Consider the following 279,367-nt stretch of genomic DNA (forward strand, 5'->3'; position numbering starts at 1 on the left):
TGCATCATAACCAATCAGGATTTATCTTAGATTTTAAAATGATTTGACATTAGAAATAATTAGTTAATAGGGAAAACTATTGTTAAAATGCATTATCTTAACAGACTAAAGAAGAAAAGCCATATGATCATTTTGGCTCAAGAGATGCCAAGAATGTGACTAACTTTAAGATCCATTCACAATTTTTTTTAAAGTACAAGGAAACTTTCTTAAGCTGATTTTAAACAATGTCTACCAGAACATATAGCAATTATCATACTTAATATGAAACATTTGAAACATCCCATTAAGATCAGGAATATGATATGAATGTCCATTGTCATTGTCACTGACATCATTGGTTACAATCTGATAATTGTAACCAATGCAATAAAACAAGAGAAATGAATTTCTACTACGAATATTAAAAGAGGCAAAAGTATCTCTAGGTTCAGAAAACATAATTGAAAAACTAATAGAACTAAGAAAAAAAATTAACAAAGGAAGCAAACTGAAGGCTAAAGAGTTAAATAAATTGCCAAGATCACACGATTAGCAAGTAGCAGAGCTGTGACTGTAACTTGCATCCACCTGCCACCGAAGTCCAGGCTCTGAACCGTTACCTGCAGTGCTTTCCTCACCATAAATGTTAGCTCTAACCAAGGAGAACACAGATCTCACGTCTTGGCAGGTCTATCTTTCAAATTACATATAACCCTTTTAGAAAATACAAAACAGTGAATCAGAGCCTAACTTCTAGCTGCAAACGCAGTTAACCAGTATTTGAGGTCTTAGAAATGACAAGTTCTTCCTGCTACACTTTCTGATAAATCACCACCCAATCTTCCAATTCAACAACACAGGGGTAAGTAAATCATTGGCAGATTGAGACTAAACACAAAAAGTTCCCAGGAAGCTCCTCCCTTTACTAAGTTCTCCCAAACACAGACACTTGGGAACAAGAGGGGTTTACCAGATTTTTAAGGTGACCCACACACTAATCCTGCCTGTTTGTGGATCTATTATGGGGGTTATAAAGGGATTATTTCACCTGGAGAAAACTGTATCCTGGCATAACCTTGGAGCCAACATATCCTGCACTTTATCAGTTTAGCTTGAATCAAAATTATGGACAGAGACCCTGTAAGGTGGTACAAACTCCCCTTTGCAAGCACAAAGTTTGATTAAAAGGAAAGAAAGCCCATCACCACAAATAAGCAATGAACAAAGCCCTGCAGTCCAAAGGCCCAGTGACCTAGAATGAGAAGTGATTCCCCAGTTCAGTCACAGTGGCTGCAGGAAGGCTCCTTTTTCCCCAAGGTCCCCCTTATGGGGTATAAGCCTCGTCCCAGTCTCAGGAAGCCAGCTTTGTTGTCCTCCACTGATGTGGCAGTCCCCACATTTCCCAAGGTGTTAGCACTCACCTGTGGCCTATTCTCCACTGCCCCTGAAATGAGCTCTTAGCAATCTTCTTTGGAGCCATCCTCTGCTGAGAGTCACCTGTCTTGGCCATGAGCAGGTATCCACAGTTCCCCCTGGATGCTCTAGTGTGAGCAGATAGGCCTGCTCCTGAGCAGACTTTGGATTCTAACATAGCAGGTCCTACATGAAGGGAGTTAAAGCTGCCCCACTCATTGATGGCTTCTGGTTTTCTAAGTGTCCAAGGACCCCAGAAACAGCTTGTAGGTCTCCACAAACCTCTTCCTTTTGGAGCTGAATTTCTTCTCTGGACCTCATTAATTCTGGGCTCAGAGTGCCTTGGCATCTTTCCAAAGTTCTCTGTAATTGGACAGATTGGTTGTTCTTTCCTATGAAGGGGAGTGGAGATTAGTGCTCCTGCTCCTTGCCCAGGGGTAACTAGAGGACCCCATCTGTGGGAGTGATAACACATTCCTGGGCCTCAGGTGGGTCACATATCTTAGTGTCTCCCAACTGCTAGCCCAGTGGCTAAAACTATTGAACAAGTGGTCAAGGCAGAGATCAGTGATGTAGTTAATGGCCTTTGTCAGGTGAGGATGAATGTGAGCATCAGCAATGCAGTGAAATCCCAAGCACAAAAGTAGGACCTATCTGACCAAGAACCAAGTAGAAAGTATGATGGAAGTAGCACTGAGCTTGGAGTTATGCCTCCAGCCACCACAGGCTGAGGGCACTAGACAAGCCCCTAAACTGCCTAGAGCCTCAACTCCCTTGAAAAGTGCAGAAAATGACCGACCTCAGGCTCACTGTGAGAATGAAAGTTCTCTTTAAACCAAAGAAGTTATTGTCACTTTCTACCAAGGAAAATAGAAGAGAAAAATAGAATTATATCAATATGGATGGTATTTGTACTCCCTGATAACAAACATTAAGTTGTTTTGTTTTGTTCAGATGAGTGAAATCTATTCCCTATTCTAACCTTGTTTTTTTTTTTTTTTTTTGAGACAGAGTCTCCCTCTGTTGCGCAGGCTGGAGTGCTGTGGTGTGATCTTGGCTCACTGCAACCTCTGCCTCCCTGGTTCAAGTGATTCTCCTTCCTTGGCCTCCCAAGTAGCTGGGACTACAGGCATGTGCCACCATTCCTGGATAATCTTTGTATTTTTAGTAGAGACAGGGTTTCACCATATTGGCCAGGCTGGTCTCGAACTCCTGACCTCAAGTGATCCGCCCACTTTGGCCTCCCAAAGTGCTGGGATTACAGGCATGAGCCACAGCGCCTGGTCCCCAGTGAACTTTTAAGAGGGAAATCTTCAACCCTGTATAAGAGTTGATGAGATGTGTTCAGAAGCCGGGTCACTGGTACTTGGAGCCTCTGTAGGTTCATAGCCCAAAGTCCTTCCTGTGTCTTTCTGAGAAGGCCTCCTGTCATCTAAGCCACTCTACCTGGAACTTCTCAGGGCCCCCCACATCCATCCTTCAGCATTCCCTTTGGTTTGAGAAACAGAACTACTTTCCCTTCCTTCTGTACCCCTTTCTGCCTTTCCTGGCCTATACCACACTAACTTCTGTCTGTTCAGGCAGGTGTCACAGCAGCAGCTCTTAACCTGGACTTTACAGATCCCTAGAAGCTCCAAAGATGGGCTTCAGGAGACCCTGAACCCTGGCACCATATTTTACTTCAGTACCTTAACCCAGGATGTCACTTGTCCATACCTTTTCCTACATATCACCTTCCCTAAGAAATGTCCCTGCTCCCTGACCCTCCTTGACACTAACTCTGCTCAAAATTCTTCTGGATTTCTTCACTACACAATCTCAGGCCTTCTCCAACTAGCCAAGCAACCCCTAGGAATCCCAATGTAGATATCTGAGTAGAGATGTACAAAGAACTACTTGTCTTTGAGCAATGGATGTGTCTGAATACACCGATGGCAGTCACATATGCATTCAGGTGTTGTCTACTTTCCTAGGAATTTCTGAGTCGTGTGAAGAGTTCTTGCTTCCTCCATTATAATGTAAGCCAGACTTGGTCAATCCAACAGACTATGGAGCCTGGGCAATTGTTGCTGACTGATGAGAACTTAGGAAATGTGAATTGATGTGGCCCCAAATAAATTAACAGGATAAGACAAAACCTCTGAATTCAGCGTTTTTCTATTATACTTGGATGTTTGGAACTAGTGTTAAAAAAAAAAAAAAAAGGGGGCAGACCAGGGAGAAAAACCATAGAACTGGAGGAGAAGAGGAGACATTTCCCCAACTCTTCAGCCCTATGGATGACCTCTGATAACCTCAATTGAAAATAGTTCAGTGTTTGGCACTAAACTTCCTCCTTCTACAGGACCCACTGTATTAAGAAAGGGAAGTTAAAATAATTTTTTTAACAATAAATGTTTGTCGAATTGAATTTCACATGAAAAGCACAATGCTTAATTCTATAGCTTCTTTGAACTCAGATTTATTGCAAGAAGGAAATTTTCAACCCAGCAATATTTGTCCTCTTTACTTTGGAGCCTTTCGAACCACAGTTCCGGTTTTAACATATTTGTTAAGCAAGCGGGGCTGATAAACTTGTTAAAGCATTCAGTTATTAACAGGGAAAAACCAATACACAAAGTGATATCTTATCAACAATGCCAATTCCCTTCACCACTGTTCTGAAGTTGGAACAAAGACTGGAATGCTGGGTTTATATGAATGGAGAGGAGATGGCTGGACAGAGGCATTTCACTGCAGACTAAGAACAATCCATAGCATAACACTAGGAAACCCATAGAGGAATAATAAAATAATTGACATGCATTAAGGACTGACATTATCAACATTAAATCCTGAAAAAAGTAATTGTTAAAAAGTATTTTTCACTAAAAATCAATGAGTTAGCACCGGAGTAAAATCTCTTTGTCCCTTAGCAATATTTTAAACTGTTCTGCATTTCCAAGGAAATGAATCTAGCCTTGTGTATCTGGTGATAATGCTCTTTGTTCTCCACTCAGCCACAGCAGTCAAACATGCCCCTGTTTGCAACACTTTACATAGCTATCAATAATTGATTTCCGGGTTTGTTCTGGAAATTATTGTGTTCACACATGTAGTTTCCCCTCTTTGTTAAATTTACTTGCAGATAAAAGAGTAGGTGGGGGATAAGGTCAGGGAGATAAGGGGAAAAAAGTTAATAAATGTTCCCTATAAACCAGTTGTGCCCCAGACACCACTTTCAAAGACTGAAGAACAGGGTCTGCAAGAAGCCTATAGAAAAGAGTGGCACCTTTCTGAGAGCGAGGGGCTATTTGAAGAGACCTTGCTAAGTTCTGTAAGCCGGAGTTTAGTTCCTTTTTCCTGTAAGGAACAGAAATCAGCTTAGGGTCATCTATGCTAAGTGTCCACATGGCACAGGACTTTATAAAGCCTGAGTGTCTGAGAATGAGCACTTTCCAATATGGCTGAAAGAAACTGTTATGGATTGAATGTTTGTGCCCCTCTATATGTTGAAGCCCTAACCCACAATGTGATGGTGTTTGGAGGCAGGGCCTTTGGAGGTAAGTAGGTTTAGAATAGGTCCCTGAGAAGAAGGGGAAGATAGATCTCTCTCTCTCTCTCTCTCTCTCTCTTCATATACACCATGGAAAGGCTACGTGAGCAACATAGAGAGAAGGTGGCTACAATAAATGTCTGTTGTTTAAGCCACCCAAACTGTGGTATTTTGTTATAGCAGCCCATGCTAAGACAGAAACCCCAGGGTAGGTTTCTTCTGTCCAATCCCCTTACACATGTTTTTATGAGAATCTGTTTTTGAGCCATGAGTGAAATTAGAGCTGCTCTTAAGATATACAGATCTGGGACCAGGCTTCAGTGGGGAAGGAGTAACTTCATCTGCAACAGAAACCTGTAGCAAGTGGAACTGTCCTCCTAACCTGAGGCCTCTCTGCCTTTCCTTCCTTTTGTCCTTCCACACACCCCTACTCTGTCCTCTTGCTATGTCTTTTCTCTTTAAATGGAGATTCCCTGGTCTTCCTTATCTCAGTGACTGACAATCACCATGCACTCAGTTGCCCAAGCCAGGAACCAGAGGCTAATTCTTAACTCTTCTTTCTTCTTACCCCTCACATCTAAGCTATAAAGTTCAGGTCCTCTGAGAAGCAGACACTATGATGAAATTAACTGTGCAAGGTTTTATTGGGGAAATGCATATTTCAGAAAAAGAGGAAGAAAGCCTTGTATGGCTGGGACAGTTGTGAAGCCACAATGAAGATCGGAGAAAAGTTGAGGGAAGCATTCTAGGCTGGCTTGTCTAAGGCTGTCCTTGTCTAAAGAAGGTTCAGCATAATCACTGGGGAGTTCTCAAGCCAAAGTCAGTCATATAGGCTGGGCGCGGTGGCTCACACCTGTAATCCCAGCGCTTTGGGAGGCCGAGACAGGTGGATCACCTGAGATCAGAAGTTCAAGACCAGCCTCGCTAACGTGGTGAAACCCTGTCCCTACTAAAAATACAAAAATTAGCCAGGAGTGGTGGTGGGCACTTGTAATCCCAGCTACTCGGGAGGCTGAGGCAGGAGAATGGCTTGAACCCAGGAGGTGGAGGTTGCAGTGGGCCGAGACCACGCCATTGCACTCCAGCCTGGGAGGCAGAGTGAGACTTCGTCTAAAAAAAAAAAAAAAACAGTCAGTCATAGAGTAGTTCTGCGTCACCCAAAAGTGGGTCTACCTTAATACTCTTGCCACATCCAGTCACTGGATGCCTGTGGAAGGAGTGGCCTCAGCATAAAATCAGTGATGTATTTTATAGTGCAGCAGCAGCAGCTAGGACCCCTGGTCTGTTGTGCTCTTTCTTTTTTTTTTTTTTTTTTTTGAGACGGAGTCTCGCTCTGTCGCCCAGGCTGGAGTGCAGTGGCGCGATCTCGGCTCACTGCAAGCTCCGCCTCCCGGGTTCACGCCATTCTCCTGCCTCAGCCTCCCGAGTAGCTGGGACTACAGGCGCCCGCTACCACGCCCGGCTAATTTTTTGTATTTTTAGTAGAGACGGGGTTTCACCGTATTAGCCAGGATGGTCTCGATCTCCTGACCTCGTGATCCTCCCGCCTCGGCCTCCCAAAGTGCTGGGATTACAGGCGTGAGCCACCGCGCCCGGCCTGTTGTGCTCTTTCTGGCTGGAGGTCTGTGAGGCACATTCTCACAACTGCCACAGTGCACCCCTTGAGCTTCACAGATTTACTTCTGCACATAGGTTCCAGAAGCCTTTCTTCCTGGGAGGAACTAACAAGAAGGAGGTTACTGATGTGAACTACAGCCCCTGTCACTCTAGCTGATCTCGAGCAGCAACTCATCTTGTCCCTTCTCAATATTCATTCTAAATTCCCTTCATCCTCAGAAGGTTCCTCATCAGAGGTTGGTGGCTCAGCTGGTTGTGCAACTCACCTCCCTGAGGTGCTAAATGCTTGATTGTCATAACTTTCTCAGTTCAGGGTTGCTGCACATGTCTGTTCACAGTTACAGTGGGGCAAGGGAGTACCAGGAGGCCCAAAGTGGATCTCATAGGTACCATATCTATTCCTCCCTGCTGCTATTGTGTGAGAGCAGCCTTACCTCCTCTTGCCAATCAGGGTTAATTACTTCTACCAGTGTAACTATTTTTTACTTGCTGGTGCCAAAGCACAAGGAGTCCAAGATGCCCTGCAGTAGTTTGTAATACAGGGGGACCCTTGCAGTATCACCTGGCAAGAATCTTCTCTATTTGGGACAAGAACCTCCAACACTGAAGAGCTCAGAGTTTCAGGAACAAAAAACACAAAATCTCCTAGTAGATCATTAGGAGTGAGGATTAGTGGGGCCACTCCTATTTATACCTCCTTAATGGCTGTATCCTTCCTACTGGGAACAAAGCACCCAATACACATCTCTGGATAGACATAAATATGTTGTGTCCTGAAGGATGGCACCCCACTCTTTCAGAGTGTTTCCTCCAAGCAAGCACTTTAGTTGCACTTTTAGAAGGCCATTCCAGAAAGTTGCCTCTGGGTGGTGTGATATGTGATACAACCAGTGGATCCCCTGGTCATGGGCCCACTCCTCACTGTAAAATGGTGGTCAAATTCTATGTTATATGAGATTCCATGCCTGTGTACCAGGCATTTCATAACCCTCAGATAGTGCTGTAGCTGAGGTGTTACAGGAAGGAAAGGAAAATTCATATCAGGAATTTTCATTCCTGTGGGGATGAACCATTGGCTCTTTCAAGGTGTGATGGTTAATTTTATGTGCCAACTTGACTAGGCTAAAGGATGCCCACATAGCTGGTAAAACATTATTTCCAGGTGTGTCTGTGAGGGTGATTCCAGAAGAAATTAGCATTTGAATCAGTAGACTGAGTAAAGAAGATCCACCCTCACCAATGTGGGTGGGCATCATCCAATCTGTTAAGAGCCTAAACAGAACAAAAAGGCTAAGGAAGGGTGACTTCCCTTTCTCTCTCTCTCTTTCTCTCTCTGTTTGTGAACTGGGACATCCATCTTCTCCTGCTCTCAGACATTGGAGCTCCTGGTTTTGGGCCTTCAGACTCTAGGACTTACTCCAGGCTCTCCCCTAACCATTCCCCAATGCTGCCCCAACAGCCCCATAAACACACAGTTCTCAGGCCTTCAGACTTGGACTGAATTACACCACAAGCTTTCCTGGTCTTCAGCATACAGATGGCAGATCATGGCACTTTTTGGTCTCCATAACTGGGTAAGCCAATTCCCATAATAAACCTCCTCTTATATATCTACATATATCCCATTGGTTCTGTTTCTCTGGAGAATCTTGATTAATACACAATAGAAGGGGTGTGATGTGGTCAACCAATCTTGCACCAAGTAGCCACTTGGTCCCTTCAGTAAATAATGCCATATCAGAGACTTAGTGTTGATCTCTGTTGCTGACAAGTTGGGCATTCAGAGACAGCAGTAGTTAGTTTGGTCCTGGTAAGTGGGAGTCTGTGCTGTTAGGCCAATACATGGCCTCTGTCTTTGCCATGATAGCCCTTCCATTTATGTTCCCATCATGCAAATTTTGGGGTGGTGACCAGTTGCTAGATTGTCAGCAGTACCCCAGTGTTCCTGTGAGACATCTCACTGTTGTTCTATTGGCATTTCTCTGATAATTCATGAGTTGAAGTATCACTTCACAAAAAGTTAGCTTTTTGGTTTCCTCTTGTGTAAATTGCCTTTTCATGTAATTTGCTCATCTTTCTGTTGGATTCTCTTCCTTTTTATTGTAAATCTACAACTTCCTTATAAAATATAGATATTAGTCTAGTGTTGGTTTTAAATATTGCAACTATTTTCTCCCAACATGTCGCCTGGTTTGTCTTTCTATTTAACAGATATTCTTATTTTGATGTAATAAATACAGGAGTTATTTTGTTGAATAACTTGTGTCTTGGAGATCTTTTTGAAAAAGACCTTCCTCACTCCTAAATTACAAAAATATTCTCCTACATTTTTTCTTTTTCCTGTATAATTTTTTTTTTAAACGGAGTCTTACTCCGTCACCAAGGCTGGAGTGCAGTGGCACAATCTCAGCTCACTGCAATGTCTACCTCCTGGGTTCAAGCAATTCTCCTGCCTCAGCCTCCCAAGTAGCTGGGATTACAGGCACACATCACCATACCCAGCTAATTTTTGTTTTATTAATAGAGACAGGGTTTCACTATGTTGGCCAAGCTGGTCTCAAACTCCTGATTTCAAGTGATCTTCCTGGCTCAGCCTCCCAAAGTGCTGGAATTACAGGCATGAGCCACTGCGCCCGGCCATTCTGTATAATTCTATAGATTAAATTAAGTTTATTCATTCATCTGGAGTCCACGTTTGTACATGATAAGATACGGAGATTGGCTTTTCCTTTTCTCCCTATAGAGAAACTGTTTCCACAACATTGTCTACAAAACATTTCATGTTTTCTCTGTTGGGTTGTGATGCCAGTGCTATCACACAGCAAGTCTCCATATGCATGTCATATATATGTACGTATTTGAATCTGTCTCTGAGTTTTTTCTTCTGTTCCACTGGTCTAATTGTTCTGTACCTGTACTTCTTTGCCTGTACTTTTAAAATTCCACTGGCTTTGTCTGGTAGTCTTAATCCATGGTAGGTATTGAAGGACTGCATCCTTTTCTGATTTCCCCACATGTCCTTGGAGCAGCTGCCTCAGCATAACAAAATGGCTGCAAAAGGCAGAAGCAATAGTGAGACGCTTGTCCTTAGAATAAATTGATAGAAATGAATGAAGATTAAGGAACAGGTTAAAAAAAAAACTGTGACTGGATAGAACATTTTCTTGGAAGAAATGAAGAAAAAAGAAGTAGGAGAGGAAGAGGAGAAGGACTAAAAGAAAAAGAAACAGGTATCAGCAACAACAGCTTTTGAGAGGAAAGGATTTGAAGAATTTGAAACTGTTTAGAAGCAAAAAAACCACAAACTATTAGTGAAAATGATAGCCCAAAATAAGTGCAGGATGTGGTACAAACATAAATTTTATCTCAAGAGATCTCAGCAGAGTTTTAGGAAAATAATAACAGCAGCCGTATAATTTTTTAATCTCTCCAAATCCCCATATAAAAATGAGTAGAGCAACTATATTTTAAAACCAGAATACCACAGGCAAAATTTACTACAAAACTAGGTGACAAGGTATCCCCATAAATCCCAAAATATATGTGGATGAGGACAGACCACCAATAGCCCCAAGAATTGCAGGGTATCAGCTCTGTGCTGAAAAAAGCAGAGAGAGATGATCAGACCTGAAAGCAGAAGAAACTCAAAGCATCCAAAAGATACTCACCAGAAAGCATGGCAAGGCAATGTGGGAACAGCACCGAAACTGGGGGAGGTTTTGTCCAGTATAATAGTGCATGAAGGCAAGGAGGCCAAAGAAAATATGAAGGGGCTAGAATAGCCTGGACCTCTGTGAACTTGGAAAATTGAGCAACCAGGCCTCCTCTCCAATACGGAGCCCCACACTGAAGAGAAACTGATAGGAATAGAATGAAAATTGTAAAAGACAGGGAATTTCACTTCCAAAAAGATGAAACAAAGGGACCAGGTTGACCCTGTCACGTGAAACAAACAAAAAATAGACAACATATACAAAATAATGGTTTTTAAGACCCTGAACATCAGGCAATGGACAGTAATACCTGAAAGATGGGAAACAAAGGTGAGCCCTGTGATTGTCCTAGCTTACTGCCTCAGGACAATTTCTAGGCCACAGTACGGGGAGGGGAAACCCAGGCAGAGCTCATAGACTCTGCATTGAAAAGACAAAGCTATCCTCATCTCTCACCTTATACAAAAACCAACTCAAGGTAGAAGACTTAAATCTAAAACCTGAAGCCATAAAAATTCTTTGCCCAAGCCAATGTCTAGAAGAGTTTTTCTGAAGATAACGTCAGAAAAACTCCTCTAGACCTTCTAGACATGGGCTTAGGCAAAGAATTCATGACTAAGACCCCAAAAGCAAATGCAACAAAAACAGAAATAAATAAATGGGACCTAATTAAACTAAAAAGCTTCTGCAGAGCAAAAGAAATAAATCAGCAGAGTAAACAGACAACCCACAGAGTGGGAGAAAAAAATTGCAAACTATGTATCCAATAAAGGAGTAGTATACAGAATCTACAAGGAATGCAAACAAATCAACAAGAAAAAAATAATCCCATCAAAAAGTGGGCAAAGAACATAAATACACATTTCGCAAAAGAAGATATACAAACAGCCAAGAAACATATGAAGAAATGCTTGGCCAGGCGCGGTGGCTCATTCCTGTAATCCCAGCTCTTTGGGAGGCTGGGGCAGGTGGATCACTTGAGGCCAGGAGTTCGAGACAAGCCTGGCCAACATGGTGAAACTCTATCTCTACTAAAAATACAAAAATTAGCCGGGGGTGGTGGTGCATGCCTGTACTCCCAGCTACTCGGGACGTTGAGGCAGGAGAATCACTTGAATCCAGCAGGCGGAGGTTGCAGTGAGCCAAGATCATGCCACTGCACTCCAGCCTGGGCTACAGAGTGAGACTCTGTCTCAAAAAAAAAAAAGAAAACAAAAGAAAAAAGAAATGTTCAACATCACTAATCATCAGAAAAATGCAAATTAAAACCACAATGAAATACCACCTTACTCCTGCAAGAATGGCCATAATTAAAAAGTAAAAAAACAATAGATGGATGGCCAGGCGCAGTGGTTTATGCCTGTAATCCCAGCACTTTGGGAGGCCGAGGCAGGTAGATCACCTGAGGTCAGGAGTTTGACACCAGCCTGGCCAACATGATGAAACCCCATCTCTACTAAAAATACAAAAAATTAGCTGGGTATGGTGGTGGGTGCCTGTAATCCCAGCTACTCGGGAGACTGAGACAGGAGAATCGCTTGCACCCAGGAGGCGGAGGTTGCAGTAAGCCAAGATCGTGCCATTACATTCCAGCCTGGGCAACAAAGCAAGACCCTGTCTCAAAAAAAAAAAAAAAAAAAAAAACACCAGTTACACCAGTTAGGATTAAAGACAGATTTGACATTGCAGAAGAAAATAGTGGTGAACTGGAAGGTACGACAATAGAAACTATCCACAGTGAAACACAGAGAGAAAAAAAAGAATTTCAAAAATGAACAAAAGATCACTGTGCTATGAGACTTCAAGTCACCTAGTATATGTGTAACTGATATCCCCAAAGAAGAGGAAAGAGAGTGAAGACAGAAAAAATAACTTCTAAAAATAATACCCAGCTGGGCACAGTGGCTGCTGCCTGTAATCCCAGCACTTTGGGAGGCTGAGCTGGACAGACCACCTGAGGTCGGGAGATCGAAACCAGCCTGACCAACATGGAGAAACCCCGTCTCTACTAAAAAATCCAAAATTAGCTGGGCGTGGTGGCGCATGCCTGTAATCCCAGCTACTCAGGAGGCTGAGGCAGGAGAATTGGTTGAACCTGGGAGGCGGAGGTTGCAATGAGCTGAGATTACGCCATTGCACTCTAGCCTGGGCAACAAGAGCGAAATTCCATCTCAAAAAATAAATAAATAAATAAATAAAATAATACCCAAAATGTTTTCAAATTTGATGGAAATTATAAAAGCACAGACCCAAGAAGCTCAACTAACCCAAGTGTAAGAAATATGAATTAAACTATATCGACACATCATAATCAACTTGCTCAAACCCAGAGTAGAGAGAAGATATTAAAAGCAGTCAAAGATAGCAGCAATTAACAAGTAGAATTTGAATTAAAAATACAATGCCATTTACATTAGCAACCCCCAAAAATTAAATACTTAGGTGTAAATCTAACAATTATGTATAAGATCTATGTAAGGAAAACTACAAATCTCTGATGAAAAAAATAAAATAACTAAATAATTGGAAAGATATTCCATGTTCATGGATAGGAAGACTCAACATTGTCAAGATGTCAGTTTTTCCCAATTTGGTCTATAGATTCAATGCAATACCAATCAAAATCCCAGTAAGTTGTTTTCTAAATATTGTTTAAATGATTTCAGAGTTTACATAGAGAGGCAAAAGGCCCACAATAGCCAACATAATATTGAAGGGGAAAAACAGTTAAAAGACTAACACCACCTGACTTCAAGACTTATTATAAAGCTAAAATAATCAAGACAGTGTGTTATTGGCAACATAATAGACAAATATATTAATGAAACAGAATAGACAGCCCAGAAATAGATCCTTATAAATACTGTCAACTGATCTTTGACAAAGAAGCAAAGGCAATACAATGGAGAAAAGATAGTTTTTCAACAAATGGTGCTGAAACAACTGAACATCCACATGCAAAAAAAAAGAATCTAGACACAGACCTTACAACCTTCATAAAAATTAACCTAAAATGGATCACAGACCTAAATGTAAAACGCAAAACTATAAAACTCCTAAAAGATAGCACAAAAGAAAATCTAGATGACCTTGGGTTTGGCAATGACTTTTTAGATACAACACTAAAGGCATGATCTACAAAAAAAAAGAATTGATAAGTTTGACTTCATTAAAATTATTATTTCTCCTTCATGAAAGACACTGTCAAGAATTTTTTAAAGCAACAAACTTATAGAAAATATTTGTAAAAGACATATCTGATAAATGACCGTTATCCAAAATATACAAAAACTCTTAAAACTCAACAATAAGAACATAAATAATCTGATTTAAAAATGGACCAGGCCAGGCATGGTGGCTCATGCCTGTAATCCCAGCACTTTGGGAAGCCGAGGCGGGTGGATCATTTGAGGTCAGGAGCTTGAGACCAGCCTGGCCAACATAGCGAAACTCTGTCCCTGCTAAAAATACAAAAATTAGCCAGGCATGGTGGCACGTGCCTGTAATCCCAGCTATTAGGCGGGCTGAGGCAGGAGGATCACTTGAACCTGGGAGGCGGAGGTTGCAGTGAGCCGAGATCGTGCCACTGCACTCCAGCCTGGGCAACAGAGCAAGACTCCATCTCAAAAAATAAATAAATAAAATAAAATAAATAAATAAAAATAAAAATGGACCAAAGCCCTTAATAGATACCTCACCAAAGAAAATATGCAGATAGTGAATAAGCATATGAAAAGATGCTCCACATCATATGTAATTAGGGAATTGCAAATTAAAACTGTAGTGAGATCTACTACACACCAATTAGAATGACTAAAATCCAAAACACTGACAACAAATGTTTAGCAAGGATGTGGGGCAACGAGAACTATTATTCCTTGCTATGGGAATGCAGAATGATGTAGCCACTTTGGAAGACAGTTTGGTAGTTTCTTACAAAACTAAACATACTCTTAACATGCGATTCAGCAGTCACAGTCCTGCGTATTTACCCAAGGGTGCTAAAAGCTTGTGTCCACACAAAAACCTGCACATGGATATTTATAGCAGTTTTATTCACAACTGCCAAAACTTGAAAGCGACCAAATGTCCTTCAGGAGGTGAATGGATAAACTGTGGTACTTCCAAGCAATGAAATATTGTTCAATGCTAAAAATAAATGAGTTATCAAGCCATGCAAAGACATGTAGACACAAATGCATATTGCAAAGTAAAATGGCTGGTCTGAAAATGCTACATGCTTTATGTTTCCAACTATATGACATTTTGGAAAATGCAAAACTATGGAGCTAGTAAAAAGATCAGTGGCTACCAGGGTTACAAGGAAGAAGAGATGAATAGACAGGGCATACAGGATTTTTAGGGCAATGAAACTACTCTGTATGATACCATAATGGTGGGTACATGTCACTATACATTTATCCAAACCCCTGGAATATACAACACCAAGACTGAACCCCAGTGTAAACTAGGGACTTTGAGTGATAATGATGTAGCAATGTAGGTTTGTCAGTCATAACAAATGTACTACTCTGGTGGAGGATGTTGATAATAGGAAAGATTGTGCATGCGTGAAGGTAGGAGGTATATGGGAAATCTCTATACCTTCATTTTAATTTTGTTGTAAATCTAAAACTGCTCTAAAAATACTGTCTTTTTTAAAAAGCAGTTAGAGGTGGAGAAATGCATGTTACATACAAGGAGCAAAGACATGGATGACAGCAGATTTCCTATCAGAAACTATACAAAAAAGAAGGCAGTGAGGCAACATTTGAAAGTGAAAAACAACAAGAAGAACTATCAACATAGAATTCTACCCCCTGTGAAAATATCTTTCAAGCCGGGCACAGTGGCTCACGCCTGTAATCCCAACACTTTGGGAGGCCGAGGCGGGCAGATCAAGAGGTCAGGAGACGGAGACCATCCTGGCTAACATGGTGAAACACTGTCTCTACTGAAAATACAAAAAATTAGCCGGGCATGGTGGTGGGCGCCTGTAGTCCCAGCTACTCGGGAGGCTGAGGCAGGAGAATGGTGTGAACCTGGGAGGCGGAGCTTGCAGTGAGCCAAGATCGAGCCACTGCACTCCAGCCTGGGCAACAGAGCCAGACTCCATCTCAAAAAAAAAAAAAAGAAAATATCTTTCAAATTTGAAGGCAAAATAAAGACTTCTTTAAGTTATACAAAGGGTGAAAGAACTTATCACAAATAGATTTGCAGTACAAGAAATATTAAAATAAGTCCTTCAGGCAGTAGAAAAATTATATGAGGAAATATGGATTTACACAAGGGAATGAAGAACACCAGAAATGAGTATACATGAGTAAATATGCAAAGGTTTAAAAATAACTTTAAAATTTTTCAAATATAAGTCATTGTTTAAATAAAAATCAAAACAATGTAGTGTGGAGGTTATAACACACATAAAAGTAAAATATATGACTAAATAGCATAAACGCTGTGAGGGAAGCAATGGTAGTATGTGATTATAAGGTCCTTACACTATATGCAAAGTAGGATATCACTTGAAGGCAAAAAGTCATAACTTAAAGATATGTATTATAACACTAAAGTATCCACCAAAATGACACAACTGAGCTTATATCTAATAAGACAACAAAGGAGGTAAAAATTGAATCATAAAAATAGCAAATTATTCTACAAGAAGTCAGAAAAGGAAGAAATGGGGAACAAAAAACTGATGAGAAAAATAGAAAAAAGAAAGCAATATCAGTGACTTAAAATTGACCATATCAACAAGCAAAAACCAAAATGGGGAGAAAATGGAGAGCAGATAGGCAAAACAAACAAACAGACAAAAAAAAAAAAAAAACCACACCCCCCCAAAAAAACAAAAAAGCTCTCAGTAATTGTATTATCCTGAGACTTTTGTGTGAATAATGTAGTCAAAACAAATGAGTGATTATAGAGTACTCTAATTCTATCATAACCTAGCTCCTTGAAAATCAGGATTTCCAATGTGGTGGATAGAAATATATCCAATATAGAAAAGGTTAAGCAAAACACCCTATAGTCCAGAATTTGAATTATAAGTATCAGTATGAACTTGGGATATTTTGCCGTGTGTGTGTGTGTGTGTGTGTGTGTGTGTGTGTGTGTACATTTCCTAGCTATCATTGAAGACCATTGTAAACAATGGTCAATACAGTAGCAATTAGCCATCCTTTAACCCAAACAGATTGTGGTTTTGAAATATGCCTAAGAAAAATTAAGGCTTTTAGGGCAGGGTGCAGTGGCTCACACCTGTAATCCCAGCACTTTGGGAGACCGAGGCGGGCAGATCACGATGTCAGGAGACCGAGACCATCCTGGCTAACACGGTGAAACCCCTTCACTACTGAAAATACAAAAAATTAGCCGGGCGTGGTGGTGGCGCCTGTAGTCCCAGCTGCTGGGGAGGCTGAGGCAGGAGACTGGCGTGAACCCAGGAGGCAGAGCTTGCAGTGAGCCGAGTTCGCGCCACTGCACTCCAGCCTGGGCGACAGAGTGAGACTCGTCTCAAAAAAAAAAGAAAGAAAGAAAGAAAAAAGAAAAATTAAGGCTTTGAGAGGGAAATACTTCATTCAAGGCCTGAGGCAGGAAAAGTACATGTTTAATCTAGAATATATTTTCACACCAGATAGCAAGAAAGCTACTAGGGTCATGTCAAATGATTCAGGAACCAACTTGAGGAGGCTTCTACTGAACAAAAACAGGATACTTTTAGCTTTATAAGGCATAATCATTGCAATTGATCAAAACTCTTCAAATATATTTAAAATCCTAGACTCATGATATTTTTTAAAAACCCAATTGACCAGTTTTGGATCATAATAGATACCCAAATCACTATCTTGAAAATTGGTAAGAGAGAGAACCAAAGATTCATTTTATATTTTCTATATAAAATTGTACTTGTGGTTACTGACAGTAAAAACAGTAGTTATAAAAATATTTCAACTTATAGATGTATGTAAAAGCATTCCAACTAATACATGGCAAATAAATTATTGAGTTAGAATATTACAATTTTGCAACTCCCCGTAAATTAATGGATCTAGGCATTGGGCATCAACAGCTGCTAATATCAAAAAACGAGTGAAAACCAGGCATTATTTGCCTCCTGATGAATGAATACAGCACCACCTATGGACTTTTCAAAGGGATTATACCTAAATCCAATAAAGCCTCTGGCTCCAGCTGCCAATTTGCGGTAATACAGCCAATAAAGAAATGTGTTAAACTGTATCAAGAGCAAAATCCAGACTGTGAGAAACCACACATCAGAAGTTCCGATGTCTTAATCTGAAAAAATTGTAAAGCAAACAAAGAATGGAGGGGATTCCTGAAGATTAAAAGATACTTCAAGGCTGGGCGCAGTGGCTCATGCCTATAATACCAGCACTTTGGGAGGCCGAGGTAGGCAGATCACTTGAGATCAAGAGTTCAAGATCAGCATGGCCAACATGGTGAAACCCCATTTCTACTAAAAATACAAAAAATTAGCCAATTGTAGTGGTGTATGCCTGTAGTATCAGCTATTCAAGAAGCTGAGGCAGGAGAATCCAGGAGGCAGAGGTTGCAGCTAGCGAAGATCGTGCCACTGCACTCCAGCCTAGGCCACAGAGTGAAACTCCATCTCAAAAAAAAAAAAAAAAAATGCTTTAAAGACATAGCAATTTTTGAATATACAGTACTAAACTGCAGTGATTAGGATTGTACATGGATGGAAAACTGAAGAAACACAAAGAAGTGATTACTGTAGAAGACAGGATAATGGATAATGAAGGAAGGGAGGGAGTTGAGATCAGAATGGGGCATATGGAGGGTCTTCTGAGATGATTGGCAAAGTTCTAGCCACCCAGGTAACCTGGGTGGTAATTACAGGAGTATTCACCTTATAATAATTCAATAGGCCATATACTTGTGTTGTAGAATCTGAGTCTGTGTTTTATTATATTTTATTATTTTATTATATAAAAAGGCCTGCCAGGCATGATGGCTCACATCTGTAATCCCAACACTTTGGGAGGCCAAGGCAGGTGGATCACTTGAGGTCAGGAGTTCAAAACCAGCCTGGCCAACATGGTGAAACCCTATCCCTACTAAAAATACAAAAATTAGCCGGGCACAGTGGCACATGCCTGTAATCCCAGCTACTTGGGAGTCTGAGGCAGGAGAACTGCTTGAACCCGGGAGGCGGAGGTTGCAGTGAGCTGAGATCGTGCCACTGCACTACAGCCTGGGCGACAGAGCCAGACTCCATCTCAAAAAAGAAAGAAAAAAGGCCTAATGATTACAGAATCTTTAAGGGTAAGTCAGAGACAATGAGAAGCAAAGTTATAAATTCCCTATTATATAGAAACTTCTACAAATCAATAAGAAATTAAGATTTAATTCAATAAAAAAACAGGTAAAAATTGGCCAGGTACAGTGGTTCACACCTGTAATCCCAGCACTTTGGAAGGTTGAGGAGGGAGGATCCCTTGAGTCCAGGAATTTGAGACCAGCATGGGTTACATATCGAGATTCCATCTCTACAAAAATTTTTTAAAAATTAGCCAGGTGTGGTGGTGTGCACATGTAGTCTCAGCTACTTGGGAGGCCGAAGCAGGAGCATCACTTGAGCCCAGGAGTTCAAGCCTGCAGTGATTTATGATGACACCACTGTACTCCAGCAGTCTAGGTGGCAAAGCGAGAGACCCCATCTCTAAAAAGAAAAAAAAATTATGACTAGGCAGTTAACAGTAAAAGATAAGCAAAGGCTTATAAAATTTAATAATATAAGGTGTTGGGGAAGATGTGGAGAAACATACATTCCTGGAGGCGTAAATCTGTATCAACTTCTGTAGAGGGGAGTTGAGCTATACATATCAAAATTATAAACCAACATATCCTTTTTTTTTTTTTTTTTGAGACAGGATCTCACTCTGTCACTCAGGCTAGAGTGCAGTGGCATGATCTCAGCTCACTGCAACCTCCACCTCCTGAATTCAAGTAATTCTCGTGCCTCAGCCTCCCCAGTAGCTGGGATTACAAGTGCACGCCACCACGCCCAGCTAATTTTTGTACTTTTAATAGAGATGGGGTTTTGCCATGTCGGCCATGCTGGTCTTGAACTCCTGGGCTCAAGTTATCTGCCCATCTCACCCTCCCAAAGTACTAGGATTACAGGTGTAAGCCAGGCCTGACTAGCAATTCCATTACTAGGAATTTATCCTAGAGATCCAGTTACACATGGGTAAAATGACATACATATTCATTTTCATTGTTTTTATTATCAAAGGGTTAGAAACAACCTAATGTATATCAGTAGAAACTGGTTTAATAAGATACATTTATATAATGCACCCATAAAAAAACAAAAAAGACTTGTGTATGGACATGGAATCATCTCCAAGATATATTGATTGTTAAAGTGGAAAAAAGTAAAGTAACAAATAGAATATAGATTGCCACCATATTCCTCAAAAGAGAGGAGAAAAAGATAAATTCAACTTATAATGTTGATTGACTCTAGAGAGAGGAACTGGGTGACTGGAAGACAGAGATAAAACGGGTATGTTTTATTGTGTGAATATATGAGTAATTCAAAAAAAGAAAATTTAAAGAAAACCAAATGAGTATCCCAACAATGATGAACACAAGCTTATGATGAGAGTTCATAATTTTGATACAGGTATTACTGAAAAATTCAGGAAATCACCAGCAGTTTCCCACTTTGGACTCAGTAAGTCAGTAGGTGGAGAAGCTCAAAATGGACAAAGAAAAGCAACTGAAGGGCTGGGCGTGGTGGCTTAGGTCTGTAATCCCAGCACTTTGGGAGGCTGAAGTGGACGGATCTCGAGGTCAGGAGCTCCAGACCAGCCTGGCCAACATGGTGAAACTCCATCCCTACTAAAAACACAAAAATTAGCTCAGCTTGGTGGTGGGCACCTGTAATCTCCAGAGGCTGAGACAGGAGAATCATTTGAACCCAGAAGGCTGAGGTTGCCATGAGCCAAGATTGTGCCACTGCACTTCAGCCTGGGCAACCGAGCAAGGCTCTGTCTGGAAAAAAAAGAAAAGAAAAGCAACTGAAATGCTTTGGAATCCTTTGATAATCTCACCTAGCCTTCCTTCTCCACATTTTATTTGTTAATAATAAATATAGTGGTCATATCAACATTTCACAGCGTTCTTTCTTGTATCAGTACTTTTATATACTTGATGTTGAGGCCGGGTGTGGTGGCTCATGCCTGTAATCCCAGCACTTTGGGAGGCCAAGGCGGGCAGATCACGAGGTCAGGAGTTTGAGACCTGCCTGGCCAACATGGTGAAACCCCTGTCTCTACTAAAAATACAAAAATTAGCTGGGCATGATGGTGGGTGCCTGTAATCCCGGCTACTTGGAAGGCTGAGGCAGGAGAATCGTGAACCCCAGAGGCGGAGGTTGCAGTGAGCTGAGATCGCACCATTGCACTCCAGCCTGGGCGACAGGGCGAGACTCCGTCTCAAGAGAAAAAAAAAAAGAATTGATGTTGAATGTCCTATGTAATTTCACTTCTATAATTCATGTTAAAATTTTACTTTTCCAATTTGTTAAATTACCAGAATGGCATCAACACTTTCAGGTGGTTTGGGATCACTGGCAGTTGTTAATTGACAACTTTATAATGTTATTCTATCACATCCAGAACCATGGACAATTTCTTCCTTTATTTAAATATTAATGTATTATTTTTAATATAACTTAAAATTTTTCTTTATTGATGTCTACTCATTTTTTGAACCATTAATTTCCAGAAATGTTATCATATTTGTTCTTGCTATTTCATTTGCTATCATTTTTTCTTACTGGTTATTGCTGATGTAGAAAAATGCTACAGTTTTTTTTTTTTTTCTTTTTTTTTGAGACAGAGTCTTGCTCTGTTGCCAGGCTAGAGTGCTGTGGCGCGATCTCGGCTCACTGCAACCTCCGCCTCCCAGCCAACGCTTATATTTCTTATTTTCTTTTATTATTTTATACTTTTGACCAAGACCTCCAATAAGAATATTAAACAATACCTGTAAACCAAATGTCCACCTATATTCCTCTCATTTGTCACACTACTATAATTAGAATTTCACTATTATTGGTGTGATTATTTTATTAACATTAATTTATCTCATTGTACTATAAGCTCCATGAAGGCAGGAGTTATACCTGGTTTTTCTCATCCATTATGTCCCTGGTATAGTGCCTGAGACCTATTTATCTCAGTAAATGTTTCTCGAATGAATAAATGAGTGGTCTAGGGTGATAATGAAAAATTGAAGAAAATAACAGGTGAAGGCCTTCTATTTCTTCCCTTGCACTTTCCCCCCACTCCAATACAAGCTCATTAACACTCAGAAGTATATGTATAAGTCAGGACATTTTGGTTGCAAACACCAAAACTTACTGACTAAATTAAACAACTGGGAAATTTACTGGAAGGAGGTAAGGGAATAGGGGATTGGTAATTAGAAGATGAAAGGAAGGCTGGAAAACTAGGCTAAGAAAAGAGAAATTCTGAGAATGTAGAATAGATAGTAGAAATTACTCAATAGTTTTGTCAAGCTACTGCCACTGGAACTAATGAGCACCAACAATTTTCATCTCTTTATCTCTCTGATCGAGATTTGTATTCCAAGGAAGGAGCATCCAACTGGTACAACTTGAATCATGTGACTTCCCATGAACGGTCAAGAGCTGGACACCAGTGCAGTAAAGGTGACTCTCAAAAAAATAAGATGTGGTACTAGTACCAGAAAGAGGAATGCAGGCCAAAAATAAATGACTTCCACAACTTCTGCCACTTTAAAGTTTCACCTGAGATATTACCAATTCCAATACTTGGATAAACTAGAAACTAAAAAAAAAAAAAAAAAAAGAGTTGGGGAGGGATAAGAGGATAAAGGGGTTCAGAACGAAAGCAAGACATCTCTGAGTATACCTTTCCATATAGTTTTGACTTTTGAAACATGCAAATGCTTTAAAATTCAAAATTAAAAGAAAAAAGGCAGAATAAGAAGGTGAACTTTCTTAGGCAGAAAATATATTGTATTAGTCAATTTTCACACTGCTATAAAGAATACCCGAGACCGGGTAATTTATGTAGGAAAGAGTTTTAATTGACTCACAGTTCCCCAAGACTGGGGAGGCCTCAGGAAACTTACAATCATGGCAGAAGGAGAAGCAGGCACATCTTACATGGTGGCAGGCGAGAGAGAGAGAGAGAGAGAGAGGGAAAGAAAGAGAAGGAGGAACTGTCAAACACTTATAAAAACATCAGATCTCGTGAGAACTCACTATCACAAGAACAGCTTGGGGGAAACCATCCCCATGATTCAATCACCTCCCACCAGGTCCCTCCCTCTATGCGTGGGGATTATGGGGATTACAATTTAAGATGAGATTTGGGTAGGGATGCAGAGCCAAACCATATTATATATACTGTTCTGCATCTGGCTTTTTTCACTTATAACCTAGAACTTACTCCATAACAGTTTATGAGAGTCTCTCACATTCTTCTTTCTTTAAGTGTACAATTCAATATTTTCTTTTTTTTTTTTTTTTTGAGATGGAGTCTTGCTCTGTCACCGGGCTGGAGTGCGGTGGCTTGATCTCGGCTCACTGCAACCTCCACCTCCTGGGTTCAAGCAATTCTTCTGCTTCAGCCTCCTGAGTAGCTGGGACTACAGGCACGTGCCACCACACCCAGTTAATTTTTGTATTTTTTTTTTTTTGAGTAGAGATGGGGTTTCACCATGTTGGCCGGGATGGTCTCAATCTCTTGACCTAGTGATCCGCCCACCTCGGCCTCCCAAAGTGCTGGGGTAACAGGTGTGAGCCACCGTGCCTGGCCACAATTCAATGTTTTCAATATTTTCAGAGTTGTGTAACCATCACCATAATCTAATTTGAGATCATATTCATCACCCCAAAAAGAAACCCTGTATTGATTAGCAGTTATTCCTCATTATCTCCTACTCCCTTCCTTCAGCCTTAGGCAACCAATAATCTACTTTCTGTCTCTAATTTGAACATTTCATATAAATGGAGTCTTACATGTGGATTTTTGTGTCTGGCTTTTTTCACTTAGCATAGTGTTTTCAAGGTTCATCCACATAGCATGTATCAGTACTTCATTCCTTTTTACTGCTGTGTAATATTTCATTGTATAGATATACCACATTTTATCCAATCATTGGTTGATAGACATTTGGGTTATTTCTACTTTTTGGCTAACATGAATAATGCAGCTATAAATATTCATGTATAAAATTTCATGTTCCACATTCTTCTTTTTTTTTAAGGCTTCATCTTACTCCTTTGGGTGTTTGTTCAACTAGTCCTCTCCTGGTGAACTTTTAGGTTATTTCCAATCTTATGCTACTACAAATAATGCTATGATGAATAACCTTGTGCTTATGCTTTTTTTAATTTGGGGACATATATCATTAGGTCATATTCCTAGAACTGGGATTACTGGGTCTATATAGTTTATATTTTGGGAAGATAAGCACTTTGTTGGTGATGAGTTGCAAGTATGTATCACCAGTTTGTCATTTACCTTTTAACTTTGTTTATGGTATGTTTTCTTTGCCATGCAAAAGTTATCTATTTTTATATATAGTCAAAATGTATTAGTCTTTTCCTGTGTTTGCATTTTAAGATACAGTTACAAAGGCTTTCCTCCGTTCCATGTTATAAGGAAATTTACCTGTGTTTTCATCTGGTATTATAGGATTTCATTTTTCACATGTAAATCTCTGATCTTTTTGGAGTTTATTATGGTATATAAAGTATAAACCCAAGTTTCTTTCCAAATAAATATCCATATATCCAACTCTATTTATTAAAAACATCATCTTAGCAGGTGCAGTGGCTCATGCCTGTAATCCCAGTACTTTGGGAGGCCAAGATGGGAGGATTGCTTGAGGCCAGGAATCAAGATCAATGTGGGCAACATAACGAAACCCACCTCTACAGAAAAAGTTTTAAAAATTAGACAAGAGTGGTGGTACATGCCTGTAGTCTTAGCTACTCAGGAGGCTGAGGTGGGAGGACTGCTTGAGCTTAGGGATTTGAGGCTGCAGTGAACTATGATCACCTGCACTCCTGGGTAACAGAGCAATATCCTGTCTCTGAAAAAACAAACAAAAACATTCTTTTTCCTCAGTAATTTGAGATGCCACTTAATACTAAAACTTTATATATGTTTGGGCCTATTTCCAGTCTTTCTGGTCCATTGATCTGTCCAATGCACCAATACTACACAGTACTACATTGTTTTAATTACACAGGTTTTTTTTTTCTTTAGTCAGTTTTGCTCTGTCGCCCAGGCTGGAGTTCAGTAGTGTGATCTCAGCTTACTGCAACCTCCACCTCCTGGGCTCAAGCGATCCTGCCACCTCAGCCTCCCAAGTAGCTGGGACTACAGGTGTGCGCCACCACACGCTAATTTTTGTATTTTTTGTAGAGATGGGGTTTTGCCATATTGGCCATGCTGGTCTCGAACTCCTGGCCTCAAGTGATCCTCCCACTTCAGCCTCCCAAACTGCTGGGATTACAGGCGTGAGTCACTGCACCCGGCCCATACAGGTTTTATAGTATGTTTTAATATATAATATGCCCAGTATCCCTCCATTGCCCTTTTTTGGAAATTTTCCTGTCCTTATTTCTCCAAGTAAACTTTAAAATCAACTTGTCTAGCTTTAGAAAAACAAACAAAACAAAAAAAACTACTGGTATCATGACTAGGATCATTTTAAATTTGTATAACTTGAGAAGAATTGATATGTTTAAAATTGTCTATCTATCCAAGAATAAGAGATATTTTACCATAAAGTCTACTTTTGTATTTTTCAGGTATATTTTATGGTTTTCCTCATTATATGTTTTGCCTACTTCTTAAGTATTCTTGTTGGTGTTATGTCACTGGTAATTGTGTGTAAACTGATTTCTATGTTAATTTTATCTTATCATTTTACTGAGGTATAGGATTGTTTGAATTACTTTTAATTGCAATTTTTTTTTTTTTTTTTTTTTTTTTTTGAGACAGAGTCTTGCTCTGTCGCCCAGGCTGGAGTGCAGTGGCGCAATCTCGGCTCAAAGCAACCTCTGCCTCCTGGGTTCACACCATTCTCCTTCGTCAGCCTCCCAAGTAGCTGGGATTACAGGCACCGCCCCACCACACCCAGCTAATTTATTGTATTTTTAGTAGAGACGGGGTTTCACCATGTTAGCCAGGATGGTCTCCATCTCATGACCTCGTGATCCGCTCACCTCGGCCTCGCAAAGTGCTGGGATTACAGGCGTGAGCCACCATGCCTGGCCTAATTGTAATTTTCTTGTTTTCCACTTAAACTATGAGATCACCTGTATATGGATGCCTCTTCTTTTGCAATTCTGATTCCCCTCATTGTGTTCTTTTTTGTGATTGTTTTCTTTCCAATACAATGTTAAAATGTAATGGAGGTAGTGGGTATCCTGTTTTGTTCCTTTGCTTTGATGGGAATACTTAGTGCTTTCCCATTAAGTAAGATGCTACTTATTTTTTTTACAAAATCAGAAATGGGTGTTGAATTTCGTCAAAGACCTTTTCATCATCCATGATGATAATCATGATGTTTGGCCTTAGGTATATTAATGCGTGGATTATATAAACAGACTTCCTAATATTGAACCATCTTTTTTTATCAGTCATGCCATATCATTTTAAAGTGTGCTATAGGTTGCTAATATTTTATTTAGGATTTTTGCATCAATATTTATATGTGAGATTTACAGGGTTTTTTGTGTAATTTTTTTCAGATTTAGACTTCAATGTGATACTTTCATAAAAAGAAACTGTAAATTTTATTTAATTTTATATATTTTAAAACAATTTATCTAACATTATAAATTATCTGGCCTTCTTTTTTTTTTTTTTTTTTGAGACGGAGTTTTGCTCTTGTTGCCCAGGCTGGAGTGCAATGGCATGATCTCAGCTCGCCACAAGCTCCGTCTCCCAGGTTCAAGCGATTCTCCTGCCTCAGCCTCCCGAGTAGCTGGAATTATAGGCATGTGCCACCATGCCTGGCTAATACTGTATTTTTAGTAGAGATGGGGGTTTCTCCACGTTGGTCAGGCTGGTCTCGAACTCCTGGCCTCAGGTGATACACCCACCTCGGGTGTTGGGGTTACAGGCGTGAGCCACCGCGCCCGGCCAGAAATTATCTGGGCTTTGGGTAGTTTCCTCCTGAAACCATCTGGGTCAGGAGGTTCTTTAGTATGGCAATCTTTCTTGCTTTTCTTTTTTTTTCTTTCTTTCTTTCTCTTTCTTTCTTTCTTTCTTTCTTCTTTCTTTCTTTCTTTCCTTTCTTTCTCTCTCTCTCCCTCCCCTCCCCTCCCTTCCCTTCCTTTCCTTCTTCTTTCCTTTTCCTTCCTTCCTTCTTTTCTTTCTTTTTCTTTTCTTCCTTCCTTCCTTTCTATATTTGTGCCCTCTCTCTCTTTCTTTTCTTTTCTTTCTTTTTCTTTCTTTCTTCCTTTCTATATCTGTGCTTTATTTCTTGATTAGGTAAGCTAGAGGATTATCTAGGTTTTTTTGAGAAACACCATTTATTAACTCTAATGTTTGTTTCTGCTTTTTTCTTTAATAAAAATTTCTGGGAAAAAAACAATAAATGGCAGAATTTTTACAATTCAATTAAATCAGCAATCGGGGGCAATTCATAGCTTTTTCTTTCTTTCTTTTGAGACAGTCTCACTCTGTCACCCAGGCTGAGTGCAGTTGCATGATCACAGCTCCCTACAGCCTCAACCTCCTAGTCTCAAGCAATCCTCCCTTCTCAGCTGCTCAAGTATCTGGGACCACAGGCCTGTGAAACCACACCCAGCTAATTTTTTTTATTAATTTGTAGAGACGAGGTCTCACTTCAGACCAGGCTGGTCTCAAACTCCTGAGTTCAAGCAATCTTCTTGTCTCAGCCTCTCAAAGTGTTGGGATTACAGGCATGAGCCATTGTGCCTGGTCATAGCTTTAAATACTTTATGTAAATAATGAGAATAAAAATAAGTGGGCCGGGTTGGGCGTGGTGGCTCAGGCCTGTAATCCCAGCACTTTGAGAGGCCAAAGCGGATGGATCGTTTGAAGTCGGGAGTTTTGAGACCAGCCTGGCCAACATGATGAAACCCTATTTCTACTAAAAATTCAAAAATTAGCTGGACGTGGTGGTGGACACCTGTAGTTCCAGCTATTCAGGAGGCTGAGGCAGGAGAATCGCTTGAAGCCAGGGGGCAGAGGTTGCAGTGAACTGAGATCACACCACTGCACTCCAGCCTGAGGGACAGAGCGAGACTCTGTCTCAAAAATAAATAAGGGCCGGGCGCAGTGGCTCATGCCTGTAATCCCAGCACATTGGAAGGCCGAGGCAGGCGGATCACGAGGTCAGGAGATCGAGACCATCCTGGCTAACACGGTGAAACCCCGTCTCTACTAAAAATACAAAAAAATTAGCCGGGCATGGTGGTGGGTGCCTGTAGTTCCAGCTACTCGGGAGGCTGAGGCAGGAGAATGGCGTGAACCCGGGAGGCGGAGCTTGCAGTGAGCCGAGATCGCGCCACTGCACTCCAGCCTGGGCAACAGAGCGAAACTCCATCTCAAAAAAGATGAAAATAAATAAAATAAATAAATAAATAAAGCAAGCCGGGACCGTGGCTCACGCTTGTAATCCCAGCACTTTGAGAGGCCGAGGTGGAGGGATCACGAGGTCAAGAGATTGAGACCATGCTGGCCAACATAGTGAAACCCTGTCTCTACTAAAAATACACAAATTAGCCGGGGGTGGTGGCATGGGCCTGTAGTCCCAGCTACTTGGGAGGCTGAGGCAGGAGAATCGCTTGAACTCAGGAGGTGGAGGTTGCAGTGAGCCAAGATCATGCCACTGCACTCCAGCCTGAGTGACAGAATGAGACTGTCTCAAATAAATAAATTAATTAAATTAAATAAGTGGGCCAGGCGAGGTGGTTTATGGCTGTGGTCCCAGCACTTTGGGAGGCCAAGGCAGGTGGATCACCTGAAGCCAGGAGTTCGAGACCAGCCTGGCCAACATGGCAAAACCCTATTTCAACTAAAAATACAAAAAATTAGGCCAGGTGTGGTGGCTCAAGCCTTTAATCCCAGCACTTTGGGAGGCCGAGGTGGGTGGATCACCTCAGGTCAGGAGTTCGAGACCAGCCTGAGCAACATGGAGAAACCACATCTCTACTAAAAATACAAAAAATTAGCCAGACTTGGTGGCACATGCCTGTAATCCCACCTACTTGGGAGGCTAAGGCAGGAGAATTGCTTGAACCCAGGAGGCAGAAGTTGTGGTGAGCTGAGATGATGCCATTGCACTCCAGCCTGGGCAACAAGAGCAAAACTCTGCCTGAAAAAAAAAAAAAAATTAGCTGGACATGGTGGCAGGCGCCTGTAGTCCCAGCTACTTGGGAGGCTGAGGCATGAGATTCACCTTGAAACACCAGAATTGCCTTGAACCTGGGAGGTGGAGGTTGCAGTAATGAGCCAAGATTGTGCCACTGCACTCCCACCTGGGTGACAGAGTGAGACTTTGTCTCAAAAAAAATAAAATAAAATAAAATAAAATGAGTGAATTATTCAACTCAAAAAAGAAAGTAAACCAAAAAATGGAAGGAAATAAAAATAAAATCCCCCAAATCCTAGACCTTTATGAAGTCAAATGTTGACAAGGTAGAAGCCAAGTGCTACATTATTATTCTCCTAGATTAACTCCTGGATTCAGACTGCCATGGGATAATGAGATCCTGGAACAATCTTGGATTCCACGACTTCTGATATGAAGTACGGAGTGACAATCTCTTCAGGTGGCCCAGGTATTTTAACCAGAGATAGCACAGAGGTGTAGTTTTTCTATATGGATCTTCAAAAATACTTTAATTTAGCAATCCATCACGCAGCATGAGGGGCAGTTATTTGTGCAGCTTGATCCTTGCTAGTAATTAAAACTATGGGGTGAACTATGCCAAAAATGACCTACATAGTTACTATAGTTACATGAAAATTAAAGCTAAAGTTAAAACACAATATGCTGGCCGGGCACAGTGGCTCACGCCTGTAATCCCAGCACTTTGGGAGGCCGAGGCGGGCAGATCACGAGGTCAGGAGATAGAGACTATCCTGGCTAACACGGTGAAACCCCGTCTCTACTAAACAAAATACAATTAGCCAGGCATGGTTGCGGGAGCCTGTAGTCCCAGCTACTCAGGAGGCTGAGGCAGGAGAATGGCGTGAACCCAGGAGGCGGAGCTTGTAGTGAGCCGATATCTCCCCACTGCACTCCTGAACGACAGAGTGAGATTGCATCTCAAAAAACAAAACAAAACAAAACAAAAAAACCTCAATATGCAAAAGTCAGCAGGGTTATACTAATGTCAGCAAATTAAGATTGTACGTTTACCAATGTTTAGTATTCAAAGTAGTTTATTTCCTGAAATCTTATATACCATCTTCAATTTCAATTTTTATTTGACAGATATTAAAAGCTGATCAGGAAAAATATTTATAATAAATGAAAAGAAAGCATATATCATAATATATACAATGCTTGATTTTATAAAACAAAATATAATATAGCCATATTGTATACATCAAAATGTTTACAGTGATAACAAGTCCTTGGAGGCAAAAATCCTTGTCTTACTCATCTTTATGGTCCCATATTATAGCAGAGTGCTTGGCACAAAGTAGACGTTAAGTAAGTGTTTATTGTAAAAATGGAAGTGAATAATGTATGTCTTCAAAAAAAAAAGATACCCAGTAAGGTAAATATATGAAACTTTAATATGTTTGCATCTGAAACATACAAAAGCTTAAAGATAAAGTCAATATCTAACTAAAATTCTCTAATGTATCTTCATTGTTATAAAGTTAAGTCTTTAGTCAAAAATTCAGCTCTAAAAATACAGTCTCAAAAAATCACATATCTACATATAATACTAAGACAAGTAAATTGTCGGCCAGGCACAGTGGCTCACGCCTGTAATCCCAGCACTTTAGAAGGCCAAGACAGGTGGATCGCCTGAGGTCAGGAGTTCGAGACCAGCCTGGCCAACATGGTGAAACCCTGTCATTACTAAAAATGCAAAAATTAGCCGGGTGTGGTGGCGGGCACCTGTAGTCCCACCTACTTGGGAGGCTGAGGCAGGAGAATTGCTTGAACCTGGGAGGCAGAGGTTGCAGTGAGCCGAGATCACGCCATTGCACTCCAGTCTAGGTGACAAGAGTGAAACTCCATCTCAAAAAAACAAAACAAACACAAAAACAAAACAAGTAAATCATCTTAAGCTGCATCATCATCATCATCATCCACTGCAGCGTAAATGGCTTGATTCCTCCTCTTAATTTTCTTTCTTTGTTCAGGTTCATGTTCATCACTCAGCCTCTTCAACGGCACCTTGGTTAAGTCCTCTCCATTCCCTGACTCCACAGTCCCACCAGGTTTCCCCTCTCTATCAATTGTGGAATCCACTGTATCATCAGAAGATACAATCATAGAGCCTGGCAAGATCCTGACATCAGAGAAACTTGCAGAAAACTCAGAAGCTTGATCAGAAGGTTCTACCGATGGTGTATTCATGCCACTATGTGCACTTACAATACTATCTTCATCTTCTTCTTCTTCATCTAACATTATTTCATCTGGATTAATAGAAGACAGAGCAGATGTGTCTGTATTATATTCACTCCGGTCTTCTCCAGAGTCATTACTCTCCACATCATCCTGTTCTTCATATTCACCACACACATGATGTTCTTCCTTGGAGTTCTGAAGCCTAACATTGATGTCTATGATGCCAAGTTGGGCACAAAATTCAGTAGTCTGAGGATTGATCCTATGAATCAGCTGCATTTGTGTCTGTGGCTTGCTAGGATCATAACAAGCAGCTGTTACACTAAAGTTACATGGAACCTTGAGATCATGATTCAATTTTTCCAATACTTCTTTCATACCTTCTTCTGTTGCACTATAATCCCACCTATAAAAGTACAAAACAATAGCTTTTTACATTTTATCAGCTCTAAACAATAAATGATGAAATCTAATTACAGACTTCAGGTGCAAGGATAAAAAATAAGCCATCTATCAAAATTCCATTTTTAAAGTTAGAGTTAATTTAGCAAAGGACCATTTAGAAATAAAAATAATTCTTAGAAAAAGCCATCTTTAACTCATACTCCAAAACAATTTTAATGTGTGGACTATATGTTCACCATATTATGGTTTTATGTACACTTATTCACTTATAAATTTATTTGAGGTAATGCTCAACAGTCCATTTTCCTGTCTCTTTTAGATGGAAAACCTGCAAACTTTGAATTGTTCTGACACTCATTCAACAATAATTCCCTTGATTAAAAACAAAGGTGGAGGCCAGATACAGCAGCTCACGCCTGTAATCCCAGAACTTTGGGAGGCCGAGGGAGGTGGACAGCTTGAGCTCAGGAGTTCAAGACCAACCTAGGCAACATGGGAAAGCCCCATCTCTACCAAAAATACCAAAAAATTAGCTGGGCATGGTGGTGCATGCCTGTGGTCCCAGCTACTCTGGGGGCAGAGGTGGGAGGATCCCTTTAGCCCAGGAGGCAGAGGATGCAGTGAGCCAAGATCCAAGATCACACCACTGCAGTCCAGTTTGGATAACAGAGCTAGACCCCGTTTCAAAACAAAACAAAACAAAGCTGGGAGATATAAAAATTATGCATGCAATGGAAAAAGCAGGTCCTAAATAAAGTCTGACTTACCTTGCATGCAGGCCATTATTTTCTGGCATATTCCACAGGCGCCCAGTCACATTAATAAGATCATCCGTAGCCCTGAGAATAGTGAGCCATTCAATATCATATTCCAAGTAATCAGGAGCACTGGGGTCATGTTCTATCTCTAATATCTACAGGATGAAATCAATGTTAAGAAATACATATATATTTTTAACAGTCTAATCACTTTAATATAATTTAATAAAATAAAAAGGAATTTAAATTTAATTTCAATTATTTAATTTTAAATCAATCCATTTAATTTTAAATTAATAAGTAAGATACCCCCAAAGAATTCTCAGAATACATAAATTACAAACAGAACAAAAAAATTCCGAAAGGAAAATTATATTTTTTTAAGTCTCTGGAAGAGTACAACTATATTATAAAGCCACTTCACTCTTCTTACCTGAAGAAAATCTCTATGTGGTAAGCATTTGTCCAAGGCTAAAAATTTGGTTGCTCTGGCTGTCTGTCCTTTATCCTTTGCCTGGACAATATGAATCATGATTTAAGAAAGAATGTTAAAACAACCACAGGTAATTCTTCATACATGGAATAGGATGAAAATAATCTTTATCACACATACCCCTAAGTTGTGTGTCAAAGGAATGACTGTTACTTTTCCAAAATTAAGTTAATTCTATACCCACTTGTGCGATGAAAGAGAAGGCATTTAACTTCTCAGAGCTTCAATTTCCATACAAAATTCAAGGCAAAAACTAATGATGATGATGATGTTAACTCAAAGCATTGAACACACATAAATCAAAGCATATAACCCAAGGATTAAAGATAAACAAAAGAGCTTAAAAGTAAACTGGCAGAACTAAAACTACAATTTTTAGAAGAACCCACAGGAGAAAATCTTTGTAACTCTGGGTTAGGCAAAGATTTCTTAGCTACAACACCAAAAATAGATGTGATATATCCATAGAATGAACTATTACTCAGCAGTAAAAAGGAATGCAATATTTATACATGCTACAACATGAGTGAATCTCAAAATCAAGCAAATGAAAGAAATCAGTTGCCAAAGACTATATATTTTACGATTCCATTTAAATGAATGTTCAGGAAAGGCAAATCTATAGAAACACAAAGCAAGTTAGTGCTCCCCTGGGGCTGAGGGCAGGAACAAGGATTGCCTTCAAGCAGGTACAAAGGATCTTTGGGGGTGATGGACAAGTTCTAAAACTAGATGATGTGATATTAGCACAACTCTGGAAATTTACTAAAAATCACTGAATTGTTCACTTAAAATGTGGTTTTTTTCTTTTCTTTTCTTTGTTTTGAGACAGAGTCTTACTCTGTCGTCCAGGTTGGAGTGCAGTGGCACGATCTTGACTCACTGCAACCTCTGCCTCCCGGGCTCAAGTGATTCTCTTGTCTCAGCCTCCCGATTAGCTGGGATTACAAGCATGTGCTAACATGCCCAGCTAATTTTTGTATTTTTAGTAGAGATGGAGTTTCGCCATGTTGGCCAGACTGGCCTCGAACTCCTGGCCTCAAGTGATCCACCCGCCTTGGCCTCCCAAAGTGCTGGGATTACAGGCATGAGCCACCACACCAAAACATATTAATTTTATGGTATGTAAATTATACTCCAATAAAGGTTTTTTTTTTTCAAAAGTGAATTGACAGAAAGAAACGTGGAGAGAATCACAAACATGTAGGTCATTTTGGAAAAGGTTAAAAAACCTTTCCCCAGCATCTCTAGTTAAAACCTGAACTCCAGAGCATGGCCTCTAAAAGGCAGTTGTGATCTTGTTCCAGCTTCATCATGGAGGAAAAAACACAAGGAAGCAAACTATGGTATCTCCTGCTGAGGACCAAGCATCAGTTCAGTTCTGGTGAGGTACAAGCTGAGTATGCCTTATCTAAAATGCTTGGGACCAGAAGTGTTTTAAATTTCAGATTTTTTCAGATTTTGGAATATTTACAGAATACATACTGGTTTAATATCCTTAATCCAAAAATCTGAAAATTGTGTGTCATGTCAAAAATTTCAGATTCTAGAGCATTTCAGATTTCAGATTAGAGATGCTCAATCTGTATTAAGAAAAATGGAAGGCATGGCCAGGCGCGGTGGCTCATGCCTGTAATCCCAGCACTTTGGGAGGCCGAGACGGGTGGATCACGAGATCAGGAGATCGAGACCATCCTGGCTAACATAGTGAAACCCCGTCTCTACTAAAAATAGAAAAAAATAGCCAGGCGTGGTGGCGGGCGCCTGTAGTCCCAGCTACTCTGGACACTGAGGCAGGAGAATGGTGTGAACCCGGAAGGTGGAGCTTGCAGTGAGTGGAGATCGCGCCACTGCACTCCAGCCTGGGCAACAGAGCAAGACTCTGTCTCAAAAAAAAAAGAAAAATGGAAGGCATGGAGATTATAGGCAGATATTGGCAGCAAAGAAGTCCAAGGAAAAGTGATCTCTGGTGTTGGTAAAGGGGATAAAATAGAAAGTGGCAGTCAGAGGAAGTTGAGGAGCCAATTACAAAGAGGTCAAACATATTATTAATGCAGAGATACAATGAAAAGAGTAACCTCTCCTTCTCCCAGTGAAACTGGGAAGTGAGAAGAATAAATCCACAACAGAAAGGGCCTATAGGTATATTTTCAGACAAAACCTTCCAAACCGTGTTTGAGGAACATTTTTAAAGTATACCTCTAACACAGAAGTGTTTGGTTAAGTAAGTTTGGGAAGCATCACATTCTACTCTTGAGAAAGGCAATGCCCATTAGTGCAATAAAGACTCTCAGAAATTCTCTACATGTCTCCAAGAAGAAATCTGTAACTCTGTTAACCCAGCATTTTCTAAACAGTTTTCCTATGGACTACTTTATGGGAAAGTCAGAGTTCAGCCAGAATCAGAGGTGAAAGGAAGAAATGCATACTTCCATAGAAGTTTCATTATAAGTATATATTTATTTTCTACCTTCCATCAAGTACATCATCCATGCAGTTAAGCAAAGAAAACTGGGGGTCATCCTGGACTTCTTTCTTCCCCCAGTCACCAAATCGCAATGATTCTCCTTCTAAAATCTCTCTAGAATCTGCTTCATTCTCTGTATTCTCTCTTTGCCTTAGGTTAAAACCTTTTCTTTTGCTTAAATAGCCTGCTCTGCCTCCCATTTTACTTTACTCCAATCCATACACAACAATGCTGTCAAACTAATCGTTCTGAAATGAAAATCTGATTTCATCACTCCCCAAATTTCCCCATCATCTTTGGTTAAAATCATAACTCCAGAGCATGGCCCCTAGAAGGCAGTTATGATCTTGTTCCAGCTTCATCAGTCCCTACGCCTTAGTCCCACAGGAACTACCTACAAGTCCCCAAACACCCCACGCTCTCAGACCTCGAGCCTCTGCACATGCCAGTCCCTCTAAATAAAATACCCTTACAGTGTGTTTCTTCCTGGCACTTCAAGACTCAGTTCAGCTATCACCTTTTGAAAACCTTCTCTATCTTCATCTCCCGTGTTCCCATCCCACCACAGTCTGGCTTAGGTGCTCCCACTGCCTACGTTTTCTCTCAAACTTATTACACTGTTTTGTAATTGCTTGTCTTTCCCAGAATCATATATTGAGCTACTCACAAGAGGTAAGTTATCTTTTACTTCTTTCTCTAACTTTACAACTGTGTCTGGTCCATAGATGTTCAATAGTGTGTGTTAAATGAAAGAATAAACATTTTGTTTTCTACCTGATGCTGCATCAAGGCGGCAAACTTCACGTGAAGGTGGGCAGAAAACCAGTAAGTAGGTTTGAGATGCTCTAAAAGCTCTGAGGCAGCTGGACTTCCTAATGTGTTATTTTCCACTTCTTGTCGGAAAAAAGATTTAGTCTTAAGAAGTTGCTTCTTATTTCCATAATGATATATACTTCTTGGCCAATCATGAGACAAGAATATATCTATAGGCTGCTTCAGCTTTCAAAAGAGAAAAAGAGAAAGAAAGAAAACTCTTAAAACAGATTAACCAAAACAATCCCCTCCCTTCTCTCTACCACCATACAACCATTCACCCACTGAGATCTCTAGAATTCTGTATAATTCATTCTAAGGACACTTTAAGAGAGTGATAAAAATACTAGGCAACTCATTCATCTAGGCAAAGAGAAGCTGCATTTTCTCTGCTCATAAATCATTCTTATTTTCAGTGGGAAGGCAAGGCAATGGAGACAGACTCTGATTAGACTGCCAGTCATCTAAGATCTTTAGCACTTAGCTTCTAAAATACATGATAACCATAGTTCTTTTCCTCTTTGGTAAAGAAATTATTATTTTGGGCCTGGCGCGGTGGCTCACGCCTATAATCCCAGCACTTTGGGAGGCTGAGGCAGGTGGATCACCTGAGGTCAGGAGTTCGAAACGAGCCTGACCAACATGGTGAAACCCCATCTCTACTAAAAATACAAAAATTTAGCTGGACGTCATGGCATCTGTCTGTAATCCCAGCTACTAGGGAGACTGAGGCAGGAGAATCGCTTGAACCCAGGAGATGGAGGTTGCAATAAGCCAAGATCATGCAATTGCACTCCAGCCTGGGCCACAAGAGTGAAACTCCATCTCAAAAAGAAAAAAAAGAAAAAAGAAATTACTGTTTTGAAGATTCAGAGACACTAGATTTCATGAGACCTCTAACATGACTGATTCAGTAAACCCAAAGATTTACCAGGAAAAAAAAAATTCTAATAGGCTCACATAGTATACACTAAAAAACTGTGTTTACTACATAAATTAGTATTTCATTAAACAACTTAAGGAAACAAAATATACTCCAGACTTTACTTATCCCCAGAACCTTCAAGTAATCTGAAACGAATACTCGAAAAATGAAATTAAAACAACTTAAATACCAGCTGGGCGCAGTGGCTCACACCTGTAATCCCAGCACTTTAGGAGGCCGAGGTGGGTGGATCGCCTGAAGGTCAGGAGTTCGAGACCAGCCTGGCCAACATGGTGAAACCCCACCTTTATTTAAAATACAAAAAATTAGCCGGGCGTGGTGGTGGGCGCCTGTAATCCCAGCTACTCAGGAGGCTGAGGCAGGAGAATCGCTTGAACCCAGGAGGCGGAGGTTGCAGTGAGCCAAGATCGCACTGTTGCACTCCAGCTTGGGCAACAGGAGTGAAACTTTGTCTCAAAAAAAAAAAAAAAAAACTTAAATAACTGCTCAAGACAATACAAAATATTAGATATTAGATAGATATGACTAACCACTGAATAACTGGTATGGCCAACAGATGCAACAAAAATTCAAACTAGGGTAATGACTCTAAACTAGAGAAGTCATGGCTGGCTGGGCATGGTGGCTCATGCCTGTAATCCCAGCACTTTCGGAGGCCAAGGAGGAAGGATCGCTTGAGTTCAAGAGTTTGAGACCAGCCTGGGCAACATGGCGAAACTCTGTCTCTAAAAAATATGAAAAAAATTAGCTGGGCGAGGTGATGCATGCCTATAGTCCAAGCTACTCGGGAGGCTGAAGTGGGAGGATCACCCAAGCCTGGCAGATTGAGGCTGCAGTGAGCCAAGCCATGATCATACTACTGCACTCCAGCCTGGGTGACAGAGTGAGACCTTGTCTCAAAAAAAAAAAGAAGAAAACTCATGGTTGGGAAATGGCATCTAAGTTGGGTCTTAAAGGACTGGTAGGATTTAGATAGGTGAAAGAGAAAATCTATTTAAGGGAACTGTATGCACAGGGCATAAAAGAAACACTTGCAAGCATTGTTAGACTCCTGCAGAGGCTCTAGAGACAGTGTGATGGGCATGAGTGCAGTCAGGCAGGCTCTACCACTAAACTTTGGGAAGTCCTGGGCAGGTTACTTACCTGTCTGAGCCTTGGCTTCTCATCCTTAAAGGGATGAAGTTAAGAGTTACATCTATTTCATAGGGTTTGAGTGGAGATTATATGAAATACCAAGTGTGAAGTCTGTTTAGCCCAGTGTCAGCCATGTAATGGGTTCTCAAACAACCTAGTTTCACCTACTCTGCAATTAAGCAGTGTTTCCATACCACCTTCACAATTTTCCCATTTCCTCTATCATCTTTACTATTACTTATTTTCTATTTAATACCATTACTTAATTACTATTACATAAAATAAAATGTTTATTTCAATATTTTCTTTAAAATATCACTTTAATATCTTATTTTAAATATCACTTTAATAGGTATTCTTTAGCCTTAACCTAAGTAATATTTGAAATCATGAATTAAATCTTTCATTCTTACTAAAATAAACTCGTAATTATTGAAGTAAAAAAAATTTTGCCAGGCACGGTGGCTCACACCTATAATCCCAGCACTTTGGGAGGCCAAGGCAGGCGGATCACCTGAGGTCAGGAATTTGAGACCAGCCTGGCAAACATGGTGAAACCCCATCCCTACTACAAACACAAAAAATTAGGCAGGTGTGGTGATGGGCGCCCATAGTTCCAGCTACTCAGAAGGTTGAGGCACAAGACTTGCTTGAACCCAGGAGGCGGAGGTTGCAGTGAGCCGAGATCGCGCCACTGCACTTCAGCCTGGGTGACATAGTGAGACTCTGTCTCAAAAAAAGAAAAAAAAATGTTCATCTGTGAACCTCCTAAAAACTCAAGATCCACATTTTAAAAATACAGAATTGCTCTTCTTGAAAGTAGTATACCAATATGACCAAAATACATTTTGGCACAGAATTACTTTAAAATTTTTTCAAGTCTGCTGTAATGCGCTTTTTACGTACCTGTTTTAATTTATAGACTTCAATATTTCTCACATGATATATACTCCTGATTGTAGATGAATTATAAGGGGGGCACTCAAAATGACCTTAGATTGAAGAAGAAAAATAAGCTATATTTAATGTCCTTAAATACTGCAAATACAAAGACATATACACAGGTCTCCAAAATATCATGTACACCTTCAATATATACGATTTTAAAAAGTTATCTAGGGAAATTTTTTAAAAAGATGGTGGACTGCAGTCTCCTTCCTGTGCAGGCTCAACTAAGGGTGTATCTGCTTTCTAAGGTCCCACACATGGTTGCCGGCACACTTCAGTTACTTTCTAACTGTTGACTAGAGACTAGTTCCTTATGCTCCCAATATTAATAAAATAACAAATTATTGTTGTTTTAAGCCGAAAAAGAAATATGTGTATTATATGCATAAATGATATCCCTGAGATAAAATAGAAAAACCTGATAAACAGCTTCCCAAGAGTGGTTCCAATTTGTACCCACACCTGCCACAGAGAAGACAGCCTATTTTGTACCTCCATTCCAACAGTTTAGAATAAGAAAGAGCCAAGTGGCAGGGAACAGACTTGTAACAGTTATATTCAGGATGTAAGTTTTAGCTGTCAACGTAATTCATGAAATTTGTGAAATCGATGTGAATCCAAGCTATTCCTTTAACTTTGAAATCAAAGTGTAATTCATTCAGACACAATGAAATTAATATGCAGTTGTGATATACTTATATAATGGAATACTATTCACAAATGAACAGATTAGATTACATGTATCAACACAGACTTCAAAACATGTTAAACAAAGAAGCAAGTTTGAGAAAGATACAAGCAATACGATACATTTATATGAAGCTTAAAACAAGTACATTGTTTAAAGTTCTTACATATGTGGTAATGATGTAAAATAATCAAGTAAATTATAATCACCAAATTCAACACAGTGACTGCCTGGCAAAGAGAGGGAGGGAAGAAAAGAAGGGAACGGGATTGAGGACAGATAAACAATGAACTTTAATTATATCTATACTGTTTTATTTCTTAAAAATAAAAATAAAAAATTGCAAAATACAGGCCGGGGGTGGTAGCTTACGCCTGTAATCCCAGCACTTTGGGAGGCAGAGGTGGGTGGGATCACTTGAGGTCAGGTATTCGAGACTAGCCTGACCAACATGGTGAAACCCCGTCTCTACTAAAAATACAAAAAAATTAGCCGGGCGTGGTGGCGGGCGCCTGTAATCCCAGCTACTCAGGAGGCTGAGGCAGGAGAATGGCTTGAACCTGAGAGGTGGAGGTTGTAGTGAGCCGAGATCGCACCACTGCACTCCATCATGGACACCAAGAACGAAACTCTGTCTCAAAAAAAAAAAAAAAAAAAAAAAAGCAAAATACTAAGACTTGATAAAACTATATCGAGGATACAAAGATATATGAAAGAGTCAAAGTACATATCATGCTTAACTTACTCTGGGGCATGCAAGTTCTAAAGTTTAAAAATAATTCTCAAAACAATACCTTTTCGATAGTCATGAGATTTAAAGATACCAGAGATTCCACCGATCCTTACACCTCGGTATTTTACCACACCAGCCAAACCTAAACAATACAGTTAAATAAAATTACTGTAGGCAAAAGGAATCTCTACACTGACTGAATAAACCATTCCATTTAGATGGAATTCCACACAGTTCTAAAATTATTTGAAAATTAAGCACCATGATGAGGTTATGCTTTTTACATAATAATATGCCAACGGTGTATTAGGGATATATTATAACAGTATATAAAGGCAAGGTCTGGAATTAGATGAGCCAAAACACTAAGTAGATTCTGGAAGGGACAAATGAGATAGGGTGCTGAAAGTGAAACAGACATAATTTGGTACCTAACTGAATACACGGGTGAGGTAGTGGGAGGTGGAAAATGTCCTATGATGGATTTACATGTATAAACCTGAAAATCAACAGGTATAAGGTATAAAGAACCTACAGCTTCTAGTTTCATTTCTGATTGATCATCTTCTGACAATTTCACTTTTTCACAATATTGTAATATAGGATGAATACATCAAAAGATGATCAGTAAGTAGCAAAGTAGGGAAACTAAATTTCTGAAATATGATCTCATCATTGGTAAAATTTATAAACTGTTCTAGAAAGAATATACATTTAAATAAAGGGATGAAGCTGGGTGCGGTGGCTCATCCCTGTAATCCCACCACTTTGGAGGCCCAGGTGGGCGGATCACTTTGAGCTCATGAGTTCGAGACCAGCCTGGACAACATGGCCAAACTCAGTCTCCACAAAAAAATACAAAAAAACAAAAAAATTAGCCAGGCGTGGTGGTACACGCTTGCAGTCACAGCTACTTGGGAGGCTGTGGTGGGAGGATGGCTTGAGCCTGGAAGGCGAAGGTTGCAATGAGCTGAGATCAGGCCACTGCACTCCAGCCTGGGCAACAGAACCAGACCTTGTCTCGAAAAATAAAGGGATGAAAAGGCTATATAGTTTATAGGGGCTAATATTGAGACAATCTAATCAAGTCTGAAAATCTAAAAGCAGATTATAGGAAATGCAAAGGATAAAAGGAATCCAATCAGCTAAATCCTGAATGCAGGAAATGCTGCAAGACAAACTTCCTGTTTTCTTCAGCAAGTAAATGGCATGAAAAAGCGAGACAGGGAGACTATTATAGTCTAATAGACTTCAGAGTCATGACAACCAAATGAAATGGGCTGGCCTTGTCTGGGTCCTATTTAAACCAATTGTAAAGCAGACATCTTTACGTTAAGCAGGGAAATCTGACCACGAACATGGCAATAGATAATGATTACTTCAGTTAAGTATAATAACAGTACTGTAGTAGTATTTTTAAAGATCCTTATCACTTAAAAACATGTACTGAAATATGTATAAGTGAAATAATCTAACGCTTGGACTTGCTTTAAATACTCTAGTCATCTCTTCCCACAAAAAAAAAAAAAAAAAAAAATCCAGGAGATTGCAATATAATAGTCGTTGAAGCTGGTTAACAGGTACTGAGATTCATCATACTATTCTCTACTTTTGTGTATGCATAAGAATTTCTATTAATAAAAGTTTAAGGTCTTTTTTTAATTCAATAAAAATTGTAAGAAAAAATGAAGAGACTACAAATAGTGTGTGAGGTCTTTGCAATGATATTAGCTAGTGCTTAAAACACTAGATGAAGGGCATATTTTCATGATCAACCATTTAATAATTAACTATCTTAATTAAATTTTCACGATTAAGTATTTAAATTAATGACATTCTCCAAACACCATACATGTCAAGACACAGTCCAACTAACGCAAATCCTGATAAGCTCTTCCATCCCAGGAAAAAAAATTATCCACAAACACAATCACATACCTAAATAATAAATGTTTGGTGCCACCCAGCCACCATAGGGTAACTCTTGCAAATGATTTGAGGCTTCATGGTTTCCCCCAATGAACAGTGTGAGAACTGGGGCCTTTTTCTCTCCAGAGTAATACCTAGAACATAAGAGCAAAGTCAGTTACCACAATTAGGCATAGCAGAAAAGCAAATGAGTTCCAAAAAAAAAAAAGAAACTGAGTTCATCATAAAAAGTTAAAAAGCTCTTTCAAAAGGAATTGCCTGGGGCTGGACGCGGTGGCTCCCTCCTGTAATCCCAGCACTTTGGATGGCCGACACAGGCGGATCCCCTGAGGTCAGGAGTTCGAGACCAACCTGGCCAATGTGGTGAAACCCCGTCTCTACTAAAAATGCAAAAATTAGCTGGGTGTAATCCCAGCTACTCGGGAGGCTGAGGTGGGAGAATCGCTTGAACCCAGGAGACGGAGGTTGCAGTGGGTCAATATCGCGGTACTGCATTCCAGCCTGGGCAACAAAGCGAAACTCTGTCTCAAGAAAAAAAAAAAAAAAAAAGGAATTGCCCAGTATCCATCCTTGCCCTTAGGAATGAAGAGCTTCCACCTTGAGCCTCAAGTCAGTGCCCGTTCAATTAAGTCAAGAACTGTTTCGAGTTCATTGCCATAACCTCATCTTCTAGAACCACAACAAGCACATAGCAGGCGCCCAGTAAAAACTTCAGGATCATTGAATGAACTAATTCCAGAGTCCTATCAAGTACAAGGTAGCTATCTAAACCTGTCAGCTTCTTCCTCCAGGTTATCCCCTCCCAGGCTTCGATACCCTGTGAAATGGATAAGATGTGTATGGAAAGAAGCAAAGTGACATTTCCTAAGCACCTAATGAGATAGGGTGCTAGTGAAACTGACATAATTTGGTACCTAACTGAATACAGTACCTAACTGAATACATTTCCCGCCTCCCACTACCTCACCCCTGTATTCAGTTAGGCACCAATTAGAGACACAGAGCGAACAAAGACAGGATCTAAGGGAAACAGGCAGCCAGTGGCAGAGGGAACCCAGTCCCACCCCCCCACCGCCAAGTCCGGGCCCGGCCGCGTCCTCACCTGTAGAAGGTTTGCATGTGACGATACTTGGGCGGCACGGCCATGCAGCGTAGATCCGCCTCGTTGCGCACCGCCTGGAAGTCGCCGCAGCACAGCAAGAGGTCGACAGGCCCCGGGCCGCGCCGCTCTGCCAGCGCCAGCGTCTCATAGATCTTATCCAGCTCGCCGTGGCAGCAGCCAGCCACAGCCACCCGCATTCTGCCGGCCTGAGGAGGTAAGATGAGCGCTGCCTGCAACGCCCTACACCACAGCCAGCCCAGGACCGACTGATCGCTCAGCTCCCGCCAACTTTAATAAGTAGAGCCACCGCCTGGGTGTAGACGCCTGCAAAATAATTCACTTCCGGTTTCCAGATCTCGCGAGAGAGGGACCGGGAAGGTCAAACCTAATTCTGGGATCCCAGGGAACTTATTTTCTTTTTTTCCTTTTTTCTTTTTTTTAATTATTGTTTTATGCAGTCAATATCTTTTTGTATATACATCCACAAATGTACTCTTTCCATCCTTACTCTTTTCTTCCTGGATTTCCATTTTTCTCTTTGGAATCATTTTTCTTCTGTCTGAAGAGCTCAGTTTAAGTTTTCCTGTTTGTTTACTGTAGGCCGACGACAGATTAATTTTTTTCTAGATATTTGTTTGTTTAAAAATTTCTTTCCACTCTGGGGAAAATGGTGAAACCCTGTCTCTACTAAAAATACAAAAATTAGCTGGGCGCAGTAGCGCACGTCTGTAATCACAGCTACTTCAGAGGCTGAGGCAGGAGAATCCCTCAAACCCAGGAGACGGAGGTTGCAGTGACCTGAGATCGCGCCCCTGCACTCCAGCTTGGGCGACAGAGCGAGACTCCGTCTGAAAAAAAAAAAAAAAAAAAAAAAAGAGAGAGACAAAAGAGAAAGAGAGAGAGAAGAAAAGAAAAGAAGCCAGTGTGCTGGCTCACACCTGTAATCCCAGCACTTTGGGAGGCTGAGGCGGGCGGATCACGAGGTCAGGAGTTTGAGACCAGCATGGCCAACATGGTGAAACCCTGTCTCTACTAAAGATACAAAAAATTAGCTGGGCGTGGTGGTGCACACCTGTAATCCCAGCTACTTAGGAGGCTGGGGCAGGAGAATCGCTTGAACCCAGGAGGCAGAGGTTGCAGTGATCTGAGATCGTGCCATTGCACTCCAGCCTGGGTGACAGGGTGAGACTCCGTCTAAAAAAAAAAAAAGAAAAACAAAGAAAGAGATGTCTTTGTTTCACCTTAATTCATAAAGGGTGTGTTTACTGAGTACTGAATACCAGTTAAGCAGTGTGTGTGTGTTTTGTTTTTTTTTTTTTTTTACAAAGCATTTCAAAAATAGCATTCTATTATCTTCTGGCTTGCATTATCTTCTACTGAGAAGTCACCTATAAACTTAAGGTTTTTTTTCATTGAAAGTAATGTGGGTTTTTTGTTTGTTTGTTTGTTTTTTGTTTTTTTGAGACAGTCTCTCACTCTGTTGCCCAGGCTGGAGGCGGTGGCACGATCTCGGCTCACTGAAACCTCCGCCTCCCCAGTTCAAGCGATTCTCCTGCCTCAGCCTCCCAAGTAGCTGGGATTACAGGTGCACACCACCATGCCCAGCTAATTTTTTGCATTTTTAGTAGAGACAGGGTTTCACCATGATGGCCAAGCTGGTTTCGAACTCCTGACCTCAAGTGATCCGCCCACCTCGGCTTCCCGAAGTGCTAGGATTACAGGCGTTAGCCACCGCGCCCAGCCAGTAATGTGTCTTTTTCTTTGCTATTTACTGTTTTCTCTTTCTCTACTTTCTCTCCCTACTCCTTAAAGCTATTTTAATAAAATATATCTAAGTGGTTTTTTTTTTTTGAACCTTACTCATTTATGCTTTCTGAATCTATAGCTTGGTATCTTTTTTCAGTTTTGGAAAATTCTTGGTCAGTATCTACTTAAATGTTGCTTTTTTTTCTGTCTTTTCCTACTCCTTTGGAATTTTTCCATGGTATTTTACCTATCTTTTATTTCTATTCCATAGTTCTCATTTTTATCAGTGTTTTATTTTGGATAGTTTCTAATAACCTCTCTTCTAGTTTACTAATCCTACTTTGTTCTATGTCCAATGTACAAACTCATTTATTAATGTTTTAACATTATAGTCCTTTTCAATTTTAGGATTTATATTGGATTCTTTTCCAGTGAAGCCAATAGTTTAAAGAGATTCTTTATCTTTTAATTTATTTCCTTCATCTTTTCCTCTCTTTCTCTCATATATTAATCATTGTTATTTTAGGTTGCCTGTCTTCTAAGCCCAATATCTTACTTATCTGCAGAGCTGATTCTATTGTCTGTTTCTGTTTCATTGGATTCTTAGTTTAAAAATCTCGTTTTTTGGCCGCGGTGACTCCCACCTGTTGTCCCAGCACTTTGGGAGGCCAAGGTGGATGGATCTCTTGAAGCCAGGAGTTCGAGAGCAGCCTGGCCAACATGGTGAAACCCTGTCTCTACTAAAAATAAAGAACTTAGCTGGGCGTGGTGGCGCATACCTGTAATCCCAGCTACTTGGGAGGCTGAGGCGGGAGAATCGTTTGAACTCGGGAGGCGGAGGTTGCAGTGAGCCGAGATTGCGCCGCTGCACTCCAGCCTGGGCTACAGAGTGAGACCCTGTCTCAAAAAGAATAAATAAATAAATAAATAAATATCTCGTTTGTGTGTGTGTGTGTATATATATATATATATATTCCAGGATACATGTGCAGGTTATGCAGATTTGTTACACAGGTAAACGTGTGCCATGATGATTTACTGCGCCTATCAACCTATCACCTAGGTATTAAACCCAGCATACATTAGCTATTTTTCCTGATGCTCTCCGTACCTTGCAGATCACTTGAGGCCAGGAGTTCGAGACCAGCCTGGCCAACATGTATCTCTCCAAAAATACAAAAATTAGCAGGGCGTTGTGGCACATGCCTGTGGTACCAGCTACTGGGGAGGCTGAGGCAGGAGAATTGCTTGAACCTGGAAGACAGAGGCTGCAGTGAGCGGAGATTGCACCACTGCACTCCAGCCTGGGGGACAGAGCAAGAACCTGTCTCAAAAAAAAAAAAAAAAAAGAGAAGAAAAGAGGATTCTTGGGCTTGGTCTGTCTTCACCTATCTTTACAGGTCCTTGATTCCTAGCAGTCTCACAGATGATAAAATTCAAAATTAGGATAGTAAATAGAATCCCCAATAGTAGGAATTTAGTTTGATAAAATTAAACTAAGATAAACGAGCAAGCAGGCGCAAATGGCGAATTCCTTAGGACGAACTTCTCAAGGCAAAGACAATTGCCTGAAAGTGAATTAGAATTTAAAAAATTTTTAACACCCCAAAATAATTATTTTTAAATAAAACTTTAAAACCCACCGAGGATTTAAAAACTATCTCCCTCCGCCGGGTGCGGTGGCTCACACCTGTAATCCCAGCCCTTTGGGAGGCCAAAGTGGGCGGATCATGAGGTCAGGAGTTTGAGACCAGCCTGGCCAATAGGGTGAAACCCCGTCTCTACTAAAAATACAAAAATTAGCCGGGCGTGGTGGCACACGCCTACTACTACTACTCCTCCCAGCTATTGGGGAGGCTGAGGCAGGAGAATTGCTTGAACCCAGGAGGGAGAGGTTGCAGTGAGCCGAGATCACGCCACTGCACTCCAGCCTGGGAAAGACAGAGCGAGACTCCGTCTCAAAACAAACAAACAAAAACAAAACAAAACAAACAAACAAACAAAGACCTCCCTCTAAGAGTTTCTAAAATTATCAGTTTTTTTTTTTCTTTAAGTGGCCAAGGACTTTTTATTTTCCTGACAAATAGTTTTCCTAACTAGAATGCAAGCTAAATGAAAGTAGGTGAATATTTCTAAAACTTTCAGAAAGGAAGATGACCAAACTGGTAAATAAAGAATGAGTGGGCTAGGCGGAGTGGCTCACACCTGTAAGCTCAGCACTTTGGGAGGCCGAGGCAGGCGGATCACTTGAGGTCAGGAGTTCCAGACCAGCCTGGCCAACATGGTGAAACCCTGTCTCTACTAAAAGTACAAAAAATTAGCTGCGCGTGGTGGTGAGTGCCTGTAATCCCAGCTACTCGGGAGGCTGAGGCAGAAGAATCGCTTGAACTTGGGAGGCAGAGGTTGCAGACACTATACTCCAGCCTGGGCAACAGAGCTAGACTCTGTCTCAAAAAAAAAAAAAAGAAAGAAAGAAAAAGTGACCAAGACAAAAACAAGCAAAGAAAACACCTCTGGAAAACTTAATCAAGAAAAGATAATCTAATCAAGGTAGTACACAGAACAATAAATCCATCTCTTCCTATTTAAAAAAACTAATTAAAATGAATATTGTAGGAAAAACCACCGAAATTAATTAAAAATGAAGCAGTACATGTAAACAGAACAATGATAATAGGAGACACTGTAAAGATTATCAAAGATACGAAGGCATTGTGTCCAGAGTGATGTTGGAGCAATTTATTTCAAATTTATAAGGAAGATATAATTTTCATGATATTTAAATTGATCAGGAAGGTAGAAAAATATGGAAATCTAATATTTCTGATTAGTTTTAAATATTTTATTTTCCTTCTGTATAGATTTTGTTGAAATATAATAGAAAAATGGGTGCTTTTTACATTGTTAAATTTAACTTTTACATTTTATTTTTAATCTATGGGAATTGTTTTCCTCTAGATCTTTTTTCTCCATGTAAAAAATTTTAATTAAGGTATAGCTTACTTAAAGTAACATAAATAACATTTTAAGTGCACAGTGTGATGATGCACATATGACAACCACCCATATCAAGATATAAAATATTTCCAGGCCAGCCATGGTGGCTCATGCCTATAAACTCAGCATTTTAGGAGGCCAAGGCAGGAGAATTGCTTGAGGCCAGGAGTTTGAGAACACCCTGGCAACATAATGAGAACCCTTTACAAAAAAATTAAAAAGAAAACATTAGCTAGGTGTGATGGTGGGTGCCTGTGTCCCTAGCTATTCAGGAGGCTGAGGTAGGAGAATCACTTGAGCTGGGGAGGTCAAGACTGCAGTGAGCCATGATCATGCCACTGCACTCCAACCTGGGTGACAGAACGAGACCCTGTCTTAAAAAAAAAAAAAAAAAAAAAAGATTTACCAGAAAAAAAAAACATTATTAGGGCAATTGACAAAATCTGAATAAGATCTGCAAATTAGATAGAAGGATATTAGCATTAATTTCCCAATTTTGATCATTTCACTGGTGTTATATAAGGGAATTCCTTGTTTTCAGGAAACACACACTGAAATATTTAGGTGTAAATGGACATCATTTCTGAAACTTATTCTCAAATTACATATATATATATATAAGTAAAGATATATATATATATCTTTACTTCTCTGCTCATACCTGTATTGCAGGGGCTAGAAGCTAAGGAACCACATTTTTTGGATTCCCTTGCCACCTTAGTTCTGGATTAGGTTTTACAAGTGGGAGGCACTTGTGTGAGATTAGGAGGTAGAGGAAAGGTAAAAGCTGTTTCTTTTCTGTCTCTGGCAACTGTGGTAGCAGCAGACAAGCCTGACCTTCTCAGTGGCAGCCAGCAACCTAAGCTCCTTCAGTGGTGATGAACGTTCTGCAGCTCCTGATCTCAAGTAAAATAAACCCTGCCTGTTTGCAACTTTAGGTCTTCCAATAACTTGTCATCTTTTTGTTTGAAAAACTTAGAAGGGATTCTGTTTTCCTGTATGTTATGCCAGTCAAGATGTTATTCATGTAAAAGGCAGCAAGCAGATGTTTTTGACCACTGAAAAGAACTCCAGGGAGACAACACTCATGGACCCTTCCTAAAAAAATAGACTATAATGAAATCCAGCCAAATAAGAGGTGAATAAAAATAAGAATTCAGGAAGGAAGAATTGTGTTTAAAAGATGGATGATTAAAAATGGAGCAGTGTAAAGGGACAGGAAATGTTGCAGAGTAGTTAATACAAGGTAGTTCAGGAAGGCCTTGCTGTTAGGGTGACATATTGAGCAGAAACCTTCATGAAATAAGGGAGTGCACTATGGTGTATTTGGGCAATGGGTTTTCAAATTCGCTTATAAGTAAAGTGTTAACAGACATCAGGAAAAACATTCATCATTGCTATCCATATCTTATAATTGAACTAAGTGATTATGGCACCTATTACCACCTGATGGCAGCACGCTACAAGAAAGCTGAGAGACAGAGACCTATGCCTGATGCAGTAAAACTGTAGTCAGTAATTGTACAGAAAAGCAAACATCACAGACAGATAAAAGAGTCCTGTGGTGTCTCTAATCTCTGAACTTATCAGAAATTTTGTAGACTTTCTGATTTTAGCAGGAAAAAAACAAGGAATATCTCCTGTGTATAGGTTTTATGGCTTCCAAATTATGTTCCTGTATTGTTAAGTGGTAAAAAGATCAGATCTATTTTGTGTAATTTGTTATTATTGCTTCCCCATTTGAAATGCATCTGCCTAATGTGGTCACCCTTGCTTGAGAGACGTAGGGGAGCCTTTCTATTACCTGGGCAATCCAGAAGGTCATATAACCATCAAAGATGGGCTGATAGTATATATAGTGTTTCTTCTTCACCTATAAATAATTGGGGCTCTTGTCCTAATATGATTTTGGACAATCTGCCAGTGTTTCCACATCTATATCCAGGGAAGTAGTATCTTAATTGTTCGATTAGACAAATGTTCACGGATGAGCCAGGATCTGTGTGGAATAGCATACAGGGCTTTGCCTGCTTCATTCCTATTTACACTTCAGGTCAGAGCTTGGGTGCCAGCTCTACCATAAGGCCCTCCTATGATCTCAGTTCTGGTGAGGTTTCTCTCCTATGTACTCCCTTGGACCCACACCCTCTCACTTACCACCCTACAGTGTAATGACTTGTTCCCTTGACTCTCTACTTCTTGCCTGAAAGCTCTGTGAAAACAGGGAATATATCCGTCTTGTTCATAATTGTATTCCACTCCTAGGCATTGTGCCTGGCACATAGTAGGTACCTAGTATATCTCTATCTATCTATCTATCTATCTATCTATCTATCTATCTATTTATCTATCTATGTTTTGTCAAATGAATAAATTTCCAGGATCCTTAGCTAAGTTCTCTTTTGTGAAATTCTTTTCATTATTAAAATAAATTAAAAGAGTTTCTTTTTCATTATTAAAGAAAAACAGTTGCTCAATCCACAGTGACTCAATTTTTTACACTTACATTTTTCATTGTGTATTTCCTAAAAACAAGGGCATTCTCTCCATGACAGCAGTACAATTATCAAAATCAATACATTAGCAATGATACCTTATCTACAGACTTTATTCAAATTTTTCCAATTTTCCCATTGATGTCCTTTATAGCAAAAGAAAAAAAAGTTTTCCCTTGTCTGAGATCCAATTACAGATCACAGGTTGCATTTAGTTGTCATATCATTTTGGTGTCCTTTAATCTGAAACAATTCCTCAGTTTTTCTTTCATGATATTTTTGAAGGGTATAAGTATGTTATTTTGTAGAATATTTCTTACTAGGGTTTATCTGATGTTTCCTCATGATTATATTCATGTAGTTTTGGCAAGAATACCACAGAAGTAATTTTGTGTTCTTCTCAGCACATGATATCATGGTGTTTATTGCATTACTGGTGATACTAATTACAATGACTTAAATAAAATGTTACCTACCATTAGTAGGTATCTAATGGCAGGTACTCTACTATCCTTAGTATCTTGTAGAGTGATACTTTAAGACTGTGTAAATATCCTGTTTCTCTTAATATTTTCACCACTTAGTTGTGGCATCCATTGATGATTCTTGCTTGAAACAATTATAACTCACACAGTTGTCAAGTGTTGATTTTCTTTTCTTTTCTTTTCTTTTCTTTTTTTTTTTTGAGAGAGAGTCTTGCTCTGTCACCCAGGCTGAAGTGCAATGGCACGATCTCAGCTCACTGCAAACTCTGCCTCCTGGGTTCAAGTGATTCTGGTGCCTCAGCCCCCACATAGCTGGGATTACAGCCGTGCGCCACCATGCCCAGCTAATTTTTGTATTTTTAGTAGAGGCAGGTTTTTGCCATGTTGACCAGGCTGGTCTCGAACTCCTGGTCTCAAGTGCACCCGCCTTGGTCTCCCAAAGTGCTGAGATTACAGGTGTGAGCTACTGCACCCAGCCTGATTTTCTAATTCTATCATTTCTTCTACATTTGTAAGTTGGAATTCTACCGTAGCAGTAATTCAATTTTTAAATAAGTATTTTCTTTTTTACTGTGGTTTCTAATTTTAAAACTTTGTAAACATCTCACTACTTCTATTTTAGCCATACACATATTTCTTTTATTTTCTTTTTAGTTTTTATTCTGAGACATGGTTTCACTCTGTCACCCAGGCTGGAGTGCAGTGCCACCATTTCAGCTCACTGCAACCCCTGCCTTCTGGGCTCAAGCCATCCTGTCACCTTGGCCTCCCAAGCAGCTGGTACCACAAGCTCAAGGCACCATGCCTGGCTAATTCTTGCTTTGGTTTTTTTTTGGTAGCAATGGGATTTTGCCATGTTGCCCAGGCTGGTCTTGAACTCCTGAGCTCAGCTCAAGTCAGCCCATCTCCGCCTCCCAAAGTGCTGGGACTACAGACATGAGCCACTGCGCCTGGCCAGGCATATACATTTCACACCCTCTGTGGACCTGATGAATTATTGATGCATTATTTCCCACCGCAAAAGCCCTTGTGGACTTTCCTTTATAGGTTGGTTGCTTAGATGAACATTCGGTAGTCTCATCTGGGAAAGTCCTATTAAGTCCCAGAGGACTGTAGGAGCTCTGGAAAGAACTTTGGAACCAGAGAAACCTGTACCAAAATTGATTCAGCCTCTTACTCCCCAAGCAACCTTAAGCAAATTATTGAACCTCTCACAGTCTCACTGTTGTTTTTTGTTTTTTGTTTGAGACAGTGTCTTGCTCTGTCACCCAGGCTGGAGTGCAGTGGTGCGATCTCAGCTCACTGCAACTTCCACTCCCAGGTTCAAGCAGTTCTCCTGTTTCAGCCTCCCGAGTAGCTGGGATTGCAGGCAGGTGCCACCACGTCTAGTTAATTTTTCTATTTTTAGTATCGACGGGGTTTCACCATATTGGTCAGGCTTGTCTCAAATGCCTGACCTCAGGTAATCCACCCACCTCGGCCTCCCAAAGTGCTGGGATTACAGGCGTGAGCCACTGCGCCCAGCCTCACAGTCTCACTTTTATTCCTGTCTGCTGAGGGAAAGAACCATGTCTTTGTTCCACTTCAAAACTCTAGTTCAGTGCATTCACAAGAAAACCTGTAGTTAGTGTCTGTTGAACTGCATTGTATCTCCTCTATACTGTTGTCAGTCCATTTTCTTTTTTATTTAAAGTATTTCATCTGTTTTCCTTTTTTTTTTTTTTTTTTTTGAGACCGAGTTTCGCTCTTGTTGCCCAGGCTGGAGTGCAATGGCGTGATCTTGGCTCACCACAACCTCTGCCTCCCGGGTTCAGGCGATTCTCCTGCCTCAGCCTCCCGAGTAGCTGGGATTACAGGCATCTGCCACCATGCCCAGCTAATTTTTTTGTATTTTTAGTAGAGACGGGGTTTCTCCATGTTGGTCAGGCTGGTCTTGAACTCCCGGCCTCAGGTGATCCACCCGCCTCGGCCTCCCAAAGAGCTGGGATTACAGGTGTGAGCCACCGTGCCCGGCCCGTTTTCAAGTCTTTTTAAAGATTCTTCTAAATTTCTTTTGGGACCATTCAGGTTTTGGATTATACCTATCTCCCTACACTTTAAATTTTCCTATTTTTGTATAGATACATTTCTCTCTGGCTTTGTTTCTCATCTTAGGCAATTCCACAACGATATTTATAAAGATTTTTCAGATTTTTTTCTGGCTACTTCTTGTTTTGCATTTCATTTTTTTTTCTTCATTAAACTCACACTTTGTTGTCTTTTTTTTTTTTTCTTTTCAGAAATTAATACTGCTCTAAGAGCCATGGAATGACAGGGAGAAGTTTCATTTCTGTTTGCAGAGTAGTCAGCATGGATATTTTCCTCTCCTCACCACAGTGCCAAATTTAACTGTTTTTGTTTTTTTCTGCAACCTCCACTTCCCGGGTTCAAGCAATTCTCCTGTCTCAGCCTCCCGAGTAGCTGGAACTACAAGTGCATGCCACTATGCAAGGCTAATTTTTGTATTTTTAGTAGAGATGGGGTTTCACCATATTGGGCAGGCTGGTCTTGAACTCCTGACCTCAGGTGATCCATCAGCCTCAGCCTCCCAAAGTGTTGTGATTACAGGTGTGAGTCATCACGTCCACCCTTAACTGTTTTGTTATCGTCACATGCAGGCTGAATCAAAAATTCCTTTTATCTTCCAATTTCTATTCATTACTTAAGAGTGTACCTAAAGTTATTTATCAGCAAAATTTGAACTGGGAGCAAGATTCCTGATCTCCAAGCTTAGGAGTTGGCTATTCAATGCTTTCTTCCTGTAAAATGTCTATGTCAGCCTTCTGGATATAAAACAGGAAAGCCTGGGTAACAGACATAGGTGTAAGATGTCTTGAGTCACATTTCTAGCTCCTCCCCGCTCGGATTTCAGCCACAGCAGCAGTGACAGTTCTGTGCAAGCTCAGATTTATGCTGCCTATATCCCACCCTAAGATGAAACCTGCAGACTCTGCTTTTTTGTATCAGGTTAAAGAAGCCCGTTCTGTTCTGGGCACAAATATAATCCAGGAGGGCAGGGAGTTAATAGCCCTAGGGAAATCCTCAACCAATACATATGGTATTGGTGGATGAATGCTGTAGCTTCAAGATGGACAATCCAGAGAGGTATTCTGTATGTTTTTCAGAGGTGATTGAGGAATAAACAGTGGCATCAATAATGGACAATTATCTTGAATATTTATTTTCTTTTTTCACTCTCCCTGACCTATCAATTTTGTTCCCTGAAAGCACTTACTAAATAAACAACATGCACCCAAATCTTCGTCCCAGGCTCAAACTAAGCCAAAAATTCGTTCAACAAACATTTACTAAGTGACTGTGCTAGGCACTGAGATAGACAACCTAGAAGATAAAACTCCCAGTGCCTGTCTTGAAGTGTATAGTGAGACAAACACGGAAACAATTAACAACAACAAAACCACCCTACAATTAAAGTGAAGTATGAAGGCATGGGGGAAAGGGTATCTAACCCATGCCTGGGGGAGACGATTCCTGGAGGATGTATTGCTTGAGCTAATGGATGGAGTGTGGATCAAATACAGTTATAATGACTCTATATACTATGTATTAGGGTTATGTTCTGCCCCATTGCAGTATGCAGTACATGATGTGATTTTAGGTGGTCCATGGATGGACATTTAAACTTTTTGTAGTTAATGTGTACTAGAATAAAAACAAGGAGCACAACAAACTTGATTTCACAGAGTATTATGGTTTAGGATAAAGCCAAAAATTTTTAATGAGTTGAAATTGGCTTTAAATAAAAATATTGAATGAATAATAATACCTAGGTGCAGATTGGCAAAGATTGTGTAGGTGGTGTACAGATTACCCAAGTTTCAGAAATAGTATTATAGCAGAAGGACTACCTAAAATAAAATTCCTGCCTTCCAGGAATTCAACAGTTTGTTAAGGAACACAGACCCATAAGCAGGGGTGGTAAATGCTACACTAAATTTGGAAACCAAGTACAGGAGGAAGACAGGAAAACAGTGAGGAGCAGAGTGCGGGAGAGGCTACCAGCTACAAGACCAGTTGGAAGGCTATTGCTGTAGTCCAGGGGAGAGGTTACAAGAGCCTGAATTAGGGTGTGGCTATAGAAATGGAAGGAATACAAGTAATGTTAACAGGCCAATTGCAACCATACTGTGAAAACCTTACTGGTTGCAAGCAGTACGAAGGTGAAACTTATCCAACCAAGTCAAGGGCAGTGTTGCACACACACACACACACACACAAAGTAGTAGGACAGCTGAATTAATCAAGTATAATTGAAAGCATACTTTTATTTAGCTTCGGTTATCAGAGTGTTTTAGTGCGAAATATTTAGATATTTGCCCCCATTTTCCCCACTTAACTCAGAAGCTGGAGAAATGTTAACACATATTGTATAACGCTTTCTATGTTCTAGGTTTTTTCTGAGAGCTTCACGTTTGTTGACTCCTCTATCCTCATTAACCTTTATTTTACAGATGAGGGAAACTCAAACAGAAGGTTAGATAACTTGCCCAGGGTAAAGCAGCTGATAAGTCAAGTAGCTAGGAAGAAACCCAAGCATTCTGGCTATTCTTAACACTACACCAGAATAAACGGGGCCGGCACACAACGCTAAGGCAAGTCACATATCTGTATCGGATCGTGAAACAATCACTCTTAGGGTTGGCAAAGGTTCTGGGATCGCAATTTCCCCACCTATAAAATGGAGATAACGACGCCGGGAGTTTGGTGCAGAGAGAGAGAATGAATATGAAAGTGAACTTCAAACTATGTATGTGGCTCCACGTACTACTTTTTCCAAATGTGAATACTGGAATCCATAAACTGCAATTAATCAGTCCGTAAAGCTCGTAGCGTCAGGGCGAGACTCCGCCTCTGGGGCCCCGCCCACCGCGAGCGGCAGGTGGGGCCGGCAGATCTTCTTTGCGCATGCGGATACCGCTGCCCGCTTCCACCTCTAACCCAGGCTCAGAGTAGCTGCTGTTTCTGAGAGAACGATTCGTAGGACAGCCCCTGACGCCATTCCCTTTTGCCCTTCTTTCTGCGGGCCTTTCCGGTACTTGAGCGGTGTCCAGAGCGTGGCCAGTTCTCGTCTATCTGGCTGCCTTTAGGGAGCGGTGCCTAGCGTTGGCCAATAGTTGGCTGTCGAAAGTGCCGGCCCCCGCGCCGGCGCCTGCAGCAGCCGGGTGGGAAGGCTCAAGATGGCGTGCCTGTTGGAGACCCCAATCCGCATGAGCGTCCTTTCGGTGAGTGACCCGCCGCGGCCGCCCGCCCGCCCTCCAGGAAGCGCTATCCCGGTCTCCACCATTCCCCCAAGCGTGGTGTGCCTCCTGGGCACCACCCCCTGGGGTGGACCCCGGCTCAGTCTCGGGCCAGGGAGTGAGCGAGGGTGGACAGGCGGGATAGACGGGCAGAGGGGACCCCGGCCGAGCCAAAGACGTTTCCAACTCCGGGAGCTCCCGCCGGTGCGGGTTCCCAGGATGGCGTCTGGCAGGCGGGGTGGCTGGGCTGACAGACAACTGGCTGGGTGGCGCGGCTTGGACTTTGCCAAGCGTTTCACTGAGCCTTCCTTTTAGCGATGCCGCTTCCCGGGGGCCGAACGCTCTGCCTTGTGAAGCGCCGGGCTTGCAGCCGGCCTGAGAACGAGCGCCCACTCAGCTCTCCCGGGCTTTGGCAAGAAGAGGTGCAGGCTCCTTGGCCCCCATTTCCTCAGAGCTGCCAGGCCAAGTCTGTGCGGCTTCTATCGCGTCCCAGCACCTGGGCACCGGCTGAAGCTGTTTGCTTTTTGGCAATGGTGATTCGTATCAGCTGCAACTCTTCCTAGTGTGTGTGGTTATTTAAGCCCCTTTCCTCCGCTCTGCTCAGAGGTCGCGGCTCTGAGTCAGAGGAACTCTATGTTCCCTGTGCCTGGTATTCCGTTTTTCTTTAAGGGGAGTCAAACATTGAAGGGGGGAAAAGGGGGTGAGATTTATTTCCCCATTGTTGAAAGAAGGGAACGTATTGACATGCCAGGAAGTAAAACCTGTTGTTTTTTTTTTTAAAAAAGTTTTTTTAAAGAAAAAGACGACTTTCACCTTTCACTATGTTGCTCTTGAACCAGGACCAGGAATGAAAGTTACTGGGAGATAACTTCGAAGGATTTTGCAACAAATTCGAGCTGTCCGACTCTGAGAATGGTCAGTTTACCCATGGTTCATTTGCTATTGTTGGAAACAAGCAGGCAAATACTGATTGACCATCTTTTAGACTTGTGGAAGCCAGTCTGATATTGAGAGGGTAGTTGGATTATAAATGACTTGTCGGGTTCCTAGAGTCTTGTAACTACAACCGGTTTCTTTTCTCTTCTCTGACTTGTCCCACAAACAAACTCACCTATCTGAAAGCACCTAGGACATTTGCTTATGATTCAGGGTTAGAGCAGTGTGGCAGACCTCAACCTTGAAAAGGCTTAAGTTGTCAATACAATAATAATTTTGTGAGGCTGTCAACAGATTTTTCCCCTGATCCATTTTAGCAGTCATTTTTTCTTATTTTTAAACTGCAACTAAGGAAATACTGTTTACCTAAGTATTAGATCAGATTAGCCTGTTACTCCATCACTGACTGTAATACCCAGGAATATTCTGTGGGAGTGCAGGCCAATGACTTTTACCTCATTATGTTAAAAAAAAATAGTATGTGTCTTGGCTGTTCTCAGTTCTCCTTTAATTAATCATTTAGATTTCATTTATCCTTCAGTTCACCTGAAGCTTACTTTTTGGATGTTGTCAACTTGTATAATGCATATGATTGAAAGTTTTCATTTGTTTCACTTCCTTGGTAAATAATATTTTCTGCTTATTTTATTCAAAAACTTCTTGAAGAGTATTTTCTATTAATACTTCTATTTAGGATTTGCCTTTAGCCCTAGTCTCATTAGGGGCTTTTTTTTTTCTTTAATTAAAAAAAAAGGATTTCCGTAGTCCCAAAGTCTGGTCTATCAGATCTTCACTCCTAGAGCCTTGGGAAGTAGGAGCTTTTGGATAAATGATTTAAAATGTTTCAATTCACTGATTTTACTAATTTAAAGTGAAACCTGTACCTTTCAAAGTACTACCCAGAGCACCATGTTTTGAAATGCAAACTAGAACAGGAAACATTCATCAGAAATTATCTTGAATGGTTGATTCCTTTAATAAGCTACAATGTACCAGTTACGTACAAGCTCTGTATTGTATACGTTAGAGAATGCAAGGATGAGATCAGAAATGCGTTTCAGGAGCTCATAGTCTGGGTGACGCTATAATTTGATAAACATAATTTCAGCAAGGAGGCATTCAAGTTGTTTTAAAGGATTTCCATTTGAGTCTCTTTATACCTTCTCCTTGGGAGATCTCATTGATTTTCCTGTAACCTTAACTGATCAGTTCACACATCTGCATTGCCAACCTTGACTTTCTTCTACATCTAGTCTTATATCTTAAATTGTGTGGATGACACCCATCGCTTCCGATAAAGCACATTCCTTCTCCTAAGGGGAATTAGTTATGAGTTCCCAATTTCTGTTAATGGTGTTATCTTTCACTGATAAGTCACCGTTAAACCTCCTGAATAATCTCTGATTCTTCCTCCTTTCATCCCCCTGTATCTACCAGTTGTTAAGCTCTGTTGCTTCTTTATTCTTAGTGTTTCTCATATCTTTCTCTTCCCATGACCACCCTCATTCAGGACTTTGTTGTTTTGTGCCTGCACTACCACAGCGTCCTTTTAATTATTTTTACTGTCTTTAATGTCTTACACTCTCAGTGCAAGTCCATGTCTACTTAAATTTTCCTAAAGAACTCTTCGTACAGCCGCTCCTCGGTTTCTTTTCTTGATTGAATTTGTTTTGCCCAAAGGCCCAAGTTTATATTCAGCTTCAGAGTTGAGATTCTTTATTTTCTTATCTTTTTTTTTTTTTTTTTTTGAGATGGAGTTTTGCTCTTGTTGCCCAGACTGGAGTGCAGTGGCGCAATCTCGGCTCACTGCAACCACCGCCTCCGGGGTTCAAGCGATTCTCCTGCCTGAGTCTCCTGAGTAGCTGGGATTACAGGCATCCGCCACCATGCCTGGCTAATTTTTTTGTATTTTTAGTAGAGACGGAGTCTCACCATGTTGGCCAGGCTGGTCTCAAACTCCTGACCTCAACTGATCCACCCACCTTGGCCTCCCAAAGTGCTGGGATTACAGGTGTGAGCCACTGCACCCGGCCGAGATTCTTTATCTTCTACATGAACCTGCTATCCTGTATAAACCGGCTTTCTCAGGTTAGAGTGATACAGAATTCTTCCAAACTCCAGTAAATCTTATTCTTCTTACTCATTTGTACATATGAATTTTAGCTTTGTATATATATATTCTGTACATCTACTTTGAGCTTCTGCCATTTGCTAGGCAAGCATGGTGTTGAGTTTGGGAATACAGCCGTAAGCTACACAGACCTCTGTCCTTTTGGAAATGTTAGCCTAGTGGGAAAAATAGATATCAAATAATCACACAGTTTGTGAATGGTGATTAGTATTATGAATGAAGTATATAGGGTGCTGTTCAAAACATGTCATAGAGGAAACTGATCTAATATGGAGGGCAATAGGAAGAACTAGGGAAGGTTTCCCTGAAGAAGTGATGCTGAGCTGAAAGTTCAAGGATAAGTAAGAACTAACTAGAAAAAGTGACAGAAGAAGAGCATACAAGGCAAAGGGAACTGCTTTTGCAGAGGTCTTTAATAATACTCTATCTTGTCGTATTAGAGAGTAGATTAATTCAGAAGTAACACTTTGTCTTGCAAATCCTAGGTACTCAGTAAATGTTTGATTGAACTATCTATTTTGGAGGGTTGGACAAACTCTCCAGCCCTCTTTCTAGACTGCACTATGACCACCCCATCCCTCTTTGGTTTGCATTTAACATTACAACATCACCCTTTTCAACAAATTCATAAATTTCTGCAATGTTTTCTATACTTTTGAATTATGTTGATTGCATTTTAAAAAACATTTATTTTGAAATAATTATAGATTCACAGGAAGTTGCAAAGATAGTACAGACAGGTCCCTGTGTACACTTCACCCAGTTTCCCTCATAGGTTACATCTTATATAGTTACATTACAGTATCAAAACAAGGAAATTGATCTTGGTATAAGTATGTATCTGTTTCTGTATCATTTTATCACATGTGTATTTGTGTTACCATTACCACCACTGTCAAGATACAGAACTATTCCGTCACCACAAAGATCTCCCTCATATTCCCTGTTTATAGTCCCACCTACCCAGCCTCTCCCCGCAACAGGTATCCCTAACCCCTGGCAACCACTAATCTGTTCTCCATCTCTATAATGTTGTCATTTTCTATAATGTCATATGAATGGAATCATACAGTATGTGACTTTTTAAGGTTGTTTTTTGTCACTCAGCATAATGCTTTTGAGATCTATCCATATTGTTGCATGTAGCAGTAGTTCCTTTTTATTGTTAAGTAGTATTTCATGGTGTGGATGTACCGCAGCTCGTTTACCATATACCTGTTGGGCGTTTTGGTTGCTTCTAGTTTTTGGCTATTATAACGTAGTATGAACAATCATGTACAGGTTTGTAAGAACATAACTTTTCATATCTCTGAGCTAAATGCCCAGGAGTGCAATTGCAGGATCAGATGGTAAATGCATGTTTAATTTTAAAATAAACTGACAAACTTTTCCAGAGTGGCTGTACTATTTTACATTTCTACCAGTAATATATGAGACATTGTTTCTCTGTATCCTCACTGCCATTTGATACTGTTATTTTTTTATTTTAGCTGTTTTAGTAGATGTGTAGTAATATCTCATCATGGTCTTAATTTGCATTTCCCTAATGATTAATAATGTTGAGAATATTTTTATTATTTATTTATCTTCTTTTTTTTTTTTTTTTTTTTGAGACGGAGTCTCCCCCTGTTGCCCAGGCAGGAGTGCAGTGGTGTGATCTCAGCTCACTGCAAGCTCCGCCTCCCGGGTTCACACCATTCTCCTGCCTCAGCTTCCTCAGTAGCTGGGACTACAGGCGCCCGCCACCACACCTGGCTAATTTTTTGTATTTTTAGTAGAGACGGAGTTTCACTGTGTTAGCCAGGATAGTCTCAATCTCCTGACCTCATGATTCACCCGTCTCGGCCTCCCAGAGTGCTGGGATTACAGGCTTATTTATCCTTTTGAGACAGTCTTGCACTGTCACCTAGGCTGGAGTGCTATGGCGTGATCTCAGTTCACTGCAACCTCTGTCTCCTGGGCTCAAGCAATCCTTCTGCCTCAGCCTTCCAAGTAGCTGGGACTACAGGTGTGTGCCACCATGCCTGGCCATGTAGACGGGGTTTCACCATGTTTCTCAGGCTGGTCTCAAACTCCTAAGTGTAAGCCATACTCCCACCTCAGCCTTTCAAAGTGTTGGGATTACAGGTGTGAGCCACTGCACCTGGCCTGAAAATCTTTGCTTATTTGCCATCCATGTTTTCTCTTTGGTGAAATATTTCTTCATGTCCTTTTGCCCACTTTCTAATTGGAGTGTTTGCTTCTTTACTGTGGTGTTTTAAAAGCTCTTTATAGGTTTTATTTTTATTTTATTTTATTTTTGAGATGTGTTTCGCTCTTGTTGGCAAGGCTGGAGTGCAATGGCCTGGTCTCAACTTACTGCAGCCTCTGCCTCCCAGGTTCAAGTGATTCTCCTGTCTCAGCCTCCCAGGTAGCTGGGATTACAGATGCCCACCACCATGCCTGGCTAATTTTTGTATTTTTAGTAGAGATGGGGTTTCACCATGTTAGTCAGACTGGTCTCAAACTCCTGACCTCAGGCAGTCTGCCCATCTTGGCCTCCCAAAGTGCTGGGATTACAGGTGTGAGCCACCGCGCTGGCTTATCTTATTTTTTGAGAGAGTTTTGCTCTGTCATCCGGGCTGGAGTGCAGTGGTGTGATCTCAGCTCACTGCAACCTCTGCCTCCCAGGCTCAAGAGATTCTCGGGCCTCTGCCTCCCAAGTAGCTCAGATTACAGGTGTGTGCCACCGCGCCCAGTTAATTTTTTGTGTGTATTTTTAGTAAAGATGGGGTTTCGCCATGTTGGCCAGGCTGGTCTCAATCTCCTGGCCTCAGGTGATCTGCCCACCTTGGCCTCCCAAAGTGTTGAGATTATAGGTGTGAGCCACCGTGCCCAGCCAAAAGCTCTTTATATGTTTTAAATCTGAACCCTTTGTAAGATAGGTATTTGCAAATATTTTCTCCTAATCTGTAACTTGCCTTTTCATCCTCTTAACCACAATTTAAGATGAACCTTGATCTCATACCTTATACAAAAAGTAACTCAAAATGGATCATAGATTTTATCATAAAATAAAACTTTTAGAATAAAACAGGAGAAAATCTGCAGAACCTTAGGTTTGGTGAAGAACTTTTAGACATAACACCAAATGCATTACTTATTAAAAAATTTATAAATTGGACTTTACCAAAATGAAAACTTATGCTCTGTGAAAGACCCTGTTAAAAGGATAGTTGCATTTAATTTTGGTCACTTTGTAATGGTAGAGAGGTAAGGTAACAAATTGTCTTTGAATCACTTTGTAGGCTATTATAAACAGCTGGGCACTTGTTGATTTTTAATTGTCTTCTTTACAGTCCTTTCCCAGTGCCATTATGTCTTTTTTTTTTTTTTTTTTTTTGAGACGGAGTCTCGCTCTGTCTCCCAGGCTGGAGTGCAGTGGCGCGACCTCAGCTCACTGCAACCTCTGCCTCCTGGGTTCATGCCATTCTCCTGCCTCAGTCTCCTGAGTAGCTGGGACTACAGGCACCCACTGCCACGCCCGGCTAATTTTTTGTATTTTTTAGTAGAGACAGGGTTTCACCGTGTTAGCCAGTATGGTCTCGATCTCCTGACCTCGTGATCCGCCCGCCGCGGCCTCCCAAAATGCTGGGATTACAGGCGTAAGCCACTGCGCCCAGCTTTTTTTTTTTTTTTTTTTTTGAGACGGAGTCTCTGTCGCCCAGGCTGGAGTGCAGTGGCGCGATCTCGGGTCACTGCAACCTCTGCCTCCCAGGTTCACGCCATTCTCCTGCCTCAGCCTCCTGAGTAGCTGGGACTACAGGCACCTGCCACCACACCCAGCTAATTTTTTTGTATTTTTAGTAGAGAAGGGGTTTCACTGTGTTAACCAGGATGGTCTCGGTCTCCTGACCTCGTGATCTGCCCACCTTGGCCTCCCAAAGTGCTGGGATTACAGGCGTGAGCCACCATGCCCAGCCACCATTATTTTTTTTTTTTTGAAAAGTAGCTGTTAGAACTGTATAGGGTATTCCAAATCTGGATATTCCTTCATTTTGTTCTGTTCTCTACAGTTATAAGCATATTGTTGGCCTTGCCTATAGCTACTTAATGATTTATTCTCTTACATCCATAACTGGCAATAATTAGGAAAAAAAATTGCTGTGAAGTTGAACCCACTATCCTGTAAACATAAATTTGGCCTCCCTAGATTTTTAGTAATAAATGCAAAATAAAATCTGTACAGCACATTTTAAAGTTTGCCATTAGTTTACAAAGCACTAATAAGTACAGGGTATGTCAGTAGGTGGTCCTAAAATAAATTCATCAGTAAATCGCCAGGTGCAGTGGCTCACACCTGTAATCCCAGCATTTTGGGAGGCTTGGGCAGGTGGATCACCTGAGATCAGGAGTTCGAGATCAGCCTGACCAACATGGTGAAACCCCGTCTCTACTAAAAAATACAAAAAAATTAGCCAGGCATGGTTGCAGGCACCTGTAATCCAGCTACTGGGGAGGCTGAGGCAGGATAATCACTTGAAACCAACTGGGAGGTGGAGGTTGCAGTGAGTCAAGATTGTGCCATTGCACTCCAGTCTGGGTGACAAGAGTGAAACTATCTCAAAAAAATAAAAATAAATTCATCAATGAATCAATGTGAACTTTCTAATCTTTAATGGCAGTGTGTGAAAAATGAGAGGTGCTCATTGTATGTTTCTGGACATCTTGCTGTGTATTTAAGGAAAGACTAAGATAGTGCATGTTCAGGAAGTCTTTTAAACTCTGCAAAGAATCAGAAACACATTTATGTAGGGTCTTCAGATTTTACTTTTGAGACCTAGCCTTCTTATCACCTCCTATTTTCGCTAAATTTTAAAATACTGTCAGCAGACAGGAATGTCAGTGATTCTGACTTGTATGTTTTTCAATTCTGATTTGGCATTTGTTTTTGCAGTACCATCTGTCCTGTTGGCTTCTGGGTAAAGAGACGGTATTACATGAAAAAAAACAAAGCTCCTATTATCCTCTAGAAATTGGAGAGCAGCTGCCTTCACTGAACAGTAGTGCTATGATCCCTGGGACTGTTGAGATAGAAATTAAAGGTATTCCAAATAAGAGCAGTTTTACAGAAATAGCCCCCTGCCCCACCACTTGTCATTTTGTTGAAAAAAAAAAAAAAACTGTTTTGACCGCATTCCCTAATTTCAGAGGAATGAAGAGTTACATTTTCTAGCATATTCATAATGTAGGTATTAGAGGAAGGAGGAATGATGAAACAGTGTAAGGCTTTATATTAAAAATAAAAAGTTGTGGTCCAATGGGGAGTTTTCAACCTATAAGATCTATTAATATTGGGAGGTCTTTACCACCTGGAAAGTAATTATTGAACACATGCTTCTTTTGCCTTAGGGGTGTTTTTAAGAATTTCTTAGGCTTTCAGAAAGCTAATGGTGATTGATGGGATAAGGGAGACTAAGGAAAAGGAAAGAGTCATGATGATCATTATGATAAAGCATGATTCACAGGATTTATGCCTTTTTGGCCAGGTGGTATCATCTTCTGAGATGGTGAGAATTAGGAGAGGAATATGTTAGGGGAGTAAGTAGGAAAATGAGTTTCATTTTGGACATGCCAAATTTGTAGTCAGTTGGAAAAAAAGGTTGAGTGCCTAAATCTGGGGTAATGATCATTATTTTGGCATCATCAGTGTATTGATCTCTGGTTCTTAGCTGTTTAAGGATGAGAATCTCAATACCTGCTTTCCCAGGAGAACATGCATATGCCTAAATAGTTGCATAATTTCTAGAGATTGCTGGATTCCCTGAAACCCAGAAGTCACTCCAGAATTAACTTCTTCACTTGTCCCAGTGTGAGTCAAGAAAATGTAGCAAAAGCCAGGCACGGTGATTCACGCCTGTAATCCCAGCACTTTGGGAGACTGAGGCAGGTGGATCATCTGAGGTCAGGAGTCCGAGACCAGCCTAACATGGTGAAACCCCATTTCTACTAAAAATAAAAAAAAAATTAGCCAGGTGTGGTGGCACACACCTGTAATCCCAGCTACTTGGGAGGCTGAGGTAGGAGAATTGCTTGAACCCGGGAGGCAGAGGTTGCAGTGAGCTGAGATCGCACCCTTGCACTCCAGCTTGGGCAACAAGAGTGAAACTCCGTCTCAAAAAAAAATTTTTTTTTAAGTCATTTAAAATCATTTTGGAATGGTAAAGATTGTAGCAATAAGGTATTAAAACTCATGTGAGCTATTATGTGTGGGAATTGTTTCTGAAGAGCTACAATTTTTTACCCAGAGTATGCCAGTAATCTCCTAGAAGGTGTACTTTGTCCACAGAAAGGGCATTGTGTAGCAGGCCTGGGATGCAAAGCTAGGTTATCTGGAGATCCAAACAAACTACAAAGTAAGGTGATTGTGGGTCTGGACACAGGCAAAGTGGAATAGACAGATTCGAAGTGGCCTGCGATATTGCCGTGATTGTCACAGGCCACAATGTGGGTGACAGGTCAGGTCTGACAGATCTTGAGTGGTACTGTAATAGGAAAGTGAATGCACCAGCTGCTGCAAATGATGGGCTGAGTCTGAGGCAAGCACCATGGATAGCTCCAAGGCAGGGCTATTACTGCCTGTAAGAATCTGAAGCAAATAAAGCCCTTTTTTATCAAGAAGGCGCCTGGCCTGTCTGAACAATACTACTTCGAAGGTGTGCCATGAAAGATGGTACCCAGGATCTCTAAGTAATTACATGACAGCAATTTTGAATAATAATTTCAACTATTCTTATGGGCCAGGACAACACCTCACCCATATCTGAATAGCCTCACTTTGTTATGTGAGGATTGAGAAGTCGGCATTTAAATACATCCTAGTGGACTTCTTGGGTCATCTTATCACCTTGGGAGGCATATAAATGAACCTCAACCAATCCAGAGGATATCTCAGTCTTTGTGAAACTCCTGATCATTTTTGTAACTTTGCATGTGCTTTCCAGAGATAGTTCTTGCTCCCTTGGACTTTCAGATTATGCTGTCTCACACAGTGGGTTCTTACCTCATTTGCTCTATCCAGAGGTATCTTTTATTGACCCTCCGTTTAAGCATTCTCATCTATAGTGAAGAGTAAATGAATTGAATTTAATAGTGAGAAGAAACCTTACAGATCTTCTAGAGCCAGATAGCTCTTTATGATTTATACCATATTTTAAAAGGGAAAACATCATAATACTTGATTAGAAGCATGAATGCTAAATTACTTTCAGTCTTGTGACCACCAAGCATTTTATGGCAATATTTAATAGTTTACAAGGGCAATAAGAATGCATTATCACATTAAAAACTCACTACAGAGCCAGATGTGGTGCCGTACACCTGTAGTCCCAGCTCCTCAGGAGGCTGAGGCTGGTGGATCACTTGAGTCTGTGAGTTTGAGATTTGAGACCAGCCTACACAGCATAGCAAAACCCTGTCTCTTGGGGGCAAAAGCCAAACAAACAAACAAAAAACTCCAGAAAAAGTAAAGGCTGCTCTTCATATCCCTTTTAATCTAACTGTGCCCTGGCTTTTCTTTTATGAAAAAAGAAACTCCCTCTTTGTTCGAGTATAAAATCATGGAATCTTTTCTTGGAAGAAACCTGCAGATAATCTTTAGTTCATTCTTGTCATTTTTTATTGAGGAAAACTGAAAACCGGAGAGGCTGGCTTGCCCACTGTAATATAAAGTATCAGAGTCAGATCTCCAGACTCCCACTTTTTAAAAACAAAATTGTGTGTATAGCCTTATATTGTATATTCTTTTTTATTATTATTATTTTTTGAGACAGATTCTCTTGTCACCCAGGCTAGAGTGCAGTGGCACCATCTCGGCTCACTGCAAACTCCGCCTCCCGGGTTCAAGTGATTCTCCTGCCTCAGCTTCCTAAGTAGCTGGGACTACAGGTGCGTGCCACCACACCCAGCTAATTTTTTGTATTTTTAGTAGAGCCGAGGTTTCACTGTGTTAGACAGGATGGTCTGTATCTCCTGACCTTGTGATTCCCCTGCTTCGGCCTCCCAAAGTGCTGGGATTACAGGCATGAGCCACTGCGCCCGGCCATATAGCCTTATGTTTTAGAGTTTTTTTTTCAAATTTGATAAGCACTGATTAATTTACTATTTATTTTTAATAACACGTGAAGTCTGGTTTTTGGTCTTTACTGAGAAGTCAGGCTTACCTCTTATGCTATGCAAGTATATTAAATTTAAAAATTATATATTTTAGTGTTTTTATGATTGTGTTTGTGAAATTAAAGTAGATTCCATTCTAGGAATCTCAGTTGCCATAGTATGTTACATTCTACACTGTTGAGGCCCAGATGCATTGTGAAGTAACATTTTAGAAACTTTCCGAAGTTACTAGAGGCTACAGAAGTAGAGAGCTTTGATTAATCTTGGGAGGGAGGATGCAGTGAAACTTGACCTACCAAAAAGTGAATAAGGATAAAATTGGTTGCAAAAATAGTACACAAGGGGTATAAAAGGAATAGAATGTTTTAAATCTCATCAAGTCCTAACGGGGCTAGAAGTTTACCAGAATACAAAGAGCAAAACAAAATAAAACCAAAAAAGCCTACATCAAAATCTTGGGTTTTGGATAGTATTTGGGAATTTTGTTCTAATTTTTTTCTCCTTTTGGAGAAAATTGGAATGTAGGAATTTTGGAATACCTAAGAAGGACATGATAGCTGTCTCCAAGTAAAAGGTCTGTCTTTGTGGATAGTGTTATCCTTTTTTGTTCCAAGTAGAGGCAGATTTTTTTCCCTCAAAATTAGGAAAGAATTGCCTAACAATTAGTTTTGTCTAATAGTGAAATTAACTCTGGCAGTGAAATAGTACACATCACCAGAACTCTTCAGGCAGCAGTTAGGCAGTTGTATTTAATATTGTTTGTCTTTCATGATTTCATGAGAACACAACCAGAACGAAGGGGAAGACGTGATTTGAAATTAAAGCACAATTTAGTAAAATGCTGCTTTTAAAGTATTGGTGTCTGATATTCTGTATTGTGGTAGTCCTAATCTCTCTAGGGACAAGTACAAATACATTGTCACTGGGCTTTAAAATGAATAATTGAGAATTTGTGATTGATCTGAGCAGTGTACTTGTTTGGCATTTTAGTAAATTGTCACAGTGACAAAAGGAAGTATTTTTTGAACTGAGGGTTTTGGAGGTATCAGAAAATCAAATTTTGGTTTCACATTGTTTTAGGGATAGAAAGAGGTTCTGGGGCTCCCAGTTGACCGGAAGGTTGAGTTGTTTCAGTTTGTGGTTTCCCAACCCTATCAGACTCACACACTCTGCTTATAATAGATATTTTGTGGCACTTTTTTGGCTATCTTGAAGTGGCATTCATAGATAAGTTAACTGTCCTCACATGTAACTTTTAAAAAGTTGATATAATGCCCCAGCTGTAATAAAGGAGAAAGACATGAAGCTAATTTATAACATCATTTAAACCTGTAAATACTCAGGTCCTGCTATACCAGAAGTAATTAAGTAATGGTATATTTGTAAATATACATAGTTTTGTTGTGAATGTGACAGTTACACTGCAGACTGATATATGTTGTAATGTTTACTTAAATACAATAAATGATATTTTTATGTGACTTTCTGAAATGAATGACTTTTGGTAAAGTTCCTACCAGGACAAAATACCACCTTTTCTTTATTCACATGAGTTACATTCTTGGAAAGTCGATTGTACATTAAAATGGTACAAAACATATTTTGTGTTTCTATGTAAAATGGAATTATACTCTAGGTTTTTTGCCTACATGACTGGAGAGTGGAAAGTTGGGGGGATGTGTGCCTATTATCCCAGGACATCTAGCATCTTTAGTCCTTGCCCACTAGATATCAGTATCATTTGCTGTCATTGTGACAGCCAAAATCATGTTTCAGACTTACAAAATGGATCCTGATTAGAATTGCTGAGAGCATGGGGCTTTCTGAGTGATGTGTGTGTCTTAGCATACACCCTTCCCTTTTCTCACCTCCACTTCCATCTCCCCTCCAGTGTGTGACAGTGTATAGTATAAGCACTTGGAAACAAAATGTGCTATTAAACATTTTTTCCATGCTGGGTCTAGCCCTTAATATATGATATCACTTATTTATTATGTTTATTGCTTTTTCTCTTTCTCCCGTTGTTGAAATGTACACCCTTCAGTGGGCTTTTTTTTTTTTTTTTTTTTTTGAGATGGAGTCTCCCTCTGTTACCCAGGCTGAAGTGCAGTGGCGTGATCTTGGCTCATTGTAGCCTCTGCTTCCTGGGTTCAAACGATTCTCCTGCCTCAGCTTCCCCAGTAGCTGGGATTATAGGTGCATGCCACCATGCCCGACTAATTTTGTATTTTTAGTAGAGACTGGGTTTCACCGTCTTGGCCAGGCTGGTCTTGAACTCCTGACCTCAGGTGATCCACCCACCTTGGCCTCCCAAAGTGCTGGGATTACAGGCGTGAGCCATGCCTGGCCTTTTTTTTTTTTTTTTTAATGTTAGTTGCCTAGAATAGTGTCTGCATAGCTGTTTAAATATTTCTTGACCAACTCAGTTAAAAAATACACTTCAGCATTGTTTTGTGTTCTCAACTGTATACTATATCATCGTAATACTAAATTACATTTTCTTTCTCAAACACCTTTTTGCTTTAGAGCTCTTGCATATGTTGTGCTCTCTACCTAGAGTCCTTGTCTTCTCCCCCTCCCTTTTTTTTTTTTTTTTTTTCCTGAGACAGAGTCTTGCTCTGTCTCCAGGCTGGAGTGCAGTGGTGCACTCTTGGCTCACAGCAACCTCCACCTCCCGGGTTCAAGCGATTCTCCTGCCTCAGCCGCCCAAGTAGGTAGCATTACAGGCACACGCCACCACACCCGGCTAATTTTTGTATTTTAGTACAGACGGTGTTTCGCCACGTTGGTCAGGTTGGTCTTGAACTCCTGACCTCACTCTCTGCCCGCCTCGGTCTCCCAAAGTGCTGGGATTACAGGCGTGAGCCACTGCGCCCGACCTTACCCTTCCCTTTTTCACCTGGCAGATTAATATTAATCTTTCAGATTACTCATCCTTACTTCTCAGAGATTATTTTCCATCTTGTCCCTAACTTCAATGATATCTTCAATTTTCTTTTTACGTTGTGTTCATTTTTATGATTACACTAAATCACTTTAATATGGTTACACTTGTAACTTGCTTGTTTACATGGTGTTTCCTTTATGTGCTATGAAACCCTGAGGGTAAGGAACTCTGTTTACATCCAGAACCTGGCATAATTCCTGGTAAATTAATGATACAATTTGAATTTCATTTAAAATTGAATTTTTGTAGAGTTCAAACTTCCTATTTTTGTGTTTGTTTCTTTAATCTCTCCCCAAACCAGGATTTTCTCTCACAATGCTGAATTATGAACAGTTTTATCTTGAAGTTCCTACTAGTTTGTGGACTAATTGACATGTTAAATTTTGATTAGCAACCACTGGTTTAAACATTCATTTCGTCTGGGGTCAGAATACCTCATTGGGAATTGTAATGCTATTTTAATTTCTAAAGAGCAAATGAATTAAATGAATAAGTAGATATGAAAATGAACTAGAACATACTAAACAAGTATATTTGGTTTTTGCTGAGTATTTAGCTTAGTTTGAGAGTAAGCTGCTATTAGTTGAGGATGGGTATTTTTGAATAATTTAGCTTTAACCATGAATGTGAATAACTGAAGACTATTAGTACCCTTGTCAAAGCAAATTACCCTCTTTGCACAGAAATAGAATTACTCTGAAAGTCGGTATTTCGGGATACTTTTACAGTTTACAAGGGATTTTCTGTGTAATTTGAGGCACAGTCTGAGACATGTGATAACATCACCATTTTATAATTGAAGAAACGGTCTCAAATTTTAGCTTTTTCCAAAGTTGCATAGCTAGTAAGTGGTAAAACTAAAATTCATACCTAAGTCTTCAAATGCCAAATTATTTGTTCTTTCTGCTACATGATATCTGAGTATGTTAGAAATAAAGAACACTATATTTTGATAAAATATACACAGAGCAAGACTTTATTGAAATAAGTTTGGTATTTTCCTATTAGCCTTCAAATTTTTATTCTTCATTGTCTAATAAACTAATGGTTTTACCCTAAAACTTGAGTTGAACACTTATTTTTCCCATTTTTTGAGTTAAATCCTATTCATGACAAGCCTGGGGTTTAAACCCTACCTGAATAAATTTTTTTCAAAAGGCAATGGTTTAAATTCACCATAGTCATGGGTAGTTTATTCAATCAGAGGGACAATCAGAGCCTGTTCTAGTTTGCCTTTTTAGGACATCTCACTAGTTTCCTGAGCTATCGGTAAGTTTTTCTGCTTTTCTTTTGCACTATTAAAGACAAACAAAAGGTGGGATTGATTACTCAGCTTAATTTGTCTCCAACAATCTTATTTTATGCATATTATTCTGTGACAGTTATTAATGATGCCCTCTTTCACTCTTAAAATTATCCTGATTTGGATGATAAATTCAAAGGCCTATAAGTTACCTATTGCTGTGTAACAAATTGCCCCAAAACTTAGCTGCTTAAATCATTTATTATCTCAGTTTCTGTAGGTTAGTAATACAAATGTGGCCTAGTCGGTGCCTCTGGCCCAAGATCTCTTATGTGGTTGCAGTCAGGGTGTCAGCAGGAGTCACAGTGTCATCTGAAGGCTCAGTTCAGGGAGAATTCAGTTCTAAACTCACTCATGTGGTTGTTGGCCGGTTTTAGTTCCATGCCATGTGGGCCTCTCCACGGGGCAGCTCCACAGCCTGACAACTAGTTTCTGTTAGAGAAAAAGGGAGGGGGCCGGGAGAACTTGGAAGTTTCTGAAATGGCATCTTATTACCTCTGCTGCGTTCCATTTGCTAGAACCTACTTACTTGATCCAGTCCTCACTCAAGGCGAGGGATTGCACGAGGGCGTGAATATCAGGAGGTGGGGATCATTGGGGCCTACCACAGATAGTCACCTTAATAAAAGGAAAACTGCTTCCACATAATACTTTTCCACAATGGAATACAACTCATTACCTGTTGCTGTTTTTGTTTTCCTGAATAAATTTACTTCAAACTTCTCCCCAGCTCTCTTATTCATGGCTGCTTCTGTGCATTTAATTGTAGCTGGAGAAAAACAGCCATGCTGATGGGTTTCCTGTCAAATTTATAATCACAAGCCTCAGTAAGCCCCTTATTGCTCTCTGGCAGTCCTGGTACATTTTCCTGGCCCATTCAGTGTCTTATTCCTTCTCCTCTTTCTTCAAACCACTCACATTTCTTCCTCTATTTTTACTTTCCAAAAATAGAAGTAATCTGAAGAGAACTTTCACAAGCTCTCGCCACCATATCCACCCAGGCTGGAGTGCAGTGGCTTGGATCTTGTGGAGTGATCTTGGCTCATTGCAACCTCCGCCTCTGTGGATCAAGCGATTCTTGTGTCTCAGCCTCCTGAATAGCTGGGATTACAGTCACCCGCCACTACACCTGGCTATAATTCTCTCTTGTTATTGTACTTACACGTGCTCTACTTGACTAGTAAATCCCATTCTCCCTCAGTTATTCATGAACATTGTTACAGTTCTCCCCCTTCTCATGCAGCATCAAATTGTCTTCTCTATTAAAACATTTCCATCAATGAATAAGCATGCTCCAATTTATTCTGTCTTAAAAAATAGACTCTCTCCTGAGTCTACTTCTCCCTCTAGCTACTATATTTCTTTACTCCCCTTTACAGTGAAAAGCCTTCTTTCAAGGTTCTTCTTCTTCTGGTTCTTCTTTTCCCATTCTCTCTTAAACTGTCTCCAAGCAGGCTTTGGCCCCACTGTACTGCTGTTGTCAAGATCAGTGAACACCTCCATGTTCCTAAATCCAAAGGTTAGATCTTAATTATCATCTTAGCTACACATCACTAGGATTTGACATAGTCGATTAGTCCCCTTTTGAAATAGCCCCTTGATTTGACATCCTGGATTTCTTCACTCTACACTGGCTGCTTGTTTGACTACTCCAGAGCAGAGTCTTCCGGTCTTGCGGTATCCAGGATCACTCCCTTAGTTAATTAATTTCATTATATGCCGACAACATCTGATTTACACGTCTAGCCCACAACTTTTTCCTAAACTCTAGGCTTACATATCCACTGCCAACTTGACATCCTCACTTGGATGTCTAATATGATTCTCAATCCTAACATGTCCACAACTGAACTTTTGATCTTCCCAGTCAAATTCAGACCTCCTACAGTCTTCCTCATCTCATTAACTAGCAACTCAGTCTCTTTTCTTTTCTTTTTTTTTTTTTTTGAGGTGAAGTCTCACTCTGTCACCCAGGCTGGAGTGCAGTGACGTGATCTTAGCCCACTGCAACCTCCACCTCCCTGGTTCAAGTGATTCTCCTGCCTCAGCCTTCCGAGTAGCCAGGACTAAAGGCGCGCGCCACCATGCCCAGCTAGAGACAGGGTTTCACCATCTTGGCCAGGCTGGTCTCGATCTCCTGACCTCGTGATCTGCCCGCCTCAGCCTCCTAAAGTGCTGGGATTACAGGCGTGAGCCACCACGCCTGGCGGCAATTCAGTCTTTTAATGTGCTCAGGGAAGTAAGTGTTACCCTTGCCTCCTTTCTTCTCTCACACCCTACATCGAGTCTAATGGCTTATCCATTTTATAACTTCAGCACTTACCTGGAATCTGAATACATCTTCCACAGTGTTTGGTCTAGTCCATGCTACCATCATCTATGAAATAATAGCATTTCTGGTGATGGAAATAACCTCCTTCCTAGTCTCCCTACTTTTGTCTTGTATCCCTTCCCTTTCTCCACACGTGTCTGTTCCTAAATTGCAACCAGAGTGATGCTTTAAAAACATAAGTCAGGGCCAGGCATTGTGGCTCACGCCTGTAATCCCAGCACTCTGGGAGGCTGAGGTGGGAGGATCGCTTGAGGTCAGGAATTTGATATCAGCCTGGGCAACGAGGTTGAGACCTTGTCTCTACTAAAAATAAACAAAACATAAGATAAGTACACACATAAGTCAGATCATGTGTCTATTTCCCTAAACCCTCTAATGGCTTCCCAACTTGGACCATAAAAATAAAAATCCTAACAATGACCAACAAAGTTCTATACCAGTGCTATCCAATGGAAAAAGGCAAGCCACATACGTGATTTAAAATTTTCTAGCAGCCATGCTGTCTAAAGTAAAAAGGAAACAAGTGAAGTTGATTTTAATGTTATTTAAACAAGTAAAGCAAAATATTATTTCAATATATCTGTGTAATAAGTTATTACTGAAATTTGTTGCAAAAATAGCAAGTCTTCAGTATCTGATGTATAGTTTATACAATTTGGATGCTAAATTTTTATTGGAAATACTTGATTCATATTTAGGTGTCATAAAGTTTATAGTTGAAAATGTAAACTCATATACCCAAGTAGTTCCAAATCATTCTTAAAAGTTTTAAAATAACTGAATCCAGTATTGGTTTTTTAATTTTAATTAAAGTTTAAAATATAAACAAAATTCACTTCCTAGCCACATTTCAAATTTCAATTGCCATATGAGGCTAGAGGCTGGCTTACTGGACAGTGCAGCTCTTTACCATCTGGCGCCTGTTCTCTGCCTCATCTCCTGCTGCTTTCTCCTTTGCTCATTCTGCTCCAGCTATAATGGCCTCCTATTCTTTGATTATGGCAGATACTTCTCATTTTAGGGCGTTTGAATTTGCTGCTCTTTTTGCCTAAAAAAAGCTCTACCCCTAGATAGGTGCACAATCTGCTCCTTCACCTTCTTCAGGACTTCGCTCAAATGTCACCTTTTTAGACGTTCTTTCTCTTATCAACCCATTTAATATCTGTACAAATTGCCTTCTCTCCCTACCTCTTATATTTCTAGGCTGCCTTCTGCCTTCTGAAAGAAGAGAGAAGAGGACTGGGAGGGGAGAGGTGACCTGATCTACAAGGAGCAGTGAAATATCAGAATTGTCCTATACAGATAAACGAATACATTAGACAAAAGCGTAGAGTAAGATAAGGTTGAATAAGTGATCATACCCCTTCAGCTTGCTTGCTGTCTGAGCAACTTATATGATTATTTTTGCGTATACATAACAATTTCAGATACTAAGCTTCTTAAATGCAAGGCTCTGCCTTAATGTCCTCTTATACCTTCTTTGGCATCTAGCATGTAACTTTGACCAAAAGGCAGTGTGAAATCTCCAATTGTGGGCCACCTATTGGTTAGCCTTTTGTGTTTTACATCCTGCGGTGCCTCTCTATCTTCTGTTCTTTTCAGTGCCAGCAACTAGTATACTTGCTGATTGTTTACTTGTATTGGCTTTGCATGCCCTGTGGCAATGATTGTGACATTGATTCTTTCTTTCCTTGTCCATCCTGGTACACTCTTACTCATTTTCCAAAGCCAATTCCTGAAAGAAGCCTTCCCTGATTCCCCTGGTTTACAAATGTCCTCCTCAGTGCCGCCTTTATGTTGTGTATACTATAATTCTTATATTCTAATAGGGAAATAATCATGTAAACATAGTAACAAGAGAATATGAATTCTTGAGAACAGGGACTGTGCCTTGCTTATCTTCTTTATTAAAGATAAATTTATTTTTAATGCTTTCCTCAGTGCATGTTATATTGAATGAACCAGGCACAGAGCAGCAAAAGAATTGCTATTAATGGGGGAAACTTATGTTAAGATACACATCATTGAGAGGTAAGAGATGTGGAGCTATAGACAGTAAAGGTAGAACAGTAACATCAAAATCAATCTCTGGATAGGAGGGTCTGAGGTACTTAGAACTTACTATGTCAGAAAACCAGGAAAACATGTACTCAAATGGAGTGGCAAAACTTACCTGTTTGTATTATAGTAGTGCTTTCTTTCAGTTCTTCTGTAGCTTTTGGTTGTCATATATTGTTTCTTGATATGTTCGTACAGTTATTTGTGTCCTAACTGTACATTTGAAGATACGACAAATGGGTAAAGATCATGAGAAGCCCCATTTGTAAACCGAGGGATTGAGCAGATTATTGTTGAGAGTCCTTCTAACTCTGTGATTCTGTTATTTTGAGGAAAACATCTGTTAGCAGGTGCTTTAATGGTACCCTGGTGGGCACAAGAATTTTCACCACTTTTGCCTCTTTGTTTCCACTGTTTGTTCTTTAAAAATGAAGTACATGCTAAAAGCAAGCATTTGAGCTGGATGTAGTGGCACATACCTGTAGTCAAGTTACTTGGGAGGCTGAGATGAGAGTATTCCTTGAGCCCAGGAGTTTGAGATCGGCCTGGGCAAGACGGCATCTCTGTTTTTTTTTTTGGTTTTTTTGTTTTTTTAAAGCAGGTATTTGAGTTGCCTTTGAGGATATTTTGGTAGCAAATTCAGAATATGAAAATATGTGTTGACTGGGCACAGTGGCTCATGCCTGTAATCCCAGAACTTTGGGAGGCCAAGGCGGGCAGATCACGAGGTCAGGGGTTCGAGACCAGCCTGGCCAACATGGTGAAACCCCATCTCTACTAAAAATACAAAAATTCGCCAGGTGTGGTGGTGCGCGCCTGTAATCCCAGCTACTCAGGAGGCTGAGGCAGAAGAATTGCTTGAACCCGAGAGGCGGAGGTTGCAAGTGAGCCAAGATCATGCTGCTGAACTCTAGCCTGGGCAACAGAGCGAGACTTCGTCTCAGGGGAGAGGGGGAAGAAAATATATGTTGACTTAGTTAACTATATTATCAGAAAACTAGAGTTTGTGTAGTTCTCCAGAGTTATTTTTGGTGGCTCAAAAGTTTTAAGCTGGCACCGTGTCTTGGTAATTAACTTTTACTGATTTGGAGTTCTGAGTAAATTGGAAAAGTTATTTCTTCCTCCCTATAAGAACTTATTGCTAACGGCGGGGGAGTATATAAAGATATTTCAGCAGGCATCAGAAAAAACAAGCAGGGGACAAAACTTTTTCTCTGGTTCTTAAATATGGATTCTTTGTTTTAAATAATATGAAGCATCGAAAATTAAATATTAAAAAAGAGTTACCCTCCAAAATAAGTATTACAAGAAATAACACAATAGAAAAACTTCACAATACAAATGAAAAGGAGGTAAGTGTCTTCCCTTTGTACTCTTTCTAATTCTACCCACCCGTATCCAGTTCAGTTGAGACAGCTTGGGTGGCCTACAGATCACTCTAATTCTTAATTGTTTTCCTTCACAGAAAGTGTGACAACTCCTTTATTTATTTTTACTTCTGCCTCCAGCAGTGAAGCTTCTCTACATTAGTCTAAGGATTTCCTCTTGTACCTAGACTACCCCTTACAGACTATTTCATGGAGTCCTCACTCTTCCTTGGCTGAGAGCCAGATTTTGTCCTTTCGTGTATACTAATTTACAGAAGTAATATTCCTATCTATTAATTATACGTACATGACACCCAGCAGTTAGTGAAGAAACTTAGCTTGCTGCTAAGTGTATATGCTAACATATTTGCCTAGGTCTTCTGTTGGCAAAACTTCTAGGGCTCGCCACAAAGGTCCCACTGTCTAGCTATGTGTTTAGTGAGAACTAGGAGTCTTCTTTCTTTTCTGTCTTACTGTTTATCTTTGTCATGAGCTTTTTTTCAGACTAATGTAATAAAGTATTTACAAAAATATACTTAATATCTTCCTGATGATTCTTCTGAATGAACAAAGTTATGTGCTTTGTAATTACGTTGATTTTCCAAACTCTCCTGCTAGTTTTAAGACATAGTAAAATGTATACCATGGACATTCTTACTTTTGAAATTGGGCATTCTTAGAAGAAAAATATTGATCTTTGACATCTTGAACTGAACACTACAGTTTCCCATTATTTTGATACCTGAGAGAGAAAAGTCACCTGCTTAAGTATCCCATATCATGAGGAGGCAAAACTAAGTATTTCATATAAATTTTAATGCATCTACCTTAAGTTAAATTATCTAGTCACTTGATATTGTGGGTGATGCTGTGAATTTGTGATTTGCATGGCTTCAGATGTCATAATTTTTCCCCCCACTTTCTAGGAAGTAACAGCTAGCAGTCGCCACTATGTTGACAGGCTATTTGACCCTGATCCCCAGAAAGTTCTACAAGGTGTCATGTAAGTAGTATGTATTTAAGAGTCTATCAAAAAGTTGTTTGTTTTCATGTTTTAATCTGCCACATATTTTAATTTTGAAAATACAGGGTTATACCTTTTTCCTTTCATTTGGCTTCTTTCTAGAAAGACTGCTTGACATTCATGATGTTTAATATTTTACCATAAAGAATTGTCTTTTGAATAGTTGTTAACTGACATGGTTAGCTTCATTTTTTGTAGAATACTTGTTTTACATTAAAAAAATGTTTTCTTTGGAGAATGCTTTTGCTTCTTTAATATCCACAAAAGCAGGAGAATAAGATTGATGGTCTTTCATAATTGGAACGCAGTGAAAGAATAGACCAGTAGGGTTTTTTGTTTTGCTTTGTTTTGTTTTTGGTTAACTCATTAACTGTCACCAAGATTGAGTCTCCTGTTGATGTTTTAAATTTCGAATTTAGAAAGCTGTCAGAAAATTTAAACTCTTAATAACCATAATGCCTTTTTTTCTCCAAAATTTCATGTTTAATGAGAGGAAACATTTTTAAGCAACATACCAGAGGTAATTATGCTCTTAAAAAATTAAGAGAAGCAAGTAGGATAAGATTTCAGATTTATTCCCTTTCCTTTGAGTTTCAGATTATCATACTCAGCGCATTAGTTCTAAGGAGGAAGGTCTAGACTAAGGCTCATCATGGAGTTGGGAAATGTGAAGGATCCACAGGCCTGAACTGTGTCTATGGGAAGAAAGACACAAAAAAGGGTCAAGATACATTTGGGTAATGATGAGGGTGCCCATGAGGGAGGCCTCTTTCTTTTTCTCTAATCCCATAAGCATTGTCAGCCAAATAGTACTTTAACTTGTGCTTAGCCATGGCAAGGCTGGGATGCTTTGTTTATACAAGTTTCTTCAGACTGCAGTTCTTAAAGCCTCTCTCCCCAAAGGCATTGTAGGCTTTGGAGTTGTGAATTTATAAAGGGAGGTAAAATAAAAGTGCTGTAAAACTGCTTGGCTATTCAAATTGAGCTGGAAGGGAAGGTGGGAAGCTGGTTAGGATCCACCGAGATACTTGACGCTTACTTTCACGGCTTCTCAGTTTACAAAAAACGGTGGTATTTCTGGTGTTCTCATTATGTTAACTTTGCCTTTGTTACCTTAAGTAGGAGACTTTATAATTATTTAATCACTCCTTTTTAGACTAGTTGAATTATTACCAGGAAAAATGGTTTATTAAATCCATCTATTAAATAAATCAGTTTGGGTTGTACCTACACACACAAGTTCGTCAAGGGGGCAGGTTTTACTTAACACTCTTCCTTAGACAGATACTCTCCACATATAACCAGATAGCTCCGTATATAGATAATTCTAAATATTACTTAAAATTACTTAATAAATGGTTGAGAATGTTAGACTTATTAAGTGTTCAATAAATGGTATTAAAAGATGATATCACTGCTACTATGTTTGGGAGAAAGCTGTTTAGTAATCAAGAATTCTGTGTGATAGACTTGCAGAGTTCTATCTGATATGAGTAGCTGATTCAAATGTTGTCACTTTGAGAAATTTTTTACTTACCAAAGAACACTAGTTTCTCAAAAATTGATAAAATACCAAATGATAAAAGTGGGAAAGATAGAATTATGACAAAGCAGCTAAAATGTAGTTTGATAGCCTTAGTGTCTTTTGAAAAACTACCAGTTTGAGACCTAATTAGCTGTCAGCTAGACATAAAGAAATGTTTGTGTGAAGGAATGGTAGAGTAGAAAGAGCATGGGCTTTGGAGTTGGACCATAGTGGGTTGAATTCCTAATTCTGACATTTTCTGTTATGGTCCCTTTCTAGTGGTGTGCTTGGACAAGTTTTGTAATTTCATTGAGCCTCAATTTCATCATCTGTAAAGATAACACTGCCTATATTGCCAGGTTGATGTGAGAATTAAATCAGAATTATAAAATTCAATGTCTGATACGTTGTGGATCAATTGGCACTTAAGTGGTTAGTTGTTATTAGCCCCAATTTAAAACAACTTAAAAAAAAAGATAATTCTCCTCAAAGAAGAGAAAGGGGGAAAAAAACAGAGGAGACAGTTCAAACTAAAGTAGAAGAGAGAGAGGGACTAAAATTCCTAACTCAGACAAGAGAATGTGAGTGATAACATTCTAGTAAACGTGATTCTTAAAACACTAAAATCTGTTTATAGTTTAAAGGGGACAGATCACCCAACATTTTTTTTTCTTTATCTCAGAGTAGTACTGATCTTATGGAGATAGTGTAGTGTGATTTGATAAAGCTTCCTTTTCTCCAGATAGAAATATTTATTCTTTCTGACTTCTTTCTTAAACTTTGTTACTGTCTGAAAATTAATTGTACATGGTCAAGAGAATGAAAAGTGGATTACTTTCAACATTATCTGTCTTTAAGTAATCTTTTTTTTTTTTTTTTTTTTTTTTTGAGACGGAGTTTCACTCTTTTTGCCCAGGCTGCAGTGCAATGGCGCGATCTCTGCTCACCGCAACCTCCACCTCCCGGGTTCAAGTAATTCTCCTGCCTCAGCCTCCTGAGTAGCAGGGATTACAGGCACCCACCACCATGCTCGGCTAATTTTGTATTTTTAGTAGAGACGAGGTTTCTCCATGTTGGTCAGGCTGGTCTTGAACTCCCGACCTCAGGTGATCCACCTCTCGGCCTCCCAAAGTGCTGGGATTACAGGCATGAGCCACCGCGCCTGGCCTAAGTAATCTTGTTTAATACAATATGTATAGAAAAAGGGAATGAAAATGGTATTTAGGAAAAGAGAGTTGACCAGTTTTTTGATTTTTATACACCTCACAGTCATCATTAAGTCACCATTAAGGCATCATTAAGAGACCATTACTAGACCAAAATAGGTAGGTAGAAAGATGGCCACAGAGTATAAACAACCAAAGGTAGCCTATTAATTTTAGGGAAGGAAAAGGTAGAGGCCGAAATAGCATTAAATCCAAAATATTTAATTGAAAGGACATAAAATAATTGACAAAAATTGTAGCTTTGACTACAAGCCAACCAGAGTTTTATCATTTTTCTGGCTCTTTCAAGTTTGATTTTTCTCAATAAATGTTGTGAACATATACGAGGCATGGTGGAAGGCACGTGTAGTTAACAGTTGCTTGGGAGGCTGAGGCAGGAAGATGGCTGGAGCCTAGGAGTTCAAATCCTGCCTGGGCAACACAGTGAGACTCTATCTTGAAGACAAATAAGATTGTGAACATGTGTAACATACTAGCAGGAAAAGCAAAATCAAATTAAAGATGAATAATGATTCTTCATCATAGTCTACAACTAATCTACTAGCTGAGTTAGAGCTATAGATCTACCCATAAATATGGGGAACTTTGTAGATAGCTTACATCACAGTGAACCATTTTACCTAGTCAGTGAGTATGCCTTGTTGAAAGATAACATTAAGCATCAGAACTGCTTAATTTTCAATTGTTGAAGAATGCAGAGTTATCTAGAGCTAAATTTGTTAGTAGCACAATAGTTAGCATAAACTTGAATGGTCCTGTTGTGTAAAAGGTTTGAATACAAAATCAGGTCGTTTTCTCTAAAAGAGCAAAATTTCATGTGCATAACTGAATAGATGATCATTAAGTAGGGAGTAAGATACGAGCCGAAAGAAGAGGGAAGTCACTGTGTAGGTCATAAAGCGTAGCCTTCGCAACTACAACAGAAGTAGGTATGTCAGTTAAACTACCCTGCATTGCAAATTCTGAGCTTCCTGTAATATGGAGATCTGCATGTGACTTAAAACATTGCAGGACCTTTTTTGGTGAAGTTATTTTAGTATTGGTTCAACCAAGTTAAATCTCATACTTGAAGAAGAAGAAGAACTCTTCATATGATTTTGTAAATCATGAGTGAAAGCTACTTAAACACTGTTTTGTTTTGTTTTCTTAACATAACAAAATTAGAGCACTTGATCTGGTTTTCATGTTAGTGAATTTCAATGAAAAGATTAACAGAGGCCAGGCATGGTGACTCATGCCTGTAATCCCAGTACTGTGGAGAGACCAAGGTGGGCGGATCCCTTGAACCCAGGAGTTCCAGCTTGGACAACATGGTGAAACCCATCTCTACAAAAATAAAAATTAGCCAGGCATGGTGGTACGTGCCTGTAGTCCCCACTACTTGGGAGGCTGAGGTAGAAGGATCCCTTGAGCCCAGGAGGTGGAGGTTGCAGTGAGCCGAGATTATGCCACTGCACTCCAGCCTGCGTCACAGAGTTGTTTTTGTTTTGTTTTGTTTAAAAAAAAAAAAGGTTAGCAGATATCCCTACATGGCCCTTTGTTGATATTGCTATGTTGAAAAGCAAAAGATGATATAAGCCAACGTAGCTAGCTTTGTAGTTTCAGAGTTTAATAGAATTAGAAAGCTTGACTAGACCTCTGGTGAATTCAGTCAGACACTTGTGGATGCTGCAGAATCATGTGATTTTTTTTTCCCCCCACCAAGAATCCACTTCTAAAGTGTCTTCTGAAGCATTTTAATGTACTGATGATATGAGTTTATTTTGGTAATGGTTAATTCTCTTAGCTCCAGGAAATTTTGTATCTCTGGTTTCAGTAGAATGTAGACAGGTTCCATTTTCTTGCATGAGCTAAAGATAAAGAGTTCCCATAAAATGAAGCCTTTGGGTTTTGAGAACTTTTAAGTTAAAGGGTTAAGTTTTAGAATAATTGAAAATAAGTATTCCAAAAAAATCATTTAAAAAATTTCTTCTCCTAATACATTTAATCAGTTTTTTTGTTTTGTTTCGAGATGGAGTCTCGCTCTGTCACCCAGGCTGGAGTGCAGCAGCGTGATCTCAACTCACTGCAACCTCTGCTTCCTGGGTTCAAGCAATTCTGCCTCAGCTTCCTGAGTAGCTGGGATTATAGGTGCCTGCCACCATGCACAGCTAATTTTTGTATTTTTAGTAGAGACAGGGATTTGCCCTGTTAGCCAGGCTGGGCTGTTCTCGAACTCCTGACCTCAAGTGATCCTCCCACCTTGGCCTGTCAAAGTGTTGGGATTACTGTGCCCCGTCTTAATCGGTTATTTTTGAGGGTTATGGGTAAACATACACAAAGGTGACCTTAATACCAAATGTGATAGAGTGATCTGCATCTTACTTATTTAAAACTATATATTCTGAGAGAATTTGGTCAGAGAATTCAATAGGCAGGATTATCCAGGAATGATTAAATCAAATTGACATGGTCTTTACTTGCAGACAGATAAGCTGTTTGTATACATATGTCTATGTGATACTAACTTTGAACATCAAGACTATATATTTGCGTGCATATGTGTATATATCTTTTCTTTTCTTTTTTTCTTTTTTTCTTTTTTTTTGAGGTGGAGTCTCACTCTGTTGCCCAGGCTGGAGTGCAATGGCGTGGTCTGGGCTCACTGCAACCTCTGCCTCCCGGGTTCAAGTGATTCTCCTGCCTCAGCCTCCCAAGTAGCTGGGACTACAGGCACAAGCCACCATGCCCGGCTAATTTTTTGTGTTTTTAGTAGAGACGGGGTTTCACCGTGTTAACCAGGATGGTCTCGATCTCCTGATCTCGTGATCCACCTGCCTCGGCCTCCCAAAGTGCTGGGATTACAAGCATGAGCCACCGTGTCCGGCATAATTATCTTTTCAAATGTATAAAGCGCTTAACTGCATGCTGCCATATTGTTCCATACTGTTCTAACACATTTTTTATGTTCCTTGGAATGATTAAATATATTTAAAGTGTTAATATCTACCAAAATATTTTGGTAGATTTTACTCTTCATTTTTAGAGAATGTAAGGTGATTTGTAATCATACATTGATAAAACAGAGTTAAATACATTAAATATCCTAATTTCGGAGCCAGTATTTAATTTTCAAAATTATGTATTCACTTGTCATTAAGGAACCATAAAATGCTATGGAAAGAAAATTAAATATTTACAGTAAACTTTTCATGGTTTATTTATTTATTTATTTATTTAATTTATTTATTGTATTTTTTGAGACAGAGTCTTGCTCTGTCATCCAGGCTGGAGTGCAGTGATGCAATCTCGGCTCACTGCAACCTCCGCCTCCCAGGTTCAAGCAATTCTCCTGCCTCAGCCTCCCGAGTAGCTGGGATTACAGCTACTGTAATTACAGCTACTGCATGCCACCATGCCCAGCTAATTTTTTTTTTTTTTTTTTTTTTAAGTAGAGATGGGGTTTCATTATGTTGGCCAGGCTGGTCTTGAACTCCTGACCTTGTGATCCGCCCGCCTCGGACTTCCAAAGTGCTGCTTTTCATGGTTTTATACAAATCAGAACTGTATCTGAAACTACATATATTCCAAAAATCTACATCACAGAGTAATTTGTTTATAAGAATGAACTAAATTAAAGTCAATTCTGTTTTTTCAGTTTATACATGTAGTTGATATTCAGTAAATGCCCAAGTTGATTTGAGCTGAATTTTGCTGTAAGTTTTCCAACTGCCTCTTGAATCAAAGCCTTATGTTAAAAATAACTTTAGTTTGAATAATAGATCATCATTAGCTAATTCTTAAAATTGGCAATTCAATGACAGTGGAATTCATTGTCATATAACTTTAGTTGGAATATGAATATACCTCATTCCTTAACCATGCATGATAACAGAAAGGTTATCATACTTGGATGTCTGGATATTACATTCTCCAAAAAATGATAATTACAATTACAGGGACAGAGCATTGTGTATGTTTGTGATTCTCACAGTCCAAATAATGTAAGTTGTTTACCATGTTGCCCTTATTCTAGTTACCCACAGATATGTGTTTTTTTCTTATTTTACAAATGAATGTTTTATAAACAGTGAGTTTTCATAAGTAGATCAAACTTTATACTCAGATTGTAGTTTTCAGTATCCAATGTAGTTTTTGGCTACTTCATACTAATTAGACCAGAAATACATATAGAGTATTCCAAATATGAAGCAGAAAAGAGCTGCTTCAGGTACGTGAAATACTGGTTCAAAATAAATAGATATATAGTCATGCTCTACGCAATGATGTTTCAGTTAAAGACAGTTAAAGTCAGTGACCCTGTAAGAATATAATACTGTATATTTGTATTTAAATATGTTTAGCTACACATTACCTACCATTGTGTTACAGTTGCCTACATTATTCAGTACAGTAACATGCTGTACATGTTTGCAGCCTACAAGCAATAAACTATACCATATAGTCTAAGTGTGTAGTAGGCTATACCATCTAGTTGGTGTAAGTACACTCTATGATGTTCACACAAGGACAAAGTTGCCTAATGATGCATTTCTCAGAACATATCCCCGTCGTCAAATAATGTGTCCTCGTCGTTAAGCGAAGCATGACTGTAATTAATTTTTTAGCTTGGGTCTCCAGTCTTCAATACTTCTAAAGATAATTTTGTTTTTAGGTGATATTAGGCTTTCAGTTAAAATGTATGCTATTTTTGACCATTTAGAAATAAATATATTCATACTTGATTGACTGAAATGGTTTCTCCAGCAGGTCTAGATCCTTTTTTTTTTTCTTTTTCTGTTATTTTAATAGCAACATATAGTGCTTTTTCTCTTGGTTTTCATCACGCTTATAATGCTCTAATTTAGACATATGCTGTGGTAGGCACTGTACATTTTAATATTCAAGCCCTTTTTCTCTGCCACACTAAAAATCTCTTTCAGAGCAAAGAAAGTAAAGTAGAAAGTTTAACCTCCGTGTAAATGTGGGAGCTTATCAAGTCCATTTATTAGCATGCAAATTTAAGATTCTAGCCAGATTTTGGCTGAAAATCTTTCTCAACAAATGCATGTTTGTAACATCTTAATATTGACTTCTTTTCTCCCACTCCCCAAAAGTGGGATGTCCCCAAGGCTTACTTATTCTTATCTCACCTCAAAGATAATTCAGTGTGTACAAAGTCAAAAATCAATCCTTGTCTTCTCTCTAAGCTTTCTGTTGTTTCCTGCACCCATGTGCCCAGACATGAAGTAGTCACTCAACATGTCACATATCACATTTTTGTACCTATTAAATCATCTTGTTAACTGCTTCCTCAAAATGACCTTTGTATTAATGATTCCTTTGGCTGCTCCACTAATCAGTTTTGTATAACCAGATACCTAGATGGATTGATTAATTCCTTCAACAAATATTTATTGAGTGCCTGCCTAGTACCAAGCATTGTGCTAGTATGGGGGTATATAAGGGTGAATAATGTAGTCAGTGCTCTGGAGGGTCCAAAAGTCTAATGAAATAGTCAAATAACTAAAGAGACCATCCATGATAGTTTACCTAATGAATGCTATGTTAAAGATAAGCATAGGGGTCTGGAGATTACAAGGGGGGCATCAGCCGCTTAGTTGTCCCTCTTAACTAATATTATAAGCATTCCATTTCACATTCAGCTTATTTTACTTAGTCACTGCTTCCTTCATGCCCCTTCTGTGATCAAAAATATGATTGCTCCTTAATCCATCTCCCTTTAGTTTGTCTCATCTCCCTATCACTTTTCTAACTTTATGTTCCATGCCACCCTAAAGCGAACTTGTTTTTCAGTTCAGGCTCCTTGTATTGCCCCAGAAACATGCCATTTTCATTTCCAGTATGGTCTTGTATGAACGATTTCTCCTTTTGTCCTCCCATCTGCTTATCCAAGTCCTGACTATTGTCTAAGGTTTATCTTAGTTCTTAACCATTGCCTCAAAACCTTTTAAGCTTATTGAGCATCTACTTTTCTTTACCTTATAAACATTCAGTTTTTAATTTAGTACTGACTTACATTGATAGTGTTATTTTTGCCACTCCACGGATATTGTGAACTCCTCAGACCAGGCATCCCATTGTGTGATACTTTCGTATACTTCATAGAGGCTAGCACAATGCTGAGCTCAAAAACTAGTTGTTGAATTTCAGTAAAAGTAAGTAGAGCATTTTTCCCAACATTAAAAGTTAGTGGGCATGAGATGACATTCTTTTGGTCTACTGGGAAAAGGGTATCTGACTAAAAGTTAGAAACACTTTTATTTTGCATAAAAATGTAACATTAAAACACAGAAGGAAAAAGAAAATGAATTTACTGAATTCATTTGTCTTTTCCATTGGTTCGTTGTCAATGTCTGATGTCCTGGCCATAATGGAAAAAACAGTTGGCATAAAAGACATGGGTTGAGACTGGCTCTGTCATTTAATATTGGGTTCTGAAAAAAGCCCAATCCTGAGTTGTAGCTTTCTCTCTGTAAAATGGAGTTAATATTACTCTAGATTATGATGAAGATGAAATTAAGTAGTGGATATGGAATGCTTTGTAAATTTGAAAGTAATGTAGAAATCTTGGATAGTGTTGTTGTGTTCCCATCTTGGATGATAGCTGTGAGTTTGCATTTTACAAATATAATGGATATCTAGAATCACTATAAATAATGATCTACTGACAGTAACTGCTTTGATATTTCCAGGTCAGATTGGCTTTCTTGCCTCTCCAGAGGAGATAGACTTTTACTGTAACAAAGTGATGACCTGGGGGTTTCAGGGCATGCTTCCTGGAGGAAGTGACATTCAGACCTGAAGGTTGAGTAAAGCTAGTCAGGGGAAAGTATGAGGGAGGGGATAAGGAGATGACGGAGAAAGAATAACTACACTCTGGGAACTGAAAGAAGCTTCATCTAGATGGCTGAATGTTGTCATCTGAAATTGATTGCTTAATCCTGTTAATCCTTTTGATTTTAATTCTTCATGGAAGTGATCTATTAACATTCCTTTATAGCAACAATTGAATAGAATTTATTAACATCTTTTTTTCCTTATCTAGCACAGGTATATTTACTTACTAAAGCCAGAACGAGAATCTTTTTCTTTAGACATTGTTCCATTGTATTGTGTTCTCTTTAGTTGGTATTTCCTCTGTTGCCATCAGTTACCTCCTTCATGTCCTTTTTGTAAACTATTAAGAGAATTAGAAAATTGGTGTTGGACAGGTTTTTGTTTGCTCTTGTCTGTAGAAACATGGCATGGTTTGAGATGTTTGGAATGGGTTCATTTGGTAATGTTAGGGACCACTCATTTCTGCTTAAGAAGAATGGAGAGGAAAAACTGGGGAAATATTAGGGTTGGGAGTTCTGGAATAGAAAGCATTCAGAATGGCATTTAGCCTTCACAGACTCTAAGTAGGTAGGGGCTGGATAAATGAATGTACTACATTAGTATAGGCAGAACTCATTAAGAGAAAGGAAGACAATGAAAGTGAACAACAAGCTGGTAGGTTAAGGTCCATATGCTGATGATTAGGAACTAAAGCCTCTAAAAACAGGCATCCATGAGGATGCGGGAGCTTAGAAATCTCTTACTAACTTTAACTTTGCTAATTGATCCTTTGATATCATATAGTTTTATATTCATGTATCAGAACTTGCTAACAACCTCAGTAAACTTCATTCAGTTCAGTCCCATAAACAACAACAAAAAAATTGCTACTTATTTCTTGTAAACCATATAGAAGATCTGAGGGATACTTTACAGAGGGATAGGTCAGGCCTGGAAAAAAAGCCCTACCCTCAGGCACTGAGCTAATGGAAGAAAGACCAGGCATTCTCAGTATTTGGCTTGACTTGTAAAAATGCCATTCAGAAACTTGTAGGGAAAATCTGCTTTTAGCACATCACTAGTTGTTGCAGTATTTTTCTGCAATAATCAAAAAAGGCAATTGAAGACAAGGGTTAATCGTTACCAGGTTCTTTAATGCCAGTAAATATGATTGGTGTTAGAAATGTATGCTGACTATAACATTTATTTGTTGATTTTTTTTTTCTTTTTTTTTTTTTTTTTTTTTGAGATGGAGTCTCGTTCTGTCGCCCTGACTGGGGTGCAGTGGCGCGATCTCTGCTCACTGCAACCTCCACCTCCCCAGCTGAAGTGATCCTCCTACCTTAGCCCCCCAGGTAGCTGGGACCACAAGTGTGTGCCACCACACCTGGCTAATTTTTGTATTATTTGTAGAGATGGAGTTTCGCCATGTTGTTCAGTCTGATCTTGAACTCCTGAGTTCAAGCAATCTGCCTGCCTAGGCCTCCCAAAGAGCTGGGATTACAGGTGTGAGTCACCACGCCCGGCCGGGGAAGTATTTTTTAAACATTTTATTAGTAGTACTGGGTTTATTTTGAGCTATTTATTTTTTCTCTACATTTCCTTTTGAACCAACCACAAATTTGTGAGCCAAGTGATCAGTGGTAGAGGTTCTCTTATTGTGGAATAGAGTTTTGCTCCTGGTGAAGTATAGAGCTCTGTATAGCTAAAATAAAAAATACTGTGAATATCTGAGAAATGTAAAAGATTCCTTGTTATTTTTTAAATCTCCTTAAGAGATAACTGGCTGCTTAAACAAAAATAGTAACAATGTATTATGTTGTTTCTAAGCAATTTAAAAATATTGTATAACAGCAGCCCAAAAAATGAATGGGAAAATGGAAATACATATGCAAGGCTCCTAAAATACATGTGCAATGGGCTAATATCACTTGAAGACTGACTGTGATAAATTAAAAGATGCATTGGAAAATAACAAAGGAGTACAGTTAGTAAGACAGTAAAGCAGATAAAATGGAATTATAAGAAATAATATATAAAGAAGTAAAAAAAAAGTGAACAAAGTGTGATCATTGAAACAAGGAGTTAATGTTCTGTGGGCTGTTTTTTTTGTTGTTGTTGTTGTTTGTTTAACTCACTCCCTACTCCTAGAGCTGAGCGTGAGGGTGGCCTGTATTCCTTTGTATCCAAAGGATTGGTAGGTACCCTTTCTAGAAGAACTCAATTCTGTACTGGAAGTCTTTCGCCAGTACTCAGGATATCTCTCACTTTCTACAATACTTGCCCGTTTTACAGCCCCCACGTTCACTCTGCACCTATCTCTATCCCTTCATTAGTACTTTAGGTGAAAAAAGGTTAGTGCTTTTACTTTGTCAAATCTAAGATATTGCATAATGAAGTAGAATGATCTTTGATTTTTCTTCAGTGCTGTCTCAACATACTTTATTTTTTCTTCCCCTTAATTCAGAGACATGAAAAATGCTGTAATTGGAAACAACAAGCAGAAAGCCAATCTCATTGTTTTAGGAGCTGTTCCAAGGTATGTTTGCTGTCTCACCCCTTTCTTGCCATTCATACTAGTTTCTAATGTATTTCTTACTCTCAATTATAGAACCCATTTTTTCCTGTATTGTCTATCTAATTCTTAAAATAAATCCTATTTTTAAAAATAAGTGTAAGTATTTAAACCATCTTTAAGGAAAAAAATTATAAAGTAACAGAGAATGTAGTAAGAAGTGAATGTGTTAATACATTTTGGAAATTCAGGAAGACCTTTGACCTGATGACAAAAGGGTTCGTAAGGTACATAAGCAATGTACAACAGCCTGATACTTTCTTCTCCATTTCCTTAGAGCCTTGGCAGTTTTTTGTGTGAGTGGGTAATTTATTAGGAGCCTTAAGACCTTTTTGAATTTAAAGGAAAAAAACCCTGCTTGATTTTTAATCCAGTCATTTTTTAACTTCTGATTTTTACAATTTGCTGTTTTTTAAGTTAACGTAAGAAGTTTAGGAAGTTTAATTTCTTCTTTTGATGACCTAATAAGCTTCCTTTAGGCAGGCAATGACAGTTATATAACTTCCTCTTTACTTTTGCTCCTCAGAGCTAAGTTTTCTGTGCAATTGCTGTTAGCTTTTCATTCAGAATTATTTATTATTTTGTTTTTTTTCTCCTTATTTTCTGGTTTTGATACAGAATTAATGGTTTAAGTGTTTTAACTCACCAACCTCAAACATATACTTTAGTAACTATAAAGCTGTCAGCAGCCTTTCTTAGGGGATTTATGTTTGGTATATATAAATAGTGCTTTATGGAGCATGAGGGTCCTGTCTTAGAACATAAGGTAGATGGTTATAAGTGGAGGAAGGTTAGGGTTTGGGGAGTATTTGTTTGGCAAGCTGGGCTGGAGTGGAAATGAGAGGATCTCTTCCTTTTCCAAATGAGAGAGCTGGAGAAAGAAGAAACTACCTTTGCTTGAGGAGCGGCACAAGGGCTTTGAATATTCCCTATAGGCTCGATATCTACAAACTGCACCACTGCTCTGGATTCAGAGCAGTAGCATTTCTAGTTTGAGTTTAAGATCTGGCAGCACATGGCATTTGAGAGTCTTCATATTTTGGAGACCCAGCAGGAAGTGGTAGATGACATGGACTCTGATGATGCTGTTTCTACAGAGACCATCTGTGGACAACTTTCAGATTTACACTTTTTATAAACTCTGAGAATACGATAGTTCTTTTTTTCAAAACCTCTTCTAGATTTTTTTTCCAGATGTTTCTTTAATTAGCAGATGAGATAAACAAATGACCATTGGATTCATATAAACTCAACCAACCATATTTTTAGTATGTGGACTGCACAGCCTTTTTTGGTCACATTGAGTCTTGTTTAAATTTTTTAGTCTCTTCGTTTATTAAGTTCCTTCTTTTTAGATTGTTGTACTTGCTTCAGCAAGAAACCTCAAGCACAGAGCTGAAAACTGAATGTGCAGTGGTGTTGGGAAGTCTTGCTATGGGTACTGAAAACAATGTCAAGTCTCTACTGGACTGCCATATTATCCCTGCCTTATTGCAAGGTATGTAGGGAAGCCATTTTTGCTCAAGTAAGGTTAAGAATCAGTTTGCAGTGCTTTAAATACTGGTTGAAAGGATTAGTCCTAAATCTCATTTCTGTTAATAGGACTACTGTCCCCAGACCTGAAGTTTATTGAAGCTTGCCTCCGATGCCTGCGTACCATCTTCACCAGTCCTGTCACTCCAGAGGAGCTACTGTATACAGTGAGTTTTAGATGTATTTGAGACATTAGTTACATTTCACTAACAGCCTACTCCTAATTTGCTTAGCATCTTCAGACTCATCATAACTGTGTTATGTAAAAAAGTCTCAGTTGGTCATGGTGGCTCACACCAGTAATCCCAGTGCTTTTGGAGGCTGAGGTGGGAGGATTGCTTGAGGCCAGGAGTTCAAGATCAACCAGAGTGACATAACAAGACTCCATCTCTTTTTTTTTTTTTTGATTTAGAGTCTTGCTCTGTCAGCCAGGCTAGAGTGCAGTGGCGCGATCTCGGCTCACTGCAACCTTCACCCCGCCAGGTTTAAGCATTTCTCTGCCTCAGCCTCTGGAGTAGCTTGGATTACAGGCACGTGCCACCACACCTGGCTAATTTTTTGTATTTTTAGGAGAGACGGGGTTTCACCATCTTGGCCAGGCTGGTCTTGAACTCCTGACCTTGTGATCCACCCGCCTTGGCCTCCCAAAGTGCTGGGATTACAGGTGTGAGCCACTGCGCCCAACAACAAGACTCCATCTCTACAAGAAAAAAATAAAAATAAATTAGCCTGGTGCAATGGCGCATGCCTATAGTCCTAGCTAATGAGACTGCAGTGGAAGGATTGCTTGAGCCTAGGAGTTTGAGGTTATAGTAAGCTATGATGGTGCCCCTGCACCTCAGCCTAGGTGACAGAATGAGATCCTCTCACTAAAAATAAAAAATGATAAAAGTCTCCGCTGGGTACAGTGGCTCACGCCTGTAATCCTAGCAGTTTGGGAGTTCAAGGTGGATATATCACCTGAGGCCAGGAGTTCGAGACCAGCCTGGCCAACATGATGAAACTCCCATTTCTATTAAAACTACAGAAATTAACCGGGCACGGTGGCACATACCTGCAACACCAGCTACTCGGGAGGCTGAGCCATGAAAATCACTTGAACCCAGGAGGAGATGTTGCAGTGATCTGAGATCACACCACCCTACTCCAGCCTGCGCGACAGGGCAGACTGTCTGCTTTTAGAGACTGTCTCTAAATAAGTACATAAATAAAGTCTCAAAAAGTATTTGAGTTCTTGCTTATTTCCAAATATCAGATGCTCTCAGCTTTGTAAGAAAGTGAAAGATAGTCTCAGACTTTGAGGAATTTACAATCTATTTTTAAAAAGACCCATTTTTATCTCTCTATATGTAGAACTTAAGTTTATTTTACGCTAGATGAATGATAGGGAGTTCAGCTGACTTTCGGTTGAAATCCAGCAGAGTAGGCTTTGCAGAGAAGCTAGAATTTAATCTGGGTTTTGAATAATGGATAAGACTTAGAGAAGTGGAGAGGAAGGCATGAGGCACCGTGCTCAGCCCAAATTCATTTCTTCTGGCTTTTTTTTTTTTTTTTTTTGGAGACGGTGTCTCTCTCACCCAGGCTGGAGTGCAGTGGAGGAATCTCGGCCCTGCAACCTCCGCCTCCTGAGTTCAAGCAATTCTCCTGCCTCAGCCTCCCGAGCTACTCAGCTGGGCCTACAGGCATGTGCCACCACGCCCAGCTGATTTTTGTGGTTTTAGTAGAGATGGGGTTTCACCATGTTGGCCAGGATGGTCTGGATCTCTTGACCTCATAATCTGCCCGCCTCGGCCTCCCAAAGTGCTGGGATTACAGGCGTGTGAGCCACTGCGCCCGGCCTCTTCTAGCTATTTTTCAATATACGATAGATTATTGTAAATTACAGTCACTTTACATGGGGCTTTCTTACTGACAATTAGGCCAATATTTTTAAACACTCTTATTCACAGTTCACAGCAAGAAGCATATTTTCCATTGCCTCGCTATACATGTCAGTTTGTGTATGTGTGTGTATATATGTGTATGTATGTATGTGTATGTGAAAGAATCCTGAGACAAGTTTCATGACATTGTTCCACAGATGTAATGCCCTCTGATTTCTATGCTATCATTTTTCATTCTTTAAAAAAATGGTGGTTGTGATTATCTGAGCTAACACAACGAATCATATTGTCAAATTGTACACACAGGAGTCAGAGATCTTATCCAGAATCAGGCTTTATAAATATTTCAAGACTATAAGTAATCAAGAGGAATAGGCAAAGCAAGCATGGAGAGGAGACATGTCACATGGCTCCCTAGTCTGTCCTTTCTGCATCAGACACATACTCCTCTGGCACTTAATGATACATAAGGTGGTCAGTAGGTGAGATGTATGGGTCACCTCACACAGTAGGGAGCACCTAAATTATGAAACATTTTATTTTCTTTTATTTATTTTTAAGATGGAGTCTTGCTCTGTTGCCCAGCCTGGAGTGCAGTGGCTTGATCTCGACTCACTGCAACCTCCACCTCCCAGGTTTAAGCAATTCTCCTGCCTTAGCCTCCCAAGTAGCTGGGATTACAGGTGTGCACCACCATGACCGGCTAATTTTTTTTGTATTTTTAGTAGAGACGAGGTTTCACCATATTGGCCAGGCTGGTCTCGAACTCCTGACCTCGTGATCCGCCCGCCTCGGCCTCCCAAAGTGTTGGGATTACAGGCGTGAGCCACTGCGCCCAGCCTAACATCTTTATTTTATACCTCATGGTTTTATGTGACATTCTTCAGGGAGTCATGCCTCATAAATCTATAGAGTGTTTACTGTAGTCGTTCTCAGACTTGAAGTTGCACTAGAATTACGTGGAGGGCTTGTTAAACAGGGTTTGCTAGACCCCACCTCCAGTTTATGATCCAGTGAGTCTTGGGTTTTGCATTTCTAACAAATTTGCAAGTAACTCAGATGCTGCTGGTCTCAAAGTACTTTCTTTGAGAACTGCTGGTTTACTATAAACATCCTGCTCAAAGGATCCCATAGAGGGCTTAGTTAATATCAGTTTATTTTCCTGTAGTTCATATTGTAATGTTTGCAAAGAGAGTAAGCCAGTCACCTGTCTTTTTTACCCTGCAAGTTTCTCACCTACCCTCAATCCCATAATAAGGGGAGAAGTTGATCCTGGCCAACTATTTAAACTCCTTCCACCTTACTCTCTAAACTGACTGATGACCTACTAATGGATCCTGGTGCACCATTTGGAAAATTCTGATCTATGCCAGCTGTTTTTACATGAGAAAATTGAGACCCCTGGAGGTTAAATTTAGAGTATCTAAATTATGAAAGATTTCAATTTTGTGCCTCAGCTATTTTATGCCTCCGATATTTTATGTCTCAGAGACAGTGGAGAATTTGTGAAGAGTTGAATTGGGGAAGAACTAGTACAGTGTTTCAGTGTAATTAACTGACTTCCATGAGTTGGAGTGTGTAGAGGCCAGCTGTTTAAAAAGCTGTTTGAGCAACTCAGGCAGTAGAATAGAGATGGGGTAGGTAGTCCAGTAAAAAGACAGCAGGATTTCTAGTTTGAAATCGTGTTTATCACATGGGTGATTTTGGGCAAATTTCATATTTAATAATTGTTATTTGCCTTAATCATCTGTAATCTGCAGATGTATAGACACAATTGACAGAAAGGTGCAGATGGGAAGAAATGGGATGGGGGCTGTTGTAACTGAGGGAAAGTGAGGAATGTGAGAACATTAGAGAAAAGGAAGGAGGTGGAAATAGCTTTAGGAGCCCAATAGAGGCTTTTTAATCTACCTATTTGCCTTTTCTATCTTAGCTGCTACCTGCTTCACTATCCTTTGCCAGTGAAACCCCATTTCCCCTTCCCCCACTTGACATTTTCCTTTTCTTTCTGTACACTTAGTATCTGACTTTCTTTGAAGTTTTCTAAGTTTTCCATTTTGTTTTTAAACTACTTGTGTAAACACAAAGGGTTATACTAACAAACAGGGGGAAGAGATTCTACTTGTAGGGAATCAGCAGCCTTCTGTTTTCCTACTTGGCTTTTACATATCTTGGGCATTCTTTTTTTTCCCAAGGAAAATCCCAAATCTTATTCCTCCCAACAAGGGTGTTCTTTTAAGTTTTTTCTTTGTCCTCTGTTGTCTCTGGTGAGGATCCTCAAAGTATGGTCTGTGGACCAGTGGCATCAGCCTCATTTGGAAGCTGACCCAGGATCCTACCCCAAACCTACAGTATCAGAGTCTGTACATTAAGTACATCTCCTGGGAATTTGCATGCACATTCCTTCTTGAGAAGCATAGCTTTTGTGATGTCATTGACTGGGAAGCTTGAGCTAAGTCTCCTTTTTTATCTGTGGTTCCAGCCAAATACCTTTCAACTTTTAAACTCCTTCTGCTTTCTTTTGTTGTTTGTTTTTGTTTTTGTTTTTTGAGACAGAGTCTTGCTCTTGTCTGTCATCCAGGCTGGAGTGCAGTGGCGTAATCTCACTGCAACCTCCGCCTCTCCGATTCAAGTGGTTTTTGTGTCTCAGCCTCCCAAGTAGCTGGGATTACAGGCATGCGCCATGATGGCTGGCTAATTTTTGTATTTTTAGTAGAGACGGGGTTTCACCATGTTGGCCAGGCTGGTCCCAAACTCCTTACCTCAGGAGATCTGCCCGCCTTGGCCTCCCAAAGTGCTGGGATTACAGGCATGAGCCACCGCTCCTGGCCTGCATTCTAAATAAAAGGAAATTCTTGGAGAGACTTGCAGCAGAGTGGGTTGATTATTTTCTCTTTTTCTGTGCTATTACATAGGTTGTTAAGTGTCAGCAATAGGCAGAGAGTGGGCTGTACCTGAGAAGCTGCCAGTCATATAAATTGTCTCGTCTTGTACAGATTGAAAATAGCTAACTACAGTCTTTATGAGAGATTGTTAGTATTTACTGGTGCTTAACATCTCGGAGATCAAAATTTTCAAATTTTATTTTTATACAATAATTCTTCCTTATAAACTATTTACTAGTGCATAACATACTAGTTACCTCACATTTTGGTTTCAGAACTGATTTCTGTCACTTCGTATTGAAATGATTTTATCATGAGGATGTAGGCAATTTTTGAGAGAGTTATTGAGAATTTCCTGTTCTCATATTTTGCTACCAGGGATGAGTATTGAAGCCTCTTTCTTTGTCATTGGCCTAGACAGTTTTCATGGCCTCGTTGCTTTTGTTTTGCACTGTGCCTTAAGGAGACTTGATTGACTGTCATTAAGATAAGAGATTTGACTACCTTCTTGTGGAAATATTTTATATTTTATCAAATGTACTCATGGTGCCTGAGTTTCTTGTTGCTGTGTTCTCCTTCCCTAGGATGCCACAGTGATACCACACCTCATGGCACTGCTTAGCAGGTCCCGCTATACCCAGGAGTACATCTGTCAGATCTTCTCACACTGCTGTAAAGTAAGAACCAGAATAAATGTTATCTATAATGTAAAATCTTATTATGCCTTTAAGAGATGTACCTTCTTTGTGTACCCTCCCAGAGGTAATCATACATATATAAGTAGATCTGTGTGTGTGCATATATATATGTATATATAAAATATATATATATATTTAAAACACAAATGACAGCATACCATACATACTATTCTGCACCTTAACATTTTTCACTTGACATATCTCTAAGGCTATTCCATATCAGTACATAAGGACCTCTCCCTCATTCTTTTTTTTTTTTTTTTTTTTTAACAGTGCATAGTATTTTAGTGTATAGATTTATTTATCCAGTCCTCTATTGTGGAGCATTTAGTTTGTTTCCAGTCTGATGCTATTACAAAACAGTGCTGCAAAAAATACCTTGTATATGAGGCATTTTATAAGAAATAAAATTTTGGGGTCAAAGAATATATGTATTTGTAATTTTACCACATTTTTAAATAAAGATTATACCACTTTATACTACCAGCAATGTGTGATCATGACTGTTTCCCCTCACCCTTGTTCCCTATTACTGGAAACTGGTTTAAGTGATCTCATATAAGGAGAAAGGAGAGAGATTCTTCTCATTGTTGAGTAAAGTTTCTCTTTCTTTTCTATGAAGTGCCATTTAGTTTGCTTTGTAGATTATATGTTGAATGTATCATTTTTGATAACCATGGGTGATTACTTGAGATCTTTCTTAATTTCTACACATTTTCTAACTTCTAACCAAATAATTATCTTCTGATGATATTGTATCATTTATAATACATCCTATCATTTATAATACAAGTCGCAAGTAAGGAGCTTTGGGAACTATAGGAAAGAAGGGATAAGAGAACACCTGGAAGACACAGGTCTCTGCTGTTTTAGAACAGCCTTCCAAATAAATGAAACCTAAATCACCCAGTTTTAGGAAGAGTTTCTACATTGTAATTTAGACATCTAAACCCCCTTCCAAACAAACCCTAGCTGATTATCACAATCTATTCAGTACTATTTAAGATTTTTGTGAAAAAGTTTTGAAGTTTCTCTTCTTGGATTACGTTGACAAAGTGTGGGCCAACTCATAGGAGCAGAGATATCAAACAATGCCTTATAATCTTTTGAGGTGGGGAAAGAAAGGCTTTAAGACAATGACAGTTTTGTTGCAACTCACTTGCTTAAAATGAGCTCAATCCATCAAGGGCTAGAATTTTCCAACAACAAAATGATGTCTTATAGCCAGCCTGGCAAGTTGAGGAAGATGCTCCAGAACTGTATGCCTCATTAAAAATTTTTCAGGGGCTGGGTGCAGTGGCTCACACCTGTAATCTCAGCACTTTGAGAGGCCGAGGCAGGTGGTTCTCTTGAGCCCAGGAGTTTGAGACCAGTCTGGGCAACATGGCGAAACCCCATCTCTACAAAAAATACAAAAGAATTAGCCAGGCATGGTGGCGTGTGCCTGTAGTCCCAGCTACCCCAGAGACTGAGGTGGGAAGATCGATTGAGCACAGGTGGTTGAGGCTGCAGTGAACCAGTCATTGCACCACTGTACTTTAGCCTGAGTCACAGAACGAGACCCTGTCTCAAAAAAAATAAATAAAATTCTATTACTGAGTGTTCAACAGAGCACAGCGTCTACTAGTCATAAGCACAGTAATCCCAAAAGGCTACTGAAAATTGGACCTGGAGGAATAACTACATGTTAAATTATTTTAAGCTATGAGAAGTTTGGATAATTCCATTCCTGAAGTTACCTAAATAGCTTTCAGGATTACTCATCAGAAACTCTTCAACATAGGGATTGCTCATCTGAAACTTCTCAATGCTGTTTTAGCTGAAATTATAGAGTACCATTAAATCACTATTTTTTTGCTGGAGAGAAACTTAAACTGAGGATAATAATTTAACAGCCAGCCTCATACCACTGACAGAATGGAAGATGTTATCAGAGAAAGTCACCTTTACTCACCTTTTAATTGGATAAGTTAGCATTTGCCACTATAATTAAATAACCACATTTAAATATTCTGAGACATAGCTAGGCTTCAAGAAACAGTATAGCATTTATAAATCCAGTGACGTTAGTAAAAGCCTAAAATACAATATTAACAACTTTACCCATATACTGACAACATGTATCTTTGAGAACAACTGATCCAATGGTCCATGTATTGTCATTAAATATAAAACCCTTTTATTTTCATGTTGTTCTTTTTTTGCATATAAGTAAAAAATAAGATTTATAATAGAATTTTAAGACTCGTAGGGACTCACATTAAGCTAAGATTAAATGACAAAACTTAAAATTACTAATTTGCTTTGACTGGTATCAATATTAAATAAATTTACATACTTTGGGGGAGGGAAAAAGGGAGAGCTCACTAAAGCATTTGTGTTGCAATATAATCATAATTATATTTTTGAAATTTTCTGATTTATTGAGCAGAAAACACTCACTAGAAATAGTATTTGTTGAAATTCTAACTTCTAAACTGTTGCTATTTCTTAAGTATTTACTCAGATTTCTGAGCCTATTTTTTGGAGTTTAAGACCATGAGAGCTAGGCCAGGTGTGGTGGCTCATGCCCATAATCTCAGCACTTTGGGAGGCTGAGAGGATCCCTTGAGCGAGAGGATCCCAAGCGAGAGGATCCCTTGAGCTCAGAAGTTCAAGACCAGCCTGGGCAACGTAATGAGACCCCCATCTCTGGGGAAAAAAAAAAAAAAAAAGACCATGAGGACTTAGGTGCTTCCCACCCAGTGGATGCTGCCTCACTAACCACCAGGTTCCTGCAGGTTGATTTGGAGAAAGCTGAATGAGAGACCGATAAGTCTCAAATGACAGATCCTCCTCACTAGTTGGTTCAGCCACTAATTCTTTCCTTGCAATTGCTTTTTTTTTTTTTTTTTTTGAGATGGAGTCTCACTCTGTCTTCCAGGCTAGAGTGTAGTGGTGCAATCTCGGCTCCCTGCAACCTCCATCTCCTGGGTCCAAACGATTCTCCTGCCACAGCCTCCCGAGTAGCTGGGATTACAGGTGTGCACCACAATACCTGGCTAATTTTCATATTTTTTTTTAAGTAGAGATGGGGTTTCACCATGTTGGCCAGGCTGGTCTCGAACTCCTGACCTCAAGCCATCTGCCTGCCCCGGCTTCCCAAAGTGTTGGGATTACAGACATGAGCCACTGCATCTAGCCCCTTACAACTGCTTTTACACAATTTTGTGTACAACCTCAGAGAGGAGGAAGAACTTCTTTTGTAACAAGTATTTGCTGCCATCTTTGAGGCAAAGAATTTGACGGAAAAAAGTAAGGTATCTTGTCAGCACCAGGGAACAATTATATATAGAGAGAATTGCAGTGTGCTTGATCTTTTCCCCATCTATTGTAAATATAACTTAGAAAGGATATGCCATAAATTATTCAGATCTTAGAAAAAAAATTACAAGCACATGGGTGTACGCTGAAATGATGTTAGTAAAAGATGGAAAACAATCTAAGTGTCTAACTATAGGGTACTAGTTAAAGTTTAGAACATTCATATAATAGAGTAAGGCCAACAGATAAATGAGAAAACTCTTTTTGTGCTGATATGGATGATCTCTGAGATAAATTGTAAAGGAAGAAAAGGTTTAGAGCAGTGTATATAGTATTCTACCATTTGTATTAAAATGGGGGAAGAATATATTTACGTATCTGCTGTATAAAATGTCTTGAAACATATAATCTATTAGGTCACCTTAAGGCAGGAGAACAGATTGGCTGCAGATAGAGGTGGAAAAACAATGAGGTGCAAGAGGCTGAGGCAGCACCCTACCTACTTCGCTTTTGCTAAGCTCTGCCAGTGTCTAAACTGCGTTGTCAAAATTGATAAGGAACTTAAAAAGCCTTAGTGTGATGACATAAGCTGAGGCTAATTGTGGCTTATCTTCATGATTTAGTAACTAGGTAAGAAAAAAGGGTCGAATCCTTACGAGACCCCTGTTTTCTTTGGCTCCCCTCCTTCAGTCTTCACCACTGTGTTTATAAGCCAAGGACTCCTTTGTTTCAAATGAGACAAATGCATGTGAAGTGTTTAGAGCAGTGCCTGGCACTGGTATCCAGTATCCAGTAAGTAGTACCTATACTTATAACTGCAGATGATGCATGGATGAGGTGGGAGGAAAGGGAGCACACTTAAAACCAATGCCCTGAGAATGTCAGTATTTTCAGTTATGACAAAAACAGGTTTGCACCATTCTGGATGGATATGTAACAATATATCACACCATTTTACTCTGGGAATTTATCCTCATAACCTCAGGATCTGTACTGAGATGCAGCTTCAAATAATGTTCAACAAAACACTGCTTATAGCAGTAAAACATTAGAAACTACCTAAAATATACAATGGGGGTTTGTATGAGCAAACTATGGAATATTGTATTGTGATTAAAAATAAGAAACTCAAAGTTAGAAAATGTATGGAAAAAGAGAGAAATTGCTGAGTTTTTTACAGATTCTTTTAATAATACATAAAATATTTGGGGATTGTTACCTGTAAAGTAGAATATGATGGTCGTGCTATTCAGAAGTACGAATGCTAATTTCCCCACTTCAAATGATGGGTGTTTTGGCTCAAGAAAGAACGAGCATCTTCACGACAGTTGTTACTTGCTTAAATAATGGGTTGGAGAAATTGGTTTGAGAGCACTTGCTGGACCAATAACTGGTTTCTTTTGGTGAGCCCAGACCGATAGCCAACCTTTGTGATATTTTTCTCTTCTGAGTGATGATAAGCGTGAAATATCATCCCTGTGTTGGCTTTAGCTGATTTTTCATTAATTGATTGGATAAGGTTGGACATAAAATGAATGAATAAGAATTATGGCAAATTTGAAGCTTTGCATTAATTTTAGTTGCTGTCACTTTGAAGCTGTTTAGTACATTGATTAGTAGAAAACAGAATTGATGGGAAAAAACCTTCATTTTCCTATCTCTTTACCTTCCTACTCTTTTAAGAACCAATACTTTTTTGTTTTTGTTTTTGTTTTTGTTTTTGAGACGGAGTCTCGCTCTGTTGCCCAGGCTACAGTGCAGTGGTACGATCTTGGCTCACTGCAGCCTCCGCCTCCGCCTCCCAGGTTCAAGCAATTCTCCTGCCTCAGCCTCCGGAGTAGCTGGGGCTACAGGCATGCGCCACCAAACCTAGCTAATTTTTGTATTTTTAGTAGAGACGGGATTTCACCATGTTGACCAGGATGGTCTTGATCTCCCAACCTCCTGATTCACCCCCGGCAGCCTCCCAGAGTGCTGGGATTACAGGTGTGAGCCACTGCACCTGGCTGAACCAATACTTTTAAAAAGAAAAATGAGATAGAAATATGGAAACCAAAACACGTTGTTGTTCATTTCCCAGTTATGGAGTGTTGTGTTTCCCACTATAGCATTATTCAGACCTCCCCGATGTGTTAAGGTAGGTTAGTTTGTGGTCCAGTTCCTTTTACAATTCATTTTTAGAGTTCCCCTGATGAGCTCATCAGTTCTAAGTTGTAACAATGACTCTGCCACTGTTTCCTGTGGGCATAGGGCAATAATGTGCACATGAAATGCAGAATTCATCGTGGCTCTATTGCTGTGGTGGCATTCTATTTAATAATTGCAGAGGACTTGGGCGTTCTATTTAATAATTGCAGAGGACTTGTGCCAACATAGCTTCTGGGCCCACTTCTATATTTCTAGGAGGTAAAGAGGCAGCATTTCTAGAACTGGAATGAGTTAAGATATGGTAGCCCTTTGCAGGACTAAACACAGCGTTTGTGCTGCTTTTTGAGGTTTGAGTTTATTTAAGCAAAGAGTAACAGGATTCTATACTGTAGTGAATGTGGTTTTCTACATTTAAGTAAATGTGGTTTTATTGGAATGAGTCATTACTCTTCTAAATATATTGTTGTATTCTCTTTTCTTACAGGGGCCAGATCATCAAACAATTTTATTTAACCACGGTGCAGTTCAGAATATTGCTCACCTACTAACCTCACTGTCCTACAAAGTAAGATGTTAAAAATTGTGGCCAGATTTGTATACCTTGTTTGTGATTTCTAGAAACAGACCCACATATTTTTATTGTTTCTTTGATAATTGTGATCAAAAGTAGTATTTTATCAGTAAAATGTTATAGGGCATCATTTTAGCTATAGAATGCTCTTTAAAAAAAAAAAAAAGCTGCCCTTGCATCTCTTTTTTAGGATACAGTTGTACCATGAGTTCTTATTGATTTGCACCCATTAAATTTAAAATCTTTTTTGGATAGCTACGAGTGCCATGATGCCTTGAAGTATAGAAGCAGTGGCTTTCTATATCAAGAAGGAACTGAATTTCATATTTGAGACCTTTATTTAACCACAGTGTCTCAGACTTAGCATATTCCTGCATATACATCAGCATTTAAAATGTGTTATGTTTTGTATTTTTAGTTAAAAAGTAAAGAGTTTCCAGACTTAACTAATTACGTTTTCTTTTATATATGAAAGCAAGCAGTGTCATATTACCAGGTGTTGAGTTAAAACCTTGGCCATTCATTGTTGTCCATCTACAAGTTGTAGCAAATATTGGCATGTAGTCTTTAATTGTGTAACATTAGAGTTGGGTATTGCAGGAGTTACTTGCAGAACAGGGAAGCAGTCATTTTTGTTTTCTGTCCTCTTGCAGTGACTCCATTCTGTCCTTTTAGTCTCTTTTTTTTTTTTTTGAGACAGAGTCTCGCTCTGTTGCCCAGTCTGGAGTGCGGTTGCACGATCTTGGCCCACTGCAAGCTCTGCCTCCCATGTTCACGCCATTCTCGTGCCTCAGCCTCCCGAGTAGCTGGGACTACAGGCACCTGCCACCACCCCTGGCTGATTTTTTCTATATTTTAGTAGAGACAGGGTTTCACCATGTTAGCCAGGATGGTCTCAATCTCCTGACCTTGTGATCCGCCTGCCTTGGCCTCCCAAAGTGCTGGGATTACAGGCGTGAGCCACCGTGTCTGGCCTGTCCTTTTAGTCTTTAAATTTATTTCAGGTAGGGCCTACTAATGTGTATGTTTTCCCTACCTCAGCTATCTAGTTTAGTCTTGGTAAAGAGCTCATAAGGATAGGAATGGAGAGTGGAACTAACTTCAAACTAGCCAGAGGCAGGGGAAATAAATATATACTGAAAGGTACCTCCTCTTTCCTGTGCCATGCAAAGGCTAAACCAGTCAGCACTTGCACATCAAGAAACAGTTGTTTGGGTGGCTGTTTATTGTTCCTTTACTTTATCTCCTCTAGCTTCATTAATTCCCCCAGCTCTTCCTCCATTTCTTCTATCTTTTCTGCACTAGACTTCCTTATTTACTATAATGATTTGAAAAACCTACAGGTTGTGGAAAGGGGACTAGTCTGGTAACATTACTCTTCTGCCAGGGTTTGCTGTATTACCAAAGTGCCATTAATGTATTCTAGGTTCCTCCTGTGGGCACATGCTAGTGCTGCAGAGCATTGCCCAAGTGAGGGGCAGGGCTTCTTCATACCCCAGCTACCTATCCTGTGAGTGCTTGTCAACCTCAGGTTCCACATTAAAACATCATGTGTAGACTCAGACTTAGAAGTGAGGATTAGATTGGATTAGAATGGAAAGAATTGAAAAAAAAAACAGATCTCTTAGGAGCTTCTGGAAATTGTAAAGCATATTATATATGGTTAAGAGATTGGGCCCTTGGTATTATCCCAAACCAGTAACCTAGTTTTGAGGAATAGTAGCACAATTCATGGGTGTTTTAAAAGTTAGTGCTTCTTAAATTTTATTGTAACATTGTTTCCTCTCCTTCTGTTCCCTGTCTCCAATCCATACATAAAAGTATTCTATTTTTTTTTATTCGCTTTGAAAGCCGCTTGGTAATTAATTGTTACTAAGTTCTCTTTGTCTTACCAACTGTATTTTGTATAGTGTTCTTTTAACTTTGATTAGGGATTTATCTAGTTAAATTTAAATTGCTACTTCCTCATTTTTTTTCTATTCAAAATTAGTTCTAACTTTTATAGTTAATTTTAACTTACTGTACTCTTCAGCTGTACAGGTGTTATTGTTATTTCTTTGAGGCCTGTTAGTATTTTAAGCAGATTTACATAATTTTTTAGAAGAGTTTAGATTCTGAGACATTAAAATTTGCATTTGCAAAATTAAAATAAATACATTTTTTGTTTGTTCATTTATTTTTACAGGTTCGAATGCAAGCACTGAAATGTTTCTCAGTTTTAGCTTTTGAAAACCCCCAGGTATCGATGACCCTGGTAAATGGTAGGCTGGAGCTTTCAGTGGCACCTACATGATTTAATTGATGAACTTTTTAGATTTAAAGAATTTCCTTAATCATTGTTGTTTGTTTTATTTCTAGTTTTGGTTGATGGAGAATTGTTACCACAGATTTTTGTGAAGATGTTACAGAGGGATAAGCCTATTGAGATGCAGCTCACATCAGCAAAATGGTAAAAGTCAGGACAATGTGGGAAGAAAGACAGTGCTTTATCAATATCTTAGAGTATTTTTGGACAACCAAATTTGCTTGCTTCCAATCCCCATTTTATTTTGAGACTTTGAAATTTGAAAGTCAGGAGTCCATCCCACATTTTCTTAAATGGATGTGAGTTTTTTATACTCAGCTTATTACTAGTAATATGCAGAACAGGAACTCTCGTATAACATCTGAGACTGTCTTCAGAAAATTACTTTATTACATCCTCAAACTACTGTCCTTCTACTTCAGTTGAAATAATACTGAATTAGATTAGATTTAACCAACATATACTATGCTAAGTATTAGCCAGGGAAATACAAAGATATAGAAATATGGAATGAGAATTAGTTGAAGTTGATAACCAAGGGATGATTTCAGAGAACGTGGCTTCCTCATCTTTTAAGGAAAAAAAAAAAACACAAAATCTTCAAAAGTTGTGATGGTTTAGAAGATGTTTATGCAAAGGTTTTTTTTTTTTTTTTTGAGACGGAGTCTCACTCTGTCACCCAGGCTGGAGTGCAGTGGCACTATCTCGGCTCACTGCAACCTCCGCCTCCCAGGTTCAAGCAATTCTCCTGCCTCAGCCTCCTGAGTAACTGGCATTACAGGCACATGCCACCATGCCTGGCTAATTTTTGTATTTTTAGTAGAGACGGGTTTCACCATGTTGGTCAGGCTGGTCTCAAACTCCTGACCTCGTGATCCACCTGCCTTGGCCTCCCAAAGTGCTGGGATTACAGGCATGAGCTACTGCGCCCAGCTGCAGAGTTTTTATTAGCACAATTTCTGGCTCATGTAAGCATTCAGTGCATGTTCTGTAATTATCAATACATGAATGGGTGTGTTGAGCGCTTGTGTAGGGTTCTGTGCTAAGTTTAATCTTAGTATTTAAGCTGTGGTTCTAACATTTTGGTGAGAATTTGGCATTTTCAATGAATTACTCATGTATCGTGAATTGTTTGGTTTTTGTTTGTTTGTATTATTTTTTGCTTTTTGTCTTTAAAACTGAGCATTTGCCTCTGTCAGTAAGGTAATGTTCTCAAGTAAATGGTTTCAGAAAAACAATATGGTAACAAGCCTCAAGATAATAACAACTACAAATATTTCAGCCGTCTACAATATAAGTAAAATGATTTTACCTATTTGTTTATAACTTTCGGTAGAAGCCAACATGAGATGTTTTAATTTTTTTCCCCCATCTTGCTAAAGGAATGTAATCAAAAAGGAAATTCATTAATTTAAATTTCTGAAGCGCTTAATGTTCAGCCACCTGCCTGGGGAATAAAAATTAATTATATTCTTATTCAAAGGCAGCTTATAATTGTTTTTCAGTAGAACCAAATTATTGACTCGTTCCCAAAGCCCCTGCTGTTAACCTCTGAATAGTTCATTTCTGATGGACAGCTGTGTTACAAGTTAAATGCCTCTTCTGTGATACTTCTACTGCATTTGGAGTTAGAATATTCCAACTTCATTTAAACTGAGATAATGTGTTCATCTTATGTTTCATTTTGAACATTTTCCCCTTTTTATTATGGAAAATTCTGAAGTATAAAGAATACAACATGTGCCCAGCACCTAGCCTCAAAATGTGTCCATCATTAGGTTATTTATTTTTAAAACTATTTGGTAGGTTTTTGTTTCGTTTTGTTTTTTTAAATATCTGGCTTGCCATCTGTATTTGTCAGTTAGTTTTCTTTGACTGTTAAATTGACTGAACCTCCGAAAAGCGAATTGTCAAAATCTTCACTCTCAAGATAAGTGATATTATTTGGTTTTCGATTTTTTAATAAAATCTTAAAGGCAAATAATTTTTCATTTAAAGCTTTAAACTCCAAGCAAAAACTTATTTTCTGCTGTCTTATTCCAGTTTAACTTACATGTGTAGAGCTGGAGCAATTCGGACAGATGATAACTGTATTGTATTAAAGGTAAGCTAATTAATTATCTTTAAAATGTGAAAATTATCCAGTTATGTGTTAAATATCAGTATTGATATTCATATTTCATTTTACACATTTATCATTATGATATATGTGCATGGCATAGAATAATATTGAAAGACCATGCTTTCTTTTCAGTGGATGTCATATAGTTTTTAAAAATTGATTTTAGATGTGTTTCGAAAGTCAACGTGAAATAATTATTTCATTGTCCCAGCCTTTCATTTTATGGTAATTAGGAGGATGTGGAAATTGTAAAAGTGTACAATTCAGGTGAAATAGAAAATATATTTCGTTCTTGATTGTCATTAAATTTGTATTACAGTTTTAGAGGCAGACGATTTGCCACTTTTGCAGAAAAAGACTTTATATCATTCTCATAGCTGATAATCAAAAGGCATAATGAAAGAGAATAAGTAGATAACACATGAAAACAAGCATTGTCATTGTGATATGTCATATACAACTTGAATTTAGAAAAACCTGGAGAAAAGACCAACCCTAAAAGTCCTAAAACCTGGATTCTGGTTTTAGCACTCCCACCTCTGACTGTACATCCTTTATTCTTTTGATGCCTCGGACTCCAGATTATGAAAATTGCAGCAATAATTCCTGCTCATCTATGCACAGGGTTATTGTGAGGATAACAATATATTAAATACATTAAAATGTCTTATTAGCTATAAAAAATTAAGTATAAGTAAATTGATGATGTGTCATTTTATAAATATGAGATCTCACATTATCATTGTTCAAAAGGTGATCCCAAGGATAAAAGAGCACAGAGAAGACTAATATTTGCTTTAGTCTTTGGGGAAGAGAATTAATTTAATGAGATCTGAACACTCCCTAAGTAAACAACTCTTCATAGAGTGCCACGGACTTCCATAGCATTTATCTTGATTTATTTACTTCTCTAACCTTCCTCTTTTTCTGCATTGGTAAAATGTTAGTAGTATATTCTTCACGTAGTAGTCATGAGCATTAGATTAAATAATTCATGAATTTATGGTATCAATAAATATTAGTAACTAGTAATGTTAGGGAAAAAAGAATAGGGCCTTCCCCTTGGAAACCTAGGGTTGAATTGTAAAGCTTCTACTAGCCTAATAGGAAATTAGTAGTGAACGATGAAGTGCTAAGCTCTGTGGTAAAAGATATAATAGGAACTTATTATATATAAAAGAGCAAAGCACAGTTGCCTGCAGTATTTGAGGAAAACTTTCTATAATGATAACATTTCAATTTATACTTCCACATTGTCCTTTCAAGTGGATCCGTCAGGCTTAGAAATAGTAAATGTCGTTCGAGACCAGCCTGGCCAACCTGGTGAATCCCCATCTCTACTAAAAATAAAAAATTAGCCAGGAGTGGTGGTGGGCGCCTGTAATTCCAGCTGCTCAGAAGGCTGAGGCAGGACAATTGCTTGAATCCAGGAGGCAGAGGTTGCAGTGAGCCGAGATCGTGCCATTGCACTCCAGCCTGGGCGACAGAGCAAGACTCCGTCTCAAAAAAAAAAAGAAAAAGAAATAGTAAATGTCTGTAATATTTTTATTGAGAACCTAATGTAGATAAGTTACCAAACCATTGCCAAGATTTTTGAGGGACCTCAGAAGTAAAATTGAACTCATGGATACCACTGCTAATTCCAGCAAGTTACTGGGAAAACCTAGCAACTGTGATACATTTCAGTTGCATTATAGTAGAACTGGTGGAATCTGAGTAATGGTAAGATCACTGCAGTTTTAAAGCTGTATTTTGTTTTGGCAACTGTAGGTATGACTCCCCAAACCAAAAAATAAACGATATTACTCACTAAGGAAGAGATAGCATACTTTTCCTAAGGCAAAATCATTCCTGATTAAACTGCTGGGTCTTTTTTAGGTAAATAAATAGATAGATGGGGCAGAACCATCAGACATGATTTGTTAGGGATTCTTAAATGTCTTTTACAAAGTTGTACAATAAAACTTGTCTTATCGGTCCCAAAAGCCTAATTAGAATTTGTATTAATATACTTTGATGTACGAATAGAGTTTAGTGTGCCAGTACAAATTATTAATGTGTACTGAATTTTGCTTGTTTTTGCATTTAAAAAAAATCTTTTATTCTGTGGAAGTCAGTAAAGGAAATATTTGATCATAAACATTACTCCTGATAAAAGCTATTGAGTTGATTCAGTCACTATATGCTTAAGCTTTTACCTTTACCAAAAAGCAAATAATTAATCTCACTACCTTTCAGACATTACCTTGTTTGGTTCGAATGTGCAGTAAGGAGAGATTACTAGAGGAGAGAGTTGAAGGAGCTGAGACACTTGCCTATCTGATTGAACCAGATGTTGAGCTACAGAGAATCGCTAGCATAACTGATCACCTCATTGCCATGCTTGCTGATTATTTCAAGTATCCCAGCTCAGTGAGTGCCATCACTGATATTAAAAGGGTATGTTATTTTCCTTTTTTAGCAGCTCAAGGGAGATTTTTCTAAAGTTTTTCTTATTGTTTACAGTTTTGAACCAATTGATAACTACAGCTTAAAGCCCTTTTAAATAAAGGATCTTTTATCTTTGGTAACATAGATAATATTGCTTTGTGAATTTTTGAATCCAAGTTGTTTAATGTTTATTGTCAGAAAGTTTTTACTGAGCAGATAAGCAATAAAGAAAATTGCATCCTAACTCCCCAACTAAACCTCAAAAGTAGTGGATTCTCCAAGCTGGGTATTGATATAACTGTGTAATCTTATTCTTGGTCATGGAATCCTCCCTGTTGTTACATTCTCATTCTTTAGGTCAGGAGTAATCTTTTTGTTCCAGGAGACTAAGTTGTCCCATGTTACTTTCCACCACAGTCTATTTTGTTACCTTTCCCTATTTTCTCTTTTTTCCAGTTTCATACTGTGCTTTGGGCCTGCTAGTGACAGCTAAAGCATCATTTAATCTTGAATTTGGGACCAAAAAGGCCAAATTGTGCTTTTTCTGAAAACCTAAGTTCCTTAGAATAGATCGGTATTTATTTTGACTTGTTGCATCTCAGCCTGTTTGCCCTATCCATTTCTTTAAGCATAGGAGATGAACATTCTGTAAGAGAAAGTTTGTTCAAGGAGGTCATGGTAGAGAGAACATTGCCTCTTAATTAGTAGCCAGTACTGTTTCATGAATATAACTGTATTTTTCGTGCCAGTGGTTCCAATGGTAACTATTCTTCTTTTGACCTCTCCCTCATGCTTTTGAGTTTCAAAAAACCTCATTTGGTAGGCAGTTGTTCATTTGGCATTTAACTTTGAAAGTAAAGCAAACTATTAAGGGTATATCTTTACTCTGTCTTAAGAAGGGCCTAAAATAACCTTCACTGGTATTTGTATTAGTAATGTACTCTACTCTCTGGGTATTAAACTTATGTGTCTGCTCTTCTTTCAGTAGTGGTGTTTTTCCAGTAGAAGTGATGGGTTGCATACATTTAACCAGTTGCCTTGTCTGTTTTCCTTCCGGTCATTTTTTCACACTGACAATGTATCTTACCAATACAAAGATACATGAGCAACCCTTAGCTACTGCCTCATGAACGCCCTGAGTTGACCACCCCAGGAAGGCAAATAAAATGTTTTGATGGCCATGAGAGTAAGGAAACAATTTTAAGAACATGTAGCCTATGCATATGCAAATCATTTAACTAGTACGTAGATTATCTCTTCTGTTAGTTTTTCCATTTCATTTCCATCAGAGTAAAACTGTAACAACAATAATCCTTAAAAATGACATCCTAATACCAAACTTGAGTAATAGTTTGTTTTGTCATCTTTATTTTTGATGATGGATTATCCAAAGGTTTCTGACCCGAAAAGTATAGACACTAGACCCGTAAAGAGAAATCTTCACATGTTAATAAATTTGTGATTTTCATGATATGTTAGTTCAAGTCAGTATTATATCTTAATTTATGACTAGAATGTAGTTAAGACTTTAAGAGTAGATACTTTTAGAACTTATCAAAGTGAGTATTCTGTATTGGGAAGTTCTTCCTATAATCCATCAGTGTCTGCTTTGAACAGAAGTTTTGGAACTATTAAGAATTGCCTTCAGAGCCACCCCAAATTATATATATATGTAAAATATATATATTGTCTTTTGCTTTCTGTGGAATTTTTTGTTACCTACGTTATATTACCCAACTGAATTTCTCCATCTTCACACACAGTCAGTGACAACTAAAAGTCTCATCATTGATCAAGCTATACCACTGTCAGTGTTTTCTAGCTAATAATACCAGTTAGCTCTTTAGGAAGTTTCAAAAGAGGGTCTCAGAATGTTATGAACAACACCTACATCATTGGATGAGTGAACCTTTCCAAAGTAACTTCTTTGGGAAAAGTGGTATTCATTTGGATGATTACATTAAGGCTTTTAGGTACGAGGTTATTTATATTATTGGTAGACTTTGTATAGTTACTTGGTCATAGTCATTGAAAGTATCCTGAAAATATGCTTCTGTTTTATTTTTACAGTAGTTTGGTGATCAAGTTTATAGAAGAGTTGATAATTAGTTATGCATGTTTAAAGATACCATTAATTGCTTCATGCTGATAATTTTGATAATGTTCTTGAAAAAACCCATACCCAACATAAATCTCAGATAACTGTAATAGATAATAATGGTTACCATAGTATACGGTTTGTTAAGCATTTTCACAATGGGTTCTCTGTTTCTAAAAGCTTTTTATTTTATTTATTTATTTATTTTTGAGATGTAGTCTCGCTCTGTTGCCCAGGCTAGAGTGCAGTGGCGCGATCTCGGCTCACTACAACCTCTGCCTCCTGGGTTCACACCATTCTCCCGCCTCAGCCTCCTAAGTAGCTGGGACTACAGGCGCCTGCCACCACGCCCAGCTCATTTTTTTGTATTTTTAGTAGAGACAGGGTTTTATCGTGTTAGCCAGGATGGTCTAGATCTCCTGACCTCGTGATCCATCCACCTCGGCCTCCCAAAGTGCTGGGATTACAGGCGTGAGCCACCGCGCCCGGCCTCTAAAAGCTTTTTAAATGCCAAAATTAGGCCAGCACTACTCTTAATGTTTCAGAAAATTAAGGGAACCCTCCTAAAGACATTGTTGCAATTTCATTCAGGTTATCAGCTGTAGTCTGGGGCTAGAGAAGTCCAGGTGTGCCTTCTTTTGAAGGAGAACATTTCAAAGAGCTGCTGCAAGCAAGCATTAGTGCCAGTAAAGCTACCATTTAGGAACACTGAATTTTTTGGAGTCAGAGATTCACAATGGTTTTTCATATATCAGTGTCAAATGTAGTGTTCACTTTTAAATGGAAGCATATTGTGTGCATTTTAGGTCACATTGATACGAACACTGCAAAGTCTCAGTGCTATGTGAACAGAATCCAAAAATAACTGGGAAATGTAGTTAATGACTGGGAAATTCACTAAAATCTAAAAGTTGTTAACTTTTTTTTCCTTCAACTCAGTTAATGTTATCGAAAGTTGAATTTATGGACTGAGTTGGAACATATCCTTTTTTTCCCCATAGCTTGATCATGATTTAAAACATGCTCACGAACTCCGCCAGGCTGCATTCAAGCTCTATGCCTCTCTTGGAGCAAATGATGAAGACATCCGGAAGAAGGTGAGTCTGGGAGAGGGGCGTCCCCCAGTCCTGACAGCCAGCAGGCAGGGAGTGACGTCAACCTGAAAGTCGTGGTGAAGAGCACTAACAGTGACTGTTTGAATATAATAAAGCAGAGTGACTAAAGGCATAATTGAAGAATGAATGGGACCCGGATTTGGGGGGTTGTTTGTTTGTTTTTAGAACATAGAGTGGCATGGCCGTGCTGGAATGACAAATAACTGGCGTGCTTTTTTTTTGTGTCATTAATATGAATTATTATGTTGCACATTTTTGCATGTGTTCTGATAAAAATCAATTCTAGCACTGTGAAGCTTCAGACACCTTGAAAGTCCTAACATTAGAATTGTAAATGTTATTTATGGAAATACCTTCCAATGCTATTGAGAAATTCAAATCTCTATTGTATATTGTTCTTTGATATGTGGCTTAGTTTTATGTTTTGATTTTTTTGCTACTGTGCAAGTTTAATGTGAATAAAATCTTTGTGGAATGATGATTTTATGTTTAGTGAGTGGTCATCTGAATTTTCCAGCTCCCCAGAAAATGTATGCACTGGTATAGCACCTTATGTTACTAAAGCCTAGTCTAACACTGAACTCATGTTCTTGATGAGAATACTTCTAGATGAGGAGTATAGTGGTAAGTAAGCTCTGACTTGGCTCCTTCCACAAACCAAAAAGCTGGAACTTACCACTCAAAAACATGTATAATAAATTCTACACAAGGCTTTCAAGACCATCAGAGAGCAAAACCACATGTTCTGTCTTGAGGAGCCATAGCAGAAAGAGCAAATTAGTCATTATTTACTGAACATGATGATTTACTAAATCTCTCCATCTGCATTAGTATTTTAAGGAGCACTGTGAGAGAAATCACAAAGTATTAGAGTTTACCATGATTCAGAGAAGTTCTTCAGGCCTGTAGAAAGAGGAGTATGGAACAACCTTACATTTGTTGAAATAACTTGAAAAGGAACCATTTCTTGAAGAAACTGAAGTAATAGCAATAAGATTCGATGTGTGAGTAGCTTTGATTTAAAATCAATGCAAAAAGCACAACTAATAAATTGAATGTTTCCATGTACCTCACTTTATTTCAGTTAACAAGATATTTTGACTTGAAGTGTTTTTAGTGTATCCCTATGAAAATCATTTTTGGTACATCTAAGTTTTCATTTATAAACTGTTATTTCAAAGCAAACATACTAGTGATATATATATGATTTATGGATGTTGACGCCAATGTTCAGTTTGGGTACGTTGGTGTATTGCAAGGGGAGAGGCTTTTATAACAATAGATTTGAACATTTTTTTAAAATTGGACTGTATAACTTAAATACACAATTATTTGGTTTGGGATGGTTATTAGGGCCCATTAGAAACAGGAGAAGTATTTTACCCATTCTTAAAGCTCTAAAAAACCATCTCATGGACTGAAAGGTAGATAGACAGATGGACCACAATGGGAAATAGGATGTCCATTTGTACTTCTTTGTACTTTTTTGTTAATAAACTATTGTTTTGGAATTAATGGCTTAATTTGTGATATCATGTTCTAGAAATACCTGCAACATGACAGTCTAATCAGTAGTCTATTAAAACTTGTATTCATAATGTGTATAATTTCCTGGTAAGGCTAACTCCTGATCGTTTCTGTAGAAAGATGACAAATAAAGAAAAACTTATAATTATTAATTATAGTTTTTTGTGTGGTAAAGCGAAGATACTGTGATATTATGTAATGGGGCTTATATAGCATTTTAAGGAAGATATTTAATTTCTGGGAAATTGAGTGTTTGAATAATTTACAGTTCATAGTAACTACTAAAGAGATAAATTGTAAAATGGAAACTATAAAGTAATTTTGTGATAAAATCTACTTGAAGACTGGCCATAGGCGTGGAAAAATTTTATTTTCAGTGTATAAAAAATGATAAATAGTAGCACTTTTCTTTTGAGTGCATTTCTTTTCCTTTTTTGTTGTTGAAATAATTATTTGGGTAGATTTTTATTTACTTTCTCCATGAAATATTTATTTCTTGTTTACACTTATGTCTTATGAACTTGACTGTATTTTTTGTGTAGATCCTTAAAGTACAATGTTTATTGTTTGATTTTTTAAAAATGCAATGTTTATGCTTGCCAAGATGGAATTTCAGTTAACTGAGTCAATAAGTAGAGAAACTGAGTTAATGAGTGGAGAGTCTCTGAAAGAAATTTAAAGGACTGTAGATCTACTTCCCCCAATCCCTACTTCTCCCCCTCAAAAACCAACAAAAAGTTTGTTTGTTTCAGGAGAAAAACATGAAATGTTCAGTTGGTCTGCCATTTAAATTAAAAATGGGAACATAATTCAATACATTCAGTAAATAATATGTATTCTAGTGCCCTATTATGGCCAGTTAAGGAAAGGAGGCAGAATGAAGAAGAGAAAATAAGAGCAAAGTAGAGACAATGAGAGGTATACACAGTAGTAAAGGAGAAGGACGCTGGCCTCTCTTCATATAATTGTGTCTCTTTTACTGCTTCTAAAGACTTCTAAAGGTCTGCTGTGTTTTCATTTCTTGATACCTTCTCTTTGGGCCAGAGAATATTAAGCTGAAGATGGAATGTGACCTGTAGATCAGAGATTTACCACCCCTGCTTTGAAGCAGTGTTGGTGTATTCCCACTAAAATAAACCAACTGTATAACATTCCCTGGAACTTAATAAGCACTCAATAAATATTTGTTGAATAAATATAGAAATCAAAATGCAGAAATCGTACACAGAGTGACTTTTTCTTTAATTTGTTTGGACCTTTATCCTGCATGGAGCAAAATTGGTATTCTAATTCCGAGTGTTGCATCCTTTATTACTCTATGGCATACTTGAAAATTTCTTAATTTATTGTGGTGTCCTGTCAGCTAGAGTGAAGGAGGATGGTGCTGGTGGAAAGAGTTGTGCAGGTGAGAGTGAAAAATACTACCATTGACTGTGACATGAAGAGGGAGAAGAAGCCCCAGAAAAGATGGAGGATCACTGAGCCTGGCAACAGTTGTGGCCTGGCCGTGTTAAACTTAGAAGAATTCAAGTTACCTGTAATAATTGATCCTGACTCTGAATGGATTTTGGTTAGAGAGAGTAAGAGCATAGGCAGGAATTGAGAGCTCAGTGGAAGAAGGGTCCAGAACACATTAGCAGTAACTGCAATGACAGCAATGCTAAGTAAAAATTAGCTCTCATCTCTGCCAAAAGGAAAATCTAGTTTCTAATGATAGCCTTTACCATATATTAATGCTGATTAGGAAGCAGAAGTCCAGTTAATGGGATATTAAAAATGGAAGAAGTTAAGATACGAAGCAAAATAGATCAACAAACTGTTTCAAGTACTGGCATCCCCAGTCAGTGGTTAAGTCACAAGAGGCAGCAGTGGCAAACAATCCTGTAATTTTGAGATAGATTCTTCTATGACAAATAATTGCTGTTATGAAGACCATCACTTGATTAGGACCTGTCGATCACCAGTTAAGTTGGAAGTTGAAAAAGGATTATCTCTCTCTTACTCTTCAAGTAACTAGTAGAACTTGTTAGAAATATTAGTGAAAATTAAGGGAAATTAGAAGTAAAGTGTAAATTAAAATTCAAGGAAATTGGTATACTAACCAGGATGTTGGTTTTATTTTTGATAAAAGTAAACACACTGCAAATGTTAAGTACGTATTGTAACCTTCATTCCCCTGGGGCACCTGACTAATGGAGCCTTGGGGAAGGTTTTCTGCTTAAATTTGAATACGTATATTTTAGCTGGAGATTTCTTTCGAGGAACTAGAATGTAAGCTCCATGAGGGCAGGGATTTATTTGTGTTTTGTTCATTAATGTATTCCCAGCATCTACAACACTGTCTGTGCATAGTTGACACTTAATAAATAATTGATGAATGAATGAATGAAAAAAATGAACACACAGACAAATGGATGAATGAGCAATATTGCATCATTAAGCACCCATTATCTTATATGCTCTTGTCTGCATTAGGAACTTTCCTAACCTCACTAGCAATTCTGTCTGTGTGTAAAGACAGGAAATTTGAAATGGAGAAAATATACCTCTGGTCATATAGTCAGGGGTTTCACTGTTATACTTAGCATAGAGAAAAATGCAGGAAATTCCCATTTTTTCAAGAGGCAGGCAATCCTGAGGGCTTGTCTTCTGCTTGCTTGGCTATAGATCAAAGAAAACATGTTTTATGGTATTGTACTTGCTTCATTTCAAAATAATTTTGACCATTATTTCTTAATTAGAAAATATAGAGTTTTTATCTTTCTAGATGTATGATTTTTTTAAAGTTTGTATCATTCACACGTGTGAATCTGGACCAGGTTTTCTAAGGATAAAAGTATGATTTGGTTTATAGAAATTAACCTTTCAGGAATCAACCTATTTGCAAGGTTATATATACTGATATAAAGTATTTTTCCAATTAGTGTCTGATTTTAAGATCAGTTACTCAATTCTGCATAGACTGATTGAACTATCTGCATTGTATAACATTGCCCACTGGGTAGAGGGAAGGAGAGGCAGGGAGGGGAGATAAAGATCAACAAGGCATAGCCTTAAACCTCAGCATTTATAATAAAACCTCAGTAAGTCAGAGAAAAGTAAGGAATGACCAGTAAGAATTTGCTGAGGTCTCAGAGAAGTATTTAGAACCCATTAAAATGGACACGTTTATCCATGGAGCTATCCTTGAGTCAATTTGGAATTTAACAGCTTAATTTTTGGTTACTTTAAATACTTTCTAAATGCTTTTCATTTTACATTTTCAAGAATTGAAAACATGAACTCTTAAGTTTTTGTTCCTTGAAGGAAAAAAAGTTGTCCAATCACAGTGGCTTTATATGACATGTGAAGAAAGCCAAGAGTGAGATTAAAAAAAAATTGTTTTTGAGAAGTGTAGGCAGAAGAAAAAAGGAAAGCAAAGAACAAGAATTTGTCTTCTATCCTCTTTTTCCTAGCAAAGGAAGTTACAACTGCAGATCATTGTAAATACGTGATATAATGTACTTAAAATGTTTAGCACAGTGTCTGCCACATAATAGGTGCTCAATAAATGGAAGCATTTATTAGAATATCTAAGTAATTCATTGGGAGATTAAAAAAATATATTTTCAAGTATATTAAAAGAAAAGATGACCAACATTGAAGGTGTAAATAAGAGGTTTGCAATGAAGAAAGTGATTTTATGCTGTAAGTTTCTAAAACTTTATTCCAGTAAAAAGAAGTTATGTTTTAGAAACATAGGCTCTTTCTGTAGAGTATTTCTTGGTAACAAACTGTCTTGTTTATAATTTTATTCTAAAATTTAAAATACTAATTTTTAAAACTATTGTCATAGCATGCCCTCCAAAGTGTATTAATAATTGGTTAGAATCTTAGATAATAGATGTCTTAAGAAAAGTAAGGAGGCCAAAATCTACCTAACTTTGATCACCTAATTGTTACTGCTTATGGTTGTCATGGATGTCATTTCTTCAGAGTCATCATTCATACAAAACCATATCCCAAAAATGTATGTTCACATTTTGAACCAATGTAATTTTTTCTGTATTTTCAATGCTGTAAGATTTTAAAGCATATTTGTAAATTTAGGTCAATCTTTCTTAATATCTTTCTGCTGTCTCTAAAGATGGCTGGCTGGGCATGGTGGCTCACGCCTGTAATTCTAGCACTTTGGGAGGCTTAGGTGGGAGGATTGCTTTAGCTCAGGAGTTCGATACCAGCTTGGGGCAACATAGCGAAACTCTGTCTCTACAAAAAAAAATACAAAAATTATCCAGGCCCGGTGGCATGCACCTGTGGTCCCAGCTATTTGGGAGGCTGAGGTGGGAGTTTCACTTGAGCCCAGAAGGTCGAGGCTGCAGTGAGCCGTGATCACACTGTCACACCACTGTACTACTGCACTACAGCCTAGGTGACAGAGTGAAACCCTGTCTCAAAAAAAAAAAAAAGATTGCTGAGCATGCATTCACTTTGAACATTTTTATTTATTACTAGTTGATCTTCTGGGTAACAGTATAAATGTACCGTGAATTTATATTGTTAAATATTTTGCAAAGTTTAATGATTCTAAATGGGCATTTAAAGGGCACAGCATCAAAATTTTGTATTTTTGTCTACCGTGAAATCAGGCAGATGCAAGGGATTATTTCTAAGCCTTAGCCTGCATATTGAAACAAACACCTTGTACATTTTGAAGGTTTTCCATGGTACCACAGAAGTAGCACCCTTCAGGACTTGGCTCTGCTACTGAATAGCAACAAATTCATTCGGATTTCATAATTCCTTGCCTCAAACTGTGGTTAAGTTGTTAGTTACCTTCTTAAAGCAAATCCACCAAAGAATTTTATGTGAACCTTGCAACATTCATTCACAATGGTAAGTATTTTTAAAGAAATAACCATGACAGGACCAGGTTTTGCCACTTGCCCACAGTATTGAGACCTTTGGCCTTCAACATACTGAAAGAAGCAAACCTGGGAGTGATAATGCTGTATATGTAATAGAGGTATTTATAAAATAATGAATTTTTATTTCATAGTTTCATTAAATGGAGATATAAAATTGAGTATTATACTATTTGTGGTATGTCCCTTGCTTAAGCCATTGAAAGTGTGATGGACAAGTTGGTTTATTGTTTATTATCTAGTTAAAAGACAGAGGTTATATACACCAAGAAATGGGCTAAAATATCTTTATTAGATCTGTAAATCTAAATGTTGTGACTTAGTTGGATTTTCAAGAACATTCTTTCTGGAAATGAATGAAATGTTTGGAATAATTAAATATGTATGGAATAGTAGAACTTGAAAAGATTAGGATTGTGATAAGAATCAGGGATTGTTGCTATGCTCTTTCCTATGAATAAAGTGCTAGCATAGGGGTTGGTAAACTACAACCTGTGGGTACTGTTACCTACATTACAATTTTGTAGCTTGCAAGATAAAATTATTTTTGCATTTTTTGATGGTTGGGGGAATTAAAAGAAGAATATTTTCTGACATATGAAAAGGAAATTAAATTCAGGTTTATGTCCGTAAAGTTATATTGCCGTACAACCTTGTTGGTTTATGTGTTGACTTTTGACTGTTTTGCACTACCAAGGCAAGTTGAGTAGTTGTGACAGAATTGTATGTCCCACAAAGTCTAAAATATTTACTGCTTGGCCCTTACAGAAAAAGTTTGCCCACGCTGTGCTAATACTGCATAGCTAACTATAAACCCCCCCCCCCTTTTTTTTTTTTTTGAGACGGGATCTCGCACTGTCGCCCAGGCTGGAGTGCTGTGGCACGATCTCGGCTCACTGCAGCGTCCGTCTCCTGGGTTCAAGCGATTCTCCTGCCTCAGCCTCCCAAGTAGCTGAGATTACAGGCACCCGCCACCACGCCCGGCTAATTTTTTGTATTTTTAGTAGAGACGGGGTTTTCACTATGTTAGCCAGGATGGTCTCGAACTCCTGACCTCGTGATCCACCCGCCTCGGCCTTCCAAAGTGCTGGGATTACAGGCATGAACCACCCCCCTCCACTCGCCCGGCCTAAATAGAAACTCTCATAAACCAGTTTAGCGAAATACCAAACTTCGCATATGCCCGTGTGTACTGGCATATAGAAAGAAGCAGGGCCCTGACCAGAAGAGGGAGAAGCCAGTTGTCTGACTTTCTGAAGAAAGGCATTATCAATTGTTGACAGTAGACATTGTCACTGGATACTTTCCTACATACTGATTCCCTTGTTTGAATGATTTTGGCATGTGACAGACCCTAGAAAAATTAGATTAAAACTATGGCTTTGGGTTATGATTGGAAATCTTACTGGGTTCTGTGTATTGGTTAGCAAGGTTGTCTGAATAAGATTTTTCACTATGCTTGAGAGAAAAAAAATCTAGTTCACTTATTAAGCAAATATCTATTAAGCCTTTGCTAAATATAAAGTGTTAGGTGGTATGGGGCAAGCAGAAATCATATAACTCAGATACTTAAGTCAACAGAATCTGTTTGGGAAACCATATACAACAGAAATATAACTACTACCATTTGTTGAGCACTCACTGTGTGCTGGACCCTGTGCTAAGCATTAGCACATTCTCTCCCTTAATCGTCATACCACCCTATGAGATAGTTTTTGCAGATCAGGAAATCAGCAATTTGACCAAGGCCCCCCAGCTAGTAAGTAGTAGAGTCTCTGTCTTATCCCAGTCTCTCTGACTCCAAAGCCTATGTTTTTAACTATTACATCACTTTATACATGCTAAGTTAAATACCATTATAGATCCAAATTATGGCATAGAATGGCAAGAAATTTTACTGAAGAGTATACGATTAGCCTAAAAAAATACTACAAACTGAGAGAACTTGGTATATAGCTTAATAGTTTGTCCTAGCTGTTTACAAAGCATTAGATTCAGAAAACGCCATTTCTCTCACATAGCTTTTGGTACTAAGTGGGTAATGAGATGCTTTAATCCATCTGTACACTCATCATGTAACATTGATGTATGCTCAGAATGAAGCAGAAGACTGGCATGTACTTTGTGAATGCTTACAGTTTAATGTAGTTAGGGAGATGAGACACTAAATTGCTATGTAGTAATTCCAGAGCCTCATGTGTATAAAAAGTCTGTCCACACTGAAAGCCATTTTTGCCCTGAACAGTGTACCCAGATATGATTAAGATATGACTGTAATTGAAATAACCTATTATGAATGAGTCTGGAAAAGTCCCTCTCTTATAAAGAAGTTTATTTGGAAGATTTCTTACCTTCTAAAATACTAAAATCATTTCTTCAGAAGTTTTGACCCATAGAACATGAGGGACCTCCATATCTGTGTTCCTTCTGCATTAATTTTAAATGTTTTTCTGAGGACACTGTCTAAATATGATTTTGTTTTATTCTAGAGAGGAAGTATCCAGATTATGTATCAAGGTGCTATTTTAGCATTTTATTCTGTAGACAGCTTCTTTATGGGAATAGAATTAAACTTCAGACAACATTTTGAAATCCTTGAATCTGTTAATAGGTTACTTCTTTGTCAGTGGTTGTCACTGGAATGTAAGCTATGTAAAAGCAGTACCCGGCATATTGTAGGTGTTATACTTTATCTATTGAGTAATTTTTATATGTCTGGACCTGAAAATTTAGCCAGCTAACCTGTGGGTTAATAAAAACTGTGAGGGTGCATGCCTGTGTATATAGAGGATAGGGGCTGAACAGGCATTGTGTTGCGCAATTCCTGGGCACCGAATCGTTCATGTGCCCAGGATGGCAAACAGGAGGAGACAGATGGAAGTCTCAGTTATTTGCATCATAATTTATAATGGTTTTATTTATGTGTTAAAAGAGTGTAATTCAGTGGCTGTTAAGGCTGTATTCTGCCATTAAGCTAATGATTAAACTTTATGAAATTGAACTCATAGAGAAATATTTTTTGATAGAAGTATTGATCTGTTTTTCTGCAGTATAAGTATTTCTGATGCAATATGTTTATACCTTTGGTTTTGGGGAAAGGAAAAGTCGACTCAAGAGAAAACTCCCACTTTTCCACAAAATGTAGAGAAGTTTAGAACTTTCTTCTAATGTTTCTTCTGAACATTGAACATAAACGACTTTCCCAGCTAGTAAGAAAATAAAAAGATGTAAATGACCTCAGGTATAAATGACAAAATATCATGAGGCTTAAAAGCAAAAATGAAATGTAGAAACTTAAGAATGGGCCCACAATATGTACCCCTCTTCTTTATCTTCTACACCTAAAGTGAAGTGATACAGCTCCAGCTCCCAGGCAGGCAGGCAGACCTACAGGAGAGGCTAGATGCTGATTTAATTCAGTACCTTCAAGAGAAAGGATCAAAAAGAGGCCCTACAGACCATCTCTTAGATGGTGGGTTTTTTAGGTCTCCAGCTGAGAGAAGATAGACTGTTTGCTCCCACCCCATGCCTCCCAAACATTGTTCTGTTTTGTTTTTTGTTTGTTTGTTTTTTTTTTGAGATGGAGTCTCGCTCTGTTGCCCAGGCTGGAGTGCAGTGGCGTGATCTCGGCTCACTGCAAGCTCCACCTCCCGGGCTCAGGCCATTCTCCTGCCTCAGCCTCCCAAGTAGCTGGGACTACAGGCGCCTGCAACCACACCCGGCTAATTTTTTGTATTTTTAGTAGAGACAGGTTTTCACTGTGTTAGCCAGGACAGTCTCGATCTCCTGACCTTGTGATCCGCCCGCCTTGGCCTCCCAAAGTGCTGGGATTACAGGCCTGAGCCACCGCGCAGGGCCAACATTTTTCTGTTGACTCGAGATCATGGAGTTAGAAGAATTTGGTATGAATGTGGGAGTGGATAGCAATGAAAGAGTGAGAGGAGGGAAGAAATACTTTGTCAAGTGTTTACTGAGACCCCAGAATATAATATATTCATCAGTGATCTGTTCTAAGAGAAGCTGAACAGCTTTTTCTCATTTAGAAAAAAACAAAGGCTGGGAGCGGTGACTCACACCTATAATCCCAGCACTTTGGGAGGAGGCCGAGGTGAATAGATCCCTTGAGGTCAGGAGCTCAAGACCAGCGTGGCCAACGTGGTGAAACCCCATATCTACTAAAAATACAAAAATCAGCTGAGCGTGGTGGTATGCACCTATAATCTCAGTTACTCAGGAGGCTGAGGTGGGAGAATCGCTCGAACCCGGGAGGCGGAGGTTGCAGTGAGCCTAGATTTCGCCTGGGCGACAGAGTGAGACTCCATCTCAAAAAAAAAAAAAAAAAAAAAGAAGAAAGAAACAAAACAAAACTGCCTTTTACTTTAAAATTCTTTGCTAGAGGAAAATGTCCAAACATCTTACATTGGAGCAGTGGCACAGGTATTACATAACAGGGTATGGATGGGAAACCCTACAGTTTTTATTTGCAACAGATGAATGGAACTTGTGGCTAAGGACAGTAGAATGTTAGTTCCATTTGGTTACTATCTGCTAAAGCTAGATTCTCATTCTAAAATGGAGGTCAGATGAGTTGAAATGTCAGTGGAACTCTGTGGTTTCTTCCTGGTTTTTCTTGGCTTATCTTTTCACTGGCTGGCATCCTCTCTGAGCTTTGCCATTTGTACCCCCAACCAAAGCTGAATCATTGATTTGTCATTTTCTCTCTGGGAGGTCCTATAAAGTATATCTTTTTTCCTTCTTCTTTTTTTTTTTTTTTTTTTTTTGAGACGGAGTCTCGCTCTTTTCGCCCAGGCCGGAGTGCAGTGGTGCTATCTCGGCTCACTGCAAGCTCCGCCTCCTGGGTTCACGCCATTCTCCCGCCTCAGCCTCCCGAGTAGCTGAGACTATAGGCGCCCGCCACAGCGCCTGGCTCATTTTTTGTATTGTTAGTAGAGACGGGGTTTCACCGTGTTAGCCAGGATGTTCTCGATCTCCCGACCTCATGATCTGCCCGCCTCGGCCTCCCAAAGTGCTGGGATTACAGGCGTGAGCCACCGCGCCTGGCCTTTTTTTCCTTCTTGTTCAGTTTATTAATGATGCCCCTTCTTGCCAAGTATAGTATACTAATCTTTATTGGCCCAAGATATCAATATATAGTCTGTGGTTTCTACAGCAATGATAATTTTATATAGTTCTTGTCCTCTTTCCCTGTTTTCGAAGTCAGATCTCAATTTAGTTAAGGCTAAGTGAAAAATCTCATCCTTAAAACATAGTGAATAGAAAGGACCTCATACTGGAAGTAAGAAAACCTGGGAAATGGGGAAGGGTGCTCTGGCTGCTCTGCTGCAGTTTGCCTGAAGAACCTGGACCAGTGACTTAATCTTTCTGAACTTCAGAGACCTCAGATAAGACTATTTCTAAGACCTCTTCAGATATTAACATTATTCAGCCTAAAAATGAACAGGCACAAATGTGTTTAGTTCTCTCAGAGAGTTAAGTCCACTGCATTAAGAGAATGCAGTAAGAGAATTGGTTTTCCAGTTGAACTGATTTAGGAGCAAGCACTGCAACTGCCCTTACTTGATTCGTGGAATACCATGTACTGTTGGAGATTTTGGATTTGGGTTTTTTGGTCTTTGGTTTGTTTTTGTTTTGCTTTACTTTGTTTTAATAAAGGAGAAATGGTATGAGGATATACTCAGGAATAATACACATTAGGTGCTCAAGCATTTCCATGATGTATATGGCATCATGTCTTTAAGTATCCTGTGGTCGTCTTATAAAATCACATGGTCACTTCCTAAAGCCTAGTGAAAGATTGGTTTTCCATTTGGGGCAATGGATCTCTCCCCTGACTCTTGCTGGTTCTACCCAGTCTATCCAGATAAGCTGGTTGTATATGCCTATTTCATTCTAGTATCTGCCTTCTTACCTCATGGCCCTTCTCTTTCCTCCCTAGTCTCTATCCCATTTCCAAAACTAGTGTCTTGATGGCGCTGACATGAGATCTTGGGTTTATAGTGCTCATTTCCTAAAAAAAAAAAAAAAATTTAAGTGAGGAACTCTAGACCTTAAATAAATGGTCCTGCTAGGAAAGACTCAAGTGCGTGTCCTGGGACTTGTGTTTATTGACACTTATGAGACTAAATTGCCATCCACACCCAGCAGGTCCAGTCTCTGTTATACATCCTTTTTCCTTGCCAGACCTACTCTCTCTCCCTGACCTCCTTGTGCTGCACCCTGCTTGGCTGCTTAATCCCTCCTGCTTTAACTAGAGTCTGGATTTGATACCTTATCCACTTAGATCTTAAATGACTGCGGCTTGTGATTTTCAGAGTTTAATTCCAGGTCCTTATTCTTTCTGGCCAGTTCTGTCTTGTTACTCATAATCCATTAAAACTTTCTCTGGAAACTTTCACAAAAGCCTATTTGGAATTAAATTGTATTTGCCTGGCTATTATGCACATTCACATAAGTGATTGATGTTAAGAGAGAGCCCACTTTGCCACCCACTGCCTTGACACCCCCTCAACCCACCCACTTTGAATTGTCTGAGAAGTTTGCTGACACCACTGAGAATCTACCTGGTTTCAGTTTCCACATATTTTGGTTGACCTGGTTTCAGCACAGTTGAAGCTAAAGTCCAAGCTAAAGTTTTTCTAGTGTCAAGAATGTTTCATCCCGAATAAAGCTGGAAGAATAGTTTGTCTTGTTTTTTCAAAGACCATATCTCTGACTCTTAGTTCTTCATGTGCTCAGAGGAAAAGATGGCTTATGTCCTGGCCACAACTAAATTTTGGATCTACTAAAGCTCATGGAGGGCTGGGAAGTTCCCTTGTAGCCAAAGGCCCATTTTCAAGTTGTTGGAGTTCCTGTGTATACCATAAACCACCACCTTAGTATTATCTGGATTCTGCATTTTCCCCATGATCCTCTGGACTGAGTGCCCCTCTTTCCCACTGGTCATAAAAGTCTTGTTCTGATTACAGGGGGCTCAGATCCTGTTCTAATAGATCCTTATCCACTCCTGCAAGAGCAGCAATGCAAGAGACAGTTTCGCAAAAGCATGTCATAAAAGCTAAAGACACCAGCAGGGAGGTACACAATACCTGGTCCATTGACCTAAAGCGGTCAGTTGAGGATGCAACATTTTTTGTGTTACTTAATTCTGTAGTTTACAGCCCAGGCCCCTAGAAAAGCCTAGGAAGAAAGATGGCCTCCTCCACTCTGAGGATTCAGTCTACTACAAGTACCCCTTCTGGCTGGGCACAGTGTCTGTGTAACAGAGGGCACTGTCTCTTTTTCTTTTTTAGCAGATCCAACCAGCTATGCCACAGGGCATATTTGCTGAGCTATGGCCGAGGAGTCTCCAACAAGAACCATGAGGGAGAACAACTTTCAGCTTTACTTGGCATTGCTCTTACATCCTGGAAGGACCTAAGATGCTTTTGCAGGGTGCTAGGACTTGGCACCCTCCATCATATCAAGGCTGTGGAGCACGGTACTGGGGTCGTTAAAAGGCACCATGGAGGACATGTTTTATTGCTCTTGGTTTTCCAATCCCATGTTTGAAAAGCTGTCTGGTGCACTGTTAAACCTTCATATGGGTCAGAGGGCTGTGGCAGCAGCCACTACCAGCTCCTTCCCTGCTGACCTGAAAATTTTTTCTTTGGACTGGATTCCAAACCTTTTCCTGTCTGTGATCACATTTTTGTCCTCATTTTTGTCAGTGTATTCACTATAGTGCCCTTTGTATCCATACACAGATGGTCTCCATGCCCTCAAGCTTGCAAAACCCTGGTTAGATCATATTGTCCATACCCTTTTGGAATTCAAAGTTTACATTCTAATTTTATATTGTTTTTCACTCTCACTCCCAGACTGATGTCTTGATGGAGAAGGTGGACCAGAGATTCAAGCATGCTTTCTAGAACCCTAGCAGGGTTACTGAATTATCTCCATTACAAGTTCAGTTACAGATTCAGGCCTTCTGCTATAGACATTCTGATAGACTATGATCTAAGAAGGGTCAACTTGTGCCTGAGGGGAAGATACCTCCAGATAGTTTTATGTCCTGACTTGGAAAGCGTTTACCAGCCACCTTATAGCTATACTCTGTCTCCAAAGTATCAGGGACCATACACCCCTAGAAACTTTAAAAGAAAGCACAAAGCTACACTCTTAATGTTACAGTGATTGAGCCCTAATGTTTTTCCACTGTCCTAGATTGTAAAATTCCTGTTCTTGAGAAAAGATGTCTTCCTACCTTCCCTTTGTAGATACTTGTTTCAGTGTGTGGCCCCATGGTCCCTGTCATTCCCAAGGTGTTCTTTCTACCATGAAATCAAGCACCATAGCACTGAAACACTTAATTATGTTTGCTTATTCAATACTGTGAGTTTGGTAGAAGCAAGGGCTTTCTCTTCCTCACGGTTTTGTTTTTGAGTTTCAAAAGCATGCCTGTCACTCTCTGGGCACTCAGATATTTGCTGAATACATAATTATAGAAATGCAAGTAGGAATTGTGCTGTTTGCTTTTCCTTGCCTTCTCCTTTAGCACTCTAAGTAGACCTGAACCATTCTCCAGCCTCTCCTCACCCGCCTTCTTCCCATGTTCCTTCTAAACAACATGGTAGTTTTGTCCAGACTGACTAACATGATCCTTATTCACCTGCTGATTACAAAAGATTGGAGATAAAATAATCATTACTGTATCTCCTCATTTTACTGAAGGCCCAGAGAGGTAAATTGCCCAAGATTATACAGCAAATCCACTCCATAACATTCCATTTCCCCTGCTTCACCCACTAGGCTGGCTACCTACTCATTTTATTTCTGATCATCACCCTATTCCCTTTCCACAGGTTCTTTCATATCAGCCTTCCAGACTTTGGGAAGAGGCTACCGTCTGGACTTTAGCCCATACTAAGCTTGTAGAATTTTCTGTCACATCTCTTGTGTGGAATTAGGCTTTTTCTTGGTGCTAAGCAACTTCAGGGATTTGTGACCTATGGCTATACTGAGATATACTTTATTAAATGCCTACGATTGCTACATCATTCCGGTTCTTTGGTAGATTTACATCTTTGATTGAATGTAGCCAGGAAACCTTATCTAGAAACCTCTTTCAAGTCTTGGCCACACCCAGGGCAAGCATCTGGAGCCAGTGCTAATAGTATTTCTCAGTTCTTTCTGGAGGGTAACCATGTGTTCAATCCATCCATACTTCTACCACCACCACATTCTCTGATGATGTAACTATATCCAGTACAGGCAGTTGTTTCTCCCAAGTTATCACTTCTCATTCTGAAGTAAAAATAATTTCCCAAGCCAGAAGGATCTTTCAGGCATAAGCATCTAGTCCTCCACTGCCTGAAACTTTTGCCCTAGGCTTTTGTTTCCTTCCCATATTGAAGGTACTGATTTGGCCTTGTCTGTTTCAAGAACAGTGACTAGTGCATGATTGAAGTAACCCAGCCAGTCTTTGATGGTTGCTGTAGCACAGAAGATTAGGTAATTTGGAAAACATACTACTATGACCCCCAAGGAAATAGTAATAAGGTCCCAACTAGTTTAATGGAATGCGAAAGGAATGAATATAAGGTATAGTGCTAAGTAAATTGTCTTGGTTTTGTGTGGTAAGGGAGGAAGAGTTGGGGTCAAAATTAGCACAAATGTAGGGCCTGGGTGGCTGGGAGAATGTTAAAATACCGTTAGCAAAAACAGAAAGCCACAGAGAACAAGCAGGTTTAGCCAAGGCTAGGGGGTGGGAGGACAAATTCAGTATGAGACGTAATAGATGGGAAGTTCCACTGAACATCCATGTCATATTTATTAGGCAATCAGAAGTATGGAGCTAGAGGTCAGGAAAGAACTCTAGGACAGAACTTTAGAAAATTTCCAATACTGAGTTGGTTTTGAAGTCACAGCATTGTTATATATAAGAGATGGAGATGGACAGAGCCTTTATTGGATATATGCCCATTTAAAGATGGAAAGTGGGGAGAGGACTAGCTTCAAGAGGTTAAAGTTTGGACACTTAAACATCTTTTAAACAGGATTGAAAATGAGAGGTAGGACAGAGTAAAGATGTGAGAACATTATGGAAAGGTAGTTTTTGGATCAAGGTAGATAGGCTTTGAGCTTGAAGTACCCAACCTTGACAAGAGTAAAGAAAACAGCAAAAGCATGGAGACCTTTCATCAGAAGTGGGAAGCTGCAATGTGTGTCCCCAAAATCAAGGTCCCTACGAAGATGAGGTGGGCACAGAGTGGCTGCGAGCATGAGGGAGGCAGAAGAATTTGAAGTAAGAGGTAGCTACCATAAGGAATATGGGCATCTCCAGGGGGTTACAAGGCTGGTCACCAGCAATGAGGGTGCCGCTGAGGTGGGATAGCTTACACGGAAAGAACAGTCATGTTTGGTGGTTTTTCTAGAGCAACATCAGCAGTTGGTATCTGGAGGAGGAGTAATGAATGGTGGGAGGACAGTGAAAAAGGGAAACTGTCTTCTAAGTGGAGTGTCTGAGCAGGACATCCATGCCAGGGGGAAAAGGTATGAGAGAGTCACAAAGAGTAGGTAGACTGAGAAAGGGAGGAGTTTAGGGGCTAGAGGTGACAATGAGGACAGAGAGTGATTGTGCCTATCAGTAAGAATGGAATTAGGTTTGGTCTAGGGCGAGGAGTAGATCAATATGTAAATGTTTTGGAAACTAAAACACCAGGTAAAAATTACCATTCCTAATCTACAGCTAAAATGTGGTTCCCTGTTCTTAATAGATGATATTTTCCCTGATCATTGTTAATTTCAACAATATTTTCTTCTCTTCCTGTTTGGCTGAAACATCCTGAGGTTTCCCACTCTCTCATGTTCTAAGGTCAGACTTCTGAATCCTCTCATTTTAGTCTAGGTCAGTGATCTTCAACCTTGGCTGTGTACTGGACTCACCTGAGGAGATTAAAAAAAAAAAAAAAATTAGGTGCCTAGCCCTGACCCTGGAGAATCTAATTTAATTGGTCTGCTGTATGGCCTGGACATAGGATTAAAAAAAAAAAAAATCTTCCCAGGTAATTCTTCTGCAAGGCCAACAAGGTTAAGATCTATTGGTCTAGGTATTCTCCCAGGTGAGAGTAACAACTCCCATTAATGAGTTGCCCATATTGGGAACTACCTGGTGAGTACAAGAGGACTACCTTAACCAGGGCTGTATTACAAGTGTGGCTGAGCATATGGACTCTGGAGTCACATGCCTGGGTACGCATCTCAGCTCTGTGATTACAGGAAAGCTCTGTATTATCCAGAATAATGCCTACAGAAGAGTGAGGGTTAAATTGGGTAATATAACATGCTTAGCACAGTGCTTGGCACATGGAAGAACTCAACAAATGTGTTTGTTAATATTTGTGTTGTGATGTCATGAGTACTTTATTCTAATATGAAAAGGCTGTTTTTCAATAGGCCCACACAAGTCAAATTCAGTTTCCTTCACACACTATTTATTTTGTATCTAGACATTGTTTGATGAAGGAAAATTGCAGGTTATCTTATTTTTAAGTTGAAACAATAAAGCTTCATGATTATAGTGATTATTTGTAGCAGCACTTAGTGCTATAGTGAAAGATGGCAAGCGTTACTTTTCTAAAAGTTTCAGTCGGTTGGTAAGAAAGTAGCCACAGGGTGGCTCTGTCCGAAGCCCAGATTTCATTTTGTGAGGGCTGAGCATGGACTGTGATTTCTTTAGAACCTCACTCTGGAAGGAACCTGCCCAATGAGAGTTCATTTATTTCTTTTCCTTTTTCTCAAGTTTCTTTACGTAACACCTCTGCAGTACTTATACCATTTAATTTTTGTGTTAAATGTCTTTAAAAATAAACAACATAACCTGCCCCTTACGCCTGTCATTCAGCCTGGCAGGTCCTTAGTGGGCTAGACCTACCTTTCTGATGAGCTGCCCGCCCCCAGCGCAAGATGATTGTTTGAGAGGTAAAAACTCTTGCCAAAAACAACGTTAAACTTTTAATGGATGTTAACATACTTGCATTTACAAGCAGTGAAGTTTGTCACCTTCATGTTGTTATTTATGCAGCATTAACCTTTTTCTCCAGATCATTGAGACTGAAAATATGATGGACCGAATTGTGACTGGCTTGTCTGAGTCTAGTGTCAAGGTGCGGTTAGCTGCCGTCAGGTATGAGCTTTAAATGGTCTGAATAAAAACCTTTTGCCATATATTTAACCTGTTTCCTTTCTGGTCCTTCACTGAGTAAACACAGACTACAAATGTTCCTCAAAAATCTGCTCAGGTGAATTCATAGAGTATATAACATTGTTTAACAGAGAGCCTGGCCTCCAAACCCCATAAAGTGGTCTGATGTAGTTCACTTAACAATGTAGATATGCTTGAAGTGTACATTAGTCATTGTAAAATGCCAGCCAATTTGTTTGAAAAGTAAAAGTTTTGATTTCTTGTGAAGCTAATTTTGATTATTCTTTGTAGATGTTTGCACAGTTTATCCAGATCTGTGCAGCAGCTTCGAACCAGTTTCCAGGATCATGCTGTTTGGAAACCTTTAATGAAGGTAAGAAGAAAGGGTCAGCCAGTAACAGCTGTACTCACAGACCCTAGAGTGAGCTGAGCTAGCTAACACTACTCCCTGGTCTAGGAGTATGTCTGATTTTTGTGTAGAGCATTTTGAACGCTTATCTCCTCAAATCATATTCTAAGCATCTACAAATGCTTCATGTGTGAGGGGGAACTACAGGCCTGATTTTCTTTCTTTTTTTTTTTTTTTTTTTGTTTTGAGATGTAGTCTAGCTCTGTCACCCAGGCTGGAGTGCAGTGGCATGATCTTGGCTCACTGCAACCTCCACCTCCCCGGTTCAAGTGATTCTTCTGCCTCAGCCTCTCTAGTAGCTAGGACTACAGGTGCGCACCACCACGCCTGGCTAATTTTTGTATTTTTAGTAGAGACAGGGTTTCACCATATTGGTCAGGCTGGTCTTGAACTCCTGACCACGTGATCTGCCCGCCTCAGCCTTCCAAAGTGCTGGGATTACAGGCATGAGCCACTGCGCCCAGCCAGGCCTGATTTTCTTTTATTAACTAAGCTTTAGTTACTCATCTGATCTCCCTATTTGTTTAATATTACACCTTAACCTTATATCCAGAATTATCCTTGTAATTTTTGGTTCTGAAAAGCAAAAGAATCTGCCGTTTACAGAGATAATGTGTTGTTCTTAGTCTCGGCAATCCCTGGATTTTTTTTTTTTTTTTAAATAGACACAGGTTCTCACTGTGTCACACAGGCTAGAGTGCAGTGGCTCAATCATGGCTCACTGCAGCCTTGTGCCCCCCCGGCCCAAGTGATTCTCCCACCTTGGCCTCCCAAGTAACTGGGACTACAGGTATGTGCCACTATGCCTGGCTAATTTTTTTTTATTTTTTCGAGACAAGGTCTTGCCAAGTTGCCCAGGCTGGTTTTAAACTCCTGAGCTCAAGTGATCCTGCCTTGGCCTCCCAAAGTGTTGGCTAGGATTACAGGTATGAGCCACCATGCCTGGCCCCTGGATATTTTTTAACATAACATTTTTGGTGTTAGGTCTTCTCTTCAGGCCCCTTTTGTCCCCCCCAAAAAAGGTTCAGGACAAATGAATCTGAATCAAGACTTAGAGCATGTATCAAGTGGCTGCTAATAATGTTATCCCCCGATACATTACAAAACTTGGTCTTTGGTCTATCATTTTTTTTCTTAAGTGATCATATACCTTGCATTTAGTCAACTTGATTTTTTAGAGTTTTGTTTTGTTTTTGCATACCTGCTATGTACTAAGCAAAGCCTTCAAGTACAGTGAGCTGCCAAAAACATTTTATCACAGAACTCTTACTCTTGGCTTAAAGCTTTAGGTTTAGGGGGCGGGGGCATCAATGTGGCAGAAATAGGCAAGAGACCATTCAGGCAGGAAGAATATAAAGTGGGCTTTGAAAGCAAGAGGAAAACAGGAGGATTTTCTGGGGAGCAGAATAGCATGAGGAGAAACATTATGTATGGTATGTGTAGGGAACAGCAAGTATACCTTTATGACTCTAGTGGAGCAGTGGGATATAATGAGACATACCAGTGGACAGGTAAGGACGAAGTGGAAGAGTTAGACCAATGCCAGTGGCCTTGGGAATTGACATGCTGAGTGGTTCTTCCATTGAGGAGGTTCATCTAGTGACAGAGTATGTGATTTATGTGTTGAGGTCCTGGAATAAAGCAGTAGGAGTGGCTTAGGAAAGACCATATGAACCCTGGAGCTACTTCAGTGGAAGGAATGATAGATTGAGTGTATGATTCACTACTCAGGAGCTGTCAGGGGGACACCAAGAGTTTTCTATTTTCTAGTCTAAACAAGTGTCACAATATGGTCTTATGAGGCCTGTCAGAACAGTATGTTTCTTTAACAACTTATTTTCAGTGGGCCTGCCTAAGCAGTATGTAACATTGAACTTGACCCATTTTCATCCATTGGCACATCTTCCTGAGTTTCACTCTTTTTCACCCTATTAGACATATGTCATCTCTTCTGAATACTCCTCATTCTCTGAGATCCTTTTGCTTCCTGAACCTCATTAAGAGCCCCAAATTTCAGAATGGTTATTTACCTACACTCTACTCTCCAGCTACAGTATCAGTGCCTTTCTATGCTTGGAACACACTTGCTTATGGAGTGTGCCAGCTCCCACCAGCAAAAGTTTATTTCAGGACCACCATCCCTTATCCAAAACTGTTGGGGCCAGATTTGACATTTCTGGATTTTTTAAGGCTCTCCTCAGTTAAGTGGTGTTTTCTTTTACTATTCCCACTCTTTATTATTCTTAGATTGCACCTTTTTCATAGCAGCTTGATCTTGATTTATTGATTATCCATTCAGGAATTTTTAAGTGCTCTTCTGCTTCCCCAAATAATTCCCTTTTCATCCAGAGCCATTTTCCCTGCTCGCTCAGCTCAGTAGCCCTCTATCATACAAATCAGAAATGGAGTAACATGGTTTCTCTTTAGTTCTTTCTGTGAAAAGGTCTGGTGAGCATTCTAGAAGGGTACATGTGGATATAATCACTCTCAAATTACAATTTTGCTGTATGTTTAAACTATAGTATTAAAAGCTTGGAGGTAAACAAATGGTTTACTTCTGATACTTTTTGGTCTCTAGTCGAGAGGCATAACTATTGATTTTTCCCATTTGCTTTTCCATGTTTTTAACAGTTGGTTAACAAACTGCAAGAAGGTAGACATTTGGTTTTAATTTAAAAAATTATTTGTGACTATTTTTTGTTCCTATTTTGGTGAAATTGTTTGGTCAGTGTTAGATGTCAGCTTCTGAATTTCACATGTCATACCTTACACTGTGCCAGGTAAGTGGTTTTTAAGTTTATAGGGTCTCTTCTGCTTTAGTTTATCATTAGATGTTATCTAATTTTAATGTTATTTAATAAAACTTGATAAAAACAAATTAATTTCTATAAACAGTAACATTTAAAAAATGAATTAGGTCAACCAAAGCAACTTTTTAAAGACTTGATAGGCATTGACTTATTTCAACCAGTGTTTCTAAGTAGTATAATTTTGGAAAATGATTATTTCTCTTAATGTAAAAACCATTATCGAGCACCCATTTTGTGCAGTGCCACTGGGTTGCTGCAGGCTGGTATAAATTAGACCATAGATACATAGATTATTTCTTCAGGAAGCTTAACTCTATTAATTAAAGGGGACATTGGCATAACTGCACAAAGAATTTGAATAGGTTGATGGTCATGAGGATCCTAAGAGAGGTCACAAATCATGGCAATGGGACCCCAGAGGAGGATAGAATGACTTCTGACTGAAAGGGCTGGGATGACTTTAAAGCTTGGATAGGGGTGTACCTGAGAGATACAGGAAGGGCAAGGAAAGGAAAGGGTGAATAGGGCCTTAGGGAAGTTGTGACAGACACAGAGCACAGCATGCATAGTATATGAGATTTGATTTGATCTTTATCAATGAACAGTCCATAGGAGAGTTAAAACACAATATCTTAGGAGAGCTGCTTCTACTTTATAATTCACGCTTATTCTTGAGAACTTCAGACTTTGTTTAGCCAAGGAAAGCAGATAATATATTTAACTGTCTGAAATTTTTTGTGATTACCCATTTCTGGTTTGTATAACTAGAGCTCCTAATACTCCTTTTGGGATCCTAAGCCTGAGCCTGATCTGATCCCAGATGCAGAGGATTTAGTTGAAGTGATTATTGCATATAAATGGTGGTATTTATGAAGACCTTGTCTCTTAGAATCTAGAAAGAACAGGTTCTAATAATAGCTAATAGCAACTAACATTTATCATCATGCTATGTTGCCTTCTAGTTCAGTGAAAGTCCGTGGAAGTTAGTTTACTGATACCTATTATGTGCCTGATAGCATCAGCAATTATGGTACTAAATTACCATTTTCAAAGCCTTATTTATATAGCCATTACTATGTGCCAGTTACTATTCTAAAACCTTTTTATATATTTATTCTCATCACAATCCTGTGAAGCAGATACCATTTTATAGTTGAGGAATTCATGTACCTATTTAGTTGTTGAGCCCAAATTTGTATCCAAGTAGTCTTATGTTTTTCATTTCCCTGCTACGGTACTTCCCTTATTATTCACTATATCACATTTAATCCTAAATAGTTCTGTCAAGGAGGTCTTATTTTCCTCAGTTTATAGATGAAGAAATACAGGCTCAGGCTAGTTAGTGGAAGTGTCCAGTTGGAACTAGGTCTGTGTGATTCCATTTCTGAGAACCAGTCTCCCACACTGTCCTGCCTATGCAGTAGTAGCCTGCTTGATTCATCAGTGCTCCTGGTCAAACAAGCCCTTCTAAGGACACATCAGAAAGTCAGGCTGTATGACCATTCTGTAGACTCATAAGGGGCTTGACTGATGGAGTAGAATGAGCTCACTTACCCCAGAGCAGTCCCTTGGCCTTCAAGCATTTCACATAGAGTATCTTTCCCTGACATGTCTCTCTCCTCCCTGCAAGAGCCCCCAGTGAGGCTGCAGCTTCTCCAAGCAAGACAGATTTGAGGGCGTTAGTCCGTCATAATTATAGCACTAGGAAAAGTTTGACACAGTATCAAGTGGATTCTTCCTATCTCTCCAGTACGAAGAATCAGGTTGAAAGATAATTGTTCTTGTTTTTATTTATATTTTATATCTCATTTTATATCTCATCTTCATCATTCCAAATCATTAATAGTATCCTTTTTTAATTCCATAGGTTTTACAAAATGCACCAGATGAAATCCTAGTGGTAGCATCTTCCATGCTGTGTAATCTTCTTCTTGAATTTTCTCCAAGCAAAGAGGTTAGTATTGATTTTCTTTTCCTAGACTTTGCCCAGTCCAGCTAGAGCTTACTCAAATACTTTTTATAGTAGTTGACATTGAAATTTGTGGGTTGGGTTTAAAAACTACTTCGGAATTGTTTGATTGCATAGGGGTAGGGGTGTGCAAATAAATCATTCATTTTAAAATACGGTTATCATTTCCCATTATTCTTTTTATTCTATCTAACATATTCAGCTTATTTAAAAGATATTACATCTTAAAGTCTATCTAAACTGCCTGAAACTGTGAATGTAAGAAATAATTTTTCTTACAAATAGTATTCTCAGGCTATCTTTACTAAAGAATAAATTAAGACTAAATTTTGTAAACCAGGATTATAAGTCATTTCAAGTACATAACTGCTGTCATTGGAAAATCATCTTTTGATGTTTAATGTTAATGGTAGTTGTTTGGGGAGGGGTTGGATGGGGGTTCCCTTCTGCATTTTATAAAATATTTGAGTATGTATTCTTTTTTTTAATAGGAAAAACTAAAATATACCTTAATGAAGAAGGGGAAAACCTTATACAGTTAGTTTTATTATGTCATAATACCCCTCATCTGCCCAATCATGAACTCAGGTTTATTGTGCATTTAGTTGTCCCATTTGTGTTGAATTTATTTGCTGCATTATAACACTTGTAGGCATTGACTATAATTAAGAAAGGTAGTATTAATAAGATGGAGGTTCTGGCCAGGCACGGTGGTTCATGCGTGTAAACCCAGCAGTTTGGGAGGCCAAGGCAGGCAGAACACTTGAGGTCAGGAGTTTGAGACCAGCCTGGCCAACATGGTGAAACCCCATCTCTGCTAAAAGTACAAAAATTAGCTGGGGGTGGTGGTGCATGCTTGTAATCCCAGCTACTCGGGAGGCTGAGGCAAGAGAATCACTTGAACCCGGGAGGCAAAGGTTGCAGTGAGCTGAGATCGCGCCACTACACTGCAGCCTGGGCAAAAGAGGGAGACTCCATCTAAAAAATAAAACAAAACAAAAAAACAAGATGGAGGTTCAGAAATAGTTATTCAACAAGCAGGAATCTTGGAACAAACAGGGCAAGACTGGTAGTTACTCTGATGGAAGAGAAAGGCAAAACAGTACACCAGAGCTTCCATCAGTTCTCTGCCCTGTAGATGGGGTCTTGGCCTGATGATAATCCAGTCACAGCTTGTGTACCACCGTTAATCATCCTTAACTGCTCTTATATTGCTCCAGATCTACCTTCAGGATATTTAGGGTCTAGTTAGGAAATAGGTAGATGAGCTCAGGCAAAGGATCACTAATACGATTTTTTTATATTGAAAAATTAACTCCCAACCGGGGCAACATAGCAAGACCTTGTCTCTACTAAAAATTAAACAATCAACCAGGCATGGCACACACACCTGTAGTTCTAGCTACTCGAGAGGCCGAGGCAGGAGAATTGTTTGAGCCTGGGAATTTGAGGTTGCAATGAGGTATGATCATGCCACTGCACTCCAGGCTGGGCTTCAGAGCGAGACCCTGTCTGAAAAAATTAAAATTAAAAAAAAAAAAAAGTAGATTCTGAACCAAAGTGGGGGAGGGAAATGCTATAAGAGCATTTTTTTTTGTGCCAACTGACAAAATTAGAGTATGGGCTATAGATTTGATTAAAGTATTGTTTTAATTTATTATTACCTTTCCTGAATTTGGTAACTGTACTATGGTTATCTAAGATAATATCCTTGTTTTTAGGAAATATACATTGAAATATTAAGCATAAAAGGGGCATGATGTATGCATCCTACTTTCACATGGTTCAGAAAAGATAGATAATGTGGATTAGGTACATAGTACGAGCGAGATGATAAATTAACAATGGCAAATGTTAAAAACTGGCGGATCTGGGAAAAGAATATCTGAGCATTCCTTGTATTTTTTGCTACTTTATAAGTTTGAATTTATTTCAAAATAAGTTTTTAAAATATAATTTGTACAGTTGAGAAATGTATACCCCTTTTTCTGGGTATATAGATCTGAATTGCTTCTGACGTTTCTATAATCCTCTTGACAAGTGACCTTTAAGCATTCATTGGTGATGGTAAATCTTAATCCTCTAAGGTTTGAATATTTTTTAGAAATTACCAAAAATTCATGTTCAGTCAAGTATCATAAATAAAGTTAAGTAGTTAGACTAAAGCATGGTATTTTAGATGTAAAATGTGGCATGACTGTAAAAGTACAGGACTGTTTTGCTTGTATAATTGATAAGTAGTCCTGAAAATATCCTAAAAGATAAATTCTGCAGCATGTTTGGAATAAGACTGACAGCTTGGAAGGAGGATGATTTGGTTGTCTAAGTTCCTTTATATTTCTTTCCTTTACCAACCATATTACTTCATAGAGTTTGTAAGCAATGCACAAGATGTACACATAAAGCAGAAGGTGACAGAGTCTCAGCGAAAGATGAGAGTGGGGAGCTAGGTAATGGGATCATAAGGGTCTGTGTGAAATGTACAGATAACTAGAATGTCTCCTGAATCCTCCAGGACTACAAGGATAAAAGGAAATGACAGAGTGGTTTGGTTTTGTTTTCTTTTTTCTTTTTTCTTTTTTTTTTTTTTTTTTTGGCTTTTCGGATTTATGAGAAAATAATTGTCTTTGCCCTTCTCAAGGTGATTTTTATGGCTACATCACTCCCTGCTTTGCAAAAGTTGCCTGGAATTGAGTAAGAGTGGGGAAGAAATCACAAAGTGCCAAGGTATATGCATGTTTAGTTTGCAAACTGGACTTTAAAGCGGTGATTTTTTTTTTTCCCTGTCCAATGGCAGCCAATTTTGGAATCAGGAGCCGTAGAGCTACTTTGTGGATTAACTCAGAGTGAAAATCCTGCTTTACGAGTGAATGGAATTTGGGCTTTAATGGTACGTTTCACTTTTATATATATCATAACTTACAAAAGGAATACAGCTATTGTCTAAGTTAGAACTATAATGTATTATTTGAAATGTCTGGAATTTTCTTTTTCAAAAATCTTGCTATTTTGTTCTAGTTTTCTAATGACTGGGACCTAGAAGGCTTAGTATTAAACTAACAGATTTAACTGTAAGCAAGTTATGCCTCCGTTCTCTTGTTTATTATTAAGAAAAGTGAACAGATGTTGAAACTTAGCTAATTCTGGGAAAATAAATTTTCCTTATCATGAACATTATATTTTTGTGTAGCGCCACCTACTTTACAAAGCACTTTCGTATCTCCTTTGCTCTTCAGAACAACTTTATGATACCAACCAGAGAGTTCTTACCATACTTTATAGATGAAGTAAACTAAGGCACAGAATGATTATTTTTTTTAATTGGCAAATAAAAATTATGTGTGTTTATAAAGTACAGCATGATGTTTTGAAAGATAAATAGATTGTGGGATGGCTAATTTGAGCTAATTAATTAACATATGTATTACCTCACATATTTAACCATTTTTTGCAGAATGATTAACTTGTCGAAGGTAATAAAATTGGTGCATAAATACTTAATAATTTTTTAACAGTTTCTAGTAAATAATTTGTAATATATTGTAAAACTTTGAGGTTAGAGAACCATTTCTCCTTAAGATTATTAAAATTTTCTTGAAGTTGTAAATAGAGTAATCCTAAATTGATTTTTAAAACATATTTATACTATTTACAGTTTAATTGCTCTGTACCAGACACTAAGCTGGGCGTTTTATATTTATCCCTAATTCTTATTTTAAGATATATTGGTATATATTCACTTTACAAATGGCAAACTAGGACTCAGGGAGGGTAAGTGAATTGTGAAGGTGAAGGCCTCACAGTTAATAATGGAAATGGGTTCAGAACCTTTTCCAAGCCTGTATTCTCCCTGTTCCATGCTATATCTGCTGTGTTTTTATACAGACTTTAGGATAGAAATAATTATCTTCTAAGAAAGCAACAAATCTGTAGTTTCACAGATATTTTTCTCCCGAACTTTGCACAGCTTTTAGCACTTCTCTTTCTTGAAACTCCTTCCCAGGACTTATTTTTTTTTAACTCACTTTCTACCTAGCTTCCTTTTCAACCTCTTCTCTGAGAACATTCCCCCAAGTTTCAGTTTCTGGTTTCCAATTCTCATTACATCAGTTTCAGGGACTTCATCTCATAACATGGTTTCAACTTCCCCTAATAGGTTACTTTGAAATCTACATATCCAGATGTAACTGTTACCTGTTTCCCACATCTATCACTTAAATGGCGTATGGGACTTCGTTTCAGAATTCTCTGACATGCACAACTTTAATGTTGGAAACTGAACTTATTTCACTCCTCAAATCTGTACAAACTATCTTATTCTCATCAGTCTTCATATTACCAGCTGCTGTGTTTTCTCTCTGCAAAATATAAAACCTTAGAGTCATCTCTGACCTGGGTCTCTTGACACATAGAGAGTATTCTTTTTGCTCTGCCATGCTGCCTCACATTATTATGTAACTTGATGGCTAATGTCTTAGCTCTTTAATTAAAATAAGTTCCTGGAGGGCAACAACCACATATTATGTCTCTAGTTTACAAGATTTTTTTTCCTTTCTTTCTTTTTTTTTTTTTGATACAGAGTCTCGCTTAGTTGCCCAGGCTGGAGTGTAGTGGCATAATCTCAGCTCACTGCAACCTCTGCCTCCTGGGTTCAAGTGATTCTTGTGCCTCAACCTCCTGAGTAGCTGGGATTACAGGCGTGTGCCACCACACCTGGCTATACAAGAGATTTTTGTATCAAAAGTTGATTTGTAAGTTGTTACTTGGAATTTATCATGGTTTTTGTTTTCTTCAGACATGTATAGCTTGGGATTAAGCTGGGTTAACCCATGATACAAATTAGAGAAAAAGGAGCAAAATAGCTACTAGCCACCCGGGATTACTGGTAGCTCAGACACACCTCCTACCCTCTGGAGAGCTTCCTGTGTGATACAGCCCAGCCATGCCAACACCTACCATAGTATTGTGAACACAAGAGATGTTTTCATGCCAGTAAAGTTAAGAAAACCCACTGCTTATTTTCTTCCGTGAGTACTTTGAAATCATTCTCAAAAGGCATGGCACAGTATAAGCATTAATAGTCATTTCGTGTACAGCAGGCAACTTGATAACCATAAAGATATTCTCAAAAGTGATAAATGAGTTTTGTATTTATTTGAGAAGTCTTAAGACATTCAAATGTCTGTACCTAAAAGTGGTCACATTCCTCATGTAGAAGTATATCTAAGAGTAACAGTTACGTTTCTCTTGACGGACAGAAATATAGGTGATTAACAAGAATCAGGAAAATAGATTGATTTATCCTTAAAGATTTTCTGCAGATTCTGTTTGTACTTTGAAAATTATCAGAGTTGGCCAAGCCTGGTGGCTCACACCTGTAATCTCAGCACTTTGGAAGGCCAAAGCAAGTGGATCACGAGGTCAGGAGTTCAAGACCACCCTGGCCAACATGGTGAAACCGCATCTCTACTAAAGATACAAAAATTAGCCGGACGTGGTGGCTCACGCCTGTACTCCCAGCTACTCAGGAGACTGAGGCAGAATTGCTTGAACCCGGGAGGCAGAGGTTGCAGTGAGCCGATATTGTGCCACTGCACACCAGCCTGGGCGACAGAGCAAGACTCTGTCTCAAAAAAATAAAAAAAAATTACCAGAGTTACTATTAAAATATAATTTAATAAAGTAAATGTAGACATGATTCTTGCAACTTCTTTAATCCTTTCAGAATATGGCATTTCAGGCTGAACAAAAAATAAAAGCAGATATTTTACGAAGCTTGAGTACTGAACAGCTATTCCGGTTATTATCAGATTCAGATTTGAATGTGCTGATGAAGACATTGGGACTTCTTAGAAATCTCCTCTCCACTCGTCCTGTAAGTAAAATCACCCAGGCTTCCAAATTAGCTAGCCCTGCATATGCATTGCAAGACATTGCTCTCTCTCTATGCTCTCATTAACATCTGCCCATGAGTGTGATTCAAATGCTGCCCCCTTCCAAAGAAACAAGGAGTTGATGTCTAAACCTGTCACCTTCGTAGGTGTTCTGGGAGCTGCTTCACCATATCACCCCCTATTCTCCACTCCTACACTGCTTATCCTGTCTCCCTCTAATCCCTGGAACAGAGGAAAACATGACCAGTGCCTACCTTGATTTGTTACTTTTTTCTTACCTGGTATGCTGTCCAGGATGGATTTTCTCATCTGCCTAAATCACTTATCTCTGGGGCCTCTGCTTCTTTCCCTTTAGAGAATTCTCAGAGCCATTCCATAGACCATCTCCCTACCCACATTTACGGGATTGACCTCTGAAGATGCCAGTGTAGAAAGCAGTGGATACGTGTCAGAGTAGGAGAGGCTGAGCCTTGCTGGTGGGATACCTCTCAGTGTTCTCTAATGTTCCCCAAGAAACAATGCAAGTGGCCTTCAGGTAGATGAGGAAATATGAGTGGTTCCCTTCTCTGTGCCCCACAAGTTGTCATTATGCATTTATTCTCCAAGATAGTATTAGGAAATCTACACTGTGTTTTCCATGTCTCTGGCTTCCCCCATTACCCCAGTCCATTTTTTATGCTTCCCCCTCTTTTTTTTTTTTTTTTTTTTTTTTTTGAGACAGAGTCTTGCTCTTTCCCCCAGGCTGGAGTGCAGTGGCACAGTCTCCGGTCATTGCAACCTCCACTTCCCGGGTTCAAGTGATTCTTCTTTCTCAGTCTCCCAGGTAGCTGGGATTACAGGCGTGTACCACCATGCCCAGCTAATTTTTTGTATTTGTGGTAGAGACAGGGTTTTGCCGTGTTGGCCAGGCTGGTCTCGAACTCCTGACCTCAGGTGATTGGCCCGCCTCGGCCCCCCAAAGTGCTGGGATTACAGGCGTGAGCCTACCGCACCTGGCCTTTGCTTCCTTTTTCTTTAATATATTTGGGTTTGAGGACCCCCAATGATTGTGCTTTCATATTCTGTCAGGTCAACTTTATGTATGTATGTATGTGTAATGTGTATATACATGTGTGTGTGTGTGTGTATGACATATTTGAAGGCAAACTGCAGCTTCACAATATAATAAACACTGTTCTTTGGCATCTAGTTCTATATGCTATAGTGTTTTGCATGAAGCAGTTGTGAATCATATTGTTTTAACTTTTAGAAGCCTTGTATTCGTCCTGTGGTCTTTGTTTCTTTGATAATTATGGATTTCCCATTGTTTTACAGCACATAGATAAAATAATGAGTACTCATGGAAAGCAAATTATGCAAGCCGTCACTCTTATTCTAGAAGGGGAACATAACATTGAGGTCAAAGAGCAGGTACGTTGTTCCTTTTTCTTGGGGAATATTTTCTGAATGTGAGCACAAAGGAAGTTCTTAAGAGTCTCCTGAAATATTCAAATCTGCAGAAGACAGAGTGCTGAGATGGGAGATGCTCTAGAGATAGGAAGAAATATCTTCCACCATCCCTTAAACTCTCTTTAAGACTTCTTCCTGAAATAGAGGAAAACATGACCAGCGTCTACAGTTTTGCTCTCTGTGTCATGCATTGTGCACACTGTCCCTGTCTCTACAGGAGCAGTCACCTTTCATCATCCTGGAATGAATCCTTTTTCCAGGATAAATAAGTGATTTCCAGGATAAATAAATAGTGGTTTCTAGCCCTCTCTGCTGCCATGCTCTCAACTCAAAATTCCTGCGACTCACTGATAAAATAATTCCTCATCCTGGAGATAGTTTTCATTTCTTTTCTCTTAGGAATCTTATTCCTCATCCCATAACCCTACTTCCATTAAGTTTCAGGAGGGCAAGTTAAGGGTGGGTCCTAAAGTACGAAGCTGTGCATTTATCAGGACAGTTGGGAATTATTTTTCTTTATTTTCTTTATTTCATGGGAGTTTTAATGAATATATTTTATTTTGCTCTAAAAACAAAGGTCACCTGCAAACTTAAGATTTTAACACAGGACCAGAGATACTGGCAATCTTCAGTTTTTTGACATAGGTTTTGGCTACATGGTTATGTTCTCTTTCAAAATTCATTAAGCTGGACGGGTGCAGTGGCTCATGCCTGTAATCCCAGCACTTTGGGAGGCCGAGGCAGGCGGATCACGAGGTCAGGAGATCGAGACCATCCTGGCTAACACGGTGAAACCCCATCTCTACTAAAAAAATACAAAAAATTAGCCGGGTGCGGTGGCGGGTGCCTGTAGTCCCAACTACTGGGGAGGCTGAGGCAGGAGAATGGCGTGAACCTGGGAGGTGGAGCTTGCAGTGAGCCGAGATAGCACCACTGCACTCTGACCTGGGCAGAAGAGCGAGACTCCGTCTCAAAAAAAAAAAAAAAAAAAAAAAAAAAAAATTCATTAAGCTGTAGACATATAGGTATGTCTATCTGAAAGAAACTCGCCCAAGGTCATCAGTAGAGAGTTGGACCCAGAGAGTCTAACTTCAGGGGCTGTGCTTCTCATCTTCTGTATTCTTGAGTTAAAGTAATTCAGCCAGCGTTGGAAGAACAGTCCAGGAAGTAAGAGTTGTAGGTCTTAGGAGCTGCAATTGAATTTGTGAGCAAAAAGTTGGTAGGTTTGATAAAGTGATTTTAAGACAGATATTTTACGTGATATCTCTTAAAAATTTTTTTAAAACTGTGTTTTGATGAAAAAAATTTAACACAGAGAAAGTATAATCTCATAAGCATCACTAAAATTAGCTGAAATGAAATCCATTACTGAAACACAACAATGAAGAAAGTACATTGTTGAAAATAAACCATTGTACTTTGAGAGGATAGGAATGAATTTTGTCTATAAAGACAACTTACCTGGATAGAATTTCAGTAACTTGAAAAGCGAAGCAAGACAGAATGGTGAGGCAAGATTTGAATGAGGGCAAAATGAAAGACCAACAACAGTATTGTTTTTGCAGGACACAAAGGAACTTTCTCATACAGATTTTGGAAATGATCTGGAAATAGGCGAGTATGGGAGGCTAAACAGTCAGCTGACTAGCTAGAAGTTTAATGCTTCTCAAAAGCACCTGATAAGTTATTTTTTTGACTGACATACAATTGACATACAATAAGCTGCACATATTTAAAGTATACAGTGTTTCAGTTTTGACACGTGCATCCACCTATGAAACTGTCACCACAGACAAGATAGTAAAACATATGTATCACTGCCCTTAAATTGGGAACAAGACAAGTATGTCCATTTGTACCACTGCTGTTCAACATTGTGCTGGAATTACTACCAAGCACAAGAAGGCAAGAAAAAGAAAGAGGTATACAGATTGGAAAGGACAGTATGAATGCCTATAATAGAAAATGCCATGGACTCACCAAAAATTCTAGAACTAATAAATGAGTTAAGCAAGGTCACAAGATAGAAAAGGCAGTTGTATTTTTATATACTAGCAGTGAACAATTGGATATTGAGATATTAAACAGTACCATTTGCAGTAACTTAGAAAAAAATGAAATTCTATGTATAAATCTCACAAGGATCTGTATACTGAAAACTATAAAAACACTGATAATGAAAGAAATCCAGGACCCAAATAAATGGAGACATATATCATGCTAAAATGTTGGTTCTCCCCAAGTTGATTTATAGATTAAGCACAGTCCCAAGCATAATCACAGCATGTTTGTTTATAAATATTACTATAGATGTAAATATCTAAAATCTGTGCCTTTACATATAGATTTTAAAATCTGTATGAAAAAGCAAAGGAACTAAAAAGCCAAAACAGTTTGGAAGAAAAAACAGGAACAATTGGAGGATTCACAACACCTTGTTTCAAGACTTAATTATAAAAGTACAGTAGTAATGAAGACAGTATGGTCTTAGCAAAAAAAGATAGCACATATCGACCAATGGAACAGATTAGAGAGTCCAGAAATAGACCCACACATATATGGCCAGTAGATTATTGACAAAGGTACAAAGGCAACTCGGTGGAGAAAGAATGGTCTTTTCAAGAAAACATGCTGTACAAGTGCCAAAAAAAATTAACTTTGAACTATACCACACACTTGAGATAAAAATTTACTGATAGACATAACATAAAAGGTAAAACTATAAAACTTAGAGAGAAAATGCAGGAGAAAATCTTTGAGATCTTAGATGAGGCGAAGAGTTCTTAGCTATGAAATTTAAAACATCATTCAGAAAAGAAGAAGGTAAATTGGTCTTCATCAAACTGTAAAACTTCTGCGTCGTGAAATGCACTGTTAAGAGACTGAAACGACAAGCCATCCACTGGAAGGAATATTTGTGGATCAGATATCTGACAAAAGACTTGTGTCCAGAATATTTGAAGAATTCTCAAAACAACAAGAAAACAACCAAACATAAAACTGAACAAACAATATGAACAGACACTGCACAATAAAATATCACTATGCATCTTTTAGAATAGCTAAAAAAATTTTTAAAACAGTACAGTTGCTAGCAAGGATGCAGAGCATCTAGTGGAAATGCAAAATAATAGTCATTTTGGAAATGGTTTGACAGTTTCTTACAAAGTTGTACATATAAGTGCCATACGACCCAGCAATCCCATTCCTAGCCGTTTACTCACATAAAATGAAAACCTAAGTTCACACACATTCATAACAACTTTATTTGTATCACCAAAAATTAGAAATTAACATCCCTCAACAAACTATGGTGCATTCATATAATGGGATATCACAGTCACAATAAAGAGGGACAAACTGTTGCTGTATGTAACAACATGGATGAATCTCAAATGCATTATGCTACATGAAAGATGCCAGATACAATACAAAAGGCAAGATACTATATGATCCCATCTATATGACCATCTGTAAAAGACAAAACAGTAGAGACAGAGAACAAATCAAAGGTATCCAAGGCTTAAAGGTTGGGGGCAGGATTTGACTATAAAGGGATAGCACAGGACAATTTAGGGAGGGAGGCAGTGATAGAACTGCTCTGTAAATGCTGACTGTACTGGTGGTTTTAAGATTCTATATATACATTTGGTAGGCCAGGCACGGTGGCTCACACCGTGATCCCAGCACTTTGGGAGGCTGAGGCAGGCGGATCACTTGAGGTCAGAAGTTCAGGACCAGCCTAGCAACATGGTGAAGCCCTGTCTTTACTAAAAATACAAAAATTAGCCAGGTATGGTCATGCACCTGTAGTCCCAGCTACTCGGGAGGCTGAGGCAGGAGAATCGCTTGAACCTGGGAAGCAGAGGTTGCAGTAAGCCGAGATCACACCACTGCACTCCAGCCTGGGTGACACAGCAAGACTCCATCTCAAAAAAAAAAAGATTCTATACATTTGGTAAATAAAATTACTACCAAAAGAGTGAATTTTACTGTATTTCATAATTCTGTTCTCATTTCTACAAATGAAATGCCAATTGGGATTTCAATCGTATTGTATTTATAAATAAATTTGGGAGGACATGACATCTTAACAATATTGAGTCTTCCAATTCATGAATATCTTCCCAATTATTTAGGTCTTCTTTAATTCTTCTTATAGCAGTGTTTTGTAGTTTTTGATATATAGGTCTTGCACTCTTGGTCAGATTTATTCCTATTTCATATGTTTGATGTTTTTGTAAATTTTATTTTTAAAATTTTGATTTCCAGTTGTTCGTTGTTAGTATATGGTAATAAAATTTTCGTATGTCAGTCTTGTATCCTGCATTCTTGCCAAAGTCACTTTAAGTTATTTTGCGTGAATGACTTAAAATTTTCAACAAATGATCACATCTGTAAATAAAAATAGCTTTATTTCTTACTTTCCAATCTATATGCTATTTTGTTTTTCTTGTTTCATTGTCTAGCTAGAACTTGCAGTGTAATGAGATGAGGATGAACATATTTGTTTTGTTCCCAATATTAGAGGAAAGCACTCAGTCTTTCACTATTGAATATGTCGGGTGTAGGTTTTTCATAGATTCCCTTTATTAAAGAAAGGAAAAGAAATTATCTTCTAGTTTGTTGAGTTTTTACCATAAATAGATATTGGATTATTTTTACTTTTTTATTTTTAAACCCCAAATATGAGCCATAGATTTTTTTTTCAATCACTTTCTTTTGCATCTGTTGAAATCGTTTTTTTTTAAACTCTGATTTATATGGTGAATTCATTTGCTTCAGTTTCAAATGTTAAACTAACATATTTGAGGTAAACCTAATTTAGTCATTATGTATTATCCTTTAGATATATTGTTAGATTCAATTTACTGAAATTTGGTAAGGAGTGTTTCACATCTATATTCATGAGGGGTATTGATGAATAGTTTTTTAATAATGTCTTTTTCTGGTTTTGGTATTGGGATAATGCTGGCCTTGGGGAATGAGGTGGAGGTGTTCGCTCTTCAATTTTCTGCAAAAATTTGTGAAGAATTAATTATTTTTTTCTTCAATTTTGATGGAATGCTACCAGTTGGAATCATCTGGATACGATGACTGTTTTGTGGAAAGGTGTTTAACTACAAATTCAGATTTTTTAATAGAAATAGGACTACTCAGGTTATCTGTTTCTTGTGTGAGCTTTGGTATTATGTGTCTTTCAAGGAATTTGCTCATTTCATCTAAGTTTTCAAATTTATTAACATAAAACCGTTCATAATTTCTTATTCCTTTTTCAAGTCTGTAGTATCCTTTGCAATATCCCCTCTCTTGTTCTTTATATTGGTAATTCCTTTTTTTTTTTTTTTTCTTGGAGACAGAGTCTCGCTCTGTCACCCAGGCTGGAGTGCAGTGGCCAATCTCGGCTCACTGCAACCTCTGCCTCCCGGGTTCAAGCCTTTCTCCTGCCTCCACCTCCCAAGTAGCTGGGATTACAGGCACGTGTCACCACACCCTGCTAATTTTTGTATTTTTAGTAGATATGGGGTTTCACCATGTTGGCCAGGCTGGGCTCAAACTCCTGACCTCAGCTGATCTGCCCACCTCGGCCTCCCAAAGTGCTGGGATTACAGACATGAGCCACTGTGCCTGGCTGGTAATTCCTTTTTTCCTGTTCAGTCTGACCAGAGGTTTAGCAAAGAATCAGTTTTTGGTTTCATTGCCAAAGAATCAGTTTTAGGTTTCATTGATTTTCCCACTTATTATTATTATTATATATATATTTTAAGACAGAGTCTCACTCTGTTGCCCAGGCTGGAGTGCAGTGGTGTGATCTTGGCTCACTGCAGCCTCCACCTCCTGGGTTCAGTCTATTCTCGTGCCTCAGCCTCCCGAGTAGCTGGAATTACAGGTGCCCACCACCATGCCTGGTTACTTTCTTTTTTTTTTTTTTTTTTTTTTTGAGACAGTCTCTCGCTCTGTCGCCCAGGCTGGAGTGCAGTGGTGTGATCTCGGCTCACTGCAAGCTCCGTCTTCCGGGTTCACGCCATTCTCCTGCCTCAGCCTCCCGAATAGCTGGGATTATAGGCGCCTGCCACCATGCCAGGCTAATTTTTGTATTTTTAGTAGAGACGGGGTTTCACCATGTTGGCCAAGCTGGTCTTGAACTCCGAACCTAGTGATCCACCCACCTTGGCCTCCCACAGTGCTGGGATTACAGGCATGAGCCACCATGCCTGGCCAACTTTTTGTATTTTTAATAGAGACGGGGTTTTGCCATGTTGGCCAGGTTGACCTCAAACTCTTGACCTCAAGGGATCCACCTGCCTCGGCCTCCCAAAGTGCTGGGATTACAGGCATGAGCCACCGCACCCAGCCTGTTCTCTATTTCAGAGTTTAGCCAACTGTTTCTTTAAGAGGCAAGGTATATATTTTAATTTTTGCAGGCTCTGGTCTCTAGCAACTACTCCTCTGTGCTGTTCTAGCCTGGAAGCAACTATAGACAATACATAAGCAAGTAGATATGGCTGTCTTCCAATAAAAATTACCAAAAGAGACAGCAGACTGGATTTGGCCCAAACCATAATTTACCAGTCTCTGCTCTATTTCCTTGATTTCCAATTGTTCATATTAGTATATACACTAATATGCATACATTAATGGTGTGGGGGTGTGTGTGTGTGTGTGTAGTTTTTATCTGTTCCTTAGCTCACATATTCAATGAGTTGGCCCAATAATTGATTTCTTTTTTTTTTTTTTTTTTTTTTTTTTTTGATAGTCTCACTCTGTTGCCAGGCTGGAGTGCAGTGACGCGATATCGGCTCACTGCAACCTTTGGCTCCCAGGTTTAATAGATTCTCCTGCCTCAGCCTCCTGAGTAGCTGGGACTACAGGCATGCGCCACCACACCCAGCTAGTTTTTGTACTTTTAGTAGAGATGGGGTTTCACCATATTGGCCAGGATGGTCTCAATCTCTTGACCTCGTAATCCACCCGCTTTGGTCTCCCAGAGTGCTGGGGTTACAGGTGTGAGCCACCGCCCCGGCCTAATTGATTTCTTTAAGATTTGATTGCTTGTCTCCATAGGAATATTTACAGAGGGGTTTTATGAGCTTCAAAACAGAACTGTACCTCACTTTTTCATGCTGTTCAAGCCTGGGGATGCATGGGCGTATTCTAACACTACAAAAAGGGGAATTACTCACCTGTCTTGCTGACCTGGTCTATTCTGAGGGATCTTCCCTGGAATTCCCCTTTATATTCTGTTTTAGTGGGTAAGAGGGGGTAGCTGTTTTCTAGGAGAGTCTAAAAGTGTTTACCATTTCTCTTCCCCCCATGAATACCTTGGTTATGAAGCCTTATTAAAATTCTTATTCATAATAAGGATCATTTCCATTCCTTCCTCTTAAGCTGCTCTGGCCAACCCATAGGATTGAGTCTTCTTGGTAAGAAATGGTGGGGAGATGGAGAACAAGAGAGTAATAAGCTATGATTCTTCCATGTGCTGCCCCCGCTCCTACTTCTCAGCCAGGTTTTACCTGTGTTCCCTAGATTGGCCTCACCGTCCGCATTTTGGTTTTGTCTTAGTAAAGCCTGGCAGAGACTGGTTGGTGAGGATTGGATCACTACCACTGATGAATATCATTTTGCTGGCTTCCTCTTGGAAGGTGGGGTTGTTGTAAAGCTTGCTAAGGCTTTCTGTAATCACTTTAAGGAATTCGAGCAGAACTAGAAGGAATGTGGTGTTGTGAGTCTGGTGTTGCCACATTTGGATTGCATGTCAAGACAAGTGATGGAGAGGGAGAGAGAAAAGAATACTTGTAGGCTGGGCATGGTGGCTCATGCCTGTAATCCCAGCACTTTGGGAGGCCAGGGCGGGTGGATCATGAGGTCAGGAGTTCGAGACCAGCCTGGCCAACATGGTGAAATCCCGTCTCTACTAAAAATACAAAAAATAGCTGGGCGTGTGGCACACACTTGTAATCCCAGTTACTTGGGAGACTAAGGCAGGGAGCATTGCTTGAACCCAGGAGGCAGAGGTTGCGGTGAGCCCAGATGCACTCTAGCCTGGTGACAGAGTGAGACTCCATCTCAAAAAAAAAAAAAAAAAAAAAAAAAAAAAAAAAAGAACACTCATTGTATTTAATTACCTTATCCTGTAGGCTCAGGTGGGGCTAGAATGTGGGGAAAGCAACGATAATTCACTTGGTTCTGATGTCATCTTGAACTTGGACTCCTAAAACATTGACTGTCAACTCTTCCCCAAACTAATTACTCCTGTTAATTACACTTGGCATGCTCATGTCTGCCCCTTCATAAGATCTTTTCCACAAGAGACTAACCAAAAAGAGTGCAGATTCATTATTATTGATTTCCTTAGAGTATTGTTCCTACCAAGAAATTTAAGACAGGTTCACCATGTACCAGTGCTTATATACCAGATCACCAGAAATCTGACACCTTCTCCAGATCAGATCATGTCTGTCCCACTTCTTGGGCACATAAAGGCCTCCTCAACATGATCTAACTGCCCTGGAATAAATAGTTCCCCAGTGTTTGCTTAGCTATTGGACTATACAATTTATGTTTCATGTCTACTGTGTCTCAGAGGCAGCCTTTTCTGGTTTCACACCTCAGGAGTTACTCCCTAATAATCTAGTTACAGCAGTGTGTTAATCTAGGAGAAATAAAACCACGCACGCTTTAGGATATTTTGGGGCTTGGGCCACTGCAAGAAAACAATCTCCTCAATTAGCTTAATTAGCTTGTCTTGCAAAGAAAAAGTTTAAAATTGGAGAAAATTATGTGAATCTGTATCCCAGCTTCACCTCTCATTCCTTTGAGGTATTCCTGACTGGGTTCCAGGACTGTGTCACTTCCTCCGGGAAGTTTTCCCTAACCCTTGCAGTATCTAACAAGTGCTCTTTCTTCATGCCTTCTCTATTCTCTGTTTACTTCAATCACAGTGAAATGTAATTGTTTGTGTGACAGCTTCAAAGTCAGGGAGTGTGTTTTTTTTTTCCTGCCTCATCCTGATGCCCTGCAGAGGGCATACCCATAATAGTTACTTAGTAAATGGTTTGTTGAATTGCTAAACTTGGCACTGTTGGTATCCCTATCATAGTCCTTTCACCATTATGTTAATTTTTGCCTCCTGCTGGTCTGGCTTTGAGAATGGAACAGCTGACAAGAACAGCTTTTCCTTTGAGAAGACTGCAGTCACCAGTGCAGTGGTTGTCCTCAAGGTGTACTGTCCTGCCAGCTGGCACAGGCTTCCTCCAGTCTTCACATTAGACCAGCCTGGACTAAGTTGCTTCATACATTTTACTTCTTTTCTCTTCCCCTAACAGGGTTCAAAAAAGTTAAAAGGTCCTAAGTGCACATGGCTGGTGTAGCTGGTGGACAGGGTCTAGGCCTTCACCCAGAAGGTCATGAGCTTAGGAGCAAGCAGCAGGTGGAGGCCTAGGAAAGGGAGGCTTCCCTGGGAGGGGAGTTGCAACACCTACAGAGCTTCCACCAAAGAGACTACATTGTTGAAGGAACATTGTGGTTTGTCACAAGGGCTTCTCTTAGAAATGAGATTTTCAAGAAAAATAATAAGTTACATTTTCTCTTTGATTTGATAGTATGACCTATACAAAATAGCTGCCTTTGACCAGCTATGGCTTCCCATAGCTCAGGAAGAAACCACCAAAGTGTTGGGGTTCTCTTTTGCCTAAGGTGGATTTTGTTTGGGTGTGGTTACCGTTACTAGCAATGATGTCAGCAGATGAGAAATCAGGGCATTGAGAGTGGAACCTGTGAGAATCCATGTACCTTCAAGTGAAAAATTGCCCAAGCTCTTGAGACAGCTTGACTCTGGGACTTCAGAGCTTTCCTGACTGTTGGCCCTTTGTTCTTTTCCAGACACTGTGCATCTTAGCCAACATAGCGGATGGGACAACAGCAAAAGATCTTATTATGACCAATGATGATATCCTACAGAAAATCAAGTATTACATGGTGAGCCCTTGTCCCCTTTCACCGTAGGATTAGAATGCAGGGACTGTTGCGTTTTTAACTCAAAATAAATTGTGCAGAGATTTTAAAAGAGGAAAAGAATAGATTACTCCGTGACTCCTCAGATTCAAAGAACTCTCTTCCATCCTGAAGAAAAAGAAAAAACACCAACTCCTTGAAGCTTGTACCACTTGGTAATATTATTACCTGCCAGTCCACTCCCTGCCCTTGTCATCTACTGGTTGCCTCCCTCTTACTGAGTGAAGACCCGGGCTCTTGGCTTTCTCTCATTGGCTTCCAGTTCCTGTCTTCCATCTCAAGGCTTCAGTCCCATGGTGGATGAACCCTCTAGCCCCCTGGCACCATAGTTCCTTTACCTGTTTGCTTCTAAACAATCTGCTACCTACTGCCATGGCCATACCCTGCATCTGATCATCACCAGAGACTGCCCATTGCCAAAATGTAGGTATCAAAAAGCCCTCCACTTCTCATTCTGTCAACATCTCCTGACAAAATTCTAATCATGGAGGAAGCCTCCCCTTGTCACACCAATCTGTCTTCTCTATCCCTGCCATGTCAGAGTTAACAACTGCAGAGAAAGGCACAGAACCCCACATGGGCACAGCTCCTCCTGGTATCCTTCAGTGATTCTCTAGTGAAGCTGGCACCCTCATTCTCCATGAGAATATATTCTTACCTGCCCCTCATTCTTTAGACCTCACCTCTTCCCTCCCCCATTACAGTTAGTGATGACCTCAGCTTTTTGTCTTATTAAGAGAAGAGAAACTAAAATCCTTCAATGGCTCCTTGTTATACCTTGAATAAAGTTCATATGCCCTTATGATGGCCTGTCAAGTCCTACGTGACCTAACCCATTCATATCCCCCAACTTATCTTATTCCTCTCTTCCTTTGTTCACTACACTGGCCACTTGAAGTTTCTCAAAAAGGCCACGTTCTTTCCTTCCTTGGGACCTTCACACATACTGGCTTCTCTGCCTGGAACACTTTTCTTCTCTCTGTTTCACCCTTCAAATCTCAGCTGAACTTATACTTTCTTACTGGACTCTTGCCCTCATAGATTATTCCTCATTACTGCATTTTGTTCACTTCCTTCAGAGCACTTAGCTCAGTTTTAGTGATATATGTTTGTGTGCCTACTGGGTGTCTTTACCACAGTGTAAGTTCCATGAGGGCAGGGACCATGTCGGCTTTGCGCACAATTGTATATCCACCATGGTGTCTGGCCCTTAGCATATGCTTGGTAAATACTTGTTGAATGAAAACCTTACCACTTCAACCAGGGATTCCCTTATCTTTCCAATACTAATCCACACTGTATCCATAATCACTTAAAAAGTTTTCCTTAACTTCTCATACCCATTGAGACATACCCATTTCTCTGTTATTCAAAGACAAAGCCAAACTTCTTTTTATTTTGAGACAGGTTCTCACTCTGTCACCCAGACTGGAGTGCAGTGACGCGATCTTGGCTCACCACAACTTCCACCTGTAGGTTCAAGCGATTCTCCTGCCTCAGCCTCCTGAGTAGCTGGGATTACAGGCGCGGCACTATTGCCCGGCTAATTTTTGTATTTTTAGAAGAGATGGGGTTTCACCATGTTGGCCAGGCTGGTCTCAAACTCCTGATCTCAAATGATCCACCTGCCTCGGCCTCCCAAAGTGCTGGGATTACAGGCATGAGCCACTGTGCCCAGCCTTCAAAGCCAGACTTCTTAAAAGCATCTTTTCTGTACATACTGCCTCCTTCTTTACCTCTAAAGTCATTCTTTAACCTGCTCTGTTTCACCTCTACCCCCATCATTCAACTGAAACTTAGGGCCACCAATGACTTCCATGATGCCAAATCCAAAGGATCCTTTTCTCTTTTCATCTTACCCCACTTACAGCAGACTTCAACCCAGCTGACTATTTCCTCCTCCTGGAAATATCCTTTTCTCTTGGCTTGCGTGACACCATACCTCCCTACTTATCTCTGGACCTTTTTCTCTTCTCTCCTACACGTGCTCTCCTGAGATCAGCAGATCACAACCTTCATTGTACAATAGGACCTCGTAGGGAGCTTTCAAAGATTACTGCTTTGTCTCCTCCCTCCCAAGATTCTTATTTAATAGATCTAGGGTTATAGTCTGGGCATCAGGATTTTTTTTTAAGATCACTGGGTGGTTCTTACGTACAGACAGAGTTGAGAACCATTGCCTTAGGAGAATCTCATCCACCCCCATAGCTTATACTGTCATCACTGTGCTGACAATACACTGTAATTTCCAAATGTGTTTCCCAGCCTAGACCTCTCTTCCAAACTCTGGACTTATATATCCTCCTGCCCTTTCAGCATCTCCATGTGGCTGTCTGATAGCATCTTGGAATCTATCTTGATTTCTCCAGCTCTGTCCCCTCATTCACTCAATTTATCAACAAGTCCTATCTGCCCTTCATCCAAAACTGATCTTGAATCCAATTACTCCTTTTCATCACCACTGCCCCCACCCTAGTCAGTCCAAGTCACAGCACCTTATGCCTGATTAACTATATAACAGTATCCTCCTTGACACTTCCTCACTGTCACTCCAATCCCTTCAGCCCAAGTGGTCTTCTAAAAATGTAAATCAGATCTTGTCCCTCCACTGTTTAAATCTTTCAGGGGTTTCCTCTCAACACAGAATGAAATCCAGAGTCCTTACTGTGGCCTACAAGTTCGCACAATTTGGCTACACCTACTTCTCTGAACAGACAGCTCCTTCTTACTTCAGACCTTTTCAGGAACTTTTTCTCCTGCTTGGAATTTCAAGCCCCTTGCTCTTTGCACATCTGGCACCTTCCTATTCTTTAAGTCTCTGTTTAAGTATTGCCACCCTCAAAGAGATCTGTTTTGTGCATTCCACCTAAATTAAGTTCCCACCCCTCCACCCTCCAATTTTCTCTATCCTCATAGTAATAATTTGTGTCCTCAAAAAATATTGAATGAATGATGAATAAACTTATGCATAGTAAATGCATATTTGTTATAGTATATACAAGCTCATTTATTCAACAAATATTGATTGATTGTCTGAGGCTGGGAGCAGATAAGTTTTATTCTGTTTTGTCTTAAGGGAGCCCAAACTGGACATCTCCTTAAAAGTGTTGGCAGTTAGAAGAAGAAAGAATCACTAGCCATAGAATTCTACTGGAGGAAGCCACATCCATTTCTTTGTCTCTGCTTAGTTGAAATATAGTCCTACATGAGAAGATAAGTCTGTCTTAGCCTTGAAAAAACCATTGAGCATATTTTGCCATTGATACTCCCTCAGATGTGCATAAATTATTTAAACATACTAGAAATTTTTTTTATTGACCAATAGGACAATCATCTATAAAGTTTATTTTATTATTGAGTCCTTTTTCATTCAGGTGAAAACACCCTATCCAAAGCAACTAGAAATGGTTGTACTTTCAGTACATAAAGGAAAATAAATAAGAATTGTATTTAGAAGAATAGGAGGCTCATCAGTGATAGTAAAGACATTTGAGAAATCAACTAGCGATTTCATCAAGTTTTGGGGGATATTCCTTTAGAAATAGGAGTAATTTAATTATTCCAGAAGCTGAAGGTATTATATAATGCTTCTTGTTTTCAGCAAGTTGTGTCAGAGGAGTAAACCATTTATAGATTGTGTGTGTGTGAAAGTCTAGGTGTTACAGAACTTCCTGACCATATATTCACTTTCTTCCCCAAAGGAATTATTGGGCCATTTGAATAAGATAACCAGTAGCTTAAGAGATAAATACCAAATGCACATCCACCCAGTGTATGTTGGCTGTTGGTGACCTGGAAACATAGCCTAAGTCAAAAGCATAGAATTGTCATATGACAGTGTTTCCTCATGCATGGATTGAATCATAAATTGCAAACTGTACCCATAGCCCTAGAGGTGTTTTGTTTGTCCAGCCAGATGGTTTTTTAAATTTGAATTTGAATGTCTTTTGGCAAGGCTTGTACTCCTCAATTTGCCAGATTCTCCACTGTCCCTTGTTATCTTTAGCCCAACCCTTTTACTCATTAGTGTTAACTTCATGGCCCCTCAAGACATTTGACTTTGAGGACTCTTCTTCAGACTTTTTTTTTTTTTTTTTTTTTTTTTGAGACGGAGTCTCGCTCTGTCACCCAGGCTGAGTGCAATGGCGCGATCTCGGCTCACTGCAACCTCTGCCTCCCAGGTTCAAGCGATTCTCCTGCCTCAGCCTCCCTAGTAGCTGAGATTACAGGCGCCCGCCACTACACCCGGCAAATTTTTGTATTTTTAGTAGAGACGGGGTTTCACTGTGTTAATCATCCTAGTCTCGAACACCTGACCTCAAACTTCCACCTGCCTTGGTCTCCCAAAGTGCTGGGATTACAGGCATGAGCCACCTCACCTGGCCCTGCTTCAGACTTTTAGGTTATAGGAATTGCCTATGGTAGGTCCCCCCAAAAAAAGATCTAAAATGAGATTACCACCATTTTGATTTTTTTTTCTTTTTTTGTATTAATAGGGCCATTCACATGTTAAACTGCAGCTTGCAGCCATGTTTTGTATATCAAACCTCATATGGAATGAAGAGGAAGGTAAGAGATTGGTGAGATTTGTTTTGAAAAAAATTATGGGAAGAGTGTCTTGCACAGGGAAGCTAGCAGGTGCCCCTGAGTTCCTGGGCAGAGGCTCTGTTCTTGGACCGTCTGGCCCAAGCACCCTCCAGAGTTGCCCTGGTATGAGAATCAGTGGAACTAGCCCAAGTCAGCTGGGCAGTCAACACTGAGTGCCCCGTTGGAGCCAACTCTATACCAGATTCAAGGAGGGAGAGTGAGAAGTAAGTGACAGTCCCCGCCAGGAGAGAGCTGATGAGGAGGATGGTGAGATGCACTTGAAGAAGGTGAGAGGAGAGAGTGGGTGGGAGGATGAGCCTTTCGTTTTGAGCAGAGGAAGCACATATGAGGACTACAGGCAGATAAGCATGATGGAGAAGAAGGTGCATTTGTGAGAAATGAGAAGTGCAATGTGACCAGTGAAGCAGCTAGTCTATAAGGAGGCCTGTATAGATCAGAGGTTCTTTACTTTGGCTGCATATTAGAATCACCTGGGAATTTTTACACCAGGCCAATTAAATCAGAATCTCTCGGGGTGGGCTCCAGGCATAAGTGGTTCTTAAAGCTCCCCAGATGATTCCAATATATAGCCAAGGTAGCAAATACAGGAGAGCAGTGGGTCTCAAGCCTGGGTTGGCTGTATTAGAATCACCTGGGGAAGTTTTTAAAGTGCAGATTTCTGGGCCCCATCCCTAGAAATTCTGATTCACTGAGTCTAGAGAGAGCCAGTGTATGAGTGGTCACTGTGGGCTCTTCAGTGGGGAAGACTCCAGGGGATTACTCAGCAGCAGCACCCAAAACAAAGTGCAAGAAGGGAAACTGGATTCTGCCCACAGACCTAGATACCAAGTACCACTTGTGTACTGGGGAGACAAAGCCACGCTCAAGGAGATGTTAGTCTAGTTGGAAGATAGAACAGAATGATATGAAATTGGAAGTGCCAGCTGGGCTGAGAGGCAACAAAAAGTGCTGGGAGGACAGAGGAGGGTAGAAGACAATAGAAAGGGGAAGATAAGACCTGTTTAGAGTAGTAAGAGCCTGGCCTGGTCTGGCCAGGGCCATGGGTATGTCCTGAAAGAAGTGGGGAAGCTGGGAGTCAGTGGCAGAGGGCCTTGTACCAGGCTGAAGAATCTCACCTTGACCCTGTAGTCCATGGAGAAATCAGTCCAACTGCAGAACCCAGGATAGACTGCAGGCAGGATGGTCAGGAGGCAGAGAGATGAGTTAGAAGACTGTCAGAGAGTCCAAGCATGAGCGGGTCCAACTACATTGGGAGAGGGTAGAGGACAAGGGGTACAGGAGGAGTAGGGAGTGAAGGACACTGGTAAGGCTCTAGATTGTTAATTGTACATCAAAGAGAGCATTTGCCTGGGTCATGTCCCAATAACCTGGCTTTAATCGTTTAGGTTCACAAGAACGCCAGGATAAATTACGAGACATGGGCATCGTAGATATTCTACACAAACTGAGTCAGTCACCAGATTCAAACCTTTGTGACAAGTGAGTATGAATGTGAAAAGGCCTTGCTTTGGGCTGTGTTGGATTCTTTCGTGAAAGAGTTTGAATTGCTTGGTAATTAATGGCCATACTTTTTAAAATCTTTTAGATTCTTAGATTTTCTTCATAATTTTCTATGAGCCACTGTACGACATTTCAGTGAGCTTTAAACTAATGATTACCAAATTATTAAAGACTCTCATCTTATTGTGAATTCACGTGAGTCTGGGCCATCTTAGTGGATTGGATCCAGAGGCCATTTGCGTACATTCGCCTGATCATTAGAATAGACATGCATGTGGCATTTTGGAAAGCAGAAAAACCAGTAATGCAAACATTCATTAGCTCAAAACCTCACTGAACACCCGTTTTGTGCCAGGCTGGCCCAGCTCCTGCAGATACAAAAGCTACCACTAAGGAATCACTGTCCTCAAAGAGCTCATCATTTCCTGGTAGAGTCAAGAGTTATAATCAGATACTCAGCTAACCTCAAAATAGCCATAAATGCTCTTCCTAGCTGTGTGTTCTCCCTTGTAACAGCCTTCACTTTCCATTTCACCTTTGTATAATAACAAATCAGGGAACATCAGTACTTTGAGTCTCTAGACGCTTGAGCATGGCTTAGAAGCCCTTCAGCCCTTAATGGTCTGGCTCTGCCTTTCTCATCTTCCCTGCACCCACCATGTACACCCCATATCGCAGCCATACCTGTCCGCTTACAGTAGCACACCTTCGTGCATTTACACATTCTGTTCCATCTACTTTGCTATCCCAGTCTCCTCTCCTCTGAGTCCCCATTCATTCATCAGATATCTCTTTTGAATACCTGCCTTCTGCCAGGCATTGTTTTAGGCACTGGAGATATAATGGTGAATAAAATTGATGAAGTCTTTGCCCTCGTGTAACTTACATTCTAGGATAGAAGATAGATGATAAGCAAATGAATACGTAACACAGTATCAGGTGATGAGAGGTACCATGAAGAAAAATAAAGCAAGGTGAAGGAATGGAGAATCAAGAAAATTTATTTTAGGTTAGCCAGTAAAGATCTCTCTGAGGATGACATGATCAGAGACCTGAATGAAATAAGGAAGATTTCATCTGGGCAAATGCTTAGAGGAAGAGTATTACAGACAGGGGTGATAGTGGGTTCAAAGGCCCTGAAGCAGGAGTGAACTTGGTATGTTCAAGGAACAGCAAGAAGAACAGAGGGCTAATGAAAAATATTGAGAGGGAGAATGCTAATAGGTGGAAGAATCCAGACCATGAAGAGCCTTGTAGGTAAGGTAAGGACTTTGGCTTTTATTCAGAGTTTAATAGGAAATCATTGGAGACTGTTAAGGAGAGGAGACATTATCTGATTTGAATTCCTTTTTTCCTTTTCCTTTTCCTTTCGAGATGGAGTTTCACTCTTGTTGCCCAGGCTGGAGTACAATGGCGTGATCTTGGCTCACTGAAACCTCTGCCTCCTGAGTTCAAGTGATTCTCCTGCCTCAGCCTCCCAGGTAGCTGGGATTACAGGCGCCTGCCACCACGTCCAGCTAATTTTTTTGTATTTTTAGTAGAGACAGGGTTTTACCATGTTGGCCAGGCTGGTCTCAAACTTCTGACCTCAGATCATCCACCCACCTCGGCTTCCCAAAGTGCTGGGATGACAGGCGTGAGCCACCACGCCGGGCCCTGATTTGAATTTTTAAAAGATCACTCTGGTGACTTACAGAGAACCATCTGTAGGAGGGCAAGAATGGAGGCACAGAGACCAGTTAAAGGCCATTGTAATAATGTCGGTAAGGGAGGGGGGGATTAGTATTGGAAGTATTGAGAAGTGGTTGGATTCAGGATTTAATCTGAAGATAAGCACCAACGGGACTTACTCACAGATTCAGTATAGGATGTTAAAGAGAGGAAAGGAAAATGTCTAGGGTTTTAGCCTGAGCAACTGGACAGAGGGTGTTGCCATATACCAAGATGGTGAGGAATATAGAAGTGGGTTGTGGTAGGGAGCATCAAGAGTTCTTGTTTGGGTATGCCAGCGTTAAGATGCATATTAGATACCCAAGGGACTTGGAAGAGCAGGGCTGTAAATCTGAATGGTATTTAAAGCCATGGAGCTGGATGAAGTCTCTTAGAGCAAGTAAAAAGAGAGAAAGGAGGACTAAGGACCAAGATCTAGAGTCCCTCCGGCATTTAGGCAGTGACGAGAAAGATGCAGCAAAGGAGCAGAAGGAACAGCTAGTGAGGCAGGCAGAGACTCAGGCGCATAAGGTGTCCAGAAAACAAAGGAAAAAGATGCCTGGACGGTGGCCGTTTATCCTTCAAAACTCATATCAGGTTGCTATGTCCTCCAAAAAGCCTTGCCTGACCCACTCTCCACCCTCCCCTCCAGGCTTTGCCAGGGATGCCTTTTGTGCTCCTGTAGCATCTGTAGAACACGTCACACTGTGTCTTGGCTGTCAGGTTGTCTGCTCCACTGAAGGGGAGAGGAACTTAACTAACTCCTCTGAAGTAAATGGCTCTTCCAGATTGTGAAGCACACAGGACAGGCTGGGCCTCTGCTTCCCCGAAGCTTACCATCCTGTAGGCTAAAGAAGAATAACTAGGCTGGGCGCAGTGGCTCACGCCTGTAATCCCAGCACTTTGGGAGGCCGAGGTAAGCGGATTATGAGGTCAGGAGTTCGAGACCAGCCTGGCCAACATAGTGAAACCCCGTCTCTACTAAACTCCAAAAATTAGCAGGGCATGGTAGTACGTGCCTGTAGTCCCAGCTACTCGGGAGGCTGAGGCAGGAGGATCACTTGAACCCAGGAGGCAGAGATCGTGGTGAGCCGAGATTGCACCAGTGCACTCCAGCCTAGGCAACAGAGCGAGACTGTCTCAAAAAAAAAAAAAAAAGAAAAGAAAAAGAGGAAGAAGAACTAAAAAACTGCAGCCCAAGGCTGCTGGTCAGATGAGTGTACCATCAAAGTCAAGTCCATCCACATGCTGAAGGCTGGATCTGAGCTTGTACCTTGAGGACCGGAACCTCCACCTCCACAGCTGCTGGCATAAACGGTGGGCTCTGTCAGCCCATCTTTTCTGCCTGAGAGCCAGGTTGTTCACTGGGGGTTTTATCTCATATTTATTCAGAAGTAAAAACAGATTTTACTTAAAATCATCTCAGGGATGACATAGGATGGTAAGATAGGCCTCACCAGCATCAAGTGGGATAGGTTTAGCCTGCTTGCTTAGACCACTCTGGTGCTGTTTTCACATAAGTTTTTAGCTCTTCTTAAACGTAAACCGTAAAATAATAGAATCAAGGTCTGAGCTACCCAACCTGAGTCCATCTAAGAAAGAGTGATCTTGCCTCCAAAACCATTCTTCTAAAAAGACTCCTTAGATAATGACAGTAGAAAGACAATAAAGGTACAGTCTCTGAGACCCAAAATAATCAAACCTAGCCAACCTCTGAATAAGATCCAGAAGGAGTTTGAATTTGGCAGATTTAAAGAGCAATACAGAATTTCAATCAAGACCCTCAGTAAAGTACAGTAAGGTCTATCACCTGAAGAATATATCTCTCAGGTTCCTTTTGTCGTTAAGACTTTGATCCTTTGACTTTCAGATGCTTACAGATGAGAAGCTATTGCTAACCAGCCCTCTCCACCCAGGCTTGGAGGGCTTCAGGGTTGCAGGGTCCCAGAGCTCCCGCCTCCATCAGAACTGCTCTTCTCAGCCTCTTTAAGTATTTGGGGAGTCAGGTGGATGGTCTGTGGCATCATTCATAAACTTGTTTCTGAAAATGTCCTTGTAGAACCCTACTTGCTCATAACTTGGAGATAATCTTTCTAGAGCTTTCTGTTCTGATGGATTGGACTATTCACAATATCATCTTTAGAGTCTTATATAATTGCAAGAATACACCTTAGTATACCACTTAAAAAACTGTTGTGTCCATTACTGCAGAAACTGCACTTGAATCCAGCTTATTGTATGCATAGTCTACTTGGTATTAGTTTGATCAGCTATTGTACCTGAACATTGTAGACTTTCTTTCCATAGCTTAGAAGAGACCATTGCTGAAACCTGACTTCCTAACTCCCACGATTACAGCCTCTTTAGAAACTTTACCATGTTTATGATAGGAATAGTAAAGGAGGCCTCCTTGGGCCCACCTCAAAGGAGGCCACTTTTACAAGGATCAGGATAGATTAAGTCACTGTTCACATTATTTTTTGGTTTGTTTTTGGGTTTTTTTGTTTGTTTTTTGTTCTTTTTTTTTTTTTGAGATGGAGTTTCACTCTTGTCGCACAGGCTGGAGTGCAATGGCACAATCTCAGCTCACTGCAACCTCCACCCACCAGGTTCAGGCCATTCTCCTGGCTCAGCCTCCGAAGTGGTTGGGATTACAGGTGCCTGCTACCACACTCGGCTAATTTTTGTATTTTTGGTAGAAACAGGGTTTCACCGTGTTGGCCAGGCTGGTCTTGAATTCCTGACCTCAGGTGATCCGCCCTCCTCAGCCTCCCAAAGTGCTGGAATTACAGGTGTGAGCCACAGCAACCGGCCTACATTCTATCTTTTCCTTTCCACCTGGCCACCTTCTTCCCCCATCACCGTAACAACACACATCTCACATTGATCAGTTATGGTGTCATCAGGTGTGATGAGAAGAACAAGATGAAATTGTAGCCTTCTTCCACGGTTCTGAGGCATGTGAAGCATAAGACAGCCTCATCCCATGGGCTCTTGGCCCCTTCCATGCACCTTCTAATCACCTCAACACCATTTCCTTGGTCAGTTTTCTTATTTGCTTCCCAGAACCCTAAGTGTTCTCCCTAGTGTTGTGCCTCACTGCATAAAACCTACATGGCAGTAAGAAAAAGTAAAGAATGTAAGACCTATCACAACTATATGCCAGTGACAAAAGAAAACATAGAATGTCAGCACATACCAGGGACTGTGGAATGTCACTGAGCTGCAGCAGGTTTAAGTGCAGGAACAGCCCTCTGAGAGAGCAACAGGAAGAAGAATATAGCCAGAGTAGATTTCAGGTGTCTACCCACTGCAGATCTCTTCCACTTAAGGTAGGTGCCCACCTGGGCTCACCCCAATTCCCTCTGGAGATTTACTTTTTTAGACTTCCCCAGCTATCATCATTGAATCATAGGGCTTTTTACCCCAATTACAATTCTGAGATGATGGCTAACAGGAATTTTGTGATTTCAGGGCAAAGATGGCACTGCAGCAGTACCTGGCATGATGGGAGTGCCCCTGGGCACCTGTGAGCATCCCACCTCCTTGTTTAAGGAAGTACAGGAACCAGCCTCATTTGATTCCTTCTATTTGCACAAGTCACCTTGGACTGCAGGGAGCTGTTTTGCAAAAGCAGTTTAGTAGGCTTAGATCTCAAATTCATCTTGAGAACATTTTTTTGAGGTAGTCATTTCCTCAGAAGACTCTTGTGTTTTGTTTTGGTTTTTTTTTTCTGAGCTACTCGGACTCTTTATTAGAACAATCAATCATTTTCCTTTGGACCTACAATTTTTGCCTATGCTGCAGCCACTTTGTGAGTGAGAATGAATATGTCTGTGTGAACACACAGGCATGCGTGTGTATGTGCACGTACATGGGCCAGAATGAATGGATGTGTGTGTGTGAGGGATACCTCAGATTTTTCTTTTCTTATTTTGTGTGAAAATCTCTTTTCTACAGATTTTCCAGGGTTTAAGCATTGCTTGCTGTATAAAAAACTTTACTGAATTATATACAGTTTGAATGAAATGTTATTTTAAAAACAAAACAATTGTTAAGTGTTCCATAAAGGTTATGTTGAATTTTGGTCAGATGAATATTTGTAAGTAAAAAATATATGCATTTCTGAACCTCAACTTACATAGATTTTCTTTATATAAAAAAAAAAGAAAAAAAAAGAAAAAGTTGGCTATAGTTGGCCTGATTAACAGGCACTATACATGGTGCTGTGCAAAATAGTAAGCTAGCATCTTACTGCCGTCAATATTAGCAGGTACAGAGCCTTTTTTCATCCTAATTCAGTAAGTTCTCAGGCTTCCAAGTCAAATGGAGGAGTAAAGTGAGGCAACAGATTCACCATAGGCTTTTTGAAGCATCAAAGGGAAATATAACTACTGATAGTGAAAGCCCAGCCATGACCCAGATGGGCTTACCCTTGACAGGAACTGGGGACCAAGAGCCTCCCAATTGCCCTAACTCCTGTCATTGGTATTAGCAATATCTGGCCAGATTTAGAACCAGTCATGGAAACTTGTGCTCAAACTAAAAGTAGGTCATCACTTCCCAGAAACAGAACACCTTGTGCTTCCTGAAACAGCATATATCACTGTGAAACTAAAGAATATTCTACAGACACCCCTGTAGAAAGAAACAAAGAACAGGATAGTTTAGAAAGCTTTCTCTTAGCTGTATTCAGCAAATTTCATACTAGTTGCTCAGGATTGCTAGTTGGTATGCTTTTGTAAAACGAGATTGAAATTTAATAAAAGATGCAACTAAAATCTTTTCCTGCATGAAGCTAAAAGCACTCAAGTTGAGAGAGGGGCAAGGGAATCTCCCCAGGATGACTGAAGATGACTTCTTTTTACAGCAAGTACTGTTAGCCTTTCTGCACCCCTTAGCTTGGCCCCTGCTCCAACTTCTGGGTCAGCAGCAAGGTGAACTCAACAGAAGTTGCTCTTGACTGTTTGAAGGTAGAAGCAGCCCTGCCTTTTCTCTTTGCTAAAAGAAGGTCAAAGGCTTCGCAACCAGGATGCAAGGTCTGCGGTCCAGAAGCTTGCGGTGAGTGTGTGCCACTGATGGAGCCCCAAGCCCACCCACCAGCCACTCCTGTTGGGGTTGCTCACACTGCAGCTGCCCTATCACCACCCTGCACGTTCCTTGGAAGATTTAAATGTTTGGTTGCAAATGAATGTTTTAAAAATGTATTTAATGCAATTTTTCCTGCTCTCAACATGACCACCCAAGATTCAAACACAGAGACTTCCAAGTTATTATTTTTTCAGAACATCACTGATTTTAAAATCTGTCACAACAGGACTTGGTTTTGTGCAGATATCAGAGTGCTAATGTGAGAAACCCAGTTAAAAGAAAACTTAGTTTATTGGGAAGAAAGCCTTAGGCCCACTCGTTTCTAGAACTGTGAAAATATCCTTGGTTGGCATTTTTAACACAAAACACTATAGTGTTGGTATTAAATAGTACCAGGTAAATATAAAGAAACCAATAATGAATTGCTGAGACAATCTTGAACCCAAATAGCATTAGAAAGCTGAAGGCCCAATGAAATAACACTTTCACACTTAAACTCTGTGGATAAATTTTGCCTGTGGGTATAAACAGATGGTCAAATTAAAAATGCTTTACTGTAATTAACTTTTCTGATTTGAATGAAGGGAAATGTATTTATTGAAACAAAGCTGTTTGCTGCTTTATGCAGGTGCAGTGTTCAGTCAGCAAGGAAGTGGGAAGAGTGGACATGGTATCGTGTCTACACCCAAGTTCTTAACTAAGCTTCTCGCTCTAATACTGCATTCTGTTTCTCCTTTTGTGCCCTGATTGTAATCCAAAATTTATGAACTAGAAAAGAATGTCCAATTTAATAAGTTGCATTTTTTTTTCTTTAAGCACTTTATTCAGAACAATACATGTTCTTCTGGTAGTGTTTGGAAAATATGATTTTAACACATGCTAATAAAAGCCAAGAAAAATCATGGCAACTTCTAAAAAGGAGTCTGTTTTCCAAATGTCTAGAACATTAGGAAGCATCAGAAGATAATGTGTACACGCTTTTGGAACCTGTGATTCTTGGTAAATGAAGGGCTGGGAAGTGGCTTTGCATTTCAGAGTGGGACCCAGTGCCTTAAGGTAAGTGTGGCTCCCAGAGGCATCTGCAGCAGTCTGGGGACCCCTCTCTTTTTGGCCTCCTCCTGAAGGCCAGCAGACCCTTCACAGGTGGCCACTTCCAGCCACAAGATATCCCATCCCCAATGTCATGTCCACCCCTCCATCCTCTTCTCCTTAGGTATGCCCCATCTCCACTGCCACCAGCTGCACAGTATGCAAGAGCTTGCTATCCCTCTGCAAGGACACACAGGTGCTCTTCGTCTACTACGCACTGCCACCTTTTCCCATCTCTGAATTGTAGGCACATCTCCTATCTCAAGGCCTCACTGGAAACAAAGCCAAGGACACCTGCGCCAGAGTGGCGGGAGGATGATGAGGTGGCTAGCAAGAGAGGGAATAATCATGGTGGGAACCTCTGAGAGGACCCAAGGTAAGGCGAAGAGAGTAGGAGCAGGGCCAGGCAGGCCCCTGTTTCCCATAACTACCACAGGAAAACTTGGAAGTGAGGCCTAAGGAGGGAAGGGGGACTCCCACCCCAGATCTTGATGGAGGGCTGACAGAACGGTTCCAATTTCTTGCCACCTGGGATAGGAACTGGTGCTGTCCCCATCCTGCCCCTTGCCTGTTTACTGGGCAGAGAGGCACATGTTTATTTCCAGCATGAGAGAAGGTCCAGGATCTGGCTTTAGGGAAGGCTGAGGGAACCCCCCAAGGGCCACTGAGTGGACTACTAAGCCACCTTTTCTCTATCTCTGCAGCCCCTGGCTCCTGGCTTTGGCAAGCAATCTGCCCTCAGGCTGAGTGGAGGTCCAGAGCCAGTCCTTAAATAAAACCACCCTCCTTGACTTCATGGAGCCCAGCCTGCCCTCCTCCTTGTCAGGCACTCACACCCAGGAGCCGAGGGATCTTAAAGCCAAAAACAGCACCCATCCTTTACTTCCATATTTGCTTCTGTTGTGTGAAACCAGGCCTAGGGTCTCCGCCAATGAGTTCCATCCTCTGGGAGTGGGCTGATATTTGAGCCACTCTCGGGAACCCCCTTAAACCCCATTCCCCTGTTCCTTATGCCATGAAACTTGTGGACTCTTAGAGATGCCCTGCAATGCTGAACCCACAGCATCCCTGAGTCACCAGTAATGGGAGGAAGGGGCATGTCACCATTCCTCCCACTCCTGCCCCATCACCTAGTGCCCCACTTGCTTTCCCACTGCCCTGCCCAGCTACTTCATCCATCACTGACAAAAGAACACTCCCCGCCGACAGGCTCGGTTCCCCAACCTCATTTTCCCCTCTCTCCCCTGCTTTGGGAGGTCCTGGTGGCTCCATCTCTCATCTCACCAATGTTGGAAGATCCTTGGCTTCTCAGATTCTGGGGAGATCAGATGGCTGTCAGCTGGGTGCACCCCCTCCAAGTAGCTCATTCAGAGCCACACACACCTGTGGTGTGGAAGCCCAGGCATAGGGCTTCTCCAAGTCGTTTGCCACTCGTGAAGTGGGCACAGACCATATGGGCCCCACTCTTGAGCCCACTCCCAAAGGGAAGAGCACAGCCCCATGGTGGGCTGTGAGTCTGGGGATCTGGAATAGTGCATCCAGCTTCCTGACAGGTCCTGTCAGTGAGGGCTCTGTTGGACACATTGAGATCCTGTACAGGTTCCGATGAGCACTGTGGACATGTGTGTTTCCATCCAGGGGTGGCACGAGGTCCTGGGAAGCACAGTGGCCTTAAACAGTAGGGCCTACCGAAGGTCACTGGCCTTGGTTCCCAACTGTGGGGACTGACTTATCCGTGTGTCCCCTGAGCACAGACTGTGTTGTGGTAGGCTGACGAAGTGTGATGCACCCACGAAAATGTCCTCTGGGAGCTAACTGCCCATTTAAAGAACTTCAAGTCATGGACAAAACCAGCAAGGAGGAAGACGCTGGCATTTGCTTCGTGGTGTAGAAGAACATGGCCTTCTCCTCAGATAGGAAAAAGTATGCCGGCACTTGGCAAATTTACAAATAAAGTTGTTAGAGGGGGTGGCATTGTGTGCTGATAATTCCCAAGTGGTCATAATAGCTACTTTTTACTGAAATCCTGTGTCCCTCAAGGGAAGAACTGCAGAGGGATGGCTAAGCCAGGCAATTCAGTGGGAGCTGAAGGCAACCTGGCCCCACTAGGAGCTCTCAGCTTTTAAATTTAGGTGTCAGCCAGAATCAGAAGCCAGAGAAATGGGGGAGGGATGCGTCAAGAAAATCAGATGAACCCTGGTTCCAAATTTAATGTCTGAGCATTGCTTTATGAACATGCCCTGGTAATGGAGAACTGCAGATGGGGAAATCTGGCAGCATTAAATGACTGTTGGTGTGAATTGGGCAGGCAGTGTGAGGAAGCATTTGGAGCCTATTTATATCTGCCTCGGCATCAGTGTGCCTGGAAGTGTCATAGCCAATCTTGCTGCACTGTTTTCAAGCTCATGGTTACCAAATTAAGTTCTAAAATTGTTTAATTCATAAGGTAGATTTATTGTTGGGGAAACACCATCTCATATAACCCAGTATCCTCTGAGATGACACTTATATCTCACAACAGGATGTAATAACTGATGTTCAATTATTTTGTAAAATCCCAAAGACAGAAAAAAAAAACTGCGTTCTACATACTGTTTAATAAGGCAGAAAAGTATATACTATTCTCTTTCTTTACTTTTTTTTTTTTTTATTATTAAGATGGAGTCTCACTCTGTCACCCAGGCTGGAATGCAGTGGCATGATCTCGGCTTACTGCAACCTTCACCTCCCCGGTTCAAGCGATTCTCATGCCTAAGCCACCCGAGTAGCTGGATGACAGGTGCACACCACCACGCCCGGCTAATTTTTTGTATTTTTAGTAGAGACGGGGTTTCACCATGTTGGCCAGGCTGGTGTCAAACTCCTGATCTCAGGTGATCCACCTGCCTCGGCCTCCCAAAGTGCTGGGATTACAGGTGTGAGCCACTGCGCCCAGCCATATTATTTTCATTGTCTACAAAAGACAGCTAAACCAAAAAGTATTGGTACTCAAAAGAGTAAGTTCCGATTCCGGAGGTCTGTTTTGTGCAGTAGACCCCTGGTCACGTGCTCTGGAAGAGTAGCACAGCCATCTCAATCCACATCCTCAGGAAAGCAAAGTGCCTCAGTGGGCCCCGCTGTTGCTTCAGCCTCACCGCCTGTGGGATGACAGATGTTTGGTAGGACTCCTGAAACAGCCCTGTCCCAGACCTTCTGTCCCACCCACCATCCACAAAGAAATGGGAAGTTAAAGGTCAGAGCAGGAGGGTCAGCAAAGAAGTCCTGATATGTGTTAGGGACCAGGAATTAAATAAATTAGAATGGATAACATTGAGCATTTAATTTGTGTCAGATGCCAGACCAAGAGCTTTACATCCTGTCTTTCATCTTCACAACAGCTCTATGATGATGATTTTTATTATGAAGTTATTTGTGGTTATGACGAGTCTATCATTATCTCCATTTCACAGATGAGGAAACTGAGACCCAGAAAAGGTAAGTAACTTTTCAGAGGCTCTTCAGCTGGGGAATAGTGGAGTCAGGATTCAAACCCGGGATTGTCTATCACCTTGACTCCTGCCTTTTTTTAGCAGGAATAGTGCTAAGTACAGTGGAGGCATATGCTGCTCCCCAAAGCTGAGAGAGTGACATATCAGAATAAATGGGCAGAACAGCACCCCAGCCAGGCTGCCAGTGTCCAAAGGAGGCTGTGCACTTATTCCCAGGATGTGGTCTGCAGATAGCCCCTTTTCTTATCACCTGAGGCCAAAAAGTCAGTCTCATGATCTTCCAGCACTCCCAACAGACCAGTGAGAACTTCCCAGCCACCTGCCGCAGACTTGGCTCTGAGTTACAGCTATTTGCTTCCAATTACCACCCCCCATTCCCAAAAGCTTGAAGGTGCCCCACAACCCTGGACACATAAGGAAATGCATCATGGACTCTCTGAGGGCAGGTCCCAGAGGAAAGCTGGCCTGGAGTGTCAGTGGGTCTCTGATCCACATAGAGCCACACTTCCCAAGAGTTCCTGGCTCCCCAGCCTCTGTGGCACGCTCAGCTTGTTCCTCAGCTGGCAGTGGGAATAATTCTACTTCACAGAGCAGTGGCAAGTCCACCTATTTTGACTTGGCTGCATTTCAGATCTTGAGACCATGAGCATATCAAACATTTAGGCAAATATATTGATTAAAACCCAAACGTTTAGACACACATTTCAGATGTGAATGTGACCTCCCGAGAATCCAACCCTCACATCCTTTGGGTTTTCCCAAAATAATCATCTCCCAGCCTCTTCCACTCATTTCATGCTCAAACCAGAGACATGTAATGCAGCAGTTCCACTGGTTGTGGGGTAGACTGAGTCACATGGGCTCCGGACCCCTTGGGGTTCTCACCCAGATTTGGAGGTGGCATTGCCACCTGGCATGCCTTTCCCAGAGGCTGTCCGAATGCTTCCCATGAAGGGAAGGTCCTAAACAACGGTCATGCATTGAAATATGGGGTTGAGGGAGATGAAGTCATAGCAGGCTCCAGGTTGAGGGCCGTTCCGTATAGCTGCGTTTCTCAGTGAGCCCTTAGGGGCTTAACATGGAGTGTGTGGAGCGGGTCTGGCCTCTGACTGGCTTTGAGGTAGGCTTTCAGAAAGTTCATGAAATTTTCCCAATGGTTTCCACAGGGAAATGCAAATAAAGTACTTTTTGTAACAAAAATATGACTCCAAGATAAGCAGCAAAAAATTTAATGAGGTATTAAAAAGCAACGCTGTTGCTCTATGAGAACACAAAACAGTTTAGTATTGATAATCAAGTTATATAATGACCTGTATTTTCAGAACAGGACTGTATTAGGTTGAAGACTTAGTTACGAAAAATTATCAATCCCCCACACACTCAAGCACATAGTCACAAATTCCTTGTAACTATGATTTAATAAAGACCAAGTCTGCCTTGATGACTTACCCTGAGGGGCTTCTGTATCTTTGTCTGAAAATTTCAAACTGGGGAAGAGCAATGCCAGTTCTCTGTCAGCATCTTCTCTGTCCCGGCTTCCATGGACGGCATTGAAGGGCATTTCTGTGCCGTACTGAGCTCGGAGACTGGGAACATTGGCAAAATGTAAAAGAAACAATTGTTTCATTTGAAAAGAAATGTTTTGCTTTCTGGCAACATGATCACCAACTACCAATCAGCACCCTGCATTCCTGTGAAATTGATTTATCTGCAGGAAATACCAAGAACAGCAGCAATGATAATAGTAGCTGGCATTTATTTGGTCATGGCAGTGTGCTGGGCACATAGTTGGGTACTTTACCTACACGATCCCATTACATTTTCGCCACAGCTCTATGAGGGAGTCTACTGTTACCCCCATTTTAAAGATGCATGATTAATGGTGTAAGCACAGGAGCTGCCATTTTTTCGATATTACTACCAAAGGCTAACACCATACCAAGTGCTTGATAAAGTTGTGCATAGTTATCCTTGCAATAACCTCCTAAGATAATATTGCTATGATTTCCTGTGTGTCAAGCACTACTCTTGGTGAGATATATACATGTATGTATACACAATCCTGATGGATGCTCATATCCCCATTTTATAGTTTAGAGAACTCAGGCTGAGAAGAGACTTGCAGTGACCTAAGATCTGAATCCTGAGCTGGCTTTCACTAGCCCAGCCTGCCTCATATATAAATGTTCCTGGTCCCCTACACCTACAAAGTACAACTGCAGTTCCTTGGGTTCTCTAATTTCTTTCCTGTTGTCTGGGCCTGTCAGCTTCAAAGGCCAAGGTAAAGTGAATTTGGATTGCTGGCGCCAAGCTAAATACTCCCAAGTCCAAGGAGCAGGCCAAGCAAGCCCAGTGCAATGTGCAGAACAAGGTACTCAGATTCCCGAGGGCCTCAAGACACCCTGATGGGGAGTAGGTTTGGATGGCGTTGAGACTACAGTGCAGATTCTCAGGCCCTGGCCCAGAGTCTCTGATTGACAGGCTTGAATGGGGCCCTAGAATCTGTATGTTCCTGGGAGTATCCTATGGAATCCTCTGGCCGAAAAGAGAAAACAGCGACTGAGGAATGAATCCAGAAGCAGCCTTCAGAAGAGGATAGAGCAGGAAGAGGAGGCAGCTCACAGGAGGCACTCAGCAAAGGCTGGGGACTGGAACAGAGAGGGAAGATGTCAGGGTCTCCCCAAATATATAAGAGAGAGGCTCCTGGCCATCAGAGAGTCCTCTGTGTTACCCATGATTCTAGGCTGAACACTGAGTGGGACTCAGCCTCCTGGGATGCAGGTTTTAAGATGGATGAAAGGACCACAGCTGGTGACATCACCTTTCAGGCTGCTCCCTCCTGGCCACATTGGGGTCACGGGGGCCCATGACGGTTCGCCAGGTAGTGACCACGTCCTCGAAGCCCTCAGTCCTGGTGAGGATCAGGAGGTGGCTCGGTCCACTGCACATGTGATGTACCAGCTTCTCAAATGCCTCCTAGGCACAGGGAGGGAAAACAGTGACCAGGGCAGGAGCTGCTAGGGCCTGCAGAGGATCAGCGAGCCCATCTCACCCACGGAATGGGAGGGAGTTAGTGAGCAGCCTTGCTACCGTGGCCACTCAGCCACTGCACCCTGTCTCTGCCTGCTGTGGAGGGTGTCAGGGATGGGTGGTAGTGATGACCAACCACACTCAGAACTCAGAATGATGAGACTTTTAAGTTGACTTATTTGGGAATAAACGTGAGATTATATAAGTTAGGCGGAGACATTTAAAAGACCATATCTATGGAAATTGTATGATGCTGGATAACCATGAAATATAGTTGGTACTTTTTTTCTTTTCCATGTAATGCCTCACAACCCTTCCTCCCTCCTCAAGTAACAGTACTCTGGTTTTCCTTTGGGGAACAGCCCTTACCCATTTCATTTGGTCCAAGTTTGACTGACAACCATGGGATGCCTATTTCCCAACACACACACACACCCCTGACCTGAGAGGAAGGGTTCTGACCCAAGCTAAGCCAAGAAGACTCCCAAGCAGGTGGGTTATCAGCAGAAGCAAATGGAAGGTAGTTAGATCTGAGTTATCCAACGGCAGTATCTAAAGTGATATGTTCGAGGCTTTGCTTCAAAATCCCTAGCTTCCTTTTGTCTCCAAGCCCTTCTCATTAAACTCTCCCTTCAGTTCTGTGAGTTATGGACTCTCCTTCTAATAAATTCCTTAATTCATTTCTTAGAGTGAAAACCTTTTCTTTGCAACCAAAAAACTTTACCTGATACAGCCTATTGTCATTCTGAGAATAAATTCATGACCCACTTGCTGTTCCTATTTTGGTTCTTCATAATTTCTTCTGTCACAAACTGATATCAATCTATAAGCATAATGTTGGAGGAAGAGAAACGACAGTGTGTTGAACTTGTGGAAGTAGATGAGCTGACCTCTCCAGCTTTGTGTTGGTAGAAAAGTCGCACTTCTGCCTCTGTCATGGTTCTCTCTTCATTTGTTAGAATTTCAAACCCAGCTTCCTGAATCTGTAGAATATATATAAATATTCTAAAAGGGTAAATCAAGCCCAAATTCACATTGATTAATTAATTTAGTTGAAAGGTAAAAAATAAAGACAGGCAACATTAAAGGCTGTGGAGACACTGATCCCCACATTATCTGTCCCAATCAGATTTAACATTTTCATTTACTTGAATGGAGTTTGAGCTACAACCCCTTAGAAGTCATCTTTCTGCACTAAGATATCACTGCCCGGTGCCCCATCCCTGTTTATCCACAAAAGAGGACACAAGGACAGTGGTGCATGGTAAGTGTTGTCTCTCTTACCTTCATGATAATCTCATCAGTCTTTCCATGGGCCACTGCATCTGGTTTAATGATGGCCAAGGTACAGGTCCTCTCTGATGAAACTAAGCCAAAAAATGGTGCTGTCAGATGCTGATGTTTGAGGCTCCTGAGAGGCCATCCACAAAAAACAATGCAACCTCTACACAAGGCTCCATTGCACCAAGTGCTAGGCACAGGCTTGGGCTCTCAGAGTTCCCTTCCCTGGCCTCTTAGTTTTGCCCCTGCAAACCTGGACTCTGGTGGATGCACCAGTCTGACTCCAGACCTGAGGCCAGACCTCAACCTCCATCTTGCTGCAAGGAACAGAGACTCAGAGACTGGCTCAATGAACCTGGGCAGGTGGCAGAGGAGGAACATGGGGGAAGGGATTGCTCAAAGACTGCTTGGGACCAGAAATCCAGAAACAACTGAATTGAGTTGGCCTGGGGAGTGGGAAGAAGAGGAGGTATAGGAGAAAGTGAGTGGGGGGCCTGGAGCATGGGCAATACAGGCCTGGCTGCCCTCACCCTCTCATGATTCCCAGCCTCTACCTGCTGTCTGCCACGTGCTCTCCTTTCACTCTACTGGCTCCTGTGCCTCTGATACTTTTTCCCTTTCCTGCCACATGGCTAAAAATGGCTCCTCCAGGCCCTGAGTCTGCATGATGTTCCATGACTTCTCAGCTCCAGCACATACTACCAGATTGCAGTTTCAGTAGTCTGTCTCCGTTCAAGTTCTCCTGAGAGAAGCCAGATTGCCCCACTCATTGGTATTAGCCAAGATACCAGCCCTAGCTCACTGGCCAGTCTGCTGATTGACTGCCCTTGAATAAGCATCCACCAGTCCAATTAGCTATGACAATGAGGGAGGTGCCACAGGATCACAGTCCACTGCTTAGGCCCACAGGAGCTGTAGGGAGGTCTGTGTCTAGTCCCTGAGCCCACCTCCATTGTCCTCCTGCTTATATTATATAAACTTGTCTTGGGTGAGTTATCTACACTCTCCACAGAATCATCATTCTCCCACCACCTATTTTGTTTCTCAGCTTTTACATTGGTTGTGTTGAAATGAAACAAGACAATATCTACATTTAACGAGGGCTTCTACTCTGAAAAATCTCAAAAACATGTACTGCAAATGTATAAATCATTTCAAGCAACAAATCTGTTATTTCTTTCTGAGATTACTATTTCTAACATGTTATGAATATTTAGATTATAAGAGAGTTTTGAAAAAATTTTGATATTCAGAGAAGGACTGTGTGGTAGATAGAGCTCCCTCTCCCCTCTCCCCTCTCCCCTCTCCCCTCCCCCCTCCCCCCTCTCCCCTCTCCCCTCTCCCCTCTCCCCTCTTTCCACGGTCTCCCTCTGATGCCGAGCCGAAGCTGGACGGTACTGCTGCCATCTCAGCTCACTGCAACCTCCCTGCCCGATTCTCCTGCCTCAGCCTGCCGAGTGCCTGCGATTGCAGGCGTGCGCCGCCACGCCTGACTGGTTTTCGTATTTTTTTGGTGGAGACGGGGTTTCGATGTGTCGGCTGGGCTGGTCTCCAGCTCCTAACCGCGAGTGATCCGCCAGCCTCGGCCTCCCGAGGTGCCGGGATTGCAGACGGAGTCTCGTTAACTCAGTGCTCAATGGCGCCCAGGCTGGAGTGCAGTGGCATGATCTCGGCTCGCTACAACCACCTCCCAGCCGCCTGCCTTGGCCTCCCTAAGTGCCAAGATTGCAGCCTCTGCCTGGCAGCCACCCCGTCTGGGAAGTGAGGAGCGTCTCCGCCTGACTGCCCATCGTCTGGGATGTGAGGAGCCCCTCTGCCTGGCTGCCCAGTCTGGAAAGTGAGGAGCGTCTCTGCCCGGCCACCATCCCATCTAGGAAGTGAGGAGTGCCTCTTCCCGGCCGCCATCACATCTGGGAAGTGAGGAGCGTCTCTGCCCGGCCGCCCATCGTCTGAGATGTGGGGAGCACCTCTGCCCTGCCGCCCCGTCCGGGATGTGAGGAGTGTGTCTGCCCGGCCGCCCTGTCTGAGAAGTGAGGAGACCCTCTGCCTGGCAACCGCCCCGTCTGAGAAGTGAGGAGCCCCTCCGCCCGGCAGCCACCCCATCTGAGAAGTGAGGAGACCCTCTGCCTGGCAACCGCCCCGTCTGAGAAGTGAGGAGCCCCTCCGCCCGGCAGCCACCCCATCTGAGAAGTGAGGAGCGTCCTCCCTCCTCGTCTGGGAGGGAGGTGGGGGGGTCAGCCCCCCGCCCGGCCAGCCGCCCCGTCCGGGAGGTGAGGGGCACCTCTGCCCGGCCGCCCCTACCGGGAAGTGAGGAGCCCCTCTGCCCGGCCAGCCGCCTCGTCCGGGAGGGAGGTGGGGGGGTCAGCCCCCCGCCTGGCCAGCCGCCCCGTCCGGGAGGCGAGGGGTGCCTCTGCCCGGCCGCCCCTACTGGGAAGTGAGGAGCCCCTCTGCCCGGCCAGCTGCCCCGTCCGGGAGGGAGGTGGGGGGGTCAGCCCCCCTCCCAGCCAGCCGCCCCATCCGGGAGGGAGGTGGGGGGGTCAGCCCCCCGCCCGGCCAGCTGCCCCATCCGGGAGGGAGGTGGGGGAATCAGCCCCCCGCCTGGCCAGCCGCCCCATCCGGGAGGGAGGTGGGGGGATCAGCCCCCTGCCCGGCCAGCCGCCCTGTCCAGGAGGTGGGGGGGGCGCCTCTGCCCGGCCGCCCCTACTGGGAAGTGAGGAGCCCCTCTGCCCGGCCAGCCGCTCTGTCTGGGAGGGAGGTGGGGGGGTCAGCCCCCCGCCTGGCCAGCCGCCCCATCCGGGAGGTGAGGGGCGCCTCTGCCCGGCCGCCCCTTCTGGGAAGTGAGGAGCCCCTCTGCCCGGCCAGCCGCCCCGTCCGGGAGGGAGGTGGGGGGGTCAGCCCCCCGCCCAGCCAGCCGCCCCGTCCGGGAGGGAGGTGGGGGGGTCAGCCCCCCACCCGGCCAGCCGCCCCGTCCGGGAGGGAGGTGGGGGGTCAGCCCCCCGCCCGGCCAGCCACCCCGTCCGGGAGGGAGGTGGGGGGGTCAGCCCCCCGCCCGGCCAGCCACCCCGTCCGGGAGGGAGGTGGGGGGTCAGCCCCCCGCCCGGCCAGCCGCCCCGTCCGGGAGGGAGGTGTGGGGGTCAGCCCCCCGCCCGGCCAGCCGCCCCGTCCGGGAGGGAGGTGGGGGGGTCAGCCCCCCGCCCGGCCAGCCGCCCCGTCGGGGAAGTGAGGGGCGCCTCTGCCCGGCCGCCCCTACCGGGAAGTGAGGAGCCCCTCTGCCCGGCCAGCCACCCCCTCTGGGAGGGAGGTGGGGGGGTCAGCCCCCCGCCGGGCCAGCCGCCCCGTCGGGGAAGTGAGGGGCGCCTCTGCCCGGCCGCCCCTACTGGGAAGTGAGGAGCCCCTCTGCCCGGCCAGCCGCCCTGTCCGGGAGGGAGGTGGGGGGTCAGCCCCCCACCCGGCCAGCCGCCCCGTCCGGGAGGGAGGTGGGGGGGGGTCAGCCCCCCGCCCGGCCAGCCGCCCCGTCCGGGAGGTGAGGGGCGCTTCTGCCCGGCCGCCCCTACTGGGAAGTGAGGAGCTCCTCTGCCCGGCCACCACCCCATCTGGGAGGTGTACTCAACAGCTCATTGAGAACGGGCCATGAAGACAATGGCGGTTTTGTGGAATAGAAAGGGGGGAAAGGTGGGGAAAAGATTGAGAAATCGGATGGTTGCTGTGTCTGTGTAGAAAGAGGTAGACATGGGAGACTTTTCATTTTGTTCTGTACTAAGAAAAATTCTTCTGCCTTGGGATCCTGTTGATCTGTGACCTTACCCCCAACCCTGTGCTCTCTGAAACATGTGCTGTATCCACTCAGGGTTGAATGGATTAAGGGCGGTGCAAGATGTGCTTTGTTAAACAGATGCTTGAAGGCAGCATGTTCGTTAAGAGTCATCACCACTCCTTAATCTCAAGTACCCAAGGACACAAACACTGCGGAAGGCCGCAGGGTCCTCTGCCTAGGAAAACCAGAGAACTTTGTTCACTTGTTTATCTGCTGACCTTCCCTCCACTATTGTCCTGTGACCCTGCCAAATCCCCCTCTGCGAGAAACACCCAAGAATGATCAATAAAAAAAAAAAAAAAAAAAAAAAAGAGAGTTTTACAATAAATTCCATTATAAATTGATTAGTGAGATCACCTAGAGGTAGAGGAAGAAAAAAGAGACCAAAGCAGGGGTCTGGGGTGCCCCAGGTTAAAAGGGCAGCACAAGAAAAGAAGCCAATGAAGGAGAAACTGAGGAGAGGCCAGAGACATAGAAGGAAAACAAGAAAAGTTGTGACATCTCAGAAACTGGAAGAGAAGGTTTTGAGAAGGAAGACATTGTGAACATCATCCCATTCTGCAGAAAAATCCCATAAGATATGCACTGGTAACTACCTGTTGGTGCCACCAATGAGCACCATTTCAGGGAGTAGTGAGCGCAGAGGCCAGATTGCTGCAGGTCGGGGCATGAATGGAAAGTGAAGGTGGCCTAGAGTGTGGACAAAGGAAGCTTGGCTGTGAATAAGAGGAAGGCTAAGGAAGGGCAAGGGTGGTATCTTAGATGGTTTTCTAGGTGGGAGAGACTTGATTTGGGAGGAAATCATGGAGGAGGGAAGAAAGAGGAGATGATGCAACAGGGGAGCAACAAATGTCTCCTGCAGAATCACAATCACTGATTTTCTCTTCACCCTTGAAGTTTTGCTGTCCTAAACTGTGCCTTCTCCCTTGTTAGAATCCAACTCAAACAATTCTTATTCTCCACACATGTAAAAACAGCCTATTTCAAGCAATAATTTAAAAAATCTTCCTCCTCTTATCAACACAGTTCCTGAGCCTAATTCTGGTTTTCCCTCATGTCTCAGTTACCACCAAGAGACACCGTCCCAGCAACAGCCTTCCTAACTGTTAGCTTTTCTTCACTCTGTCAGGTCAAGTTGTTCTCATATGAAGGGTTCAAGAAGTACTGTGATACCCAGGAGTGTAAAACCTGCAAGTTAATATTTGGGGAATACAGGAAAGAGGTTGTAGGGCTCTGGGAAGGAAAGGTTTTCTAACATTTAAGAAAGAGGTGAAAAAAGAAGCTTGAGCTTTTTTAAAAAGTTCAAATAAGAACTAACGAAATAACAGCATCATTGCTTTCGATTATTGGTGTTGCTACCCTCCATTTTATTACATGCAGCTTTTTTGATGCCTGGTAATTGCGATGAAAGTCACACGTGTTATATTTGAACATAATCAAAACGCTGTGAAATGTGCCCAAAATGCTGATAAAGATCCAAAAAGATATTTGACACAGGATGTTTGAAGTCAAGTGACTGGAGACAAAATATTTTATGGTTAAGCTTCCCAGAGTCTTTCCAATTTATCTAGCAACAGGCTTCTCAATAGAAACTATATAGGCCAGGAGGCAGTGGAATGACATTTCCAAAATACTGAAAGAAAAAAAAAAAAAAAAACTGTCATCCAAGAATACTGTACCCAGCAAAGCTATCCTTCAAATATGAAGGCAGGCCAGGCATGGTGGCCCAGCACTTTGGGAGGCTGAGGTGGGCAGATCACCTGACGTCAGGGGTTCAAGACCAGCCTGACCAACAGGGCAAAACCCTGTTTCTACTAAAAATACAAAAAAAAAAAAATTAGCTAGGTGTGGTGGCACATGCCTGTAAACCCAGCTACTGGGGAGGCTGAGGCAGCAGGAGAATCACTTGAACCCAGGAGGCAGAGGTTGCAGTGAGCCAAGATAGTGCCACTGCACTTCAGCCTGGTTAACAGAGTGAGACTTCATCTCAAACAAAAAACAAAAAAAAAAGAAGGAATGCCTAAGGAAATCTTTAATCTGAAAGAAAAAAATACTAATATGCAAAAAGAAGACATTTGAGGTATAAAACCCACTGTTGGCTGGGCACAGTGGCTCATGCCTATAAATGCTCCCAGCATTTTGGGAGGCCAAGGCAAGTGGATCACTCGAGGCTAGGAGATCAAGACCAACCTGGCCAACATGGTGAAACCCTGTCTCTACTAAAAATACAAAAATTAGTTGGGCATGGTGGCACACGCCTAGCTACCCAGGAGGCTGAGGCATGAGAATCACCTGAGCCCAGGAGGCGGAGGTTGCAGTAAGCTAAAATCACACCATTGCACTCCAGCCTGGGTGACAGAACTAGAGTGAGCCAAGATCATGCCACTGCACTCCAGCCTGGGTGACAGAGCTAGACTGTCTCAAAAAAAAAAAAAATGCCAGATGCAGTGGCTCATGCCTGTAATCCCAACACTTTGGGAGGCCAAGGCGGGCAGATCACCTGAGGTCGGGAGTTCCAGACCAGCCTGACCAACATGGAGAAACCCCATCTCTACTAAAAATACAAAATTAGCCAGGTGTGGTGGTCCATGCCTGTAATCCCAGCTACTTGGGAGGCTGAGGCAGGAGAATCACTTGAACCCAGGAGGCAGAGGTTGCAGTGAGCCAAGATTGTGCTAGCCTGGGTGACGAGTGAAACTCTGTCTCAAAAAAAAAAAAAGAAAAGAAACCAAGACCCAACTATATGCTGCCTACAAGAAACCCACTCTACCTATAAAGACACATAGACTGAAAGTGAAGGCATGGAAAAAGATATTCATTGCAAGTGGAAACCAAAAGAGAGCAAGAGAAACTATACTTAGATCAGAGAAGGTCACTATATAATGATAAAGGAGTCAGTTCATCAAGAGTAACAATTATAAATATCTACCCAACACCAAAACACTCAAGTATATAAAACAAACATTAATAGATGTAAAGGGAAAGATAGACTGCAATACAGTAATACAATACGACAATACATAGGGGACTTCAACACCCTACTGTTAGTGATGGACAGATCATTCAGACAGAAGACAAACATCATAGTCAAACTGCATACTAGACCAAACAGACCTAACTGATATTTACAGAAGATTTCACCCAACTGCCACAGAAAAGACATTATTTTCATCAGCATGTGGAATATTCTCCAGAATAGAGCAAATTATAAGCCACAAAACTAGTCACAACAAATTTAAAAAAGCAGAAATCATATATATCTTTTCTGACCACAGTGAAATAAAATTAGAAATCAATAGTAAGAGGAACTTCAGAAACTACACAAACACATGAAAATTAGACAACATACTCATGAACAACAAATGCATCAGAGAATAAATTAAAAAGGGAAATTTTTAATTTCTTGAAACAAATGAAAACGGAAATACACATCCAAAATCTACAGGATACAGTAAAAGGAGTAATACAGTAAAGGGGAAGTTTGTAGCAATAAATGCTTACATCAAAAAACATAGGAAGACTTCAAATAACCTAATGGATGCACCCAAATGCGCTAAAAAAGCAACAACAAACCAAACCCCCAATTAGTACTAGAAAGCAAGTAATAAAGATCAGAGCAGAAATAAATGAAATTGAGCCTAAAAAATACAGAAGATCAATGAAGCAAAAAGTTGATTTTTTGAAAAGATAAAATCAACAAACCTTTAGCTAGACTAAGAAAAAGAGATGACCCAAATAAAATCAGAAAGAAAATGGAGACATAACAACTGGAAACCACAGAAGTATAAAGAATCATTAGACACTGTTATGAACAACTATACACCAACAAATTTGAAAACCTAAAAGAAATAGATAAATTCCTGGATACATGCAGTCTACCAAGATTGAACCATGAAGAAATAGAAAACCTCAACAAACCAATAACAAATAACAAGATCACAACTGTAATAAAAAGTCTTCTGCCAAAGAAAATCTCAGGACCTGATGGCTTCAATTCTAAATTCTACCAAACATTTAAAGAATAACTAATACCAATTATACTCAAACTCTTCAAAAAAATTTGAAGAGGAGGGAAAACTTCCAAACTCATTCTGTGAGGCCAGAATTGCCCTGATAGCAAAACCAGACAAGGACACAACAAGACGAGAAAACTAGGCCAATATCCTTCATGAACATAGATTAAAAAGTCCTAAACAAAATACTAACAAACCAACTTCAACAACACATCAAAAAGATCATTCACTATGTGGGATTCATCCCAGGGATGTAAAAAGGGTTCATCATATGTAAATCAATAAATGTGATTCATCAAATCATTAACAGAACCAAGAACGAAAACCATATAATCATTCCAATAGATGCTGAAAAACCATTCAATAAAATTTGAATTACCTTTATGATAAAAAACCTTCAAAACACTGGGTATAGAAGGAACATACCTCAAACAATAAAAGCCATGTATAACAAACCCACAGCCAGCATCATAGTGAATGGGGAAAATTTCAAAGCCTTCCCTCAAAAGTCTTGAATAAGACAAGGATGCCTGCTTTTACCACTTTAATTCAAAGACCCCACCAAAAAACTGTTAGAACTGATAAACGAAATCAGTGAAGTTGCAGGATACAAAATCAACATACAAAAACCCGTAGCATATGTATATACCAACAGCAAACAATCTGAAAAAGAAACCAAGAAAGCAATCCCATTTACAATAGCTACAAAGAATATAAAAATGTAGACTTCAATTTAACCAAAAGATGTGAAAGCTCTCTACAAGGAAAACTATGATACACTGATGAAAGAAATTGAAGAGGACACACACACACAAATGGAAAGATATTCCATGCTGATGGATTGGGAGAATTAATATTGTTAAAATGTTAATAGTGCCCAAGACAATTTACAGATTCAATGCAATCCCTATCAAAACACCAAAGACATTCTTCTCAGAAATAGAAAATACAATCCTAAAATTTATATGGAACCACAAAAGACCCCAAATAACCAAAGCCATCCTGAGCAAAAATAACAAACCTGGAGGCATCACACTACCTGACTTCAGATTATACTACAAAGCTATAGTGACCAAAACAGCAAAATACTAGCATAAAAACAGACACAGAATAGCGAACCCAGATGTAAATCCACACATTTATAGCCAGCTCATTTTCAACAAAGGTGCCAAGAACATACAATGGTGAAAAGGACATTCTCTTCAATAAATGGTGCTGGTTAAACTGAATAACCATATGCAGAAGAATGAAATTACACCCCTATTTCTCACCATATACAAACACAAAATCAAAATAGATTAAAGGCATAATTCTAAGACCTGATACTATGAAACTATCAAAAGACAACATTGGGGAAATGCTCCAGGATATTGATCTGAGCAAAGATTTTTTGTGTAAGACCTCAAAAGCATAGGCAACAAAAGCAAAAATAGATAAATGAGATCACATCAAGCAAAGAAGCTTCTGCAAAGCAAAGGACACAATCAACAAAGTGAAGAGACAACCCACAGAGTGGGAGAAAATATTTGCAAACTATCCCTCCGACAAGGGATTAATAACCAGAATATATAAGGAGCTCAAACTACTTAAAAGCAAAAAGAAAAATAATCTGATTTTTAAATGGGCAAAAGAGCTGAGTAGACAGTTCTCCAAAAAAAGACATAAAAATGGCCAGTGGGTATATGAAAAAGGTGCTCAATATCACTAATCATCAGGGAAATGCAAATCATAAAATCACAATAAGATGTCATCTCACCCCAGTTAGAATGGGGACTATTAAAAAAAAAAAAGGGAGGCCAGGTGTGGTGGCTCACACCTGTAATCCCAGCACTTTGGGAGGCCAAGCCGGGTGGATCACCTGATGTCAGGAGTTCAAAACCAGCCTGGCCAACATGGCGAAATCCAGTCTCTACTAAAAATGTAAAAATTAGCCAGGTGTGGTGGCGGGTGCTTGTAATCCCAGCTACTCAGGGAGGCTGAGGCACGAGAATTGCTTGAACCTGGGAGGCAGAGGTTGCAGTGAGCCAAGATCACACCACTGCACTTCAACCTGGGTGACAGAGGGAGACTCTGTCTCAAAACAAAACAAAGCAAAACAAAACAAAGCAAAACAAAAAAAAGAATAATGAGGTGAGGATGTAGAGAAAGGGGAATGTTCATATACTGCTGGTATGAATGTAAATTAGCACAGCCACTATAGAAAACAGTATGGAGGTTCCTGAAAAAACAAAACTAGAACTACCATATGATCCAACAATCCCACTACTATGTATATATCCAAAAGAGAGGAAATCAAGAGGTATCTGCACTCCCTTGTTTATTGCAGCAGTATTCACAGTAGCCAAAATATGGAATCAACCTAAGTGCCCATCAATGGATGAATAAAGAAAATGTGGTGTATATACACAAGGGAATATTATTCATTAATTTAAAAGATTAAAATCCTGTCATTTGTGGCAACATGGATAGAACTGGAGATCATTATGTTAAGTGAAATAAGCCCCCAAGCAAAGAACAACAAGTAGCACATGTTCTTACTCATATGTGGGAACTTAAAAAATGGATCTCATGAAGATAGGGAGTAGATTGGTGATTACCAGAGGCCAGGAAGTGGAGAGAGAGGAATGAAGAGAGGTTGATTAATAGGTACAATCTACAGATAGACAGAAGAAAACAGACCTGGTATTCAAGAAATCAGTAGGATGACTATAGTTAACATTAATCTTTTGTACATTTCAAAATAGCTAGAAGAAAATAATTTAGATATCCATAGCATAAAGAAAAGATAAATATTTAAGGTGATGGATATCCCAATTACCCTGATTTAATTATATGAATGTATCAAATTATTTTATGTACTCTGAAAATATGCACATCTATTATATATCAATTTTTAAGAGAAAATTATGAACCATTAAATAATCTTCTCATAGTTCAGATTGCTCAGTAAACTGAATACTCATCTATTTTAAACATATATAAAATCTGAGTCTGCTTTGCTTTTTACCCTTGCTCATTGGTTCTGCACTCACCCATGTCCTCATCTTCACCATTGTTCTTTCCATGGGAAACACATTCATCTTCATCAGAAAGAGCCTCATCTTTAATCTAGTACAAATTGGTCATTAAAAGAAAGTAGTTAGCTAATTAACATTACCACTAAGACCTTCAAAAACCTGTAGAAACTTAAAAAAGCAAAGCTCCAAAACACAGAGAAAAAAATGTCAAAATTATCAGTCTTGGAAACTTTACAGGACCCTTTTTGGTAGTTGGGTGATGGTGTGGGACTGACAGAATTAGAACACAAGAAAATCCATGCTTAAGTTTTGGAGTCTGCCTCTTTTCATAAGCATTAAGTAGAGATAGTTGATAAGAAGACAAAGAATTGAAATGTAAGTAAATATTAAGAGATTGACTATGCAGTACAGAGAAGCCGTAAAGAGATAATATTCCCTTGGAGGAAGCACATGAAAATGTTAGCATTTGCAGTTTTCTTTTGTGAGGGAAAATGGCCAGTTTTCTTGGGAAAAATATGATTTGATTCTAATCCATTCTATAAAAATGGAGCTTTGCTATTTGGAATTTAATAAGAAAACTTGAACAATGAACATGGAATGGTGTTGAGTCACATTTGCCAGATGCTCAAAGCACCAGGAAATACCTCTCTACCTACGGTATGTTGATTTTCAAAGGCAGCCAATTATTTGAAGCACTGGCAGTCAATGTTATCATGGAAATAATGTATCAAAATCACAAGCTTTGCTGATTCTATTTCTCATGATAATGACAGACCTTAATTTCTAGGTTAAAGAAATGAGCCCTCTGAGTTCACAAGTAAAACCTTCAGGAATATGAGCCAGTGGGTCACTAGGAGAGATTTCACCTCAAGGCTGAGAGGAGCCCAGGATAGCTGACTTCTCCTACCCACCACTCCATTCTGTAACTTGATTTTCATTTCTGAATTCATTGTTAAGAGTTGAAGTGGGAGACGAAAGGGAAATGGATAAAATAAAGCACTCTGGATGAAAGAGATGGCTTTTATAAGAAGGTTTCAAGATGCACACATATCACCAGGGCACAGTGCATGAGGAACAGACCCAGGTGAAACTTCTATGAAGCTGTCCACCGACTGCTCCAGGAAAGTCAGGTGAAGGAGATGGGGACTGCTGATCTCGCCCTACTAGCGCACTTGTGAGTTAGCTGCTTATAGAAGTGACCTCCAGTTACCACTTTCCGTTCTCTGCCTTCAGCCAGCACTTTCTTTTCGGCCTCCAGCTGGTCTAGGATGGTTTTCTGCAGCAGTGGGGCATTTGCTCCTCTAACCACAGCCACCAGTTCTCCTCCCTAGAATATGTTACAAACAGCATGAAATACTCTTGGCAAATATTAATCTCTTGTAAGAGATGGCAAGAGTGTCTAGGAGTGTCCCCAAGATCAAGGTCCCTCAACCCCAGGCCTGTAGCAGCGTGCTCACTTCTGCTGCCCTCCCTTGGCAGGACACCCTCAGGTCTGCTCCTAGGTTTTTTGTTTGTTTGTTTGTTTGTTTGAGACGGAGTCTTGCTCTGTCGCCCAGGCTGGAGTGCAGTGGCGTGATCTCGGCTCACTGCAAGCTCCACCTCCCAGGTTCACACCATTCTCCTGCCTCAGTCTCCTGAATAGCTGGAACTACAGGTGCCCGCCACCATGCCCGGCTAATTTTTTTGTATTTTTAGTAGAGACGGGGTTTCACCGTGTTAGGCAGGATGGTCTCGATCTCCTGACCTGGTGATCTGCCTGTCTCGGCCTCCCAAAGCGTTGGTATTACAGGCGTGAGCCACCGCGCCCGGCCAGTCTGCTCCTAGTTTTAAATGATTTCTCTTTTTCTGATCTCTACCTTCTAGGCCATGCCACTCCTTTCAAAGCTTCCTTCAGGGTAACCAGCAGTTCATTAAGGGAGGAACAATACATAGTAAGTTATGAGTGACTAAGTGTGGCTTACACATGACTTATTCATTCAACAAATATTATTGAGCACTTACTATACCAAGCACTAAGGCAGAGGCAAAGAATATAAATATTAAACATGAAAAAACATAGCTGCAGCCTTCATGAATGGGTAGTAGAGTGGGGAGAGGGATGGCTGGCCAAGCTGAAGAAACAATTACAATACTATGAAATAATTGCTGTAATAGGGAAACATAAGGTGCTTGGAACTTGGGGCAAGAATTGCCAGCATCATCTGAGATGGTCAGGGAAGCCTTCACAGTCCAGGTGATGTTTGGGATGAATCTGAGTTTCTGCTTTAACTCTTTCAAAAGTCTATTTATTTATTTATGAGATGGAGTTTCGCTCTTGTTGCCCAGGCTGGAGTTCAATGGCGTGGTCTCGGCTCACTGCAACCTCCGCCTCCTGGGTTCAAGTGATTCTCCTGCCTCAGCCTCCTAAGTAGCTGGGATTACAGACACCCACCACCAGGCCTGGCTAATTTTTGTATTTTTAGCAGAGACGGCGTTTCACCATGTTGGCCAGGCTGGTCTCAAACTCCTGACCTCAGGTGATCTGCCTACCTCGGCCTCCCAAAGTGCTGGGATTACAGGTGTGAGCCACTGCAGCCGGCCAAAAGTCCCTATGTTTGTACTCACAAAGAAATGGATCTGGAGAGGGAGAAGTTCACATAGAGTGGGTCCTCCTTCCATTTCCATCCCATCCCTCAGTGGGCCACCATAGGGTTGAAGATTGTGGCCCATGTTTCCATACAGCCAATTAGGATTTATGCTTTAATTGCTATGGGCTCAAGCAATTAAGCCATTGTGGTAATGATCCCATTTCTGCAACTAAGCTCTGATATCAAGTGTGTCTGGGGCATGCTCATCTCTGAGCTCCTTCCTACTTCTCCCTCCTTTCCTCCCAACCATGTTATCTCATGTAAATTCAGTCTCCCTACTAAAATCCAAAGCTCAAATAATGTTTTATCATAAGTTTCCAATTTGTAATACTTGCAGTGCTGAGGCCAGGAGGCTGAAGTTTTCCAAATTAAACAACCCTAGCCTGGTGTTTGGAGACCTGGTTGAGTAGATCCCAGTATTCCTGACTCTACAATGAGGGGGCTGGTCTCAGTGAGGAGGTATATCGATCCATTGCCATCCGAGCCTGGCAGGTGGCCTAAACCTAGGAAGCCAAGTGTGAAACAGTGGGCCCTAAGGGGCATGGAGCTGGACCATGGATGTCACACCCAAGGACATCCAAATTATATTTTCAAAACACTGGGCCACTTGGTTTTCCTCAATAGTCCCTCTCATTTCTAACTTTCTGTAAACTTATCTTCACATTTTCTGATTAAATAAAAGTGAATGAAGAGCTTGTCTGCCCCATAAAGGAGTATCTATTTTTACTAAAAATTCCCCTTTACGGAGCAAAGGATAGAAATCTTGAAACCCTGTGCTCTGAGAGTGAAGCCTCAGTCTAGAGTATTCATGAGCCAGAAAGGAGCATGTACATTTGAGTGACTGGTACTCTCTCCCCGTGTACAGCAAGTCAGGAAGGTTGCCCCAGCACAGTGACCACCAGGGTGCTGTGTCATCCACCTCCTTGGGCACAGGGCCCTCAGGCTGCCATCCTAGTCAGCAGCTTGTATCACCAGTTAGACTTGGGGGTGGGGGTGTCTGTATGTAGCCAACATCATAAAAACAGACTGGGAGGCATCAGAGAAAACAGCATCACTTGTTTGAATCTGTGAGGCCTCTTGGTGGTTCCCATTAATTCTCCCAGAGTGAATTAATATCAGTGAGATGCTTCTATTTTGAACTCTAATGATTTGCAATCGTCAAATAGTTCTGATTCTGAAAATGTACTTACTGCATAAAACAGAAAGGTTGGCTCGCACTTCCCTCTGTACTTTTCGAGGACATCAAGACGATCTGCCTCTGCCTAAAGAAAACCACTATCAGCAGGTACCCTGGGTGCAGGGGGTGCAGGGCCCGATTGATTGGTGGGAAACCACACAGGGAACTGAACACCCCCAGGACTGACTTCCCCAGGTAGAGCCCCGATTTGCTCTCATGCTGTTCCTGCTAATCAGAGCTGTCCTATAAAATTGCAGACATGTACTCTCTTGAAGAATCAAATGAGGAAGCAAGAATATCTCCTACCCCCCCAGCTACTGCACCAGTCCAAGGGAGCATTACTGGCTAATGTCCTTCTGCAGCCATGACTGACAACCGAGGTGAAGGTCCTCAGGCACCACCTTCATTGTCTGAGAAACCTGCTGCACATGGGCATAAGAGATCCCCCATGCAAGCCCTTTTACAGCACACTCCTTATGGAAGCACCAAGACTGACTGCCAAAGGAGGAACTGCAGAGTCCTTGAAGTCCAACTTCTTGAGTGATTAGTGTTAAGTTATATTTTCTCCTGTCTTCACTGCCTATGAACCTCAAACCCATGCCGCATATCAACAGTGTCTCTTGCACACTTCTCTGGAATTTATTCCCATTTCCATACATTCATCCAAATAAATATTTGCTAAAAGTTCCCCTTTATGGCGCAGAGGATGGAAATCTTAAAACCCTTTGCTCTGAAAATGACATTTCAGTCAACAGTGTTCACGAGCCAAGAAGGAGATGTGGCTGGGGTGGTGGCTCACGCCTGTAATCCCAACACTTTGGGACGCTGTGGTGGGAGGATTGCTTGAGCCCGGGAGTTCTAGACCAGCCTGGGCAATATAATGATACCTTGTCTCTACAAAAAGTTAAAAAATTAGTCAAGCATGGTGGCATGTGCCTATATAGTCCCAGCTAGTTGGGCAGCTGAGGTGGGAGGATCACTTGAGGCTGGGAGGCAAAGGCTGCAATAAGCCGTGATACCACCACTGCACTCCAGCCTGGGTGACAGGAAAAAGAAAAAAGAAGAGGGAGAATATGCATTTGAGTGACATATATTTCTTCTCTTCATACAGCACCAAGAACTGCTCAAGCCAAGAGGGACACAGGGAGGTGGGGTGGGGAATAGGAACCTTCATAACTAGAGAAATTAGAAAGTATCATGACAGTATCAACAAAAAGTCCACACTGATTCCTTTTTAATGACCTGAGAAAGGCCACTCTCACACTTCTCCTTCCTGACTCTTAAATTTTTAAATTCTTTTTACAATGTTGTATGACTGTTGGCTGAGAGAGAATCTTACTAATGCAAAGTGCAGAAGGTCCAGGCCGACCTCGATCCTCATCTTCTGGAAGAGGCTCACCACAGGTTTGCAGGGGCCACACCAGCCTTGATAGACATCAACAACTGTGTGGAACCAAGAAGCAGGAACATTCAGTAGACGCCAGCTCCCACCACACCATGCAAAATTTATACCTGTACATTCTAACCCCCCTCAAATGGACATTCATTTGCCGGGATATCTAATGGTTAAAGGGATTTACTATCCCATGAGATTATAAGCCAGGGTGGAAACACAGCCAGTCCTCATTCTTATGAACTTGGTATACTGAATTCTGAATACAGTATAAGCATAGCAGAAAATAATTTTCTTAACATGGCTCCTTTATCTTAAGGGTTCTTCAGGCTACATTCAGGGTTAGGCCTAACACAGGGTGGCCCTCAATTATATTGGAATTAGACTGAAACTGTCTATTCTAAAAAGGAGAGGTCACTGTAGGTGACCCAGCAGCACACAATTGACTTTTATGTAATCCTTTGATAACAAACACAGGTTTGACCTTTTCCTCTGATGAATTAAAAGCCACTTTCTTTGGGTGGAGCAGAGTTTTATCTACTTTAGAAAAATCAACATTTTTCTCCCAGAAAGTGAGCCTGATAGAGAGCTAGAGAGAAACTTGGATACCTTTTTCTTCTTTAGTCCCAATCTATAGTACATGTCAGGGCTGGATGTAAGGGAACCCTCTCATCTGAGTGTTGTGAACCATGTGATCGACAGGAAGCTAAGCAAACCAAGCCAACTCCTGTCTACTGGATTTGTGCAGGACCTGCCCCACGTGACCATGAAGCAGCAGCAAGGGCTAGATGGTGACATACCAGTGGCCATATTTTAGAGGAGGGATATCTGCCAAAATGCCTCAACACTCCCAGAGTTCATGCCTGTTCCACACAGGTGAGCATTTCTGTTCAACCGCTAGAGTAGCATAGTCACAGGGAGATAGTGTCAAAATTGCTAATAATTGATTAGCTCTGCCAATTTTAATAGTGTGCAATTTGTGATTTTACTTATTGCAGATTCACATTTCAAAATTTTCCCATCAAGTGAGAACTATTAATATAACACAATATAAATTGTCATGACTAAAGTTAGTATAGAAACTGGTGGCACTGTACTAACACTGTTCTATAGTAACCAGGGAAGGAAGGCTTCCCATGAAGAGGTGACCTGCACTGGGCATTGTAGAGAGCCCAGGCTTGAATGGGAAGAGAGGGAGACTGTGGTGCAAAGGATGGGCAGCCAGGCACAGGTGGCAGACTCAGGGACTCCTGGGCAGCCTGCTGGACCAGACCTGCCCGAGATGGTGTGGTAGGAAGTGGTGGCAGGGATCACTGGAGGAATCTGGAATGTGGGGCTTGAGAAGCTCTATCCTGAATCACTAGGCAATGAGGATTCACAGTAAGTATTAGAAGAGGGAGCTAATATCTTGGACTTGCCTGCATCCAGAATTGTAAGAAATAAATTTCTGTTCTTTATATACTACCTATCTGTAGTGTCCTGTTACAGCAGCATAAACAGACTAAGCTATTCTGCTTTAGCTGCAAGAGGGCAGGTGCACTTTGCTTTTCTCTAAAAAGCCCAGTGAGATGGATATCATTATTGCACTATACAGATGAGGAAACTGAAGTTCAAAGAGGTGAAGTCATGGACCTAAGGTAAGAAAGCAAATTTTCAAGCAGTATACCTTAGTCCATTTATGCTGCTATAATGGGACACTACAGGCTGGGCAGTTTATAATGAACAGAAACTTATTTATCACAGTTCTGGAGGCTAGCAAGTCCAAGATCAAGGTGCCAGCAGGTTTGGTGGTCAGGTAAGGGCTGCATCCTCTGGAGGAGAATTATACTGTATCCTCACATGATGGAAGTCAAGGGCAAAAGGAATAAACTCCTTCCATCAAGCCCTTTTATAAGGGCACTTAATGCCACTCATGAAGGGCACTACTCCCCTTTTAAAGGCCCCACCTCTTAAAACCATTACTTTGGCCATTCAGTTTCAACACCTGAATTTTGAAGGGGGACACATTTAAACCACAGTACAGCAGAATCAAGTTTTAAATCCTGTGTTGCCTGATGCCATAGCCCATGCTCTTTCAACTGCTCCAGGGAAGAAGCAAGACGCATGAATTCAGCAGTGTTCATTGGTTTAGCCATGTAGCACAATTTTGCAGAATGTGAGAACCAAGCTGGGTATAGGAGGGATGAGGAAGCCAGACACAGGGGTGGCAGAGGATAGAATGAAAAGAATGTAGGCAAAATACTAGGGATGAAAATGAAGATGGTGTGAAAAGGACTTCACCTTTGAGCCTGGCAGAGAAAAAGAACTAGCGAGGGGTGGGGAGAGATTGTTGAAGGGGAAAGGAGAACAAACTCAACTCTAAACAGGCTGGGTTTTCAGTACCAACCAGAAAATCAAAGACAAGTGATCATAAAGGCAACCAGACATCCAAGCAGGAGAGGAGGGGCAGGAGAGTGGGATTTGGGTTCCACAGCATCCAGGTAGAGGATAAAGTTCTGGGCTTTTCTGAAGACAAGAGTTTCACAATTGACAGATTTTGTTTTTTTTAATTTCAACCTACTACAGTTATTTGGGTGAAGGCCAAAAAGGGCATTTGGGTCAAGCCAGGAAAATGTCCCTGAAGACTTAGAGGGCCCTGTACACAGGCCCACTGAAAAGGGCAGGTTTAAATCCCAAAGGAAAAAAGCTGGGGCTCAATTAGCCTAAACTCTCTGTGCTGTATTTGTATTGATAGTGCACCTGCCATTTCTACTAGCTTCTCCCTCCCTCTTGGACGCCCTGGCTCTGTGAGGAGTGGTAGGCACAAAGGCACCTTCACAAAGTTATGGAGGAAGCGGGGGTGGGGGGTAGGGGGTGGGAGGGACCAGAGAGGAAGTGTTTGATTTGACTCTGAGTGAGAGGAAGCAAAACAGAGAAGCCACATGGAAGGAATGGCAGAGACAAGAAAAAGGTGTGTGTGTGTGTGTGTGTGTGTGTGTGTGTGTGTGTGTCTGTGCATGCATGTGTAGGTCTGAAGGGACTTTGGCATGTTGAAAGCAGGTGAAAATGAGCCAGCAGAAGGCAAGATTTCCAAGATACTGGTGGTTCACTTTGGAAGCAAATTTCTGCTGGCTGGAGAGAGAAAAAACACATATCTATGTATTTATATGCTCCATATCTATATATTCCTCTAGACTGCCTGATGAGAAGGAGCAAAGAGGAGGCCCTGCTGCCTTCAGTTAACAGAGGCCCTTGAACCATTTAGACCAGGCTTGGCAGAGGGTCAGTGCTCACTGGATGTTAGCTACTATCACATAGGGTGCTTAGTAAGGTGGCTGGCACATGATACATTCTCAAAAAATTAAGGCATGGTGGTTTTTTCACAGTTGTGAAAGAAATAGAAATAATGATTTTTTTCACCTGGAGCCATGTTCCAGTTGCCCAGACAAGACACATGGACAAAATGGTTAAGCCTTGGCACCATCAAAAAGGCTTTATAATCCCCCAAACAGTAGAGTGTGGCAATACTGACACCCACACAACTGGATCAGCATTTATCTAGTACCCTCTTGGCCTCAGTCCCAGGCAAGTCTACTACAGATGTGAGATTAAAAAGCCAATGCTGGCCGGGTGTGCTGGCTCACGCCTTAATCCCAGCACTTTGGGAGGCCTGGGTGGGCAGATCATTTGAGGTCAGGAGTTTGAGATCAGCCTGGCCAAGACAGTGAAACCCCATCTCTACTGAAAATACAAAAATTAGCTGGGTGTGATAGAACGTGCCTGTAATCCCAGCTACTTGGGAGGCTGAGGCAGGAGAATCACTTGAACCCCAGAGACGGAGGTTGCAGTGAGCCGAGATTGCATCACTGCACTCCAGCCTGGGTGACTCCGTCTCAAAAAAAAAAAAAAAAGAAGAAGAAGAAAAAGCAATGCTGTTGTGTTTAGAGTCTAGGAGAAAAGCTGTGATGGTCTTTCCCTACAGGGGCCGCAGCAAGTGGGGTGTGTGCTGGAGGGATTGAGACAGAGTCTCACCCCAAGTGCCCTAAGAGCTCCCAGGAGGGACATGACCACACAGAGGTTCCAGAAAGATTTCATATGAGGAGGCTAATTTTGCACTGGGTCTGGGAATAAGAAAGATTTCTACAGTTGGTGATGGGCCATGATATCCCATCTGGCTTGAATGGGCTTGAATGCTGAAGTCATTTGGTGGAGCGGGTGGTAATGGGCAAGGCTAAGATCAGATACAAGCACACTGAGCAGGTATATTCACAGAGAGAAAAATTGAGCAGGCACACAGAGTAACAGAGCACAGAGATATCTGCAGTGAATGAGAAAGAGAAGTAAAGAGTGGGTGACAGTAGGTGGTAGGCAGCCTCTCAGATGTCTCTAATGATCCCCACCTCCTGGTCCTCACGTACTTGTGTAATCCCCTGCCCTGGAGTGTGGGCTGGACCTAGTGACCAGCTTCTAATGAGCAGAGTATGGCAAAAGCAATGGGATATCACTTTCAAGATTAGGCTAACAAAAGGCTGTGACTTCCAACTTGTGCCCTCTCTTAGAGCCCTGTCCTAGGGGAAGCAAGTTACCAGGTTGTGAGTAGCCTCATGGAGAAACCAATGGCAAGAAGTTAATGTCTCTGGCCAACAGCCAGTGAGGACTTAAATCCTTCCTACCCACAGCCTCATGAGTGAGCTTGGAAGTGGATCTTCTTAGGTCTGCCAACAGCCACACAAAAGAACTTGGAAGCAAATCTGCTCCTCATTGAGCCTTGAGATCCCGTCTGACACCTTAAGTACCGTGGTGAGACACTCTGAGCCAGAGGTATCCAACTAAGCTATACCTGGACTCCTGACCCACAGAAACTGGGATAATCAATGTTTGTTGTTGTAAAGCACTAAGTTTCTGGGTAAACTGCTAAGTGCAACAAATAACTGATGCCAGGAGGATAGGGATGAGGAGGCCCATAGACAGTGGCCTGCTGTTTCCTAATGACTGCAGTCCCAGGTTCAAGTCCCAGTGATGCTTGGCTCTCCTTCCATCCTTTGAGTTCCAAGAGATCCCTGTATTCCTTCCAATGCATTCTCCTTTAGTGCCTGAAGTAATTAGAAGAGGTTTTCTGTTACTTTTAACACCAAACAACCCTAAGTACTGACTCATTTCCTGAACTGAATTTACTGATATTCAAGCCAGATACACACACACACACACACACATCACCTGGTTTTTTATGAGGCTCAAGGTAATAGGAAAGTGGTGTTCATTGAAGCCCTTCTCTTCATGGTTCATCACACCATTTAATAATTTAGAAAAGAATGGATCTAAAAAGTTATTTTACTTTGAATTACCAGTTAGTCCTTTGGAACTGAGCATCTCCTCCCAAAGCTCTTGGGTGCTGATGTTGACCTAAAGCCAAAGAGGATCAAATGCCGTATTACTGAGGGCTCAGGCAGGGAAACAATTCAATCTATTTGCTCTAGATTTCTCTCTTTCTATCTCTGAAATACTTACAAGTACAGTTCAAGTTATCCTCTCCCCCATCTTCTTTTCTCCTTCCTTCTCTCCCTTCTTCCTTACCCAGAAAAAAACACTATCCTAAGAATGATGTGTACTAGTCTCAGGCATTTAAAAAATAATTTTACATGTTATTTGTCCAGGAACAATATATAAATTGTTTTTGTGTCCTTAAAATGTACATAAATATATCAAACTGTAGGTTTCATTTTGAAATTTGTGTTTTCACTCAGTATCAGAATTAAGTTGAATTTATTGCCATTCACTCACATTTTTTTTCTTATCCACAGAGTTCTGGTTTTATAAATATGAAATACAAGGAGAAATACATATTGTCGCTCTTTATTAACAGTAAAAATTTCTTTTTTTTTTTTTTTTTTTTTGAGATGGAGTCTTGCTCTGTCACCCAGGCTGGAGTGCAGAGGTGCAATCTCAGCTCACTGCAACCTCTGCTCTGCCTCCCAGGTTCAAGCGATTCTTATGCTTCAGCCTCCTGAGGAGCTGCGATTACAGGCACATGCCACTACACCTGGCCATTTTTGTATTTTTAGTTGAGACGGGGTTCCACCATGTTGGCCAGGCTGGTCTCGAACTCCTGACCTCAAGTGATCTGCCCACCTCGGCCTCCCAAAGTGCTGGGATTACAGGCATGAGCCACCATATCTGGCCAATAGTAAACATTTCTGTATAATGTTTTTTACTTTGAAATAATTTCAAACTTAGAGAAAGTGTGCAAGTACAGTATAAAGATTTAGGGATTTTTTTGGGGGGTATTTGCAAGCAAATTACAGCTTGTTATCTTATTACTCCTGAATATATTATTCCTATATAACACAATACAATAATCAAAATCAGGGGAAAAAAAACACTGACATATTGTGAACATTTAATCCTTAGATAGAGTGCAAGTTTTCCTATTTATCCCATAATGTCCTGAGTATCAAAGGAGCTAATCAGAAATGTGTGCTAGATTTATTTGTCAAGTCTTTTTAGTCTGGAATAGTTCTTTAGTCTTTCTCTTCTTTTCACAATGTTGACACTTTGGAAAACTACATGCCAGGTATTTTGTAGAATGTCCCTCAGTTGGGGCATATCTGATGTTTCCTCCTGATTGGATTCAGACTGTGCATGTTTGGACTGGTTGAAATTGGCTGGACTGGTTGGAGTGTTGGAGAAGCTGAAGATCATTCCTCTCACTACTCCCTAGCAGATGAGACACAATTTCCATCTGCCTGTTACTGATGTTCACTTTGATCACTGGATTAACATGGTCTGTCAGGCCTGTTGTCTGTAAAATTATTCTCTTTTCCTTTGTAATTAACATATTTTTGTGGTGAGCTACTTTGAAACTATATAAATTAAAAGACCACAAAAATTACTACTGGGTTTTTTGTTTGTCTTTTTTGAGACACAGTCTCACTCTGTCACCCAGTCTGGAGTGCAGTGGCATGATCATGGCTCACTGCAACCTCTGCCTCCTGGGTTCAAGAGATTCTCCTGCCTCAGCCTCCCAAGTAGCTGGGATTACAAGTGCCCGCTACCACACCCAGGTAATTTTTTGTATTTTTAGTAGAGACAGGGTTTCACCATGTTGGCCAGGCTGGTCGTGAACCCCTGACCTCAAGTAATCTGCCTGCCTCGGCCTTCCAAAGTGCTGGGATTACAGGCATGAGCCAGCACGCCTGGCCTACTATTGTTCTTAATACAGGTATGCTAAGGTCTGTGTCCCTTTAAAAAAGATAGGATGCATTATTGGCAATAAGGGCAAGAAACATGTAACAACTGCTAATCCTCTATTAAAAGTCCCTTTTTTGGCCGAACGTGGTTGCTCATGCCTGTAATCCCAACACTTTTGGAGGCCAGGGCGGGCAGATCACTTGAGGCCAGAAGTTTGAGACCTGCCTGGCCAACATGGTGAAACCCTGCCAATACTAAAAAAAAAAAAAAAAAAAAAAAAAAAATACAAAAGTTGGCCGGGCGTGGTGGCACATACCTGTTTTACCAGCTACTCGGGAGACTGAGACATGAGAACTGCTTGAACCTGAGAGGTGGAGGTTGCACTGAGATGAGATCATGCCACTGCATTCCAGCCTGGGCGACAGGACAGAATGAAACTGTCTCAAAAAAAAAAAAAAAAAAAAAAAAGTCTCTCTTTTAAGGAAGCATAGTCCTTACTTTTTTTGTTTCAATGAAAAGTAGAAGAAAAAGAAACCCAGAAAAGTCTTCTTGATGTCTTAAATGAAATAAGAGAGTTGGACTGACATAACCCTGGGCCCACAACTACAGTCCTGAGGAAGGTGATAGAAGCGTTCAGAAGGGCCCCACACCCCTACCCAGAGGCTCAGACTTAAGTCACCAGCAACTCTCTGTGGCCCACCCCTGTCATGGAGTGAGTCCCACCAGCTCTGGGGCCAGGACTCTGGGCAGTTGAAGAATCTCAGCCCTGGGAGCCAGGCAAGAGTGGAACAGTGTGGGAACTATCCGGACTTCACTAAGCCTGCATTTGGTAGGGAATGAATAGGGAATGTGTGGCACCTTTTACCCAGACTGTCCCTTGATGTCCTGTGATTTCTGCCTGTCTCAGTTATAAAGAGAACCCTGAATAACCTTGCTGAGAGAGAGGACAAGGTTCCTGGGTTGGCCAACTTTAGGCACTGCTTTCAAGGGGTTTACCTTATAGAGAGGTGACCTTTACACAGATGCCTCAGTAGAAGACGGGAGGGGAGGCTGCTCGCTCTCCTCCTTTCAGCAGGAGGGAGCACTTACTTTGAGTACTGCATTGTACTCAGAGCTCTGAGTAATACACATGAAAAAATAACAACATTGCTAACAAAAGTTATTACCCCCATAGGAGTTCTAGGGCATCAACACATGAAATGACCATAATATGGGGCAATAACATTAGAGACACCACAGACAACATCAGACCAGCCAGGAAGTGTCTAAAGGAGTCTCATCACAGCTCTGCAGGCGTTACAGGACAGGTATCATCCCTCCTGTCACGTAAAGGATACGGAGGCCAGAGAGTTGAGGAAATGAGTCACACAGCAATGAATGGTAGGACCAGTTGATCAGAATTTACTTCAACCAGAACATTCACGTATGAAGTGGCTTCTGACTCTAGAATCCTAGAATATCAAGGCTGGAAGAAGGCCCTTAGGGATAATTCACACAACATCCTCATTCCATAGATGGGCAAGCTATAGCCTGGAGAGGTTATGTGACATAGTCAAAGACACAGTTGGCTATAGGGGACACAAGAACTACATCAGGTCTTCTGACTTCCAGTCTAAAAATCCCACCCCACCCCACCCCACACCCCTCCCACCCCCAGCATGGGGTACCCTTAGAATGATGCTGCTTTCCCCTTTCCTCTTTTTTAAACCACTAGGCTTTTGAAATCCACATGCAAACTGCTGGTCCTACTGAGGACAATAAGAGAGAAACCAGATGTCTCAAAACCACTAATGCTCTATTATCTAGGAGGCTCTGTAGCCTTGGTATGCATCTTACTGGGGCCAGCTGATGATGAGGCATTTTAAGTTCGTTTTAAAATGTTCCCATGTTGCAGATCATCCAGCTGATCTCCTTATGACCAAGCACTCTCTCTTAATTCCAGGGTCTATGCCTGCATGTTTTTACCATCACTTCAGAATCAACCACTGTCTATTGTCCAGGACCAAGAAGAAGAGCAGTTGCTGGCTTCTGAATTCACTTGTCCCACATGCAAATGAAGTAAGGCACTCTATATAACAAATGTCCAGCACATAATATATCTCAAAACACATTTGTTAATAAGTGAAATTTGATGAGAACAGTGGTGGGATAACTGGGTCTCCACAAAGCACACAGTTACAGACTCATGCCCAAAGTCAAAAGAACCTATACTGTATTCTCTGTGCAAGCTGCAGTTGTATTTCAACAAGAACAAAATAACGGTCACATCGAGTTATGTTGATTCGTATTTTCTTGGTTTGTAGCTTTATTTAATGCATGTTTAGGTTTTATGGTTGTATAAGCACTATAAATATAAACAGCTTCTACTCAGTTTTGTTTGCATTAATTTTGTTTGCATAAAATTTGTCATCACTGGGGTTCCAAGATAAGTTTTGTCCCTTTAAGACGGAAGGGTACATCACTCAAGTTTGAGAACACTGTCACGTACTGCTGGCAAACAGAATGTCACTTTTATACTGCAACCCCGCTCTAATCACCCTCCTCTTCCCCGAGCCCAACCCAGAGCTGGAAGCTAGCGCCCCTTGAGGCTTACCTGCAGGGCAATTTCCTTCTTCCTGCTGCCCATGGCTCTGTAAAGAAGACGAAGCCCTGTTACCGCGGCCGTGGGCCGTTCCCCCGCAGCCTCGCGACAAACCGCTGCGTGGATCAGCAAGCCCAGAGCCTCCTTCAGACAAGCCCCCCTCCTACGGCCCCCGGCCCCTTTTTAAGGTGCTTCTAACTGGCGGCAAATCAACACACTGATACAAAGTGAACACCCCACGAGGAAGCGGAGCCTGCAGTCCACGGGCTCGTGGCTCGCCGGGCGGTTTTCTGGGGATGTGCGAAGCCCCCTCCCCACCCCGGAGCCGGCCAGGGGGCGCGCGCAGAGGCCGGAGTCAGTGCGCCGGGCGCGGTGCAGCCTGTCGGGCACAGGGTCGCCAGTCGAGGAATTCTGACAAAAAAAACGACATGGGACCCTGTTATCCCTGCTGTTCTTATGGATTACTGGGAAACTGAGCCACTGCGAACGACAGGTACAAGATCTTCGACGCGCCCGGAGTCACCAACCGAGTCTGCAGCGACCTAGCCGCGGTCGTCATGGCAACCTGGCCCCCCCGCCAGGCCTGCCAGGAAAGCCGGCGGACACGTAAGCCACGCCCACTCTGGGCCCAACGCAGTCTCTCCGCGGAGGCTCTGAACCCAGCCAGGGAGAGGCAGGAGGGAGTCCCGCCCCTTGCCCTCCATATCGGACCATAGGAACCCACTCATTGGCTGCAGCGTTTGTCAGCGTCTGGAGGTTTGAACCCACCAAGCAAAGACCCAGTGCATCTGTGCGTTGCACAGTCGCATCTGTGAATCCCTGCATCCCTCCTGCCCTGCCTGCCAAGACTGATGTGCAGCTTTTCTACCATCACATACCGGTATAATGTGTGCAAGGTGGGGGGTGTCTCCAGGTTTTGAGGGGTCTGCAAGCGTTCTCTTTAAGGCAAAGAATATGAAATTACAAATTCAAAATTAGATATGAAAGTCAAGTGAGACACATACAAAACAGTTACAGACATTGTAGATATTAATCCAACTGTATCAATAACCACTTTAAATGTGAATAATCTGATTACACCAATTAAAAAAGAGATTGTCAGAATGGATTTCAAAAACAAAGCCCAATCGTGTGTTATCTACAAGAAAATACATTAAAAGCAAAAGGATAGAGAAAGCTATACCAGGCTGACACTAATTAAAAAAATAGCTGAAGTAGGTATGTTAATTTCAAGAAAAGCAGACTTCAGAACAAGGAAATTTATCAGGTATAAACAGGGACATTACATAAAGTTAAAGGGATCAGTTATTTGGGAAGACATAACAATACTTAATATGTATGTACTTAAAAACAGAGCACCGAAATATGTGAGGCAAAAGAAGATAAAACTGCAAGGAAAAATAGGTAAACTCAGTATTATAATAGAATGCTTTCATACCATTTTTAAAAAGTAATTAATACATCCAGCAGAAGCAAATGAGCAAGGATATAGTTGAACTGAAAAAAATATATGAAATTGATCTAATTGACATTTATACAATATTTAGCTCAACAACAGCGGAATATAGATTCTTTCTCAAGCTCACATGGGACATTCACTGAGATAGACCACAATCTAGGCCCTAAAACATAGCTTAACAAATTTAAAAGGATAGAACAAAGTCTGTTCTCTGACTACAATAGAATTAAACTAGGAATCAATCACAGCTGATGAAAGAGATCTCACAGATTTAAATAAATGAAGAAATATTCCATGTTCATGGATAGGAAGAATTAATATTGTTAAGATATCAATTCTTCCCAAGTGAAGCATACACCAAATGATTTCCATCCAGGGAGTGCTGATACCCTGTTTGGCCATGAGGTACCCAGCAACCCTCTGTGAAGTACAGGGCGATGGGTATACTGGAGACCGAACATCTTCCTACCTGTCATCCTACCTTCTCCCACTCCAGCTCCGAATCCACCTACTCTTTTCTTGCATTCAGTCCCATGGCAATATTCAGTTCCATGATAATATTACACAGAGCCACAGGCAGTCCTTAAGACACCACATTGCAAACTGAGTTGACTAGATGCAAATCATGTTCATTGCCACAAGGTGGTGGTTGCTGAAGCTCTTGAATGGTGTGGAATCTCCCTTAGAATTTAGTTTCCAAAATAAAATTCAAATCAGATGCTAAATTCCTCTTGCCAGCACATGGAAAGATAGTGACATTTATTCTTTCTGAAAGGGTTAAATTTCTTACCATGTGGTCTCTATTACAAAATGTACTCACATCTTTGCCAGGCTAAACCTCAGAAACAAATTTAGGTAAACCACATGTCACAGTTTGCCTGGGACACCCCCACTTTTCACCTGTTGTCCCATGCAATTATTAATAGCAACCCCTCTCACTTTCAAAAGTGTACAGTTTGGGTAGGGTGCAGTAGCTCATGCCTGTAATCCCAGCACTCTGGGAGGCCGAGGCAGGTGGATCACTTGAGGGCAGGAGCCTGGCCAACATGGTGAAACCCTGTCTCTACTAAAAAAAAGTATCAAATAGCTGGGCATGGTGGTGCATGCCTATAATCCCAGCTACTTGGGAGGCTGAGGCAGGAGAATCACTTGAACCCGGAAGACGGAGGTTGCAGTGAGCCAAGATCGTGCCACTGCACTCCAGCCTGGGTGACAGAACAAGACTCCATCTCAAAGAAAAAAAAAATTGCAGTTTGGACAACATGGAACCTCATCAGTTTTTTCCCAAATGAATCACCTTGGGCCACTCCTGCTTTTTAATAAAGCTTCCATCTTTTACATGTTTTGTGACACGGGTGAATGGTTTTTTTTGTTGTTGTTGTTTTTGTTTTTTTTTGGTTTTTTTTTTGAGACAGAGTCTTGCTCTGTCACCTGGGCTGGAGTGCAGTGGCGTGATCGCAGCTCACTGCAACCTCCGCCTCCCGAGTTCAAGCAATTCTCCTGCCTCAGCCTCCTGAGTAGCTGGGACTACAGGCATGTGGCACTACGCCCAGCTAATTTTTGTATTTTTAGTAGAGATGGGGTTTTACCCCGTTGGTTGGCCAGGATGGTCTAGATCTCTTGACCTTATGATCCGCCTGCCTCAGCCTCCCAAAGTGCTGGGATTACAGGCATGAGCCACTGCTCCCCGCTGGGTCAGTGTTTTTATTTATTATCCAAAAGTCAGATTTTTTCAAATGTATCTATTTTTAATCAGCCCTTCCCTCAGTGATGTACTTTTTTGTTTTATTTTAATGCAAAACCTGCTAACTAAATTTAAGGGCTACTGAGATGTTTTAGAGTTCAAAAGATTGAAAACCAAACTCTTCCTCCTGCAACTCATGTTTATTGCCACAAGGTGGTGGTTTACTCAAAAGAAACCCTTCTGAGACCCAAATTGGACACTAGGAGCATTTTCTTTATCAAAATGCTTCAGAACTGATGTGACTCTGTAAAACAAGAATGACCCTCCTCACTTTAAGAGGAAATCATAGACCAAAGCAGGCTGTGCTTCCTCGGATGCCTTCCCGTTTTTCATCGTAGAACATAAGAATGTATATACACATCTTCGTCAAACCTAACTCCTCTCTCCTTCCAGGTGTAATGTCTTCTTTTTTCCACAAGTAACAGCAGGTCCCTCCTGTGCCTTGCTCTGAGGAAGGCAGCTGGGAGTGGTAGAACTGGGAACTTTAGGGTCAGACAGATGTGGGCTGGATCACAGATACACCTACTACCTGTCTAAGCTTGGGTGAAGCTACTTCAGTTTATTCAGTCAGTCTTAGTTTCCTCATCTTTAAATTTTTTTTTTTTATATAAGAAATGGGGTCTTGTTATGTTGCGAGGTGCCTGGAACGCCTAGGCTCAAGCAGTCCTCCCACTTCAGCCTCCCAAGCAGCTGGGACTGCAGGTGTCCACCACCATGCCCGGCTTGTTTCCTCATCTTTAAACAGGGAAATAAGACCTACCTTTCAGGAATGTTGTGGAGAGAGGTAATGCGTTTCAAAGTTTCTTGACATTAAAACCAGTATTACTGTTGGCCGGGTGCAGTGGCTTACGCCTGTAATCAATCCCAGCACTTTGGGATGCCAAGGCGGGTGGATCACGAGGTCAGGAGATCGAGACCATCCTGGCTAACATGATGAAACCCCGTCTCTACTAAAAATACAAAAAAAAATTAGCTGGGTGTGGTGGCGGGCACCTGTAGTCCTAACTACTCGGGAGGCTGAGGCAGGAGAATGGCGTGAACCCGGGAGGCAGAGCTTGCAATGAGCCGAGATTGCACCACTGCACTCCAGCCTGGGCAACTGAGCAAGACTCCATCTCAAAAAACAACAACAACAAAAAACCCCCCAAAAACAGTATTATTGTTGTTGTTGTGAAGGTATCATGCCCCCTTTCCACAGTATAGATACGTTGGGCAGCAGCTTCCCAGCCAAGGATTGCAAGCCATAACTCCCCAGGAGGTTCATCCAAGTTGTTGTGTGGATCAATATTTTAATTCCTTTTTATTACTTCGTATTCCATGGTCTCAGTATATCACCATTTGTTTCAAATTAATATTTGAGTGGGATATGAGGTTTTTTATTTCCCCATATGGATTTCTGGTTGCATAAGCACCATTTGTTGAGAAGACTTTCCTTTACTTCACTGGATTGATTTGGTGTCTTTGTCAAAAACCAACTGGCCATATAAGTGTGAGTTTCCTTCAGGATTCTCTAGTCTATTCCGCTGATCTAGTTGACCATCCTTATACCAGTACTTGATTACTAGTTGTATAGTAAGTCTTAAAATCAGGTAATCTAAGTCATCCAACCTTGTTTTTCTTTTTCAAAATTTGTCTATTTTAAGTTCTTTTACTTTCATACAAATCCTAGAGTCAATCTGTTAATATGTCTGTCTTTAAAAATCCTCTTGAAAATTTGATTAAATTGCATTGAACCTAAAGATTGACTTGGGAAGAATTGACATCTTAATAATGCGGAGTCCTCCAGTCCATAAATAGGATGTGTGTTCCATTTATTCTTTAACTTCAGCAATGTTTTATAGTTGTTAAACCAATCTTGCAAGTCATTTGTATTTATTATGCTATTATTAATGAAATTGACTTTCAAAATTTATTGCCAATTTTGTGCTGCCAGTACATAGAAATACAACTGATTTTTTGTATATTGACTTTGTACTCTGAGATCTTGCTAAACTCACTTATTAGTGCTGGTAGTTTCTTTGTTGATTGTGAGGGTAACTTTGAAAACACAAGATAGTGAGCCATAAAATGGAAGCAGCTAGTCTGAGCCTAACAACCTGCCTTGGACTGTGTTGCATTTTCTTCGTGTCGTAGTAGTCATTGGAGGTTACAATCAAACTGCTCATCTGTATTGTGAGTCCCTGTAGGGCAGGTTGTCCCAGCTACTTCCTAGTGAATCTTTTATAATGAACCTCAGGTTTCCATCATGACCTGAACGAATGAGCCCTATGCTGCCCACCATTCATGCTTACTGAGAAGTCAGAGGAGATGACAAGGAGACTTCTACATGTTGTAGAGGAAGCTGACCATAGGTCCCTCCTGTTGACCGATGTTTCTCCATGGGTCTCTCATGCATCTGCATATTTTTCAAGCAGAGGCACTGACTGCTTTATTCCCAACAGCCTTTTCAGGAACGTTTATATAGTGAACAACCTTGAAAGATAGAGGTAGTATCTCCTTCTAAAGCAAAGGAAAGGTTTGTTTACAGCCTTGGAAGTTAGAGATAATGTCTCCTTCTGTAGAAAGCATACTTAACTCTTCAGTGTAAAAGCTTTGGTTTCTTGAAGCTAGGATTCTTCTCCTATAACACAACCTGCTGCATGTGCAGGTGTCACCTGGCCCTCTCTGCATTGTCCTATGGGAATCGGTTCAGGAAACCCATGCAAAAATGCTAATACTTTGGTTATTGCTATTGCTTTGAATAATAAACTATCCTTCATCTCTGACCCAGGAGCGACTTATATATTCTTTCAGCATCCATGATTATGGAAGAATAACTTGTAAGCTTGCAAGGAGGGTAAAATCTCAGATGATTTACAGTTCTTGACACCTCCCTAAAGGTAATGAACTTTGCCCTTGATTGTTGAGCCTCCTAGAGAGCATGCTCTTCCAACCTCCCATTAGAACTCCTTGCCCATACACTTGAAACTTTTGAGGCAGAGCTAGATTTCAGTCAAGCTACAAAGACCTCATTATCAAGGACCACACTCCTCCAGTGTTTCACCCAAAGTTTCCTGAATGGCTGCCCTGGAGATTTGAAGGCTTAATGCTAAAAGGCCTTAAGCATTTAGAGATCTCTAAACATCACTAATATTTAACTCAAAGATTTGTGTGCATTTTATGGAATACAACATACCACATCCATATTTGTTTTAATGTAAAAATAACACTTTAAAATTCTAGCCATCAGGGATTTTAAAAGTGTTTTCTAACTGTCTTGTTTGTCAAGACATTTGACGTGATGCTACTGGATGATGCTACTGGATTTCAGAAAATTGGGCTAAATTAGAGCAAGCAAGCCCTGCATTTCAAATTCAGCATCCAGGCAATTTTTTTCTTTGACTTGGTATTACAATATTTCAAGTACTAAAACTCATGAAAACATGGGACCACAAATGAAGATCATTTTTCCATTGTTTTACAAACTGGGGCTCGGTTACTGAGAGATGCTCAGGAAGCTGGCCCCAGGCTATGGGTGGCAGAATGTCACATTGTGAGTATCTCCTGTTGAGAGGCCACATTGTTCATGTGGCAGGGAATGGCTCTTACCTAAGCTGCTGCTGCTTTTTTTTTTTTTTTTTTTTTGAGGTCTCACTCTGTCACCCAGGCTGGAGTGCAGTGGCCCAATCATCATTGCTCACTGAGCCTCAAACTCCAGGACTCAAGCAATCCTTTCACCTCAGCCTCCCAAGTAGCTGAGACTACAGGCAAATGACACCATTCCCAGCTAATTTTTAAATTTTTTGTAGAGACAGGGTCTTGCTGTGTTGTCCAGGCTAGTCTCAAACTCCTGGGCTCAAGCAATCCTCCCACCTTGGCCTCCCAAAGTGCTGGTGAAACAGCTCCGTTGTCTGGGGATTTACCTGTGGTTCTTTGTCTCACGCCGAGAAAGAATTCAGGACACCGACACTCATGAGAAGTGGGTTTAGGAGTGGAAAGTTTAATAGACAAAGAAGAGGAGAAAGAGAACTTCCTCATACTGAGAAAGCGGGTCACCCAAGAGGGGGTCTTTGGTTGGGGCGGAATGCGATCAGTTTTGTAAAGAGGATTGAGGAGGCACTGATTGATTTACATAGGGCCTAGGGGATTGGTTTGACCAGGTGTGCCATTTTACAGAGCCCATGAAAAGACTGACTCTTCTGCCATGGTCTTTTATTATGCAAATGCAGCTTCTACCTGGGGGTCACCATGACACTTGGTTTTACCTGGATGGTGCCGTGACACCCGCACATGTGGTAACAAGGAAAAGCGAGTGAGAACCACAATATTGGGTGGACCTGGCTCTTAGCCACCTGCATTTACATATGCATATCTATGCTTGCAGTCTGAGCTTCCAGGATGTTTTTTGCTAGATATGGTTTGGGGACTGCTTTTCATTAAAGGAAAATTCCACCAAGCCTTTCTACCTGCCTAAAAATAATTTCTTAATAACTCCTATATTACTGGGATTATAGGTGTGAGCCACAATGCCTAGCCCAAGGTCAGCTTTTTATCAGCTTCCAGGAAATGTTATTAAAGGATTTTTTTTTCAATGAAGAAAGATGTCCGATGCTTTAAAAATGATTTTTTACCCTCCACACTGTCATTTTTATCAAATGTAAGTTTCTGAAAAATTTAAGTTTTTTTTTTTTTTTTTTTCCAAGACAGAGTCTTGCTCTGTGGCCCAGGCTGGAGTGCAGTGGTGTGATCTCGGCTCACTGCAACCTCCACTCCTGGGAGATTCTCCTGCCTCACCTTCCCAAGTAGCTGGGACTACAGGTGTATGCCACCACACCCAGCTAATTTTTGTGTTTTTTTTTAGTACGGATGGGGTTTCACTATGTTGGCCAGGCTGTCCTGAACTCTTGACCTCAAGTGATGCATCCACCTCGGCCTCCCAGAGTGCTGGGATTACAGGCATGAGCCACCACGCCCAGCCTGAAAATGTAAGATTTTGAGTAAATGTAAGTTACTTAAAAGACCCATAGTCCTTTTCACCCAGCTCCCCAAAAATTGGGGAATTGACCAGAATAGTTTCGTTATTTTAGTTCAGATGACCATAGATTTGCTATCCAAAAAGCTAGCCGCCTCCCACCCCCAGCCAGGTACAGTACTAGTTGTGCGGGCCAGAGACAACAGCAGTAACTCATTCTCCAGCAGTCACCCACCCTATACATGTCTTTTTACTTGAGTGTGCCCACAGAACCAATACCAGCAAGTGCTCAGAAGTCTTAGTCCATTTTGTGTTGCTCATACCTGAGGCCAAGTCATTGATAAAGAAAGGAGGTTTATTTGGCTCACAATTCTGCAGACTCTACAAGGAGAATGGTGCCAGCATCTGCATCTAATGAGGGCCTGAGGCTGCTTCCACTCATGGCAGAAGGCAAAATGAAGCTGGTATGTGCAGATCACATGGTGAGAGAGAAAGCAAGAGAGAGCACAGAGGAGGTACTGGGCTCTTTCCAACAACCAATTCTCATGGGAACTAAGAGTGAAAATTCACTCATTCCCTTGAGGATGGCATTAGGCCATTCACAGGAATCTGCCCCTGTGATCCAAACACCTCTCACCTGGCCTCACCTTCAACATTGGGGATCAAATTTCAACATGAGACTTGGTGGAGCCAAACAAACCACATCCAAACCATAGCATCAGGGCACTCCAAATTACCAAGTCTTTACGTCACTCACTGAATGTGAACTCTGGGATTTCATGAAAAAAACATGGGAATGATTGAGAGAAAAACAGGAGGTGCTTGATTTGGTTTGTATCTGCATGTAACAAAACCACTGACAAGAATAAAATTTCAAAATTTTATTCTTTTAATTCATTGAGTAAAAACAACACTCCAGGAAAATGAGCCAAGTAATAAATAGCCTGTGACTGGCCCCAAAGGCTCACACATGTGCCATACCTGGATGTGACAAGCTCAGGCTCTGGGAGGTCTGCCCTGGTCTGGACATGTGCAGTGTGCTTAAGACCATGGAGGAGGCGTGGGGGCTCTTTGCTCCACTGCAGCTCCTGCCTCTCCAGGTCATTTAGTTACCAGAAAAAATGACCAGTTTATTAATACTCCAAACATAGTAGCCATAATTGGAATATGCGTCCACTTCAGTGGCTGGGCCTGGGTCCTCTTCCCTTTTCAGCTTTATTTCCCAGCATGAAGGGAGAAGTTGTACAATCCTAGAGAAGACTTGCTCCTGAGAACAGGCATGGGGGGAAAAACCGAGCCCAGTCATGAGTAGGATCTGGACAAAGATGTCTAAGAATTAGGACCTCCGCCCACATGCAGGTTTAGCCTGCGGCTTCAGGGGAATGAACATACTGTACTGGAAGTCTGCCCTGATCACTCTGTGTCCTTGGGCAGAATTATGCATGGAATCCATGCAAAGGCATTGTATCAGACCCAATTTATTGGGCGCATCTGCTCCCCAGGCCTTGAGCCACTTATGCAATTGAGCCACAGCTGCTACTACCAACACCTCATCTCCTAACACCACCAGCTGTCCCAGCCTTCACGAGGATGAGATCCCAGCCCTGGCAAGGCCTCCATTGTTCTTGCTGAAGCAGGAGTCGCAGCGGGTCTGGCCACAAGCCTTGGCTGATCAGACCCACGAACCTCTGGGCATTCCCACCACCCCCTAAGGCGGGCAAAGCACCACCACACAGGATCTGGGTCCCTCTGTGGCTGCCTGGAGAAGCTGATGATACAGCCTGGAAGTGGAATGAGTGCATCCTGGGAAGGACTTTGAGCCATGAGAGACATAAGACAGGAAAGAGATAAACTCCTCTCCCTAATGAAACTACTCCAGTGCCCAGTGGTTCCAGATGTCTTGCATTTTTGGATGAGGTTATGGTCAGCCTAGTTAGTGCGCCATCTTTCATTTGCTTCCCCACCTTTCCTGCCTCACCTCCCTTTTCCTCTCACTTTTGCTGCCCTGGGATTGTACCTTCCTCCAATAAAGTGTTAGTAAATGCACTTTACACAGTCCGTTTTCTAAGGAACCCAGGCTAAGACAATCCCCTTTCCTACTCTTATTCTGCACTAATCCCCCACAGGAAAACCTTCTAATGTTTCTAATAAGTATTTCCTTGTTTGTATATGTATTTGTAGAACATTTTTTGTTGTATGTGCATATGTTTTAAATTTACATAGGGATTATTGTGTTATACACTTTATTTCTCATTCTCTTTCTTTTTCAACCATCCAGTGTTTTTAAGATCCATACATGTTGCTATGTGTGAACATTTGGTCCAGGTGCTGCCTGGTACTTCATGGCAAGCAGTCACCACATCTTCCCTATCCACTCCCCAGTGATAAGCATCAAGATTGTTTCTTTTGTTTTTTTTTCTTTTGAGATGAAGTCTCGCTCTGTCGCCCAGGCTGGAGTGCAGTGGCACGATCTCGGCTCACGGCAAGCTCCGCCTCCCGAGTTCACACCATTCTCCTGCCTCAACCTCGCGAGTAGCTGGAACTACAGGCACCCGCCACCACGCCCGGCTAATTTTGTTTGTATTTTTAGTAGAGACGGGGTTTCACTGTGTTAGCCAGGATGGTCTTGATCTCCTGACCTCGTGATCCGCCCACCTCGGCCTCCCAAAGTGCTGGGATTACAGGCATGAGCCACCGCGCCCAGCCAGCATCAAGATTGTTTCTAAATCCACCACCTCAAACAATGCTATTCACTTAAACATTATTTGAAACTCTCAGCCATGCGCTGTGGCTCACACCTGTAATCCCAGCACTTTGGGAGGCCGAGGCGGGTGGATAGCTTGAGGCTAGGAGTTCAAGACCAGCCTGGCTAACATGGTGAAAACCTGTCTCTACTAAAAATACAAAAATTAGCCAGGCGTTGTGGCATGTGCCTACTTGGGAAGCTGAGGCAGGAGAACCTCTTGAACCCGGGAGATGGAGGCTACAGTGAGCTGAGATCACGCCACTGCACTCCAGCCTGGGTGACAGGAAAAAAACAAACAAACAAAAAAACAAAAAAAACCCCAAAAAGCTCTCATCCCACCTGCTTTCCCAAATTAAGCCATGGCTAGTTCCATTTCCTATCAGTAAATTCAGAAATTTCTTGGTTAATTACTGTTTCTCACCACCCATCCCCAACACACCCCTTTGTTGGAGTTACCTTGCAGTTATAAGGGACTTACCTAATGCCAGTGCACAGTGGGTGGATTACCTGTCTACTCTGGCATCTGCAGGGATGTACACGTATGGTGGTATCAGGCTGATATTACCTGCAGATATTCTACATTTTTTCCAGGCTAACTGCAAGGTCCATAGGATCTTCTGGCTTTTTTTTTTCTTTTCCTTTTCTTTTTTTTTTTTTGAGACAGAGTTTCGTTTTGTCACCCAGGCTGGAGTACAGTGGCGTGATCTCGGCTCACTGCAACCTCCACCTCCCGGGTTCAAGTGATTCTCCTGCCTCAGCCTCCCGAGTAGCTGGGATTACAGGCATGCGCCACCACACCCAGCTAATTTTTTTTTGTATTTTTAGTAGAGACGGTGTTTCACCATGTTGGCCTGGCTAGTCTAGAACTCCTGACCTCAGGTGATCCACTCACCTTGGCCTCCCAAAGGGCTGGGATTACAGGCATGAACCACCATGCCCAGCCTTTTTTTTTTTTTTTTTTTTTTTTTTAATTTTTAAGAGCAGTTTTAAGTTCAGAGCAAAATTGAGAGGAAGGTGCAGAGATTTTCTATATACCTCCTACCCACATACAGGCATAGCCTCCTGGATTATCAACATCTTCCTTCAGAGTGTTATATTTGAGTTTACATTGACACATCATAATCACCCAAAGTCAATAATTTATATTAAGGTTCACTCTTGGTATTGTACAATTCTATGGGTTTTGACAAATGTATAATGACATGTACCTACCATTGTAGATTCATACAGAATCACATCTGCATAGAACTGCAATGAACTTCTCCGTCATCCATTACCATCTTCAGCAAGGTATGGATCTTAGCCTGGTGGTAGAATGTGAAGATGAGGACCTCATCCAGGTTTCTTCCTTCCTTGGGTGCTCTGCCTCGGCCCTAGAGGCTGCCCCTTATATCTGCTGTAATTGTATTCTTTAGAGTTTTCTTTTCCCTTTACTAGGTAATCCCCTCTTACGCATAGTATTTTTTTATATTAAAATATCCTTGTCCAAATTATTGTGTGGTTTCTGTATCCTGAGTAAACTCTGACCAATAATACATGGCTATACCAATTTATACTTCTACTTGCAATGTGTGAGAGTTCCAGTTCCTCCACAGTCAATTATTTTAAAGCCTTGTCTACCAATCACAACATCTGGATGATCTGTGTGTCTTCTTCTATTGTCTGTTTTTTTCTCTTGCTTATCAATGATATTTTCATGCCTTTTCACAAGTCTATTTTTTACTATATGTAGACATTATATGTAAGAGGCATAGAGACTCCAGATGATATAATTTGCCACACAGTGTTCTCTCTTTCTTCTGTTAAGCAGATGGGGGTAAGGAATGATCACATCAGTCCAGTGAAGGATTGAAGTGGGTTGGGACTGGGTTTTGGTTTTTGGAATCTATCTATCTCAAGTCTGTCTCTGGTTTGCCCCTATACCTGACATGTGGATTTTGGGTGAGTGCCTTGCCAGGTTTCTGGATCCTCAGCCATGAAAGACTATGGAGATTCAGCTCTGCTTTTCAGAGGTTCCTGGTCCAGCTTCCAGACTCTGTCTCCATGGAGCTTCAAGATCTGGCCAATGTCTTGAGGTGGGAGTTGGCTCTGTGTTTGGGGAAGGCCCTTCCTTCTTGGGAAACTTTCGTTTTCTAAGCACTGTGGGACTGTAGAATATTTCAACCTTTTTTTTTTTTTTTTTTTGAAACAGGGTCTTGCTCTGTTGCCCAGGCTGGAGTGCAGTTGGTGCAATCAGAGCTCACTGTAGTCTTGACCTCCCCAGCCCAAGTGATTCTTTCATGTCAGCCTCCTGAGTAGCTAGGACCACAGGTGCACACAACCACATCTGGCTAAGTTTTATTTTTTCCTTTGTAGACATGGAGTATCCCTGTGTTGCCCAGGTTGGTCTTGAACTCCTGGGCACAAGTGATCCTCCTGCCTCGGCCTCCCAAAGTGCTGGGATTACAGGCATGGTCCACTGCATCCGGCCCTATTCTGCTTTTAGATGCATTCCTAGGTGCAGAACTAAGCAAATGTCAGGTGCAGAAAATTGGTTTTGTGTTTAAAGCTCCCGTGTTCTAATTTGTCATTCTAGCACCTGTGGTCACTAAAAGCTTTGCTGGTTTCCCTTTCCTCTATTACAGGTCCTCCTGCTAGGCAAACTTGATTATCAGCAAGTGCCCCAAACTCACAAATGTCCTGGGGATGAGTGAACAGCTGGGGAGCCTCATCTCATTTTGTTGCAGTAGGAGTGTTAGCCTGCTAAATCCTACCTAGAAGAGGAAATCGCCTGGGCTTTTGAAACTCAAAACTTTTCTTTTTAAACTGTTGTCTCTAGCATGTGTTTCAGTATTTTAGAGTTGACTTTTTTTTTTCCTTGACAAATTTCTGCTGCATTATCACTACCCTGAGGCTCTGGGTGTCAAAAAATGGAACAATGTTTTTCAAACTGTAGGTTACAATCCATTAATGGGGCACAAAATTGATTTAGTAGGTCATGCTAGCATTAAATTTTGTTTCGTGTGTGTGCGTTTGTGTGTGTGTGTGTTCTGGTTTGCAGTGTAAAACCTATTTCTTCCCATGGATTACAGCCCACAATGTTTAAAAGCTGCTGAACTTTAGTTTAACGGAGTAAGAGTTAAGGGGAGAAAAACAAACATTATCAGAAACCAACACATTAGCTGAGTATGGACAACTTTTGGAGAAGTTCAGCCGTTAATGGGAAGGAGATTGATTGGAAGCTTCTCTTCTAGCCCCAGATAGCAAGAGCGAGCCCATGTAAGGAATGAACTATAAGTATCAGAGAAGAAAACCTTATGAGGCCTAGCTCCTAATGAAGCTGGAGGATGTGGTAGGTGTGGAGGGCTGTGTTTTAGTCCATACCCCTCTGCTGCTATAACACAATAACATAGATAGAGTAATTTACAAAGAAAAGAGATTTATTTGGCTCACAGTTCTGGAGGCTGGGGAGTTGAAGAGCATGGCACTGGCATCTGGTGAGGGCCCTCCCATGGCAGAAGGCAGGCAGAAGCTAGCATGAGACAGAGAGAAAATTGGACCAAACTCGTCTTTTCTATTAGGAACCCACTCCCTGTGATACTAACCCATTCCCACAGCAAGGGCATTAATCAGCTGTGAAAGGCCCCACCTCTAGCAATTAATTTCAACGTGAGTTTTGGAGGAGACATTCAAGCCACAGCAGGGTAGCAGGGAGGAGTAAAGATGAGAAGTGATTGGGCCTGGATTGGTAAAGTCCATGAAAACTCTGAAAGCAGAGTATAAGTTTTTGGCATTACATCATGGGCAGCCCAGGGGAAGAAAGGCCTTGTACTTGGCACAGAATAAGGGTCAGCTTGAGGAATGAATAAGCATGGGTCATGGGGGCAAGGTTCTTTTGCTAGCCCATGGTTGGTGCTTCAGGGTCACCAAAAGATCTAATTCCAGCCGCAGGCCCAGTGACTAGAATGAGCACTCGTCTCCTATTCACCTTATCCCTGCTCCGCCAACACCAAACACACACTTGTCCATCAAGGCCACTTGGCATGGGAGAAGAGTATAGGCTTTGTGGTCAGAAGAGCCTGATTCTTAGTCTACCAGCTGTGTAGGATTGGGCTCACAGTCTCCTTATATCTAAGACAGGGCTCAGATGACCTACAGCACAGGGTCAGACCCATCACTATGTCTGGTGTCAGGCACACTGTGAGTGCTCAGAAACTCACGGCTTCTTTTACCCTTAGGGAATACACTGAAGTTGGGAGGTTTTTTGTTTGTTTGTTTGTTTGTTTTTGAGACAGAGTTTCACCCTTGTTGCCCAGGCTGGAGTGCAATGGTGCGATCTCGGCCCACTGCAACCTCCACCTTCTGGGTTCAAGTGATTCTCCTGCCTCAGCCTCCCAAGTAGATGGGATTACAGGCATGCGCCACCATGTTTGGCTAATTTTGTATTTTTAGTAGAGGTGGGGTTTCACCATGTTGGTCAGGCTGGTCTCAAACTCCTGACCTGAGGTGATCCACCTGCCTCGGCCTCCCAAAGTGCTGGGATTACAGATGTGAGCCACCGCGTCTGGCCTGAAGCTGGGAGTTCTAGAGGAAGGCTGGGCCACAATGACCTGGTTGACTTCCAGCCCCAAGGTCCCAGGCCCCCACGTTTGCTGCTGAACTAGGCACCAGTTTGGATTGGCTCTGAGGCATGGCACTCAGCAAGCCTCAGGGCAGAGAGGCAAGTGTAGGACATGTTGCAGTGGATGAAATATGTTTGTTTTGTCCTGCTCTGGGTCAGTTCACTGGCTCTGACTTTAGCCAGAAATTGGCTTCTGGCCCTGTGTCTGACCTTGGACCTCTGTGGATTAAATTTGGGCCTGAGCCTTGCCTGGGTTTTTGGCTAGGTGTCTGGCCTTCTGCCATGCCTCAAACACACCTGATCAGCCAGGCACATCTGCCAGAGACTTTGGAAAGACTTCTGCTCAATCATCCTTCAGCATATAAGGTTTTCTCCTTCCCTTCTCAGCCTAGCTAATTTTTGTTTTTTGAGATGGAGTTTCACTCTGTCCCGCAGGCTGGAGTGCAGTGGCAGGATCTCAGCTCACTGCAACTTTCGCCTCCCGGGTTCAAGCAATTCTCCTGCCTCAGCCTCTCTAGTAGCTGGGACTACAGGCACCCACCACCACACCTGGCTAATTTTTGTTTTTTTTTTAGGAGAGATGGGGTTTCACCATATTGGCCAGGTTGGTCTTGAACTCCTGACCTTGTGATCTGCCTGCCTTGGCCTCTCAAAGTGCTGGGATTACAGGCATGAGCCACCACACCCGGCCCTAGCTAATTGTTATTTGTCCTTCCAGATGTGGCTCAGTCATCAGCTCTCACAGAAGTCCTTCCCTTGGCACTTGCCTCCTTGCCATATTGGATTAGGTGCCCTTCCTCTGGTCTTCCACAGGCCCTGTGCTTCTCTCTTCCACACCACTTGCTCCTCAGTTGGCACTCAGCTTGCTTGAAGGCAGGTCTCTGCCCCAGTGCCCGGTACTCAGTAGATGCTCTGGCAGTGTTTACTGGATGAATGAAGCTTTTCTGCTCAGTGGCTCTGTTCTCTAAGCCCCCATTTGCCAGCAACTGAGCCACAACTCGTATTTCAAGGTTCAAAGAGCAGAGGAGGCAGCTCCAATGGAACAGCCCATCCGCAATCGCAATCTGCAAGATTTACTCTCACCATTAGGCAATCTTAGGTAGGTCAAGCACAGTGTCTCACACTTGTAATCCCAGCACTTTGGGAGACCCAGATAGGTGGATTGCTTGAGTCCCAGGAGTTCGAGATCAGCCTCAGCAACATCTCTACAAAAAGTACAAGAAGTAGCCAGGCATGGTGGTGCACACCTATAGTCCCAGCTACTCAGGAGGCTGAGGTAAGAAGATGTCTTGAGTCCGGGAGGTCAAGGCTGCAGTGAGCTATGATGCTATGATCATGCGACTGCATTATAGCCTGGGTGACAGAGCGAGACTCTGTCTCAAAAAAAAAAAAAAAAAAAAAAAAAAAAAAGGAGAATCCCAGGTACCTGGGTATGACTATTAGCTGTTTAAGTTCCATTTCTGAGAAGAGGTATTATTACAGATATGTGTATAAAAGCAGTATAAAGACATCGCTTTGACTCTTGCATAGATGTTGGCTCAGCTCAAGCTGAGGGCATGGTCACGGTCTTGTGCCAGTCAGGGCCCAAGAGAGGACATCTCTTACATGGGGAGCCCACGAGGGGCTGACAGGCCACCAGGATGTACAGATCCCTGCCCGCCTTCCCAAGTTCTGTGGTAGATAGAGGGGGTCGAGGGAGTCAGGTTCCAGGGCAAACCTAGACAGTCGAGGTAAACTACTGTCCCTCAAGCCTTCTCCCCAACCAGGTCTTTTACTCCCTACTGCCAAGGAGAGATACTCTTGATGGCACCCAACCTGCTGTCCCCTTCCTGGGGGACACTTGGGGTCTACAGGGTCTTTGGAGCAGCAGGTGGGAGTGGAGGCACAGGGGATGCACAGCAGCTCCCACCAAATGGCTGCATGGGTGGCTGGGATGCCAAAGGAAGCCTGCATGGGATTGAGAGCCTCAGCATGGCAGGCAGAGCCAGCAGCACTGTGAGGCTCCCTTAGGCCTGGGGCAAACCTGAGAAGGGAGTGGGTTCCCTGGACATGTAAAGCTGGTTCTAAGTCATTGAGGTCCACCCAGAAAAAGAATGTCCTCAGAAATGATGCTGACAAGCAAAACCACAATGAAATGCCATTTCGCCCCCAATAGGATGACTAGAATAAAAAAAGACACACAATTACAAGTGTTTGCAAAGATGTGGAGATATTGGAACCCTCATATGTTGTTGGTGGGAATGTAAAATGGTGCAGCTGCTTTGGAAAACAGTTTGGCAGTTCCCCCAAAAGTTAAACATGGAGTTAACATATGATCCAGGAATTTCACTCTTAGGTATACACCCAAGAGAAAGAAAAACATATGTTCATACAAAGACTTGTACATGAATATTCATAGCAGCTTTATTCACAGTAGCCCCAAAGCAGAAAATTAAATATCCATCAAGTGATGCAGGGATAAACAAAAGGTATAGACATACAGTGAAATATTACTCAGTCATGAAAAGGAATGAAGTACTGCTACATGTTACAACATGAATAGATCATTAAACATTGTTTACTGAAAGAAGCTAGTCATAGTCACAAAAGGCCACATGTTGTATGATTCCGTTTATAGAAAATGTCCTGAATAGGGAAATCCATAGAGATTGAAAATAGATTAGTGGTTCCCAGAGGCGGAGGAAAGGGGTGAATTGGGAGTGACTGCTAATGGGTAGTTCTTTTTGTGAGGGGCGGGGGAGGGGAGTGGGAAGTGGTGAAAATGTTCTGGAATTAGCTCATGGTGATGGTTGCAAAACTTTGTGAATATGCTAAACACCACTGAATTGTACACTTTTTTTTTTTCGGGACAGCGTCTCACTCTGTTGCCCAGGCTAGAGTGCAGTAGCGCAATCTCGGCTCACTACAACCTCTGCCTCCCGGGTTCACGTGATTCTCCTGCCTCAGCCTCCCGAGTAGCTGAGATCACAGGCACGTGCCGCCATGCCGGGTTGATTTTTGTATTTTTAGTAGAGACGGGGTTTCACCATGTTGCCCAGGCTGGTCTTGAACTCCTGACCTCAGGCGATTCACCCGCCTCGGCCTCCCAAAGTGTTAGGATTACAGGCGTGAGCCACCGCGCCCGGCTTGAATTGTACACTTCAAAAGGTGGAATTTTATGGTGTTGAATTATATCTTTATTTTTTTTAACGGGGGGAAAATGACGCCGCTGGAGAGGAGTTAGCGGAACTGAAACAATGAAATGGTGCGCGAGTGTCGCCTGTCCCCGTCGCATCCATCCCAACGAAGTTTGGGCCCTGGAACGGTGCACCCAGAAGGCCTGCGGGGAGAGACGCTGGGGCATGATCTGGAAGAAAGACGTCTCAGGATTCGAAGGGAATGCAGCTAAGGTGGCGGCGGAGGTTCGCCTAGAACTGGGGAGGCGTCCCTAGGCTCAGAAGTTGGCCCGGCCGGAGCGGAGATTTAAAGGTTGGAGCGCAGAGGCTCTTAAAGAGGCCGAGTCGAATTCCCACTCGGCTTCCACCTTAAAGCCAGCTCCCCGGCACCACGGATCTGACCCGGGTAAGTGCTGGGCCGCGGGAGAGGCTGCGGCGCCGACCCCAGCCCCTGGCGCTCTAGCGCTCCCTGCCGGGCCCAGGGGACTCGGCGCGGGTGGGCTGGACTTCGCAGGCGCGCGTCCTGGGGGCCGGGGTGCACGCGGGGGCGACAGGGTCGGGGCGACAGAGTCGAGGCACCCGGCCCGGGCTCCCCACTGGCGCGCCCGCAGCGGCGCTCTATTTTTAGCAGGCGCTGTGGCAATATAAGGAATGCGCGGCGCGCTAGGCGCTCGGGGCGCACGCTGGCGGCGCGGTCGCTTTAAGGAGGCGCCGGGGCGGGGACGGACCGGAGTGGCCGGCTGGCGGGGAGCCGTCAGTCCGGCGGCCGCGGGGCCCGGCGGGCGCGACGCTGCCTCCTCACCGGCGCAGGCTAGGAGGGGGCGGCCTGAGTGCCGGAGCCGAGCCGGGGCTGGAGCGCGCGGTGAGTGGTCGGGCGGCCTTGGAGGGGAGGGGGCCTGGCCGCGCCGCCTCTCGCCCCGGCCGTCGCTTTGTTCCGGGGCGGGAGGTGTGGCCGCCCTCCGGGCTCGGCCGCGCTCTCCGCTTGCGGGGTGCGCCCTGGGACCGGCTGTGCGTGGCGTTTTGCCCCCATCGCGGGCTTCCGCGTAACGGTGTGCGTTCGTGAAATCGGCCACGACCAAGACCCCAGTGGGGAGGGCCTGCGCGCCGCTCAAAGAGACCCTTTCATGGTAATTACAGTTCCTTGGCTGCCTGGGCGAGAACCCGGTGGGTAGATGGGCGGCAGGACGGGGCGGGGGGGGGGATGGGTGGGTGGGTGGGGGACTCTTTACCCCCCCACCTTAAGATGGCGTTAACGAGGGGAGGGATCCGCCAGGGAGTTGACAAATTCATCTGAATAATAAAACGCAGCCTGCTTCATAAACAACCCTTCACTGCCCCCGGAGGTCTGGGGAGCTGGAGCTGTGCTCACAACTAGGGCCTGGGCTCATACACTGAACTGACCTGGCTGAGGCATCAGACACGGTGCCAGTCCTGCCCTGCGGGGAAGACAAGAGCACAAAGTGACAAGCCAGTGTGGTAAGTGCTGAGATTCGGTAAGCCCAGGGGTTGTGGGAGCCCCTAGGGGTCCCTACTCCAGAGTGGGAGGTGAGAGAAGGCCGCCTAGAGGAGTTAATGTCTGGCTGACCGCAGCGTATACACTGGACACCCAGTTAGACTCTGGCTAGAGCTGAGGTCTGTTATGGCCTGGGGCAAAGTGGAGTCTCGAGAGGTGGACAAAGTCCATCAAGGCCACTGGGGCCTTGATCATAGAGCTCTGCCATTGCCCCTACTCCCCAGTGGCCCCTGATGGTGTGGAACCTCCCTGGCCTTGCTCCTCTAGGACTCACTCTGTCCTGGACCTGACCAGAGAGGGTGGCTGACAAGGCTCGGAATCGTGGCCTCCAGAGGTTTGTCTGGCAGCAGAAGATGGAGATATGACTTTAAGAGCTCTGAAACTCCACTGTAATAACAGCAACCAACAGGGCTTACAAAGACCAGGCACTTGAAGTGGATTTGCTCATCATTTGACAAGACACCTCTTGACAAGACACCTCCAGAAGGATTTTGTTTATTGTAAAGGATGGAGGAACTAGGGTGAAAAAGAGCCAACAGCTTGCCCAAGATCATATTTGAAGTCCATGCTTTTGGCCACGTGGCTGTCCTGGGCTTCGGAAGGCTCTGGTGCAGCCTGTGTTAGAGTTTTGTAATATATTGTTTTATAATTATTCACTATAGACATTCACTGGTGGGTTGAAGTGTGAGGCAGTGAGCTGTGGGTATTAATAACTGACTCGTGTCAGAAGCTTAGCAGTGAACAAAGCACTTTCTCGGATACAGTTCTTAGAGCTTCTCCTGCTTCTTTTCCCCGGGAAGAAACTTGAGCTGCTAACATTTTGTAAACCTCCTAATTTCCTGTAAATCACATGTCCCTGCTGAGTGGGGCTGAAAATGTTTCGGGCAATGGTTTTCACCCTTAGGTCTGTTCACACTGCCCAGCAGCCAGTTAGCTTCTCTCTGTAGTTTATGGTGTAGTTTGTCCTTTTTCTGCCGGGGTGGGAGGCATGGGGCTTTCATGCTCTGGGGTTTTTGAGGTCTGCCAGCCTCTGGGGAGGGAGGTGTTGGGCAAGCCTCGTGTTCTGGTGGAAACTGACCCCCTAGATGTGACCTCGGCATTTCCTAAAGCTGGGGGCGGGACTGGGGGTAGGCGGTAGTCAAGGCCCTTTGGTGAAGCAAGCGATTGTCTCCAGCGTTGTCAGCTTCGCTCCTCCATAAGACAGTTGCTAATTTCCACGTCTGTTTTCACCTACATAAGACACTTTGTGACAGGTTTAACTTTTATGTTATTATTAGCTCTAGCCACTGGTATTTCACACTCAGTTCGTCTGAGCTACTTATTAAGTGACAAGTCCAGCCAGGGCAACATGGTGAAACTCCGTCTCTACAAAAATTAGCTGGGCCTGGTGGCATGCACCTGTAGTCTTAGCTACTTGGGAGGCTGAGGTGGGAGGATTGCTTAAGCCCAGAAGGCAGAGGTTGGAGTGAGCCATGATCATGCCACTGCACTCCAGCCTGGGTGACAGAGCAAGACCCTGTCTCAAAAAAAAAAAAAAAAAAAAAAAGTGATAAGTCAGTTACCCTTGGGGTTGGTTTGGTTCCTGAGCTCTAGTGATCACCTGGAACCAGGAATGACTATTGGCCTCTGATAAATTAGGCTCCTGGGATGACTGGTCCTAACCTCAGTCAGAATCACATGTTGACCCGCCTCCTGGATCTAGTGAGTTCTCAGGGAAATGTGGCTTCCATAATATATTTCACATCAATTTAACCATTGTAATCTCTTCTGCCAATGAAATGCCCCCAAACAGAGTGTGTCTCCCTGAAAGCAATTGAAAAACATACCTGCTCATGAGCATTGTGTAGTTTGTACAAGCATACTCATGTGAACTGAATGGGAATGCATTCTTGTGCAATGCTGGAATGTTCTTAAGTGTCCAGAGGATGTGCATTGAGTTCCAGAGGCTCTGTACCTGCCAGGCCCTGGGCAGGCATAGAAGGTACAGTCACCTTTATCTGGAGATGGGAAAAAAAGGAGCTGGAGGAGTTCCCTGAGACCTGGGACACCTGGCAGGTACCCATTGTCTAGGGACTGAGCAGAGAATTCAAGCTTTAAGAGGAATTTTCTTGCTGGACTCTGAGTCCCTGCCAGCCCTCCTAAGTCTTAGATCATGCCTCTGAGCCCTGTAGTACTGAATCAATGGGGATGCTTTGGCTGCAAGTAACAAAACCCAAATAACAGTAAGTAAGATTAAGCAGAGCTCAGATCTCCCAAAGATGCTCTCTGCTCTTGGAAGGTCTCCGTACACAGGAATGGGATATCAGTGCCACTTCCAGCAAGTTCCTGCGTGGGACTGGTAGCCATAAAGGCTGAGTGTCTGGAGTTCAGAGTAATAGGTTTTGTCTTCTTGAGTCACAGCCTCTTTAAGATGTTGATGAGAAGCCCAGGGAACGTTGATGTACAAAGTTGGACATATAATTCAGGGGATTCATGGATCTCTGAAAACCAGCCCTGGATCCCAGTTTAGCCATCTCTGATCTAAAGGCACGTGACTTCTCTAATGTTCATGGCAGACCTATTCTGTAAGCCCATTGTGCAGCCAAGTCTGCATGCCATTCCAGTGCAGTGTGAGAGGGCAGAGATGGGGGCCAAGAGTACAAATAGAGTGGGACAGTTGTCATTGCCTAGCCTGTGAGTTGAAGTCTGTGCAGTCAGCCAGTGGGTCTGACAAAGAGGGCAGTGCTGGCACTGCCTCATGCTTCCGCAGAGGTGATGAGGTTCAGGCTGAGGTGGAGACCACGCTGCACTCGCCATGCATTCAATGGTGCCCCATCTCTTGTTCTCTAGGTAGCATTCCCGCTACCTGTGTGATGCAGTTGGTTCCACCTATTCCCAGAGACTCCACCCTGGCCCTCCTTGCCCTGGCCCCCAGCACTGAGCCCCTAGGGCTGTTTAGCTGGCCAGCATGATCTAAGACAGCTTTCTGCAGGCATTCCTCTTGTAGGAGTCATGAAGCAGCAATGTGTATTTTGCTTCTTTTTGTTGTTGTTATATTAAAAAATATTTTTTATATTGTAGTCCAATCCATATTATTTGATTTTTTTGGTTATATATTATATATAAAAATGTATTTTTTGTATTTTGCTTCTTAATGTCCCTATCATTGTCTTTAATATTCTTGGTAGCTTCACTAGGTGGGGACTGCTGCATGACAATGTGGGTCATCACCGGTTGCTGAAGTGACTTTCTGAGTCTCAGAGGGGTATAGTCCTCGCATCAGGCTACCTTGACGGATAAAACAATATGATTTACATATGGGTTGTAGTGCTAGTAAGATTTTGGAGAGCACCAATAATGAATTCGGCTGTGCAGCTTGTAGTGGCCAAACAAAGGAGGGTGGGTGGAGAGTTGGGAGCTCTGGTTCTGGCCTCTGTGACCATCTGTAGGGCCTTGTCTGGATCCTGTGCTGCCTGGGCCCAGGCTGCATCTGTGACTTCTCTGCCCAGCCCTCAGTGTCGTCATGGGGATTAGATAAAATATACACGTGAAAATACGCTTGGGAGGCCAGAAAGGGCCGGAAGAATGAAGAGCATTACCAGTATTCAAGCAACCTTCGGAGGACAGAATCCTAGACCCAGAAGGAGCCCCCTGAGTGTATTAAGTCGAGTCACACCCCTTAGAGCACATTTCTCATAGTGGTGAGGAAGATGATTTTAGGTGGGACACAGCATCTTTCATTTTAATAGTTATATGCTGGTTTATTTGAATGTATTATAAAAATACAGGCATCAGAACAAACTGGGAGTTTTTTAATGGATATTTTGCCCAGATTAAGGCTAAATAAGTATTTTAAGTAAAAAAAAAAGAAAAATTTTAAAAGTATAGTGGTTTTCAGATTAAGCTAGTTATAGTACAATAGTAGACAAATATGGCCTAAATGGGAAAGTGAGCCCTTGAGGAAAGGCTGGGAAACTTTCCACAAGGGGAGTCCTTCCTTCCCTGACAGCCCATTAGGGGTGTGTCTTTGACTTCACCTGGACCCTTCTAGAGACACAGTGTCTCTACCCTTTGAGTCAGTCCGCTGCATTTGCGGATTCTCTCATTGTTGGGAAGTTCTTTCCCTTCTTCCCTTAACCTGTCCCACATGAACCTTTGACAGTCCTGCTTTTCTCCACCATGAGCAGCTTTACTTTCTTCAACTGCTCTTCAAATGTCATAGTTTAAAAACAGCCCCTCTGTATGTCCGTCCTTTCTTCCATCCATCCTTCCAGCCACCCACCTACCCGTCCATTCATTGATCCATCTCTCCATCCATCTTTCCTTCAGCAAAGACTTGTGGGCTGGACCCTGTACTGTATACTTTATATTCGCTATCTCTAAGCCTCACAAAAATTGTGTTAGATGTAGTTAACCTTTTATAGATGTGGAAACCGAGGCTCAAGGAAGTTAAGTAGGTCACCTGCAGTCATAACCTGAGAGAAGCAGAGTCAGAAAGGAATCTGGCCATGGTCTGTCTCTTCCTGAAGGGCATGTTCCTTCTGTTAGACCGTGCTGTTCCCAGCACTGGATGACCAAAAATGTCATGATCCCTTCTCTCCTGGTGCTTAGGGGACCTATCCCATGGAGGTGTGGCTCTACATAATCAGTGCAGTGGGCAAAGGCCTCATGAGGAGCAGGGATGGAGCAGCCTGTGCACAAAGATGTGGTGAGGCAGCAGAGGTGCAGAAGACGCTGGCTGGCAAAGAGAGGCAGCGAGTCCCTCGCTGGCAGGAGTCTTCCCTGACTGTCATTAATCTTACAGTCACAAATGAACCCCTAAATCATTTGCACACTTTTTTTTTAATTTTGAAAAAGAGAAGTGTAAAGGGTGGTATAACAAATACCATGTACCTATTACCCAAGATGAACAGATGTGACCATTTTGTCTGCACTTGATCCTTTTCACAGTAGGGCTGGACTTAAAACCAGACCACTCATCCTTTGCCCTGGCCAGTTTGGCCCATCCTCAGCCTGCAATGGGCTTTTGGGAGCCTTGCTCCTGAGTTTTCATGTATTGGCTCTCTCTTGGGGCTTCATGTCCTCAGTTAATGCCAATGGGCCTCCCTAGAAGTTGTTGACTAAAGAGGCTTTTGCTGCTTCTGACCACATTGGGGAGAAGCCACTCTGGGGAGAGTGTGTGTTTTTGGCTATGATCTTTTTCAGAGAAGTTCATCTACCCTCACAAACACCTGCCTTGACCATTGTGGGTTTAGCCAAGCTGTAGAGCATGGTTTAGTCATAGCTGCCTAAACTGAACTGTAATATTAATGATAGGTTTGTATATTTGGAAGATAGAGAAAACATATTCTCTTTTTATAATTATATGACAATGATAACAAAATGCTTTTTGTTGTTAGCAGTGAAGTCTCACTCTGTTGCTTAGGTTGGAGTGTGGTGGAGCAATCATAGCTTATCACAGCCTCGAACTCCTGGGCTCAAGCCATCCTCCTGCCTCAGCCTCCTGAGTAGCTGAGACTATAGGCATGTGCCACCTGCCCATCTAATTTTAAAAAATTTTTTTTGTAGAGATGGGGTCTCCCTTTGTTGTTCAGGCTCATCTTGAACTCCTGGCGTCAAGCGATCCTCCCACCTCGACCTCCCAAAGTGCTGGGATTATAGGCATGAGCCCCCACACCTGGACACAAAATACATTATATACTCTAAAGTATAGGATTACTTTAAGAGAAGGAAACTAAAAGTATGATGGCTTACTTTCTAATCCATAACTTCACAGTTTTCCCTTCCTGCAGCTTTCACAGAAAAAACCAGGTGCCTGGTACTGGGTCCTTCTCTCTGCCAAGCAGGAGTAAGGCAGCAGAGCCAACCCTGCAGCTGCAGTTAGAAGCTCTCCATGACGACAGGACGCAGCTTCTCACCCAACTGTTTGCAGCCTTCTCCTTTCCACCTACTGATTGACTCCTGAGCTGAAGCCTGGTGTTATCCTGTTTGCATGTAGTTTGCCATGAGTTAGAACAGTGAGTAAAGCTCTGCTTTTTAAAGCTGTGCAGAAAGATTCAAAAACTTCTGGAAAGGCTTTCTTATCCAGGGCAGATTCTTGTCAGTCCTTATTGGGGACCGAGATTTCATCTGGTTTCATAATAGATAGTGGGGACCTGCGGGAGACCCCAAGTCCTCTTCATTAAGTGCTGAGAATGTCTTGAAACATTTTTCTTCCCTGAGTTGCCCTTAAAGAATAACACCACCAGGCTGGATGCAGTGGCTCACGCCTGTAATTCCAACACTTTGGGAGATTGAGGCAGGAGGATCACTTGTGGTCAGGAGTTCGAGACCAACCTGGCCAACATGGTGAAACCCTGTCTCTACTAAAAATATAAAACTTAGCTGGGCATGGTGGTGTGCACCTATAGTCTGAGCTACTCCAGAGGCCAAGGCAGGAGAATCGCTTGAACCCGGGAGGCAGAGGTTGCAGAGAGCTGAGATCGCGCCACTGTGCTTCAGCCTGGCGACAGAGAGACTCTGTCTGAAAAAATAAAAATAAAAAATAGCACCACCAGATCCTTTTCCCTCATTCTGATGGAGATACTGCAAAAGCCAGCGAAGGCTAGGTGCTGAGAGACCTCAGAAGGCCCTGCTTTATTGGGGCTTATCTTGCAATGGAAGCCGTACCAGTGAAGGCAGTTGAACATACTATACAACCAGTGCCTATGTGATTATGTGGAAATCCACATATGTGTTATACTTACAGGCATACCTTTTTAAAGACAAGTTTGGGTTTAAAAAGAAACTACTTGGCATACTGTATATTAGGCTGGCCCTAGTATACCAAGTACACAGATTAAATGTAAAAGTATTTGTGGGCATGTGGATCTGTGGGGAGATTGTTGGAGTGTAGTGGATTCAGGAGACTCCCCCACCCCTTTAGGAGCTGACCATTTATCGGGGGTGTTGGCGGCAGATTCTTGCCTCTCAAAAGCATTATGTATTCATTTCAAAAGCAAAATTAATTTTGGTTCAGTTTAGCTTTTTTTTCCTAATCCTTTAGAATTTCAACGTGCCTTCTTGAAAATTCTCCCTTTTTAGATAACCCACAAATTCATTTCTTTATATTTTCACTCCACTGGAAATGGAGGCTCAAGGAGGAGACAGGCAAAGCCGTCTTTCTTGGCCAACACTGCTCTCACCAGTCTATCATGGTCTTCTTTCAATGTCTGCTTTATTATAACCAGAGATGATAGAAGGAGGGTGGGATCACTGTCCCAAAGACTTGGGGGCGTATATTTTTTAAAACTTCTATGAGCTATGCCTCCTTAGCCTTCCCTCTCCACCCACATTCCTCAGCTTGAGGTTCCTGGGGCAGAGCTGGAAGGCCTAGTCTGTCTCATGCTCCCGCTGAGGAAGTCCAGCCCAGGAGAGGCCAGGTGCCCTGGCACTCCCAAGCAATTAAGGCCAGCTGGCATCATAGCCTTCCCATCCACCCCTACTCACTGACCCCGTCCCCCCGTCCCACCCACCGCAGTGGACAGCTGCCTGAGTCCACTAATCTGGGGCTGGGTGGGTGTTTCCTGCATGTTTGAGATTTTAGGAGGAAATCAAAATAAAGAAACAAAGCCTTTGTTTTATTTCTGGACTCCCAACTGGGGATGGCTGGAGGGATGGAAAGTGGGGAACAGGAGGAGCAGGTCACTTGGCACTTCAACAAAATAACCATTCTACTAGAGCATTTAACAGGGACTTTTTCTATTTAGGGTTGGGGTGGGTAAATAGGAAAGACGGCAGGGCTGGGAGAGCCCCTTTGTGTGGAAGGAGAAGGTGGGGCCGCCCTTGCCCCAAGCGGGGCCTCTGGCCGTGCCTGGTGTTCAGGCAGGGAGGGGTCTGAGGCCACCCAGCCGGGCTGCAGAATTGGCAGCCTGGGGACTCAGGGACTTTCAGTCCTCCCTTCCTGAAGGAACCCTCTGCTCCAATTTCTGTCCCACTACTTGTCTGTGTGAATCTCCACCTCTATAGCCTCCTCTTCCATATCTGTAATGGGAGTATCCCAGCCACACTCTGGCCTTTCTTCTCTAGTCCAGTTACACTGGGTCAGGCTCTCACCTGACATGTGGAAATGAAGAGGTACATCCCCCAGTATTTCTTAATTCTTCCAAAGGATTTTCTCCTTGTAGAAATTCTCTGAGGGTATCATTTATTTTCTTTAAAAATTGCCCAAGTATTGACGACAGCCCTCCCCATCTGCAGTATTTCTGAAGATTTCAGGGTATGGGCCATGCCCACTGGCCGCCTGGCCTCCACTCCACTTTGCCCCATGTGCATACAGTAAGGTTAGCTTCTTCATCCGCTAGGCCACTATTATTGTATGTAACAGGCATCCACCAAGGGCTTTTAAGAAAGGGAGTTGTCTGCAGCCCAGATCAGGGCAGAAGTTAAAAATGAATGTCAGACACCCTCCCCTTGCTTGGTCACACCCTTGGAGAATGTCTCTGTGGCTGTCTCCTCAAACCTAGTTTACTGCTATTTTCCAGGGACCAATTTTCCTGGATACTTTCCCCCAGACCTTCTGAAAACTCCAAATTTTCATTGCTTTTGATTGCAGAACAAGGATAACAATCTGTCTTAGACTAGGCTGTGGGCTGCCCTTGTCAGATGTAAAGGGGTCTGGGCATGGTGGCTCACGCCTGTAATCCCAGCACTTTGGGAGGCTGAGGTGGGTGGATCACTTGAGGTCAGGAGTTCGAGACCAGCCTGGCCAACATGGTGAAACCCCATCTCTACTAAAAAAATACAAAAATTAGTGAGGCCTGGTGGCATGTGCCTGTAGTAACAGCTACTTGGAAGGCTGAGGCAGGAGAGTCGCTTGAATCCAGGAGGCAGAGTCTGCACTGAGCCAAGATTGTGCCATTGCACTCCAGCCTGGGCGACAGAACAAGACTCTCTCTCTCAAAAAAAAAAAAAACAAAGATATAAAGGGGCCATTAAATAACTCGTCTAAAAAAGAATTAGGCACTCTAGACCTTACCTTTACCTACAGTAAGAACCAGCAGAAGTGCTGGGATTATTAAGCTATCATTATTACTAGCCAGGTCAAATCAGTCCTCTCCTAATGACCAGGGCAAAGCCAGGTGTTATTTTTTCCCTTTCCTGTTAGAACATTTTGTAACATAAGGATTAGAGATGATGTAGATTGACAATATTTATTGAGTACCTTCTCTGTGCCAGATATGTGCTGGGCATTGGAGATACAGTGGAGAATAGAACAGAGGGTGGGCCCTGCCCACATGGAGGCGATGGTCTAGTGGGGAAGATGCATTACATGTTTACGTCTTGTAAACAACTAACTAAGCAGTTAAGTGCCAGCATACAGGATGCTGTCAAGGCAGACAGCTGGGTGCTTTGGGAGACCCTGATAGTAATCTCATATAGTCTGGGGTGCAGTGGGGGTCAGAGAAGTATATTTAAGGTGCTTAGCATGTGGTCAGGGCTTAATAAACGGTCATTATAATGACCATCCCTGGCCACAGGGCCCAGCCTGGTTCCGCCTCCAGCTGGTGGCTGCTACCACCCACCAACAATAGTTTTACACAGAGAGGTTTTTCATTAGGCCAAGGTTATACAGCTAGCAGAGGGGCTTTGATTCATGACTTTTTATAAAAGTGCTGTATGTAGAAAGCAGAGGGGTGGGAAGCTTCCCTCGACCCCCCAGCCAATACTGACCTTTGGACAGGCCTTGCCTCGCAGGAATGGAGCAGCAAGCTGGTTACTGAGGAGAAAAAATGCAGCAGTCATTTAGGGCTTGGGGAGGGAGATGTGAAAAGTAGCCTTCTGCTGAGTGGGCTTAAAACCCTGGGATTGGAAGGGTCCCTGAGAAGCCGTCACACCCACCTCCAGCCTGGTTCACCACTCCAAAGCTAGGTGGCCAGTCCTCCTTCCTCCGCATCTGCTTCACAGACCTTTGCAGAGGAAAATCCCACACTCATTGCCATGCCTGCCTCGTTTTCAGGAAGTTTCCCTTTTATTTGGCTTCAGTCCGTCTCTCTGCAGTCTGGTTACTCTTTAAAAATGAAGGTTGAATTGCCTCTCCCCACCTCAAGGAAGAACCTAGACCCTATGTCTTTCTCATTTTTGGTCAAGCATAAACATTTTCACATTCTTCATTAATGGTGTCTAACATCTTAAATATAAGTAATGAAAACACAGCAAAGCAGCAGCCTTTTTTGAATGTGCCTTTTTGGCCTCCACCTCTCTGGGCTCTGACATACTCCTGGGGTGGGCTGTGTGCCTGTCCCTGAAGAATGCCAGGCTGGCCCATGTCCTGCAGGCCAAGTAACCCCTGCTGCTGCTCTCTTCAGTGAGATCATTTCCTTTGATCTCACACCTCCTTGCACCAAAGCCAGGCCAAGCCAAGGCAGTGTGAAGAGTTGTCTGCCTTAGAACGGCCGTGCCACTCAGATGTGTGTGTGCTCAAGAAGGATGGGTACAGAGTGTTGATTTATTTGGGTTACACAATGTGTAAAACTTTTTCATTGGTGGCCAGTATTTAAAATAATAAAATAGCCAGAAATCTGAGTTTTTGCATAGACTCAGATTGCTGGCTATTCTTTAAAAATTTAGACTATCTGGCAAGCTCATTGCAGATATTATGTTGCAGCAGTCAGCTGGTGCGGGGTGTCAGTAATCTCCTGTTTGCACAGGCCCCACTGCTCCCTGTTGCCTGTACCTATCCCCTTCTATCACTTATTGACACAGCCTCTGCCGGCACGTGCACGTGACTTTGGGATGTCCGTTTTGTTCTTGATTCCCTCTTGCTGCTACTGCAGGGCAAAGCAGTTGAGATGGGGGGATCAGTCAGAAAGCATCCGTCTCTCAGGCAGGGGCCTGTGAGATGCAGAGGGATGCCTGGCCCTGGGATCCGGGCCTTCCGTTCCCTCTCTGTTGCCACCCTGCTCTTCTCCTGGGCTTACCAGATTGAACTGGCGGAACACCGTGATTCCATGAGATGAGCAGTTCTGGGCTGGGACAGCTAAGGAGTTAAGGGACAACCTTAGCTGTACTCTGGGGGCTGGGTGTGGCATCCCCAGCTCAGAAGGCAGGGCCAGTCAGGGGGCCATGCCCTGGGTGCTGGTGGGGTCTCAGTGCTTTGGGAATTTGGACAGCAAGGAAGGACCCCTCATCGCCACTCCTCCTGCTGGGCTGGTGCCCACGGGTGTCCAGTGGGACTCGTCACATGGTATGTCCTTCGTGAGGCCTGCCACTGCAGTCCTCTAGGTCCTGTGTGGCCCATGGCATAGTGCCCACATCACCTCTGTCCTACTGTCTACCCAAGCCAGACTCCCAGCCAGCTGCCAGTATCACTCCTGCATTTGGAAATGCAGACAGCAGACACGTTGGAGCGTCTCTGAGCAGAAAGCTGTGCCAGGGCTCTGGGGTGCCCAGAGAAAAAGAAGACAAGGCCTGGCCCTTTGTCCACTGTCCCACTAGCAGAGGAATGTGACTGTGAAGTAACACCCAGCTCCTAGATTTGAGGGCAGATGAAGAGGGGCATGCCGAGCTTTCGGGTCAGAGATATGGCCTTGGACAAACCACAGAGCCTCTCTGACCTTCACGGTTCCTGAAGGGGCTAAACAATGCCTCTTGGTGAAGCGTCTTGAGTCATCACATGGAATAATGGCTGTGGAGCACTTGCGCTGCCACCTGCCACCTGGCTGGCATTCCATAGATGGAAGCAAGGTGGCTCAGTGGAAGGAGACCTTGGGGGATAGAAGAGGGCCTTAGAGGAAGGAATCGTTTCTGGGGGATAGGACCTGACACTTGGGTACCATCTCTGTCCTTGAGGACACCAGACCAGGAATCAGCAGAGCAGAGGCCATGCGAGGGGAAGGGGGCACTTGGGCAGCTCAAGAAAGGCCTAGAATGTTGTGGTCAGCGGGGAGAGCTTCATGGATGGCATTCCAGGAGACTCTGTGCTTGGGTTAGTTGGGGAGTGATAATGCTGAAGTGGTGGGTGGGACAATACTAGTGGTGGTTGCTCAGGCCGGGGGCAGACATGGGCCACAGTGGTGGACAGCCTTGCTAGGCCTTGGCCTGGGATGTGGGTGAAGGGCTGTTTGCACTGCCAAGGGAGAAAAAGGAAGAGAATTTGGGGCAGAGAGGTGGGCAAAGGGGCCCACCCTTGGGCAGGTGAGGGAGGTGCTGGCTGAATCCAGTTTGTGCAGGGTTGAGCCTGAGCAGTGGAGCAGAACAGTGAGGAGGTGCGGGGCTCTGTGAGCAGAGGGCAAAGCGGAGTCAGAGCGGGGCTGGGAGGACAGCAGCCTGCCAGGCTCTGGGGAGGCCAAGGGCGCTCAGTCTGGGGAACCCCAGAGTGTGCAGAGGCTGGCCTTCCCTGGTTGAGTGACCACCAGCGTGACGTTCCCAATTGCACGCAGATTCCTATGGAAGGCTGCAGGAGTCCTCCTCTTTCACTGCGGGTGAGACTGCCCCAGTGCTAGGAAAATATTAATAGACCCCCAGGGACTGAGAACAAGGATTGAAAAATAAAACCACTTCCTACTCTCTTTCCTCAGCTGCCACTCCAAGAAGTTGTGAGCTTGATGCAGCTCTGCCTTCACAGAGCCCACGCCCTGCCCCTCATCCCTGGACTGAGTTCTTTCCCACCCTCCCGGTTGTTGGTTGCTGGGCAGGGGGCACTGTGGGGGGCTGGGGTAGGACCCCAGAGGCCAGGTGGCCAAGTAGCAGCCATTCCTGTGAGCCAGGGATGCCAGCAGGGAATATTGCTCTGAAGGTTCTGTGGCCTCTTAGACACTGAGGCCCTTACCAACTCCTCGGTTCTGAGAGCCGCTTAGACCCACCAGGCTCAGTGGACAAGCTTGGGGGTGAGTGGGGCAGTGTTTTCATTTTGCAACTTGCCAGGCCTGGGTGCTGAATCCCAGCTTCTCTTTTCACTAGCCTGTGCCCTTGGTAGAATGCCTCTCTCCCCTTGGTAAAATGGGGATAATAACCCTCCCCCACAGCTTTCTGCCTCAGGCCTTTGTGGCTGAACCTGGGTTACCTGTTCCTCCGTGACCCTATTCCCATCCCCTTTCCCATCCCCTTCCCCTCCTCTGAGATTCTGGAGCACTTCGAGTTTGTCCTATGTAATTCATCCACTCTGTCCTGGGCTTTTTCTGCTGGTTAACCTCAGTGTGGTCATCAAAAAGAGTTGCAGGGGCCCTGTTTGGTTAGGCAGCCATCTAGCAAGCCTACATTGTACTCCCGTATGGACTTGGGGCTAGGGCAGGGTCCGGGGGCCTCCAGCACATGTGAGGCCCATCACACCCAGCGCTCTCCCCTGCCTAGCCCTGCAGCCTTGGGCACTTGTTTTTTCATCATGCAGTGCTTATTAAGCAGCCACTGTGTGGCAGGCACCGTGCGTGGTATAGGGATACAAAGATGAAGATCCCTTGTTTCCAGGGAGCCAACAGTAATCCCTTCCCCTGCCACTCTTACCCCCCACACCCATCACCCCTGCCATGCACACATACACACTCCACATTCCAGTCACATCATGTTGCTCGCAGTACCGAGTGTCTCCTTGGCTTTTCATGCCTCCATGCATTACACTTTTGTCGCTTCTATTCTTTACCTGGGACATGCTTGTCCTTACTGTTTTTTGTTTTTTGTGTTTTTTTTGAGACGGAGTCTTGCTCTGTTGCCCAGGCTTGAGTGCAGTGGCATGATCTCAGCCCACAGCAACCTCCGCCTCCCCAGTTCAAGTGATTCTCCCGCCTCCCCAGTTCAAGCGATTCTCCTCCCTCAGCCTCTTGAGTAGCTGGGATTACAGGTGCCTGCCACCATGCCTGGCTAATTTTTGTATTTTTATTAGAGACAAGGTTTCATCATCTTGGCCAGGCTGGTCTCGAACACCTGACCTCGTGATTCACCCACCTCGGCCTTCCAAAGTGCTGGGATTACAGGCATGAGCCACCATGCCTGACCGTCCTTACTGTTTACGTGGCTAATATCTACTTGGCCTTTAAGACCCCGTTCTGTGTCACTTCTACCAGGAAGCCTTCCGCAGCACCCCCAGGCTGGGTGAGATGCCTCCCACTCCTGTGCTCCTGCATTACTTACCCAGTGTACCATAATCCTCTGCCTGCCTCCCCCACAAAATACACACTGTGAGCCCCACAGGCTGGGGCTGGGCTCAGGCTCATTTATTTTGGTATCTCTAGTTCCCAGGACCAAGCACACAGGAGGTGCTCTGGGAGCATTGACTGGATGTGTGTGATCCCATGGAGCCTGAGCATGTGTGTGTCTTGAGAGGAGCATGTGTGTGTCTTGAGAGGAGGGTCAGTCCAACACTGACTCCTCACCCAGTTTACTCCTCCTCATTTTTCTCTGGGCTCAGGTAAAACAGGGACCTTTCTCATGTCATGTGACCTGTTAGAGGATATACCCCCCCAAACCACAGGGTACCCAGAGGGTGGCTAGGTTTTGTGATGGAGAGCTCTTCTGGATTTAGAAACCAGAGGGAGAAACTTTGTTTCATGCTGAACTTGCTGGCAGTTTGATATCTTCCACATTCTCTTTGGTGAACAAGCAACTCCTGAATACTGGAGAAATGCAAAAGAAGGCATCTGAGGAGCCGTCTTGAGGAGCTTACCTTTCATCCACGTTCATTCAGCAAGCTTTTGAGGGCTTGCTTTCCTGGGACATTGCTGTAGTGATTCGGTGGCCAGCTGAGACATGCCTGCTGCCCTCCAAGGCAAAGTCGGGGAGCTGAGCCCCCACACACATATCGGTCTGCTAGCCTTCCGAGAAGGGAGAGGTAGGAGGCTGAGCTGTGTTGAACTGTCACCTGTGGAACCTGCCAGTTTGCAGGGCGCTCAAGGAACTCAGGAAAGGCTTTGGAGAAGCAGGAGGAGGGACTTGGGATGGACTTCAAAGAAGGATGTTGATGATGGTAACAACTTGATTTTTGTTGAACAGTCACTATGTGCCAGGTACTGGGCCAAGCAAATAAATGCAGCTTTTCACAGCCACCATGAGGCAGATGCTGCCACTGTCCCTACTTTTACAGAAAAGAAAACCAAAGTACAGAAAGTAACTTGCCTAGGGTTGCAGGCTGTCTGCATAGCTCAAGCTCCTTGGCAAGGATTTCCAGTTGAGGGGCCAGTCCTGAGCTGGGCAGGGAACAGCTCGAGTGTAGGACCACAGGGAAATGGGCTGAGGCTGGGGCACGGACCCATATAGGGGATAGGGTCCCAAACAGAGGTGCTAGAAAATAAGGGTTTCACAGCAGCTTGGTGCCCCCAGCTTCCTCACTGGTCCTCAGGGCGGAGGGCTACCTGCTGGTACCAGATCTATGCCCTGGTCAGCAAGCTGTCCCAGCCTGGATCTGGGGTGCTGGGGTGGGAAGCGTCTATTTTTGATAACTAGTATTTGCCCTGGTTGCCCCTCAAGCTCTGACCTGCCCAGCTATTTCACCCACATGGGCAGCGGTCTGACCTTGGGGGTGTCTTCTACTCTGACACCATCTCCCAGCTCACTGCTGACCTCTTTCCAGCACTCCTGGATCAGCTGCCTCTGCCCTGGCCTGACTGTACACACATACTCACCAGCCCCTAGCCAGCAGAGGATGCCTAGCACTACAGGCTGGCAGTGGCTCTGGAACCACACTGTGTTGTTTCAGATCCCGACACTGCATCTTTCTAGTTTGGTGACCTTCAAAAAGTTATTTTACTACTCTGTGTCTCAGTTTCTTCAACTGTAAAATGGGGATAATCGGAATCTACCTTCTAGGGTTGTTGTGAGAATTAAAATCTTCCAACAGCATCTGACACATTGTTTACCTTAAATGTTCCTATTGCTTTTAACGTGATCACTATTGAATTATAATTGTCATGGCAGGTGGTTTCTGCATACCTACTCTGAGACTCATAGTGCTGGGTCGCAGATGGCTCCGCCCTGAGTCCTGTTTGGGAGGTGCCCGAATACTGGTGGGAAAGACCCAGTTATTGACAGTTGCCATATGAGGAAGCATGTGGTACTTAGGGGTCACGAGTAAGCCCAACAACAGTGTCCCTCCCTGACTTACTTCAACCTTGGCCTTTGCTTGGATCTCTGGACTTCTGTCTGATCATTTCTGCTCTGCTGACAGCAGTCCAGGTGTGATCCTGGCAGAGGAGTTGAGATTAGAAGAAAAGCAGGGATTGGTAGATTAACAGAAGACTTGGGTAATAGAGATCTCCAGACATCACCAGGCAGGCTACCCCTAAAGGTCCTGAGCCCTTCCTATGGAAAAGGATGGCCACTAAGTGGGATATTTTGGAGGGAACCAGAAAGGTAGTAGTTAGATCTGGGGCAGCAAACAGATTTTCTCTCTGGAGCAGTCACTGTGTTCTGCTGCCAAGAGTACTGTGTTGACAAGGAAGGGGACCATGATCCATCAGTGTTGTCTGCCGTGGCTCTGGGAATGGGGGGGAGCAGCACCCATGCCACCTACTTGCCCTTGAGACTTGATGTTTACGGCATGAAACCACATACATGGTTGGGTCGGTGGTTAGGGCTTAATAACGGAGTGAGCTGAAAAGCACTGGTGGCTTTCTAGAGTAGTTGAGAGGCCCAATGACAGTGCCACACTTGGCTTAGCAAAGATATGAAACAAGGGGCTGGAGCAAAGTCTCGGGGAGCGGAGAGTGAAGCCTTAAGGGATGCCAAGTGGCCTAGACCCCTCTGGGGTCACATGCCATTAACACACAGCCTGCAGGTCAGCGCTCTGGTGAAGCTGCCCATTTCTGGGAATTGTGCAGAAGGGAAGGGCAGCTCCTGGAATGCAGAGCCATTTCCTCCACATGGGTTGGGTCACTCTCCCCAGCGTGTCCTCATCCCCCTGAGTTGGGCACACCCAGACATCATAGAGATGAGATTAGCTTCCCAGGTCTAATTCAGCTCAACGTGAATGAAAGTCCATTCACTTTCCTAAGAGCTCCATTAATTATGAATGTGTCCTCCCCTCTAGCCTGATTTACCTAAAATACTTGCAATTCAATTGGTGGGGTTAAGGGGACTCTTTAAAATAATTAGTATAGAAATACAGAAGCAAAAAGCAGTAAATACCAAACCTTCAATAAAGTTGGCAGCATCTTTGGGAGAGCCTCTGGATTGGCCCTGGGCCAGCCTCTGAGAATCTGTGGTCCTAAGGTCAGGGCCAAGGGAAGCAGCAACAATGATGAAGAATGCCCTGTAGGATAGTGAATCGTGAAAACGCTACCCTAAGAAAAGCCATGTGATGCAGCAAAATGATTTGGCAAAAGAATTGGAGGCAGTGTGGCATGACCGTTCTAACATGACCCTCGGCATCTAACCAGTCCACAGCAGTTGTCCACTAAGGATGGGCGTTGTTGCTGCTATGCAGCTCCTTCTGGGCACCATTTTTCCTGGCCAGTACATAGGACACTGCTTTGGAAGTGATGCTGGGTGGAGTGGGGGGCCTGGAGAGGCTAGGGGACCTATGGACCCCTTGGCAACATCTGTAGCTGAAGCCATTCATTTAACATGTGCTACTCACTTAGAACAATGGGTGCAGTGGTTTTAGGCTATTGTTTTGGGAAACAAGCTCTGTAGAAGCCCTAGAACCTGGAAGCCTGAGGAGAAGAGGCAAATTTCATGAGGGGTAAGACCCACTGAGCCCTGCCATTTTGCCATTTTGTGGGGGCTGTTGGGGCCTGCTGCTGTCCTATGCAGTGTGGATGCCCTTCCCTAGGGCTGTGGATGGGGCAAGGAAATGGTTTAAATCACCGAAGTCTACCAGGTTGAAGGGAAAGCAGGGGCCCAACTACTTTGTCGATGCAAATATGCCCTTGCTGAGGGGCCCTCCAAGTTTTTCTCACTGAGGCCTTACACCTTCCTGGGGCCTTGTTCTCCTGTTTTATAGATGGGGAAACTGGGCACCAGGAAGTTAAGAAACTTGCCCCAGGTCACACAGGGAGTCTGTATTGGAGGCCACAGTGGAACTCCGGCTGCCTGGCTGTGGAGTTGAGGCTGTCCCTGACCTCCCAAGCTGTCCCACTGAGAACCGCTGGGCTTTTACAAAAGACTATTCCTGGGAGGTCTTAGACACACCCATGCTAACTTTGAAGACTGCTGAGTGAAAAGGTTATACTGGGGTGATCAGTCCACCCAGCCACCCACTTCCTAGGGGTATGAGCCAGCCCCTTTCAGAAGGATGGGTGTGACCCCCTGCTTCTTAGCACAAGGGAGGCCCGTGTGGGTAGAAGGCCGCACTGGGAAAGTGACGAGGGCAGTGTGAGTAGAGACTGAGCTTCCCATGTGTTGGGCTCTGCCTGGCCCCGTGAGAGGCAAAGGAATGAGAGGATGTGGCTCTTGTCCTCGTGGAGCTTACAATCTGTTTGACAAGGTAAATCTGGCATTCAGGGAAACAACTTCAAACCATGCAAGAAGGTTCTACCTATGGGGAAAGAAAGGGAGCAAGAGGCAGACAACAGCCAAAAGAGCTTATTTTTCCATTTACAGATGCCTGAGGTTTTTGTACACATGTTATTAAAATTATTGAGGAAGTGATATTGCCTTTTAGGCAGAAGTTTCCAGTATGAACAATGGGTTTGGGTTGCCATGCAGCCTGTGGCCTGGGCGGGGCCCTGGGAGCAGTGGTTGCCATGGGAACCAGTTCAGCCGCCCCCACGGCCAAGTGGCTGCTGTTCCCAAAGTTGGTTTCTGCGTGGATGGGGCTGCCTGGAACCTCAGAGCCATTTCCCATGGAAACAATGCTCTAAATGATGGGTGATGTTCCCACACAGGCCTATTTTGTCTGGCTGTTAACAGAGCTGAGATGGTGGTGAGGCTTCTCATGCTGAGAGGAGGCTGGGAATGAGAGAGTGTGTGTGTGTGTGTGAGTGTGTATGTGTGAGTGTGTATATGTGTGTGTGTGCTCCCTCTTCTTGGGAGTAAAGTAAACAAGGTGAGAAAGTGAGCATTTGGGCATCTTCTCAGAGCTCAGCATATCTCACACATTTTATTTCATGCTTAGAGCAATCCTGCAAAGTATGAGTCTCCAACTAACCCACTTTACTAATAAGATACTGAGGCCATAGAAGGTAATTTGCCCAAGGTCACTCAACTGGTCAGTAGGAGGAGTATTCAGCACAGAAAATAGTGGGGAAACTTTAAGGAGAACCCCAAGTCTACCTTATACCACCTTCCCACCTCAAAGGGTCACATCCATCATCCTCAAAAGTGAAGACCTAACATCCTAGAATGATCTCCGAGATGCTTTTTAGTTGAGAAGGCTGGAAAGGAGAGGGGTGTTGTGAATGTCAGCAGTTTGCTCCTTACCCACCAACCAACCAACTTTTCATTCTGTGGTGACTTTTCGTCGTAGCCTGTGAGTGGTTTTAAAAAAATCTTTCTCTGTACCGCATGAGACCAGCTTATTTTGTAGGAGTGTGGTTCATATCTCTTGGCATCTTGACCTCCCCATCTGCAAAGACATCATTTGATCAGGGTTTTTGGGGGGGCTGGAGAAACATGCCTATCAAGATGAGATAGCACCTTTAGGAATTGGGGTGTTCTCTGGACTCATTCTCCAGCCTTGGAAACCCCTTCTTTGTTTCTAGCTCACACTTGATTCCAAAGGGTCCTGTCTGTGCCATTAGTCTCATCTCTTAGTAGGAGAGAGACAGTCCCAAGCCCTGGCTGAGAGAGTTGTCCCTTAGCTCTCTCCATGAGGAAGCCAGCTCTGTGGTGTGTAGGTTGTCTGACCATTGTTCAGAAATGCGTGTTGAACCTCTAGTTCATTCAGTAAGTGTCTGCCCTGTGCCAATGCTGTGCCAGGCTCTGGGAGTACAGAGAAGAACAAGATGCTGTTCCTGCCCTTTTGTGCACAGTAAACACGTAGAAAATTCTAGGCATCATTGTGGCGTCTGTGGCAGGAACTTCAGGGCTCAAAGCGCAGGTGGAGGCAGTGCCTGGTGCTGACCCATGAGGAGGTATGTGCTCTCCTGGGGGTCTTAGGTGTGCACAGAGGCTGCAGCGTGACCACAGGACACATTGGGAGACCACAAACCTGGTTGGGGGTGACAGTAGAGTATAAGGGGCTGCGGCATGGGTGTGGCTGGAGAGGTCAGCAGTGGCAGCCAGCGACAGGCATTGAATGTCCTGTGAGGGGGCCTGGACTTTCCTCCTCAGCATTGTGGGGCACTGAAAGGGTTTTCACAAGGGACCCAGTCTGATGTTTGTGTGAAATGAGTAGTCTAGCCCTGTTCCATTGTGTCCTAATTAGAAGGAAACCCCAAGTGGGAAGGGAACCCCGGCTTGGCTCCCTGTGGTCTCTGAGGGTTCAACCTCTGAGAGCAGGGTGCTGTCAAAAGGAGGGGGCCCCCACTGGCCATTTCCTGCCAGCTGCCTTGGCAAGCAGAGGGCATTTTTTAAGGAGTCCCCAGGTGATTTGGCTGTGGGTGGTCTGAGTGCCGACTCAAAGGTTCATTCATGTACTCCAGCATATTTACTAGTGTATTTCTTATCTTGTTTTCTTTTGAGAAGAAAATAAAGACAAACGGTTTTCCTTTTCAATACCTTCCCACCCACTTAGTATTTTTTAGTTATGTCGCTGCCAGCAGAGAATGGGAGCTTTAAGAACAGCCAAACACCGACCGGGAACGGTGGCTCATGCCTGTAATCCCAGCACTTTGGGAGGCCAAGGCAGGCAGATCACAAGGTCAGGAGAGCAAAATCATCCTGGCCAACATGGTGAAACCTGTCTCTACTGAAAATACCAAAAAATTAGCCAGGCATGGTGGTGGGCGCCTGTAATCCCAGCTACTTGGGAGGCTGAGGCAGGAGAATCTCTTGAACTTGGGAGGCGGAGACTGCAGTGAGCTGAGACCGCACTACTGCACTCCCGTCTGGGTGACAGTGAGACTCTGTCTCAAAAAAAAACAAAAACAAAACAAAAAGCCAAACACCAGCAAACACCTTTCACCCATAGCCCAGCGTCATTGCCCAGGACAGGGCAGCAGTTGCAGAGGGGCAGTGAGGAGTGAACCCCACGCTCTGCAGCTCTGAGAGGCAAAGGAGAGAGGCCACTGGGCCACCCCTCCCTCCCCATTTCTGTCACCCTGCAACTCCCCTCCGCCCTCTCTCCTTGGCCTGCATTCACTGTCATGGATTTGGCCATGGAAGAGCTCAGTTAAGTGAAGCCTTAGCCCGTCCCGTGTTGTAGGGAGATGCTGGAACCAGATTCCGGGGCCACAGCCGGAACCTGGTCCTATACTGCCCGAAAGGAGCTGAAATCCCCACTCGAATGAGAGGAAATCAAACATTTTCAGGTGGCTTGAACATTTTATTTTCCTGGGAGCATTTTAGTAGTGTTAAACTTTTCCAGTACACAAATATAATGCATGCTTGTTGTAGAAAATTGAAACATTAAGAAAATGAAAATGCCCTGAAATCTGCCTTAGAGACAACCATCTGCTAAAGTTCTTAATGCCTGGATCCACACCTGGCATTAGGATCAGGTGTACTTACTAGCTGTTTTGCAGCCTGTCTTTTTTTCATACATAACAACACACTTTTTCTAGGTTAGTGAATATCTTCCTTTTAAATGACTGCGTAGTACTCCATTATATGGATAAACTTTAACTTTTCCCCCCAACATTAAGTTATTTCTATTTTCCCCCATTCTTAACATCTTTCTTCACTTCTCTGATTATCTCCTTAGAATAAATTCTCACATGGGGTAGAGCTGCAGGAGAGGGTATGAATATATTTACGCAAGTGTATTTTCAGTATAGCCTAGGCAGATTTGCACTTTCTCTGCAGTGTAGCAAAGCTTGTACTTCTCCGACCCTTTGGGGAAGTCCTAAATGTCAACATCAGGCTTCAGTAACTATAAAGGGTTCTGCAATGACTCTCGACTGTAGCCCCATGCAAATCAGTGTGGCCACATAACCCACATTTGTGTCCAGCCCCCTTTCTGTCAAAATCTAGAACTGAAGACTATTTTAGAGCTGAAACTAATTATAAAAGTAATCTAATCCAGCCCTTTAAACTCATAGATAAGGAAACTATGGCTCAGAGAGGTCAGTGGCCTTCCCAAGTAGCAGCGGAGCACACAGGGCACCCAGTTCTTTGTCCTCCCTGCCACGCTGCCACCCTCCTCTCTGTGAGACCATCGGTTTCCCAGTCACACGTACACCATGCTTTTCCCCTCCCAATTTGCACAGGGATTCTTTCTTTTCTTCTACACAGCCGTAGGATTAAGCTTTCCCTCCCTCGATTTTTGTGCTACCCAGGAATGCCCTACCAGGAGGTGGTATTGCTTCTTCCTGGCAGGGTCCACAGTTAGTTAGCAGTTTAGGTTCCTGGCTACAACCTCCAAATTGTTCTTTAGGGGATCCCCTTAGCTGCACCTGTGTTTAACATTTGGTGCTGTCAGCCTCCTTCTGGAAACTCTTGGCTTCCATCATGACCACAGATCCTGGTTTCCCTCCTTTTCTTCTGAGTGCCTCCAGAAGGCTCCCTCCTGCCTCTCCTCCTTGTCACTTTGTGACACTGTTTACAAAGGTCACTCTTCACTTCTGTTAAGGCCCGATTATTCTTTAGAATCCTGGTCCCACTTCCAGCTGCCTCCTGGTCACCTTAGCTCAGGGTTTCTCAACCTCAGCACTATTGACATTTTAGGATGGATAATTCTTCATTCGGGGGGACTGCCCTGTGCATTGTACAATCCCTGGTCTGTGCTGAACAGATGCCAGTGGTACCCACTCCATTTTGACAACAACAAAAAAATATCTCTAGACCTTGCAAATATCCCTGGGGAGCAAAATTCCCCTGACTGAGAACCACTGCCTTAGCTGGCCTCAGCAGCATCAAAACAAAACTTCGACCTGCTCCTACCCCCTCCTCCCCAAATAAAATGATTCCCGCGTGACTTTGTGTATAATACAGGCCAAGAAGCAGAGAGAAAGGAGCCACAATCATAGAATTCTGAAACTTGGAAGGGGCCTCAGAGTCCCAGAGCTCAGGTGTGCTAAGCTATCATGGCCCCCTTTCTAAGCTTAGACACAGCTTCAAATCCTTCTCAGCATAGCAGCCCAGTTAATAAGAGGGGATGTGAAAGATGAACCTCCATGCCAGCCCTGCTCAGACCACTGCCCTCGTGTTAACCTGTACAAGTAGAGTTTAGTGGCCAAAAAGCTTATTTGACATGGCTTTTGGCTGTACTTGCTAAACAAGACCAGTGGTACTGTGTCCTCAACACCAGGCCTGGCACATAATTGGTGTTGAATAAATGATGGTTGAATAAATCACTTTAACAGTGACTGTCTCTGGGTAGTGAGACCAGGGGTAATGCTTTTATTTTCTTTTGCATTTCTTCATTTTCAAACCTCTTTATAATTGAGAGTATTACTTTATAAAGGAGGAAAACATGAATATTTTCCCCTAAGTTAAAAAAGCCCTCTGTCTCATTCCACATGTCTTGCTTCCGCAGGTCTGACCTACGAGAAACATGGCAACCAGCGCCGTCCCCAGTGACAACCTCCCCACATACAAGCTGGTGGTGGTGGGGGATGGGGGTGTGGGCAAAAGTGCCCTCACCATCCAGTTTTTCCAGAAGATCTTTGTGCCTGACTATGACCCCACCATTGAAGACTCCTACCTGAAACATACGGAGATTGACAATCAATGGGCCATCTTGGACGGTGAGACCTGGGTGGCAGCCCTGCATTGGGTGGGATAGCAGATGGGGAGGATCAGGGAAATTTGACAGGTTTCAGTGGGGCAAGATGGTTTCCTTAATGTTGCTGTTATGGGATGGTTGGTATAAAGCCGTGTGTCGTTTTCAGGGTGAATTCTGAACAGGGAAGGCCTGCGTAGAGGGCTTGCAAGATTTCGTGGAAACCAAAATGTGCATTCAGCAAAGAGGGGAGGCTAGAATCATGCCAACTCAGTGATGTCATGTGTGTTTTTTCTTGCTGATCAGAATCTCTGATTAACAGTTATGGATGTCTTTAGCTAATAAAAAAGGGAAAAGCAAGTTGTTTCTTAATGAACATAGTTTACTTGGTACTTGTCCTTTGAGGGGAATCTCTTGGATCTGACATTGTGTTTCTAGCTGAGTGTGAATTAGTCTGGATTACTAGTTCTAAGTGTGGCAGCCAGGCCAGCAGTAGCCACAGCATCAGAAAACTAATTAGAAATGCACATCCTTAGGCCCATAGTGATTTGGAAATTTTGAGGGTGGGCCCAACACCCTGTGTTTTAACACACCCTCTAGGAGATGCTTGAAATCAGGGAGTATTAAATCTTCAACTTCGTTATTTTTCAAAGTTGTTTTGACTGGTCTAGGTCCTAAGGTATTTCTATGTGAGTTTTAGCCTCAGTTAAATTCTAAAATTCTAGATTTTGATTGGGATTGTGTTGAATCTATAGATCTGTTTGAGGAGAGTTGATATTTTAACAATGTTGAGGCTTCCAACCCATGAACACAGTATCTCTTTCCATTTATTTATTTATTTATTTGTTTGTTTGTTTATTTGGGTCTTCTTTAATTTCTCTTGTCAATTTTATTTGTAGGTTTTTTTGTTTGTTTGTTTGTTTTTGGGGGGACGGAGTCTCGCTCTGTCACCAGGTTGGTGGAGTGCAGTGGTGCGGTCTCAGCTCACCGCAACCTCCGCCTCTCGGGTTCAAGCAATTCTCTTGCCTCAGCCTCCCAAGTAGCTGGGATTACAGGCACGCGCCACCATACCCAGCTAAATTTTTTTTGTATTTTTAGTAGAGACGGGGTTTCACCATGTTGGCCAGGATGGTCTCGATCTCCTGACCTCGTGATCCGCCTGCCTCAGCCTCAGCCTCTCAAACTGCTGGGATTACAGGCATGAACCACCACGCCTGGCTTATTTGTAGTTTTCAGTGCATAGGTCTTTTACATGTTTTGTCAGATTTATACCTGCATCTGTATTGATGCTACTGTAAATTATTATTTTTGGTTTTTTATTTCAATTTGCTATTGTTTGTTGCTAGTATATATAAAAACAATAGGTTTCTGTATATTAATCTTGTAACCTACAACTTTGCTAAACTCAGTTACTAGTTCTAGTATCTTTTTTGTAGATTCTGCTGGATTTTTCTGAATAGACCATAGTGACTGCAAGTAAAGACAGTTTTACTTCTTCTTTTCCAATCTGGATGGCTCTTATTTCTTTTTCTTGCCTTATCTCATTGATTAAAATCTCTGGCATCCTGTTGAAAAGAAGTAACAAGAACAGACATCCTTGTCTTGTTCTTGATCTTAGGGGGTAAGTGTTTGGTCTTTAGCATTAAGTATGATGTTAGTTGCAGGCCTTTTATGGATGGCCTTTATCAGGTCATGGAAGTTCCTTTCTATTTCTAGTTTACTGAGAGTTTTTATCAGGCATGGATGTTGGATTTTGCCCAGTGCTTTTTCTGTGTCCACTGAGATAACCAAACGGTTTTCCTTTTTTAGTTTGTTAATGTGGTAAATTACATTGATTGTTTTGTTTTGTTTTTGTGACAGAGTCTTGCACTGTCACCCAGGCTGGAGCACAGTGGCATGATCTTAGCTCACTGCAACCACAAACTCCTGGGCTCAAGAGATCTTCTTGCCTCAGCTTCCCCAGTAGCTAGGACTGTAGGCACACACCACTGTGCCCGGCTAATATTTTATTTTTTTGTGAAGATTGGGGGGAATCTCCCATTGTCGCCCAGGCTGGTCTTGAACTCTTGGCTTCAAGCAATCCTTCCATTTCAGCCTCCCAAAGTGCTGGGATTACAAGTGTGAGCCACCATCCCTGGTCCTTGATTCTTTTAATATTAAACCAAAATTGCATCCCTGGAATAAACCCCACTTGGTCATGATGTATTATCCTTTAATATTGTTGGCTTTGATTTGCTAAACTTTTGTTTACAATTCTTATGTCTGTGTTCTTGTGAAATATTGGTCTATAGTTTTCTTGTAATGTCTGTGTCTAATTTTGGTATCAGAGTAATGTTGGCCTCATAGAACGAGTTTTATTCAATTTTCTGGAAGAGTTTGAGTTAAATTGGTATTTCTTCCCTAACTGTTTAGTAGAATTCACAAACAAGGCCATCTGGCCCTGGAGTTTTCTTTGTGGGAAGATGTTTTTGTTTTTGTTTTGAGACAGGGTCTCGCTCTGTTACCCAGGCTGGAGTGCAGTGGCATGATCAAGGCTCACCACAGCCTAGACCTTCTGGGCTGAAGCAGTCCTCCCACATATTTTGTCTGTCTGTTGGTTGTTTCAGCTGAGAAGGTAAATCTGGTCCCTGTCACTCCAACTTAGCCAGAAGCAGAACCAAATCATGACTTCAAAAAAATACAACTTTGTGGCTGGGCGCTGTGGCTTACAAGGCCTGTAAATCCCAACACTTTGGGAGGCTAAGGTGGGCAGATTGCTTGAGCTCAGGAGTTTGAGACTTGCCTGGGCAACATGGTGAAACCCCATCTCAACTAAAAATATAAAAATTAGCCTCGGGTGGCTGAGGTGGGAGAATCACTTGAGCTCAGGAGGCAAAGGTTGCAGTGAGCCAAGACTGTGCCACCTCACTCCAGCCTGGGCAACAGAGTGAGACTCCCTCTCAAAAAAACAAAACAAAACAAAAAAACTTTGTAAATATATTTTAAAAGCACTGAATTATATACTTTTAAAGTATTAATATTATGGCATGTAAATTGTATCTCAATTTTAAAAAGCACCGTCCTCCAAGGGTTTGTCTGCAGCCCTGGGACTTTGAACAATTTGAACCGGTACTAAGCACCTTCCCATCTTGGGACTTTGCATTTTGTCTTCTCTCTGCCTAGAACATTGTTCCTGCAGAAACACTGATTTCATTTAGGTCTCAGCTCAAATGTCACTTTATCTAAGAGGTCTTCCCTGACCAAACCATTGACGCTAGTATCCACCCCACCCCAGTCATTTCTATGCCCAACTCTGTTCTTCTTTATTCTGCCTTTTATGGTTGGACATATTTTATCTTTGTTTGTGTTTTTGTCTCTGCTGACTAAAATATAAATGTCTGAGAGCAGGGACTTTATTTACTGACTGCATTATTCCTAGCATCTAGAATACTGCTTGGCTCATAGTAGCTCCCCAGTAAACATTTGTGGAATGACCAAATGAAAGAATAAACCTTGAACGATATATGTGTAGTGAAAGGTTTGGTGTGCTAGCTATATTATTTTTTTCTAATTCACATTACAATAATAAGTATATATAACTATTAAAATTAAAACTTACATCTGTAGACTTTCTAAAATCATTTCATGCATCACCTATTGGAATATATGGCACACTTTGGGATATACTGAGTTAAATAAATGTAAACAAGTTTCTTCACTGCAGGACTTACAAGAACTTTTAACATGCAAACACATATTAGAGGTGTAGTGATAGGATACATTGTCCTCAGAACTTCCCACAGGGGTCATTTTTTGCACGTGATTCTGAACTATGTTCCATAGAGAACATTCTGAAACACATTGCATAATGCATGTAAGAAAGTAACACCATGCCTGGTACATCGTTGGAACTCAATCAGTATTTCTCTCTACAGCCATATAAACTTCTCTGACTTTTTCCTGAGTACCTTTGGATGTTAAATTGGTTTCTGAGGAAAAATGTTTTCCTCAAGATTGAATGTTTTCCTCAACATTTATAGCAGGAGCAGCAGGGAGAGGGGAAACATGGCCGCAGCATTATATTAGAAGTGTGCATTTGCAAAGCCTGTGTTCTGAAGTGCCTGGGCTCTCCATGGCATTACTTTAGAAGAATGAGTTTGTTAAGCCTCTAATTCTGCCACCAGAGTCAGGCCCGATTTAGGGCATTGCCCACCCAGGCCTTCCTCGGGAATAGACACCAGATTCCCAGATTAGATGCTTCTCCACTCCATTAGATCTGCTGTTAAGAAAAGGAAGACTTGGCCGGGTGCGGTGGCTCATGCCTGTAATCCCAGCACTTTGCGAGGCCGAGGCGGGTGGATCACGAGGTCAGGAGTTTGAGACCAGCCTGACCAACATAGTGAAACCCCGCTTCTACTAAAAATACAAAAAAAATTAGCCAGGCCTGGTGGCGCCTGTCATCTCAGCTACTCGGGAGCCTGAGGCAGGAGAATTGCCTGAACCCGGGAGGCAGAGGTTGCAGTGAGTAACTCTGAACCTTTCTGGGGCTGAACTTTTCTGGAGTGGTCTGCACCCCTCAGATGGCCAGGACTTCCCTGGGCATCTGGATCCCAGGGGTCCTGCTCCCCTGAGGCCATGCCATCTTCGGGGAGGTACTAAGCCTGGAGGTGCCCTCGGTTGCCCTGTACCCCACTGAACTCCAGGGGATCTCAACTCTGCAGTTTCTCTTCTTCCAAACTCAGAAAGAGTAAAAACGTGGCAGCACGATGATGAGGAGAAGGAAGAGAATGATAATTTTGATGACGGGGTATTGAATGGGCAGAAACTGTGTGGAAGGCCCGTGCTAAGCACATTGCATTTGCTGTCTTTGAATCCTTACAAATGCTACTGTGGTAGTTGCTGTTGTTACTTCTGTTTTATAGTTGAAGAAAATACAGCAAAAGTTTCACACAACCAGCAACAGTTTGAGCTACCTGTTGACTCCTACCCACTGTCAGTCTGGTTGTGTAGGAAAATCCTCCCCCACAGCACAGTGGATCCTTGTGCCTCTGGGAAGGGGAGCTGAAATCCCAGGAAGAAGTGGGTGTGGCTGAACTATCATACCTCTTCTGCCCTTCTTACTCCTCACCCAGGGTCCTTCAGAGAACCAGGTGCTCCGGTTGTGATCTCAATCTCACGTCAGAGATTTGCAAGCTGCTTAAGGAAGCCTTCTCCGTGACTTCCACACTGATGATTCTCACAGGCTGCCTGCTTTCTTGCAAACCTGTTTCTTGTTTTCTTCCAGGAAGTCACATTGCCTGTCTCCTCCCAGAACCTAAGAGACAAGAGCTGGCTGGCCTCAGGGGCCAGCAGCCAGGCTCTCCTGTGGCTGTGGGACCCCCAGGCTTTGGAGCAAGCCTGCTCTGAGTTCTTTCCTGCAAGGGTTCGGGATCCTCATCTCACTTTACATTGTCAAGGGCCCAACCCTCGGAGCCTCTCTTCCTCCCCGTCTGGTCCCTGCTTCTCCACTGTGGGGTTCGCTTCGGCTGTCCCATCTCCATGCTCTCAGCCCTCTCCTCCTGTCTCTGACTTTGGAACACCACCTCACCTTGGCTTTCAGCTGTGTGACTGCCCTCACCCCAATTCTCTCTTGTCATGAATCAGGAAGCCCCAAACCTTCGGCAGAGCCATGGAGTTTTGTGTTTGTTTTATTGTGATAAAGTGTACATAACATAAAAGTTACCATCTTAACCATCTCTAAGTGCATAGTGCATTCACTTTGTTCTACAACCATCCCTCCCGTTCATCTCCAGAACCTTTTCACCTTCCTCAACTGAAACTCTGTACCTATTAAACACTGACTCCCCATTCTCCCCTCTCCTCAGTCCCTGGCAACCACTATTCTGCTTGCTTCCTTTTCTTTTATTGATATCATATTCATACATATTTTGAGGGCACGGTAATGATCAAATCCAGGTAATTAGCATATCCATCACCTCAAACATTCTTTCTTTGTATTGGGAACATTACAATTCTTCTCTTCTAGCTATTTTGAAATTTGCAATGAATTATTGTTAACTATAATTTCCCTACTGTGCTATCAAATACTAGAACTTATTCCTTCTATCTCTTTGTATTTCTGTACCCATTAACCAACTTCTCTTCATCCCCCGACCCACACACCCTTCCCAGCCTTTGGTGTCAATCATTCCACTCTCTACCTCCATGAAATCCACTGTTTTAGCTCCCACATATGAGTGAGAGCATGCGATATTTGTCTTTCTGTGCCTGGCTTATTTCACTTAACATAATGACCTCCAGTTCCATCCATGTTGCTGCAAATTTTTTTTTGAGAAGGAGTCTCACACTTGTTGGGCAGACTAGAGTTCAGTGGCACGATCACTGCAACCTCCCCCTCCCGGGTTCAAGCAATTCTCCTGCCTAAGCCTCCCAAGTAGCTGAAATTACAGGCACCTGCCAACACGCCCGGCTAATTTTTGTATTTTTAGTAGAGATGGGGTTTCACCATCTTGGCTAGGTTGGTCTCGAACTCCTGACCTCAGGTGATCTGCCCACCTCGGCCTCCCAAAGTGCTGGCATTACAGGCATGAGCCACTGCGCCCAGCCTCATTCTTTTTTATGGATGAATGATATTCTATTGTGTATATATGCTACATTTTCTTTATCATTCATTCATTGAAAGGCACTTAGGTTGCTTCCTTACTTTTGGCTATTGTGACTAGTGCTATGATAAACATGGGAGTGCAGGTATCACTTCAATATACTGATTTCCTTTCCTTTCAGTGTATACTCAGCAGTAGGATGCTGGACCATATGGTAGCTCTATTTTTAGTTTTTTGAGGAATCTCCATACCATTTTCCACAGTGGCTATACTAGTTTATATTCCCACCAGCAGTATCCAAACATTCTCTTTTCTCCACATCTTCCCTAGCATTTGTTATTTTTTGTCTTTTTGATAATAACCATTGTAACTGGGGTGAGATGTTATCTCATTGTAGTTTTGATTTGCATTTCATTGTAGTTTTGATTTGCATTTCTCTGATGATTAGCGATGTTGATAATTTTTTCATATACCTGCTATCCATTTGTTTGTCTCCGTTTGAGAAATGACTATTCAGGTCTTTTGCCCTTTAAATCAGAATTTTATTTTATTTTGCTAATGAGTTGTTTGAGTTTCTTATATATTCAGGTTATTAATCCCTTGCCCCTTAAACACTAAGTCCCCATTTTCCCCTCTCCTCAGTCCTTGGCAACCACCATTCTACTTTCTTTCTTTTTTTTTCTGAAATGAAGTCTCACTCTGTCACCCAGGCTGGAATGCAGTGGTGCGATCTCGGTTCACTGCAACCTCCGCTTTCTGAGTTCAAGTGATTATCCTGCCTCACCCTCCTGAGGAGCTGGGATTACAGGCGCGCACCACCACGCCTGGCTAATTTTTGTATTTTTAGTAGGGATGGGGTTTCACCGTGTTGGCCAGGCTGATCTCGAACTCCTGGCCTCAGGTGATCCACCCACCTCGGCCTCCCAAAGTGCTGGGATTATAGGCGTGAGCCACCGCGCCCGGCTTCTACTTTCTGTCTCTATGTATTTAACTAATCTAGATACCTCATTTGAGTGCTATGATAAGTGGAATAATATTTGTCCTTTTATGTGGCTGGCTTATTTTAATTAGCACAATCTATTCAAGATTCATCCATGTTGCTGCATGTTCTGAATTTCTTTCCTTTTTTTTTCTTTTTTTTTTTTGAGACGGAGTCGCGCTCTGTCGCCAGGCTGGAGTGCAGTGGTGTGATCTCAGCTCACTGCAGCCTCCGCCTCCCGGGTTCAAGCGATTCTCCTGCCTCAGCCTTCCGAGTAGCTGGGACTATAGGCACGCACCACCATGCCCAGCTAATTTTTGTATTTTTAGTAGAGACTGGTAGCATTTTCACCATGCTGGCCAGCATGGTCTCAATCTCTTGACCTCGTGATCCACCCGCCTCGGCCTCCCAAAGTGTTGGGGTTACAGGCATGAGCCACCGCGCCCGGCCTTCTCTCCGTTTTAAAGCTGAATGATATTCCACTGTATGGATGTACCATGTTTTCATTATCTGTTCATCTGTGGATGGACACTTGGGTGGTTTCCACCTTTTTGCTATTATGAATAACGCTGCTATGAGCATGGTATATAAATATCTGAGTCCCTGCTTTCCTTCTTTCGTCTTAGAGTTCTTGTGTGCCTATTTTTTCTGTTGGTTAGGGATGGAAGGCTGCTAAGCCCCTCACTTTACAATTGTGGAAACTGAGGTACAGATGGAGAGGTCACTAGTCTAGGGTGAGACCTAGCTAGCTGGAGAGCCAGGTTTTGGGCTTCTTGACTCTGCCGAGCGTGTCCTCCACCCTGTCCCACTACCTCCTGCTTTGGCCCAGGCCTTGGGCCTCTAAGGTGGGATGCTGACCAAATACTCTGCTCACTTACAACAGGGCAGATGTCTCTGGTCCTCCCCACCCTCTGGCTCCCAGCCCCGCCCTCTGCCCAGCCAGCCTCTGGAACTTTGCATCTTTCTTCCATCGGTGGAGAACAGCAGTGGGCCCTGAGTCTCCAGACACTGCTTCCTACCTTGGGGTTCTTGGGCCCAGCTCCGCAACCTCTCTGTCTCCGACTCCCCAGCAAGGGCCCAGTGTTTTCAAAGAGCAAAAGCCTGGCTCTTCTCCTGCACCCTCAGAAGCTGGGACATTTCCACCCTGGCTTCTGCCCAAACCTCAGACACAAGTGCTGTTGTCTTCTCAGAGGGGCCTGAACCTGGCTTTTCCCCCACACACTTGAATCCACATTCTTTCTGGGGACGAGGAGGAGAGGAGGACATTGGAACGGCAGGGAGAGGAAAAGGAACGTTTACTGAGAGTTTTTTTTTCCTGAACCGGGGACTTTACCAGGGGGCTTTATGCTCAGCAGGACTTAGGCCAGCTTCAGAGTGGGCACTCTCCATAGGCCCCAACTAAGAATGGGGTGCAGGCAGAGCTGGCCTGTCACCCACCAAGGGGAAGCTGCCCTTCCCCTGCCAGCAGTGATGTGGGAGGAATTTCCCTCTTTCCCTTCATAGGGAAGCATGGCTGCTGGCCTGAGATTATGCAATCCAGCCCTGCAGGCCTGGGCCTGACCCTTTGTCCCTGCTGCATCAGCCATGCTGCTGAAATGCCTCACTGATCTCCATGGTGCCCAGGGCAGTGCTCTCTGGTAGAAAGCCCTTCCTCACATTGCTGACACATCTCTTCCCAAATCCTCTCTTGCTGTCTGTCCTCAGAGCGGTGGTAGCAGTTACTACCAACCAGACTTTTCTTGAAGGCCTCACGCTAAGGGCTTTTACAAGGATGCCTTATTTCATCCTTGTGACAATTCCGTGAAATTGAGATTAGTCAAGTGAGAGTAAATCACTTTCCAGGTGAGCACAGCTGCTCTGCAGCCAGTGTACCTCAGTACTGCGGTACTAGTTGGTAAAATAGCGAAGTACTCTCTACCACCGGAAAATTGCTGCTGCTGCTGCCCTGCACCCGAGGGGCCCTTCTCAGACCCACTAGCCAGGCTGGGAGCTGAAGGACCCCTCTCCAGCCACTGACCTAGAGTCAGCTCAGTGAGGCTTGGACTCAATGATGAAGGTGTGAGTGGAATATGCAACTCCCTACACCCAACTCTTAGCACAGCCTGGGCTCGTTCCAGATTTGTCAGCATCCCAAAATCCAAGTGTTTTTCCACTTTCCTTGCTGACAATCAGGTCATATATGCCAGTTAATGTGGGGTTTTGCCTGAGTTTCAGAACTTCATGTTGGTCCCTGTTAGAAGTCATGTGACCAGTTTGGGCCAAGCACACCAGCCTGACCAATAGATCTGAGACCTCCCCTGTCTGCCATTGTGTTGGGTGATGCCACCTTCCCTGGGCCTCAGTGTTGCCTCTGTCAGCCTGTGCTCCCCACACCCTGGCTCTGGTGACTGGGGCTCCTCCTCCCTTTGGGCTGCCTCTGGACAAAGACCTTGCACCCTCATCAGTGGGATCTGTATCCAAATGAGATACACCTCATAGTTGTTGCAAAGGATAAATGAAAAAAATACAAATTGTGAGTTCCTTGAGGAAAAGGACTGTGCCCACCATTGTATCTCTGATGTCAGCCCAGACTTGGCATCTATTAGGTGTTTAATTATTGTTTATTGAGTGAGGGGGAAACAAGTCACCTTGCAAGGGGCTTGGCACATAGCAGACCTCAGTAGATGCTATTGTTGCAGTGATTGCTTTAATGTGATATATATTATTGTTGTTTTTATTGTTATTTTTAGAGACAGGGTCTCACCGTGCCACCCAGGCTGGAGTGCAGTGGCATGATCATAGCTTACTGCAGCCTTGAACTCCTGGGTTTAAGTGATCCGCCCACCTTGGCCTCCTAAAGCACTAGGATTACAGATGTGAGCCACTGTGTCTGGTTTATATTATTTATGAGGTGGCTTGATGGTTTCAAGAATAGGTCCCATCACCTGTATGGATGAGGGGCCACTGACACATGTCCCTGTGTCTAGGGAGGTTCAGGAGCGAGGCTTGAGCCCCTGACTTAGGGATATACCTCTCCGCCCAGAGTTGTGTGAATTGAACCCTGAGTCCTATGTACCTGGATATGTTCACTAATTCCTTCTGCAAATAATTGCTAATGTACCCATCTCTCTTTTGGGCTCTGAGGACATAGCAATTGGCAAATCAAAGCCCCTGCTCTCATGAAGCTTATGTTTTAGTGGGGTGAGGGGACAGAGCATAAACAAATATGTATGGTGTCAGGTGGTGATAAGTGCTGTGATGAAGGTCAGACAAGGTAAGGGAGTCACAGTGGGGAAGGGGTTACTGTCTTGTGTTGGCTGGTCAAGGAGGGCTTTCCTGATAAGGGAATGTTGGAGCAGATACCTAAAAGAGAAAGCTGCACCTGTATCTGGAAGAGAATCTCAGTCAGTGGGAGTATCAGGTGCAAGGGCCCCGAGGCAGGGGTGTGCCTGGCCTGTGTGGGGAATAGCTAGGAAGCCAGCGTGTGGAACAAGTGAGAGCACCGCTAGTAGGAGAGAGGTCAGGCAGGTAGCTGGAAGGGATTGATCTCACAGGGTTTTGTAGGTAAATGAGAAGCCGTTGGAGGATTTTGAGCAGAGGAAGGACATGATCTAACATGTTTAAAACATGGGTACTTCTCAGTTCCTTATCCTGCTGCGCTCCTGGCCTGGCGAGTGAGAAGAGCTCACTCTGGCTCTGGTGTGAACGGAACACAGAGGAACCATGGCAGAATCGGAAAGACCAGTTAAGAAGCTCCTGATGATGGGCTTGGGCATTGGTGGAGGAGGTGGTAAGAAGGGTAGATTCTGGTTGTGTTTTGAAGGAGGAAATGACGGGATTTGTCAATGGAGTATATGAGGTTATTAGAGAGGGAAGAGTCTTTGGCCTGAAGAACCAGTAGCATAGAGTTACATTTATCAAGATTAGGAAGAACAGTGAAAAACAAGTTTTGAGGGGAAATCAAGAGTCTAATTTTGGACGTGTTAAATCCAGGATACCTTTCACACATACAAGTAGAAGTCAGGGTGGCAGCTGGATATCTAAGCCTGTAGGAGGGGAGACCTGTGGGCTGGATAGAAATCTGGGTGGTGACCTGTAAAGCTGCAGGATGAGAGATCACCAAGAATGTGACTGCGGTTAGAGAAGGACCCACCAATGTTTAGAGGCTGGGGAGAAGAGGAGACAGGGCAGGACCAGTCACTGTAGTAGGATAAAGACCAAGGGAGAGTGGCATCCTGCAGCCAAGTGAAGAAGGTGCTTCACAAAGGCAGGGACCATCAGCTAAGCTATATGAGAGAACGGCCAGGAGCCCGGCAGGATGAGGAACTGAGAAGCATCCATTGGATTTAGTGACATGGAGGTCATTGGTGACTTGACAAGATCAGTTTTGATGGAGTGGTTGGAGATAAAAGTCTAATTAGAGTGGGTTCAAGAAAGTGGTGGAGAGGAGGAGCAGGCAGCGAGGATAGGCAAGAAGCGTTTCTGTAAGGAGGAAGAGAGAAATGAACAGTAGTGGGAGGGAGAGGTGAGGCCAAGGGGAGGGGTTTTGATTTGTAATTTTTTTTTTTTTTTTTTTTTTAAAGACAGGGTCTTGCTTTGTCACCCAGGCTGGAGTTCAGTGGCATGATCACGACTCACTGCAGCCTTGACCTCCCGCAATCCTCCCACCTCAGTCTCCTCAGTAGCTGGGACCACAGGCCTGGCAAATTTTTGTATTTTTTGTAGAGATGGGGTTCTCACTTTGTTGCCCAGGCTGGTCTGAAACTCCAGGGCTCAAGTGATCCTCCCAGCTCAGCCTCCCAAAGTATTGGGATTACAGGAATGAACCACTGTATCCAGCTTTATTTGTAAATTTTTTTGTTTCATTTTATTGTATTTTTGAGTTTTAAAATACATTTATTTATTTATTTATTTATTTATTATTTTTTGAGACAGAGTCTCACTCTGTCACCCAGGCTGGAGTGCAGTGGCACAACCTTGGCTCACTGCAACCTCTGCTTCCCAGGTTCCAGCGATTCTCCTGCCTCAGCCTCCTGAGTAGCTGGGACTGCAGGCGCCCGCCACCACACACAGCTAATTTTTGTATTTTTGGTAGAGATGGGGTTTCATCATGTTGGCCAGGCTGGTCTCGAACTCCTGACCTCAGGTAATCCACCTGCCTTGGCCTCCCAAAGTGCTGGGGTTACAGGTGTGAGCCACTGTTCCAGGCCAATATATTTTTGTTTTAAGATGAGAGAAATTACAGCACATTTACCTGCTGGTGGATATAAACCAATAGAGAATAGGATGATGAAGGAACAACAGTTTTAGCAGTGTCCTCGCACAGGTGGCAGGGACCTGGAGCCAGTGCTTAGCTGGAGAGGATGGTCTTAGGAGCAGAGCTGGGTCATCCACCCTAGCGAGAGGGCAGGTGGAACATGTGTTTTACAGGGAGGGAGGTGGGTTGATTTTTTTCCTCATATAACTTTTTTTTATTGAGATAAAATTCACATGCAGAATTCACACGTACAGTTCAGTGGTTTTTAGTGTATTCACAGAGTTGTACAACCACGTATTGCTGATTGATTAACAAATCAGTAATTACTGTAATCACTGCCAACTCATTCCTGAACGTATTCATCCCCAACCCTGCTCAAAACCCCCCTTACCCATGAGCACTCACTCTCCATTCTCCCCCCTCCTCAGTCCCTGAAACCATTAATCCACTTCCTGCCTTTATGGATTTGCCTACTCCAGACATTTCATGGAAGCAGAATGGGACAGCACATGGTCTCTTGCGCCTGGCTTCTTTCACTTAGCACAGTGTTTTCCAGGTTCATGCTGCTGCAGTGTGTATCAGAATTCCATTCTTTTTTATGATATTCTAGTGTACGGATATACTACATTTTGTTTTTTGTTTTTGAGATGGAGTTTCACTCTTGTTGCCCTGACTGGAGTGCAATGGCGTGACCTTGGCTCACTGCAACCTCTGCCTCCTGGATTCAAACAATTCCCCTGCCTCAGCCTCCTGAGTATCTGGGATTACAGGTGTGTGCCACCACACCCAGCTAATTTTTGTATTTTTAGTAGCGAGGGGGTTTCACCAGTTGGCCAGGCTGGTCTCAAACTCCTGACTTCAGGTGATCTGCCTGCCTCGGCCTCCCAAAGTGCTGGGATTACAGGCGTGAGCCACCGCGTTCGGCCATATACTACATTTTGTTTATTCTTTCACCAGTCAGTGGACATTTGGGTTGTTTCTACTTTTGGCCATTGTGAGTAATATTGCTGTGAATGTTCATGTGCAAATTTTCATGTGAAAACTTGCTTTCAGTTCTCTTGGGTATATACCTAGAAGTAGAATTGCTGGGTCATTTGGTAACTCCATGTTTAACATTTTGAGGAATTATCAAACTGTACCAGCAGTGTGTTAGGGGTCCCATGCCTCTCAGATGGGTTGATGTGGGTTGCAAGCATGTGGAATTTATCTCCTGGTAGATCCCTGTTTCAATTCCTGAGCTGAGAGGGCAAGCTTGGCAAAAGAGGTCGGGTGGGTGGTGGTCACCAAGGGAGTGGGAGAATGATGGAGAAGGATGGTGGGCACTCTGAAGGCCCTGGAAGTTGATGCTCAGGCCTTTAAACGGGGAGAAGCCAGTGCACTCATGAGTTTTCTCTTCCCTGCCACCCATGGCTGCCCAGGCGCAGGTGCGGAGTAGGTGGAGAGTTTGGTGTAAGCAAGTGGGGTGAATGCAGGAAGCAGCCTTCAGGCTTCTGTCCTCACCCCTCCTTTTAGACCTGCTCTTCTTCACAGGCTGTGGGGATGCCACTGCTGACTGCTGCTCAAAGACAGGCTGGTGTGAGGAGCAGAGCAAGGCTTGGAATCAGACGGGCATGGGTTCAAATCCTGCCTCTACTGCTCATTAGCCATATGAACCTAAGCAGATCACTAGCCTTGCCCTGCCTCTGTCTCTTCACCTGTCAAATGCTGGCCTCCCAGAGGGGTTGCAAGGTGGAAGTGGGATTATAGGCCAGCGCTCCCAGTTGTCTCCCTGTTTCTCTGCGCTGCCAGGCCCCCGTCTGTTGGTGTGATATTCCTGGGCTCTAGTTACACAGCTGAGATCGCTGCTGTCCTTTCCCCTTTCTTCTCATCCTTCCCTAAGAGCAGCATTGAGGGTTATAGGTTCCTCTAAGAATCCCACAGAACCATAGACCATCTCCCCAGAATGTGCACCGACATATGCAGTTTGTATACCAGTTCTGGGGATCATGGGCCTTGTGAAAACTTATCCCAAGACCCCCTCACTCCATTCCCCACAGCTGCAGGGTGTAGCCTCCAGCATGAGCGACCCCCAAAGCTGATGGCTGGCACTTCTCCCCTGATGTTTTCCTTAAGCCAGGGTGTTGAGGAGGTTGGGGCCACTGACAAAGGGACTCTTCCCTGTCACCAGGGAGCCAGTTGGTGCCCACTACAGGACTTTAGCCCCCTTCCCCTTGGGGAGTCCCAGGTGTCCTGGCTGTCTGCACCCTGCCAGCATTTTGGAGAAGTTCAAGAAAGCAGCCCTTTTTCTAGGAACACTGCATGGTGAATGCATCAGCCCTTTTGCCCAGCACCCAACCCCACTCCATAGACACCCATTACCCAGAAAGGGGAGCGCAAATTAAAATAGTAAACACCCCTCATCACTATGTGTGTTCAACTAAGTGACATTATTTTTTTGAATCTATTCTTAAGCTTCCTTACCTTATTCTTCTGTAAAATGGGCATAATCATTCCTGCCTCCCATGACGGGTTTGTGAATTAGAGATAGATAGAAAACTCTAGGCAAGGGGCTGGGCACAGTGGCTTACGCCTGTAATCCTAGCACTTTGGGAGGCCAAGGCGGGCGGATCACTTGAGGCCAGGAGTTCGAGACCAGCCTGGCTAACATGGCAAAACCCCATCTTTACTAAAAATACAAAAATTAGCCAGGAGTGGGGATGCGCACCTGTAATTCCAGCTACTTGGGAGGCTGAGGCATGAGAATCACTTGAACCCAGCAGGCAGAGGTTGCAGTGAGCTGAGATTGCACTACTGTACTCCAGCCTGGGTGATGGAGTGAGACTCTGTCTCAAAAACATAAAAAGAAAGAAAAGAAAAGAAAAAAGAAAACTTTAGGTATGGCCCTTGGAGGCATATTATCTCTAGAAATTGTTTTCTCTATTGCTTAATATTCCGCGACCCTTATTTCACCCTGTAGGGGTGTCATAAAAGTTTTTGTTTTTGTTTTTTTGAGACAGAGTTTCACTCTCGTTGCCCAGGCTGGAGTGCAGTGGTGCAATCTTGGCTCACTGCAACCTCTGCCTCCCAGGTTCAAGCGATTCTCCTGCCTCAGCCTCCCGAGGTGCTGGGATTACAGGTACCCACCACGATGCCCAGCTCATTTTTGTATTTTTAGTAGAGACTGGGTTTCACCGTGTTGTCTAGGCTAGTCTCAAACTCCTGACCTCGTGATCCGCCCTCCTCGGCCTCCCAAAGTGCTGGGATTACAGATGTGAGCCACCGTGCCCCACCATGTGTCATAACAGTTTAAAAGTCAGTTTTTAGTGATCTCCCCTAAAGCTGGAGTGGGCTGTTTTAACCCAGTGATGGCATTTCCTGTAGAGTGCAGATGATGCGTCTAGTCATTCTGCAAGTATTTTTTGAGCCTTCCTTGGGTGCTGAAGCTTTTGTGGGCCGAGGGAAATGAAAGCCAGGCTCCCACATTCTGGGACTCTACCCCATGGTGAGGAGCTGAGCCAGGCCCAGAGGCCCAAACTTGGAGGAACAGATGATACATGCAACAGGAAGGGCTCAAAGATGGAGGTCAGAGGCTGGGCGCTCTTGTGAGGAGGAAGGGAGATGGACTGCATCCCAGCTGGAAGGCGGCTGGGACAGCCAGTGGAGAGGAGGGGAAAGGGCATTCTAGATGGAAGTCACGGCTTGGGCAAAGACTTGGAATGGAGATACAGCCCAGCCGGTTCTAGGATGGCCAGACAGTGGTGGTTCTGGTTGAAGAAAAATGACTGGACAGGCTGGGACCCTTGGGCCTTAGGGAAATAGGAACACCCTTCTTCCTGGTGCGTGGCCTTTAGTGGGTCCCTTTAACTCCTGGACCTCAATGTCCCCATCTATACTAGGAGGATGGTAATATCTTACTTCCAAGGCTGTGAAGAGGACTGAGAGAGCGGGTGTGTATAAAGCCTTTGGCATAGTGCTGGCTGCCAGCAGGAACACGGTGGGTGGGACCACTTTTAGCCAAAGATCTTGACCATACCCTGGGCTATGGGCCACTGTCGGAGCCCCTGGAGCTCATGCTGTGACTTTTCTCCCTCTGGAAGCCTGGGTGGAAGAGGGGGAGAAGGTGGCTCACGCCTGTAATCCCAGGCGTGGGCAGTTTTCCTAGTATTTCCCAGGAGGGAGCAAGAAGGGGAGAAGGGAGGAGGAGAAGCAGAGAAAAGGGGGAGAGGTGAGGGGGAGGAGGAGAAGATCTTGACTATTACATCAGAGCCCCAGGCTGGTGCCCCTCCATGCTGGCTGCCCTCCTGCCTGGGACTACATGCCTTGCCAGCATGTGGGGCTTGCCTTGGCATCTGAAATCCACAAGCTCCCAGCAGTTCCAGGGTCTCCAGTTAAATCCTCCTTTGCAAAGCTGCTGGGTCCCTTGATCCCTTGATCCTCAAGTGGGAGGATTGGAGCATCGCAGACAGATGTGCACAACACTGACCCTGTCTCTCCATTTATCTTTCTCCTTCCTCCTCCCCCAGTCTGGCTGCCTCTCTGTCTCTGTCTATCTGTCTGTCCCTCTCTCACAAACTCACACGCACACGCACATTGGCAGCATACCTCTTCTCCCACAGTGACTAATACTTTCTGTCTCTGGAGTCCTCCTACCTTCATGACATCAGGCATGGGGAATGCAGGCAGGATCATAATTTCTTAATAGTGTAGCTGCCCATTATCTTCAGCCTCCCCAGGAAGCCTTGGAGTTAGAACTGCTGACAAGGGGCCTGTGGCCAGGCATTTCCAGGTGTATGTGTGTGGAGGGGTGGGCTAGACAAGGGGTGGGCTAGTCCCACTTGGGACCAGGCCCAGCTCAGCCACACACCCCTCCTCCCTGCTAGCCCTCCCAGACCAATGGATGGGTTCATACCATTCCTGGGGTAGATTTTGTCCCTTCCGTTTCATCTGCCATTATTAGTGTATTTAGGTTTTATATGTTTTCTGGAGCCAATTTTGATCATTTATATTTCTTGAACCATCCATTTCATTGAGAATTGAAAATTTATTATTATCAAACTCTGTATGGTTTTCTCCGTAATTAAATATATAGCTCTATCCATAGTCAGAGGCCTTTTCTCATTCCAAATGCTTGTCTTTTTTCTCTGATAAGAATTGCTGAAAGCTGGGTTTTTTTAAATTGGTCCTTTGAAAGAATCTGCTTTTGATTTTTAGATATCAGCTACTTTCCCCTCCTCCTACTCTGGCAATTTCTACTTTTATTGATACCTTTTCCTTTCTCTCTTATTTTATTTTCCCTTTTCTAGCCTCTTGATTTAAGTGTTTAGTTAATTTTCAGTTTTAGTTTCTGAAATGCATTTAAAGCTATAATTTTCCTGTAAGTACCACTTTGGCCTTAAATGAGAGGTTTTATTTCTGTTGATTGTCCTTCAATTCTCAACTGTGATTTCTGCTTTTTAATTAGAGAGTTATAGAGGAGCATGGCTTTTAACATTTTCAGGTGGCTAGATTCTCTTATACTCTTGTTTCTGTTCATTTCTGATCCTGTTACAGTACAGGTTGAGCATCTGCAGTCCAAAAATCTGAAATCTGAAATGATTCAAAATCTGAAACTTTTTGAGCGCTTATGTGACGCCACAGTGAATAGTCCACATATAAGTACTTAATATGAACTTTGTTTTATGCACAAAATTCTCGGAAATATTGTATAAAATTATTTTCAGTCTATGTGTATAAATATAAATGAATCTTGTATTTAGACTTGGGTCCCATCCCCAAGAGATCTCATTATGTATATGCAAATATTCCAGAATCTTTTAAAAATAAAAATTCCAAAACACCTCTGGTCCCAAGCATTTCAGATAAAGGACAAAACTTAGCCTATAGGATTTCTGCCTTTTGGAATTTGTTGAAATTTTTATTTATGGCCTCTAATATATGGCCAAATTTCATGTATGCTTAAAAATGCCTGTTCACGGCCAGGCGCGGTGGCTTACGCCTGTAATCCCAGCACTTTGGGAGGCCGAGGCAGGTGGATCACGAGGTCAGGAGATTGAGACCATCCTGGCCAACATGGTGAAACTCTGTCTCTACTAAAAATACAAAAATTAGCTGGGCATGGTAGCGCATGCCTGTAATCCTAGCTACTCGGGAGGCTGAGGCAGGAGAATCGCTGGAACCCGGCAGGCAGTGGTTGCAGTGAGCCAAGATTGCACCACTGCACTCCAGCCTGGAGACAGAGTGAGACTCCATCTCAAAAAAACAAAAAAATAAAAAAATGCTTGTTCACTATTGGAATGTAAAGTTTGTTCTGTCTCTCAGAATAAGCTTAAATTTTGTTTTTAGAGACAGTTTCTCATTCTGCCCCAGAGGCTGGAGTGCAGTGGCAAGATTGTAGCTCATTGGAACCTCAAACTCTTGGGCTCAAGCTGATCCTCCGCTTTATCCTCCCAAAGTACTGGGATTACAGGGATGAGCCACCTTGCCCAGCCAAGTATTTAAATTTTGTTATTTAATGACAGGACATTGCTTTTGGAGATCATTTGTTCTATATTTAAGAGAGGCCTCTTCAAGTCTCTCATAATGATTATGGAATTTGTCAATTCCTGCTGTTTTTAAAAATCCGTTTTTTTGTCCACATACGTGTTTAAGCAACATGCCTAGATGCTTATGATTGATGACTGCGGCACTTCTTGATGCTTGTACCTTTCCAATTATAAATACTCTGTCTTTGTCCGTTTCATGATTTGGCCTTGAATTCTGTTTTGTAGATGCATTTCTTTTCTTTTGGTTACCATGTGGCTGGCATGTTCTTTTTATCCTTCCATTTTTCATCCTCTCTGTCATTTTGCTTTATATGTGTCTTTGAAAGAAGGCAGGCAAATGGATTTTGTATTTAGTATCTGCTTTTAATAGATGGATTTAATCCATTTGCATTTATTGTGATGAGTCATAGATTTATTTCAGCCATCTTATTTCATGCCTACTTTTTATTATATTTGCTTATTTTTGTTAAGTTTATTTTTGCCTTTTGTTGGATTGGTTTCATTTACTTTGTCCTGTTTTTCCTCTGTTGCTTAGGAAGTTTGAGGTTTTACTTCCGTTCTTCTATTGGTTATGCTATATATGTATGTGTGTGTATACTCATATTTTTCTATCAGCATCTAGATGTAATCAGGATCATTAGCCTCTTCACAAATGAAGCGAGAACTTTAGTACTTATTTTTTCCTGGCTCCTACCCTCACACATTGGATCATCATAGATTTTAGTTCTACATTATCATCTATTCTCTTCAAATTATGCAACAACATTTAGTTAAACTTACCTGTTCTTTTAAAAATTTGTAGAGATGGGGTCTCACTATGTTGCCCAGGCTGGTCTCAAACTCCCGGCCTCAAACTATCCTCCTACCTCAGCCTCTCAAACTGCTGGGATTATAGGCTTGAACTTACTGCACTGGCCTTAAACTTAACTCTTATGTTTTGCTGTTTTCTTCACTTACCACTGTTTGTAGTATCACTCTTCTTTCTCTTTGATGGATTTATTTTTTACTTTGTAAGAATTCTTTCAGAAAGCCTGGGTGATATAATTTCTAAGACCTTCAATGTCTGAGATGACTGTTTTCCCTTTCCATAGGGTCCATTTTGATTTTCAACTCCCTATTAATTTTTTTTAATTTGAATGATTATATTTTAAAATATCCTAGATCTCTAGTTTCCATTTAGATAATATATACCTTCAAAATCTGTAAATATATGAATTATGATATTGCCTTAATGTCTTCTGCTTTTCTTTTCTTTTTTTTTTTGAGACAGAGCTTCGCTCTTGTTGCCTAGGCTGGAGTGCAATGGCGTGATCTTGGCTCACTGCAACCTCTGCCTCCTGGGTTCAAGTGACTCTCCTGCCTCAGCCTCCCGAGTAGCTGGGATTACAGGCACCTGCCACCATGCCCAGCTAATTTTTTGTATTTTTAATAGAGATGGGGTTTCACGATGTTGGCCAGGCTGGTCTTCAACTCCTGACCTCAGGTGATCCACCTGCCTTGGCCTCCCAAAGTGCTGGGATTACAGGCATGAGCCACCGCACCCGGGTGTCTTCTGCTTTTCAATTCAGGCCTTTCCACCCACACTTCAGCCAAATGCATGCTGTTTCCGTCCGTTTTATTAATTGCAGTTCTGAGTAGAATTTTTTTTTTCTAAGAAAAAAAAAATGCTGCAGTCCCTCCAGTTGAAGGTGCAGTCTTCCTGCTCCCTCCTGGGAAATACTGGGGAAACTGCCTGGTCCTTGGCTGTAGGTGCTGCCTTCTGACCTCTTCGTTTCACATCCAGATGAAATAGTTCTAGGATATCAGAGCTGTAAGGACCTGCTGGTCCCGGAGCCCCGCCCCTCATTTCCTACATGAGACTGAGGCCCAGGGAAGGAGCAGAAGTAGCCATGAGCTGCTTTTATGCCCTGGGCACCTCTTGGGTCCTCTTGTCCATCACTGGCCCCTCTGAAGTGCCAAATGGCTCTGGGGGATGTGCAGCAATGATGGGCTGTGGGGACAGGTGACTTTCTTGGGTACTGTGTAAAGGTGCCTTCTAAGAAGATGTGGATTCCCAGGCATCGCCGGATAGCTTGTCCTGTGGCTTTCCTTGCCATCTATACACTGGCAACTCCCACATCTGTATCTCTTGCCCCCTCTTCTCTTCTCTATGTCTGACTTAAGTCCCCCGATACCTATTGGAAGTCAAACATGGTGTCTAATAGACTCTGAAGCTGTGTCAAAAACTGAGTCCCCCAAACCCTGTTTCTCACCCAGACTTCCCCACCTCAGCATCTGGGATCACTATTCCCCTAGACGCTCAGGCCAGAAACAGGCGTCATCCTCAATGCCTCTTTTTCTCACCTCTCTGTCCCCACACTTTCCTCCAGAAAGCTCTGCTCCTGTTGACTCTGTCTTAGAAAGTGGCCTTGGTCTGGTCACTTCCCCCAGCACCCACTCCCCGCCCTCGGCTCCACCAGCACGTGTTGCCTGGATTCTTGTGCTAGCCTCCTCACTGGGTCCCTGCTTCCACTCTTGCTCTGTTTTCCCCAGCAGCCAGAATGAACTTTTCAAGATGTCCTCCAGAGCATGCCTTTCTTTTTCTTTATTTTTTATTTTTTATTTTTTTTTCAGACGGAGTTTCGCTCTTATCACCCAGGCTGGAGTGCAGTGGCGCTATCTGAGCTCACTGCAACCTCCGCCTCCTGGGTTCAAGTGATTCTCCTGCCTCAGCCTCATGAGTAGCTGGGATTGCAGGTGCTCAACACCATGCCTGGCTAATTTTTGTATTTTTAGTAGAGACGGGGTTTCATTTGGCCAGGCTGGTCTCGAACTCCTGACCTCAGGTGATCCACTTGCCTCGGCCTCCCAAAGCACTGGGATTACATGCATGAGCCACCGCGCCTGGCCAGAGTGTGCCATTCTTTTGCCCAAACTCTCCAGTGGCCCCAGTCTTGCTTAGAACCAAGCGAACCTTACACAGTGTGGCAGGCCCCACCATCTGCCCCCACCTCCTCTCCATCCTTCACACGCCCTTCATTCCCCTTCTTGCCCTTGCACACCTCCACCTTTGAGCCTTCAAATTTGTCGTGTTCCCTCTGCCTGGAGTGCTCTTCCGCTAGGCCACGTGGCTCCCTCCGGCCCCTCATTTAGTCACTGTTCAAATGTGACCTTCTGATATTGGTTCTCCTTCCCTACCCAAAATGACACCAACTTCTGCCAGTGACCCTCCAGCCGACTATATCATTCTTCACACTGTGTATCTATCTCCACTAAAATAACAGCCATTCATTTGTTGATCTGTCTCGCTTCTAGATGGTGAGTCCCATAAAAGCAAGGATTTGGTCTCATTCGCCTTCTGTCCATAGGGCCTAGAACACTTCCTGCCACCTAGCAGGCACTCAGACATTCCTTAAGTGAATGACAAGATTGGACAGACTTCACATTTATTTTTTCATTCAAGTACTGTTCGGGGCTACTTTTTGGCCAGGCCATGAGTAGACAGGTGACTGGCACAGACCTGCCGTTACCCCTGGGAGCTAACAGTCCTGTTGGGGACAACTACATGGATGGCCAGAAGTGTTCCCGGAAGGGTTGGCATGGGGCTGGGGTTGGTTCTGGGGCCCCACCTACAGCCAAGTCAGAGTCCGCTCACCAAGGCCAGTGGAGAAGGGGAGGGAAGGGGGAGTTGGAGGAAAGCGTCCTGGACTGCGAGGGTAGCCAGAGCGGGAGAGAAGACCCCAGTGAGGATGGCAAGCTCACAGCAGACCCTCCCACAGGGCTTTTGTGCCAGGCACTGCACTGAGGGCATTACATGTATTAACTGAAAACTACCTTGACCATCCCCATTGTAGGAAATGGTGGCACAGAGAGGGTAGCTTGCCTGGGGTCACACCCAGGCATGAGAAGCCAGACTCCGCCCAGTGGGCTGGCTCCAAAATCTGTAACCACCTGCTCCCCTGCCTCGCAGGAGAGGGGAAGGTGGATCTGGTCAGGCAGCAGGGGGACTGGGAAGACGCAGGGGAGGCTAAGCCATGAGCAGGTGCTTGGAGGATGCTGCAGGTTCAGACTTCATGCCCCCAGAGGGCAGAAAGGGGTCAGGCCTGCACTGCTAAAAGGAACCCCCCACCCTGCCTACCGAGCTTGTGGCTGTGAGCAGTGGGATGAGACTTTCCCTCAGCAGGAAGGAGGCTGGAGGAAGGTGGGGGTGAGGGGCGAGAGCACCTGGGCAGGAGTAGTTGGGGGGATGGATGGGTTAGGAGGAAGAGCTTCCAGCCCCAGCCTAGGAGGAAGTGCCCTGGCTGTGAGGGGCTGCTCCTCCCCCAGGGACTCCTTGGTATCTGTCCCCTTGGGGGCTGAGAAGCCCTTCCTGCCCAGATGGCCTCTTCAGGGCTTCCCCCCAGGCATGTCCACAAATAAGCTCTTCTCCCCTAGGGGGTGCAAGGTAGGGGCACTGTTTTCATTGATAGAGGAGGAAAGGGGAGGCTCAGAGAGTCAGGCAACCTCCCAAAGAGTCACAGTTTGTAGGCCCTGCAGCAGGGATCCAAGCCCAGGTCTGGCCAGAGGGATTGTGTAGCAGAGTTCATCACTGGCTTCATGAGGCGCGTCTGTAGATCAGAGAATTTAGGCCTAGTAAGCACATGGGGTGAAACTGGAGGAGAAGGGTTTGGTGGGTCCACAGTGAGTCAGAGCCTCACCCTGAAGCAGGCTTTAAGGTTGGGGAGCTTCAGCTGGGACCCTTCGAGCAGCCCCAGAGAGAGAGCTTATGCAGACTCTCACGGGACAGCTCGGACTGGGCCACGGTAGGGACAGCAGCAGCAGCAGCGTTGGAGTCTTGCAGGCTGTGGGGGCTACAGGGTAGGTGAGGACAGCCCCTGAGTGGCCTCATCCCACCCCAGTTCTGGACACAGCTGGGCAGGAGGAATTCAGCGCCATGCGGGAGCAGTACATGCGCACGGGGGATGGCTTCCTCATCGTCTACTCCGTCACTGACAAGGCCAGCTTTGAGCACGTGGACCGCTTCCACCAGCTCATCCTGCGCGTCAAAGACAGGTGAGCATCAAAGACAGGTGAGGGTACCGGGAAGAGGCCTGCGCCTGCCTCCTAGGGTGCTCTCTCTCTCTCTTTCTCTCTCTCTCTCTCTCTCGCCCCTAATTAAAGGCGTGGATTTTTTTAAGCCTTATGTGGAGTAATTAAATCATTTGAAATCTGGTTTATACTCATTTGGCCTTGTTGAGTCTCAAAGAGGCTATGTAATGAAAATAAAAGCACAAACTAATAGGAAAAGAACAAGCTTTGAGCAAATTCCATTAAAGACAGAAAAAAATCTAGCTAACATGTGTTCCAAAGGCAAAGTGTTAATAAGTTTACCAGGTAAAGGGACACACATACATACACATAAAGCTCCCACAGATTAATGTGGGTTTTACTCCGAATACATGAATTGCAAAAGAGAAAACAAAAATGGCTCAAATGTGGGAAAATGTTCAACTTTCTTGCTAATCAAAGAAATATAGGGAAAATAGTAAAGTACCATTTTTCACCAGTCAAATTATAATTTTTTAAAATGGAAATACCCAATGCTGCCAAATACTCAATGCTGTGGTGAGATTGTCGTTTCATTCAGTTTTGGACAAAATTTGGCCCATGTCAATAAGAATCTTTACGATGGCCATGCCTCTTGATGCCCTCTGCTGGGAGCCATCCTAATTGTGCAGCTGGTTGTGTGGTTGGTACATCTGAGTGACCCAAGAGATGGGAACCAGGTCTGGGGAGCCAGCCCCTGGCCAGCAGCCCCTCAAGTCCTCACCACTGGCCTTGCAATGGACCTGAGGCTTCAAGCCAAGACAGCCAGCAGCCCCCGGGCCCTTTCCCCCAAGCCCTGACCTCTCTCTGGAAAGGAGGAGGGAAGGGACTGCAGTCCAGGCTGACTGGGGAGGTGCTGTGGGCTGGCTGTGCTATGCCTGAGATGTGAATGTGCCACCTTAACCAGGTGTGAGGGGTGGTGGAAACCTCACAGAGCTGCTGTTCCTTTATTTCCCAGGGAGTCATTCCCGATGATCCTCGTGGCCAACAAGGTCGATTTGATGCACTTGAGGAAAATCACCAGGGAGCAAGGAAAAGAAATGGCGACCAAACACAATGTAGGTGTGTGCGTGTGTGTAGAGGGGGGTCAGGAGATGTGTAAAAGCTGTAGCCTGGTCACCCCTGCAGTCCTGGTCTTTGGAAATGAAACTACTGTTTATTGAAGGGCTCCCCTTAGTTTAAGTCTTGTTGCTACTGAAATCCTGCAATTCCAGGAATCCAGGTAATGCACATCAGTGTTTCATCAATGGTAGAGACAGGTCCCCTAGAAAGAAAGTAGAAGGTGTCTGGGACCTGGGGGGGATCATACAACTCAGGGACTTCTGAGTGATGGGGTGGGACCACAGGTGGCAGTGGTCTGAGGCCCTGGAACCTGGGCCATTACTGAGCCGGCAGGAGTACAGGATGTGAAGGGGCTCCAGGTAGGTCCCAGCTTGGGCTGCGGTGCCTTCCTGCCTCCCCTCTGGGTGTGTGCAGGGAAGCACGTTGTCCTGACTTACAGGGGCCCCATAGGACTCTACTGGCCACTTATCAGGGGCACCTGCCATGGCCGGATTTGGTGTCCAACCTGGAAGAGGCTCCAAAGCAGACCTCAGCACCCCTTACCAGGGCCAGGAGAAAGTGGAAAGTGTGCCCAGTTCAAACCCTGATTCTCTGCCAGCCGGTGTTGACCTTGAGCAAGTGTGTCATTCTGAGCTCAGTCTCCTGAGCTGCAGAATGGAGATACTTGCTTACCTCAGAGGGTTAATGTGAGGACTGAAAGAGGTCAGGGATAGTGAGACCTGGAAAGCCAAACAGCCCATAATGAAGAGCAGTTTCCATTTAGTGTTATCAGAGGCTCAAATATTTGTCCAATGAATATTTCAGAGGCTTAAGCTCTGCCTTTTGTGCTCTGCGCTTTGTGTGTCTGTTGGCTACAACAGAAGTGTGCACATCCAACCTCATGCGATGATGATGGATGGGAAGATACTGACTGGTTTGTGTTCTGGGCAATGATTTACAATCTACTCCTCTAAAACAGCAACTTACTCTGTCGCCCTCTTCCATGCATTTCAAGTGTTGATTATTTTTCTTTCCTTCACTGTGCTTTTCTTTTTCCAGCATATTATAATGAAAGGCATTAATTTTGTAATCAGAAAAACTTACGAAAAATAACAAAGTTATTCAGTCTAATCACACTCAGCTTACTTCCATCTGTCTCATCAAGGGAGGCCTGTGTGTTCCCCACCCTGCTCCCCGCCTTTGGGAAATGAACACTTCCTGCCTTGGTGGGGTCCCTGCTGTAGGAGAAGGTGATCGCTCAGGAGTGAGTGTGTCCTGACCTCATAGAGCCTTTGTTCTCCTCCCTTTGCCAGCCCGAGGCTTGGTGCAGATCTGGCCCTGGAAACCTGCTCTGTGGGGCCACCACAGTCGTATCTCCCGCTGTCTGCACCCTTTCGACCGGGTGATGATTTCTCAGCATTGAACATACAGACAAAAACCTTGTGTAAACATGGCTGAGCTCCCAGGCTCATAGATACAGATCAAACAAGAGCTGGGATGGGGTGGGGGCCAGCTCCGACGGGGCCAGGGTCACCTGGGCCCAGAATCCTGGTCATGGCCCAGCCTCTCCTCAGCCTTTTCTACCAGCGTCCACTCTGGAGGGGCCCAGAAAGAGGGACAGAAGTCATCCCAAGGTGGAGAAACAGACCTCAGAAAGAAAAATGGATAGAATCAAAATGTATTTTTGATAAATGAAACAGTCTTTCATCTTCAAGTATATAAAAAGATCACTTTATTCTATTTTTAGGGAGCTATTAAATATCTCTGTGCCTAGAGAACAAGAGGGAATTGGAAAAGCCATTAGTAACACTTTGCAACCTGAAAGAGTGAAAAGCCCTAAATGATGCTTGAGGCTGTTGGGGGCTGGGGCTTCTGTGGGGGGTTTTGAAAGCACCTGGGTTCCTCAGAACCTCTGGGCATTTTTAAGGGTGTAACAGGGCTTTGAGGATCGCTGTGCCACTTTGATCAAGTTGAGCTTTGCCTTCCAGATTCCGTACATAGAAACCAGTGCCAAGGACCCACCTCTCAATGTCGACAAAGCCTTCCATGACCTCGTTAGAGTAATTAGGTGAGCACTGCCCTCTCCCTAGAAGCGGGCCTCCACAGCATGGGTTGGCTCCTGGAGGCAGCTGGGAGCTTGAGGAAGCAGCTCCTGTTCTGAGGCCATGAGGCTGTGGAATTCTGGGCCTATTTTTGGATTTCTTGTCCCTCCTTCCATTTCTTTCTTTTGCTTTTTCCACCTACCTCTGCCCTCCCCGCAGCTGCTAACAGGTTTGTGGGTGATGTCTGCTGCACATGTTAAGTGGAAATGCCTTCCTGTCTGAGGCAGTGGCTCAGGCTCCCTGGAAGGCAGCTCCCTCCAGCCTGGCTTCAGTGTTCTCCTCACACCAAAGCTTTCCCCACTGTACAAACTAGGTCTCTCTCCTCTTCCCTGCCCTGATATCAAAGCACCCTTTGATATTTCTCCTGAACAACCAATATTCTGATTCCAAGGTTCAAATTTCAGAGGCATTGCACATGTATCTCCTTTCCCAACCCCACCAGCTGTCAATCTCCAAGTATTGTCAGCAATCCTAATGAAAGTTTCTTGTATATTGCTTTGCATGGTCAGGGTCCAGACGTTAATCACCTCATGCACTCATGACTAAAACAGCCTCCTGGCTGCATCCGCTGTCACCAAGCTATCCCATTTCCCAAATCTTTAACATGCACAGCAGCCTAACCAGCGGGTCTCAGACATTGTGCGTTGAGTTTGTGGCCTATATGCTGGCACCTCCAAGGGCTGCTGGTGAGCTGTGAGATCAGCCCCGGGGCTCTAACCCCCACTATACACACATCCCCCCACATGCTCAACAAGCTCATCTTCTCATTATTCCCCAGCATAATGAGGAAATATTACAGTCTTCACTTTATGTTTTTGCTGGCAGTTTTGCACTCTCAAAATGATTTTCTCATCCAGGCGTAGTGGCTCATTCCTGTAATCCCAGCACTCAGAGGCAAAGGTGGAGGTGGAGGCAAGAGGATTGCTTGAGGCTAGGACTTCAAGACCAGCCTGGGCAACATAGTGAAATGCCATCTTTACAAAAGAAAGAAACTATTTGCTCTTGGGCATTTTGCCTCCAATTAGGATGTGCTGCCATCAGGTAGCCTATGGTGATGCCTTGGTTGTGAACCTATAGTGCCAAGGTCAGGTTTTAGACATAGGAAAAGTTAACAGAAAACATGAAATGGCTTTTGCGCTCAGTTGACCCATCATTTTATTTAAACTATGAAACACAGGAATAGAGGCCAGCACTCTATAAGACAAAATGTGATGTAGCTTATGATTTATGTAAATGTAGCTACAACATAATGTCAGTCATTCCCATCAGTAGGGCGATTTAGGTTATCCCCTCACCCATCTCCCCCATTTCATTGCCTCAAGAGAAGCTATCCTGCCAGGCCCTCCTCCAGTGGCCAGGACAGCCACTGGGAGAGGGATGGCATCCCCATCCCCCTCACCCACTAACCCCGCCAGAACAGGCCTCCTCTGACTCAGATCTGGGGCTAAGGAGGAGAGGGGCAGAGGAGAAGCAAAGCCCATTCTGACTTTGTCTTTCTGTCCTTCATTGTTTCAAAAGGCAACAGATTCCGGAAAAAAGCCAGAAGAAGAAGAAGAAAACCAAATGGCGGGGAGACCGGGCCACAGGCACCCACAAACTGCAATGTGTGATCTTGTGACAGGCCTGAGGCCCTGGGCACAGTGACTGTGGCCTGGCCAGCCCTCGGGACCCCTCCCCACCTAACTGCACTGAAACCATTTCTAACCACAACCCTTGGCCCAAGGACTTGGTACAGGAAGGGAGAAGGGCAGGTGGGCAGGGAGCAGACAGGGTCTGGCTTTGCCCAGAGGGCACGGGCTTTCCCACCTCTCACAAGAGACAAGGAAGCCACCTGTAAGCAGAAGCAGCATCCAAGTGCCCCTGGCTCCCCCATGTGTTGATTCAACCCGGTTCCTCCCCCTCTCTCGGTGGGTGTGTTGTTTATTGTAACTACGTAGTGTTGGTTTGATGTGGAAGTGTTTATCCACATACAAAGTACAAAACAAGCCATGAACAAGCTTCTTTCCCTTACCCCCCATCCACAGTGTCTGAGCTTGGATGTCTTTTATAGATTTTTAAATTATTTTAGTGATTATTATTTTATTAAAGGGGTCTGGGCTCACTGCCTGGTGAAGTTTCAAGTGTTCAGCAGACCTCTCTGGTAACATATCTGGAATATTGTTGTTGTTTTTTAACCGAGTTTTCCCATCAGTGCCAAAACTCAACTCAATCTGAAAGTAGAGTGTCTGAGAGGACAGAAGGTAATGGGAACTGTAGCTGGAGGCCTCAGGCCATGGGTCAAACCTGGGAGGGAAAGAGACCCTACACATGGCCTAGAAATGAGAGAAGAGAGAGGTATTTACCCAGAGGATTTTCCTATGGTTGGGGATGCAAATATTAGAAAACAGATTGTATTTTGCTGAGGGGAGTGGCTGTCATGAGCATGTCAGTTCTAAAAGGGGTTTTCATTATCCTGGAAATGTATAAACTAAAGTAAGCTGATTGGCTTTGCAAACATGTTCATTTGTTTTTCAGACAGTATGGGTTAAGTTCTCTGCCCTCCCCAGGGGTCTGAGGAGGCTCTGGGTTTCTCAGATCTGTCTCTTGCTGCGTTTTCACATCAGCTGTGCTGCTTGGTGCCTCTCTGATATGAATACACTGACACGTCAAAGTAACCTAATGTGGACACCATCCAGAAAACTCCAGTTCATGCTGGATCTTAACCAAAAATGATTCAATACTGTTATCACTAAAACAGCACCAAGACCTGAAGCCATCTTCCTTTGGAGTCAACTGACTACCACCTCTATAAGCCTAGTCAATGAGCAGACCCCTTCCAGTATTTGTAAAAGTAGTACTAGGTTGCCTTTTTGGCAATTTTTATTGACCTGTTGAATCTTGACTATAAAATGATCTGAGAAGTAAGGAAGGCTGGGCTGATGCGTGGCTCTCATATAACTTCTGCAAGGGGGCAGTCTCCCCAGCTCCCTGATGATGCTCACCCCCGCCCCCCCACCTCAGGTGCTGCTGGTGTGAGCCAAAGACTGGAGTTTTTCCAGCTGGGGTGGGAGTAGAGAGACAACAGGAACAACGCTGCACCAAAGAAAAGGTTAGAATAAAAGGCAGCACAGCTGGTGACCTTATTTTCTAGATGTTACAAATCAGGTCACTATGCAAACTAGAATATCCTCAGCAGGTGGCCTGGCCACTCTGGAGAAAGAAACCCAAGGAAAGTGAGCACCCAACTGGATGCCAAGACACCCGGGTTCTGAAAATGCGCTGTGTTCCTACCTCGGCAAGATCACCAGCACTGAGGGGCCCAGCTGGAGAATGATTCTGCTACAAAAGGAGACAGTTGAGACTTTTGTTTGTTGGAAATCAAACTTCTTATTTGTCTAAATTGCCCCTTTTTCTGTTCCTAAAAGGAAGGATAAGAGAGAACATTCCAGGTGAGGCACTTCAAAGTTTCCTTAGACCCTATAGTGTTAAGAGGTATTTTAAACACTAAAAGGACAAAGCTCTTCCCAATCCTTATGCTTCCCTAAGTGGCATCTGCAGCAGTTTGTTGTGTGCAGTTTGATGGCAGCTGCAAACTGGAGGTGAGGCGGAGGAAAGGCAGGTAGGAAGGAGTAAGGATGGAGATGCTCAGAATCAAGAGCATGGCGGAGTAGGAGAAGAAGCCCTGCACACAGGGCAGTGTCCACAGCCAGAAAACTCCTGCTGGGCACCAACCACTACGAGCATACCCCATGCCCACCATGGAGCTGCAACTCCTCGACAGCACTGAGTTTGATAGTCTCACTGGAAGCAGATCAGCTGATGTAGAACAGAGACCTCGGCCATAAAGGTGAGAAGACATAGGGATTTCAACCACACAGTTGGGACAGAAGGGACAGTGCATCTGTTCATCCATCCTGCACTTGGCCCACGTTGAACTCCATAGTGCCTGAGAGAGACTAGTTAAGGGTTAGTCTTCTGTATCCTCTGCTGTTGAGCCTCTGGTAAGCTTTCATTTCCCATGAACTCATTTCCGCATAAATGAAATGGGTAAATAATGCCCCATTTGTAGAAGTGGGCCCTCATGACTGAGGTAGCTTCCAGATAGGCCAGAGTAGAGTGTAGAGTGTGCCCCGTGGCATCCCTCCATCTTCTCCTCCATTATCATCTAGCAGGGTCAGACTGGGAAACCTGGTTGGCCACGCCACACCATGACCGAGGAGCCAACTGGGACTTGTGGCTGTTTGACATCCTCATGTTCCCGTTGGTCTTCCGGAGAATAGTGCTACCCTCACATCCCCTGGAGCACAGCCTTCCTGAAATGCCCTCACCCCATGCCTTTGCCATTGTGTGCTCTCAGATTTCTTCCACTGTTTGACACCCTCCTTAGAGGGCTGCTTTTTTTTTTCCGGAGATAATCCTAGCCATCCTCTCCACTCCCACGGCTGGGGACAATGGCCACTTACTACCTGTGCACTTTGCCACTCGGGACACCTGGATGGTTTCTCTTAGGACTTTGCCCACCTCCTTCTCATGGCACTTGCTGTGGAAAATGCCTGGCTGGCCTCGTGGGGCCTGTCTCACTTTTCCAGGAGACATGACCCACTAACGTGGCAACTTTAACCCAAAGGCCCCTCAGACATGTTACAGCAAATCTGGAGCCACAGACAGGTTCCCTCCATTGGCAGCCCATCGTGTTCGAAATTCCATGTCGGGTTTACTTGGAATGAAAGATACTTGAATTATTGTGCGCCTGTGAGCGCCCAGCTTCTGTTTCATAGTCTTGACTGGTGGCCATTGTCGTGAAACGAGAGTGATGCCTGAAGATCTCAGTGATGTTTGAACCTTTTATGTAACTTTTTATTAAGTCTTTGTATCTCTCGACTGATTAATAAAGAAGAGAAACACGTATCTGTCTTAGTTCCTTTTACTCCGGTGTTCCTGAAGTTTTGCTGAGAACATTGTGAGTTGTTGATGTTTTGCCCAGAACATCCACGTCTTACAGAGCATGACCTTGGTGCTAACCAGATCTAAAGTAAGGAGGAGCCCACCGGTGGCCGTGGGGTGTCTCCTTCCTGCATGGAGCCGGAGGATGAAGGCAGGCTAGCACAGCATTTAGAGGCACTACCTCTTGATACTGGGCAGATCTGGATTTTAGCCCTACTACCGACCTTTGAATGCCTTTGGGCAAATGACCTGCCTTAGTCTTGAGCTGCCTTGCCTGTGAATGGGACACTAATGTGCACTTCAAAGTAGCTGGAGGACTAAAGCTAATGTAGGAGTGTGGTGAGGAGCCCAGAAACGGTGCTCTTTGTCCAGGACACCTATTGGATTATCTGCCTGACATTCCTTTTCATAGAAACTGCCCTCTTCCCCCATCCTTAGGGTTACAGTCTTTGGCACGATGTGATTTCATTTTTGTTGATTAAATAGGGCGGGTACTTGACCAAGCTGAATCTCT

The 279,367-nt window shown here is 42.6% G+C and overlaps 4 protein-coding genes across 46 annotated transcripts; 2 read left to right on the plus strand and 2 right to left on the minus strand.

The window, feature by feature from the left end:
- Positions 1–29,732: 29,732 nt before the first annotated feature.
- On the minus strand, positions 29,733–43,677 carry DBR1 (debranching RNA lariats 1). Of its 2 annotated transcripts, XM_526319.7 has the most exons (8): positions 43,317–43,677; positions 42,224–42,348; positions 40,347–40,427; positions 38,823–38,908; positions 35,798–36,022; positions 32,497–32,577; positions 32,073–32,218; positions 29,733–31,306 (listed from the first exon to the last, which is right to left on the minus strand). In XM_526319.7, exons 1-8 carry the CDS (start codon positions 43,511–43,513, stop codon positions 30,610–30,612), a joined length of 1,638 nt encoding a protein of 545 aa, XP_526319.3. In that variant the 5' UTR covers positions 43,514–43,677; the 3' UTR covers positions 29,733–30,609. The 2 variants fall into 2 exon arrangements, with proteins under 2 accessions (XP_526319.3, XP_009444813.2); XM_009446538.5 differs by lacking the exon at positions 32,497–32,577 and having other exon boundaries at positions 43,317–43,672.
- A 12,292-nt stretch (positions 43,678–55,969) lies between these two features.
- ARMC8 (armadillo repeat containing 8) lies at positions 55,970–166,959 on the plus strand. Of its 31 annotated transcripts, none has more exons than XM_054681086.2 (24): positions 55,990–56,321; positions 57,122–57,251; positions 78,491–78,567; positions 90,626–90,697; positions 92,089–92,231; positions 92,336–92,433; positions 97,619–97,711; positions 103,668–103,748; positions 105,940–106,015; positions 106,113–106,203; positions 108,103–108,163; positions 110,420–110,620; positions 113,711–113,806; positions 132,357–132,439; positions 132,749–132,830; positions 137,544–137,630; positions 140,443–140,535; positions 143,371–143,520; positions 144,854–144,949; positions 154,874–154,969; positions 159,502–159,574; positions 160,999–161,092; positions 162,488–162,594; positions 166,298–166,959. In XM_054681086.2, the coding sequence occupies exons 2-23, from the start codon at positions 57,249–57,251 to the stop codon at positions 162,570–162,572; spliced, it is 2,031 nt and encodes a 676-aa protein (XP_054537061.1). In that variant the 5' UTR covers positions 55,990–56,321; positions 57,122–57,248; the 3' UTR covers positions 162,573–162,594; positions 166,298–166,959. The 31 variants fall into 31 exon arrangements, 26 of the variants coding, with proteins under 26 accessions (XP_016797507.1, XP_054537059.1, XP_016797504.1 ...); XM_054681085.2 differs by having other exon boundaries at positions 57,176–57,251; XM_054681084.2 differs by lacking the exon at positions 57,122–57,251 and having other exon boundaries at positions 55,977–56,321.
- Positions 148,812–203,245, minus strand: NME9 (NME/NM23 family member 9). Of its 7 annotated transcripts, none has more exons than XM_063807225.1 (12): positions 203,119–203,239; positions 202,604–202,640; positions 198,168–198,225; positions 192,790–192,893; positions 191,464–191,535; positions 188,857–188,973; positions 187,662–187,737; positions 176,806–176,888; positions 176,412–176,504; positions 175,313–175,467; positions 173,941–174,077; positions 148,812–148,917 (listed from the first exon to the last, which is right to left on the minus strand). In XM_063807225.1, the coding sequence occupies exons 1-12, from the start codon at positions 203,148–203,150 to the stop codon at positions 148,874–148,876; spliced, it is 1,008 nt and encodes a 335-aa protein (XP_063663295.1). In that variant the 5' UTR covers positions 203,151–203,239; the 3' UTR covers positions 148,812–148,873. The 7 variants fall into 7 exon arrangements, with proteins under 7 accessions (XP_063663295.1, XP_009444816.1, XP_024211493.1 ...); XM_009446541.5 differs by lacking the exon at positions 148,812–148,917 and adding an exon at positions 171,654–172,140 and having other exon boundaries at positions 203,119–203,235; XM_024355725.3 differs by lacking the exons at positions 148,812–148,917; positions 188,857–188,973 and adding an exon at positions 171,654–172,140 and having other exon boundaries at positions 203,119–203,233.
- Positions 203,246–220,973: 17,728 nt separating this feature from the next.
- Positions 220,974–278,815, plus strand: MRAS (muscle RAS oncogene homolog). 6 transcript variants are annotated; one of them, XM_016942032.3, is made up of 6 exons: positions 220,974–221,652; positions 246,221–246,431; positions 270,601–270,754; positions 271,746–271,845; positions 273,817–273,896; positions 275,449–278,815. In XM_016942032.3, the coding sequence occupies exons 2-6, from the start codon at positions 246,239–246,241 to the stop codon at positions 275,546–275,548; spliced, it is 627 nt and encodes a 208-aa protein (XP_016797521.1). In that variant the 5' UTR covers positions 220,974–221,652; positions 246,221–246,238; the 3' UTR covers positions 275,549–278,815. The 6 variants fall into 6 exon arrangements, with proteins under 6 accessions (XP_016797521.1, XP_016797516.1, XP_016797524.1 ...); XM_016942027.3 differs by lacking the exon at positions 220,974–221,652 and adding an exon at positions 221,920–222,108; XM_016942035.3 differs by lacking the exon at positions 220,974–221,652 and adding an exon at positions 221,976–222,108 and having other exon boundaries at positions 271,746–271,849.
- Positions 278,816–279,367: the final 552 nt, after the last annotated feature.

Source organism: Pan troglodytes, chromosome 2 (assembly GCF_028858775.2).
Source record: "Pan troglodytes isolate AG18354 chromosome 2, NHGRI_mPanTro3-v2.0_pri, whole genome shotgun sequence".
Classification (NCBI taxonomy): Eukaryota; Metazoa; Chordata; class Mammalia; order Primates; family Hominidae; genus Pan; species Pan troglodytes.

Excerpts from the sequence above, each read along its gene's own strand:
- DBR1 (XM_526319.7), bottom strand. The coding sequence starts at position 43,513 with ATGCGGGTGGCTGTGGCTGGCTGCTGCCACGGCGAGCTGGATAAGATC. Across the intron at positions 36,023-38,822 it reads AAGTCTATAAATTAAAACAG|CTGAAGCAGCCTATAGATAT; the intron begins GTACGTAAAAAG and ends CTCTTTTGAAAG. Across the intron at positions 31,307-32,072 it reads AATAATGGCCTGCATGCAAG|GTGGGATTATAGTGCAACAG; the intron begins GTAAGTCAGACT and ends GTACTTTTATAG.
- ARMC8 (XM_054681084.2), top strand. The coding sequence starts at position 56,277 with ATGGCGTGCCTGTTGGAGACCCCAATCCGCATGAGCGTCCTTTCG. Across the intron at positions 106,204-108,102 it reads CAGCTCACATCAGCAAAATG|TTTAACTTACATGTGTAGAG; the intron begins GTAAAAGTCAGG and ends GTCTTATTCCAG. Across the intron at positions 154,970-159,501 it reads AGAAAATCAAGTATTACATG|GGCCATTCACATGTTAAACT; the intron begins GTGAGCCCTTGT and ends TTGTATTAATAG.
- NME9 (XM_009446540.5), bottom strand. The coding sequence starts at position 203,150 with ATGACGACCGCGGCTAGGTCGCTGCAGACTCG. Across the intron at positions 176,889-187,661 it reads TGGTGAAGATGAGGACATGG|TTTCATCAGAGAGGACCTGT; the intron begins GTGAGTGCAGAA and ends TTTTTGGCTTAG. Across the intron at positions 176,505-176,805 it reads CTGATGAGATTATCATGAAG|ATTCAGGAAGCTGGGTTTGA; the intron begins GTAAGAGAGACA and ends TATATTCTACAG.
- MRAS (XM_016942032.3), top strand. The coding sequence starts at position 246,239 with ATGGCAACCAGCGCCGTCCCCAGTGACAACCTCCCCACATACAAGCTG. Across the intron at positions 246,432-270,600 it reads TCAATGGGCCATCTTGGACG|TTCTGGACACAGCTGGGCAG; the intron begins GTGAGACCTGGG and ends ATCCCACCCCAG. Across the intron at positions 271,846-273,816 it reads AAATGGCGACCAAACACAAT|ATTCCGTACATAGAAACCAG; the intron begins GTAGGTGTGTGC and ends TTTGCCTTCCAG.